A 224,388-nucleotide genomic window follows, 5' to 3' on the forward strand; every position below is an offset into this window, starting at 1 on the left:
ATCTCATCTCGGACAACTTTAGCATTTTAGCAACTTTGCAACTACTTAGTACTCTTTAGCTACTTTGCATCTACTTAGCATGTACGCTAACCCTTCCCCTAACCTAACCCTACCCTTAACCCTAAGCCTAGCTAACATTAGCCACCTAGCTAACATTCACGTTAGCCACAACAAATTGGAATTTGTAACATATCATACGTATTGCAAATTCATAACATATTGTAAAAATTGCAATTCGTAACATATCATACGAATTGTAATTTGGAACACATCATCCGAAATGGATGATGGACATCCGCAAATTAATACATAGCATACCAAACGTAACATATCATACTCATTTGAATGTCCTAGATTTTCGTTAACCATATTACATCTACCCCTGAGTCCATGTTGGTGTGTGTGGGTGTGATGTGAATGGACAGTATATGGCTGTATGTTGACTCTTGACTTGGAGTGCAATAGTAAACACCATCCTTTCACAAGGCCTCCACTTGACCCTTTGAACACAAAGCTAAAGACAGTGTCCTTTTACTAATGGTAACATGAAGGATTTTCCACAGCCTGGCCTTAGAGCCATACGAAATAGACTATACGTATTGCTGAGCACCTCCAAGACCTATGATATGTAATGTACTAATGGTCTAATGGTGTAGAAGAGGTATTCCAAACTGGGGTACACCAAATAAAAATGTCATTCACATTTAAAAAAAAATATATACTAATAATTCATTTAAAAAATAAATAAAAATTCTTCACATTTTCAAACAGTACATTTATATTTTCCAGCGGGGCTATAAATTTGGGTGAGGTTTTTTTTATCACCTGAGTAGCCTCTTTTCTCTGCCAAAAATAAAATTAAACCATCTAGTGTTCAGCGAAATAACAACACAATGTCAGATACAGGTAGCCTAGTCAAATAATTAACATCCAATCACATTAACCGTTACTCTCTAGCGGGAAACCTTCTCTCTTGCGCAGACATTTACAAATAAAACGTGAAAATTTGAAAAATAAGCCCCGGGAGTTTTTTGAGCGAGAATAAAGATGACTTTCGAGCAGTAAGGTCTATTAAAGCAACAGATACCATTAATAAGAAGGGGCTAGCAGCGTATTATATGGTGAGCTACCGAGTGGCTAGGACAGGCAAGCCCCATACCATTGTGGAGGACTTCATTATTGTCAAGGTTGTGCGCTACTGGTGGAGGGTCAGGTGCAGGAGAGCAGAGAGTTGTGAACAGGCTCACACTTTATTTAGGCAGAGGCAATAAAACAGGCAGACGCCACTTCGTCAAAACCTCCAGCCAAAGGTAAAAAGTGCAAGGCGCGAAACAGTCACAAAAATAAGCAAATGTTTAACAATTAAACATCCTTCGTGAAATACCACGGAAATACAGAGGAAAACCCAGCCTGGCGCATAACACCAAACACGTAACAAAAACAATTCCACACAAAGACATGGGGGGGAACAGAGGAATAAATACATGCAGTGTGATTAGGGAATGTAAACCAGGTGTGCAGGAAACAAGACAAAACAAATGGAACAAATGAAAAAACGGAGAGGCGATGGCTAGAATGCCGGTGACGTCGACCACCAAACACCGCCCGAAAAAGGAGAGGAGCCGACTTCGGCGGAAGTCGTGACAATTATTCCTGCTGCTGTGGATATGGCTGGGACAATGCTGTGGGAAAAGGCCCCCAAAACTATACAGACAATTCCTCCATCAAACAACACTGTTTCAAGACGCTTCAGTGACATGGCAGGAGATGTTTTGAAACAATTATTCCTTCGCATACAAGCCAGTGAATTATATGCATTACATGCATTGATGAGTCAACAGACGTGATGGGCCTGGCACAGCTCCTGGTATATGTAATTTACGTTTATTAAGGAAGACATCCTCTTCTGCAAACCACTGGAAACCAGGACAACATGAGAGGATATTTTTTAAAGTACTGGACAGCTTTGTGACATCAAATGGATTTGGTGGTCAAGATGTGTTGGTATCTGTACTGATAGCGCAAAAGCCATGACAGGGAAACATAGTGGATTGGTAACGCGCGTGCATGCAGTTGCTCCCGACACCACTTGGGTTCACTGCAGCATCCACCGAAAGACTCTTGCTGCCAAGGGAATGCCCGACAGCTTGAAAGATGTTTTGGACACTACAGTGAAAATGGTTAACTTTGTTAAAGCAAGGCCCCTGAACTCTCATGTATTTTCTGCATTATGCAATGATATGGGCAGCAAACATGTAACACTTTTACAACATACAGAAGTGCGCTGGTTATCAAGGGGTATTGACATTTTTTTTAAATTGAGAGACAAGCACAAAGTTTTCTTTACTGACAATAATTTTCACTTGTCTGACCGCTTGCATGATGACGAGTTTCTCATACGACTGGCCTATCTAGGTGATGTTTTTTCTCACCTGAATTATCTGAATCTAGATTTACAGGGACTCTCCGCAACTATATTCAATGTGCGGTACAAAATTGAGGCTATGATTAAGATGTTGGAGCTCTTTTCTGTCTGCATTAACAAGGACAACACACAGGTCTTTCCATCATTGTATGATTTTTTTGTGTGCAAATGAACTCAAGCTTTTCGGACAATGTCAAATGTGATATAGCGAAGCACCTGAGTTAGCTGGGTGCTGAATTACGCAGGTACTTTCCCGAAACGGACGACACAAACAACTGGATTCCTCATCCCTTTTAGGCCCTGCCTCCAGTCCACTTACCGATATCTGAACAAGAGAGCCTGATCGAAATTGCAACAAGCAGTTCTGTGAAAATGTAATTTAATCAGAAGCCACTGCCAGTTTTTGGATAGGGCTGTGCTCAGAGTTTCTTGCCTTGGCAAATCGTGTTGTTAAGACACTGATACCCTTTGCAACCATGTACCTATGTAAGAGTGGATTCTCGTCCCTCACTAGCATGAAAACTAAATACAGGCACAGACTGTGTGTGGAAAATGATTTAAGACTGAGACTCTCTCCAATACAACCCAACATTGCCGGAGGTTCCGGGCTGCGGACCGCCGCCGGTGGCTCCGGGCTGCGGACCGCCGCCGGTGGCTCCGGGCTGCGGAGCGTCGCCGGAGGCTCCGGACTGGGGAGGGTCGCCGGAGGCTCCGGACTGAGGAGCGTCGCCGGAGGTTCCGGACTGAGGAGCGTCGCCGGAGGCTCGGGACTGAGGAGCGTTGTTGTAGGTTCCGGACTAGGGACCGTTGCTGCCGGCTCCATCCCATGGATCATCCCTACAGGTTCCGCGCCATGGATCATCACTGGAGGCTTCGTGCCATGGATCATCTCTACAGGCTCCGGGCCATGGATCATCCCTACAGGCTTCTTGCCATGGATTATCCCTACAGGCTCCGGACCATGGATAATCCCTACAGGCTTCTTGCCATGGATTATCCCTACAGGCTCCGGGCCATGGATTACCTCTGGAGGCTTCGTGCCATGGAACATTCCTACAGGCTCCGGGCCACGGATCATCACTGGAGGCTTCATGCCATGGATCATCTCTACAGGCTTCGGACCATAGATTATCACTGGAGGCTTTTCTCATGGAGCTGGAACAGGTCTCACCGGACTGGAAAGACGCACTGAGGACTGGGTGCTCAGAGCAGGCACCGGCCGTACTGGGCTATGGAGGCGCACTGGAGGGAGAGTGCGAGGAGCAGGCACAGGACGTACTGGGCTATGGAGGCGCACTGGAGGGAGAGTGAGAGGAGCAGGCAAAGGACGTACTGGGCTATGGAGGCGCACTGGAGGGAGAGTGCGAGAAGCAGGCACATGCTCACCACAATAAGCACGGGGAGTTGGCTCCGGTCTCACCCCTGGCCCAGCCAAACTACCCGTGTGCCCCCCCAAAAAGAATTGTTTTGGGGGGCTGCCTTTTGTTCTTCCCCGGTAGGCTACGATACCTGTCTATTACCTGGCCCCAAGTCCAGTTTCTCCTTTCGGTCCACTCCATCGACCAGGTATCCATCTCTGGCTGGGCACGCCGCTTGATCCAATCGTGGTGGGTAGTTCTGTAATGGGCATCATATAGAGGAGACCAAGGCGCAGCGTGTTGAGTGCTCATCGTTATATTTTAATGAAAACGAACACTAGACAAAATAAACAAAATGACAGCCAACAGTTCCGTCAGGTTATACAAACTAAACAGAAAGCAACTACCCACGAAAACCAAGGGAAAAAAGGCTGCCTAAGTATGGCTTCCAATCAGAGACAAGGATAGACAGCTGCCTCTGATTGGAAACCATACCCGGCCAAAACATAGAAATACAAACATAGAATGCCCAACCCCTATCACACCCTGACCTACCTAAACAGAGAAAAAACAGCTCTCTTAGGTCAGAGCGTGACACTAATAATAGTCTTGCTGAAAATCATTCTCTGAATTTTTTTACCAGAGATTTGCAATGCCTTAGAATCACTTGTGAGTTCTGTCAGTATGCTTCAATTCCACTGACCTCTATCTGACCTTTCTTTTTTCATTTTTTTTTTTAACCTTTTTTTCTCCCAAATTTCGTGGTATCCAATTGGTAGTTACAGTCTTGTCTCATCGCTGCAACTCCCTTACGGACTCGGGAGAGGCGAACGCCGAGAGCCGTGCGTCCCACGAAACACAACCCAGCCAAGTCGCTCTGCTTCTTGACACAATGCCCACTTAACCAGGAAACCATCCGCAGCAATGTGTCGGAGGAAACACCATACACCTGGCGAACATGTCAGCGTGCACTGCGCCCGGCCCGCCACAGGAGTCGCTAGTGCGAGATGGGACAAGGACATCCCTGCCGGCCAAACCCTCCCCTAACCCGGATGACGCTGGGCCAATTGTGCGCCACATCATGGGTCTCCTGGTCACGGCCAGCTGTGACAGAGCCTGGACCCAGAATCTCTAGTGGCACAGCTAGCACTGCGATGTAGTGCCTTAGACCAATGCGCTACTCGGGAGGCCATATCTGACCTTTCTACATCTAATTGAACAATGTGGTTGAAATATCTCACAGAATAACAGAAATTAAGAAGATTTGACCAATACTTTCACTCTGTGAAACAATTCAGATAATCCATGAAAGCATGGTTGATTCTACCCACATGAAAAAATACTATAGTTTATTACTATAGTTAAACTGTAGTGTTTTTGCACACTCTAGTGTTTTTACGGACTGTAGTATACTGTAGTATTTACTATAGTATTCTAAAGTATACTACAAAATTCTATAGTATGTACTACACATATCGAGGGATACTGTGTAGTTTACTGTAGAATACTATTAGTAAGTACTGTAGTATTCTCTAGTAAACTGTAGTATTTGTTCATGTGGGAATCCATTTTAGAGAGGACCACTAGTGGCTAAAAGACAATAAACTTGTTGCACATTCTGTCTGTTCTCTTTCTTTCTACACAAAGTCCAGAGAGAAGCGAACGAGGAGCTGTGAGCTAATGTGAACAGAATGGCCAGGCAGTTTTGTTGCTCAGCCTTTCACCACCACAGCAGCTTTAGAACACCCATAGTCCCAAGACATTAAAAATCAACACGGAACTAATTGTCGCTAAAGTTAATGTTTCTATGTATTTTCCAGAGATATATGTTTAGCCAGAGCGATGGTAGTGGAGTTGGTATGACCCTGGTTCTGCATGAACTGGCCTGTAATCGACAGGGGAAAGGAGAGTTTAATCTACAGCAGTGAAAATCTCTAGGGGTTGATGTCAGCCAAGACCATAATAATGACCATCACCTTTGTGTACCCTATGGTTTAGATACTTGCTGTGAATGAAGGAGAGAAAGAATTTGACTGGAGTAGTAAAGGCTTTGAGATGTACTGACCCATACTGTAAATTGACTTTTGTGAGCCACTCCCCACCCACCCTCCAGCCCTTTGTAAATAGGGCCCAGCAGTATGTGCTGTTAAATGCTGCTTTTGTTGTTTTCTGAGATCAGGCAGCTGGCCGGTGCTCCAGGGCAGTTAGGATGTGTCCTGAGGCATCTTGCCTGGGAGATAGCACAGCAACATCCCAGATAAAGATTAACTGGTAAGATGGGTGAGATGGGGGATCAGGGGAACTGGTGAAGGAAGGTTATGTAGGTCAGTTTAGTGGAGAAATATGTAGATATAATGGGTACTTTCCAGAGAAATAAAATTACAGGTTATTCTATTTCTATGGTGCTTTCCCCCCAAAGTCAAGTCAGTCAACGATCATCATAGATACGATACAGATGCTCTCATAATATTGAAGATCAAGATTCTTGACATAGAGAGCAGTCATTATTGACAGTGTCTCAGCACTAAAAGAAGTAGTTACGAAGGAGTTACGAAACATGCCATGTGATTTAGATAAAGGAACACCATTCATGTTAATTGATGTCTTTAGATACTTGTTCCAATTGCATTAACCTCTAAATACCTTTACAGAAAAACATTTATTTCATCCATTTTAGAATAAGTCTGTAACGTAACAAAATGTGAAAAAAGGGAAGGGGTCTGAATACTTTCCGAATGCTCTGTAAGATCACTTATGATCACATGAAATCATGTGTTTTTGGAACACTTCACATGTTCACGTAAAATTCATGTGGTTTTTCAGTAAGGGTGTTTCTATAATGGAAAAAGATTTTCATTACACAAAACTAACTTAAGCTGACAACCATGTATTGCCTCGTTTTATAATACTGCTTTTTGACATTGTTACGATTAAACTTAAAAAGTGAACATAAATCTCCATGCATTGAGAACATCCGTGTCTTTTTAAAGGCGTGAGTCAATGGTGTATTACCAAAACAGAGCGAAGAGGAAGAAAGAGAGCAAGACAAAAAGAGAGGGAGCGAGGACGAAAGAGTCACAGAGAGCTAAGTGCTTTGGGAAAAGTTAACAGCGAGCCATGTAATCACAGTGGATCTGAACAGAGGGCCTACAGAGAAGTCTGCACCCTGAGGAGTCAATAAATCCAGTGGGAAAATGGCTAACTAATTGACATTACTGAGCAGGGTTGAGGACACACACACAGAAACACACACATGCAGGCACGCACGCACGCACGCACGCACGCACGCACGCACACACACACACACACACACACACACACACACACACACACACACACACACACACACACACAGTTATATAGCCCCTGTGAGTTTGTTGTGTGTCTTTTGACTCACCGTATTGTTATCCTGAAGGGCCACCGTAGTTTGGCTAAGCATTGTTGTTATGCTATCTCAGTAACGTGAGCATGTTAGAGTGATAGCTAATAAACCCGAGCCGTTTATTAAGAACAAGATCACATTCTTCCAACACAACACTGGCATTTCAGCACCATGTGTGATGTATTTATCCTGATGGTATTGTAATGTGATATGCAGATAGAAGGGCCCTTTAATGTTAAGACTGGCACAAGTCTACTGCTCTCAGGAATATGACACATATCATTCTTGGGCTGAAACACAGACGTTCAATTTTTCCCTTACTCGTTTCGACGTTCATACCTTGCTATGTTCATCAGGCTAATACCTTCATATTGCATGATAGGGATTTTACTGTCTGGAGTAGCTAATTGGATAGGTAAGGTACCATACTCTAACTGCCACTGCCTTGGTAGGAAACCTGAACAATAAGGGTGCTTTCCAGTTCTAACAACGTTTTGGAAGACTATATATGAAGCAAGCTATTGAACCCTTTAGTGCCAGGTGACGTACTGCCAGGACTTAAAGTGGGTTACCCTCATGAGCTCACTATATGACCCAGTCAGTCGCAGTCCTCTTCGATCAGGTTATATCTGGCCACTTTCTCTGGTTCCCATATGAATGGCTGAGGTATAGAATTATGACGTCCTCCCTCCTAACTGCAAATCAAGCGCATCATGGTAATTTAATCAACCGGCCCTCCAAATCTTTCAACTTGTGCTCTGTTTTCATAATCTTTTGTAGAGTAATAAAAAGTAAAGGATTTGAAGTGATTAGGGGGAAATTAAATATACACACACACACACACACACACACACACACACACACACACACACACACACACACACACACACACACACACACACACACACACACACACACACACACACACACACACACACACATTTATTTAAATATACCTTCCCATCCAATGTATGGGTAAGTTTGAGTAGCGAGATTCCTCGCAACTTTAATTGCTTCCATATTTATTTCAGTGGATGAGGTAATGCCATCTATTTAGTGAAGATTGAGTAGGAATGGCAGTCTGTGAAGCCATTATGTGTGGTTATGTGTGTTTGCAGTAGTGATTTCTACTGAGGATCTTGTGAATTGTCTGATTAGAGACATGCACTGGGAATAGGTGGCAATTCCTATATTTTTCCATGCTAAAAATACAAATCTCTCAACATAGATTTTTATGATTTGGTAACCAAATATGAACATCAATCATCTGATAATCCACTATAGAATATTGTAGTACACTGAACAAAAATATAAACGCAACATGCAAAGTGTTGGTCCCATGTTTCATGAGCTGAAATAAAAGGTCCCAGAAATGTTCCATGCGCACAAAAAGCTTATTTCTATCAAATTTTGTGGACAAATTTGTTTACATGTCTGTTATTGAGCATTTATCCTTTGCCAAGATAATCCATCCACCTGACAGGTGTGGCATATCAAAAATCTGATTAAACAGCATGATCATTACACAGGTGCACCTTGTGCTGGGGGACAATAAAAGGTCACTAAAATGTGCATTTTTGTCACACAACACAATGCCACAAATGTCTCAAGTTTTGAGGGATCATGCAATTGGCATGCTGACTGCAGGAATGTCCACCAGAGTTGTTGCTAGAGAAATTAATGTTAATTTCTCTACCATAAGCCGCCTCCAACGTCGTTCTAGAGAATTTGGCTGTACGTCCAACCGGCCTCACAACCGCAGACCACATGTAACCACGTCAGCCCAGGACCTCCACATCCGGCTTCTTCACCTGCAGGATTGTCTGATGGGGGAGGGGGTACTGAGGAGTATTTCTATCTGTAATAAAGCCCTTTTGTGGGGAAAAACTAATTCTGATTGGCTGGGCCTCACTCCCCAGTGGGTGGGCCTATGCCCTCCCAGACCCACCCCTGGCTGCACCCTTGCTCTGTCATGTGAAATCCATAGACTAGGGCCCAATGAATGATTTCCTTATATGAACTGTAACTCAGTAAAATCTTTGAAATTGTTGCATGTTGCATTTATATTTTTATTTAGTACATGTCTAGTGAAGGTGCTGAAATCATCCATTTTCTATGACTCTAAAGTTTGTGGTAGAATGAAGTGGCCCTTAGGCACAGATCTCGGATCCGTTTACTCAGCCTACATCCTAGTGGAAATCACAGGCCACAGGTCCACTATAACCTACCTGTGTCTGATGTGACTCTGATTTACTGGGCCATATTGAAAGTGTTTGGAAATTAAACCCAAATAAAGTGGTGAAGCTAGATGCACACCAAGCAGCTAGCAGACACACTCTCATTACTTTGTTCGCTGCCCTCAAAATGGCCCAAGATTAAAATCTTGTTAGGGTCCAACCAAACACTGGCTCCTTGTCTACTGAAGGCAGATCCTTTAAGCTGCCCTAAAAGAGAGGTGCCTATGATCGCACAGCAACCCCCTCTGTCTCTTTCTTTCTGAGTCTGATCGGCCAATCTAACAAAAACGCACAGATATTAATGCAATTTTTCCTCTGGTGAGAATGCCCTTACAGAAAAACAACGAGTTCACATTTGGAAATCACATCAACTTCACATAAGATCACGTGTTCACATGAAAACATTTGTTTTTGGAAGACTTCACACGTGTTCACATGTGCAATGCATGTGTTTTTTCCCGTAAGGTTGGGTATGTATAATGTGCAACATGATATGTAATGCAGGAGTATTTGTATTTATTTCGGAGGATAACAGGCCTAGATGACGAATGTGGTGCTCCATCTTAATTTGGCCCTGTATGTTATTCTAGAGAGGGTCTGTGTTTGCTGAGGCGGTGGGGGGGGGGGGGTCACTGTGGGATGGTTAGGGTGGAACAGAGGATACTGAAGAGAGACGGGGGAGGGGATGGTACAGGCCAGGGGGCTTAAGCGGAGATGGTGAAATGAAATCAAGGGCTTCCTTCTGAGTGTGTCTCTTTGTTTCCATCCCCAGTCCTTGGCTGATTAGACTTTACCAACCCTCTCTGTTCTATGCTCCTATAATACCCAGCTACTCAGTGCCCCCAGGGAGGCATGGAAGCCATTTTGGGCTCAACCTCTCATTACAACAAGCAAATATTTCCCTCATTTTGGATCGACCTCTCATTACGACAAGCAAATATTTCTCCCCAAACGGTCATGCCCATAACCCCCCATCAGTGTCTAATCATCCTGAGGCGCAAGAGGTCTGGATTCTGCTTGCCTTCCTTGACCCCTCATCCAGCCTCTTGTCTCCCCCCCTGCCCTGAACATTATCTGCCCTTCTCATGCCCCGATCATGGCCTGAATGTTTCCTGACCCTTCTAAATAGTACATCCTAATATTTACTTCCCTTTTCAAGGCCAGGCAGAGTAGTAGCTGGCCTGGTGAATTCAGTCTGTTGGGGGGAGCAATTGATGTTGTCATTAATTCTGCTGATGGAAACAAACATCTGTCTTTTCAAAGCTTGTGTGACTTTGATGAGGGGAAGGGAGGGAGGGGAGGAGGAGAAGGGAGACGGGGGAAGCTGTGGATTAACAGCGAGCGGCAGGCTTGTTGGCCAGGTTCTTGTTTATGTTATGAAGCACGGTGCGTGATTGAGTACCCTCAGCTCTGTGCTTACAAAGAGAGAGCTGTAACGCCAATGGTGGGAGACCAACCTCAATATTATATATATATATATATATATATATATATATATATATATATATATATATATTTAATTTAGCCTTTATTTAACTAGGCATGTCAGTTAAGAACAAATTCTTATTTACAATGACGGTCTACCAAAAGGCAAAAGGGCTCCTGCGGGGACAGGGGCCTGGGATTTAAAATAAAAAATAAATCCAATATAAATCCAGGACAAAACACACATCACAACAAGAAACACAACACTACATAAAGAGAGACCTAAGACAACAACATAGCAAGGCAGCAACACATGACAACACAGCATGGTAGCAACACAACATGCCAACAACATGGTAGCAACACAACATGGCAGCAGCACAACATGGCAGCAGCACAACATGGTAGCAGCACAAAACATTGTACAAACATTATTGGGCACAGACAACAGCACAAAGGGCAAGAAGGTAGAGACAACAATACATCATACAAAGCAGCCACAACTGTCAGTAAGAGTGTCCATGATTGAGTCTTTGAATGAAGAGATTGAGATAAAACTGTCCAGTTTGAGTGTTTGTTGCAGCTCGTTCCAGTCGCTAGCTGCAGCGAACTGAAAAGAGGAGCAACCCAGGGATGTGTGTGCTTTGGGGACCTTTAAAAAAATGTGACTGGCAAAACGGGAGTTGTATGTGTAGGATGACGGCTGCAGTAGAGGGTTTTATAAATAAGCATCAACCAGTGGGTCTTGCGACGGGTGTACAGAGATGACCAGTTTACAGAGGAGTATAGAGTGCAGTGATGTTTTTCCAACACTTTTGATAAACAGGGCAAAACAGAAATAGGCCTATAACAGTTAGGATCAGCTTGATCTCCCCTTTAAATAAAGAACAAACTGTGGCTGCCTTTCAAGCAATGGGAACCTCCCCAGAACGGAGAGACAGGTTAAAAGGTTGGAGATAGGCTTGGCGATGATTGGGGCAGCAACCTTAAAGAAGAAAGGGTCTAAACCATCTGACTCAGATAGTTTTTTGGGGTCAAGTTTAAGGAGCTCCTTTAGCACCTCGGACTCAGTGACTGCCTGCAGGGAGAAACGTTGTAGCGGGGCAGGGGAAAAAGAGGGAGAAGCATCAGGGATAGTTGCATTAGAAGGGGTGGGAGATGGGAGGCATGGCTGAGTCAAATAGGAATCCTGACTTAATGAAGTGGTGATTAAAGAGCTGAGCCATGTGCTTCTTGTCAGTAACAACCACATCATCAACATTAAGGGACATGGGCAGCTGTGAGGAGGAGGGTTTATTCTCCAGGTCTTTAACCGTTTTCCAGAACTTCTTGGGGTTAGACCCAAAGAGAGAGAACTGCTCCTTAAAGTAACTAATTTTGGCCTTCCAGATAGACTGAGTGCACTTATTTCTCATTTGCCTGAATGATAGCCAGTCAGCCTGAGTATGCGCGTGCCGAGCCTTTCGCCAAATGCAATTCTTGAGGTGGAGTAACTCTGCAAGATCACGATCGAACCAGGGGCTGAACCTGTTTATAATTCTAATTTTCTTTATGGGGGCGTGTTTGTTAACAATACCATTGAAAATATAAAAAAATAAGGTCCAAGCATCTTCAACAGAGGGGATCAAGCTGATTCTATACCATGTTACAGAGGCCAGTTCATGAAGGAAGCCTTGCTCATGAAAGTTTTTTAGCTAGGGTCTATGACAAATCAGGACAGGTCGTTTCACTGAGCAGCCATTACGAACACAGGCTATAAAACAGTGATCACTAAGGTCATTACAGAAAACACCAGACTGATACCTATCACGATTATTTGTGAGGGTAACATCGAGGAGAGTAGCCTTTTCTGGGTGTTTGGAGTCATACCTTGTGGGATTGGTGATAATCTGAGAAAGATTTAAGGAGTCCCATTGCTATAGGACCTGGTTAGGTGGTTTAAGCATGTCCCAGTAGGACAAATTCAGACTTAGTGTAAGGGGCCAGGAGAGAGCTTAAGGCAGGTAGGGTACAGGCCGGTGCTGATGGAGGACGATAGTACCCAGCAACAGTCAACAAAAAGCTATTTGAATGTTCAATGCTTATTAAAACCAGAAAATCTAATTGTTTGGGGACAGACTTGGTAGAGACAACCAAGCACTGAAGGTGATCCTTGGTAAAGATTGCCACTCCCCCACCTTTGGAAGATCTGTCTTGCTGAAAAGGTTTATAACCAGGAAGGTTAACATCAGTATTCAAAACACTCTTCCTTAACTACATCTCAGTAATGACCAACACATCTGGATTGGAGCTGTGAACCCACACTTTCAATTGATCCATTTTTGGTAATAAGCTTCTAGTGTTAACGTGCAGAAAACCCCGGCTTTTACGAGAGCAGAAATCAGTGAAGCAGATATCAGAGCACAAGTCAGAATTGGGGCTAGCAACAGTAGGTGGGCCAGGGTGTACATGCACATTTCCAGATATCATCAACAGTAATACAATCAAGGCATAGGACAAGGAGAGCTCTGCAGTGCTGATTTATGACATCTGAATGTGCATCAGATGGCAACAAGATCATATTGTACAGCAATTTCATCAGGTAACATGAATACAAAGCTGGCGAGAGGTGGTTAGAATAGGATGGGAGGCCAAAAGTACCAATAGAGAGTCAGAGTCCTGAGTGTGGGAACAAACATAGTCTGTCCCATGGTTGGGTAAAGAAAGTTTGTAGTCAACAAAGTATACAGGAGTCATGAGGCAAATAGAAAACGCACAACAAAAAAATTAAATATATAACGACTTGGGGCTAGCCATTTAAAGTTCCGAGTCACTCGCCCCAACAGAGCAAAAGCTTGGGAGAGAGGGGTGAGTGTGGTGGAGGTACCTGTACCAGACAGGGGGAGACAGGCCAGGGCAGACGATGAACAGATCGCCAGGTGGAATCCAAGCAGCAATGCAACAGGCAACGGGAGTAGGTGTCACACCCACTTGGGAGAAGCTTTTATTTCTGGAGGCAGATTTCTTGTAGAAAATGCCAGTGAATGGTCTTTGAACAGCAGGAGGGGGCTTCAGAGGACGCTTCAAAGACTCCTGACCCAAACGCCTTTTACTTGGGCCCAAAGGCCTTTTATTTCACACCTTAGTGCTAATTGAATTTGTATCTGGTCTGTCCTTGTAAGCCTGGGAGCCTTAACTCAGCATTCAGACCCCATAAAGTAAAATATATAATTGTAATGTACTTTTTTGTTTTTTTTTTCTTATTTTTTTTTCTTCTTGGCTTTCAAAATAGCATCAGACCAAACACTACTCACTCAGTTCCAGGTTGGAACGGTGTCCTCAGGTCTCTGCTGTTTGTTGGCTAGAGCATCCTCCGTATAGCTTGGCATGAATGCATAGAATACTTCTTAGCAGTACATGTTCAGATATGTGTATGTTTGTGAACACTGATCACATACTTTACATGTATGTGTGAGTACTGTTGTTGATGGTATTGATATGTCTGTATGGAAGCCCTCTAAATAATTTGGATCTGATCCTAACACCAACAACCATTGGCCCAGTTTGTGTGTGTGGCATTTGGTCACACACAAGCTTTGTTTAAAGACAGTCGATGATTAAAGAAAGCTCTAGTCTCCAAAATGCTGGGCTGTCAGCTGCAGCCAAGGCTGTTTGACTGTATCCAATAGCTATTAAATAAACACAGGCAATACAAAAGACATCTGCTGTGTTCCAAAGGTCAGAGTAGTCTAATCGATGGTAAAGCAGCAGAAGGCCACTCTCTACAGAGGCTGTTAGATTGGATTGGACTTCATATTGGGTAAAAAATAATTCATACATCAAGAAGATATTTGATCTAAGATGATAACACATTAAACACTTCTTTCCAAAGCGGTCCTCAGTGGTAAAGCTGCATGGAGGATCCAGGTACGGTCCAGACGAGGCAGGGTGAGGGAGTTGTGTTGTGTGTATTACCACGCTCTGAGACGCTGCTCTTTCTCCCTTGACTGCAGTTAAGTTAGACAGATGAAGATTTAGACAGATGATTAATCACTTTAGACCAAGGACTGCTTTTCGTTCCCTCTATTTTTCTTCGCATCCCTCCATCTTTTCTTTCCCACTTTCTCTTCCTTATCTTTCCTCTTCTGTGGTGGAACCAGATTTTTGCGAGCTGTTGTCTCTCATTGACACTGAGTTTTGATCCTGGTGCACAGCACATTCCAACATGAACGCCTTTCCCCTCTGGAATTTACATTGATACTCACAGAATCATTAGTGTCATGTTCGATATAAGATTAATGGCTTTGCTGCATGCAGAGAGACACAAGAAATGAACTGCATTCCCACAGGCCAGAGAAGCGTCTTGACTTGTGTACGAAGATCTGAAACACCAGCTTTATGATATGATTAATGCTTACTAGAATATTATTTTTGGCATTGTTACTGATAAAGAAATAACTCAGTTTTAGTGTTTTTACTTCATCACTGCCAACCTCTAAAATGATATTCAAGCAAGGACTGGTATCAAGTGCATGGTTCTCCTCTTTGGAGGACAGCTTCCATTAAAACGAACACTTAGAAAAAAAATGGTGTCAGTTATCTGAGGAAGGGGTCAGCAACATCAAAGGGGCGATGGTTGAGTAACGCTAAACTAGCTCGACCATAAAGCGCTCGTTAAATATCCTTGAGACTGGAACCAAGGATCCATGGCCCTTTGACATGAGTTTGACAGAGCTGACCCATACCACTTCAGCCTGTGATGGAAGGCCTCAGAACGTAGTCACTCACATCTCTTCAGCCTGCCAATTGGGGATTACCACTACAGCTTCGCATTCTGCCCCAACCCCCCCAATCACCCTCCAACCTCCCAACCACTGATACCACGCAAACACTCCCTCCCCCATCCTCCCTCCAAACCGAGCATGCTACCTCAGCCTACAACAATCCGCGCTGCATCCCATGCCTCCCAGTCCCTCTGATGGTGCTGTTCTGGGCAGAGGGATTCGGGGGCCCCGTGGCTGGTGTCAACATTCCAGCCTGTCGGACGTTTTGTTGGAGGGATTTCCTGAAGGCTTTCATGCCAGCGTGGCACTTGTGATCCACAATCACTGCTGCTCTGCCTCTGCAATCACTACCCATGACAGGTGGAAAAGACCAGGGGAATTCCAGTAATGGACCCCGCAAACAATAGCTGTTCTAACCTGGCTTTCAGATACCACTCCACTCGTCCGCTATCATCAACGATCGGTCACTGTGAGGTGCTGCCTGTTTCTGCATCTAGGTTTGGACGTCTTCTTGGCAAACCTTTGGTTAAATGATTTATGTTGGATACATTTTGGCCCTATCAAGTAGTAAGGGATAGCAGATAAAGATCTCAGTGATTTAGCTACAATGTTATTGAATATGTTTTTATTTTTGAATGGTATTATTACACTGTTGGAGCTAGAAACACAACCATTTCTCAGCACCTGCAAATCTGTGTACGCAACCAATAACTTTGATTTGAACAGTCTGAGGGACAAGAACAGACTTCATTGACTAGACTACAGGATGCTTAGGATCAGGACTCCCGTTGGCCCTGGCTCCACAGCCAGTTCACTCTAGTCTATATAACAAATTGAGATCACGGCTATCAAGCAATTACATTAAGCAACACTTGGAGATGTCTTTGTCCACCCTATTAGGTACGTCGGGAACAAAGCTTTGAGATAAGTATGATCGTCTGAAACAAGGGCCTCGTTAGGAAATTAGTTCATGTTCAGAACAGTCTACATCAACTCCACAACGAAGTGTAGCTGCGTGTCCAGGCCTTTAACCTGGCTGGGAATCAGACTGGGTTATCTGAGGACAGGGAGACAGCTCTGGTAATGACCGGCTGCTGCTCAGGTCAGGCTGATCTATGAGGGAAATGTAGTGCTGCTTCTAGAAGGGACCTGTTAAAGGGAAGGCAACATAGACTGACAGAGAGAATATCTAGGGTAGGATTCTATCCAAATATTGAGGACAGATTCCTAAGAAAGACTTCAATGTCCTATCTATTTTTTTAGCAAAGTAATGTGTGATCAGAAATAATGAAACTACAGCAGAAATAGTTTTCAGATATGTTATTATCAGCCAGACAAAGATAAGAGCTCTCTGCCAGACATCTCAAATGGTTTGCTTGTGTTATTGACCTCTATGGCATTTTGGAGGAGGAGGGTGGAATGTGCTATGTACACTCACACACTTCTCTCCATCCCCTCTCTCTCTCTCTCTATTCTGTCACCTGGTTTGCATTGGGTGGGTGTCAGAGAACAGATGCCAGTTAAATGGCCTTAAGAAAGCCTGATTAGCAGCGAACAAAAAAGTGGTCTGGAGATGATTTGGACCCTGTTGATAGAACGAGGGGGAGAATCCTGGGCTGCATTCATGCATACATTTCCAAGCCTTTTCAATGGTACCGTCTTCCATATGAGATAGCTAATGGATTTGTAGTTGCTCTGTTGTTCTTGGAATATATCCACACTCGACTCTCAGCTCATGCTGTGTCAATGTGCATTTTGTTTTACATTTTAAGAATCAGAGATTATTCAGATTTGGTAAATGTGTGACTACGGTTCATTTTGTTTAGCAATGCCAGAGAAATCAAGACCTTCAGCCTGGAGGCAAATAAAATCAAGCCAAACTAACAGGTAAAAAAAAATATCCTCCCTGTTAATAGTACTGTTAGCGCCAAGGGTTCAATTGCTCACAGAATGTTTTCTCTCCCCAACCTCCCAGAGGAGTCCAGGCAGATTATTGACTGCACTGAGAGAGACTGATGGCACATGGCTACATCAATGGGGCCGCAGTGGAGAGGGTAAAAAGCTTCAAGTTCCTAGGCGCACACATCACTGAGGACATGAAATCTTCTCACCACACCACACCAACACCGCGGTGAAGAAGGCGCACAAACTTCTACAGATGCACCATTGAGAACATTCTGTCAGGCTGCATCCCTGCCTGGTATGGCAGGGTCCATCGACCGTTTGGTTCCCCAGAGGGTGGTGCGGTCAGCCCAACGCATCACCGGGGGCACGCTGCCTGCCCTTCAGGACATTTGCAGCATCCGGTGTCGAAGGTAGGCCAAGAAGATCATTAAGGGCCTAAGTCACCCAAGCCACGGTCTATTCACTCTGCTACCATCTAGCAGACAGAGGTGCATCAGAGCCGGGACCGAGAGAGTGAGAGGCCATCAGACTGTTGAACAGCCATCACTAGCCGGCTACCTGCTCGGTATGTATATAAAGACATTGAACACTGGTCACTTCATATACTGTTAATATACTGTTGTTTAGTCAATGTGTATGTACAGTGGGGTCGGAAATGATTGACACCCTTGATAAAGATGAGCAAAAATTACTATATAAAATAAATAATTTAAATACTGAGCTATTTGTATGATCAAATAAATTCTGAAATTATATTATTTTATACTAATACAATTGCTCAGTGAAATAGATTTTTAACAAGTTATATATTTGTTTCTCAAAAAAGAAGGGGTCAAAATTATTGAATCCCCTGTTTCAATACCTAACCTTGCAAGGATAGCGGCACTGAGCATTTTCCTAAAATGAATTATGAGTTGGAGAACACGTTGGGAGGGATGGAGGACCATTCCTCCATACAGAATGCTTCCAGATCCTTAATATCCTTCATCTGCGCATATGGACTGCCCTCTCAAATTCAAACCATATATTTTCAATGGGTTTCAAGTCTGGAAACTGAGATGGCCATTGCAAAATGTAGATTTTTGCAGCCAATTAACAATTCATTTAGATTTTTTCTTGGGGTTATTGTCTTGCTGGAAGATCCACTTGTGGCCAAGTATCAGCCTCCTGGCAGAGGCAACCCGGTTTCTGGCTAAAATGTCCTAGGTACTGGGTAAAGTTCATTAAGCTGTTGACCTTAACAAGGGCCCCAGGACCAATGGAAGCAAAATAGCCACATAACATCAACGATCCACCACTATATTTTACAGTAGGTATGGGATTCTATTCTGCTTATGCATTCTAATTTTGACGCCAACCCCACCACTGGTGTGTGTGGCCAAATATATCTATTTTCATGTAATCTGACCAAAGCACTGCTTCTAATCCAAGTGCCAATGCCGTTTAGCAAACGGTAGGCGTTTACATTCGTTTGATGACATGAAAATAGAGCTCTTTGGCCACGCACACCAGTGGAAAGAAAGGGAAGAGCATTGGGCATTTGATCCTCTGCCATCAGAGGGAGAGAGAGAGGGAGGGAGAGAGAGAGGAGAAAGAGTGAGTGTGAGAGAGAGATAGAAGAGAGAGAGAAAGCTGCAGAGGGCACATGATGGTCCTTGTCTCACATGAAAGGATCTAGTTGTTCTATCGTCGTCAGCTCTTTCTGAATACCCCTTTTGAAGCCCTTTTGATTTGGATATGCCGTGTTTATTTGTTTGTTTTTTGGCTCAAGTTTGCTTGTGGCTGTTATTTCTCATCTCTCCTCCGACATGCATGACGTGCTTGAATGGAGTGTTTAGATTGGAATGTATGAAGAAGAAAATACAGGAATACATCTGGAGTAAGTCTCGTACGTTCTCTATTATTGAAGTGGCACTGATCCTTTTCATAACATTATCAGGTATGTATTACTGATGGTCAGCAAGCACTGGCAGACTCCATTTGTTTTGGTTCAAATCTTGGTCTAATTGTGAGGCAAATCTCTTCTGCCAGAACCAATTACCAGACTTATGATTGTTGTTGCTAATAAAAAGAGCAATGACTCGGGAAAACAACTTTTTAAAACTCTGACTTCACAGGACGGGCCTCATCGCCAAACTGCCGCATTTCCTCCAACACATGCCTGAGCAATGTCTTTCCTCCGCCAGCACATATTGCTAAGGACCATCCATGCGCAGCTCCCCTCCACCCACCAAATGCCCCCACCTCTCCCCCACCCCCGCCTGCCAAACACAGCCAAGAGGAAATGTCTGACAGACATCAAATCCACAGGCATTCCTAGTCTCTCAATGAAAATACCCTAGAGGGAAGACAACTGAGCCTGGGCATTCAAAAGATACTGTAGAAAACAAGGAAACAATCCATGTCTTTCTTTTAATATTATTATATATACTGCTCAAAAAAATAAAGGGAACACTTAAACAACACATCCTAGATCTGAATGAAAGAAATAATCTTATTAAATACTTTTTTCTTTACATAGTTGAATGTGCTGACAACAAAATCACACAAAAATAATCAATGGAAATCCAATTTATCAACCCATGGAGGTCTGGATTTGGAGTCACACTCAAAATTAAAGTGGAAAACCACACTACAGGCTGATCCAACTTTGATGTAATGTCCTTAAAACAAGTCAAATTGAGGCTCAGTAGTGTGTGTGGCCTCCACGTGCCTGTATGACCTCCCTACAACGCCTGGGCATGCTCCTGATGAGGTGGCGGATGTACTCCTGAGGGATCTCCTCCCAGACCTGGACTAAAGCATCCGCCAACTCCTGGACAGTCTGTGGTGCAACGTGGCGTTGGTGGATGGAGCGAGACATGATGTCCCAGATGTGCTCAGTTGGATTCAGGTCTGGGGAACAGGCGGGCCAGTCCATAGCATCAATGCCTTCCTCTTGCAGGAACTGCTGACACACTCCAGCCACATGAGGTCTAGCATTGTCTTGCATTAGGAGGAACCCAGGGCCAACCGCACCAGCATATGGTCTCACAAGGGGTCTGAGGATCTCATCTCGGTACCTAATGGCAGTCAGGCTACCTCTGGCGAGCACATGGAGGGCTGTGCGGCCCCCCAAAGAAATGCCACCCCACACCATGACTGACCCACCGCCAAACCGGTCATGCTGGAGGATGTTGCAGGCAGCAGAACGTTCTCCACGGCGTCTCCAGACTCTGTCACGTCTGTCACATGTGCTCAGTGTGAACCTGCTTCATCTGTGAAGAGCACAGGGCGCCAGTGGCGAATTTGCCAATCTTGGTGTTCTCTGGCAAATGCCAAACGTCCTGCACGGTGTTGGGCTGTAAGCACAACCCCCACCTGTGGACGTCGGGCCCTCATACCACCCTCATGGAGTCTGTTTCTGACCGTTTGAGCAGACACATGCACATTTGTGGCCTGCTGGAGGTCATTTTGCAGGGCTCTGGCAGTGCTTCTCCTGCTCCTCCTTGCACAAAGGCGGAGGTAGCGGTCCTGCTGCTGGGTTGTTGTCCTCCTACGGCCTCCTCCACGTCTCCTGATGTACTGGCCTGTCTCCTGGTAGCGCCTCCATGCTCTGGACACTACGCTGACAGACACAGCAAACCTTCTTGCCACAGCTCGCATTGATGTGCCATCCTGGATGAGCTGCACTACCTGAGCCACTTGTGTGGGTTGTAGACTCCGTCTCATGCTACCACTAGAGTGAAAGCACCGCCAGCATTCAAAAGTGACCAAAACATCCGCCAGGAAGCATAGGAACTGAGAAATGGTCTGTGGTCCCCACCTGCAGAACCACTCCTTTATTGGGGGTGTCTTGCGAATTGCCTATAATTTCCACCTGTTGTCTATTCCATTTGCACAACAGCATGTGAAATGTATTGTCAATCAGTGTTGCTTCCTAAGTGGACAGTTTGATTTCACAGAAGTGTGATTGACTTGGAGTTACATTGTGTTGTTTAAGTGTTCCCTTTATTTTTTGGAGCAGTGTATATATATTTTTTAACCTAGAGCAGTTGTTTCCCTTCCTCTCCATGTGATGGCCTCTGCTAGTTCTTTCTCTATTGTTCCTTTGTGCTCTACTCACTAATGCTCTACTGACCTTTCACCTTCCTTTTTTCCCCCAGTGCTGGGTTGGTATTGGAGCTGGACTCGCTGCACTGCCTCCTGCCTTTATGCACATAGATCATTTCCTGTGGACCTCTCGGCCCTTTCTCTGTCTGACAGTGACTCTAATCCCCTTGGCTGTATACTGCAGCTCACTGCAGCTCCAGTGCCGGCCCTATCACTCTGCCCCAGCCCCAACCCCCTTTTCCAGGTATCCACATTGCTCTCCAGCTGGAAATAACCACTGCCTACACCCGGACCCAACCCCCGTCAACCCAACTGTTATGCGGAGGGGAACAGGGAAACCCAAGAGCAGACTCAGACGAGGAGACTGGGATGAAGTAACCAAGGTATTTATTGCAACACAGGGGAAGATGGTGTGCAGGCCAGGGGAAGCTCGGGCGGGTTGCAGGAAACCGGGTGCAGAGGCTGAGGCTGGAGCGAGAGGGGTTGGGACAGGGTAAGCAGGCCCGGAGGGGAATCCAAGGGAGTAGTAGAGTGGGGAATCCAGGGCAGAGTAGCAGGATGAGGAGACATGGGACTGGAGACAGGAACCAGAGCGGGCAGAACTGTAGCGGAGAGGAAAACCGTATCAGGCAAGGAAAACAGGCACAACAGGATCTAAATAGTAACAAACGGCTAGAACCGTAGACTGACTGAGCAGAGATTACGATCTGGCAGTGTGGAAGTGGCAGGACTGAGTATTTGCAGAGGTCTTGATTATGGAACAGGTTGCAGCTGGTGGGGGATCTGCTCTAACTCAGCACACCTGTCTCCACCCACACAATCACACACACACACAGAGAGGGAGAGAGCACTGGGGGAGTTGCGGCAGGTCAAGGAGACACAGGATGAGCAGTAGAGGGCGTGGCAGGAGCAGCTGTAACACCAACACTGGGTGAGCAAGAAAAATGTACCCATTAGGATGTGGTTCTGACATCTGTGTATGTGTGTGTGGGTGAAAAGAGAGAAAGAGAGAGAGAGTTAGAGTAAAGAGAAACAGGGTCTGCACATTCCACTGTACTCTCGTCTCTGTACAGCCATCTTTGCCTCTTCGGTCATGACATCACTTAGGTTCAACTGAAAAAGTGGATGGATCTGCTAAAGAACATGGAATCCCCCTGTTTACTAGGTGAGCAAGACATGACATCTCCCAGAGAGATATAACTCCTCTCTCAGCCCATGAACACCAACCCCTAAAAAAAGTTATCTGATTCACAGTTAACTAGTATATGCAAACAATATAACCCGGTACAGAAACACATGAACTCTGTATAGGCTAATCTACAGTGACATGTTAATGCTACAGCAGCTCCCTTCCCTCTCAGTGAGAGAGGGTTTCCCCAGCATGGGGCGGCAGGGTGTGGTACAATGCCTGATTTACTGCCACCCTAATGTGGAGCAGAGCTCAAAGAGAGACTCAAGGGGGGCCTGGGATGCACCCTAACCCCGTTCCCCTTCCCTCTTCTTCTCCTCACTCTCTCTCTTCATCTGAGAGAACACTGACACTGGTCAGCAGTGGCAGAGTTCCCCTACTGTAATGCATTAGGCTGGTGTCAGGTGCCTAGAGCCAACACATGGCTATTCTAGGTCAGCTTGTTCGTTTACTTTGGGTAGTTGATCAATGAAATAAGGACGTTGGGCCTCTGAACGCTGACAGACGGCAAGGTCAAAGAGATGTGTTTGTTTGTGTGTGAAATACATCAATGAATTATCGAAGTACACACACAGGATCTTAATTTGAGCCAGTTTGCTACAGCAGGAAAATAATCCTGCAGCAACAGGAAATGTTCATTATTATGTGGATTATAATTAATCAATTTATTTTGTAGGAGTTGATACATTTTACATTAGGGCAAATCAAGTCTGATATTTTAAAGTGGAAATTGCTAACTTTAGAGGCCTTTTTAAACCTTGAATAAACTACAAGTTTGCATTTCCTGCTGTGCTCAGCAACAAAAGAGTGATCAAATTAAGATCCTACATCTGTATCCATGTTTTAATGTAAACCTTGTCCTTTTTTCTAATAGCATCCACGTAATGTACACAGAGAGATTCGATAGAGGCTTTGATATAGCCTATGCTGTAAACATTTAAACCGCCAATTAAAACCATACTTCATTTCACACACGATTTGTTTATGGTGGGTAATGCTGGAGTCACACACCAATCCATGCAATCTTCCTCGTCTCTTCATCCATCTGCTGTGACAGCTAAACTCAGCACCGCACAAAGATGGACCAAATATTTACTCTCCTTATTGTTCCTTGTGGTGGCCTCCTCCTCCTCTCCTCTGACTCTCTCTCAGCAGGAGGGAATCATAGGTTTATTTCAGGAATCATGAACAAACGCTATTTGGCAAGAGTGCTTGCTTGACTCCTTTCCTTGTGTTTTTATTCTCTTTATGTCATAACACCTCTTATAACTGTACTTCCAGTTCAATGGTGTTATGTTAAAACTGTGTATTGCTGTGGTTATCCAGTTCAAAATATTCATACATCCATACGTAGATAACACTATGTTTGAGATAGTTGGCATAATAGAAGAAAGCAGCTTAACCGAGAGGAGAAATGTTATAGCATAATTCATCTTCACAAAACTAATTATTCTCCAGTTTCCAAGTATCAAATCTGTTTCCAAGTATTGCAGAAATGCTAATTGGAAGAGTTTTGACTTGTTTTCCCAAAAGAGACATAGAATTGATAGAAAAACCCAGACTGTTGGTAGGGACGTATAAAACATGTAATCTCCATGGCAACTGAAACACTTCAAGATGGCCATTCAGTAAGGAGAATTCATAATTACATGACCTGCCATGACCACCTCTCCTCAAAGACCCTCATCCTGAAGAGACTGCTCTGAAAGCTGGGCACATCAGAGGACATTACTGCCACCAAATATTGCAGCGAACACAGGAAATACACAGACTATTCTGGCATTTTCAGATGTGTCAATTGCTCGAGAAACATTTACATGAACCGTATTCTAAAATGCCTGCAATCAATTCTGGACTCAACTCAGTTCAAATCTAGAATAATTTGGTTTCTATTTTTTCTTTGCGATTGCACAAATGATTGTAAAGAGTGCGATGGGATCATTAAATGCCAGGAAGAATTATACTGGTGGGACCATTCTGAACAAAACAAACAGAGATCTCATCTACTTCTGAGCAAAACATAACACTTCAACTCCATAACACTTTTTCTTCTAAATAGTTTCCTTTCAAGTGTTTGTGCACTTCACTGGAATAAAGGATAAGGCCTCATTTCATAGGGAGTTCACAAAATCATTTTAATTGACTAAATATTTCCCAATAATATACTCTCCTCCGCAAAGACCTCAATAAATCAGATTTTTTTTGTCTCGCCCATTTCCTCTTTTCTTTCCTAACAGCAATTGGAGGACAGCCAGCCACAGGGGGGATTGTTTCCCTATGACCCAGAGTCATAGCATTTAATGTTGGCCTGAGATGTAGCCTTAGCCTAGTGGTCAACTCCCCTCACAACAAAGAGGCTTTATTGGAGTCATCTCCCTGCAGGGAGTTTCTCCTTTTATATTGGGAGAGCTGAGATTAGCTGGTCTGGCCACTGTCCTTTTGTCCTGTTGTAGTTACAAGGTGAGGGCTAACCTAACCCTAACCCAACAGGCTCTGAGGGGTCAGTCCAACCCAGCAGGGTGGCACAGTGGCAAGCCAACACATTCCTCCTAGTTGGGTTCTATAGGCTGGGGTTGTGGCTGAGAGTAACCATCTCTGGTTACTGATCAAAGTCAGGTCTGGTCCCCAGTCAGGCCTGTCCATGGCACACAGCATGAGAGAGGCAGCAGAGTCACACTGAGACGCTCAGAAAAACCCAGGTGTGCCTGAGTTTGTCAGCTGACTACAGATTTACTTGAAACAAACACAGCATATGTGTGTGTGTATGTGTGTATATGTCAGGGTTTGAGTGTTTGCGTCAGGGTTTGTGTGTGTATATGTATGTGTGTGTGTGTCTGTGAGAGAGAGAGCGAGAGAGAAAGAGACTCTGCCAGACAGTGGAACAAGCAACAGATCAGAAACTCCTCGACATTTTGGTCAATGGCATTAAGAAAAGCCTTCATTTAAGCCCCATTCATACCTGGTTCTAACTTGCGTCCTTTGTCCTGATCTTGTACACATTCTGATTGTGCCCACATTTTTAGACAGGTGTAAACAATCAAAAGATACATTGTGATCTGATTGTAATCAGATTATCCTGCCCACCTCTGTAGGTAGTCAGACACGCATTGTGTTTGGATATCTTACAAGTGTAAATCATAATTATTCCATTCTCTAAACTCATTGACAGGTGGCACCATTGACTGATTACATCAATATGTGTATTACAATAAATAAATATTATTTTGAAAGAATTGCTGTGATATAACATACATAAGGGAGGTAACAATGCAGACATAGTGGATGGTTAACAGACACATTTTAATACCATGTGTAGACACATTTCTGAAAATGTGGGCACATTCAGAATGTGCCCACAAGATCAGGACAAAGGACTCATGTTAGCACCAAGTATAAATGGGGCTAGAATTTCAGTCTCTCTGGCAGCGCTTGACTGCACTGTTACATCATGCACGGTGAATTAGTGACTTATTATTACTTGCAAAGGGAGGTGACCCGGTGTCAGAGTCAGACAGACAGCCACATTCAGCCCTGAGATTTAGCTGTAGCCTCTGTGGTTAACTCTGATCACAGAGGGTCACATCAAGGCCATCCCACATACACAATACAATGAAACACTGAAGTACCCACATGTGGTATTCAGTAGTAAGAACAGGTGTTTTAACTATATCTCTTCTAGACTGAACAGCGGTCATGTGCTTGTGAAGGTGGTTACAAACACAAACATCTCAAGGATTTTTTTGTGGGTCTTTGAACAGAGCCCCAGCCCAAGGCCAGAGACAGCCAGTCAGGATGGTTGCTGAAGGCCCGTCCCCTCTGCAGCTCTGTTCTGTGGGGAGGATGCCCAAACCACACCAGAGCTCTGTGTTCTATCAGTCACTTTGAATTACCTCTCTCAACATCACCAGGCCAGGGGATGGGGGCTGTAGGCTGGGGGCTGTGTGTCCATCCACAGGGCCTGGGAAAACTCAGCAGACCCTTGGTGTCTGGGCACAGAGGCTAGGTTGACCTAATGATCAGATTGAGAGCCAGTGGGGCTGAATAGTTGCACTTCAATAGCTCTAGCCTCCTGTGGTAGCACACAGATACTGGCAAACCTATAATCAACATGAACAGCCAAAACACTATCAGATCATTTGTTATACTCAAATTTCCCATTGGCTGTGCTAGCTAGGTTGGTTAAAACTGCACCAGGGGGTAAATTCCCTGTAAACTCCCCTAGGTTGACCCTTCCCACCGCCCGCAACCACATGGATATCCAAAGGGTGGTGCGATTAGCCCAACGCCCCGTTGGGGGCATACTGCCTGCCTTCCAGGACATCTACAGATACCGGTGTCACAAGAAGGCCAAGAATATCATCAAGGACCTCAGCCACTTGAACTACGGCCTGTTCATCCTCCTACCAGTCGGAGACAGTACAGGTGCGTCAAAGCTGGGACTGAGAGACTGATAAACAGCGTCTATCTCCAGACCATCACACTGTTAAACAGTCATCACTATCCGGCCTCCGCTCAGTACTCTACCCTGCACCTTAGAGACTGCTGTCCAATGTACAGAGAGTCATTAAACACTGGTCACTTTAATAATGGTTACCCACTTAATATGTTTAAACTGTATTCTAGTCATGGCTCATCCTATATACAGTGCCAAGTATTCATGAACTAAGACTTATTCCATATTTTGTTGTGTACAGCCTGAATTCAAAATGGACTAAATATCTATATTTTTTCTCACAAACAGTACCCCATAATGACAAGGTGAAAACATGTTTTTAGAAATGTTTGCTAATTGATTGAAAATTAAATGCAGAAAGTAGGTAACTATTCACACCCCTGAGTCAATACTTTGTAGAAGCACCTTTGGCTGTGATTACAGCTTTGAGTCATCTTGGGTATGTCTGTATAAACTCTACACACCTGGATTTGGGGATTACTCAAGCTCTGTTAAGTTACATGGGGAGTGGCAGGGAACAGCAATCTTCAAGTCTTTCCACAGATTTTCAATGAGATTCAAGTCTGGGTTTTGGCTGGGCCACACAGGGACATTTTAGTTCTGAAGACATTCCAGCGTTGCTTTGGCTGTAAGCTTCAAGATTGTTTTGATCATGCAGACTGGGATATGTTCAGAGAAGCTTCAGAAAACAATATCTACACATATACCAATACGGCGAATGAGTTTATCAGGAAGTGCATAGGAGTTGTTGTACCCACTGTGACTATTAAAACCTACCCCAACCAGATAGATGGATAGATGGGAGCTTTCGAGCAAAACTGAAAGTGTGAACCACCGCATTTAACCAGGGCAAAAAGACTGGGAATATGGAAGAATACAAACAGTGTAGTTATTCCCTCCGCAAAGCAATCAAGCGGGCTAAACGTCGATATAGGGATAAAGTTGAGTCCCAGTTCAACGGCTCAGACACGAGACTGTACAGTGAGGGAAAAAAGTATTTGATCCCCTGCTGATTTTTTACGTTTGCCCACTGACAAAGAAATGATCAGTCTATAATTTTAATGGTAGGTTTATTTGAACAGTGAGAGACAGAATAACAACAAAAAAATCCAGAAAAACACATGTCAAAAATGTTATAAAATTATTTGCAATCACGGATTAGAAAAGGAAAACCAGCCACATCGCAGACACTGATGTCTTGCTTCCGGACAAGCTGAACACCTTCTTCACTCGCTTTGAGGATAATACAGTGCCACCGACGTACTTTAAGACAGTCAATTCGGAAAATGTCAAGAATTTTGAAAGTTGCTTCAAGTGCAGTCGCAAAAACCATCAAGCCCAAATAAATGCTTCACAGAGTTCAAGTAACAGACACATCTCAACATCAACTGTTCAGAGGAGACTGCGTGAATCAGGCCTTCATGGTCAAATTGCTGCAAAGACACCACTACTAAAGGATACCAATAAGAGAAAGAGACTTGCTTGGACCATGAAACAAGAGCAATGGACATTAGACCGGTGGAAATCTGTGCTTTGGTCTGATGAGTCCAAATTTGAGACACAGAGTAGGTGAACGGATGATCTCTGCATGTGTGGTTCCCACCGTGAAGCATGGAGGAGGAGGAGTGATGGTGTGGGGGTGCTTTGCCCTGTCAGTGATTTATTTACAATTCAAAGCACACTTAAACAGCATGGCTACCACAGCATTCTGCAGCAATACGCAATCCCATCCGGTTTGCGCTTAGTGGGACTATCATTTGTTTTTCAACACAACAATGACGCAACACACCTGCAAGCTGTGTAAGGACTATTTGACCAAAAAGGAGAGTGATGGAGTGCTGCATCAGATGACCTGGCCTCCACAATCAACCGACCTTAACCCAATTGGGATGAGTTGGACCGCAGAGGGAAGGAAAAGCAGCCAACAAATACTCAGCGTATGTGGGAACTCCTTCAAGACTGTTGGAAAAGCATTCCAGGTGAAGCTGTTTGAGAGAATGTCAAGAGTGTGCAAAGCTGTCATTAAGGCAAAGGGTGGCTACTTTGAAGAATCTCAAATATAAAATATATTTTGATTTGTTTAACACTTTTTTGGTTACTACATGATTCCATATGTGTTATTTCATAGTGCTGATGTCTTAACTATTATTCTACAATGTAGAAAATAGTAAAAATAAAGAGAAACACTTGAATGAGTAGGTGTGTCCAAACCTTTGACTGGTGCTGTACTTTATGCCTCATCACAATTATATCTCGGAGATCTATGGACAGTTCTTTGGACTTCATGGTACAGTTTCTGCTCTGACATGCACTTTCAACTGTGGGACTTTATAAAAACAGGTGTGTTTATTTCCAAATCATGTCCAAACAATTGAATTGGCCACAGGTGGACTCCAATCAAGATGTAGTGACAAGGAAATTAGATGCACCTGAGCTCAATATGGAGTGTCATAGCAAACAGGTGTGAATACTTATGTAAATTAGATATTTATGTATTTTTTCTTCACATACTGTCTACACACACCATTCACATATATACACTGAGTGTACAAAACATTAGCAACACCTTCCTAATATTGCCCTCAGAATAGTCTCAATTCGTTGGGGCATGCACTCTACAAGGTGTCGAAAGCGTTCCACAGGGATGCTGGCCCATGTTGACATCAATGCTTTGCACAGTTGTGTCAAGCCGTCTGGATGTCCTTTGGGTGGTGGACCATTCTTGATACACACAGGAAACTGTTGAGTGTGAAAAACCCAGCCGCATTGCTGTTCTTGACACACTCAAACCAGGGCGCCTGGCACCTACTACCATACTCCATTCAAAGGCACTTCAATCTTTTGTCTTGCCCATTCACCCTCTGAATGGCACACATACACAGTCGATGTCTCAATTGTCTCAAGGCTTAAAAATGATTCTTTATCCTGTCTCTTCCCATTCATCTACACTGATTGAAGTGGCGACAGGTGACATCAATAAGGGATCATAGCTTTTACCTGGATTCACCTGGTCAGTCTATGTTATGGAAAGGGCATATGTTTCTAATGTTTGTACACTCAGTGTATATATTCATATTCCAGACTCTGGTCCGGAAGCTAATTTCCTGCAATTCTATCCATTTTGCCATGGGGTTTTGTACTGTGTATTAAAATACTGCATTCTTGATTTAGCTCAATCTATTATTTCTACTACTGTACATTGCATTATAGTTACACTGTTTATATACACCACATATTTATTTATTTACAGGATTCTTGACATAGCTCATTCTAAAATATCTACTGCTGTACATGCCATTCTTAGTATAGCTTGTGTAAATTAATCCGAAGTATATACATTTAGACTACCTTTGGATTATTGTTACATTTGGGCTCCCGAGTGGCGCAGCGGTCTAAGGCACTGCATCTCAGTGCAAGAGGTATCACTACAGTCCCTGGTTTGAATCCAGGCTGTATAACATCCGGCCGTGATTGGGAGTCCCATTGGGCAGCACACAATTGGCCCAGTGTCGTCCGGGTTTGGCCAGGGTAGGCCGTCATTGTAAATAAGAATTGGTTCTTAACTGACTTGCCTACTTAAATAAAAACATTGCTATTTCAATTGTTAATTGGATTCGTTCTGACATTCCTTGATAATTTTGTATTATTTGTGTACTTGTTTGACATTATACTGCATTGTTACGAGCTAGTAACATAAGCATTTCGCTGCATCCGCTATAACTGAACAGCGGCCTGCGTTCACGGAATTGTGCTCTGCTGCCTGGGGCCTGTTGTGTTGCTAAAGACACAGCTAATTGGTGTCATCAAACCAAATGTATGGGTTCTAATGGTCTGGTAGAAATTATGCCTTGTAAATCAGGCAGGGCGGGAGGAGAAGAATGTTATCCCTGCATGACATGGCAGGCGTTCAGAATATTCAGAAAGTTTTCGAGAGGAACGTTGGAAACCGCAACCTGAATGACATCATTCTGCTGTAAAACTGGATCGACATTTGTTTGAGTTGAGTGTGCATGTACGATTCACAAGAAGCCCTTTTTGGGGATATGTGTTTCTTTTCTGAACGCTGTAATGGAAAGAGTTTACTTCCTTGTGGCTAGACTCAGTGTGATTGTGTTGCTGTGTGGTTATAGCCAGATGGCTAGAGTCAGTGTGTCTGTTTGAGTCTATTGGTGGGTAAAAGGCATGTGTTAAGTACATTACAGTAGATACAGTGCCTTCAGAAAGTATTCACACTCCTTGACATTTTCCACATTTTGTTTTACAGCCTGAATTTAAAATGGATTAAATTGAGATTGTGTCACTGATCTACACACAATACCCCATAATGTCAAAGTCGAAAGTATTCAATCCTTTAGTTATGGCAAGCCTAAATCAGTTCAGGAGTACAAATTTGCTTAACGAGTCACATAATAAGTTGCATGGGCTCACTCTCTGTGCAATAATAGTGTTTTACAGGATTTGACTAACCCATCTCTGTACCCCACACATACAATTATCTGTAAGGTCCGTAAGTCGAATAGTGAATATCAAGCACAGATTCAACCACAAAGACCAGGGATGTTTTCCTATGGTATGCAAAGAAGGGCACCTATTGGCAGATGAGTAAAAAAAAGCAGACATTAAATATCCCTTTGAGCATGGTGCAATTAGTAATTTTACACTTTGGATGGTGTATCGATACACCCCGTCACAACAAAGATCCTAGAACACTTCCTAAATCAGTTGCCGGTTGGATGGATCAACAACATGAAGTTACTCCACAATACTAACATAAATGACAGAGTGAAAAGAAGGAAGCCTGTACAGAATAAAAATATTCATCCCATAAAACACGCATCCTGTTTACAATAAGGCAGTAAAGTACTACTGCAAAAAATGTAGTGTTATGTTTGGGACAAATCCAACACAACACATCCAACACAAAATATGAAGAGTATCACTCTTCATATTTTCAAGAATGGTGGTGGCTGCATCATGTTATGGGTATTTTTGTAATCGGCAAGGATTAAGGTGTTTTTTAGGATACAAATAAATGGAATAGAGCTAAGCACAGGCAAAATCCTAGAGGAAAACCTGTTTCAGTCTGCTTTCCAACAGACACTGGGGGAAATAATGTACCTTTCAGGAGGACAATAACCTTAAACACAAGGCCAAATATATACTGGAGTTGCTTACCAAGTTGACATTGACTCAGGGAGTTGATTACTTACAGTACATTCGGAAAGTATTCAGACCCCTTCCCTTTTTCCACATTTTGTTACGTTACAGTCTTATTATAAAATTGATTAAATAAAAACATTTAAATGGGAAAGTTTATTTCTGGAGCTCACCATAAGTTGTGTTTTGGGAGCTGCTTACCGTCTGCACTCGGGCTCTGTATGTGGGTGTGTCTGTATATGTGGATCGTTCGTCCGTTGGATCAGCATGGGTTGATGGACACCTCCAGCAGAATTTTATTCTGACATATGCCATGGGCTAGGGCATCTCGAAGATATTCCCTACAGTCCTACACTGGACTGATGGCAGATTTTAGGAAAGGGATATGGACACCAGAGTTTTCAAGGTGGTAATTCAGCCATTCTGCGGCTCTGGGGGAGTTTTCTATACGGCCTGCCGATTGCGGGCTAAACTGAAATGAGGTGCGTCGGCCATGGAGCTGGCAGATATGTTCACATTTGGTTAGATTTACCAGTTTTATTTAGATGGAAGATGGAAGCTAAATGCGGTAGATCTATAGCTAGCTAACGTTAGCATAGAGGTAGTAAGCTAGCTCTTTCAGTTACCCAGTTCACTTCCATGCCAGTGATAATGCTAGTACTGCTGGCTGTTTGAGATGCTTTAGAAGCCACGTTAATGGTAGGGACAGCATACACTTTGAGAAACAACTTCTTGCTGAAGCCCTACTTCCATTGTTGATAGCCGTGGAAGTTCTCAGGGTTGAAATGTACCCCGCAGATTGACAAGTAGACACCCAATTTGCCCGCCTCCATCTCACAAATGTATCCCGCTTTTTACGTTTTTCATTCACTGTGTGACGCTGACCCCAGGGCGTTGTTAGAGCTGATTTGGAGAAAACCGATAGTTTGAAGGCATGTATGACAGAAAGAGTATCTGGTTAACATGGAGACGGCCTGATTCACTGACTAAACGTCTCGTCAAAGAGATCACATTTATTTTGTGAGAGAGCAATCAATACAGGGTAACCAAATTGCTTCAGAAGATAATCAACCATGTTTCTTGTTACTATTACTTTCTAGCATGTCAGTCTAGCTTACAGAGTAGCTAGCTAGCTAACTAGCCCACTAGCTTTGTAGCTGTGGATTGCGCACCTTCCTGTTTAGCTAGCTAAGTAACTGGTGGATGTTTTCATTTTGAAACCAACTTTCACCTTCACAAATGCTGTTTACATTGATATCCATACTGAATGAAGCAGTTAAGTGACCTCATAGGCACCCTTAACTCTTTCAGTTAATTTAAGGAGGAAATTCATCTTTAAATGTTTTGTGTGACTGACTTACAGTTAAGGAAACTTTTTAAAGGAAAAGATAAGGGGGCAATTAACTTAAAGGGTTTTATGCAACCGGCCCAGACACTCAAGTATGCAGCTGGTACCACTCAACCTAGGATCCGAGTCAGGGTTGTGTGTTGACATAAGGCTCAGTAAAATAAGCCTACTTTATTTATAATGCTGCTCGGACAGGACGATGAGGATGATGTTCATAATGAGTGTACCATTTCTCAAGAAATGTGTGTCCTACACGTCAGGGGTCAGTTGCAACAGTTGGGCATTAAAAAATTGGTCTTAAATGCTAGGTTGGGTGCAGCTACTGTACGTCTGACATGGATAAGAATTTACACCTGTTGCACCAACCAAAAATAAGTTGAAGTCCGGCGTAAGCAATGAGCGTTCATGAGATTTGATGCTTCATAATGATGGTTGCTAGGCAGCACCCATTACTAGGCTGTTACCATCCTCGTGGCAGTTCTAAACTTTGCGAGGCATGTCCCGTCACTTCGCAAAGCCTACCACTATGCATGCACGTTTTTTTACCACAACTGGACAATCAATAATTACTGATGGATGGTATATCACTGAATTACCAAAATATTGGAATAAAGTAGGCTAATGCCATTGAAGGAATATATCATATTGTTGCTTACTGAAACTGCCAAAGTCATTCAACCGTTTTAATAACTTTAAAGCAATAGCCGTGTATGGTCAAGTATAATTTCATGATGATAATCTTTAGTCTAGTTTGCTCGTCTAACAGTGTTATCAGAACATATATAACAGGCGGATTATTTAGCTCTTCACTCGTGTAGTAGCCTAGGCTATATACCGACTAAAACCCTTTGACTTGTCCGATAATCAATCAATGTGATTTCTTTTCACTGAATCTCCATCCTTATATTTGGTTATTTGACTCGTCTGGGCAAATGAGTGGAGATGGCAGCTCATCTATTCTTTACTAATTCATGTCTGATCAGACACATTTAGTATGCTATAATGTAGCATAAATTAAGTGTATTATTTTTGCTATTCTCGAAAAGCCTGCGGAGGTTGTGAAATATGAAAAGGAGACATCATTTTAAAAATACAGATTACTATTATTTTCTCTGCATGAAAGAAGATAGTCCCAATTTAACACCCTGTGCTTGCTCCCTACTAGGCATTGCCCAGGCGTAGCTCATAGAAGGGCTTACACCCAGGTGGTGCAACACGTATCATTTTTAGGTCGGGGCATAGAGAAATTTAATGTTGAGCTAAATGTAAAAAAATAAATACAAATCATTTCAGAGTTTTTAAAAGGAACAGAAAGGAACGATATGAACCAGTACTTTTTGGCGTTCGAAACAGTTCAGATCTTTATTTTGCTGGTCGGAACAATGGAACGGAACAAAAAAATTCTGTTCATAACTAAACAATTGGAAAATAATTTTGGTTCCAACCCCTGGACTCTATGCCATTAAAGGTCTTTGGTTTCAGGCCAGGCCCTGAATCGTCAACATGCTGCAGGGGGCTGAGTGGCTCCCCGATCTCCTTCAGAGCCCAGAGGTCAATCAGATCAATGCTGCCATGTGACCTCCCCTCCTTGACCCTTGAAGCACCTCACTTCACTAGCCCATATCTCTGGCATCAAGGCCCAGCCACACCACACAAGGAGCTCCGCCTGGTACAGTACTTGGACCCCAGAGATACTAACATGCAGTTTGGAACACTGAACTGTTCGGAACTGACATCTACTTAAAAAATCCATCAAACCTTCAAAACATATATGCAAAATATTGAAAACACACAAGCAATACTGCTCATTCAGTCCGTAATTATGGGGTTTGTATGTTTACAGATGTACTGTACTTCTATCTGCAGACAGACTGCCAGGGGAGACAGGCTCCATGCTCTCAGTCAGCCTCTCAGTGGCTGTGACCCTCAGCTAGCAGGGGCCTCCTTTGAAGCCCCTGGGCCACAGCCGCGGGAAGTAGTTTTGGGGTGGGGGGTGCTGCAGAAAAAAATATATATTGGTCTGCTAATACAGGACTAGGAAAGGCCCAGAGCACTACTTTTGTGTTTTTTTTAAAAACTAAATGTATTTGAGTGTTTACCAGCATTTGTAACTTGAGTCTGATAATTATCTGTACAAAACAGTTAATCTGATAATACTTGTGGAATATATAAATACTTGCTTGAACTGTGTTTCTTGAAATACTTTGCAAATACAACTTCTTTCTATGTGAAAACCAAAATGGTCTATTCATTCCTTTTTAGTAGACACTTATCTAGAATAACTTTTTGCATACATTTTCAGACTTTTTCGTACTGGTCCCCCATGGGAATCAAACCCACCACCCTAGCATTGCAAGCACCATGCTCTACCAACTGAGCCACATCATCACAAATCACTTGATGTCTCAATGTACTCAATTACTGTATTGGTCATTGTTTTTCTTCATGGTGATGTTAAGTCTACAGGTACAAACCTAGATAACCAGCCTATGTACAATACAGTAATGTACATTTACATTAAGTGGTTTGTCAGAATGGTAAATTAATACTGCACAAAAAGTGGTTGTTTTCAATGTTATTTGATCAAGAAATATATTTAATTTGAAGTGGATGTTTTGTGTCTTTGCCCATAACTTTGCACCTTTTGATGTAAATATTTGAGGACAGGGTTAAGTTCTTTCTGGATTCCATTAGAATGACAATTTCAGAGAAAGGGACAGGGCAACAACTCTTACAATTCCAACTATTGAATCCTGCAAAATACAGTTTTAAATTATACAACTACCTTTTTTACCTGCGCTACAGACGTCTATATAGGTCCGCCAATACTAGTACAGGCCCAGTGCGCTACTTTTGTGCAAAGAGTAGCACCCTCAGCACCCTTACTTCCAGTGGGTATGCCCAGGGCATCAAGATCTAAGTTGTCTTTCATTGCAGGAAAATTGATAGGTCAGGTGTCTGACTGCGGTGGCCTGTTGTTAGCCCTGTGACAGACAATCTTATCTGCCTTGCTTTAATCTGGACCATGACATCTCCAGCCAACCAATCCTGTCCTGTCTGCCTCTTGTCTTCACCCTGCAGCCCTGATGCCTTGCCTTTTCTCAGTCCCCTGCTGGCTGAGGAGATCTTCGAAATATAATTACAACAACTGCAATTCCCATTCAAGTCAGATATCTGACAATGAATGAATGATAGAGAACCATGGAGCATATTTACATTGGTTTCTATTAAACTAAGTGAATTGTCTGATCACATTAAAAGCTTGTCTGAAACTCCTCATAAAAAGCCCTCAACTTTATCCCCTGTTCCCTAACACAATGTGAAACTGATCGACTGAAGCAATTGAGCCTTACATTTGCATAAGTGAGAACTGGCCTCTTAACTGTTTTTCACAAAAGGCTCACAGAAAACCTGTTTTGAAAAACTTTGAAATGTTCGGTCTCACACTAAGCCTGGAAAATGATACTACTGTGACTGGAAGTCCTTGAGAAATGTCTTTTGGATTTATCTTTTCAGACCAAAACTCATAGCGTGGCTCCAAGCTGTCTAATCTCTTTCTCTATGACTGTCAAAGTAAAGACTGTTTTATGAAACCCACTCATGTCACTTTTAAACTGTTGGTCATAGATCACAATCAATCACCAATAATGGAGAGTATATAGTTGCGTAAAAATGCAATAAAATGTCCTGTTGAACCATTTCTGCCCTTAATGTCTGAGCATATCATGTTTGTGGCTTGTCATTACTGTCCCCTAACAAGTAGGCATTCATCCAACCACTTGACCTCAAGGAGAAACTGCTTTGTTCTCACTCAACATCAACCCAGATCCTACCCTGCCATTGGGCCCCATGGGTTCCGCCAGCCAGATCCTGCCCTGCCATTGGGCCCCATGGGCTCCGCCAGCCAGATCCTGCCCTGCCATTGTGCCCCCCCCCCATGTTAAAGAATCTGTTAATAATTTACAGGACGCACAAAAGTAAATCACCAAAGCAAGAATCCAAAGCCATGAAACCGTGGCACTCCAGTTCTTTGGTGGAGCAGATATGGGCATTCGATTTCTATTGAGCTTTATAAGGCTCATTACATTTATTAATACAAAAAATGGGTATTTGATGTCGAAGTGTGGATCATGTAATCTCACACAACACAGGACAGCTCTGATCGATAAAAGGGTAAAATTCAAACGTTTATAGTCCACCGTTCACTTGTGTTGGCCAACCATTTCACACGCACACAATAACCAGGCCTCAATACTGGGCTCTTCTTACATGACCTGTTGGACATACTGCAGCCCATTGAGCCAAGTGGGGAAGAAGTAACTATGATGAAATATATATATATATATATATATATATATATATATATATATATATATATATATATATATATATATATATACATACACACACACACACACACACATATATATATATTCCATTAGAATGACAATTTCAGAGAAAGGGACAGGGCAGCAACTCTTACAATTCCAACTATTGAATCCTGCAAAATACAGCTTTAAATTATACAACTACCTTTTATATATATATACAGTGTGGGAAAAAAGTATTTGATCCCCTGCTGATTTTGTATGTTTGCCCACTGACAAAGAAATGATCAGTCTATAATTTTAATGTTAGGTTTATATGAACAGAATAACAACAAAAATATCGAGAAAAAGGCATGTCAAAAATGTTATAAATTGATTTGCATTTTAATGAGGGAAATAAGTATTTGACCCCCTCTCAATCAGAAAGATTTCTGGCTCCCAGTTGTCTTTTATACAGGAAACGAGCTGAGATTAGGAGCAAAGGGAGTGCTCCTAACCGCAGCTTGTGACCTGTATAAAAGACACCTGTCCACAGAAGCAATCAATCAATCAGATTCCAAACTCTCCACCATGGCAAAGACCAAAGAGCTCTCCAAGGATGTCAGGGACAAGATTGTAGACCTACACAAGGCTGGAATGGGCTACAAGACCATCACCAAGCAGCTTGGTGAGAAGGTGACAACATTTGGTGCGATTATTCGCAAATGGAAGAAACACAAAAGAACTGTCAGTCTCCCTCGGCCTGGGGCTCCATGCAAGATCTCACCACGTGGAGTTGCAATGATCATGAGAATGGTGAGGAATCAGCCCAGAACTACACGGGAGGATCTTGTCAATGATCTCAAGGCAGCTGGGACCATAGTCACCAAGAAAACAATTGGTAACACACTACGCCGTGAAGGACTGAAATCCTGCAGCACCCGCAAGGTCCCCGTGCTCAAGAAAGCACATATACATGCCCGTCTGAAGTTTGCCAATGAACATCTGAATGATTCAGAGGACAACTGGTGAAAGTGTTGTGGTCAGATGAGACCAAAATGGAGCTCTTTGGCATCAACTCAACTCGCCGTGTTTGGAGGAGGAGGAGTGCTGCCTATGACCCCAAAAACACCATCTCCACCGTCAAACATGGAGGTGGAAACATTATGCTTTGGGGGTGTTTTTCTGCTAAGGGGACAGGACAACTTCACCGCATCATTTGACGGGGCCATGTACTGTCAAATCTTGGGTGAGAACCTCCTTCCCTCAACCAGGGCATTGAAAATGGGTCGTCAATGGGTATTCCAGCATGACAATGACCCAAAACACACGGCCAAGGCAACATAGGAGTGGCTCAAGAAGAAGCACATTAAGGTCCTGGAGTGGCCTAGCCAGTCTCCAGACCTTAATCCCATAGAAAATCTGTGGAGGGAGCTGAAGGTTTGAGTTGCCAAACGTCAGCCTCGAAACCTTAATGACTTGGAGAAGATCTGCAAAGAGGAGTGGGACAAAATCCCTCCTGAGATGTGTGCAAACCTGGTGGCCAACTACAAGAAACATCTGACCTCTGTGATTGCCAACAAGGGTTTTGCCACCAAGTACTAAGTCATGTTTTGCAGAAAAATGCAAATGAATTTATAACATTTTTGACATGCGTTTTTCTGGATTATTTTGTTGTTATTCTGCCTCGCACTGTTCAAATAAACCTACCATTCAAATTATAGACTGATCATTTCTTTGTAAGTGGGCAAACGTACAAAATCAGCAGGGGATCAAATACTTTCCCCCCCCACTGTACATATTTACATACAGGATTGACCACAAGTTCTCAATGGGATAAAGGTCTGGGGAGTTTCCTGGCTATGGACCCAAAATATCGATGTTTTGTTCCCCGAGCCACTTAGTTATCAATTTTGCCTTATGGCAAGGTGCTCCATCATGCTGGAAAAGGCATTGTTCTTCACCAAACTGTTCCTGGATGGTTGGGAGAAGTTTCTCTCTGAGGATGTTTTGGTACCATTCTTTATTCATGGTTGTGTTCTTAGGCAGAATTGTGAGTGAGCCCACTCCCTTGGCTGAGAAGCAACCCCACACATGAATGGTCTCAGGATGCTTTACTGTTGGCATGACACAGGACTGATGGTAGCGCTCACCTTGTCTTCTCCGGACAAGCTTTTTCCCGGATGCCCCAAACAATCGGAAAGGAATTCATCAGAGAAAATGACTTTACCCCAGTCCTCAGCAGTCCATCCCTGTACCTTTTGCAGAATATCAGTCAGTCCCTGATGTTTTTCATGGAGAGAAGTGGCTTCTTTGCTGCCCTTCTTGACACCAGGCCATCCTCCAAAAGTCTTCACCTCACTGTGTGTGCAGATGCACTCACACCTGCCTGCTGCCATTCCTGAGCAAGCTCTGTACTGGTGGTGCCCCGATCCCGCAGCTGAATCAACTTTAGGAGACGGTCCTGGCGCTTGCTGGACTTTCTTGGGCGCCCTGAAGCCTTCTTCACAACAATTGAACCGCTCTCCTTGAAGTTCTTGATGATCCGATAAATGGTTGATTTAGGTGCAATCTTACTGGCAGCAATATCCTTGTCTGTGAAGCCCTTTTTGTGCAAAGCAATGATGACGGCACGTGTTTCCTTGCAGGTAACCATGTTTGACAGAGGAAGAACAATGATTCCAAGCACCACCCTCCTTTTGAAGCTTCCAGTGTGTTATTCGAACTCAATCAGTATGACAGAGTGATCTCCAGCCTTGTCCTCATCAACACTCACACCTGTGTTAACGAAAGAATTACTGACATGATGTCAGCTGGTCCTTTTGTGGCAGGGCTGAAATGCAGTGGAAATGTTTTTTGGGGATTCAGTTAATTCATCTGATCACTCTTCATAACATTCTGGAGTATATGCAAATTGCCATCATACAAACTGAGGCAGCAGACATTGTGAAAATTAATATTTGTGTCATTCTCAAAACTTTTGGCTACAACTGTATATATGTATACATATACACACTGTATATATACTGAATATACAAAACATTCTCTCAAGGCTTAAAATTAATTCTTTAACCTGTCTCCTCCCCTTCATCTACACTGATTGAATTAGATTTAACAAGTGACATCAATAAGGGATCATAGCTTCCACCTGGATTCACCTGGTCAGTCTATGTCATTGAAAGAGCAGGTCTTCCTAATGCTTTGTACACTCGGTGTATATATTGAAAGAAATACATGTACAGTAAGAGTACGTCCTTTTTAGAAAGTCGAGCGATTCTTTCTGTGTAAAATCCTTCTTGAAAATCTGTATAATCTTTTCTGGTCTCCTCCATATGGTGCAACGGGTCTGAGCAGCAATGTGGCTAATAGCAAGATCCTTATCATTTAGTCAACAGAACTGTCTCTCCATTACCTGTCTCAGAGACCAACAGCAGCCCACACTCAGCTAATGGCCAGAAGAACCAGCTACTGTATTACCTGTCTACACAACATGCCATCCACTCCTGAGAGCCATTTATCTGACCAGCTTTACCACTGATGCATAACACAATATGGCCAGTAGAAGCATGGCTCGGTGGCACATTCAAACATATTGCTCATAGGAACTGTGGTGAATAACAAAGCAATACATTATATTATATTCCTTGTTTTTAATCATAAAACACAAAAATGTTGTGTGCTGTGTTTCATATTTACAGTGTGGTCCAACTCTTTTTATCATGTAGTATTTTCCTTGTGTGGAGTGCATTACCATTATTTGACAAAGACATTTTCCCAGGGCAACATTTATTTGATATTGTGCAATACATTTTTTAACCGTGAACAAAATTTACAGTGAAGCCATTTTGTATTTGTTCATTGCACATTAGCCTTCCATCAACTAATCTAAGGGACTCATAAAGTAATTCCCATATTGCCATTTGAACTCCGATGAATGGTTATTTAAAAGTCTTGTCACGAAATGTCAAAAGTAAGTGTAAACATTCACATACATTTAACACCACATTAAGATCCTATCACATCTCGCTGGCACCTACTTATGAAACACAGTCTTCACTTATGTAATCTGTTCCACACAGGGTTACTGTAGCTTCGTCATTATTTTCCTTGTCTGTGAAAACCCAGGGAATGAGGTGCTTGTTCCTGTACTGATTGTTTTACAATGATAAGATGATAAACTTGAGGACTCTTGAGGGATTTTTCACCAGGCCCGGTTGTGCCAGCAAGGTGACACACAAGGAGGGGACTGAACAGCTACCACCCTCTGCCTCCCACCTCTACACATCAGCATCACCCATCCACACACACTCCTGTCCTTTTAGTTGTGTATGAGTCAACCACATAGTCAGTCCAAATGGACGTCAGCTAAATGATTGTTCTATACGGCCTCTGCTTTGGACTAGGATGTGGAGGGGTTGTAGCAACAGGGTTGGCAGGCTGTGGACTAAAATAAAGCTATACTGTCTCCACTGAACTCTGGCAAAAACCAGCCCATTTTATTCTGAGCGCAGTATAAATATTTTGACTAGGCAATTCACAGGCATTCTCCTCTTACGGTTATTAAAACTCTAATCGCCTTCAACAAATAATTTGGGTTTAAGTATGAATGAGGACTTGCTCAGGGTGAAACAGAAAGGATGGAGCACGTTTTTTTTCTTCTGTTGCCGATGCAGAATGTGGTGGGGTGAGCTCGAGCGGGATTGAAACGGAGGCTGATTTAAAAAAATAAACTGACCTCATATTTTACATGAGCTGGCCAAGTACAGGGCTTGAAATGATGGCCTCAATAGAATCAACAAATACGTACAGTGGTTAATTTGCACCTACTGTACAGTCTATGAATTCGCAGTTTTCAGAGAAGATACCAATATACGGGTGTTAATGAGCATGCAGAACACCAAGTCTAGGTCCAAAAGGCTCCTTAACAGCTTCTACCCCCAAGATATAAGACTGCTGAACAATTAATCAAATGGCCACCCGGACTATTTACATTGACCCCTACCCTACCTACATACCCCTACCTACATGTACAAATTACCTCGACTAACCTGTACCCCCGCACATTGACTCGGTACCGGTACCCCCTGTATATAGCCTCGTTATTGTTATGTAATTTTATTGTTACTTTTAATTAAAAAAATTTTACTTTAGTTTATTTTGTAAATATTTTCTTAACTCTATTTCTTGAACTGCATTGTTGGTTAAGGGCCTGTCAGTAAGTATTTCACAGTAAGGTCTATCGTTGCATTCGGCGCATGTGACAAATCAAATTTGATTTGGTAATGATAATGCTGATGTTGATTATGATTATGATGAGGAGGACGGGGAGCGCTGAGAAAGTTGAATGAAAGTCAGTGGATCATTTTGACAAATATAACACAAAAATAATGTAAACCTGTTCATAGTGATGTTCTTTGGGCCTTTGGTGCCTGAGGGTCTCTTGGCCTTTTGATGCACCACACACCTTCTCTGTGAGCCTGGTGGGTTGGTGGGAGAAACAAGAACAGGGAGGGGGGGAAGAAAATAAATCAGTACAACAGCCCTCATACACAAGACAATCCTTCACGATTTATATCAAATATGTGGTTTGATATGCTTGTTTTAATTTATTCCCAGCACTGGACTCAGAAATATGAAATTATAGGCCTAGCACTTTCTCGGTCAGCCCTTGATGAACAAAATTACATTTTGTGAACATCTTATTACTGTGCTGTTTGAGTAAGTTTTAAAATATCTTCATAGCGGTCACATAGATTTGCAGAGGTAGCTGACGCAAGCTTGACAGTTGTGGAGGTCTGGAAATTGTTGTTGTTTATTTATATAAGCTATAAGCAGGTTCATGGTCATTACAACTGTAAAAAAGAAATGACATTTACATTCAGAGTCTGAAGCGTCATTTTCCGCTACCAAGCCTCTAAACTCACAGTCACAGCGTATTCCCGTCAGGGGTCTAGCGGGTCTATCTGTCCCTTTTTTCATGGTTATTTATGGGGCTGCTGAACTGCATGTAGGGTAATTAATAATGGTTTAATTCATCCCAGGCCAAGTGTACACAGACTTCACTAAATGAGAGGACAGCTCGACTCAGCCCAGAAAATCCCACATGATTTAAACCTAAACCTGCTTAATCCCCCTGGACACACACAGCTGAGGCCTTCTACGGAACAGAGACATTCACTGAATCAGTAATAAAACAAAAACACCTGGCTATAATTCTGACACATGAAACATTGTATCTATATTGTCCTTTTCACATGGAAACAGGACGCCAAGACACCCATTCTATCTTAGTAGAACAGTGGATGGGACATACGGTGTCTATAAAATAAGCGTCATCTCTTCCAATCGTTTCCAGGGCCTGTGAGGAGTCTTGGGGAGAAAAGCCTGATCGCTTCAATAGAGCATGAGCAGTGGGCATAAACGTTGGCTAAAAGGTGATCTGGAGGAAAACAATGGCTTGGGGAGGAAAGCCCTCTGTTCTTTTCTTTCTTGCTCTCTCTCTCTCTCTCTCTCTCTCTCTCTCTCTCTCTCTCTCTCTCTCTGTCTCTCTCTCCTGTTATCTCTCTCTCTCTCTCTCTCTCTGGCAGGCAGCTCTGCTCTATATCAACTCCTCCAGAAGGTCAGCTCCAGACAGGAGTGTGACCACTTCTCTTTCTCGTTGTTGCATGGCCTGCCTGCGAATGAACGGCATGTCAGGTGTTAGCTGATACCTCTTTCTGCTGAAGAGCAAAGGGAGATGGTCAAAAAAGAATACGGAAAACGGTCCCATATTAAAAGCAGGGATGCATTAGGCTGGAAAACGTCTTGTTCTGAGTGGGGCTAAAGGTGAACGTTTTACAGACTGCAAAAAGTGTTGCTCTTTTTTCTCTCTCTAAAGTGTGCTGCTCGAGTGGCTCAGGTAACTAATAACACCACAGTTTGTATATAACTCGGAGGGGTGGGGGCTGCTCTGAGCTGGGGGACAGGACCCATGGGGGACATATAGCTCTCCTCACAGTCACTCCCTATAGGCCACCTGGGAGACACATCACGGAGACAGCACTTCCTCTCCTGGAGAGCCAAACAGCCCCGTGACCAGACAAGCATGCCTTTCATTTCATCTGACCTACTTTGGTCTGTCTGGCAGAGGCATGGCAGGAATGGTTGCTTATTTTTTAGGATTCTGTGAATGGAATTATACATGAAATACTATTGTGATTAACTACTGATTAAGAAATTAGTTCTATGAAAACTTTTGTCTGTTTCTTTTCTCCAATATATCAGAAGAAAATAGTCTGCCTCAGATGAGAGGAATCCTAAGAGAATGTTATTTTACTCAGTTCTTCTGCTGACGAAGATGGAACTTTGCGTTATTCTGCTTGGGTGGCTCTTTGGCTGAGGCTCAGCCTCGCTCAGCAGATATGATGATTTGTTAGCTGTGTGTGATGATTTTTACCACTTTTTGTCTCCCATTTCCATCAAATTCGAAAATTATATTTTCTGATTCAAAACACCATGTTCAGCTGCCCACCACTTCCAGATCTTTACAACATGACTTGGTGGTAGAATGGAATGATAGAAGAGACTTTTCCAATCTGACCAATCAATTCAAACAATCCTCTTGAATACGACAGTTAATTCTATAGATGAAGATATTGAGGAATCATTTTGCTGAAACATTGAATTAAAGAAAAGAAGAAACATCACATTCCTGATATTTATCCAGAGTTTAAAAGAACTGTATAAAGGTTAGGGATGATTTTCCACAAATAATAAAACATAGATAAGCAAACTACAAGCCAATGTGAAGGTATTCTCGGTGGCGTTATTTTGTGTTTTGGTGGATGAAATCTAGTTGCATGTTTGATATTCTACATAATGCACACTAGATACTGTATGTTGTCTTTAATAAAGCAGTTAGCTAAGAAATAAAGCATTGATTGAGAAACAACTTCTCAGCACGTACAGTACCTCCCTTCATTTCAATGACAAATGATTGCTTTATCACTGACCATCGTTCCCTTCACCACAGCCATACTATGAACTGTGCCAGTTGTCACTATGATAAGCTCACAGAACTGTTGAGAGCCATGCAGTTGAGCTCCGGGCTTTAATCTCCTCATGTAAACATGATCTGTGCGTGTATGTGCCTAGGGTTGACTCTATACCTAACTTAGTAAATACCATTGGGCACGTAGTAGGGTTTATATGCAGGGCACACCCTGGCTCGTACCTGTGTGCGTGTGTGTGGACCTGTCCAACAGAACACCCTCAGCACATAAAGCCTCCAGGTCAGAGAGGCTGGTTTATTTGTATTTACTACAGGGCTGGCAGGTGGGAGAAAGTTGTGGCAACATTTCTCACCAACAGACAGAATAACCAAGGGTGTGCTGCTTTGATTAAAGGTTATTAGTTACTCTGCCTTCCCACAGACTAGCCACACACACACACACACACACACACACACACACACACACACACACACACACACACACACACACACACACACACACACACACGGGGCTTTACAAGTGTCATCCAGAGCTCTGATGAAATAAAGACACAAAGCCTTTTCCACTTCGCCCATAACACCAGAGGCCCGTCTCGTCTTTCCAGCAGCCCCACTAGCTAAGCCCCTCGACGGGTCTCGTAAAGCTGCCCTGCCCTGCGCTGTGGAGAGGGCATCCAAATAAAATAGAATCAAATCAAATCACATGCACCGAATTCAACAGGTGTAGACCTTATCGTGAAATGCTTACTTATAAGCCCTTAACCAACAATGCAGTTGAAGAAATAGAGTTAAGAAAATATTTACAAAATAAACTAAAATAAAAACGTAATAAAAAGTAACACAATAAAATAACAATAACGAGGCTATATACATAGAGTACCGGTACTGAGTCAATGTGCAGGGGTACAGGTTAGTGGAGGTAATATGTACATCTAGGTAGGGGTAAAGTGACTATGCATGGATAATAAACAGTGAGTAGCAGCAGTATAAAAGCTAAGGGAGGAGTGGGGGGATGTCAATGTATATAGTCTGTGTGGCCATTTGATTAATTGTTCAGCAGTCTTATGAGTTGGGGGTAGAAGCTGTTAAGGAACCTTTTGGACTTGCTGTGCGGTAGCAGAGAGAACAGTCAATGACTAGGGTGACAGGAGTCTTTGACAACTTTTTGGGCCTTCCTCTGACACCGCCTAGTATATAGGTCCTGGATGGCAGGAAGTGATACAGCCCAGTGATGCACTACCCTCTGTAGCGCCTTACGGTCGGATGCCGAGCAGTTGCCATACCAGGCAGTGATGCAATCGGTCAGGATGCTCTTGATGGTACAGCTGTACAACTTTTTGAGGACCTGGGGACCCATGCCAAATCTTTTCAGTCTCCTGAGGGGGAAAAAGCGTTGTCGTGCCTTCTGCACGACTGTCTTGGTGTGTTTGGACCATGATAGTTTGTTGGTGATGTGGACACCAAGGAACTTGAAACTCTCGACCCGCTCCTCTATAGCCCTGTCGATGTGAATGGGGGCGTGTTCGGCCCTCGTTTTCCTGTAGTCTATGATCATCTCCTTTGTCTTGCTCACATTGAGGGAGAAGTTGTTGTCCTGGCACCCCACTGCCAGGTCTCTGACCTCCCCATAGACTGTCTCATCGTTGTTGGTGATCAGGGCTACCACTGTTGTGTCATCAGCAAACTTAATGATGGTGTTGGAGTCGTGCTAGGCCACGCAGTTGTGGGTGAACAGGGAGTACAGGAGGGGACTAAGCACGCAGGTGCATCCTGTTTCCATTGATCATCCTTGAGATGTTTTTACAACTTGACTGGAGTCCACCTGTGGTAAATGAAATTGATTGGACATGATTTGGAAAGGCACACACACGTCTATGTAAGGTCCCATAGCTGACAGTGCATGTCAGAGAAAAAAAACAAGCCATGAGGTCAAAGGAATCATCCGTAGAGCTCAGAGACAGGATTGTGTCGAGGTACAGATCTGGGGAAGGGTACCAAAATAGCTCTGCAGCATTGAAGGTCCCCGAGGACACAGTGGCCTCCATCATTCTTCAAAGGAAGAAGTTTGGAACCACCAAAACTCTTCCGAGACCTGACCGCCCGGCCAAACTGAGCAATCGAGGGAGAAGGGCCTTTGTCACCTCTTTGACCAAGAACCCGATGGTCACTCTGACAGAGCTCCAGAGTTCCTCTGTGAAGATGGGAGAACCTTCCAAAAGGACAACCATCTATGCAGCACTTCACCAATCAGGCCTTTATGGTAGAGTGGCCATAAAAGCCTCATGACAGCCTGATTGGAGTTTGCCGAAAGGCACCTAAAGGTTTCTCAGACCATGACAAACAAGATTCCCTGGTCTGATGAAACCAAGATTGAACTCTTTGGCCTGAATGCCAAGCGTCACATCTGGAGGAAACCTGGCACCATCCCTACAGTGAAGCATGGTGGTGGCAGCATCATGCTGTTTTTAAGAGGCAGGGACTCGGAGACTAGTCAGGATCGAGGGAAAAATGAACAGAGCAAGGTACAGAGAGATCCTTGATGAAAACCTGCTCTAGAGTGCTCAGGACCTCAGACTGGGCTGAAGGTTCACCTTCCAACAGGACAACAACCCTAATCACACAGCCAAGACAATGCAGGAGTGGCTTCGGAACAAGTTTCTGAATGTCCTTGAGTGGGCCAGCCAGAGCCCGGAATTGAACCCGATCTGACATCTCTGGAGAGACCTGAAAATAGCTGTGCAGCGACACTACACCTCCAACTATACAGAGCTTGAGAGGATCTGCAGAGAAGAATGGGAGAAACTCTCCAAATACAGGTGTGCCAAGCTTGTAGTATCATACCCAAGAAGACTCAAGGCTGTAATTGCTGCCAAAGGTGCTTCAACAAAGTACTGAATAAAGGGTCTGAATACTTATGTAAATATGATATTAAAGTTTTTTCTAAAAACCTGTTTTTGCTTTATCATTATGTGGTATTGTGTGTAGATTGATGAGGAAAAAAACAAATGTAATCAATTTTAGAATAAGGCTGTAACGTAACAAAATGTGGAAAAATTAAGGGGTCTGAATACTTTCCAAATGCACTGTAGATGAAAACTCTCTTGGTAGATAGTGTGGTCTACAGCTTATCATGAATTACTCTACCTCAGGCGAGCAATACCTTGAGACTTCCTTAACCTCACTAGGGTAGGGGGCACTATTTTCACCTCCGGATGAAAAGTGTGCCCAAAGAAAACTGCCATCCAGGAAGTGGGATTTTTTGTTGTTGTAGTTTTCCATCGACTGCCTATAAGGATTCCATTGACCTAGGACTCAAATTGCACTTCCTATGGCTTCCACTAGATGTCAACAATCTTTAGAAATGGTTTCAGGCTTGTATTCTGAAAAATGAGGGAGTAAGACCACTCTGAATGAGTGGACACTGCAGTGTCCCAGAGGTTTTTCATGCGCACGACCGAGAGTGCGCCTTTCTTGTTTTCCTTTTATATTGACGAAGCTTTTGTCCGGTTGAAATATTATTGATTATTATGACTAAAAACAACCTGAGGATTGATTATAAACATCGTTTGACATGTTTCTACGAACTTTACTGATACTTTTCAGATTTTTCATCTGCCTGTTGAGCCTGTGGATTACTGCACAAAATGCGTTTTTTGGATATAAAGAGGAACTTTATCGAACAAAACAAACATTTATTGAGTAAATGGGAGTCTTGTGAGTGCAACCATATAAAGATCATCAAAGGTAAGTGATTCATTTTATCGCTATTGTAGACTTGTGTAACTCCTCTACTTGGCTGGTAACTGTTTGTAATGATTTGTCTACTGGGCGCTGTTCTCAGATAATCGCATGGTATGCTTTCGCCGTAAAGCCTTTTTGAAATCTGACACCGTGGTTGGATTAAAAAGAAGTTAGTCTTTAAACTGATGTATAACACTTGTATGTCTTATGAATTTTTATAATGAGTATTTCTGTTTTTGAATTTGGCGCTCGCAATTTCACTGGATGTTGGCCAGGTGGGACACTACCGTCCCACACCCCCTAGAGAGGTTAATATTAGACATTGCGCACCAGCTGTTATAGACACACACCACCACCCCTCGTCTTACCGGACGTAGCTGTTCTACATTTACATTTACGTCATTTAGCAGACACTCTTATCCAGAGCGACTTACAAATTGGTGCATTCACCTTATGATATCCAGTGGAACAACCACTTTACAATAGTACATCTATATCTTTTTTGGGGAGGGGGGATAGGGGGGGGTGGGTTAGAAGGATTACTTTATCCTGTCCCAGGTATTCCTTAAAGAGGTGGGGTTTCAGGTGTCTCCGGAAGGTGGTGATTGACTCCGCTGTCCTGGCGTTGTGAGGGAGCTTGTTCCACCATTGGGGTGCCAGAGCAGCGAACAGTTTTGACTGGGCTGAGCAGGAACTGTGCTTCCTCAGAGGTAGGGGGCCAGCAGGCCAGAGGTGGATGAACGCAGTGCCCTTGTTTGGGTGTAGGGACTGATCAGAGCCTGAAGGTACGGAGGTGCCGTTCCCCTCACAGCTCCGTAGGCAAGCACCATGGTCTTGTAGCAGATGCGAGCTTCAACTGGAAGCCAGTGGAGTGTGCGGAGAAGCGGGGTGACGTGAGAGAACTTGGGAAGGTTGAACACCAGACGGGCTGCGGCGTTCTGGATGAGTTGTAGGGGTTTAATGGCACAGGCAGGGAGCCCAGCCAACAGCGAGTTGCAGTAATCCAGACGGGAGATGACAAGTGCCTGGATTAGGACCTGCGCCGCTTCCTGTGTAAGGAAGGGTCGTACTCTGCGAATGTTGTAGAGCATGAACCTACAGGATCGGGTCACCGCCTTGATGTTAGCGGAGAACGACAGGGTGTTGTCCAGGGTCACGCCAAGGCTCTTAGCACTCTGGGAGGAGGACACAATGGAGTTGTCAACCGTGATGGCGAGATCATGGAACGGGCAGTCCTTCCCCAGGAGGAAGAGCAGCTCCGTCTTGCCGAGGTTCAGCTTGAGGTGGTGATCCGTCATCCACACTGATATGTCTGCCAGACATGCAGAGATGCGATTCGCCACCTGGTTATCAGAAGGGGGAAAGGAGAAGATTACACCAGTGGTAAGAGCACATGGTGCGGAGACAGATTCTCGCCACGCCACCTGGTAGGAGCGACCTGTCAGGTAGGACGCAATCCAAGAGTGAGCCACGCCGGAGATGCCCAACTCGGAGAGGGTGGAGAGAAGGATCTGATGGTTCACAGTATCAAAGGCAGCAGATAGGTCTAGAAGGATGAGAGCAGAGGAGAGAGAGTTAGCTTTAGCAGTGCGGAGAGCCTCCGTGACACAGAGAAGAGCAGTCTCAGTTGAATGACCAGTCTTGAAACCTGACTGATTTGGATCAAGAAGGTCATTCTGAGAGAGATAGCAAGAGAGCTGGCCAAGGACGGCACGCTCAAGAGTTTGAGAGAAAAGAAAGAAGGGATACTGGTCTGTAGTTGTTGACATCGGAGGGATCGAGTGTAGGTTTTTTGAGAAGGGGTGCAACTCTCGCTCTCTTGAAGACGGAAGGGACGTAGCCAGCGGTCAAGGATGAGTTGATGAGTGAGGTGGGGTAAGGGAGAAGGTCTCCAGAAATGGTCTGGAGAAGAGAGGAGGGGATAGGGTCAAGTGGGCAGGTTGTTGGGCGGGAGGCCATCACAAGTCGCAAGATTTCATCTGGAGAGAGAGGGGAGAAAGGTCAAAGCATAGGGTAGGGCAATGTGAGCAGAACCAGCGGTGTCATTTGACTTAACAAACGAGGATCGGATGTAGTCAACCTTCTTTTCAAAATGTTCTGTCCTGCCGATGCATGGAAAACCTGGTCAACTGTATATTATCCGTGTCGTCGTTCAGCCACGACTCGGTGAAACATAATATATTACATTTTTTAATGTCCCGTTTGTAGGATAGTCTCAAACAGAGCTCATCCAGTTTATTCTCCAGTGATTGCACGTTGGCCAATAGAACGGATGGTAGAGGCGGGTTACCAACTCATCAACTTATTCTAACAAGGCACCCCGATCGCCACCCCCTGTACCTCTGTCTTTTCTTCATGAGAATTACAGGGATTGGGCCTGGTCTCGGTGAAACAGTATATCCTTCGCATCGGACTCATCAAAGAAAAACCTACGTCCAGTTAGAGGTGTGCAATCGCTGTTCTGATGTCCAGAAGCTCTTTTCGGTCATAAGAGATGGTAGCAGCAACATTATGTACAAAGTAAGTTACAAACAATGTGAAAAAACACAAAATAGCACAGTTGGTTAGGAGCCCGTAAAACGGCAGCCATCCCCTCCGGCATCATTCTCAAGCATTCTCATTACACGCTATTAGCTTCTAAAGCCCACCAAGTGTTGCACCCACAGTGGAAAAAGTCTGCTCTGTTTTCTCTTAGGAACAGACTGAAAACGTTAATCCCCCTATGAGCTATGACTTGGGGCCTGCCAGAGGATCAGGGGCTACATTGCTCAGCTCACTGAAGGCAGATATAGCGGCGGTGGCCCCAACTCACAGCTCATAGGGGGGCCTGAGAAATGGTTGTCTTCATGTTCACACAGAAGTGAAAAGAAAAGTGAGATATTCTAAGGACAAATATAACCTCCTGGGACTAAAGAACCATCCAGCAGCATAGCAGAGACGGGAGGTACTAACTCAAAAGTGTCAGGGGTTCATTAATACGTTTTTGTTTTTGTCTTGGTGTCAACACTGATATTTTATGAGCAAACAAAGTGTCTCACTTAACAGCTGTGACCCACCTGGGACATGGACATCGTGGGGGAAAGTATGTAAGGGGTAAATGCAGTAATAAGCCCATGGTCACCTTCCCAGGGCCAGTAGAGCTGCATTGCAATGACAGTGGGCTGGGGTGTGAAGCAGAGACAGGCAGGACACACACTCCTCATATAAACTTGGCTCATCTTGGGCCCCCCGACTAGGTCATCTCTAGATGGAATTCACATCTATACACACACGTGTGCGGCCTCTGACACACTATACAGGCACATGTGCTCATCAGACACACATACACATACGGTGACACACGCGCTGAACGTGGAGAAGTTCCAGTATGCTCAGAGAGAAGAGCTCAGAGTGATGTACTGTACCATGTGGGAGGGCTGTGGACTGCAGACACCCGATCCGCATCTTGTGTCTGATACAGTTTATGTCGGCTATTTATATTACATAAATTATTTCAGACTGGGATCAGTAAGCAAACAATTAATCTCATTCAGCACATGGAAAGCGGAACGGTAAGAAGTAGGGAGTTTAAAGCTATGCGTCTCTAAGAATAATAATAATAATACAAACTTTGTAGCTACCACAGTGTTGAAACCTCAGCTCGCCGCCATCACAGGAGGCAAAAATGAATTCCTGTCTCGGGATGCCAAAGGCTGTTAGAGTTAACGCCAGCGCTCCGGAGGTCTTCAATGAGAAGGGAACGGGGAGCCAAAATGACAGTTATTTTATGGAAGGAGCAGCTTGCACACAAATAGTGCACAAAAGAAAGGGAGAGTAGAGGAGAAGAATGTCTGAATGTTTTCATTTAAGACTGAGGAGGTGATTAAATCAGGGGAGATAAACATGTCCCTTGGAGACGGGCCTTAGCAACGCAACAATGCATCTCTACTGCGACATAAAGAGGCATTCAGTAGGAGGAAGACAGGGGGAGAAGAGGAAAGGAGAGTTGCCTTTTCTCATTCCCATGACTGGCCTGTCTGACTAAGAGTCAGGAGCACAGGCTAACACCATTCACATCTGCCCTGGTACTTTTGATAAACAGTCAAGCAGGCCGCAGAGTTTTAGTTACGTCTGTCTACCCTGCGACAGGTTTTAAATGCTGCTTCTCTTCCACTGAAGGGTTGTTGAGAACTGTGCTTGATGGGGATACAGTTAAAGTTACAGCAGCAGATGTAAAAACGTCACCAAAGTAGCACTTACCTAGCTCACGACCCCTAATGTAGCACAGTTTTTTTGTTCGACAGCTATACAGTAACATGTAAAAAGAAAACAAAGCCCACACTATTTTAGCCATGAACACATTCTGGGACATGGAGCATCTCTCTCTCAGTGGTGCCCGGCCTGTGGGTAAGACCTTAGCACTGTGCTAATCACACAGCCCTACCCACCCTACCCTACACCATCCTACCCTACCCTACCCTACCCTACACTATTCTACCCTATCCTACCCTACCCCACCCTACCTTATCCTACCCTACCCTACCCCACCCTACCCTACCCTACCCTACACTATCCTACCCTACCCTATCCTACCCCACCCTACCCTACCCTACCCTACACTATCCTACCCTACCCTACACTATCCTACCCTACCCTACCCTGCCCTACCCTACCCTACTCCACTCCTTGTGGTCCATATTGTCACCTCGTAGCCCTGATGTCACTGTTGACATCCATACGAATACCCACATACTTTTCCCTTCAAAATGGATGATCACATTACCATCCTGAGACAGAAAACAGACTGAAGAGAAACAACAATCTGGTCCTGTGTGTTAAGTCTGTATAGGCTCCTGCTCCTGCTCCAGGCCAGGTTGTTTTTATGCCTGCTAGCCTGAGGGAGATCCCCAGTGAGCACAAGGCATTCTGGGGTTAATGGGAAATCCTCCTCATTTCGCTCATACAGGGTGATTTATTCTGCCGACTTAAGTTGTAGCACATGTGTCTCGCATGGACATAACAGCATATCGGATATGACTGCTGCCACTATGCCATATGATTCATTTGTTAGGGAATGAAGCGGAATTGGGGGGCCCATCCAGTGGTCTGCCAACCCTTGTACTGTACACAGATGGGTACAGCACTGAAGCTTAACATTATCTCCTACATGTCACACTGATGCCGAGTACCAGTAAAAAAAATATTTCTAGCCAATAACTGTCTGACCAGTGTATGTAAAAACAGCATCTGCCTTTGTAAAATCTCACTAGGATTCTTCAGAACTTGAAGGTAGAAGGACAAATCTGTGGGATGTATTAGGATCTATAGAAAGGGCAACAATCAGGATTTTACAACCTTACAGACTCCAAAATAGTGATTGTTCTTATTGAAATGTATTTCTGCCCTCCTTTTCTATTGTTCATCCCCATATCCAGTTTCCACTTTGTGTCTATTAGTTCTATTGTCCGTGGGATTATGGTGACATGTTTTCTTTTATCGCTGCTACAGCACCTTGAGGGTACGTCACCTCCAGGCAACTGGAGGTCACCCAGTGCAACACGATCTACTGTATCCACTACTATCTAACACCGCAACACTATCTATCTCCTCAGCTTTATGCTGGATGTGTACAGTACTTACTGGCACAGTGTTCTGCTGTGACAATAAATGGTCATCCTGAAGTTGTCGGTCTCATTAGAGAAAGAAAACATCTTTTAATCGAGCCATTGTGGATGTTCAACCTTTCTTTCTTGTGTTGTCAATATTTTCAAGAGTTGATTTATTTGTCCTTGAACGTATCAGCACATATATTACCGTAGCAGGTCTTATCTGAAAAGTGTGAACCTTAAGCGACTTCCGGATAAGATGAAGGCTAGTTAGATAATAGAGAAAGTATTTCCACTAATGAAAAACATCTTGATCCACTATTCCAGTGGTCTCCAGTGTCACTGATTGGAGGATAAAGAGAAAGAGGTAAAGACAGTATATACAAAGTGGCATGGGGTTGTTGTGGCTACAGTGGAACAGCTAAGTAATCAGTGTATTTGAAGTCAATCTGAACAGAAGTCATGTCACGTGTGTCTTCATGCTCATCAGGTTAAGCTAGACCTGGTAGGAACTCAACTGAAACAGCTGTTGTGTTTCCTATAAGGAAGGAGGGACCGATTTTGACAGCTCACACACACATATGCATCGAATCAAACCCAGAGGTAGAGGGGTCAAATTTGAGGCTGCTAAAACCAACAAAACATCTGAGGGTGGAGATATGAATCTGACAAAGGCAATATTAGTCAGAGAAGGATAAATGAGACCTTTCAAAGAGGAGAATGTGAAGGTATATCTCCACAGGCCGGTGCAGTACCCCTCTGGGGGTTGAGCTCAGCTCTGGACCCCCGTCCCACCCCCAGGACTGGATCACTCCTTTAGCTGATCTAGCTCTCATGTAGACCAATTGTGTTAGGTCCGTGCTCTGTGGTGCTGCTCTCTGATCCTCACCCAGCAGCTTCTACTGTAATCCACATAACAGAGCTCCTTCCCTTCCTCCCTACCTCCCTCCCATCCATCCATCCATCCATCCATCCATCCATCCATCCATTCCACCACCACAACAAATAACTCACCTCAGCTGACAGGTAACTCCGAGTGAAACATGAGGTGCTATGTCTCATCTTTCTCAAGGCGGTGTGAATGAGAATCAAATTCATTTTGATTAGCGACAAATAAATAATTTTATGAAACTTTCTGTGAATGTCAAACGAGATTAAACATATTGATATTTACTATCATTTTTATAATATTTCTTTGTAATAAGATAACGCTTAGGATTTAGTGTATTAGTTACACTGGTACGCAGTGTTGGGGAGTAACGGATTTCATGTAAATACAAAAAACGGTAACGATAATCCATTACGTAACCAGCAAAAATATTGAAATCAGATTACAGATACTTTTGAAAAACTAGACGATTACTTCAAAGATTACGTTTAAATTCAGAAATTCAGAATGACATTCAAATCACCATTGAAAAAAGGCACAAATGTAAATTTGTTCCACCTGAGCGAGTCTGACCACCGATCAGAGACCACTATGATGACACACCAAATGTGTTTGATGGATCGCGGGAAAAGAGCAGGAGTAGGCTTTTGTAGGCTACAGTCCAAGCTGTCTTCCAATGGTGCGGCTGCTGTCGGCATCCAAAGATTATCCAACTTGAATAAACGCTTGGAGGTAAGGATGACAGCAGTGGTGTAGTCTACAGTGATACGGATATCACTGATTATTGATATCTACATAGCGCATTGATGTGATTGTGAATAACACTGTTGCTCTCTCATTTAGCTATTTGTGCCTTACGGATTGTGGATGGCTGTTCATAAATCTAAATGTGTATTGGAACTCAATATTGTTTAATTCAAGAAGTTTAAGCTGCCTATCAATCATTTTGGTTTTTGAAACCAGTGGACAGCCAGTGAAAAATGTGCTTTTGCAACAGCTGCATAGCGTGGATCCCAGCCTATGGAATAAAAGTGGGGCTTTTATTGCTGCTAAAAAATCAACTGTCGTACTCCATGAGAACCCAAAATATAAGCGTGTTTTTCGCCAATGTTTGTAAACATTGTAAATGTAAACAAACACTGTATAGCCTCATAACATGGTTAAAACATTCATTTTGATATCATGGAGGGTCAGTCCTTGCATCCATAGCTCTGTCTATTAATCTGAGAGTGGTTACATTTCTGTTGGCCCATCCCTCAGCTTTTTACCAAAACAGAAGCCGGTTGACCGTTTTGTTATCGTGTCATCTGTGGATTTGCCCTTTAAACAGCTGCATATTATCAAGATATCAAAGTTCCACCAACAAAAAGGTAAACAATAGGCCTATAGCAAATGCATCATATGGCATTCATTAAAATAGCACTTTTCAGTAGCGCTGAAAGGATTCCATTCATTGAGAGCAGCATTTATTTTTCAACTGGAATCAATGAGCCCAATCAGTCCTCCATGACAACAAAATCATAAACAACAGAGTAGGGCTGGCTAATAAGTCCTTAGTTTTGGGGTCATGCTCAGGTAAAACAATTTGGCTAATCTATACTTCCATACATCCAAGTCCTATCCTTGAAGATCAAGGAGTATACCATTTATTGGAATGACTGGAATTCTGATAGACTTTGGTTTTTAATGTAAAGATATCATTTAATCGTATTGTTATATGTAGTAGAAAGCGATGTGTTAGAAGAAGCCTACATAACCAACCCATTAAGTAAAATTTAACATCCATATATGGCCAGCTATGTAAACTTTAACATTGATTTATCCTGCTATAGATGTCGTTCAATTGATATCATACATTTTGTCTTCTAATGCCTTTTAAGAGGAAAATAATCTAAAAGTAACTGATTGTAATCAGATTACATTACTGAGTTTGGGTAATCCAAAAGTTACGTTACTGATTACAATTTTGGACAGGTAACTAGTAACTGTAACGGATTACATTTAGAAAGTAACCTACCCAACCCTGCTGGTATGTAAATTGTAGCTTGGTCTTGGCAGTCCTCAAAGAAGTATTATGTGCCACGTAACAGTACTGCAGAAATAAACCAGCAGCACATCCAGAAGAAGAAGGCAGTCGTTGGCCGCCCTTACAAAACCAGGGGCAATTTATGATCTCTACGTGACCCGCTGCAGTTAGTACAGGCCGATATTAAATCACACCACTCGTAATTGATTCATTTCAGACGGCTCCCTAATCGTGCCATAGACTGGGTCCTGGCAGACAGACCTTATACTAGGCCGTAACCCCAAGAGGCCTCTCACATACCCCTCAGTGATAAAGGTCCCCAGTGGGAGCAGAGCTGGGATTAAGGAAGCTTTATGCTTCATGTTTGTCAGACGTACAGCTCAGGCAGCTAATGACCGCTTCTTCATAAATCTCCCCCTGCCCTGCCTGGGACCTGGCTGGCTCAGAGTTCTGGATGGGAATTCCTCCTGTTTTGATCAGACACATCCTCTCTTCTCTTAGCTCCAAACCAACCTGCCTCCTGTCCTATTTATAATAACAACAAATCCATTCTCAGACAGGTAGTGTCTGTGCTCTGATGTGGATGGCAAAGCATTCTAAGGCACACATAGGCCAAGGGATCATTTGATTGGATGCATCAATCACTATTAGGAGGCCATCTGCACATTGACACATACAGCCAATGAAATGGGTACGCCCCCCTGGTACGATTTAAGACAACGTTGATCCCACTTATCATTGAACGAGACACTCCTGACATTGCGCAATAAAATACATTAAATCCAATAACGTCTGACTATGTCTGTAGCAAGCTGTTTCAATTAAGCCCCCTGTTCCATATCGGTAGGAATTCCACAGTAGGGGAAGACTGGAAACACATGTGGTTACAGGAGCTTCAAGAGATGCTGCTGCCTGCTGAGCAGATGGATGCTCTGATGCTCTCTTCTTAACGTGGGCCAGACCAGGGACCAACAGAGGCCTTGCTTTTATCACCCCTACCTGTCTGGCTTATCTTTAGGGCTTCTGGAGGACATGATGGAGAGGCGGGAGCAGAGGGGAGCCAAAATCAGAGGTAGTAGGGAAGACAAGGAAAGAAAAGAGACTGCTGTAGAGTCTCCGAGGGAGACTAGCTGTCAATCACAGGTGGGAAAAGCTTTGACTTTTACACTCACACCTCACCTGGATGTCAGGCTTTGATGCCGACCCCTCCGTGTGAGACCACCAATGTGGTCTGATTTGACATTTCACGCTGTCACTCAAGATTATATTACATGCTGTCAGTCTGTGGATGTACAGTAACAAGAATGAAAGATGCCCAGAGCAGGTACAGGAGAAATCCCCTCACACTGTTAAGACACTTCACTGAGGCCTCAGTTGATAAACCTATATCCCACTAGCACTGATGGAGAGGCTTTGCAGGGGCAGTGTTGGGTAAAGAAGTGGGGGCAGGTGTAAAGGTGTGCAGAACCATGGGTGAGAACAGAGGCTGTGGTGTCTGTTGTCTGGAGTTGCTGTAGTCCAGGGGTGGAGCCCTCTGCTCTGTAACTCAGTATCTGTGAAAGTGTGGGTTCTTAATCCTAGGGACGCATCTCCCTTTCAGCAGGGCTTTGCAGAATAGCAGCAGAGGTGAGCTGGAGCTGGGACTGATGCCCAGGGCTTGGGCTGATATCTAGTACAGTAAACCACCGAATATAATACACATTATGTAGTGTCTGCTTGTCTCCAAGAGTTAACCTGAGCTCTGAAGTCACCTCCGACTACTTAAACAACTCCCAGAGTCAAATCTTTAAAGGTGTAGTCCACAACGTTTCCCATTCGCTCCCTCCAGGGGATCATTAAAGGAGCAGACCATTAGGTTCCCTCACGCTCCTCTACATGTTCCTGTTTTGGAGGCACTGTCTGTATACCATAAACTGTTTCCTGACTGACTCTCTGTTGCCATATTTACGTGTGCCGTTGTGATTTGTCAGTCAACAACAGGTGTGTTTGTCTGCCCTCTGTTGACAGAATGTGTTGTTGGAAAACATGACTAACATAAACAAGAGCTTTCCCTGTTAGTTAACACTGTCAACGTTACCCTTTACTGTGGCAATTGTGATCGAAAACACAATATTAGCCACTTTAAATGCAATATACCGAAACAAAATAAACTATGCTCAATGCATCAGAGTAGGATTCTATGGCATTGACATGCAAGACTCAGCCCTTACTCTACACAGACCTGTGCGGAATAACCAATCCGAGCTGCAGTAGGCCTATATGCAAATAGACCATATGGATCTGTGACATTTAAACTGGACTGTTCATGGCATGCGCTTGTTTTGAGATCAAAGTGAGAGCTGTATGTAGCCACGTGTTTTTTGAGGGAACATAGGTCAACATATATAGTAATTTGTGTCAAAATAATGAATTTGCCTCATCATGAAATAGCAGGTCAAAGCCTTGTCTTCCTATGTAATTGCTTCCCCAAGATAGAAAGAGCACTCCTCTAACCAACACCAAAAGTGCGAGCAAAGTGTTTCCAGAGGATCTAGACTACAAACACACATTCCATAGTCCATATTCCTATCAAAGGCGGCAGTGAGGACATTCTACGGAATACAGTAACACTATCAGACATCTTTATGGAAAACAACAATGATATAATAGCATTCTATCCTACCGAGAAACAGCTTTCCTCAGATAATCCAATAAACAATATAGTATGGAATGTCAATCCTCACTTTCTGCATGAGGCATTCATACTGTGTCCAATTGCAGTGTAAAACCAGTAATGACAGTGAAGTTAATAGAGTAATAGTTCTATTATATTATTAAAGGAAGGGCGAATAATATCAATTTCGAGGGTTTCTATTGGACCACTAGTGTGACAAAGACAGCATTAAACCCTGGAATGTTCTAGGATTCATTTACAACCTTGACATTATACATTATACTTCTGCTAAACAATCTTGTTGTATTCTTTATGGTGGAGCAAAATCAAATCATTAGAAAGGGAGCAAGGGGATACTCAGCTATACAGTAAGAGCAGGTAAGACTCTATACATTAGAAGGGAGGAAGCAGGAGGATGTGGGAATCTTGTCTGTGACTAACTGTTGCGGCCCATCTTTCACCAGTAAGAGATAGGCTTATCTTTTAATAAGGAGCCACACAGTGACAGACAATAGCAAGTATTTCTCAGTACTCTTCAAAAGCCCTTTCTCCCTTATTCTGTTTTATCTGGGGTATCTTTCAATCTCTCTCTCTCTCTCACTCTCTTTTTATACCACAGAGGCTCTTAATGCTGGCTCGTCCCCCTTATGCAATGCTGCTGGATTTCATAAGTTCTTGAATAACAACAATTCTTCGGCGTTCGTCTCTCTGAAAAGTTGGTCAGAGAAGTGAGTGTGAACACGGCGTGTGGAATGAGTGGTGTCTGCCGAATGAGTGGCTGCAGAGCAGAGCAGAGCTGGAGCCAAGGAGCAAATCGCTGGAAGGGTCCAAAGTTACAAAGCCATGGCATGTTCCTCCCCCTGATGGAAACTAGGCAATATGGAACTCCAGATTGATATGGAATGCCTGGACCACAGAGCCTCAACCTCCATAGCACCCAACTGAGGGTGTGTAGAGTGTGTGTGTGTGTGTGTGTGTGTGTGTGTGTGTGTGTGTGTGTGTGTGTGTGTGTGTGTGTGTGTATGTGTGTGTGTGTGTAGGAGTTTGCCAAATAATGAATATGTGTGAGGGAAAATTAAACAAGGCTTCGATACAGACTGCCATGAAAGTTGCAACTGAAGGGTAACACAATGTGTATTACACAACTTTCCTCTGCTTGCTCAAATGCCTTGTAAAATACTCTGTACATTAAACAAATCACAGGTTTCTCTTTGCTGGATGCTTAGTGAGTCTAAAATGTACTGTTCTGCACCATTACTCAAAGCTGAATCAATAAAATACTAAAAAAACGTTTTATTCAGCCTATGATTTGATCCAAGATGTTGATGTATTCTGCAGAGAGTGCCAAAATGTCACAGGAAGCAAGTGAATAGAAACAATCCACAGACAATATGACAACTAAGGAGGAATAGAGGGAAATGGGGAATAGGCTAAAGGACAAATGGCAGGCAAAGAACTGCTAATCCGGGCCTAGCTGAGACTGAAATTACTATGGTGGAAGAGGAGGACCAATGAATGAGCGGTGATGTGACTTGACCATGAGGAACCTCACAGAATTAAATAGAACACTATTTTATATCAGTGTATGTAAAATATTATGTTCTAGTAATACATTATACTGCATCTTTATGGTGAACCTTCTACAGAGCACGTTTCCCCCCATCAGACCACAAGCCTGATCTGATTGGGTTCCTGACTAGTATCAATGGAGCCCTATCAGATCCAACTGCACTCTGAGGCCCAGAGGATACTGGGCTGGCTGAACCCCATGTGGCAGTTGGATACTTGGGGATGGAATTGTGTGTGCATTAAGAATGCTGATGAAGATGTTAGCAATGACAATGTTTCCTCAGTTACTTACTTAAATCTCTTCTTTTGGATTAAGAAGCAGCATCTCTAATAATATAGTAAACTCTCAGATTTGGAGGTTGAATACAGAGAGCATGTCCCAGGATGACTTGGCCACTGAATTTTACTTTCATAGACGTTTGACAAGTCTGCAAGAAGACCAGAGAGGTTTGTAATAAATTAAACTGACACTGATGAATGGTTTGCTGAAAATAATAATCCCAGATACATATCTAAAACCAACTGTTGGGTTTGGCCATCTAGGGCGGTCTGCCGCTGCATATAGATATGCATAGAAACCGGGAGGGTGGAGAAAAAAAAACATTCACAGCATATTTATCAGCCAAGGGAAATATTGTATTGTTTCTGAAAGAGATATCTACATATACAGTGGCTTGCGAAAGTATTCACCCCCTGGGCATTTTTCCTATTTTGTTGCCTTAGAACCTGGAATTAAAATTGATTGTTGGGGGTTTGTAACATTTGATTTATACAACATGCCTACCACTTTGAAAATGCTAATTATTTTTTTATTGCGAAGTCAATACTTTGTAGAGCCACCTTTTGCAGCAATTACAGCTGCAAGTCTCTTGGGGTATGTCTCTATAAGCTTGGCACTTCTAGCCACTGGGGTTTTTGCCCATTCTTCAAGGCACTGGTGTACAGCAATATTTTACTCATACTACAGATTCTCAATTGGATTGAGTTCTGGGCTTTGACTAGGCCATTCCAAGACATTTAAATGTTTCCCCTTAAACCACTCGAGTGTTGCTTTAGCAGTATGCTTAGGGTCATTGTCCTGCTGGAAGGTGAGCCTCCATCCCAGTCTCAAATCTCTGGAAGACTGAAACAGGTTTCCCTCAAGAATGTCCCTATATTTAGCACCATCCATCATTCTTTCAATTCTGACCAGTTCCCAGTCCCTGCCGATGAAAAACATCCCCACAGCATGATGCTGCCACCACGATACTTCACTGTGGGGATGGTGTTCTCGGGGTGATGTGAGGTGTTGGGTTTGCGCGAGACATAGCGTTTTCCTTCATGACCAAAAAGCTACATTTTAGTCTCATCTGACCAGAGAACCTTCCATATTTTTGGGGAGTCTCCCACATGCCTTTTGGCAAACACCAAACGTGTTTGCTTATATTTTTCTTTAAGCAATGGCTTTTTTCTGGCCACTCTTCCGTAAAGCCCAGCTCTGTGGAGTATACGGCTTACAGTGGTCCTATGGACAGATACTCCAATCTCCGCTGTGGCGCTTTACAGCTCCTTCAGGGTTATCTTTGGTCTCTTTGTTGCCTCTCTGATTAATGTTTATTCCATGTGTAACTCTGTGTTGTTGTTTGTGTCGCACTGCTTTGCTTTATCTTGGCCAGGTCGCAGTTGTAAATGAGAACTTGTTCTCAACTAGCTAACCTTGTTAAATAAAGGTGAAATACATTTTTTTTTATTATATAAAAATGCCCTCTCTTGACAGGTTTGTTGTTGTGCCATATACTTTCCATTTAAAAAAAATTGATTTAATGGTGCTCCGTGGGATGTTCAAAGTTTCAGATATTGTTTTATAACCCAACCCTGATCTGTACTTCTCCACAACTTTGTCCCTGACCTGTTTGGAGAGCTCCTTGGTCTTCATGGTGCCACTTGCTTGGTGGTGCCCCTTGCTTAGTGGTGTTGCAGACTCTGGGGCCTTTCAGAACAGGTGTATATATACTGAGATCATGTGACAGATCATATGATACATAGATTGCACACAGGTGGACTTTATTTAACTAATTAAGTGACTTCTGAAGGTAATTGGTTTCACCAGATCTTATTTAGGGGCTTCATAGCAAAGGGGGTGAATACATATGCACGCACCACTTTTCTGTTTTTAATTTTTTTGAATTTTTCTAAACAAGTTATTTTTTTAATTTCACTTCACCAATTTGGAATATTTTGTCTATGTCCATTACATGAAATCCAAATAAAAATCAATTTAAATTACAGGTTGTAATGCAACAAAATAGGAAAAACGCCAAGGGGGATGAATACTTTTGCAAGGCACTGTATTTTAGGATGTAGTGCATCCCTGGAAATAATCAGAATGAATGTAAACATAACAGTTTTGAAAATATAGCTTTCTCTTGGAACAACTTACTTTGAGTTGAAGCACCTTGGGGTAAGTGGGTAATGGTGTCCTGGGACTGTGGCGGGTGAAAGTCAAAGATTCATTCATGGCAAGGGGGTGTGGTTTACTGTAAATCTTACATTTATGCCTACATTCATATACAGTATAGATCCCTCTGTTCAATATCACTTACTCTTCCATTTCTTGACCAGTTGTCTGAGACAGGGATGTTGTTTTGATGTGCCAATTCGTAGGCAAGTTCTCTGCATTTGAGGCTACTAAGCCCATAAAACTGGTCCACAAGATTCTTGATATGTTAACAAGCTCAGACTCCATGTCATCAGATAAGACCTTATTGTGCCTCTTTTACTCTGTCACAGCCTATCCTTCACACAGGTTCATGTTTGTTTTCTTTTTTTGAAGGTTCCTCTTCAATGTCATTCAGTAAATGTTTTCATCCTTTGCTGCTGCTTGAATGGACTTCTTCCCTTCTCTGACTTCCTTGGCTGCTCTCTCAAGAACCTCAAGGGGGGTTAGACCGCTGCTTGTTTCACCTTTGTATACACGGGGATGATGATGTCTGCTCTGTAACAATAAAAATGCACTATTTTGAGTTCATATGCATGACACTGCAAAAATACTTTGCATATTATGCATAAAACTAACTAAACGTAATTATTATTTGTATGGGGTATGGTGGCCATTAGCTCAACATACCCCATGGCCATTGGCTCATGTACAAAACAATCTTAACCCTTAGATGCATACGATCACATATTTGTGATCCTTGTTGAGTGGTCCCTGCAGTGTACGATCACAAACATGTGATTGGAACAGGAGCAACAGAACGTATCATACAACAAACGCGTCTAAACAGCATTGTTGTCTGAAAAGCATCTAAACAATGTTTTGTACTGATGGGAAATAAAGTGAAGTTTTATTTTAAAAGATAAATGTGAACTTCATCATCCAAACATAACACAGTACACATCCACAGCTAAACTCATTCCATAAACCAGTCTAAATAACAGGTTGCGCTGACAAAAAAAACTATAAGTTATTGACCTAACAGCTAGACTTGTTTACATTGTACCGCATCTCTGGTGAGCACAAGGGAGAAATGTAATATTGTTTAGAAAAGAGATGCGTGTCAGCTAAGCTAACAGAAGCTAAATTCTTTATGAGGGCAGCAATGTTTATTTATGTTTGACCTGGCGAAAACTCCCTAATTCCAGAATGCCATTCACTATAAGATACAAATAAACAAAGTCAAAGATGGCTGCGCTCATTTCCTGAAAAATATTAACTTAGTTTAGTCATGACTTGACAAGTTGTTTACCGTTTTTGACAAATAACAAAGCAAATAAAATGTTTTCACCTTACAGATCATTACACCAAATACAAGCCTACTGCCAAGCCTAACCGTAGCGTGAAAGCTACTGTAAACAGGGATGAAACCATTTTAGGGGGGTTTGTGGGTGGGTTCATTTCATTTGTGGGGGGTTTTCAAGTCCATGGGGTGTAGAAATGGGTGACGGTATCGTGGGTGGATTTGATGCAGGAAATATTACTATGATGGGGGATTTATCAATAAATGGGGGGCAAACACAAGAGAAGTTTATACGATAAATAAAAATAAAACCCCTGGAAAGAGAGGTCTGAGCTGGCATCCCTGAAGTACTAAAGTTACAATCTGATGCCGCGTTCAAAACAACTGGGAACTTGGAATCTTCAACTTCCGACTTCAGTGCGTTCAAGACAACTGGGAACTGGAAAAAAACGAGCTCCGACTAGGAAAAATCATTTTGAACGGTCATCCAACTCAGAATTCTTCTTTCTAGAGGTCTGACTTCCTGACCTGAAGATCATTGACGTCATGATTTTACCTATTTTTCAGAGTTCACAGTTGTCTTGAAAGCACCATAAGTCAGTCAAGTGAACTATCCCTTGTTATAACATCTTTGGTCTGACAGACACTTACGTGACAACCAGAATGTATTGTATGATGTCAACAAACATGGCGCCACACATAGCCGGCAAATAGCTTAGCATTAGCTTATCATAATCAGTACAACATTCAAAAAAGTATTTTACACACATCATATGTGTCCATTACAATCTATGCAAGAATCGGAATGCATGATTTGTTACCAGTACTTGAAAGCATGTGAATAAATCCATACATACATACGGTGTGCTACTGCAGAAACGACAACAGAAAATAAGCCACAGACTTCGATAGGAACGCACACATGTCCAAAGTCCAATTTGTAAGGAAAACAACCAATGCGGGCGCCAGCCAGAAAATGTGCTGGGGGAAAACCTTTGTGAAAGGCCTGTTCTGACTAGAGATACGCAATGTCTTCATACTTGATCTGGGGAAAAACGAGGGAAGTGCTTGGGCTCTCGTTGAAGAGAGAAGTTTGTCCGGCTCAGTAGAGACTCAAACATAAATTGTACGCAACAGTGAAATGGGCTACTTCTATGTGAATTAATGAGGAGGCGGAACACACCTCAATTCAAACTGTGGTTAGAAAATAATTTTGAAACAAAGCCTATAGATAATTAGCAGGCAGCGTTCCTTGGTTTGAGGACAGAGCGGGTAACTGTCCTGTTGCGTAACAATCACATTTTGGAACAGTGAGAGTATTCTGACATCACGCAAATGAAAAAACTCACGCAGGTGCGACGGTTAGAGATATTTGGAACTCACACGTGAAAAGGTTAAAACTATCTACTTTGGTTTAGATACACGCATCACGAAACCTATAACATACGGAAAAATGTAGGTCTTTTGGACCTAAGTTGCTTACCACTTTTTACATGTAGTTTCTTCGTTCACAGACTCCATGACCTCTTCCTAAATATTTAGTCACATAGAAACAACAGGTGGCTCAACTAACTCTTTGCCTCCACTTACCCCACTCTCTCCTACTGTACTTCAGAGGGCTCTACTTTCAGTCAGTGTTTCCATTGAGCTATTGCCTCTGATATCAAAGCATCACCACAGGCTGGAAGACATTCTTCCCTTCAGTGAACATATTTTATACTCTGACTGACATACAGCCCACAGAACAGAGTAAATCTTCTAGCAGCTTCATACCTGCTGATAGGGTTTATATAACGAGATGCCAGGCCATGTTAGGCCAGGGCAGAACCTTTTCCTCCCTATAGCCCTCGAACTTCACCTCTACTTTTAGTTCCTCATGTAGCAACTCCTTCTCTCCTTTCTTTCTCTCTCTGTCTCTGTCTCTCCTCTCTCCTCACAGCTGCCTGGTTGCAGAGAGAAGAACAGCATCAGATGTATGAGTCCTGTGGTCAGGAAGGACTTCTGCTCAAAGGCTTCAATACACCTTGGCATCATAACCAGATAATTAATAGTGAGAACTCCTTCTGGGTCTTCTCATATAAAAGGTATAATGGTCTTCTCTGGTAAAATAAATGATTGCCATGTCATATAAAATATATGATTGGCTTCTTATATACATCCTTGCTGACAGTATACATGTGTGTCTCATGAAAAGATGAGCTCTGATTAAGTCAGAGCACAGACGGCCAAACGTCTTCAGACCTTTTGAGAGACGGTTTGGTCCAGGGGAGAAGCTGTCCAGAGAACGGTTCGAACTGCTCTGTCTAGGCAGTTGAGGAAGTCTGCAGTAAAGCAGAAAAGAGGGGCTTTAGAATGTTGGTAGACACTTACAAATGACGTGTGGGTGGGTTACACACTGAGTGTACAAAACATTAGGAACACCTCTTTCCATGACAGACTGACCATGTGAATCCAGGTGAAATATTATTGATGTCACTTGTTAAATCCACTTAAATCAGTGTAGATGGGGAGGAGAAAGGTTAAAGAAGGAATAAGACATGGATTGGGTATGTGTGCCATTCAGAGGGTGAATGGGCAAGACAAAATATTTAAGTGCCTTTGAACAGGGTATGGTAGTAGGTGCCAGACGCACTGGTTTGAGTGAGTCAAGAACTGCAACGCTGCTGGGTTTTTCACGCTCAGCAGTTTGTATCAATAATTGTCCACCATCCAAAGGACATCCAGGCAACTTGACACAACTCTGAGAAGCATTGTGGTCAACATGGGCCAGCATCCCTGTGGAACGCTTTCAACACCTTGTAGAGTCCATGCCCAGACGAATTGAGGCTGTTCCAACTCAAAATTAGGAAGGTGTTCCTAATGTTCTGTACACTCCGTGTACATGGCTGAAAGTGTCAACATAACTGCACTCTCCTCTTCCCATGCATATTTTAACAGAATTGGTGCATTAGGTCTATTAATCCTCTCAATTAGGTCTGCTGCCTGCAAAATGTGTCTGGGTATACATGGTTGAAAGGGTCACTGTCAACCACAGGAGGTTGGTGGCATTTTAATTGGGGAGAACAGACTTGAGTTAATGACTGGAGCAGAATAAGTGGAATGGTATCAAATACATCAAACACATGGTTTCTAGGTGTTTGATGCCATTCCATTTGTGCAGTTCCGACCATTATTATGAGCCGTTCTCCCCTCAGCAGCCTCCTGTGCTGTCAACATTATAGCAACCCTCTCCTCACCTCATGTATAGTCATTCAGAACTGATGCAATCCTAATCCCCTAAGAAAGGTCTGCAGGCTGCCATTGTTGTGAAGAGTATGGTGAGAGGATGGTCATCCATCCTATCAGTCACAAGATACACATAATCTATTAATGCATGGCTGTCCCTCAAAGGGAAAAGAAAGAATGAATAAATGAGAGAAATGAGGACAGAAAGAAAAAGAGAGCGATGCAGTGTCCAAGAGAGCACATCTTACATCTTACAGAAAAACATGTAGCCATCTATAGCTGTACAAAAAACTGATCATCCGGTAAAGAAATCTGATAATTCCTTTGGTGTAGTGAGAGGGCTTTCGGTGATATTGTTACCCATTATTAGCCGAAAGGGACTGTTGCAAAAAAATGTATTGTGTATTCCTCTCCCCCCCATATGTCAGTGTCAATTACGTCACTCATAGCTTGTAAAGGTAATTATAGAATGCCACAAAATGTTAATTTAACACACAGTGTTCATATGAGCTTGTTAGCTAGCAAGCACTGCGCTGACGTCAGCCTAAGCGATTGTGTCCTACGGTTTTAATCTCACAAAAGGTCCACAAAAGAACCGTCACGGCCACTGCAATGTTATTTTTTTGCCCAGTATATTCCACTGACATCTCTCCAATCCCAATATTGATATCTCTCCAATGAAATCAGTTCCACACAAATTCATTTCATGAAGCTCAACATGTGCCTGTGGAGAGAAGCGATTCAGCCCCATAAAAGTCAGGTTTGCGGAGAGGGAGGGAAAGATTTGGGTTTTTAAAGGAAAACACTGGAGGGGTGATTCTTAGGAATAAAGCGTTACTGGTGGAGAGATTACGGATGCCTGGCCGGGCAGGAAGATTCCAGGCAGACGGACCAGACTGAACCGGAGGGCTGAGATGGGTGAAACAGCTGACTGGGCTGCAATGCGGCGTTGCATGGCCTGGACATGCTCACACAGTCCACAGTCAAAGGGCCAGACCCCAGGAGAGGAGAAGAGAGGAGAGGCTGGGATGCCTTATTTTAGTATATTTTTGCAAACAATATTATCAAATGTTCCTTCATTGATCTTTTATTTTCTAGTACTCTTTTATTTACTTCATTACTTTTTTTATTGTTGTTGCATTGTCGAGAGGTGAACCTGGAAGTCAGCATTTTGTTGCACTGTGTACTCCACATACATCACGTGTATATGACAAATAATCAAACTTGGGGACCGGAGCAGAGCGTTTTCCCTCCATGCTTGTAACCTATTCCCCTTATCCTTGTATTATGACTATAATCCAGCTATAAATAATTATGGGCCCAGTATGAGGTATCTGCTCACTAATGACTTAAAAACTCCACTCCACATTCCTCTCTCTCCGTCAACTTAAATCTATACTGTTGAACACCTGCCAGATGTGATTTTTGACTCAAGCTCTCATCTCATTCTCATCACCTCTGATTAGCCTTAAATGGACTGTTGATGGGGCGAGGCAAGTAGCATTACTCATACAATCACTACACACAATGTTACAGTAGGCTACACTCTGCCTGCATTTCATTGAACTCTATGACATTGAAGTAATGTTGATGGAATGGAGCAATCGGAATTTACTTTTCTATAGATGCTCCCACAAACTGTCGTTGTTTTAAATAAGGCAAGGCGCTGTATGTGTGTTGATAATGTATGTGTAGGAAACACCATGAGGGGAAGGGGTATTCTCATAATAATCCATGTATAGACACACACACAGCTATAAAGCGAGCTGTGCACTGATTTGGACAGTGTGTATTTTGCGAGGTGGCGCTGATGGTGAACAGCCCAGCAGACCTGACACAATGGCCATTATGAACTCTCAAGCTGTGCTCCACGTTTCACACATACATAGACGGGTCAACAGATGGGAGGATAGAGTGAGGCCAGCTCACTCTCCCTGCTCTATTAAGCGTTCTAATCGCCCATACAGTACACATTACATAGAGCCTTTGCAATATGCATACCAACTTCCCCTTGCTATAACAGAGCATACACCTGTACATGACCATATTAAGTCACCCACAACTCCTTACCTGGGTTCCTAAGACGACATCATCCCCCACTCTAGTGTCACTGTGATTGGCTGAGTTGACATTCCCAGCTCTGTGTCTGAGGCACCTGTACAGGATTAGGTCGAAATAGACACATTGTAACAGTGAGACAGAGAGTTTATAGAATTGCGGAAATAGGAATCAGCCTTATGAAGACCTGGACACAGAAAACACTGAGGGACATATATAAGTGCTTGCATTAGTGCAATAAACAATAAACCATGAAAGGTACAACAAAAAGTTACAAATAAAAGTAAGAAAACTGAGTAAAAAAAAAAAAGAAGACAGATCCACATCATACTTTTTGGAGAAATGTCCTCTGGTCTGATGAAACAAAAATAGAATTGTTTGGCCATAATGACCATCGTTATGTTTGGAAGAAAAAGGGGGATACTTGCAAGTCAAAGAACACCATCCCAACCATGAAGCACAGGGGTGGCAGCATCATGTTGTGGGGGTGCTTTGAGGCAGGAGGGACTGGTGCACTTCACAAAATAGATGGCATCATGAGGCAGGAAAATGATGTGGATATATTGAAGCAACATCTCAAGACATCAGTTAGGAAGTTAAAGCTTGGTCGCAAATGGGTCTTCCAAATGGACAATGACCCCAAGCATACTTCCAAAGTTGTGGCAAAAAAGTTAAGGTATTGGAGTGGCCATCACAAAGCCCTGATCTCAATCCTATAGAAAATGTGGCTATGCTACCAAATACTAATTGAGTGTATGTAAACTTCTGACCCACTGGGAATGTGATTAAAGAAATAAAAGCTGAAATAAATCATTCTCTCTACTATTATTCTGACATTTCACATTCTTAAAATAAGTGGTGATCCTAACTGACCTAAGACAGGGAATTTTTACTCTGATTAAATGTCAGGAATTGTGAAAAACTGAGTTTAAATGTATTTGTCTAAGGTGTATGTACACTTCCGACTTCATCTGTATCCCTTTTCCCTTATACAGAACAAAATATAAATGCAACATGTAAAGTGTTGGTCCCATGTTCATAAGCTGAAATTAAGGTCCCCGACCATATGCACAAACAACTTACTTCTCTCAAATTTTGTGCACAAATATGTTTACATCCCTGTTAGTGAGCATTTCACCTTTGCCAAGATAATCCATCCACCTGACAGGTGTGGCATATCAAGAAGCTGATAAAACAGCATGATCATTACACAGGTGCACCTTGTTTTGGGGAAAATAAATGGCCACTCTAAAATGTGCAGTTTTGTCACACAACACAATGCCACAAAGTTTTGAGGGAGCATGCAATTGGCATGCTGACTGCAGGAATGTCCAACAGAGCTGTTGCCAGAGAATTGAATGTTCATTTCTTTACCATAAGTTAACTTCAACCTCGTTTTAGAGATTTGGCAATACATCTGACCGGCCTCACAACCGCAGACCACGTGTAACCACACCAAGAACCTCCACATACGGCTTCATCACCTGCAGGCCCACCCATGGCTGCGCCCCTGCCCAGTCATGTGAAATCCATAGATTAGGGCACAATTAATTCATTTCATTTGACTGATTTCCTTCTATGAACTGTAACTCAGTAAAATCTTTGAAATTGTTGCATGTTATATTTATATATTTTTGTAGTATAATTGTGCATAAACTTGTGCATACAGTGCATTCGGAAAGTATTCAGACCCCTTCCCTTTTTCCACATTTTGTTAAGTTACAGCCTTATTCTAAAAATGATTTTAAAAATATATATTTGTCATCAATCTACACACAATACCCCATAATGTCAAAGCGAAAACAGGTTTTTAGAATTTTTGCAAATGCATGATACCCAAAAAACAGAAATACCTTATTTACATAAGTATTCTGTTGCTATGAGACTCGAAATTGAGCTCAGGTGCATCCTGTTTCCACTGATCATCTTTGAGATGTTTCTACAACTTGATTGAAGTCCACCTGTGGTAAATTCAATTGACTGGATATGATTTGGAAGGGCACACACCTGTCTATATAAGGTCCCACAGTTGACAGTGCATGTCAGAGCAAAAACCAAGCCATGAGGTCAAAGGAATTGTCTGTTGAGCTCAGAGCCAGGATTGTTTCGAGGTACAGATCTGGGGAAGGGTACCAAAATATCTCTGCAGCATTGAAGGTCCCCAAGAACATAGTGGCCCCCATCATTCTTTCAAAAAAAACAATTTTTGTGATTACGATTTTGTCTTATCGCTGCAACTCCCCAACGGGCTCGGGAGAGACGAAGGTCGAGCCATGCGTCAACCAAAACATGACCCGCCAAACCGCACTTCTTAACACCTGCTCGCTTAACCCAGAAGCCAGATGCACCAATGTGTCGGAGGAAACACTGTTCAACTGACGACCCACTGGAATTGTGATACAGTGAATAATAAGTGAAATAATCTGTCTGTAAACAATTGTTGGAAAGATTACTTGTCATGCACAAAGTAGATGTCCTAACCGACTTGCCAAAACTATAGTTTAACAAGAAATTTGTGGAGTGGTTGAAAAACGAGTTTTAATGACTCCAACCTAAGTGTATGTAAATGTAATATTTCAGGTTTTTTATGAATTTGCCAACATTTCTAAACCTGTTTTTGCTTTGTCGTTATGGGGTATTATGTGTAGATTGATGTGGGAAAAAAACTATTTAATCCATTTTGGAATAAGGCTGTAACGTGGAAAAAGTCAAGGGGTCTGATTACTTTCCAAATGCACTGTACAGTTGTGGCCAGAAGTTTTGAGAATGACACAAATATAAATTTTCACAAAGTTTGCTGCTTCAGTGTCAATTAACTTCTGGGCCACATCCTGACTGATGGCAACCCATTCTTGCATAATCAATGCTTGGAGTTTGTCAGAATTTGTGGGTTTTTGTTTGTCTACCCGCCTCTTGGGGATTGACCAGAAGTTCTCAATAGGATTAAGGTCTGGGGAGTTTTCTGGCCATGGACCCAAAATATTGATGTTTTGTTCCCCGAGCCTCTTAGGTATCACTTTTGCCTTATGGCAAGGTACTCCATCATGCTGGAAAAGGCATTGTTCTTCACCAAACTGTTCCTGGATGGTTGGGAGAAGTTGCTCTCGGAGGATGTGTTGGTACCATTCTTTATTCATGGCTGTGTTCTTAGGCAAAATTGTGAGTGAGCCCATTCCCTTGGCTGAGAAGCAACCCCACACATGAATGGTCTCAGGATGCTTTACTGTTGGCATGACACAGGACTGATGGTAGCGCTCACCTTGTCTTCTCCGGACAAGCTTTTTTCCGGATGCCCCAAACAATCGGAAAGGGAAATCAGAGAAAATGACTTTACCCCAGTCCTCAGCAGTCCATCCCTGTACCTTTTGCAGAATATCAGTCTGTCCCTGATGTTTTTCCTGGAGAGAAGTGGCTTCTTTGCTGCCCTTCTTGACACCAGGCCATCCTCCAAAAGTCTTCATCTCACTGTGCGTGCAGATGCACTCACACCTGCCTGCTGCCATTCCTGAGCAAGCTCTGTACTGGTGGTGCCCCGATCCCGCAGATGAATCAACTTTAGGAGATGGTCCTGGCGCTTGCTGGACTTTCTTGGGCGCCTTAAAGCCTTCTTCACAACAATTGAACCGCTCTCCTTGAAGTTCTTGATGATCCGATAAATGGTTGATTTAGGTGCAATCTTACTGGCAGCAATATCCTTGCCTGTGAAGCCCTTTTTGTGCAAAGCAATGATGACGGCACGTGTTTCCTTGCAGGTAACCATGATTGACAGAGGCTTCCAGTCTGTTATTTGAACTCAATCAGCATGACTGAGTGATCTCCAGCCTTGTCCTGATGTCAGCTGGTCCTTTTGTGGCAGGGCTGAAATGCAGTGGAAATGTTTTTGGGGGATTCCATTCATTTGCATGGCAAAGACAGACTTTGAAATTAATTGCAATTCATCTGATCACTCTTCATAACATTCTGGAGTATATGCAAATTGCAGAATTCGTGAAAATGAATATTTGTGTCATTCTCAAAACCTTTGGCCACGACTGTACATTCCAAACAGTTTAACATGATCAACAGTTCACAGTGAGGACATCCGGATAGGATAGTGTATTTGTAGTAGCTGAATACTCACATATCTATATGGTTCCCAGGATGTATGGAACATGTGAATCCAGTGGTGTGTAACCCAATTTGAGCAAACCAATGCAGTTCTTTGGAGATGTGTTATTATGTTACCCAGGTTATTTGGGTTATTTCCTACAGTGGTAATGAAGGGCCTCAAACAGGCAGGATAGATTCATTGCAAAACGATGTCAGTCATGTAACTCTTTAAAAGATGACAAGAGGATATATTAGTTGCCAGAGCCATGCGGTCTGTCAGGGTAGAGTAGACTAAAAGTGCATGACACAACTGGCTGGATAACCTCAGAATCGGACAGGGACATGACTTGGGTAGTACAAAATGGAGGGAACTCTTTGTCGTCTCGTGTCTTAAAAGGAACAAAGAGGTTTAAGTAAGTTCCTAAAAGCTAAATATAGAATAAAGAGAAGGAAGGGGGGTAGAGGTACAATATACTGTTTCAGTATCAAGTCATGTCTTGAATTGTTAACCAAATCATAGAGATATAGTAGATAGATATGAGAAAACAGTAAATAGATATGTAAAACAACAAGCCATTTCCTTGTCATTTAACTCAATTACAGATGAAAGGCTTTCTAAGGACAAGACCGCTGAACCTGAAAGCCCCTCCCTCCACACAAACATCTAATGGGGTGCAGGAATGTCAGTTGAGTTCTTACGTGACCATTGTATTTTCCTTTCCTTCTTAAAAATACTTTGATGGCTCCATTATGAATGTATGTCAGCTATGGACAGGACATACACTGATTTCCTTTATGCCGTGGGATGTTTGGCTGGAATGGTTGGAATTTAAGGTGCTCATTGGTCATCTCTTCACCTCACAGCTGCAACTAGCCGGCAGATCCAACACCTGATGCTTGCTTATAGCTGCACTACAAGGTCGGACAGGTCATTTGCTTAAATTAAGACACCGTGGAGGCGGCGCGAGATATGGCTTGGAAAACATACATCAATCCAGAGATCAGAAATGGCGTTGTACTCTGAATTGTCCAATTATCCCAACTGTTACACCGAGAAGATTAATCGACTGCTCGTTTTTTTCAGAAAACTGTATGTGTCAGTGTATTTGAGTATGTGCCATCAAACTCATGTTGCTACAGAGTCCAGTTATGTTTTTGGAGCTCCAACAAAGAAATCAACTATTGAAAGACAACAACAATGTTCTAGTGTGTGGCTGTTTATTGCCTTAGTTACTGGACCCTTCACAACACTGACATGGATTACCAATGAATTACTGTACTTCAGACGAGCATCCATAGTTTTGGGAGAGTTTAACATATTCTAAGCCATTCCCCACACTGGAATTTTATTTGGATTATACTTTGTTGTTCAACGCACGTTCTAGTGCCATTCATAAATTGATGCTGTGGCTTCTGCTACCTAGCACGAGGACAAAAAGGGCAGTTTTTCATTCAATCTTCTCGGTTTAACAATTGGGATAATGGGACAATTCAGAGTCAACACCATTTCTCCTCTCTGGATTGAGGTATGTTTTCCGAGCCATACCTAGCACTGGCCCCGTGGTGTCTTCATTTAAACAAACTGCCTGTCCGGCCCTGTAGTGCAGCTGTAAGCAAGCATCAGGTGTCGGATCTGCTGGCTAAACTGCAACCAACCAACCGCTATCTGGTACAATAGCTACGATGATACAGTTACCTAATAAAGACAAATCTAATCTACATGCCTTACAAGCTTTTACAAAATGCAACTTCACTGACTTCTTTATATACCATTCTGAAGACATCTGGCTGCAGACATAACCATTGAACAACAGTTAATAAAGGTGTCCTATTTCTCTCCATGAAAGATAAAGAGGCTTGGATATCTGGCGATTTAAATAAACTGAAAAGCAGATTGAATAGTCTTTCGTTTAGAACAAGTGAGTGTTTGCAGCTTGAATTCTAACTAATGAGAGAACTACACCTCACTCATTCATTTACACTCAAACATACATACACACCATCCCTGACTCATGTGCATGCACACATGCATTGGTCTCTCATACAAAATAGATTTGATTTCAACAGCTGCATTTAGACATGCAGCCCAATTCTGTTTTTTTCTCACTAATTGGGCTTTTGACCAATCAGATCAGCTCTGAAAAATATCTGACGTGAAAAGATCTGATGTGATCGGTCAAAAGACCAATTAGTGGGAAAAAAGATCAGATTTGAGCTGCCTTTCTAAACACAGCCTAATCTCAGAAACCCAGAACTAAAATCTTGAGAACTGCATCAGATGCTCGATTAAGTTCTGGGGTCAGAGCGGTAGCTCCACCCCCCATCTCTTTGCAAGTTACAGGTAAGTCTATGGGCCAAATGTTCCTTCCCTTCCAATATTCAAAAGATGCAAACACCTGAGAAATTGTGATTTGTCCAAAGGATCAGTGACAAGAAATCAGCGCATCAGAACAAAGTTACTCTGTTGACAGACGCTACAATACCAGTTATGTTACGTGCATCTGTCCACAAGAGATTACGAACCTGGATAAATAAAGGTTAAATAAAAGGCATACGCACGCACACCTCTGAAACAAACACAGGTAGACGACAGTGTAAAGGGGGCTACATACATCCATGCTATTGGACTGTAAGTCTTTAATAACAAAAAAACTCTCCATACAAAAGTATATGTACAAGGTCACATGCTGTATAGCATTTAATGGAAATGACCTACAATGGTTTAATCTCTCATCTTAAATACAATACATTTCAACAGTCATCCACCACAGTACTTGATGATAATACTCCCCCCCCCGGGGATGTTTTTAGGGGGCTTGTTGCGAGTCCATCTATGTCGTATACGGTGGGCAGTATGCAAATCAGTTGTCCATGTCAGCTTCTGTCTACAGGGAACTCTGTGGTCCTTTCCAGAGCAATACACAGGGGACACAGTTAGATCCAGATTATATGTACGTATTTGAAAGATTTGAACCCAGGGCTGATGACCATTAACACTTGACAATATCAATGAATGACTGACTGCCCATGAGAGGAAAAAAGAAACCATGATTTCCTTTAAAACAAACAAACAAACAAACAAACAAACAAACGCAGTGAGAGACATAAATAACACACATAGTTGCCAATGGACACCAATGCAAGAAAACAAAAAGTAGTTCAACAGGGAAAAGAAAAAGAAAGCGGACAAAATAGATGAGCGGACTAAAATGTAAAAAGGTCATTATGTGTCATTAATATGTAGGGCCTGAGTGCACCATTTCAACAGCATACATCATTCATGTTTTGGTCTATTGAATAATATCTGGATTATTGGACTTCATATGAATACTTATATTAATGGCGCTTATTAAAATAGTAAAATAAGGAGAAAGCAGGTATGGAGGAGAAAGACAGAAACATTGCACTGTATCCCTGCCATGCGCCAAGCTCAAGCCTGCTTCGCTTCGCTCCTCTCTTTTCTTTTCTCGTACTCAACCAGAACAGAACAGTGATGGCCCCTGGAGATAGAGCCAGGGAAGCCCTGTCCAATGGCTGGTGGGGTTGTTGGACCTGGAGGTGCAGGGTGTAACAGTTATAGAGTATCTGATTGGGCCACCGGTCTAAGCTGCCCTGGCCTAGTGACTGGTCGGTTTCCTAATAGGTGAGGTCAGAGGTGGGATAGGTCTTTTCTGTAACTCATTTCCTCTGTCAGCCATGCTGAAGGCATTGGCTCTGTTCTAATTAACCTTTCCTTCCTCATTCCCTTTAAGTCATTACTGATTTGGCAGGACTGGACAGGTACAAGTAGGGACTCCACTATAGCTTTCATGAACCCACTCATGTTAGATCACTGCTTACTTCAAGGAAGGATGCATTTTATGTGTGTAGTTACCACACACACACACATTCTCCATCTCACAACACTGCCATGCACCCTGAAAGAAGAAGCCCCGGGAAGCGTTTCAACCACAAACATTCGCTTTATTTCATTTAAAGGATTATAGAAATATTTTTTGAGAAGAAGTGCAAATTGGTCATCATTCCAGATAATGTAGCGCCTATGTTTGTTTTTCTATTGCTGCTTGGGGAGAGGGACAAACACACCAACAGGACCCCCCCCCCCCTGCACTATGTTCATGTCCCTGACTCATGTGCCATGTGACTCCTGTCCTCACCCCTAAGGTCCTACCTGTCCTCACTTCTCAGAGTTCTTGCGTGGCCTGCGGAAGCTGGACATGTTCTCGTTTAGTGCATAGATGCGGCGGGAGAACTCCTCGAAGCCGGCGGCATCCAGCTCGCCCAGAACCTGCTCGTCACACTCCACGGCCACGGCGTGCTCCACGGGGATACAGGGGTAGTCCTCCAGCCTGGCCCCATCCACAAGGCCCATCCCTAAACCCAGGCCTGTGGCCTCTGTCCCCATAATCTCCTCTGCCTGCTCCACTGAGCAGCACATCTCTGGGTTTAATGCCATGGTCAACATTAGCCCTGTTGCGGGCCCCCCAAGCCCCTCGCCTGGCACTACAGAGCCGTTCATGGTATGGTCTGCATGCTGCTCGCTGGTGGGTGCCACCTCCTCCACTTGCTCACTGGTGGTGCTTCCAGCCAGAGTGGGGGAATCTGAGCCTCCTGTAGTAGTACTGGAGGACTGTTGCTCTTGCTCCTCCACAACCTCCTTTACCTCTCTTTCTACATCTCCTTCTCCCTCCCCCAGGGCTGGTCCCTGAACCTCCAGAGTCTTGGCCAGGTCAATGCTAGAGTCCAGGGAGGATGACAAGTGCTTGGGGGAGGGGTTGGGGTCAGGCGATGCACTCTGGGGCTGGTCCATGGCCATGGTCGTGTTGTAGCTGGGAGGAGGGGATGCCTTGTACTTCTGCTTGTCTGTCTCGGAACTGGCCCTTTTCCTCAGTGAGCCCGGATCTGGAGAGCTGGTGTGGGTGGGGAAGCCCACTTCGGACACAGCCGAGACACTGAGCTGAGACTTGGCTCCTGTCGGGACCGGGATGGAGCTGGAGACATGGTGCCGGTCACTGTGGGAGAGGAGAGAGAGGGAGGTAGGGAGAGAAAGAAAGAGTTGATGGATATGCTCATAAGTCTTTCACATTCAACGAGGGTCATGGAGAGAGGGAGGGAGGCCCCCCTCCCCTGCCCATCCCTCTCTGATCGGACATGGTTCTGCATTGATTGCATTGGGGCGGCAGGGTAGCCTAGTGGTTAGAGCGTTGGACTAGTAACCGAAAGGTTGCAAGTTCAAATCCCCGAGCTGGCAAGGTACAAATCTGTCGTTCTGCCCCTGAACAGGCAGTTAACCCACTGTTCCTAGGCCGTCATTGAAAATAAGAATTTGTTCTTAACTGACTTGCCTAGTTAAATAAAAATAAATAAATTGATCTCATCTCTCCCCCTCCTGATCCAGAGCCCAGACAGCTGGCCCACTGCAAATCACTCCCCATTATTACATAAAAAACATTTGCTCAGCTCATGTGACAGCAGGGCCCTGCAGAGTGGAAGCTCACAGCATGTCTCCTAGAAAGTATTCAATACATTTTTGCGGAATAACAGATAACGAACGTGGCAGAGCAGATCTCATCTGTAGACAGCAACCCCCATTCGTCCCATGCAAACCCCAACTGTAAATTAACTTAAACAAGGGGGCCATAGCCAGGCCAACGTCACCACCCTGTTTAGCCATACTTAACCTGTTCATTCAGGTATGAGAGGAGTCATTGGTGGCATATCTCACGGGGTCAAAGGTGAAATTGGGCCCCTGTGCTGTCAGAGGTCCACCTGTGGCTGGTTAGAGAACAGAGGAGCCTGGGTAAGTGATCCTGGCTAGTTAAATGGCTTAATGGGGTGGTGTCCCTGTATCAGATGCCTGGTTGTCTGTTAAGAGTCTAGTCTAGCATGTGACAGCAGGACACACACAGAGGACATAGAGGCCTTTGCCAGGGGATGTTTCAAACACGACCGACTGGTCATTGCCTAACTGTTTCATGGAGTGCTTCAGGACTCAACACATGGTAGCTTGTAAAGAGGGTCCTGACTGTGGCCCCTGCCCCCTGTGGAGACAGCAGAGCACAGGGCATTGATGCAGGGTTCACATGCAGGGTTCACACACAGGGTTTAAAAACCCACACGTGCATGGCTCACTCCTGATGAGGGAGTCATAGACACTTTTTAACATTTTATTTCACCTTTATTTAACCAGGTAGGCTAGTTGAGAACAAGCTCTCATTTGCAACTGCGACCTGGCCAAGAAAAAGCATAGCAATTTGACACATACAACAACAGAGTTACACATGGAATAAACAAAACATACCGTCAATAATACAGTAGAACAAAAGAAAACAAAAAGTCTATATACAGTGAGTGCAAATGAGGTAAGTTAAGGCAATAAATAGGCCATGGTGGCAAAGTAATTACAATATAGCAATTAAACACTGGAATGGTAGATGTGCAGAAGATGAATGTGCAAATAGAGACACTGGGGTGCAAAGGAGCAAGATAAATAAATAAATACATTATGGCGATGAGGTAGGTAGATAGATGGGCTGTTTACAGATGGGCTATGTACAGGTGCAGTGATCTGCTCTGACAGTTGGTGCTTAAAGCAAGTGAGGGAGATATGAGTCTCCAGCTTCAGAGATTTTTGCAGTTCGTTACAGTCATTGGCAGCAGAGAACTGGAAGGAAAGACGACCAAAGGAGGAATTAGACTTGGGGGTGACCAGTGAGATATACCTGCTGGAGCGCGTGCTACGATGGGTGCTGCTATGGTGACCAGTGAGCTGAGAAAAGGCGGGGCTTTACCTAGCAGAGACTTGTAGATGACCTGGAGCCAGTGGGTTTGGCGACGAGTATGAAGCGAGGGCCAACCAATGAGAGCGTACAGGTCACAATGGTGGGTAGTGTATGGGGCTTTGGTGACAAAACGGATGGCACTGTGGATAGACTGCATCCAGTTTGGTGAGTAGAATGTTGGAGGCTATTTTATAGATGACATCACCGAAGTCGAGGATCGGTAGGATGGTCAGTTTTACGAGGGTATGTTTGGCAGCATGAGTGAAGGTTGCTTTGTTGCGATATAGGAAGCCAATTCTAGATTTAATTTTGGATTGGAGATGCTTAATGTGAGTCTGGAAGGAGAGTTTACAGTCTAACCAGACACCCAGGTATTTGTAGTTGTCCACGTATTCTAAGTCAGAGCCGTCCAGACTAGTGATGCTGGACGGGCGAGCAGGTGCGGGCAGTGATCGATTGAATAGCATGCATTTAGTTTTACTTGCGTTTAAGAGCAGTTGGAGGCCACGGAAGGAGAGTTGTATGGCATTGAAGCTCGTCTGGAGGTTAGTTAACACAGTGTCCAAAGAGGGGCCAGAAGTATACAGAATAGTGTCATCTGCGTAGAGGTGGATCAGAGAATCACCCGCAGCAAGAGCAACATCATTGATGTATACAGAGAAGAGAGTCGGCCCGAGAATTGAACCCTGTGGCACACCCATAGAGACTGCCAGAGGTCCGGACAACAGGCCCTCCGATTTGACACACTGAACTCTATCAGAGAAGTAGTTGGTAAACCAGGCGAGGCAATCATTTGAGAAACCAAGGCAGTCGAGTCTGCCAATAAGAATGTGGTGATTGACAGAGTCGAAAGCCTTGGCCAGGTCTATGAATACGGCTGCACAGTAATGTCTCTTATCGATGGTGGTTATGATGTCGTTTAGGACCTTGAGCATGGCTGAGGTGCACCCATGACCAGCTCTGAAACCAGATTGCATAGCGGAGAAGGTACGGTGGGATTCAAAATGGTCGGTAATCTGTTTGTTAACTAGGCTTTCGAAGACCTTAGAAAGACAGGGTAGGATAGATATAGGTCTGTAACAGTTTGGGTCTAGAGTGTCACCCCCTTTGAAGAGGGGGATGACCGTGGCAGCTTTCCAATCTTTGGGAATCTCATACGATACGAAAGAGAGATTGAACAGGCTAGTAATAGGGGTTGCAACAATTTCGGCAGATCATTTTAGAAAGAGAGGGTCCAGACTGTCTAGCCCGGCTGATTTGTATGGGTCCAGATTTTGCAGCTCTTTCAGAACATCAGCTATCTGGATTTGGGTGAAGGAGAAATGGTGGGGGCTTTGGCCGGTTGCTGTGGAGGGTGCCGGGCAGTTGACCGGGATAGGGGTAGCCAGGTGGAAAGCATGGCCAGCCGTAGAGAAATGCTTATTGAAATTCTCAATTATAGCGGATTTATCGGTGGTAACAGTGTTTCCTAGCCTCAGAGCAGTGGGCAGCTGGGAGGAGGTGCTCTTATTCTCCATGGACTTTACAGTGTCCCAGAACTTTTTTGATTTAGTACTACAGGATGCAAATTTCAGTTTGAAAAAGCTAGCCTTAGCTTTTCTAACTGCCTGTGTATATTTGTTCCCAACTTCCCTGAAAAGTTGCATATCACGGGGGCTATTCGATGCTAATGCAGAACGCCACAGGATGTTTTTGTGCTGGTCAAGGGCAGACAGGTCTGGAGTGAACCAAGGACTATATCTATTCCTAGTTCAAACATTTTTGAGTGGGGCATGCTTATTTAAGATGGTGAGGAAGGCACTTTTAAAAGAATAGCCAGGCATCATCTACCGACGGGATAAGGCCAATGTCATTCCAGGATACCCCGGCCAGGTTGATTAGAAAGGCCTGTGTTTTAGGGAGCGTTTGACAGTGATGAGGGGCGGTCGTTTGGTCGCAGACCCATTACGGATGCAGGCAATGAGGCAGTGATCGCTGAGATCTTGATTGAAAACAGCAGAGGTGTATTTGAAATAGAAAAAAACATGCTGTTCAAAATTCTTGATCAGTTTTGTCCAAGACAAAGACAAATGGTTTGCCATTAGTGATTTGTATCTGTGAACTCTTAAACAAAAGCATTCTGGTGTGTTTTGAGCTGATTTGGAAGACAGGAATAATATCAGACCTCCCAGGCCTACCGAGTGGCGCAGCGGTCTAAGGCAAGGCTGTGCTGTGCTGAGGCACCACTACAGCCTCGGGTTCGATCCCAGGCTATGTCACAGCCGGCCGTGACCGGGAGACCCATGGGGCGGTGCACAATTGGTCCAGCATTGTCTAGGTTAGGGGAAGGTTTGGCCGGACGGGATTTCCTTGTCTCGTCGTGCTCTAGCGACTCCTTGTGGCGCGCCTGCAAGCTGACTGCGGTTGTCAGTTGGACGGTGTTTCCTCGACACATTGGTGAGGCTGGCTTCCGGGTTAAGCGAGCAGTGTGTCAAGAAGCAGTGCGGCTTTGCAGGGTTGTGTTTCGGAGGACGCATGGCTCTCGACCTTCACCTCTCCAGAGTCCGTAGGGGAGTTGCAGCGATGAGACAAGATTGTAACTACCAATCGGATATCATGAAACTGGGGAGAAAAAGGGGGCAAAGTACAACAACAAAATAATTATAATATACACTACCATTCAAAAGTTTTAAAACACCTACTCATTGAAGTGTTTTTCTTAATTTTTACTATTTTCTACATTGTAGAATAATAGTGAAGACATCAAAACTATGAAATAACACATGGATTCATGTAGTAACCAAAAAAGTGTTAAACAAATCAAAATATATTTTATATTTGAGATTCTTCAAATAGCCATTCTTTGCCTTGCTGACAGTTTTGCACACTCTTGGCATTCTCTCAACCAGCTTCATGAGGTAGTCACCTGAAAAGACCGCTGGAAATTTGTCCTTTGCTCTGGAGTCCAAATGGGAGATTTTTTGGTTCCAACCGTTGTGTATTTGTGAGACGCGTTGTGGGTGAACGGATAATCTATGCATGTGTATTTACCACCGTAAAGCATGGAGGAGGTGGTGTTATGGTGGGGGTTGCTTTTCTGGTGACACGGTCTGTGATTTATTTAGAATTCAAGGCACAATTAATCAGCATGGCTACCACAGCATTCTGCAGTGATACGCCATCCCATCTGATTTGGACTTAGTGGGACTCTCATGTTTTTTTTTTTAACAGGACAATGACCAAACACACCTCCAGGCTGTGTAAGGGCTATTTGACCAAGAAGGAGAGTGATGGAGTGCTGCATCAGATGACCTAGCCTCCATAATCCCCCAACCTCAACCAAATTGATGTGGTTTGGGATGAGTCTGACCACAGAGTGACCGGAAAGCAGCCAACAAGTGCTCAGCATATGTGAGAACTCCTTCAAGACTGTTGGAAAAACATTCCAGGTGAAGCTGGTTGAGAGAATGCCAAGATTGTGCAAAACTGTCATCAAGGCAAAGGGTGGCTATTTTGAAGAATCTCAAATATAAAATATATTTTGATTTGTTAAACACTTTTTTGGTTACTACATGATTGTGTGTTATTTCATAGTTTTGATGTCTTCACTATTATTCTACAATGTAAAAAATAGTAAAAATGAAGAAAAACCCTTGAATGAGTAGGTGTTCTAAAACCTTTGACCGTTAGTTTATATAATAATAATAATAATAATAATAATAAAGAACTTCCATGAGAACTGAATTATCATTCCAGCAAGCGAAACCAAACCATGGCCCAGGCTGGGCACCTACCAAACAGAGGACAGGTTGGACTGTTTATTAAGCAGGAGTTTCAGAAGTTCCATCTGTAATTTATAACAAGCTAATGACTGCATTCAGTCCGTTATTCGTTGAATGACGTCTTCGGGGCAAGAGCTCAGACTGATCCCATCTCTGATTTCAAAGCTGTTGCACAGCAACTGACTGCCTTCCTGAAGACAAACAATGTATACGAAACGCTTCAGTCTGGTTTTAGACCCCATCATAGCACTGAGACTGCACTTGTGAAGGTGGTAAATGACCTTTTAATGACGTCAGACCGAGGCTCTGCATCTGTCCTCGTGCTCCTAGATCTTAGTGCCGCTTTTGATACCATCGATCACCACATTCTTTTGGAGAGATTGGAAACCCAAATTGGTCTACATGGACAAGTTCTGGCCTGGTTTAGATCTTATCTGTCGGAAAGATATCAGTTTGTCTCTGTGAATGGTTTGTCCTCTGACAAATCAATTGTAAATTTCGGTGTTCCTCAAGGTTCCGTTTTAGGACCACTATTGTTTTCACTATATATTTTACCTCTTGGGGATGTCATTCGAAAACATAATGTTAAATTTCACTGCTATGCAGACGACACACAGCTGTACATTTCAATGAAACATGGTGAAGCCCCAAAATTGCCCTCGCTAGAAGCCTGTGTTTCAGACATAAAGAAGTGGATGGCTGCAAACTTTCTACTTTTAAACTCGGACAAAACAGAGATGCTTGTTCTAGGTCCCAAGAAACAAAGAGATCTTCTGTTGAATCTGACAATTAATCTGGATGGTTGTACAGTCGTCTCAAATAAAACTGTGAAGGACCTCGGCGTTACTCTGGACCCTGATCTCTCTTTTGAAGAACATATCAAGACTGTTTCAAGGACAGCTTTTTTCCATCTACGTAACATTGCAAAAATCAGAAATTTTCTGTCCAAAAATGACGCAGAAAAATTAATCCATGCTTTTGTTACTTCTAGGCTGGACTACTGCAATGCTCTACTTTCCGGCTACCCGGATAAAGCACTAAATAAACTTCAGTTAGTGCTAAATACGGCTGCTAGAATCCTGACTAGAACCAAAAAATTTGATCATATTACTCCAGTGTTAGCCTCCCTACACTGGCTTCCTGTTAAGGCAAGGACTGATTTCAAGGTTTTACTGCTAACCTACAAAGCATTACATGGGCTTGCTCCTACCTATCTTTCCGATTTGGTCCTGCCGTACATACCTACACGTACGCTACGGTCACAAGACGCAGGCCTCCTAATTGTCCCTAGAATTTCTAAGCAAACGGCTGGAGGTAGGGCTTTCTCCTATAGAGCTCCATTTTTATGGAATGGTCTGCCTACCAATGTGAGAGACGCAGACTCAGTCTCAACCTTTAAGTCTTTACTGAAGACTTATCTCTTCAGTAGGTCCTATGATTAAGTATAGTCTGGCCCAGGAGTGTGAAGGTGAACGGAAAGGCTGGAGCAACGAACCGCCCTTGCTGTCTCTGCCTTGCCGGTTCCCCTCTTTCCACTGGGATTCTCTGCCTCTAACCCTTTTACAGAGGCTGAGTCACTGGCCTACTGGTGTTCTTCCATGCCGTCCATGGGAGGGGTGCGTCACTTGAGTGGGTTGAGTCACTGACGTGGTCTTCCTGTCTGGGTTGGCGCCCCCCCCTTGGGTTGTGCCATGGCGGAGATCGTTGTGGGCTATACTCGGCCTTGTCTTAGGACGGTAAGTTGGTGGTTGGAGACATCCCTCTAGTGGTGTGGGGGGCTGTGCTTTGGCAAAGTGGGTGGGGTTATATCCTGCCTGTTTGGCCCTGTCCGGGGTATCATCGGATGGGGCCACAGTGTCTTCTGATCCCTCCTGTCTCAGCCTCCAGTATTTATGCTGCAGTAGTTTATGTGTCGGGGGGCTAGGGTCAGTCTGTTACATCTGGAGTATTTCTCTTGTCTTATCCGGTGTCCTGTGTGTATTTAAATATGCTCTCTCTAATTCTCTCTTTCTCTCTTTCTGTCTTTCTCTCGGAGGACCTGAGCCCTAGGACCATGCCTCAGGACTACCTGGTATGATGACTCCTTGCTGTCCCCAGTCCACCTGGCCGTGCTGCTGCTCCAGTTTCAACTGTTCTGCCTGCGGCTATGGAACCCTGACCTGTTCACCGGACGTGCTTGTTGCACCCTCGACAACTACTATGATTATTATTATTTGACCATGCTGGTCATTTATGAACATTTTAACATTTTAACATTTTGACCATGTTCTGTTTTAATATCCACCCTGCACAGCCAGAAGAGGACTGGCCACCCCTCATAGCCTGGTTCCTCTCTAGGTTTCTTCCTAGGTTTTTGGCCTTTCTAGGGAGTTTTTCCTAGGGAGTTTTTCCTAGCCACCGTGCTTCTTTCACATGCTTTGCTTGCTGTTTGGGGTTTTAGGCTGGGTTTCTGTACAGCACTTTGAGAATATCAGCTGATGTACGAAGGGCTATATAAAAATAAATTTGATTTGATTTGATTTGATTTGAATTAATATCAGGCCTTCTAGTTTCTCCCTGGCTCTCTCCCAGTGCCCCTACCACACAGAAATCCATGTCCGCTTTAGGAGAACCTAGGTTTGGACCCAGGAGATAGCTGGCCAACACAGATGCCTACATGTGTTTCAGCCTCGTTCCAGAAACACAGTAATATGATATACAACCAGACTGTGTAAAACATATGGCCACTTCTTCTTCTCTGGGAATGTTTAGATTTCACAATTTCCCTGGCCTGGATAAAAGAGAATTTCTTGTTTGGAGCACGTTTGTTTGTTACATTAAGTTCCCCTCCAAATTGGTTCCATTAAACATCTGTCAAATTATGCACCTTAATCAAGAGTGTAGTAGAGAGGATGAGGGGTGGCGAGGTGGGGAGATCGAGGCTAGCCCAGACAAATTTCCTGCAATGCACTGTTATAATATTTTTTTTTTATGCAGCACATTTGACATTCCTTTTTATTCGGGCCAATTAGGCTGTCCCCATCCTTGCACCAGTCCCCAATCCCCATAGTGTATTGGAAGTATTGCTCTGCTCAGAAGATGGCAGAGCAGCAGTACACTCCCTAAAGACTGTTGAAAAACCTGGTATCCATAGAGCGGGAGGACGGTGACGGATGGAGGCAATATTGGCAGACTTACAGGAGAACAACTCTCCTGTGGAAGGAAGCACTCTTTAGTCTTGTTTTCACACAATAGCCCACTGTCCCTATAAACAATTATATTATTATTAATATTATGTTTGAACCAAGTTTAAATGGAAAAACATCCAGTCTAGTGGTATTGTACAGTATGGTAGGTACAGCGGTGGAGAAAGTCCTCATAAATGAGTAAAAGTAAAGATACCTTAATAGAAAAGTGAAAGTCACCGAGTAAAATACTACTTGAGTAAAAGACTAAAAGTATCTAGTTTTAAATGTACTGTACAGTGGTGGAAAAGGTACTCAATTGTCATACTTGAGTAAAAGTTAAAAGTTAAAGTAAATGCTATAAATCAAATTCCTTATGTTAAACAGACAAGGGCACACTCCAACACTCAGACATAATTTACACATTTGTGTTTAGTGCATCTGCCAGATCAGAGGCACTAGGGATGACAACATGTTCTATTGGTAGGTACGTGAATTGGACTATTGCTATCCTGCCTGAGCATTCGAAATGTACTTTTGGGTTTCAGAGAAAATGTATGGGAGTAAAAAGTACATATTAGTCAAAGTAAAAGTAGTCAAAAATATAAATAGTCAAGTAAAGTACAGATACCCCAAACAACAACTTAAGTAGTACTTTAAAGTATTGTTACTTAAGTACACTACATACATGACCAAAAGTATGTGGATGCTCATTGAACATCTCATTCCAAATGTATAGGCATTCATGCTATAACAGCCTCCACTCTTCCGGGAAGGCTTTCCACTAGATGTGGAATTGCGCATGGTGGTCTTAGGCTTGTGTGCGGCTGCTCGGCCATGGAAACCCATTCATGAAGCTCCCAATGAACAGTTCTTGTGCCGATGTTACTTCCAGAGGCAGTTTGGAACTCGGTAGTGAGTGTTGCAACCGAGGACAGACGATTTCTATGCGCTACGCGTTTCAGTACTCGGTGGTCCCGTTCTGTGAGCTTGTGTGGCCTACCACTTCGCAGCTGAGCAGTTGTTGCTCCTTGATGTTTCCACTTCACAATAACAGAACGTATAGTTGACCGTTAGCCAGGCATACTGTACTGTAGGCATCCTGCTCTCTTTCAGGGTGGACTTTGGAAGACCTGTGATTAACAGGCAAAGGGACACAGTACATCCCTCTGGACATTTTTTTTATGTATTTTTTTTGACCCATTTTTCTCCCCAATTTCTTGGTATCCAATTGGTAGTTAGAGTCTTGTCTCATCGCTGCAACTCCCGTATGGACTTGGGAGAGGCGAAGGTCGAGAGCCGTTCGACTTCCGAAACACAACTCAACCAAGCCGCACTGCTTCTTGACACAATGCCCACTTAACCCGGAAGCCAGCCGCACCAATATGTGGGAGGAAACACCGTACACCTGGCGACCGTGTCAGCGTGCACTGTGCCCGGCCCGCCACAGGAGTCGCTAGTGAGCGATGGGACAGGGACATCCCTGCCGGCCAAACCCTCCCCTACCCCGGACGACGCTGGGCCAATTGTGCGCCGCCCCATGGGTCTCCATGGGCGATAGAGCCTGGACTCAAACCCAGAACCTCTAGTGGCACAGCTAGCACTGCGAGGCAGTGCCTTAGACCATTGCGCCTCTCGGGAGGCCCCACTCTGGACGTTTTAACTCATCATTAAGTTTTACTATTTCTCCAAGCACCGGTGGACTTCCTTGTCAATGATTTCACCACATAAAAGCTACCTGAGCCCTCCGCCTAAACCATTAGGCTCATACTTTGCGGGTTCAACAGCAGATATGCCCACTTCTCCCCCAACATGTTTGTTTTAAAGCGGGTCTCTCAAACTCTCTGCCGTGTCAGACTCAGCCCTGGATATTCCAGGTAGGACAGGAATGTACTAAACCAATTTACTAAACCAAAAATGTTCCGCTGTCTTATCCTCAGACAGGCCTCATTTCAACTTCAAGGCATAGCCCTTTTCATATCCAATTCCTGTTAAGGACCCGTGATCAGGGCCAAAACACACAATGTCAGATAAGATTCAGGCTTTGATGTCATTGCAACTGAAAATCCCAGAGGAACTACTAAACCAAATGCTATAACAGAAATATTGTAATACTCACTACGGGGGGTGGAGGGGAGTTTAAGTGAACATCTCCTGTCTCCAAGTCTGGCCCTTTGATGATGGAGAACTTAACATTCGTCTCCACATCACCATAGCACAGCATGTACAACATATTGTACAAGTTGATAGTATAAACACCAACACTGTTGTCAATTGTGACTACATTGTAGTTTACTTTATTCTCAGCAGTTTTGTATGGCACAGAGATAAAGACATAGCCTAGTTATAGCAACCCATTCCAAACAGAGGTGAGAACGACAGTATCCCACACTGTCTCACAGTAAAACAGATAGTGGGACTTCTTGTCTACATTCTGTTCATTACAAGGACATAGCTGTCGGGAGTCAATGCAATATCTCAACTATTAATGATATCGGCTGGCCTTGTTAGTACAGTACTCTGCGTCTCAGTGACACATAAAGGAGAGCAGGTCTGTTTTGTGCTGGACTGGGGTGTCTGATTCATAGAGAGGCCTGGTGGTGGGGAGCGTTCCTCCAGATGTGATCTCATCCATAGGAACCACTGTACAGCTAACACGCACACAGACAAACACATGCACACCCACACCCTGCAACTCACAGCCAAGTGTGTGTGTCTGTCAGTGTGTGTGTGTGCGTCAGTGTGTGTCAATCTGTGTAGGAATGCTCATACTCATCCAAGCACATTCGTTTTAGTTGATTCATTATACTGCATGAGTTCCTCCCCAACATTAGGCGTCTGCTATTACTATCTCAACAATTACCATCCCTATCACTTTCCTGGAACAATAATATCCACATAAAGAAACACCTACTGTGCTGTATGTATGACATTTAACAGCTTCACCACAATGCTGATATAAATCAGTACCAGTACTCCTGAACCTGCTTGGTTGTTACACACACAAGACCGAGCTAGGCTAAACGCGTGAGAGTGAGAGAGAGAGAGAGAGAGAGAAACAACCAAGCAGGTTCAGACAAAATCCCCAATAACATGGTCAGGAGTACTGGTACTGATTTATATCAGCAAATAACTGAAGGCAGATGGGAGGGGTCCAGCTTTACATCTGTTATCACTGTTCTCTCACCAGGGGTTTTGGGGGGGGTTCTTCAAAACCTCTGGGGGGCGGTTTCATCTACAAAGCAAGAAGAACTGCCGTTGGTAATGTCTAATGTTTAACACTGTCTTTTAAGTCCCTCTATTTTAGTTTAGCATTCACCCTAAAGTAACTGGCTCCCTTAACCACATGCTTGGTTCTGTTACATTAGAGGGCTAGGTTCACAAGCCCTTCCATTTCTATACACTGTGTGCACTTATAAGGCAAGTCAGTATTTTGACCATATCATCATTATTATGCATATTTCCCAACTCCAAGCTGCATAAACTGGAATGCTTATTGGATTTAAGCATATCAGGTGATGTGTATTTGTGTAATGAGGGAGGGTGTGGCCTAAGGAGATCAACACCCTATATCAAGGTGTGTATAATTATTAGGCAGCTTCTTTTCCTCAGGCAAAATGGGCCAAAAAAGAGATTTAACTGACTCTGATAGTCAAAAATTGTAAAAAGTATTTCAGAGGAATGCAGCACTCTTGAAATTGCTAAGATATTGGGGCTTGATCAAAGAACCATCAAACGTTTTGTTTCAAATAGTCAACAGGGTCGCAAGAACCGTGTTGAGAAAAAAAAGACGCAAATTAACTGCCAAAGATTTGAGAAGAATCAAACGTGAAGCTACCAGGAACCCATTATCCTCCAGTGCTATCATATTCCAGAACTGCAACCTACCTGGAGTGCCCAGAAGTACAAGGTGTTCAGTGCTCAGAGACATGGCCAAGGTAAGGAAGGCTGAAACCCGACCACCACTGAACAAGATACATAAGTTGAAACGTCAAAACTGGGCCAAGAAATATCTGAAGACAGATTTTTGAAAGGTTTTATGGACTGATGAGATGAGAGTGACTCTTGACGGACCAGATGGATGGGCCCGTGGCTGGATCAGTAACGGGCACGGAGCTCCACTTCGACTCTGACGCCAGCAAGGTGGAGGTGGGGTACTGGTATGGGGTGGTATTATTAAAGATGAGCTAGTTGGACCATTTCGGGTTGAAGATGGACTCAAACTCAACTCCCAAACCTACTGCCAGTTTTTAGAAGACACTTTCTTCAAGCAGTGGTACAGGAAAAAGTCTGCATCTTTCAATAAGACCATGATTTTTATGCAGGACAACGCTCCATCGCATCCAAGTACTCCACTGCGTGGCTAGCAGGTAAAGGCCTTAAAGATGAAAGAATAATGACATGGCCCCTTTCCTCACCTGACCTAAACCCTATTGAGAACTTGTGGTCCCTTCTTAAACGGACGATTTACGGTGAAGGAAAACAGTACACCTCTCTGACCAGTGTCTGGGAGGCTGTGTTTGCTGCTGCACAAACAGTTGATTGTCAACAGATCAAGAAACTGACAGACTCCATGGATGGAAGGCTTATGACTTATTGAAAAGAAGGGTGGCTATATTGGTCACAGATTTTTTTGTTGTTGAAATGTCAGACATTTTTATTTATACATTTTGAGTTGTTTGTTTATTATTCTCACTTTAACAGATGAAAATAAACAAGTGAGATGGGGAACTTTTCATTTTTCATTTAGTTGCATAATAATTCTGCACACTAATAGTTGCCCAATAATTGTGCACACGTAGATATTCTCCAAAAAAAGCCAAAACCTCACTTTTACTTTCTTAAATATTCAGGTTTGAGGTTTATTAACATTTTGGATTGACCGAGAGCGCTGTAGTTGTTCAATAATAAAATGAATCCTCAAACATACAACTTGCCTAATAATTGTGCACAGTGTCTACAGTGGCACTGAGATCGACAGAAGTCATGACTCTGTTTGCAACTGTTTTAGTAGGAAGGGATCAGTGTAGAAACATTAAAGAAGACACAGTCTCCTGTAAAGTACAAACCCTAAACACACCCATATATTTCCCAATGAAGTCCCCTGGATAAATCCCATGTACCCATGCATGAGAGGAGCCCTCCTAGTCAGCTTATTGTGCATGCTGAATTAGCAATATATGGAGGGGGAAACATCTCTACAGTTCATGGATGGAAACGGTTCCCTTGGACATGTCCTCGCCCCACCACCACCCCCGTATGGAGGGGAGGAGAGGGGAACGGATATCAAACGTCTCTCCCTCTCAGTCTACCGGTTAACTCCCTGCAGCTGCCGCACAGCATTTTTATGCGTCCATATTTCATACGCTTGGCTCCTCCGCTGGAAATAGTATCTAAATTGAGGCTTTTTCAGGCTGGGAGAACTGGAAGTGATACGGTTGTGAGGAGGGTCAATAAAATAAGTCCCATGCAAAAGGAGAGTAGAATTTAATGCATGTCCTCCCTGTTTCACTACTGCAGTGTGGAGTCCCAGAGTCAGGCCACCTTCCTGTCCCCCAGTACCTGCTGTCTGAGTCGGTTAGAGGGGAGAACTATGTGGGTCCTGTGACCAGGACCGAACTTATGGACTGCTAAGACTAAAGGTTCTCACACAGACAGTCTGAGCTTAGTGTGAGCAGCCAGCCACCGCCCCCTGACGAATGTTTTAGCACTGTGTGCGTGTGCGTGTGTGTGTGTGTGTGTGTGTGCGTGTGTGTGTGTGTGTGTGTGTGTGTGTGTGTGTGTGTGTGTGTGTGTGTGTGTGTGTGTGTGTGTGTGTGTGAGAGAGAGAGAGAGAGAGAGAATGGGTAAGGCAGGCTCTCAAGATGGAAACAAAACCATGTACACTATATAGAAAAGTAGATGGATAACCCTCAAATTAGTGGATGTGGCTTTGTCAGTCACACCTGTTGCTGACAGGTGTATAAAATCGAGTACACAGCCATGCATTCTCCATAGACAAACATTGGCAGTAGAATGGCCATACTGAAGAGCTCAGTGACTTTCAAGGTGGCACCGTCACAGGATGCCACCTTTCCAATAAGTCAGTTCGTCAAATTTCTGCCATGATAGAGCTGCCCTGGTCAACTGTAAGTGCTGTTATTGTGAAGTGGAAATGTCTAGGAGCAACAACGGCTCAGCCGGCTCAGCCGCAAGCTCACAGAATGGGACTGCCGAGCGCTGAAGAGCGTAAACACTTACCACCGAGTTCCAAACTGCCTCTGGAAGAAACATCAGCACAAGAACTTGTTTTCGGGAGCTTCATGAAATGGGTTTCCATGGTCGTGCAGACGCACACAAGCCTAAGCTCACCATGCGCAATGCCAAGCTTCGCCGCCATTGGACTCTGGAGGAGTGGAAACGCGTACTCTGGAGAGATGACGCACACTTCACCATTTGGCAGTCCGATGGACTAATTTGGGTTTGGCGGATGCCAGGCGAATGCTACCTGCCCCAATGCACAGTGGCAATTGTAAAGTTTGGTGGAGAATGAATAATGTTCTGGGGCTGTTTCTGTGCTTCTAACTTTGTGGCAACAGTTTGGGGAAGGCCCACGCATAAAGCGAGGTCCATACAGAAATGGTTTGTCAAGATCGGTGTGGAAGAACTTGACCAGCCTGCAGAGCCCTCACCTCAACCCCATCGAACACCTTTGGGATGAATTGGAACGCCGACTGCGAGCCAGGCCTAATCGCCCAATATCAGTACCCGACCTCACTAATGCTCGTGAGTAAATGGAAGCAAGTCCCCGCAGCAATGTTCCAACATCTAGTGGAAAGCCTTCCCAGAAGAGAGAGGCTGTTACAGCAGCAAAGGGGGGACCAACTCCATAGGTGTCCACATACTTTTGGTCATGTAGTGTATGTGTGCGCATGTTGCGTAAGCGCCTGTGTGTATGTGCGCCTGTGTGTGTGTGTGTACATGGCCAGCTCCGGAGAAAGAGAGAACTTATTCAGTTCTCAGAAAGGGACACCTGAGTCAACACAGTGGAAACCTAGTTCCCCTGAGTATATTTGTTACTTTTTGATTGACTACATTTTTTTTTTACTTTAGTAAATATTTTATTAACTCTACTTCTACAACTGCATTGTTGGTTAAGGGCTTGTAAGTAAACATTTCATTGTAAGGTAACACCTGTTGTATTCGGCGCATGTGACAAATAAAATTAGATTTGATTTGCGGGCTCATTGTCTGGCAGTGGAGTGGGGCCCCAGAACCCAGAGGAAAGGAGTGGTGGAATCCCCCGACCTCCACTCCCAAGCCTCCCTACACACCGCCGGGTCAGCCGGCCACCTTCCATCTATCTGCCTCTATCTTAACCCTTTCCACCGATAAACGCCTACATTTGTTAAGGGTGAACAGTAAAATGCTATGCATGATGTCAGAGGGTCTGGGCTTCTCAGCTCTGTATGGGTTTTGACTGACAGCCAGTCAGAGCTCAGGGTCTGGGCTTCACAGCTCTGTACGGGTTTTGACTGACAGCCGGTCAGAGCTCAGGGTCTGGGCTTCACAGCTCTGTATGGGTTTTGACTGACAGCTGTTCTTAACTTCAGCACCTCGAGTGGCAAGAAGATGACCTCATCCCTCCCTCTAAATGAGCAACTTTTGCAAATGTTTTGTTGTCTGAGTTTGTTGTCCGAGTGAGGGAAATGCTGTACATTAAGAGGACTCTATGTATTTTGAAAGATGAGACGTTGAGGATTATAATAAATACAACTTTGATGTCATACAAAATGTGCACTTCACATCCCAATACATAAAACTCATGTAATATACAGAGTCAATGTTTATGATCACTATGTTTGATGTACAGTTACAAGATGACATGACGTTATACCCTGGGTTGTTCTGAACAGAATGAGCCTATGTTTGTCTACTGTGAAGAAAATTAGCCACGGCACATGAATGCACATGAATGCAATCATGACTCCTTTCTATGAGCACCAAAATGATGATCTGTTTCCCTGAGTTGCATTGGGAAAGCCTAACACTGTACTGTTGTATTTTATAACTTAGCTAGTCATGTTGGCAATAAAACAAGCTTTTAAATGATACAAATCGTAATCTCGGTTAGGTGGGTAACGGACCGGTTTAATTGCGGAAACAACAACATCTCTTCAGTAGGTCCTATGATTGAGTGTAGTCTGGCCCAGGGGTGTGAAGGTGAATGGAAAGGCACTGGAGCGACAAACCGCCCTTGCTGTCTCTGCCTGGCCAGTTCCCCTCTCTCCACTGGGATTCTCTGCCTCTAACCCTATTACAGGGGCTGAGTCACTGGCTTACTAGTGCTCTTCCATGCCGTCCCTAGGAGGGGTGCGTCACTGACGTAAACTTCCTGTCCGGGTCGGCGCCCCCCTCGGGTTCGTGCCGTGGGGGAGATCTTTGTGGGCTATACTCAGCCTTGTCTCAGGGGAGTAAGTTGGTGGTTGAAGATATCCCTCTAGTGGTATTGGGACTGTGCTTTGGCAAAGTAGGTGGGGTTATATCCTGCCTGGTTGGCCCTGTCCGGGGGGGTATCGACGAATGGGGCCACAGTGGCTCTCGACCCCTCCTGTCTCAGCCTCCAGTAGTTATGATACAATAGTTTGTGTCGGGGGGCTAGGGTCTCTCTCCCTCTCTGACCACAGACCATGCCTCAGGACTACCTGGCATGATGACTCCTTGCTGTCCCCAGTCCACCTGGTCGTGCTGCTGCTCCAGTTTCAACTGTCCTGCCTGCGGCTATGGAACCCTTACCTGTTCACCGGACGTGCTGTTTCGACTCTCTCTCTACCGCACCTGCTGACTCTGAATGATCGGCTATGAAAAGCCAACTGACATTTACTCCTGAGGTGCTGACCTGTTGCACCCTCGACAACCACTGTGATTATTATTATTCGACCCTGCTGGTCCATCTATGAATGTTTGAACATCTTGGCCATGTTCTGTTATAATCTCCACCCGGCACAGCCATAAGAGGACTGGCCACCCCTCAGAGCCTTGTATCTCTCTAGGATTCTTCATAGGTTCATGCCTTTCAAAAGGAGTTTTTGCCTAGCCACCATGCTTCTACACCTGCATTGCTTGCTGTTTGGGGTTTTAGGCTGGGTTTCTATATAGCACTTTGTGACATCTGCTGATGTAAAAATGGGCTTTATAAATACATTTGATTGATTGAAAAGTAAGGGCTGTTATTAAAGCACGTTAGTTTGCAATTTCAGGTACATCAAAGCTGGGGCAGAGAGACTAAAAAACAACATCTCAAGGCCATCAGACTGTTAAATAGCCATCACTGGCCGGCTTCCACCCGGTTACGCAACCCTGCACCTTAGACATGGAATCACTGGCCACTTTAATAATGTTTACATACTGCTTTACTCATCTGTTATACTGTATTCTATCCTACTTTAGTCCATGCCACTCCGAAATTTCTCGATCTAATATTTATATATTTCTTAATTGCATTCCTTTACTTTTAGATTTGTGTGTATTGTTAGATACTACTGCACTGTTGGAGCTAGAAACACAAGCATTTCACTACACCCGCAATAACATCTGCTAAATAAGTGTACGTGACCAAAACAATTTGATTTGGAATTTCAGGTAGGCCTAGGCCAAATATCACTATGAATGCTATTGAAGCCATGAAATTTACTTAGAACAAATGTGGACTACAAATGGATTCAAGTTAACATATTTAGCAAAGATAGGCCTACATTCTGATTGGCCAGTGAGGGGCCAAGACTTGACACACCCACAACTTGTTTTTTCATCAAAATCCAGCCCTTCCGCACCAACGCCAGCAAGTGCACCAATAATTGTGATAGTGAAAATAGTTCAAATATTACTGACACATCCCTGAACCTATAGCGCTACCGCCTGCGCTTAGATTTACCATTGTGTTAGGTTGGTTAAAATAGAGCCCTTAGATTTACCATTGTGTTAGGTTGGTTAAAATAGAGCCCTTAGATTTACCATTGTGTTAGGTTGGTTAAAATAGAGCCCTTAGATTTACCATTGTGTTAGGTTGGTTAAAATAGAGCCCTTAGATTTACCATTGTGTTAGGTTGGTTAAAATAGAGCCCTTAGATTTACCATTGTGTTAGGTTGGTTAAAATAGAGCCCTTAGATTTACCATTGTGTTAGGTTGGTTAAAATAGAGCCCTTAGATTTACCATTGTGTTAGGTTGGTTAAAATAGAGCCCTTAGATTTACCATTGTGTTAGGTTTGTTAAAATAGAGCCCTTAGATTTACCATTATGTTAGGTTGGTTAAAATAGAGCCCTTAGATTTACCATTGTGTTAGGTTGGTTAAAATAGAGCCCTTAGATTTACCATTGTGTTAGGTTTGTTAAAATAGAGCCCTTAGATTTACCATTGTGTTAGGTTTGTTAAAATAGAGCCCTTTGATTTAACACTGTGTTAGGTTTGTTAAAATAGAGCCCCAACTGTGTGATGGTGAAGGTGCAGGGTTGTGTTCCAAACAAAACAACTACAATTGTGTTTGCTTTAGTTCCTCAACGGCACAACTAGGAGAGCATAAAAAAAACACCTTATAGTTGAAGACCCTTTGTAGAGGTGTGTGTCCACTTGGAGACACCAGTTAGTCCTCTCACTCAAACCCTTGTAAGAAATGTTTGTCTTATGTTTCACCTACCCTCATTTTTCCAGGAATATTCTTATCATGCTACTGAATGTATCCAGAGTATTTTCAGATTTCGTTATCAACAAATGTAGCACAAAGTTCAGTAAATGTAAAATGCACATTAAATCAACAGTGTAATGTTTGGATTCAGTCTTGTGTCAGGTGAACTGTTGTGTACTCACCTTTGGATTAATAACTTTCCCATAATCTCCAAACTGTTCCCTTTCAATTGCTACCATGGTTATGCATCTGCTTTTCATATTTATTCTATTACAAACAGTTCAATTTAGCCCTATCCATATAGGCCAATTCCCATGAGTGTAAAGGGTTATTAAGGGCTTCCACTTCCCATTAGGAGGATATGGAGGATTCAATTGCTTTGCTTTAAAATGGCCTCTTTCCTTTCAAAACAAAAGGTTATGCAATTAAGGTTGTAAAACACATTTTCCCCTTTTGCTGACCCTGGGAGAGCAGAGCAGATCAAAGAAGATCATTTCCCCTTTTATAGGGCTGTGTGCTGGATGGTTGGAGTCATAGAATTAGAATTACTAGAACAGGTATTCCCATTCAAGTCAATGTTCTGTGATGGGTGGACTGGCGGCTGTAGTCTGGGAAAGTCTCTACTATGGACCGATTCTCAGGTTCTATGGTGGGGTCATTCAATGCCTGCGGCCTGAGGCTCGGCAGATCTGAATGAATGTCTGACGTCCATCAGACCCCATGAAATAGCTGCACACAAACACAGTAAGTTCAAACGCATGTGGAGTTTAACTCTGAACTCCTTAGGCTGGTTTTGAAGAACCCCTAAGAAACATACACTGCTGTGTTCACCGATATTTCCAACTGAAACCATCTGAAGTGAAAATATGTAAAGTAAGAGATAGTGAGAGCAAGAGTGCTATGTGGGGTGACCTAATAAGACACTGGGTGAATGAGAGTGGACTTATACAAGTACTTACCATCGGACTAGAAGGCCGTGCTCCAGGAAGTTCTTGAGGTTGGGCAGGGTCTGACGGAGGTCTGGAGTGGACAGGCCATGCTGGTATCTCAGCTGGGAAGGAAAAACAAAGCGTACATTAGCAGCGAACAGAGCATTCTTTACCATATCATATTGAACCGTACCATAACCAAGCATATCGCTTTTATTCACCCATTCCCATGTTTCTCTAGTTTTTGATGTCTCTGGACAAGGCAGAGAATTACAACCCTACAGGGAGACTGAAGCATATCTGAAGCATTCGAACTTCTCCCTTTGGACAATTCTTTACATAATGGTTATCATCCTTCCATGCTAACAGACGCATGTGCTAATGTGTAAAGGTGTGAGGAGAGGCAGATGAAACGTGGGCGGTGAGAAGGCAAAATGCCGAACATCTGGAAGAGATGGAGTAAAACCACAGAGAGCAACATCTCCCTCTCTTCATTTCCCTTTCTCTGTCGCTCTACAGCTCTCTTCATGTAACCCAGATCCTCATTGGCTTGATGACGCTCCTTCTCTCCAGTCCTCTAACCTCCCTCTCGCCAGTCCTCTAACCTCCCTCTCGCCAGTCCTCTAACCTCCCTCTCGCCAGTCCTCTAACCTCCCTCTCGCCAGTCCTCTAACCTCCCTCTCGCCAGTCCTCCATTCATCCGTCATAAAATCAACGTCAACTTACGACTGACAGGGACGTGAGCCAAAGTCAGAGTGGACAGGTTGTTTCAATTTGCAGCTGTAATGACATCACTATATACAGTATATGACACAAGACAGCATCACACCAAGGCAGTCAGGGAGGGCGAGTAGTCCTAACCACCCCTGCTGTCCTCAGGTTAAATAAACAATCTCGTATCTCTCCCCAACAGCAGAGCAGCACCATGCACCATGTCAGTCATATAACTCACTAGGCCCTGTGTCACAGACACTCACCGGTCAGTCTACATCTGTTTTCTCTACATTATACTGCGACACCCATTCTTCTCTACACACCACCATAACCTGGATCCATCCCGCTCTCCCTCCTTGGCTATCCCGCGCCTTACACTACAGTGATTGATGAAGCCCATGTGATTCTAATTAGGCCAGACACAGTACCAGTGTACTGCTCCCACCAGTCCTACACTCACCCATTACATACCACTGCAGATAACAGAGGAATTACAGAGAAGTAAATGTTGGAGCCCCGGGGGCCAAAGGTCACGTTTCCCAGTTTGTATTTATAGTTAGAGGAAAATAATGATTTTCTGGGATCAGCAGTCATGTCAACACATTCATTGAAGTCTGTTTTTTTGTGTCCTGGGCTGTAATATTCTGTCAGGACTGTAATGCTGTATGGTGGTTCTAGTAAAGCTTGACTAATGGCATGAGGAGTGGCATAAGCATTAACACATGGGTCCCTGCTGCCACTGCCAGAGCACACAGTACAGCAGGGTGTGTGTGTGAGAGCGTATCTATGCGTGTGTGTGAGAGAGTGTGTGTGTATGCATGTGTGTGTCAGCACGTATACAGTACATATGCACGAATGCTCATGCCCATGTGTATCTTTGGCTCGGTATACCCCTCTCTCCCCTCTGGGGGACCCATGGAACCAGAGTTATCTATGGTATCTGCACAGACCTCCCGATCTCTGTGGTAGGTTTTGTGTTTGACCAAAAGCAGCACAGATTGAGCCAGGCAGGGAGAGGGGCGTACAGTATGTAGCTCCAAACCCCTGTTGGTGATACTAGAACAACACTGGGATCCATTCATGGTTTTAAGTAAAACTTTGGGTCTGACCAAATGACGGTGTAGCGCTGTCCACAAGGCAGACCAAAAGGAATCGGTTTTGAAATGGTCGGCCAATATCAATATTTCCTGTTTTAAAACCCAGAAAGAATATAGCTACGTTTGGCAGGGGGCCTTGAATGTTCTCTCTCTCCCCCCCTAAGAGGAAAATGAAATAAAACAACTCAACAGCTTCCACTGAAGATACTGATGAGATATAAGCATAGAGTAAATGTTATGTTTCGAGCGTAGGTAAACTTATTTTGATCAGCCATATTACTGAGTCAAGGACAACAAACTCATGGCCAAGCTACAAGGCTTAACAAAACACATTTTTAATCCTCACTCTTTGTTAGTGACTGAATGGGAATCGGCTCAGAGGTGCGTGTGATGTGAGCTTTCTGACATGCTATTGTGTATGTGAGCATGAATGCATGTACGTGTGACCGCTATCGTTTCCCCCCAGGCTGTGTTGAAACCCTGCCAAGTGTGCAGCACAGAAATGGGATAGGGGCAAAGACAGAGTGAGGGGTGACATCACTGGATTGTTCCACACACACTATTGTTGGGGATAAAGAGGAGAGGATCCTGAATGTGTGAATGCTCAGAGGACTGAGAGATGACTCTCCTGGAACCTGGACAAAAATATGTGTCTTACTGCTGAAGCCTCCAGGAAAGATACAAGATAGGGAGAAGCCATTCCAGCAGCACTTCTCTCTACAAGTTCCATCATGCTCACACAGGTCTGTGCCAACTCTCTGCCAATGGGCACTACACACAACACTTGACCAACAAGTGTTTTGTTGGACCAACAAGTGTCTGGTTGGCACCAGCCCTGATATGGCCCGCCTCCATGTCATGGTGTATACCTAAACCATATAAATGTAATCTGTGCCACGTCCTTAAGACCATGTGTGGTAGGCTAGTTGCAATGTGCTTTGCTGTCTCCGGAGTCTGGACTGAGGTGTGTAGGACTCAGGCTGTCTGTTGAGGAGGCGCGTGCTTGCCATGGACTGCTTTCCCAGCTGTTAATTTACATTAAGTTATTCCTCAGAGCACCGAAACATATGTGTGTGCCTGTGTGCGTGTGTGTGCATGGACGGCTTTTGGCTCTGGACTTGGAGGGGGAAGGATCACATCCTGGCCCTTCACTGCTGTCTAAGCAAACAACTGCCCTTTCCCCCTCCTCCTTCTTTTCACCCTCTTCTGAGGGACAAATAGAAAAACATTCAATGTTCTGGCCACAAAGAGAGTTGGGAAAACATAACAGGGAGGCTGTGAGTGTGAAAGAGAGAAATGTGAGGCAGCTTTGCCTGACATGAAGCTGGATGTCGCTTTCAATTAAAAGCAGCAACAACACAGGCTTGAACACAGAGAGAAACAAACCGCTCAGAGAGAGGGAGGGAGGGTCTGGCTTGTTAAATAGACCAGTTGTTTGGGAAACTGACAAGGCGAGAAATAAACTCTGATTTTGTTCGCCTATGATACTGAAATCACATGGCGTGTTTAATTTTGGATTAAATGAGAGGGTTCACTGAATAGAAATGTAAATAAATATTATCGTAAACATGAACATTTCCAGCTCAACAACTAATTACCACATTTCTAAGTCATACAAATAGCTCATTTGAGTACAACATACAGTACCAGTCAAAAGTTTGGACACAGCTACTCATTCAAGAGTTTTTCTTTATTTTACTATTTTCTACATTGTAGAATAATAGCGAAGACATCAAAAAATATGAAACAACACATATGGAATCATGTAGTAACCACTGTTAAACAAATCAAAATATATTTTAGATTGAGATTCATCAAAAGTAGTCACCCTTTGCCTTGATGACAGCTTTGCACACTCTTGGCATTCTCTCAACCAGCTTCAGGAGGAATGCTTTTCCAACTGTTTTGAAAGAGTTTCCAAATATGCTTTTCCGTCACTCTGCTGTTAAACTCATCCCAAACCATCTCAATTGGGTTGAGGTTGGGTGATTGTGGAGGCAAGGTAATCTGATGCAGCACTCCATCACTCTCCTTATTGGTCAAATAGCCCTTAAACAGCCTGGAAGTGCGTTGGTTCATTGTCCTGTTAAAAAACAAATGATAGCGCAAACCAGATGGGATGGCGTATCGCTGCAGAATGCTGTGGTAGCCATGCTGGTTAAGTGTGCCTTGAATTCTAAATAAATCATTGACAGTGCCACCAGTAAAGCACCCCCACACCATCACACTTCCTCCTCCATGCTTCACGGTGGGAACCACACATGCGGAGATCATCTGTTCACCTACTCTGCGTCTCACAAAGGCACGGCGGTTGGAACCAAAAATCTCAAATTTGGACTCATCACGCCAAAGGACAGATTTCCACCGGTCGAATGTCCATTGCTCTTGGTTCTTGTCCCAAGCAAGTCGCTTCTTCTTATTGGTGTCCTTTCGTAGTGGTTTCTTTGCAGCAATTCAACCACGAAGGCCTGATTCACACAGTCTCCTCTGAACAGTTATTTGAACTCTGTGAAGCATTTATTTGGGCTGCAATTTCTGAGACTGGTAACTCGACTGAACTTATCCTCTGCAGCAGAGGAAACTCTGGGTCTTCCTTTCCTGTGGCGGTCCTCATGAGAACCAGTTTCATCATGGTTCTCTGTCTGTCCCCTCCCTGTCATCATAGCGCTGACTGACATTCATGTCTTAAAGTAATGATGGACTGTTGGTTCTCTTTGCTTATTTGAGCTGCTCTACCTTGTCACAACACAACTGATTGGCTCAAACGCATTAAGAATGAAAGAAATTCCACAAATTAACAAGGCACACCTGTTAATTGAAATGCATTCCAGGTGACTACCTCATGAAGCTTGTTGAGAGAATGCCAAGAGTGTGCAAATCTGTCATCAAGGCAAAGGGTGGCTACCCTAGAATGAGTAGGTGTGTCTAAAATTCTGACTGTAGATCAGCCTGTTATTTCACATTTTCGGCTGGCCGCACCCATTATTTCACATGACGTGATGCTAGCTGGGCGCCTGACAAACAGATCCAGCACAGCTCCTCTCACAGACCTTTGAGTCTGTCCCCTCCCTGTCATTCAGACACCTGTATTTAGCCACTTCACAGACTCCTGTATAGAGCACTGGTAGAACACAGGAAGCTGTCTTAGTGTTTTGATACCGCCTGAGGGCTGGGCATGATGTGTTGCAGCGTGTTGCAGGATGTGTGAATGGAGCTCTAACCACGACTAGAGGAGTCAAAGACACCTCCTAGTCCCATCCACCACAGTAGGGCATAAGAGCAAGAGGAATGTAGTGTCTGTATACAGCTCAGCTACTTCAATCCAACCGTGGCCCAACAAAATGCACTTCAGCTGAATAAAGCATCCCAACCCGCTGGTTTACATGCCACCCATCACTTTGTGAGGCGCTGTTTGTTTTCAACTCAGGCTCTGCCGCAGCTATGTAAACATCCCGGCTTATGCCATGTCTTATTGTTTACCTTGTTTTTGTCACATCCAATCATCTTCAAATCTGAGAATGCCTTGGCGGGGGCCTCTTGCCAGTTCTGAGGTTAATTGCTGGCGACCTTCCTTACCAGAGCCGTCGGGCCGGGCCGGGCTTCATAATGGAGTGCTCCTATTCACTATGAGATCATTTGACACGCCGTTTGTCTGCACAGAAGTCACAATAGTTCAAGCGGTTATTAGCATCTCCTGACAAGTGGTGTGCCTAGACGTCTACCAGGGATGGGGAGCAGACTCACTACAGGAAACCTGTAATGTGGTTCATCAGGAGGGTTATTTTCACGTCACAAGGTTATAGAGACTCAGGCCTCCTTGCTCCTTGTAGGCCTCCTTGCTCGCACACGCTTTTTCAGTTCTGTCCACACATTTTCGATGGGATTGAGGTCAGGGCTTTGTGATGGCCACTCCAACTTTTTGTCCTTAACTTCTATGGGCTACGTGGGACGCTAGCGTTCCACCTGCGGGACACAGCCAGTGAAATATCAGGGCGGCAAATTCAAAAACAACAAAATGTCATAATTCAACTATTTTACACCATTTTAAAGATACACTTCTCCTTGATGTAACCACATTGTCCGATTTCAAAAAGGCTTTACAGCGAAAGCAAAACATTAGATTATGTTAGGAGAGTACATGGACAAACATAATCACACAGCCATTTTCCAATCAAGGACGTGTCAATAAAACCCAAAACACAGCTAAATGAAGCACTAACCTTTGACGATCTTCATCAGATGACACTCCTAGGACATTATGTTACACAATACATGTATGTTTTGTTTGATAAAGTTCATATTTATATCCAAAAACAGCATTTTACATTGCCGCGTGATGTTCAGAAAATGTATTCCCACCAAAACCTCCGGTGAATGTGCACATCAATTTACAAAAATACTCATCATAAAAGTTGACAAAATATATAACAATTATTTAAAGAATTATAGATAGACTACATTTTACATTTTATTTAGCAGACGCTCTTATCCAGAGCGACTTACAGTAGTGAATGCATACATTTCATAATTTTTTTTATATATATATATTTTTTAAATGTTTTGTACTGGCCCCCGGTGGGAATCGAACCCACAACCCTGGCGTTGCACACACCATGCTGGCGTTGCAAACACCATGCTCTACCAACTGAGCCACAGGGAAGACTACTCCTGGATGCAACCGCTTTGTCAGATTTTAAAATAGCTTTACGAAGGAAGCACATTTTTCATTATTCTGAGTACATAGCTCAGCCATCACAGCGAGCTATACAGACACCCGTCACGCGCTCGGGTGACCGCGCATATCCAATCCCTTTGTCCACAGGCAGTCCACTCAGTAACTGAGCTCCAATTATCTGCCCAGTAACAGGAGAAGGCTGAAACAACTTTCTGAAGGCTTTTGACAGCCAATGGAAGCCTTAGGAAGTGCAACGTAACCCCACAGATACTGTAGTTTCGAATGGGACGAGAAAGAAGAACTACAATTCTCAGATCCTCCACTTCCTGGTTGACTTTTTCTCAGGTTTTTGCCTGCCATATGAGTTCTGTTATACTCACAGACACCATTCAAACAGTTTTAGAAACTTCAGAGTGTTTTCTATCCAAATCTACTAATAATATGCATATTCTACTTTCTGGGCCAGAGTAGTAACCTGTTTAAATTGGGTATGTTTTCATCCGGCCGTAAAAATACTGCCCCCAGCACAGACAGGTTAAGCCATTTTGCCGCAACTTTGGAAGTATGCTTGGGGTCATTGTCCATTTGGAAGACCCATTTGCGACCAAGCTTTAACTTCCTGACTGATGTTGCTTCAATATATCCACATAATTGTCCATCCTCATGATGCCATCTATTTTGTGATGCCACCAGCATCTATGATGCCACCAGTCCCTCCTGCAGCAAAGCACCCCCACAACATGATGCTGCCACCCCCGTGCTTCACGGTTGGGATGGAGTTCTTCGGCTTGCAAGCCTCCCCCTTTTTCCTCCAAACATAATGATGGTCATTATGGCCAAACAGTTCTATTTTTGTTTCATCAGACCAGTGGACATTTCTCCAAAAAGTATGATCTTTATCCCCATGTGCAGTTGCAAACCGTAGTCTGGCTTTTTTATGGTGGTTCTGGAGCAGTGGCTTCTTCCTTGCTGAGCAGCCTTTCAGGTCATGTCGATATAGGACTCGTTTTACTGTGGATAGATACTTTTGTACCCGTTTCCTCCAGCATCTTCACAAGGTCCTTTGCTGTTGTTCTGGGATTGATTTGCACTTTTCGCACCAAAGTACGTTCATCTCTAGGAGACAGAACGTGTCTCCTTTCTGAGCGGTGACATCATTTTCTGGAATTTTCCAAGCTGTTTAGTGTAGTGTAACTTCTGACCCACTAGAACTGTGATACAGTGAATTATAAGTGAAATAATCTGTCTGTAAACAATTGTTGGAAAAATTACTTGTGTCATGCACAAAGTAGATATCCTAATCGACTTGCCAAAACTATAGTTTAACAAGAAATTTGTGGAGTGGTTGAAAACGAGTTTTAATGACTCCAACCTAAGTGTATGTAAACTTCCGACTTCAACTGTACATGCTTGGCTCTAGATTAAATTGATCTAAAAATACTTTACATTGTTTGCAAAATCAGACATATCAATAGAATCCGAGCGTTCATTTTTGGAATTTGCTTTCATTTCGGCACATCTAATTTGTAAACATTTGAACTGTATTAAATGATTTACTATTTTCAATTCCACAAAACATTTACACCCATCAAAATAGTTATCTTTCTTCTCTTTCTTGTGATGTAAGTGTTGAGATGGTGTGTTAAATCTCAGTGAGATTTAAGTGACAAGTGGATTTTGCACCCCTCAAAAACGGGAAATAGATGGCTGAAAAAGACAGATCCTCAGGTGGGAGGGGCATGCGTGCTGTTACTCTCATTACCCTCTGGATGTCAGTTGACTCCAACATCGACAATTAGGCCTACTCATGAATTCCAATCAGAATAGTACTAAATACTAATCCTGATGGTAAAATCTGGGGTTCTGTCCCCTATGGTAAACATTAAAATAGTATTAGTGTTTCTCATAATACATGAGGGAGACTAGGCTTAGTTCTTTTCGACTCCCTAAGGACAGCAATCAGGGGCCCTCTGTTGGCTCGACTTTAACCCACTTTAGAGGGGCCCTAGCAGGTGTGGCCTCCCAGGCCAGTCCCAGGTCAATAACAGGGCCTCCAGTAGAGGTCAGGATAATATGTAGTGGTGGTCCATATATCTCCATACGGTCTCTAATGAGAGTCCCTGGCTGTTACGGGAACAGCACTATAGCTATGGGAGAAGGCTGTCATCAACAATACTTCAAGTGCTTTTTCTTTATAAAACTATGGCATGTGTGTTAACCATTACTGGGTTTGGTTGGGTCACTCATAAATCTGTATCATATAACAGTAGCTAGATAATGTTGTGAAAATTCAAAAACAACTTTCCTTGATCTGAGACCATAGTAACAAAAAAAAGAGCAACATCTTCCATCTGCCACACAAATTATGACAAGAAACAAGCCTTGAATGAGTAAGCAAATCATCCTTTTGGACCAGTGCCTACCTCTCTCTTTATGCTTCATAACGTCTCCTTTTCCACAACATCAGGTCCACATGTTGGGTTGATAAGCGGGCCTGTGTCCACTGCTATCACTAGCCTGTTTCCTCTAGATTCTAGCTGACGTAGCCAAAGCATATCTTAATGACCCGTGGGCGCAGACCAGACTGCTTGGAACACAGCTACGAGAATGGACCTGCTTATGTAAAACTGAATAACCAGAAACGGTTAGCAGGTTAGAGCTTTTTGTCATGAATCTTGTTCTGGAGGCACCTTTGCAGAGTCGTCACTAGCTGGCACAGCCACAAAGTAACGAAATCAGATTTTAAACCTAATGGCTAATACTAACCTTAAATGAAGAACAAAAAGCACATTTTTGTTTTTATGAACTTTTACAATATAGTACATTTTTACTTTACAGCTGGCCTATCTAAGGGGAAATCGCTCAGTTCTGCCTTCAGGACAAGACTCATGACAATAAATGTCAACCTGCAAAGAACTATGGGTTATTACAGCAGAAACTATACATACCTTAGGCATCCAACTCATACATAGAGCCGTCCAGCATATGGGGGGGTGCAACTCAATATTAGGAAGGTGTTCCTAATATGTTGTACACTCAGTGTAAAAGCTCTGTTAAATCTGACAAGAGGCCCTATTGAAACTGCCATTACCATTATCATGGTACGTCCTGCACCAAAATGAGGACTGAAGTTTTACAGTACATAAACAACACAAGTGTTTCTGTTTATGAGATATCTCCCCACATTTACCAGAATTCCTGCAGTCTTCAGTAGCTGTTAGGGATGAGTCAGATTCCAGATTCCATCCTTCCATGTTTCCCAGGGTTTATACTCCACTAGGCCCATCTTCTGTATGGACACTTCTACACCTCTATTAGATTAGCTTGGTATATATGCTAAAGATGATCTAGTCCCTCATGGCAGACTGTTGCATAGGGCAAGATTTGGTTCTGGGAGCCTAGATGAAAGATTATGAGCATTCAAATGTAATTATTGATGTCGGCAGTGACTTTATCACAGTAAGAAGTTCATGAAACTAGCCAAACGGAAAGAAAACACTGGCCATAGGCAGCTCCTGGACCAAGCAAAATCGGATATTTATACTGTAGATTTTTTGAATTTCCCTTCTAAGCATGAATACGCAATAACACATTCAATTGACAGATTTCTCAGCGTGTAAAGAGCTTGTTTGTACTGTAGACAACCAAATGACTCCTTGGGCCACTGTCTGCTCAGTCTGTCGGCTCACGCTAACCAAACCACAGCCCCTTCTAGTGAACACATGCCATCGGTCAATAGCACTATGATGGAGATGGTAAGTTAATTATGTCTGAAAAGCCAACGGAGCTATAGCCAAGGCGATGCCCACCAGTCATTCTCCACGGCCAGGGCAGAGTGCCAGTTCTCCTCTTGACCGGCCCACCACCATGGGAGCAGCCGGGGACTACATATTCATCTCATTATGCTGTTTTGTTCGGTGTTCTTGATTCTCTCACACAGCAGCAGTCCTCTCCTAGTATAGTTAAACCAGACTGAAGAGTGTAGCATTCAGTCTGGTTTAACCAAGCTATGCTAGCTTTCTGCCGCATCCAGTCGGCCATTTTTCTGAGGCCTTGTAAAGAGCACTGCAGGCAAACCAAACCACACACCTGTATGAAGCCAGGAGGACTGACAGGTCTTAACCCAGAATGTTTTTATGAGGCGCTCAAGCATAAACAGCCTCATCAATCACTGTGAGGCACCATGGGATATGAAGTCCAGGTTCATTCATCAGTGGAGTCTCGTAATATGTGCTTCACAACTACAGACTACAGAGCATGACTGCCTGCAATGCTCTCTCCTGACTGATAACATGCATCCCTGACCGTTACCACACCAGGGTTCAAAAGGTATTTGTTTCTTTCAAATACCATAGCTGCGCTCAATGAGCAATGGAACCAATGGAATAGTGTCAATAGTGCAAAGCCTACCTATCTGGCACTCTAGAAGGCTGAATCAAATGCTCAACGTACTGTTTTACCATCTTAACCCCTTAGATTTGTGGAAATTGGCCAATATGGATATGGGCACATTGAAAATGTTTCTAACAGAAGAACTATAAAAAGCAAATGCATAACCATGGAAGCAATGGAAAGAGAACACCTTGAGATTATGGTGAAATTATCAGACGAAAGGCGAGGACACAACAGTTCACCTGAGACAAGACTGAATCCAAACAACTGTGACCTGGCCAAGATAAAGCAAAGCAGTGCGACAGAAACACATGGAATATACAAGCGTACAGTCAATAACACAATAGAAAAAAAATAAAGTCTATATACAGTGTGTGCAAATGGCGTGAGGTGGTAAGGCAATAAATAGGTCATAGTAGTGAAGTACTTACAATTTAGGAAATTAACACTGGAGTGATAGATGTAGAAATACTGGTGTGCAAAAGAGCAGAAAAGTAAATAAAAATAATATGGGGATGAGGTAGGTAGATTGGGTGGGCTATTTACAGATGGGCCATGTACAGCTTCAACGATCAGTTAGCTGCTCAGATAGCTGATGTTTAAAGTTAGTGAGGGAAATATAAGTCTCCAGCTTCTGCGATTTTTGCAATTCGTTCCAGTCATTGGCAGCAGAGAACTGGAAAGCGGCCAAAGGAGGTGTTGGCTTTGGAGATGACCAGTGAGATATACCTGCTGGAGCACGTGCTACGGGTGGGTGTTATGGTGACCAGTGAGCTGAGATAAGACGGAGCTTTACCTAGCAAAGACTACTAGATGACCTGGAGCCAGTGAGTCTGGCGACGAATATGTAGCGATGGCCAGCCGATGAGAGCATACAGCTCGCAGTGGTGGGTGGTATAAGGGGCTTTAGTGACAAAATGGATTGCACTGTGATAGACTGCATCCAGTTTGCTGAGTAGAGTATTGGAAGCTATTTTGCAAATTACATCGCCGAAGTCGAGGATCGGTAGGATAGTCAGTTTTACGAGGGTATGTTTGGCGGCGTGAGTGAAGGAGGCTTTGTTTGCGAAATAGGAAGCCGATTTTAGATTTAATTTTGGATTGGAGATGTTTGATATGAGTCTGGAAGGAGAGTTTACAGTTTAGCCAGACACCTAGGTATTTGTAGTTGTCCACATATTCTAAGTCAGAACCGTCCAGAGTAGTGATGCTAGTCGGGCGGGGCGGGTGCGGGCAGCAATCAGTTGAAAAGCATGCATTTGGTTTTACTAGCATTTAAGAGCAGTTGGATGCCACGGAAGGAGTGTTGTATGGCATTGAAGCTCGTTTGGAGGTTAGTTAACACAGTGTCCAAAGAAGGGTCAGATGTATACAGAATGGTGTCGTCTGCGTAGATGTGGATCAGGGAATCACCCGCAGCAAGAGTGACATCGTTGATATATACAGAGAAAAGACTCGGCCCGAGAATTGAACCCTGTGGACCCCCATAGAGACTGCCAGAGGTCCTGACAACAGGCCCTCCGATTTGACACACTGAGCTCTGTCTGAGCAGTAGTTGGTGAACCAGGCGAGGCAGTCATTTGAGAAACCAAGGCTGTTGAGTCTGCCGATAAGAATACGGTGATTGACAGATTCGAAAGCCTTGGCCAGGTTGATGAAGATGGCTGCACAGTACTGTCTTTTATTGATGCGGTTATGATATCGTTTAGTACCTTGAGCGTAGCTAGCTGAGGTGCACTTGTGACCAGCTCGAAAAACGGATTGCACAGCGGAGAAGGCATGGTGGGATTCGAAATGGTCAGTGATCTGTTTATTAACTTGGCTTTCGAAGACTTCAGAAAGGCAGGGCAGGATGGATATAGGTCTATAAAAGTTTGGGTCTAGAGTGTCACCCCCTTTGAAGAGGGGGATGACCGCGGCAGCTTTCCAATCTTTAGGGATCTTGGACGATACGAAAGATGTTGAATAGACTGGTAATCGGGGTTGCAACAATGGAGGCGGATCATTTTAGAAAGAGAGGGTCCAGATTGTCTAGTCCAGCTGATTTGTACGTGTCCAGGTTTTGCAGCTCTTTCAGAACATCTGCTTTCTGGATTTGGGTGAAGGAGAAGCTGGGGAGGCTTGGGCAAGTAGCTGCGGGGGGTGCGGAGCTGTTGGCCGGGGTTGGGGTAGCCAGGAGGAAAGAATGGCCAGCCGTGGAGAAATGCTTATTAAAATTCTCGATTATCATGGATTTATCGGTGGTGACAGTGTTACCTAGCCTCAATGCAGTGGACAGCTGGGACTAAACACTGCTGATTTTATGTGCATTTTACATTTACTGTACTTTTCACAGCATTTGTCAATAATGAAATCTGAAAATACTCTGGATACATTCAGTAAGATAATAGGAATATTGAATTACATTTTAGAGTAGAGCAGGTGCAAGACAAGAACAAATGAGGGTTGGAAAGGTGGCCAAACACCTCTCCAAACTGTACACAGTTCTTAAGTAATTTCAATGCACTTTTATATGACTCAAGGAAAGATCCTTCAACTATAAGGTGCTTTTAGTTTTTTAGCTCTCCTAGCTTTGCCAATGAGGAACTGAAACAAGCACACAGCCCTGCGTCCTCACCATCACATAATTACTGTTGTTTACGCAATCCAAAACCGTTCCATTATAAAGCGCAATCTGGGTCAGGTTGGTATAATTTGAAAGCTTATTCTATAGCTAAGTAAAAAAAAAAAGATCTTACAGTGTTTGGCTTGAAAAGCCAATTAAGACAAACAGATCGTAATTTTGTTGTGCATAGAACAGAGTCATGAGTGCATTCAAGTGCGTGTTCCGCGGCAAATTTCCTTCACAATACGACAAACATAGGCTAATTCTGTTCAGGACAACCAGGGTATAATGCAAAAAATCTAATTTTATGTGTCACATGCTTCTTAAACAACAAATGTAGACTAACAGTGAAATGCTTACTTACGGGCCCTTTTCCAACAATGCAGAGTTAAAGATCAATATTAAAATAGTGACAAGGAATAAATACACAGTGAATAAAAATAACGAGTAAAAAAAGAACATGGCTATATACAGGGAGTACAAGTACCGAGTTGATGTGCAGGGGTAGGGGGTAATTGAGGTAGCTATGTACATACAGTTGAAGTCGGTAGTTTACATAGACATTTCACATTCTTAAAATAAAGTGGTTATCCTAACTGACCTAAGACAGGACATTTTTACTAGGATTAAATGTCAGGTATTGTGAAAAACTGAGTTTAAATGTATTTGGCTAAGGTGTATGTAAACTTCCGACTTCAACTGTATAGGTAGAGGTAAAGTGACTAGGCAACAGGATAGATAATAGAGCGTATGTGGTGAGTGTGAAAGTGTGAGTTTGTGCGTGTGAAGTCAGTATGCAAGTGTGCACATGTTATGTATGTATGTATGTATGTATGTATGTATGTATGTATGTATGTATGTATGTGCACATTGTATGTATGTATGTATGTATGTATATATATATATATATATATATATATATATATATATATATATATATATATGTGTGTGTGTGTGCAAGAGACTTTGTTCACAAAAGGGTCAATGCAGGTAGTTTGAGTAGCCATTTGATTAGCTTTTAGCAGTCTTATGGCTTGGGGGTAAAAGCGGTTCAGGGTCGTGTTTGTTCCAGACTTGGTGCACTGGTACCGTCTGCCCTGCGGGAGCAGAGAGAACTGTCTATGGCTTGGGTGGCCTGGAGTCATTTTTTGTGGGCCTTCCTCTGACACTGCCTGGTATAGAGGTCCTGGATGGCAGGGAGCTCAGCCCCAGAGATGTACTGGGCCGTACTCACCACCCTCTGTAGTGCTTTGTAGTCGCGTGCCTTGCAATTGCTGAATCAAACGGAGATGCAGCCAGTCAAAATGCTCTCAATGGTTTGATTCGATTTTTTATTTAGATCTCTTTTAGTCCTCATTTGGACTAATCTTCCAAGAGTCCTTAAACATTAAAATACAATTTATAATACGAACACATTTTCACATATAAATACACTGTTACAGACATAATACACTAACATATTGACCCGATAAATACTCAGTCTAAAAAGATATTGATTCTTCATCTACTATAGTCCAACACAACATTTCTATGTATTATATTTAAATGGTTTTAAAGTATTGTTATAGGGGCTAGGGGGCAGTATTTTCACGGCCGGATGAAAAACATACCCAATTTAAACAGGTTACTACTCTGGCCCAGAAAATAGAATATGCATATTATTAATATATTTGAATAGAAAACAATCTGAAGTTTCTAAAACTGTTTGAATGGTGTCTGTGAGTATAACAGAACTCATATGGCAGGCAAAAAACCTGAGAAAAATTGAATCAGGAAGTGGGAGAAATTAGAAATGTAGTTTTTGTTTTGAATCCCTTGAAAAGCTACAGTGACATAGGATTTACGTTACACCTCCTAACTCTTCCATTGGCTGTCAACAATCTTTAGGAACTGGTTTCAACCGTCAGCTGTTACCGGGCAGATCATTTTGGCTCAGTCAATCATTGGCCAGTCTGAGGAGAGGTGTCTTATGATGCGCGTGCACGTGACGTCATCGTTTTTATATTTTTCTTCTGGGATGAATAGCTATTGCCCGGTTGTAAAATTATCGCAATTTTACTATAAAAAAATACCCTAAAGGATTGATTGTAAACATCGTTTGACGTGTTTCTACAAACGGTAATGGAACTTTGAACATTTCGTCTATGGATTTGCGTCCACGCCACATGGCATTGTAAAGTGTTCTGGATGGGTTAACAAAACGGACGTATTTGGACATAAATGGACTTTTCAGAACAAATGGACATTTCTTGTGGAAGTGGGTGCCCATCCGAGTGCATTCCGCCGAAGATCAGCAAAGGTAAGTAAATATTTCGAACATATTGTTAGAGATTTGTCGACGCCGTGGTTGTAGGCTAACTGTATAGCTTAGCATTGAAGGCTAAGTTCTGTACTCAGAATATTGAACAATGTGCTTTTTCCGTAACGTTATTTTGAAATCTGACAGTTGTTGCATAAAGGAGTAGATTATCTCTAATTCTTTAAATAATTGTTATACATTTTTTCAACGTTTATGAGTTCTTCTGTAAATTAAATGTGCCTATTCACCGGAGGTTATGGGGAGAAAACATTTTCTGAACGTCATGCGCCAATGTAAAAATTGGGTTTTTGGATATAAATATAAACTTGATCGAACAAAAAATGCATGTATTGTCTAACATGATGTCCTAGGAGTGTCATTTGATGAAGATTGTCAAAGGTTAGTGCTTAATTTTAGCTGTATATCTGGTTTTGTGATGGCTATCGTGCTTGGAAAATTGCTCTTTTTTTCCCTGAGGTGCTATGCTAAAATAATCTAATGTTTTGCTTTCACCGTAAAGCCTTTTTGAAATCGGACAATGTGATTGGATTAACGAGTAGAGTATCTTTAAAATGCCGTATAATACTTGAATTTAAATTTTGAGATTATTTTGTTTTGAATATCGCACCGTGCTCTCTCACTGGTTGTTGTCCAACCAATCCCGTTATCGGGATTGTATCCTCAAGAGATTAAATTTATATATTGAGAGGTTTCTGGTTTGCTCAGTTAAATTATTACATTTCTTTATTGCTCTAAATTGAAATGTTCTTTTGCCTATTTCTCTTTTCTGTCTGGATAACACATAGATAAATGGTGGAAGACTATTCCTAGTATTTACTGAATGTCTGTCTCTTACCAACTGAATACCGTTGTGAATAGAGTTTGGCCGTTTTAAATGGTGTATATTATTAAATAAAATAAGCATGTTTTTTTCAATTATCTTGTTGATTGATGACCAATCAAGAGCATTGCGCATGACTACAACAGAAGAACCATATCTCCACCTTAAAACAATCCTTGCTGCTTCGTTCTGTGCAATCTTTCGTTCTGTGCAAACCTTTCTACATGCCAAATCTTTTTAGCCTCTTGATGGGAAAGAGGCGCTGTCGTACACTCTTCACAACTGTATGGTTGAATGTGTGGACCATGTTAATTAGTGATGTGGACACCGAGGAACTTGAAGCTCTCGACCCGCTCCACTACAACCTCATCGTTGTGGATGGGGGCGTGTTCGCCCCTCCATTTCCTGTAGTCCATGATCAGCTCCTTTGTCATCCTGACGTTGAGGGAGAGGTTGTTGTCCTGACACCACACTGACATGTCTTTGACCTCATCCCTGTAGGCTGTCTCATCGTCGTCGTCAATCAGGCCTACCACTGTCGTGTTGTAAGCAAACATGATGGTGTTGGAGTCGTGCACGGCCACGTAGTCGTGGGTGAACAAGGGAGTAAAGGAGGAGACTAAGCACACACCCCTGAGGGGCCCCCGTGCTGATGGGTAGTGTGGCGGATATGTTGTTGCCTACCCTCATTGCCTGGGGGTGGACCTTCAGCAAGTCCAGTTGCAGATGTAGGTGTTCAGTCCCAGGGTCCTGAGCTTGGTGATGAGCTTGGAGGGGATTATGGTGTTAAATGCTGAGCTGTAGTCAATGAACAGCATTCTTATATAAGTAATCCTTTTATCCATCCTGGATCAAAAATATAAATCATGTAAGGGTTGATACTGTAAATTATATGAATTTTCAAATGTGGAGATGTGAAGTGCACATTTGGACTCATGGGTGTGTGGTTTGCTTGTATGACTTCAGAGCGGTATTTATTATAATCATCAATGTCTCATCTTTTAGAACAGATCGACTCCTCGATTTAGAGCATTTCCCTCACTCAGACAACAAATGTGTAGCCCAAGTAGCCCAATTAGCGGGAGGGCTGGGGGCATCTTCTTGGTGCACGCGGTGCTCAACTTTATAATGGCCGTCAGTCAAAATCCATACAGCGCTGTGAAGCGGAGAAACTTAGCTCTGACATAATTTATAGCATGTTACTGTACAGCCACTGCGTTCCAATTTAAGCGCTTAGCAATGACAGAATCTGCCATTTTCAACCCATATATGGGACGACAGGGGCTGTGTGTGGAAAGGGTTAAAACCAGGACTGGCTGTTATATAAAAGCTCCATTAAATTCGACAAAAGGCCCTATTGAAACTGCCATTACCATTATCATGGAACGTCCTGCACCAAAATGAGGACTGAAGTTTTACAGTACATAAACAACACAAGTGTTTCTGTTTATGAGATATCTCCCCACATTTACCAGAATTCCTGCAGTCTTCAGTAGCTGTTAGGGATGAGTCAGATTCCAGATTCCATCCTTCCATGTTTCCCAGGGTTTATACTCCACTAGGCCCATCTTCTGTATGGACACTTCTACACCTCTATTAGATCAGCTTGGTATATATGCTAAAGATGATCTAGTCCCTCGTGGCAGACTGTTGCATAGGGCAAGATTTGGTTCTGGGAGCCTAGATGAAAGATTATGAGCATTCAAATGTAATTATTGGTGTTGGCAGTGACTTTATCACAGTAAGAAATTCATGAAATTAGCCAAACCTAAAAGAAACATTGGCCATAGGCAGCTTTTATGCATATCTTCAAACAGCTCCCGGACCAAGCAAAATATGATATTTCCTGTACCTATTTTTCTTACAAAACACAGTGCACTTAATATTCCATAGGGTATATCTCACTACTTTCTTTCCCATCCTAAATGTACACCATCTGTCCTCCTCCTTCTCTCAGTCTCCTTTTCCTCCACTCTTCCTTCTCTCCCTGTGGTAATTCATCCCAGGTGTGATGTGTACACTGCAGTGCCATCTCTCTAATCCAAACCAGGTGTGATGTGTTCACTGCAGTGCCATCTCTCTAATCCAAACCAGGTGTGATGTGTTCACTGCGGTGCCATCTCTCTAATCCAAACCAGGTGTGATGTGTTCACTGCAGTGCCATCTCTTTAATCCAAACCAGGTGTGATGTGTTCACTGCAGTGCCATCTCTTTAATCCAAACCAGGTGTGATGTGTTCACTGCAGTGCCATCTCTCTAATACAAACCAGGTGTGATGTGTACACTGCAGTGCCATCTCTCTAATCCAAACCAGGTGTGATGTGTTCACTGCAGTGCCATCTCTCTAATCCAAACCAGGTGTGATGTGTTCACTGCAGTGCCATCTCTTTAATCCAAACCAGGTGTGATGTGTTCACTGCAGTGCCATCTCTCTAATCCAAACCAGGTGTGATGTGTTCACTGCAGTACCATCTCTTTAATTCAAACCAGCACGGTTCGCCCCTTATTGTGAATTGTAGTGCCGCCAAATCCAGTCAACAGAGTCACATAATTATGGAAAAGGCTGTGTGAGATGAATGGGAAAGGCTGTGTGAGATGAATGGGAAAGGCTGTGTGAGATGAATGGGAAAGGCTGTGTGAGATGAATGGGAAAGGCTGTGTGAGATGAATGGGAAAGGCTGTGTGAGATGAATGGGAAAGGCTGTGTGAGATGAATGGGTAATTCAGTTAGGAGACCACCGGTGACAAGAGCCAAGTTATTCCCCATTGACCCCAACCACTGAAGGGTAGGATGGGGGCTAGACCTCATCTCTATCCATACACAGCCTCACAAACAAACTATAGGGGTTGTTTGTGTGTTTGAGATGACAAATAAGCAGACCAGTGGCAATAACATATGGTTATTATACAGTAACAACATGTTGTGCTATAGTGACACCTATTGGAAGAGCCACCGTCTGTCTGTCCATGGGGTTGGGGTCTGTCTGGTCTGGTCCTAAGGAGGAGTGGTGAACTCTCATCCACTGTAACACTAGATCCAGGTTACAGTAGAGCAGAGACACCCAACACCCACACGGCCTCTTTTACTGTACACACAGGGGTCAAAACGTCCTGTTAGTAATGCAGGAAAACTAGCAGGACCATAATTTATCCTCTGTGTTAAGTCTATGGCAGTTAGTTCTCATGGTGACTCTGTCCGGATCTCCTTAAACAGTTTGACGAGGCTGACCTCACAGTCACAGTACATTCCCCTTTCAATGGATTCTGGTTCCATCCTTGAGGGCAGCTTCAAACCTTTGAAGGCTAAATGGTAGATGGAACCTAGCAGGGGTAGGGTTTGGAACACACTCACTACGGCTGGTGAATGGAGTGAAAGGGTGGGTAATTTTGGCTTGTGCCGGCACGAGTCTAAAGTCTCCTGCTTAGCATGGAAAGATGTATTAATGGAGGAAATTGTTCCTCAAAAAACAAAACAAACTTTGCCCCAGTTGTGGTGTACGCCTTTCATAAGGCACTGCCAAATATAACCATTAAAACATTAATTACATTTTAGCCAAAGTCTGGTCGGCCACATAAATTGTTTTATTTGGGAGAAAGTGTTGCGGTATTTTAATAGGAACCTGTTTTTCATCTTTGTTTTTTAAGCATGCATGTTTCCACAAGGCCTCTGTAAAAACAGTGCACTGCGTAGCTGGGGGAATATACAAATCAGTCTGTGGTCAGGTGCCCATCCTGGCCCTGCTGGCCAATCACAGCTCCTCTAACTCTTCCACTGCATCCCTCTCTCTGAAAGGGTACATTTTCTCTTTTTATGGGAGGGCTTTACGACCAGGTTATTTTGTATTAGTCCTTACTACAGGTCACAGTGAAAGCCTGACTCGTTACACTGACCACATTTCTTCAAAGTCTCCCATGGTAACGATGAACCTGGGATTTTCTGCCGCTCTATGTTTTGGTGGGTGAGAGCTAAGAGCTATTTTCAAAAAGCCTAATTTATAGTGGATGGATGGGGTATTATTGTTACATGTCGGGATATTATTGACGATATATTGATTTGACAACATCGCAATATATTTTTGCGCTAGCTGGCTGTACCTGCACCAAAATGGCAGTATAGCTTGTTCTCTTAGATAGGGAGACAATTTGTTTTCAGCACTTTTATTTCCATGATTGTTTAAAACTTGTTTTCTCATGGCTCTCTTTTGTCCCTCTGCAGCAGACATATGGGGAAGGGAAAGGGTATACCTAGTCAGTTGCATGCAACCCAACCGAGGTGTGGGGGTCGGCCTTAACCGAGGTCCATGTCATCAGCGCTCAGGGAGCAGTTGTTGGGGGTTAACTGGCTTGCTCAAGGGCAGAATGGCAGATTTCTCCACTTTGCCGACTCTGGGATTTGGACACACCTACTCATTCAAGGGTTTTTCTTTATTCTTACTATTTTCTACATTGTAGAATAATAGTGAAGACATCAACACTATGAAATAACACGCATGGAATCATGTCATAACCAAAGAAGTGTTAAACAAATCAAAATATATTTTAGATTCTTCAAAGTAGCCACCCTTTGCCTTGATGACAGCTTTGCACACTCTTGGCATTCTCTCAACAAGCTTCATGAGGTAGTCACCTGGAATGCATTTCAATTAACAGGTGTGCCTTATTCATTTGTGGAATATCTTTCCTTCTCAATGCGATTGAACCATTCAGTTGGTGTGATAAGGTAGGGGTGGTATACAGAAGATAGACCTATTTGGTAAAAGACCAAGTCCATATTATGGATAGAACAGCTCAAATAGGCACAGAGAAACGATAGTCCATCATTACTTTAATTTCAATAACTTTGAAAGTTTCTTCAAGTGCAGTCGAAAAACCATCAAGCGCCATGATGAAACTGGCTCTCATGAAGACCACCACAGGAAAGGAAGACCCAGAGTTACCTCTGCTGCAGAGGATAAGTTCATTAGAGTTAACTGCACCTCAGATTGCAGCCCAAATAAATGCTTCAGAGTTAAAGTAACAGACACATCTCAACATCAACTGTTCAGAGCAGACTGTGTGAATCAGGCCTTCGTGGTCAAATTGCTGCATAGAAACCACTACTAAAGAACACCGGTAATAAGAAGAGACTTGCTTGGGTCAAGAAACACGACCAATGGACATTGGACTGGTGGTAATCTGTCCTTTGGTCTGATGAGTCCAAATTTGAGATTTTTGGTTCCAACCACCTTGTCTTTGTGAGACGCAGAGTAGGTGAATGGATTATCTCCACATGTGTGGTTCCCACCATGAAGCATGGAGGAAGAGGGGTGATGGTGCTTTGATGGTGAATTCAAGTCACACTTAACCAGCATGGCTACCACAGCATTCTGCAGCGATACGCAATCCCATCTGGTTTGCGCTTAGTGGGATTATCATTTGTTTTTCAACAGTACCCAAAACACACCTCCAGGCTATGTAAGGGCTGTTTTACCAAGAAGGAGAGTGATGGAGTGCTGCATCAGATGACCTGGCCTCCACAAACACCCGACCTCAACCCAATTGAGATGGTTTGGGATGAGTTGGACTGCAGAGTGAAGGAAAAGCAGCCAACAAGCGCTCAGCATATGTGGGAACTCCTTCAAGACTGTTTGAAAAGCATTCCTCCTGAAGTTGGTTGAGAGAATGCCAAGAGTGTGCAAAGTTGTCAGAGGAAAAGGTTGGCTACTTAAAATAATCTCTAATATATTTTGATTTGTTTAACACTTTTTTGGTTACTACATAATTCCATATGTGTCATTTGATAGTTGTGATGTCTTCACTATTATTGTACAATGTAGAAAGTAGTAAAAATAAAGAAAAACCCTGGAATGAGTAGGTGTGTCCACATTTTTTACTGGTACTGTATACTAACATAATAAAATAGGATTAAAGCAAATAGGATCAAAACACTAACTACAGAGGAGGGCTGCCATCAAATGTCTAAAACCATTATTTCACACTTTTACCCTAAATCCCTTTACCTACTCTTGCAGTCTAAAATATGCAATATCAAACCCCTCCGTGGAGGAATTTGGATCATTGAGGGGAAAAAGGTAATCACTTCAGAAACAAGTGGTCTTTCTCTCACATATCTGACTACAATTGTGTGTACGTCTAACTGCTATATAAGTGAGTGAGAAAGTGTGTGTGTTTGTATGTTTGCACACTCATGTGTCTATGTGTGTGCAAGAAAGGGAAGGAACCAAAAGGATATGGCTGTGAACAGAAAGTATTAGCAGATCTTCTAGCTATAACCCGTCTCTAAGATGAGACACCCCTGAGCTCCAGTATCATAAAGCCTCAGATTGTGGTCAGCTTCTCAAGGGCCAGCCAGCCAGGCAGTGAAACAGACAATGTCCACATTATGCCTCAGAATCAATAACACCAGAGGTTTTTATATCAGAAATTCAAAAAAGAGGAGCAAGGTACAGTATAAATAGGGAAAGGGAATATCATACCAATGTTTTCCTGGGCAAAATGGACCAACTCAGCAGTTATGCCTAATGCAATAGTAAAAATCTGAGAACTTATTATGGTGGCCAAGCACAGTAAATACCTCCATTGATACTAAACACATGGGACACACCCATGCAGTGGTAGATAGAGAAACAAGCAGGCAGGCATGCCAGCTCACTGCCCCAGTGGCAGGCCTTGGAGAAGCAGATCATCACAGAGAATGTTGAGTACTCGGGACAAGCTGGGAGTTAAGTGAAATGACGGGCTCCATCTCCAACGCTTCCAAGAGAAAACCAGATTCACCCACACCTTAACTTATAAATGAACAAATGCCGCTTGACACAGAGACAATAGGAAGGATGGAGAGAGACAGTGGGGCGAAAGAGAGATTGAAAAAGAGAGTAGTGGATTACTGGATTGAGGGTAATAGAGAGTAATGAATAAACTTAATCTCCAATAGCCATAAGACTGGTTGAGAAATAACAGTTTGAAGGGAAACAAATCCAAACCCCAATTAGAATCAAGAAGAAAATGATTTAGCTTTCTTTTCCATTGGCTTTTGTCGAAAATCAAAATGAGACACTGCGGTGTTAGGGAAAGGGGTATGGCCCATGTCCGGTTTACTTTGGAGTGTCCTAAATATTCCCCCCATCACCTGGGTTGGTTCAACAGTGACCCAGCCTAGTGCTAAACATGGAATCCGCATTAGGGGAAAAAGCTGAACTGTCCACCCCATCACCTTTGTTATTGTTTTTGTTTTGTGGACTAAACAGAGGTGAGGTGCGTCGGGCAGTGTGACAAAAAAAGATAGCAGTAGGCATTCTGCTGTTCTATCACTGTGCAATGATGCCCGAGGGAAAGAAATTGTTTTCTGCAGTAACTTCTTTGTTGTTGTAATATCCCAAACGGATGTGGCAGTATCACCATTGAGGAATCCAGCTTTAAGGACATGGAGCTCTCTCTCAACACTGTGACATGGCTAGGGGAAAGAGACAGGAAAACCAAAGCCCAGGCAGACGTATGTGTGAACAAAGAATGATTTCTCACAATGGATTATTGATAAGAATCGGAGGGCTAAACTAATCTCAATAGCATTCCATCAAACAAATCCAAACTGATTTGTTCCGCTGCAACAAACTCACAAAATATAACATTTTATTCCAAGAATCCTGCAGCCAATTATTGTTGCCAAACTCACATATTTTGTTCCCCCCCTTATTTGTTTTGTATCAGATAAAGGCGGAGTAATCTTCGACTAGACGAGCAAATCAAAATAAGCTGGTTATGATCGCTCTATATCAAAGCCCGTCTAGAATTCACCCTGTTCTGAACCTTTAGACTCCACTTGTAATAACTCATAACTAAATTTGCCTAGCTATCTTACAACAATTGCATTCATTCTCTCCAATTTCTCTCCAGTCACTCACTGCCAACCCTCATTTGAAACAGCCAAAACCAGGCACAAAAAAAACATTTGAATATCAGACGGATACTGGTATAATGTCTCCCCTCAAGATCACACCACTGATCTTGGGTATTAAATGCCTGCACAGGGAGATGAAAGACAACTTTGATATTCCTTTATGCAACACTGCTGTGTGTGTGTGTGTGGGGGGGGGGGGGCACATTATGAGAGAAGTCAGGGGGAAAATATTATAATACAAACTCCATCTCTTGCTCCTCTTGGAAAATGAGTGAAGAGGACAAAATGTTGAATGTCTGGAGTCTGGGCCCTCCACGTAAGGTAACTGGCTGCCTCTCAAACGGTGCTAACCAATATCAGAGCTACCACAACTTCAAGAGGGAGAGAAAAAAAGAAAAAAGGAAAGAAAAAAATAACATAGGTATTGTTGGGTCCAAAAATTAAAGGATAACCTAAACTTTTAATCAGCATGTTTTTTGGAGGCCAACCTCTCCAGTTTGTTCTGAGAGATAGGAACACACCACCTCTTTCTCTAACGAGGAAATAGAGAATGGGGTTATGTACCTAATGAGCTGGTACAGGAACTGGGTTGAGACAGTCTCTCATGCTCCTAACTGTATGTGACTTTTTATTTCAAACTCTTTTAAGTAAGTGTGTATGCAGCCAATTATTCCATATAGAGTAAGTCATTAAGTACATGTAAATAAGTAATTGGGATAAACTTAAGTTCAAACAATATGGGATGGGACGCTATATTTTGTCCAGAGCACTGAGGTGGAGAGGAGACCAAACTCCCCTGTATGTCTGCAGGGATGGATAGATGAAGAGTCCGGGCGGGGATGTTGACAGGTGGCCCTTTCCTCTCCTCCTGCCGCCCCTAGAGATGCAGCTCTTTCCACTCTCTACCCCTGAAAGGAAGGGCGGGCTCCAAACTACTTCACTGTGACTGTTGTATGTATGTGTGTCAGACTAGGTAGCCAAATAACCTAAAAGGCACAAATACTGGTAACATAACAGGTACGATGTACAGTGCATTTGGAAAGTATTCAGACTCCTTCCCCCTTTTCACATTTTGTTATGTTACAGCATTATTCTAAAAATTATTAAAATACCAATCATCAATCTACACATAACACCCCATAATGACAATGCAAAAACAGGTTTAGAAATGTTTGCATGTTACTGTGTCTTTAAACAGCTTGGAAAATTCCAGAAAATGATGTCATGACTTTAGAAGCTTCTGATAGGCAAATTGACATAATGAGTCAATTCGAGGTGTACCTGTGGATGTATTTCAAGGCCTACCTTCAAACTCGGTGCCTCTTTGCTTGACATCATGGGAAAATCAAAAGAAATCAGCCAAGACCTCAGAAAAAAAGGAGACCTCCAAAAGTCTGGTTCATCCATGGGAGCAATTTCCAAACACCTGAAGGTACCACGTTCATCTGTACAAACAACAGTACGCAAGTATAAACACCACGGGACCACACAGCCGTCATACCGCTTAGGAAGGATACGCGTTCTGTCTCTTAGAGATGAACGTACTTTGGCGCGAAAAGTGCAAATCAATCCCAGAACAACAGCAAAGGACCTTGTGAAGATGCTGGAGGAAACAGGTACAAAAGTATCTATATCCACTGTAAAACGAGTCCTATATCAACATAACCTGAAAGGCCGCTCAGCAAAGAAGAAGCCACTGCTCCAAAACCGCCATAAAGAAAGCCAGACTACGGTTTGCAACCGCACATGGGGACAAAGATTGTACTTTTTGGAGAAATGTCCTCTGGTCTGATGAAACAAAAATAGAACTGTTTGGCCATAATGACCATTGTTATGTTTGGAGGAAAAAGGGGGATGCTTGCAAGCCGAAGAACACCAACCAAACCATGAATCACGGGGGTCGCAGCATCATGTTGTGGGGGTGCTTTGCTGCAGGAGGGACTGGTGCACTTCACAAAATAGATGGCATCATGAGGATGGACAATTATGTGGATATATTGAAGCAACATCAGTCAGAATGTTAAAGCTTGGTCGCAAATGGGTCTTCCAAATGGACAATGAACCCAGGCATATTTCCAAAGTTGTGAAAAAAATTGCTTAAGGACAACAAAGTCAAGGTATTGGAGTGGCCATCACAAAGCCCTGACCTCAATCATATAGAACATGTGTGTGCAGAACTGAAAAAGCGTGTGCGAGCAAGGAGGCCTACAAACCTGACTCAGTTACACCAGCTCTGTCAGGAGGAATGGGCCAAAATTCACCCAACTTATTGTTGGAAGCTTGTGGAAGGCTACCCGAAACATTTGACCCAAGTTAAACAATTTAAAGGCAATCCTACCAAATAATAATTGAGTGTATGTAAACTTCTGACCCACTGGGAATGTGATGAAAAAAATAAAAGCTGAAATAAAATCACTCTACTATTTACATTTTAGTAATTTAGCAGACGCTCTTATCCAGAGCGACTTACAGTAGTGAATGCATACATTTCATTTCATGCCTTTTTTTTGTACTATTATTCTGATATCACATTCTTTAATTTAAGTGGTGATACTGACCTAAAACAGTGAATTTTTACTAGGATTAAATATCAGGAATTGTGAAAAACTGAGTTTAAATGTATTTAGCTAAGGTGTATGTAAACTTCTGACTTCAACTGTAAGTATTCAGACACTTTACTCAGTACTTTGTTCAATCACCTTTGGCAGTGATTACAGCCTTCTTGGGTATGACGCTACAAGCTTGGCACACCTGTATTTGGGGAGTTTCTCCCATTCTTGTCTGCAGATCCTCTCAAGCGCTGTCAGGTTGGATCACCCCAGAGATGTTTGATCGGGTTCAAGTCCAGGGCCAATCAAGGACATTCAGAGACTTGTCCAGAAGCCAATCCTGCATTGTCTTGGTTTTGTGCTTAGGGTCATTGTCCTGTTAGAAGGTGAACCTTTATCCCAGTCTGAGGTCCTGAGGGCTCTGGAGAAGGTTTTCATCAAGGGTCTCTGTACTTTGCTCCGTTTATCTTTCCCTCGATCCTGACTAGTCATCCCCATAGCATGATGCTGCCACCACCATGCTTCACCGTAGGGATGGTGCCAGGTTTCCTCCAGACATGACGTCAAAGAGTTCAACCCTGGTTTCATCAGACCAGAGAATCACATTTCTCATGGTCAGAGTCCTTTAGGTGCCTTTTGTCAAACTCCAAGTGGGCTGTCTTGTGCCTTTTACTGAGGGGCTTCCGTCTGACCACACTACCATCAAGGCCTGATTGGTGGAGTGCCTCAGAGATGGTTGTTCTTCTGGAAGGTTCTCCGATATCCACAGAGGAACTCTGGAGCTTTGTCAGAGTGACGATTGAGTTCTTGGCCACCTCCCTGACCAAGGCCCTTTTCCCCCGATTTCTCAGTTTAGTCCGGCCGACCAGCTCAAGGAAGAGTCTTGGTGGTTCCAAATTTGTTCCATTTAAGAATGATGGAGGCCACTGTGTTCTTGGGGACCATTTCTTTGGTATCCTTCCCCGGGTCTGGGCCTAGACACAATTCTGTCACGGAGCTCTAAGGACAATTACTTCAACCTCATGGCTTGGTTTTTTCACTGACATGCACTGTCAACTGTGGGACCTTATATAGACAAGTGTGTGCCTTTCCAAATCATGTCCAATCACAGGTGGACTCCAATCAAGTTGTAGAAACATCTCAAGGATGATCAATGGAAACAGGATGCACCTGAGCTCAATTTCAAGTCTCATAGCAAAGGGTCTGAATACTAATTTTAATACATTAGCAAAACAATTCTAAAAACCTGTTTTCGCTTTGTCATTATGGGGTATTGTGTGTAGATTGATGAGGGAAAAAATGATTTCATCCATTTTAGAATAAGGCTAATGTAACAAAATGTGGAAAAAGTCAAGGGGTCTGAATACTATCCAAATGCACTGTACATGCGTGTGCATGACTTAAGTATGTATATGTCTGTCGTCAAACACTACCTTACGTACTTCGCCACATGTCTGTTTAAGTATTTGCACTGGGTGGTACCTTCGGGCACCGTGCGGGCAGCTCGTGGGACAAGAGGGACAATTATTCTCCACCCAGACAAGCTGTAGCCAGCCCAACAACCGAACGAACGGGTGTCAGACGTGTTTAACCCAAAGAGAGGTGTTTCCATGGTGACCTGAAGCCCCACGCCCTGAGTGGCAGCCTACACCAATTAGTGTAATTTTGTGGGAAGGAGGGTGATGAAGATTGGGGTTTGAGAGAAATTGCCTCAATCAAAAGCACAAAAAGGACCCCTCCATCCCGACACCCCCTTTAAAGCAAGGCAGTGTTTATTTAACTAGCTCTTTCATTAGCCACTTAACTCCTCTTTCTCAAACAACTGTGAAACGATTATGTGGGCCCTGGAACAGTCAGAGGCCCTCCAGCCCAGCTACAGCTCAGCTCATCACAGACACTTCATTAATACGATTTGGGAATGGCTTTGGCTCAATGGGGAGGGATTACATGACAGTAAGGGCTGACACCATCCATAACCCTCACTCTCCCAGTCAGAGTAATGCAGCCTGACATCAGGGGTGCTAGGAAGGGAGGGAGCCTCCCTAATGGGGTGAGATTTTATTTGATGGGAAGGGAAGGAGGGGAGTGTGGAGAGATTCTGACATCCTCACAATATCTGTGTTTGTGGGATACATGTTTAAGGGAGAGGGGGAGAGAGACAGATTGATTCTGCTGGGATTTCTTCACAATGAGTAGAGTTTAAGGAGCAGATCTGTTAAGTCAGATGAAAAAGACTGCCACTGAGGAGAGGAGTAAAAAAAAGACCTGAATGAAATCCAAAGGAGAGGAGGGGAAAAGGAAAGGAGGAGTGACTAGTAATGAAGAGAGAGCGAGAGAGAGAGAGGCTTGACACGGCCCAGACAGAATGGTTGATATTTTTTAAACATCGTCCAGCATTGTTTTATTCCAAAAGCTGTTTAATTTCATTGAGGTGGAATAGGCCTTGCAGATGATGAAAAGCCATTCAGCCAGAATGCACATGAAAAAGGCACACAGAGCATTATGATGAATTTACTACAAAAACAAGTTTTCTGAACTTGCTGGCATAAAATATACTTGGTCTCTGCCACTCGCCGATTCACACGACTTGAGGGAGAAAAGCGAGCTTCGTGCTTGGCCGGCCCAAAACACCCACACATACAGAATTTCTATTTTTTGGTTTAAGACCTCACTCTCCTGTGAGGAAAAATTATGTTGGGCTGAAAAAAACGACTGGTCAGTTTTACACGTTATGACACGGCTCTGATAAGAGGACCAATCTAATCCCAGCAGACGCAGGGAAACAGGAAGTTTATAAAAACAAACATGCCACTGACTATGTGAAGTCTTTACATCTTCTACTACTTATCATACAGTTGTATTATTATTTTCCCTCTGCCCCTCCCCCCCACCACACCGTCATTCCTCAGATATTATGAACATCTATTTTGAAGTGGGACTGACTGGGAGTGAGATTTTTTTGTTGAAATTATTGGTTTTGAAATGTCTAGAGACAGACCCAAACTGTAACCTAGCGGCTGGGTTACAGAGGACAACAGACCACACCTGGGTTCAAATAGTATTTAAAATAGCTCAAATACTTGTGCTGTGCTTGATTGAGCTTGCCTGGTGAAAGGGAACCAACTAGAGTAGTCCCAAAAGTGCAAACCTTGTGCATCTGGCACTCCAGGCAGGTAACATCAAACGCTCAAAACATTTGAAAGAATTTAAACACTATTTGAACCCAGGTCTGTCTGGAGTAAGACTCCAGCAAACAAACAGCCTCGGCTACAAATCTCAAGCAGCTGGAAACTTCAGCCGCACTATTAAGTTAAATGACGGAGCATTGGAGCCAACACTTTCCTAACACCCATAACCCTTAGCTAGCGCCATTGTTGTTGTGTTCTCTCCCCCTGCAAACTGTGGAGGAAACTTTAAAAGCACACAGATAAAAACTTTGATAATGATATGATTTTACTACAGCTTTTCACTGGGGATGCAACATGACACAGGTCATAACGGTTTCATCAGATATCACGTTTTCTAATGTGTTCAAGATTTAGGGTCCAATATTGGAAGACCAAATGTGAAGAGACTGCAATCCATCAATGCCTCTTGATGTAGGAATTACACTTGGCAAGAAAAGAAGAGCATGACTAGAAACCAACTCTTTCCACTGATCTCTTTGTCCTCATCAATCTCTTTAACTTCTAGTTTGCAACAATTGTGCCGTCGTCTCCCTTGCAAAGATGGCAAAAAACCCACACACGAGAAAGAGTGTGAGTATGGGGAAACAGTACGCATGATTAGGCCTTTTTCCACACATATATTAAGTGTAGCGGGCTGCTCTGGCACCTCTTTGCGGTGATAGGCAAACCCTGAGCTACTGACCTCAAACCATGGAAATTCAATTAGAGGAAGTTAAGTGTTTCAAAGCCGTAGGTGGCTGTCCAGAGGAATGCCTGTAAAAACCTGGCAACCCATGCAGCCCAGGGGTAATCGCCGCTCCCCGCTCCATTCACAGGCCCTAAATTGGAAACCACAGGATGGTGACATATGTATGTACACTGAACAACAATATAAATGAAAAATGGCCAAATTTCTATGATTTTACTGAGTTTCAGCTCAAATAAGGAACTCAGTCAAATTAAATAAATTCATTAGGCCTTAATCTATGGATTTCACATGACTGGGAATAAAGATATGCATCTGTTGGTCACAGATACCTTAAAAGAAAGTAGGGATGTGGATCAGAAAACCAGTCAGTATCTGGTGTGACCATCATTTGCGTCATGAAGCATGACATCTCCTTTGCCTAGAGTTGATCTGGCTGTTGATTGTGGCCTGTGGGATGTTGTCCCACTCCTCTACAACGGCTGTGCGAAGTTTCTGGATATTGGCAGGAACTGGAACATGCTGTTGTACACATCAATCCAGAGCATCCCAAACTTGCTCAATAGGTAACATGTCTGGTGAGTATGCAGGCCATGGAAGAGCTAGGACATTTTTTACTCCCAGGAATTGTGTACAGATCCTTGCAACATAGGGATTTGCATTATCATGCTGAAACATGAGGTGATGGCGATGGATGAATGGCACGACAATGGGCCTCAGGAACTTGTCACAGTATCTCTGTGCATTCAAGTTGCCATCGATAAAATACAATTGTATATGTTGTCAGTAGCTTATGCCTGCCCATACCATAACCCCACTGCAACCATGGGGCATTCTGTTCACAGCATTGACATCAGCAAACTGCTCACCCACACGATGCTATACACACACTGTCTGTCATCTGCCCAGTACAGTTGAAACCGGGATTCATCCGTGAAGAACACACTTCTCCAGCGTGCCAGTGGCCATCAAAGGTGAGCATTTGTCCACTGAAGTCGGTTACGACGCTGAACTGCAGTCATGTCAAGACCCTGGTGAGGACAACGAGCACACCCGGTGAGCTTCCCTGAGATGGTTTCTGACAGTTTGTGTAGAAATTCTTTGTTTGTGCAAACCCACAGTTTCATCAGCTGTCCGGGTGGCTGGTCTCAGAACATCCCGGAGATGAAGAAACCGGATGTGGAGGTCCTGGGCTAGCGTGGTTACACGTGGTCTGGGGTTGTGAGGCTGGTTGGACGTACTCTAGAATTACATTGGAGGTGGCTTATAGTAAAGAAATGAACATTCAATTATCTGGCAACAGCTCTGGTGGACATTCCTCAACATTGCCGCATTCCTCAACATTGCTAGATTGGACTTTTACTGTCCCCAGCACAAGGTGCACCTTTGGATGGATTATCTTGGCAAAGGAGAAATGCTCACTAACATGGATGTAAATAAATTTGTGCACAACATTTGAGAGAAATAAGCTTTTTGTGCGTATGGATCATTTCTGAGATCTTTTATTTCAGCTCATGAAACATGGGACCAAGACTTTACATTTTTGTTCAGTATATATAACTACAGTGCCAGAGCTTTCTATAAATCAGATGCCTGGTCTGGACCTGGCTGTCACTCTAACAGAAGGGATTGACAGTGTTACTCTGCTTCAGCTGGACGGACATACTAAAAAGAACAAAGTAAAAGGTGGTATCGCCAACCTACGTTAGCTTTGGGTGCAAATGTTGGGCCGAGCTCCAAGATCCAGTGGTGCCACTATTCCCTCAAGTGTTAACGGCCTTCCCTGATATGGGTAGGCAGTTATCACTTAAGAGACAGTAACATTGGGCACACTACCACTTCTGCAGTTAAGGGAAACGGGTGATCTTGGTTCCGGTCGTAAAAGGTTCCACCATAGACCGACCCAATCTACCCACTAAGTGGCTCTGGATTAGAGGTTGACTGATTAATCGGAATGGCCGATTAATTAGGGCCGATTTCAAGTTTTCATAAATCGGTAATTGGTATTTTTTTTGGGGGGACGGGGGGACTTTTTTTTTTATTTATTTTTTTACACCTTTATTTAACTAGGCAAGTCAGATTAAGAACACATTCTTATTTTCAATGACGGCCTAGGAACAGGGGTTAACTGCCTTGTTCAGGGGGGATTCGTTTTTGCAACCTTCCGGTTACTAATCCAATCCAACGCACGAGGAGGCTGCATGGCAGGCTGACTACCTGTTACGTGAGGGCAGCAAGAAGCCAAGGTAAGTTGCTAGCTAGCATTAAACGTATTAATCTTATAAAAAACTATCAATCTTAACATAATCACTAGTTAAACTAGTAATATCATCAACCATGTGTAGTTATCTAACGTGTCCTGCGTTGCATATAATTGATGCGGTGCCTGTTAATTTATCATTGAATCATAGCCTATTTCGCCAAACGGGTGTTGATTTAACAAGCGCATTTGCGAAAAAAGCACTGTCGTTGCACCAATGTACCTAACCATAAACATCAATGCCTTTCTTTAAAATCAATAAACAAGTATATATTTTTAAACCTGCATATTTAGTTAATATTGCCTGCTAACATGAAATTGTGTCACATCTCTAGCGTTCATTGCACGCAGAGTCAGGGTATATGCAACAGTTTGGGCCGCCTGGCTCGTTGCGAACTAATTTGCCAGAATTTTACGTAATTATGACATAACATTGACATAACATTGACATAACATAACTCGTAAGCATTCATTCAGACAGCACTTTCGTGAGTTTTGCCAGCAGCTCGTCGCTGTGTTTCAAGCTGTTTATGACTTCAAACTGGGTGGGTATAATTTGTGGAACGTTCCAACAGGAATCTATTCCAAAAACTTCGTAAATAACAAGGTTGCCAAAAAACAACGCATACAAAGTTGTATAGCGGCAGAATAAGATACCGGGTAATGAGTGGTCTATTTCATTGCGTTTTTCACTCATCATGTTTATTCCGAAAAATGTCTGTCCTCACTCTGGTTGCCTATAGACAAACATTAAGAATAAGCTATGTGGTGAGTTGATGCCTATTCGGCAGCTAGTTAGCTAGGTTTGTATGCGTTGTTGGTTGGCAACCTTTTACTTTATGTTTTTTGGAACAGATTCCTGTTGGAACGTTCCACAAATTATACCCACCCCTTCAAGCCTGTCAACTCCCAAGATTAGGCTGGTGTAACCGATGTGAAATGGCTAGTGTGCAATGTCAGGGTTGTGGGTTCGATTCCCACGGGGGGCCAGTACAAATTATTTAAAAAAAATTTAAATGCATGAAATGAAATGTATGCATTCACTACTGTAAGTTGCTCTGGATAAGAGCGTCTGCTAAATGACTAAAATGTAAAACGAAGCTATTCCCTTTCTGTACAAATGTATTTAGCGGGGTGCGCGCTAATAGCGTTTCAAACATCACTCACTGAGACTTGGAGTAGTTGTTTCCCCTCCTCTGCATGGGTAACGCTGCTTAGAGGGTGGCTGTTGTCAATGTGTTCCTGGTTCAAGCCCAGTTAGGAGCGAGGAGAGGGACGGAAGCTATACTGTTACACTGGCAATACTAAAGTGCCTATAAGAACATCCAATAGTCAAAGGTATATGAAATACAAATCGTATAGAGAGAAATAGTCCTATAATTCCTATAATAACTACAACCTAAAACTTACCTGGGAATATTGAAGACTCATGTTAAAAGGAACCACCAGCTTTCATATGTTCCCATGTTCTGAGTAAGGAACTTAAACCTTAGCTTTTTTACATGGCACATATTGCACTTTTACTTTCTTCTCCAACACTTTGTTTTGCATTATTTAAACCAAATTGAACATGTTTCATTATTTATTTGAGGCTAAATTGATTTTATTGATGTATTATATTAAGTTAAAATAAGTGTTCATTCAGTATTGTTGTAATTATCATTATTATAAATAAATAAATAAATAAAGAAAGAAAAATCGTCCGATTAATCGGCACCAACTTTTGTTGGGCCCCCAATAATCGGTAACCGTATCGGCATTGAAAAATCATAATCGGTCGTCCTCTACTCTGGATAGGTACTGACCGTAGCTTACAGCAACATCTGTGATGGGAAATGGAACAAGAACACACAATGACAGGAGCAGCAGTAGCCACACTTCCTCCCTCCAGCAGCAGTTGGCAGCCAGCAGTTCAGGTCTCCCCTCTCCTCCAGACTACCCACACATCTCCTGCTTCTCAGACTTGGCCAGAGAACAGTAAACTAAACTCTGGGAGGGAGGGGGAGACCTTTGCTGTTCCTATTCGTCTCCCCCATAACCCTCCATGCCTGGATACATTCATCACTACACTCACTGAGGGAAGAACATTTTATTAATTTATTTAAACAAAAAAATACTGAAGCTGTGTGATACGGAGAACCTGCTGCAAGTGCCTGATTTCTTCCAGCTCCAAGGGTGGCCGGTTCATATAGAAAACACAACTATGTGATATACAGTGTGTTGCTGCTACTGTATAACGGAAGTTACGAATGTAACTATGGTTCTACGAATACCTGGAAGACCATCAGTATGGTTGAAAGTATGGATTATATCACTCGCGCTCATCGCAGGTTGAGTAATAATAACAACAATAACAAAATCTCTCTTCGAGATTCTTCTCGCCCAAAAGAATTAGAGCGACAGGACAGTACTGATGGTCTTCCAGGTATTCGTAGAACCATAGTTACATTCGTACGTTAGTCAGTACATTTGAAAGTTGGATGACTCACACAAACAAGGTCACAAGGAATAGCACTACTAACCTCTGATTAATGAACCAATGTCACTGAAAGAATGAGAGAGCCCACGGTGTGGCAGGATGCAACATTGACCTTGTAAAATCTTGAGAACAGGGCGTTGACCAAGTAGCAGCTGCACATTCAGGGGGATGCCTCTCAGGGCAGCCCAGGATGTGGCGACACTTCTGGTTAAGTGACATATCACACTTTCCGGACAGGGAGCCCTACACCCTTGTAAGCCTGAGTGATGACATCCACAACCCAGTGTGAAAGCATCTGCTTGGACAATGCAAGGCCTTTTCACTTCCCACCGAAGCACAACAACAAATTGGTCTGACTTCCTGTAGTGCTCCGTGGCTTGCATATAGCATTTGAGGGAACGGACTGGACACAGGAGATTTGCTCGCTCCTCCTCCGCATTCTGGAAAGGAGGGGGGCAGTAGGCCGCCAGCTCGATGACTTGATTGATGTGAAGGGGTGATAAAACCTTAGGCAAAAAGTCTGGATTGGGCCATAAGGTCACGCCTAGGTCATCTGCCTTCCATCGTAGGCAGACCGGGCACACAGAAAGCGTGTGGAGCTCACTCACAAGTTTCGCAAGTAGCTAAGAGGAAAGCTGTTCTCGGAGATAACCATTTTATGTCCGTCTTCTCCGTGTGCTCTAAAGAAGGTTTCGTCAAAACCTCCAATACTATTGGCAGGTCCCAGGATGCAGCCGGCGGACACCTTATAAGAACTGGCAGATGAGGTAGTGGGCCCCTGCCAATTTTCCATTGATGCGTAAATGGTTAGCCAATAAGGCTGAGGCATACACCTTCAAGGTATAGAGGCAGAGTGACCGGAGTCAAATAGTTTCTGAAGAAAGCTCAGTATAACAGGTACAGAGCAGGACACTGGTTCCTCCGCCCTGGTAGACCACCATTCGGTAAACAGTTTACAGCGACCAGCATACATCATCCTGGTCGATGGGGCTCTGGCATTCTGTAACATCTCGATAATATCAGGATCGCAGCTGATCTCCCTCCAGAAGACTGAGGAGGGTTGGAAATCAGGGTCTCGCTGGCCACAGAAGCCTGTGCTGAGCCTGAGAGACCCTGTGCAGCGTTGCTAAGATCAGGGGGGAGGGGCGGTTCGGCGGGAAAGCATACAGTAGGCCCTCTGGCCATGTGTGAGCAAAGGCGTCCATGCCCAGGGGGCTCGAACTCTGCCAGAGAGAACCAGAGGGAGCAGTGGGATGTTTGGTCTGGGGCGAACAAGTCCACATGTGCTGTTCCAAACCACTGACATATCATCTCCACTACTTGTGGGTGAAGTCCCCATTCCCCCTGGGGCGGTTTCTGTCACAACAAGAAATCTGCCACCTCGTTCACCTTGCCTGGGAGATAAATGGCTTGGAGGCCAGATGTGGTAGAGCCCATATCAGGGGTTGTTGGGCCACCTGTAGGGATCGTACAGACCTTGTTCCCCCTTGATGGTTGATGTGGAACACTATCGATGTATTGTCTGATATGAGGACATGATTGTGTTTGAGAACCGGCAGAAAGTGATTTAGGATTAGGTAAACTGTCTGAAGTTCTATCACGTTGACGTGCTCTTTCCTCCAGCGGGGGCACCACTCTCCCTGTACAGACCTGTGTTGCTACACTACTCCCCAGCCTCTTAGTGAAGTGTTGGTCGTCACTACTTCCCACCTTGCCGGAATTGATCCGAGAGGGACACCTGTAGTCAGGTAGGCTCTCTTGCTCCACAGACGCAAAGTAGAGTAGCACACCCTTGTCACCTGTATTTTGGTGTTTCTGTCCCGCTTGGGGTCCAAGCGGAGGTCGTTGAACCACACTTGCAGTGGCCTTAAAGAAAGCAGGCCTAACGGTGTCACTGCGGAGGCCGCCGCGAGCATGTCCATCAGTTGTTGGAATGTTTGTACTTTCACCAATGCATTCAACTGGAATTGTTGCAGAATAACAAGAATGCTGTCCACGCGCTGAAGTATTATACATGTCCTCATAGTGCATGGGAGTTCAGAGCCATGCCAATCAAGGTGAACTTTTGGCTTGGTGTGAAGTTGCTCTTTTTGTCGTTCAATGAAGGACCCAGTGCGGTAACGTGGGTCAGTGTTAGCGCTGTGCCCTCTGCCGCACACTCGCGAGAGGGGTTACAGATGAGCCAGTCGTCGAGGTAAGGAAGGATCTTGAACCCCTGTAGGTGGGAGGAGCTCAGGGCTGCACTTACGCATCTTGTGAAGACGCCAGGAGCCAGGGAGAGACTGAAGGGTAATACCGCAAACTGGTATGCCTGGCCCTGGAAGCCGAACCGCAGAAAACGCCTGTGTTCCAGTAGCATAGGAACGTGAAAGTAAACATATTTTAAGTCCAGCGAGGTGAACCCTTCCCACATGTGAAAGGGGAGAACTTTGAACCATTTTAAATCCAGAACTGGACAGAAGGCTCCATCTTTCTTCGGAACCAGGAAATAGGTTGAATACAAGCCATCTTGCCGTTCTGACGCTTTTACTCGTGATCGCTCCCTTCTCCAAGAGAGATGGAATCTCCTGGTTGAGGGTGCAAGCTTTCAGGGGTTATTTAACTGAAGTCATTCTGATCCCTGAGAATGGTGGGGGCCGGTGTCGGAACTGCAGCCTGTACTCTGCCCCAATGTCCGATGACTCCAGACGGGTGCTGAGAAAGCTCCCTGCTCTTCAGCCCCGCGACTGACCGGGCCTTCGAACAAAGAAAACAGCAGAGTAAGGCTACACCGCTGTGGAACCCACAGCCCAGAAACCAGGCATCACAGAGTCGTGGCAAAGGGAGGCCAGACACGCGTGAACCTTGCCACTCACTCGGCCCTACACACGCACCTGGTCCTACCACCAGCCTAACACAGGTGCTCGCCAGCCCCAGGCGGTGATGCAGCCTCCCCCCAAACCCCCAAGAGGTCGTGGTCAGCGCCCCCCCAACCCCACAAACAGGCGTGGGGGCATAAACTAAATGGCGGGAGTTGGGCCGTCTTGGGCAAGCAAGACCTGGCGACGAGTCACTACAAGGGTGGACATCAGTCTGCCCAGCTCTCTGGTCATGAACACAAACGCTTGAAGAGATGCGTCATTCAGGTTGCAGACATCCAGGTCTGCGTGCTATGGCTGGAGCATCCTATTCTGTGCTAGCATGTGCACTGAGAGGGCATTCCCAATGCAGGCCACGTGGGCTGCTGTGTCTTAGGCCCGTGACAGTAGCTCATCTTTGGCCCTGCACGGAGGTCTGGGGCAGTGGGCATCATCCTTTAGTGCTTCATCTGGGGAGAGCATTAGCTCTGCTATGCATTCATCCACCTTAAGCATATGGACCAGCCCATGTTGTTTTGCGTCACGCATGGCAGATAGCATCCTACTGTCCTTGCCGTGGTGGGCAAGAGCCCTGCGGGTCAGCCCAGCATCTCTGAAGCTCCGTAAGAAATGCTGGTGAAGATGACACGCTGAACGGTATAGCTGCCGGGGCCTTCTTAAAGAATGGGTTAGCTGCTGTGGCAAGCTCTAGCCTAGTTAAGGTTGCACGCAGGACCGCGCATAGTGAGGCAGAGCTTTCTTCTGACTTCATGTGATCAGAGCCTCGGAATGACTCCTCTGACCCATCTTTAGCGTTGAGACTGATTGGGTCCACAACACTGGTTGGCACCTCCTTCATCGTGTTGGGCGTGTCATCATCCTGGTCACTAAAGTGCCGGTTGGTTGGCCGAGTGGACAGCAGGTCACCGTCCCGGCTATCTGAGTCCTCTGTTGCGGCCCCCATTCTGGAGGGTATGCTAGATAGAGGACTGACTCAGAGGGCTTGAAGGAATGCAGAAGCGTTTCGTGGGCTTTCCCTCTTTTGGTGGCCCTGGGTGGGTCCGGGTGAACAATGCCGGATGCTGGTAAAATTATCAGTGAAAACCAGGACCTCAACTCTGGCTAGCCGCACTTCCCTCACCTTCACAGGCAGGATGGCGCAGTTAAGTCCAGGGGCCAGAAAGGGCCTCACGCAGGTGGGCAGGGCACAGGTCATGATCATATTCTACTTGTAATTCAGCTCAACAAAAGGAGCAGCCATGCATGCCCAGCATCACGGTGATGCGGTGTTCTCTCAGCTCAGAATGTGAAGAAAATAAATAATAAAATATCAATAGCAAATCTTTCTTATGCAATACACTGACTCATCAACTAACTAACATAATAGTAACAGGAAACTATATAGGACACCTACCACAATACACAGTAGAGAGCTACAATAATCTGGCGGGAGCTGTACAGCAACTGCAAAATAATTTGGGGCGAGGCTAGCTATGACCACAGGGCTGGAGCAGGGGGCTTATTTATGTGAAACACGCACGAATGGTTGTTGTTTAGTAAGCCAAGCTGACTACACAGTGGCAGCTAGGTTGAGTTTGTAAACTAGCTCGCTAGCTAGCTTGTAGCATGCTAGTAATACAAGGGGAGAAGGAACACCAGGAGGAGGCAATCCGAATCTCACGTTTTATAGCTGGCTAGGCTAACAGCCTTCCAAGAGGTGGTTATCTAGGTAAGTAACCCGTTTGAGTTTTAAATAGTTGAAGGACGACTAGTGCCCCGTGGCCTTGATAACTTCTCTCAGCACATATCAAAGCTGCAGGCTAAAGTTAAATCTAGACTTGGTTTCCTCGATCGCAATCGCTCCTCTTTCACCCCAGCTGCCAAACTAACGTTGATTTAGATGACCATCCTACACATGCTAGATTACAGAGATGTAATTTATAGATCGGCAGGTAAGGTTGCTCTCAAGCGGCTGGATGTTCTTCGGCCATCAGATTTGCCACCAATGCTCCTTATAGAACACATCACTGCACTCTATACTCCTCTGTAAACTGGTCATCTCTGTATACCCGTTGAAAGACCCACTGCTTGATGCTTATTTATAAAACCCTCTTAGGCCTCACTCCCCCCTCTCTGAGATATCTACTGCAGCCCTCCTCCTCCACATACAACACCAGTTCTGCCAGTCACATTCTGTTAAAGGTTCCCAAAGCGCACACGTCCCTGGTTCGCTCCTCTTTTCAGTTCGCTGTAGGTAGCGACTGGAGCGAGCTGCAACAAACATTCAAACTGGGCAGTTTTATCTCAATCTCCTCATTTAAAGACTCAATCATGGACACTTACTGACAGTTGTGGCTGCTTTGCATGATGTATTGTTGTCTCTACATTCTTGCCCTTTGTGCTGTTGTCTGTGCTTCTGTTGTGCTTCTGCCATGTTGTGTTGCTACCATGCTGTGTTGTCATGTTGTGTTACTACGATGCTGTGTTGTCATGTGTTGCTGCCATGCTATGTTGTTGTCTTAGGCCTCTCTTTATGTAGTGTTGTCTCTCTTGTCGTGATGTGTGTTTCGTCCTAGATTTTTATTTAATTTAGTTTTAATCCCAGCCCCCGTCCCTGCAGGTGGTCTCTTGCCTTTTGGTAGGCCGTCATTGTAAATAAGAATCTGTTCTTAACTGACTTGCCTAGTTAAATAAAGATTAAATAAAAACAACAAAAATACGAGCACAGCAGTGGAGGATATCTTGACAAGGTTAGCACCGGAGTACGGAGGCCAACACACACTCTAGCTGGTGGGCTCAGTCAGCACAAGACAAGGAAGCCCGATGTCCTCAGATATTAGGGGATAGGTATGGGAGAGCTGTCATACCCACAGGCTGTTGGTGACAGACTGACAGTACACACAGTTCACACAGAGTTTAGCTTACCCTACCGGGACCTGAGAAGATGCAATCCGAAAAACGGGAGTCGCAGAGCAAACAACTTGCGTGAATATGCTAAGGCAACTTTGCAAGAAGAAATAAAAGATCTGGAAACCCTTCCTATCAAGGGACCCTCAAACGCAGAAAGTGTTTGAAAGAAAACAAATCCTATTTGAACCCAGGTGTGGGGAGTTCATAAATAATGTGAGAGAGGGTTGGACAGCTGTCAGAGTTCTCCCTCTCTGGTGCTGTTATTGCTAGACTGTTAACAATCTCTCAATCCAGCGGGCATCAATCCTCTCTCTCCCTTACCCGTTTACTTAACCCACTTACACTCTGCCAAAAACAATTTCTTGCTTGAAATGTGACAAATAAAGTTGACTAATGAAGTGCTTTTTACTGTCTGAGAAGTTAGAGAGATCCCCTTTAAAGTGGCAGCTTAATGCCATTACAATGTAAACCACATTGTCAGAGGCAGGGGTGTGGAGCGGGCTTCGAATTAGATGTAAAGGGCCTATTACCCAGCCAGTTATTCCTCCGCATGCGGCCATATGGGACTTTGCTTTGAGGATCGCAGCAATTCTTCACCACCAGGCTAAAACAAAAACAGACACATGTTTATGACCCTTCCTGCGGTCTCAAAGAGAACTTGACTTGCTCCCTCCCTCCTCAGAGGGAGTTGGAGGGGGGGGATGTAAAGTGCAGTACATTGAGAAGCTGCATCTCTGGGCGTGTCTGTCCCATCCATTACGCCACAGGTTTACCACATCAATCCCGGTGAAATTGAAAACCGATGTTGCCTTTGTGGAGGAAGAGTAGATCGGCGAGCGAGTGAGTGGCAGCAGGCAGTTTGGTTTGGGAAGCTGATCAACTCCAGGTCCTGCTGTCCCTCTTGATGAGGTGTATGTATGTAATGGGGGTGGGGATGGGATCAGGGTCAGGTAAACAAACAGGGTACAGTGTGTTGCTGCCTTTGGGGTTTGGGAGGACCGGTTTGTGACGTTTTGCGGAGGCAGATGAGCAGAACAAAAGAAAGAGGCTGGTTGTTTAAGAGGGGATTGTGCAGAGTGCAGACTGACTCGATATGTTGGATTCTTCTGAACCCTGGACAGACCAGGCTGTGGGGTTGAGTCACGGACCACAAGTCTCTGCACTCCCCAGAAGAAGCAGTTCTCTCCATAGGAATGAATAGAATTCAACAGTATTTCAATTAAATGTTTCAAGGACAAAGTTACATGTATTTAAGCGTTTTTGTTGTTGTTGTAGTGTGGATAGTAACATTAAACTTCCTAAAAAGTCTAATTTTAGGAAAAGGTTTTAATATATTTATATTTTTTAAATTGTTTATGTTTAGCTCACATAATATAATTTAAAAGTATGCATTAAGGGGTCTGCACTAGAATAAATGTGGCAAAAAACAAATGTAGAAATGAATAAATGCATTTCTATTCTTCCAAAATATTTGTTTAAATGGGTGGGGAGTGCCTTCAAAACAGCACCCCCTGTGTATATAAATAATTGTATACAGACAGTACATGACATACTGTTGTGTACAGGGAGTTATTCTGGAGCCTTGTAGGTTGAACGATGACTGACCAAAGGTAAACACACAACGGTTTAGGGAAATGCCAACATGCGTCCATGGAAAACCTAAAGTAACGTGTAATGTCCAGTTCTATCCTCTTAATTTCAGTAATAAATCATTGCCAGCTTATTCAGGTCACAAAGCCCCATTGTAGGCCTGGCTGAAATCCATCCATAAAAAAGAAAATAACCAACCAAGGAAATAAGGTAATAGCTGGAGATAATTTTGACGGGGGCGTTGTGAACATTCAGTCAGAGTTACACATGCTATGCAGCTCTGACTGGGTTCCAAAGAGAGGGAAAGCAGCCAATACGGAGGAGGGGTCTGGGTAGTGTTCTAACTCTGTAGCACGATGCCCTGAGTTGTGCTAATACGGTTTCTATCCACTGTGAACATCATCAAGTGAGACAGACACAGGAGGCTATCCTGCCAAGAAGTTCTCACACCACTCCTGTTGGGGTTCAAAATGAGCTTTGTCAGAAAGGTGAGGAGCGGAAGTTATGTAAAGGAGAGAAAGACTCAAATAGTAAGCATGGAGGATAGAAAAGATGGAAAAGAGAGAGTAGGTGATGGTGGAGAGAGAGGAAGGGAAAGAGACAGAGTTGTAACACTGATGCATACTATACACGGACGGCTAGGATACGTAAACAAATAAACTACCAAAAATAGCTGACGGCATCTCCACCACTCCACATCATTATTATCATAATCATTGGTTAAGATCACTCTCCAATCGGACATCCTGTCAGCCAAGCTAGAACACCTTCTGCCTTCTTTTCCAACCGCTGGGCTCCACCAATAACAATTATCTTTATTATTGTCATTCATTGGTTAAGATCACTCTCCAATCAGGCTAGAACACCTGCCTTTTCCAACCGCTTGGCTCCAGCAATAAAAGCTAGCTACGTCCCAGCTCATGCTCCTGTTCCCAACGCAGCATGCTGGCAGCCCAGCCAGGCACCTCCACTAACCACTAAACACAGTGGCTCCCTCATGAGTCATAGCCTTGTTTTATGGAGCCACCACTCTCGCTCAATGGCTGGTGCATTACTTTGACATGCTCCAGACCACCAGCATGGCCAGAGGCACCGCCAAGGGTGCATTGTGGGTAATGCGGTTGTGCTCAGCCAGAGACCTGGAGGCTGGAGTTTGGAGGTTGACAGAGCCATGCAAGTGGAAGGTTTTCCCCATGGACCTCATTGCTGGGCATGGTGGTGTGCCCATGCCTTCTGCTTCCCCCTCCTTCCGTCAGCTAGCTCCAGGTTGGTCTCATTTTAATTCCCATGCAACACAGAGCATCCTGCTCCCAGACCAAGCAAATACGATACCCCTGGCTTAGTGACTCAGAGCTAATTGTTGTGCCCCCCAACCCCCTCACCAACCTACCCCTACACTCATTCCCCCACCCTTCAATCTTCATATAGCGTCTTTTGGAGTCTAATCAGGCCCACATGCCTGTTTCACAAAAGAGCGCATGGATAACAGGGAGGAGAGAGCGAGATAGAGCGAGAACACAGCAGCATGGCAGAGATCCAGCTTTCCCAGTCTCACAAACTTGGCTAATTTGTCCGTGTGAAACCCAGGATCTGAGGGTTTAGTGATTCTGCCCCCTGCAAAGACACTTTCAACACCTGTGGCCTCCTGCTCTGGAGGGAAGGAGCAGCCATACACCACTCACTTCATTACGTAGTTCACTCATTCAAAGGGGCTAGAATAGGACAGGCCCCTCTGTGAGAAGCACAAGGCATTAGCAATGCTTAAATCATGTTACTGGGGTGCAAATAGGGAGCAGAGAAACTTGCAAATGTCTCCACTTCAAATCCTAGTATCCATTTGGGAGTCGTTTGTGTTGCAATGCCATTTGCAGACCGCACAAGGAAGGAAAAAGGAGGGCAAACAGGGTTCTGTCCAAGTAACAAGATGGAGCAGACAGACAGGGTCGCCCTGTTTCAAGCTTCTAGTCAACTTCGCAATATTTCATTTTTTGTGTTATTATTTATATTTTCTTCTCAGAACGTTTCTTGTATTATTACCTACAGCCAGAAATAACTTTTGGATATTAGATCAGCAGTCACACCAGAAATTTTTGCAGAAATACGACTTCCCTGACCTGGATCCTTTGTTTGAACTTCCGGATGCAGCTCTATTCAACCCGGGGGCTGCCCCAAAATGCCAATGACATAAAAGATGTAGAAGGACTGGGGCCCTAGTCAGACTCAGGGGGAGTCCATACCATCCACCACTGTCGAGTATAGTACTCACTAGCGCTCAGTCCTTGGACAAAGTAGAGGAGCTCAAGGCAAGGATCTCCTTCCAGAGAGACATCAGGGACTGTAAAATACTCTGTTTTAGGGAATCATAGCTCTCTTCGGATATATTGTCCCCGTCCATCCAGCTAGCTGGGTTCAAATCAAATACATACACATGGTTAGCAGACGTTAATGCGAGTGTAGCGAAATGCTTGTGCTTCTAGTTCCGACAGATTACTTGTTAGATATTACTGCGCTAGCAATTCGCCAACAACTACCTAATACACTCAAATCTAAAGGAGGGAATAAGAATATGAACATATAAATATATGGATGAGCGATGGCCGAGCGGCATAGGCAAGGTGCAATAGATGGTACAAGGTACAGTATATACATATGAGATGAGTAGTGTGAGATATAACATTATTAAAGTGGCACTGTTTAAAGTGACTAGTGATCCATTTATTAAAGTGGCCAGTGATTTGAGTCTATGTAGGCAGCAGCCTTTCTGAGTTAGTGATTGCTGTTTAGCAGTCTGATGGCCTTGAGATAGAAGCTGTTTTTCAGTCTCTCGGTCCCAGCTTTGATGTACCTGTACTGACCTTACCTTCTGGATGATAGCGGGGTGAACAGGCAGTGGCTCAGGTGGTAGTTGTCCTTGATGATCTTTTTGGCCATCCTGTGACATCGGGTGCTGTAGGTGTCTTTGAGGGCAGGTAGTTTGCCCCCGGTGATGCGTTGTGCAGAGCGCACCACCCTCTAGGGAGCCTTGTGGTTGAGGGCTGTGCAGTTGCTGTACCAGTTTTTCAGGGTTTTCGATGACAAACCAAATCTCTTCAGCCTCCAGAGGTTGAAGAGGCGCTGTTGTGCCTTCTTCACCACACTGTCTGTGTGGGTGGACCATTTCAATTTGTCCGTGATGTGTACGCCGAGGAACTTAAAACTTTCCACCTTCTCCACTACTGTCCCGTCGATATGGATAGGGGGGTGAGACCCAGGGCCTCCAGCTTGAAGATAAGCTTGGAGGGTACTATGGTGTTGAATGCTGAGCTGTAGTCAATGAACAGCATTCTTACATAGGTTTTCCTTGTGTCCAGATGGGATGGGGCAGTGTGCAGTGTGATGGCGATTGCATCGACTGTGGACCTGTTGGGGTGTTATGCAAACTGAAGTGGGTCTAGGGTGGCAGGTAAGGTGGAGGTGATATGATCCTTGACTAGTCCTCAAAGCATTTCATGATGACAAAAGTGAGTGCTACGGGACGGTAGTCATTTAGTTCAGTTATCTTTGCCTTCTTGGGTACAGAAACAAGGTTGGCCATCTTGAAGCATGTGGGGACAGCAGACTGGGATTGTGAGCGATTGAATATGTCCATAAACACACCAGCCAGCTGGTCTGCACATGCTCTGAAGACGCGTCAATGGATGCCGTCTGAGCCAGCAGCCTTGCGGGGGTTAACACGTTTAAATGTCTTACTCACGTCGGTCACGGAGAAGGAGAGGGGGCCGCAGTCCTTGTTAGTGGGCAAAGATGGTGTTTAGTTTGGAAGTGTGACGTCGGTGTCCGTGACATGGCTGGTTTCTTTTTGTAGTCCGTGGTTGCCTGTAGACTCTGCCACAAGTATTGTGTCTGAGCTGTTGAATTGCGACTCCACTTTGTCCCTATACCGACATTTCGCTTGTTTGATTGCCTTGCGGAGGGAATAACTACACTTTTTATATTCAGCCATATTCCCAGACCTCTTTCCATGGTTAAATGCTGTGGTTCGCACTTTCAGTTTTGTGCGAATGTCGCCATCCATCTACGGTTTCTGGTTAGGGTAGGTTTTAATAGTAACAGTGGGTACAACATCTCCAATGCACTTCCTTATAAACTCACTCACAGAGTCAGCGTATAGATAGATGTTGTTCTCTGAGGCTACACGGAACATTTCCCAGTCCGTGTGATCAAAACAATCTTGAAACGTGAATGATTCTAGACACGGGTATAGCCTGTTTGAGTTTCTGCCTTTAAGACGGTAGGAACAAGATGGAGTCGTGGTTGGATTTGCAGAAGGGAGGGCCTTGTATGCATTGCATAAGTTAGATAAGCAGTGATTGAGGGTATTACCCACACAAGTACTGCAATCAATATGCTGATAGAATTTAGGTAGCCTTGCTCTCAAATGTGCTTTGTTAAAATCCCCAGCTACAACAAATGTAGCCTCAGGATACAGTGGAGGAAAAATATATTTGATACCCTGCTGATTTTGTACGTTTGCCCACTTACAAAGAAATGATCAGTCTATAATTTTAATGGTAGGTTTATTTGAACAGTGAGAGACAGAATAACAACAAACAAATCCAGAAAAACGCATGTCAAAAATGTTATAAAATGATTTGCATTTTAATGAGGGAAATAAGTATTTGACCCCTCTGCAAAACATGACTTAGTACTTGGTGGCAAAACCCTTGTTGGCAATCACAGAGGTCAGACGTTTCTTGTAGTTGGCCACCAGGTTTGCACACATCTCAGGAGGGATTTTGTCCCACTCCTCTTTGCAGATCTTCTCCAAGTCATTAAGGTTTCGAGGCTGACGTTTGGCAACTCGAACCTTCAGCTCCCTCCACAGATTTTCTATGGGATTAAGGTCTGGAGACTGGCTAGGCCACTCCAGGACCTTAATGTGCTTCTTCTTGAGCCACTCCTTTGTCGCCTTGGCCGTGTGTTTTGGGTCATTGTCATGCTGGAATACCCATCCACGACCCATTTTCAATGCCCTGGCTGAGAGAAGCAGGTTCTCACCCAAGATTTGGCGGTACATGGCCCGGTCCATCATCCCTTTGATGCGGTGAAGTTGTCCTGTCCCCTTAGCAGAAAAACACCCCCAAAGCATATGTTTCCACCTCCATGTTTGACGGTGGAGATGGTGTTCTTGGGGTCATAGGCAGCATTCCTCCTCCTCCAAACACGGCGAGTTGAGTTGATGCCAAAGAGCTCCATTTTGGTCTCATCTGACCACAACACTTTCACCAGTTGTCCTCTGAATCATTCAGATGTTCCATTGGCAAACTTCAGACGGGCATGCATATGTATTCTTGAGCAGGAGGACCTTGCGGGCGCTGCAGGATTTCAGTCCTTCACGGCGTAATGTGTTACCAATTGTTTTCTTGGTGACTATGGTCCCAGCTGCCTTGAGATCATTGACAAGATCCTCCCATGTAGTTCTGGGCTGATTCCTCACCGTTCTCATGATCATTGCAACCCCACGAGGTGAGATCTTGCATGGAGCCACAGGCCGAGGGATATTGACAGTTCTTTTGTGTTTCTTCCATTTGCGAATAATCGCACCAAATGTTGTCACCTTCTCACCAAGCTGCTTGGCGATGGTCTTGTAGTCCATTCCAGCCTTGTGTAGGTCTACAATCTTGTCCCTGACATCCTTGGAGAGCTCTTTGGTCTTGGCCATGGTGGAGAGTTTGGTATCTGATTGATTGATTGCTTCTGTGGACAGGTGTCTTTTTTTACAGGTAACAAGCTGCGGTTAGGAGCACTCCCTTCAACAGTGTGCTCCTAATCTCAGCTCGTTACCTGTATAAAAGACACCTGGGAGCCAGAAATCTTTCTGATTGAGAGGGGGTCAAATACTTATTTCCCTCATTAAAATGCAAATCAATTTATAACATTTTTGACATGCATTTTTCTGGATAATTTTGTTGTTATTCTGTCTCTCACTGTTCAAATAAACCTACCATTAAAATTATAGACTGATCCTTTCTTTATCAGTGGGCAAACGTACAAAATCAGCAGGGGATCAAATACTTTTTTCCCCCACTGTGTATGGTTTCCAGTTTACCTAGAGTCCAGTGGAGTTCCTTGAGGGACGTTGTGGTGTCTGCTTGAGGGAGTATATACGCAGCTCTGACGATAACTGACAAGAACTCTCTTGGGAGATATGGCCTCCATTTGATTTGTATGGAATTCTAGGTTGGGTGAGCAGAAGAACTTAAGTTCATGTATGTTGTTATGATTACACCATGAGTAGTTAATCATGAAGCATACACCCCCACCCTTCTCCCCAAAGAGGTGTTTCTCTGTCGGCCTCGATGCATGAAGAAGCCCGCTGGCTGAACCAACTCCGACAACAGATCCCGAGAGAGCCATGTTTCTGTGAAACAGAGAATGTTACAATCTCTGTCTCCCTGGAAGGCAGCACTTGCTCGAATTTCATCTACCTTGTTGTCAAGAGACTGGACATTGGCGAGTAGTATACTCGGAAGTGGTGGGCGATGTGCACGCCTACGGAGCCTGACCAGGTTGTTGTTTTGGGTCGGCTTCTAGGATTAGATCCATTGTCCTGGGTGGTGGTCCGAACAAAGGATACGCTTTGGGAAAGTCGTAATGTTGGGAAGTTGACGTTGCTCTTATATCCAATCGTTCTTCCCGGCTGTATGTTATAAGAATAAAGATTTTCTGGGGTAACAATGTAAGAAATAATACATTAAAAAACTAAAAATTGCATAGTTTCCTGAGGATTCAAAGCGAGGCGACCATCTCTGACGGCGCCATATTGTACACTCTCCCCCTCGCGCGGATAGAGAGAAAGAACTCTCCGGTAAACAGAAGGGGGAGGGGTTTGTTTCATGATGAACAACTCATGGTGTGATTGTGTTAACGTACAGGAATTCAAGTCCTTTTTTATTCTGATCTGGAATACCTCATCATCAAAGGCATAGAGAATGTTCTTCGGTCATTGTCACTGCCGTGTATATTCACCCCAAGCCAACTCCACGACGGCTCTCAAAGACAAACTAGAAACCGCATATCCTGAGGCCGCATTTATTGTAGCTGGGGACTTTAATAAAAGGAAATCAGAGAAAAACACTGCCAAAATTTTATCAACACATCTCCTGCGCTACATGCAACACAGACCCTGGATCATTGCTACTCTAACTTCCAGGATGGCTTCATGGTCCTCTTCCGCCCTCCTTTCGGCAAACCTTATCACGCATCCAATCTGCTCCTTCCCCACCTATAGGCAGAGACTTAAACAGGAAGTTCCTGGGGTTAAGACTGTTCAACATTGGTCTAACCAATCGGATTGTTTTGATTACGTGGACTGCGAAATGTTCTGGATCGCCTCTGAGAATAGTATCGACGTATACACACTGACTAGGTGACTGGGTTAATCAGGAAGTGCATAGAGGATGTTGTTCCCACTGTGACGATTAGAATTTATACAAACAGAAACTTAGATGGCAGCATTTGCACAAAACTAAAAGCGCGAACCACCACATTAAATGTGACAGTGAACATGGACATGTGCAGTCTAGCTATGACCTCCATAAGGCAATCAAACAGGCAAAATTACAGCACATGGACAAAATGGAGTCGCAATTCAACGGCTGAGACACGAGACATGTGGCAGGTATTCCAGACAATCACAGATTACAAAGGGAAAGGCTGCCATGTCGCGGACACCGACGCCTCGCTCCCGGATTTGCTAAACATCTTTGCCCGCTTCGAGGAAAACACTGAGCAGCCAAAGAGGGCCCCCGAAGCTCACAGGGACTGTGTGCTCTTGATCTCCGTCAGTCATTTAAGTGTGTTAACCCCGACAAGGCTGCCGGCCCAGACGGCATCTCAAGTCACGTCCTTAGAGCATGTGCAGACCAGCTGGCTGGAGTGTTTATGTACATATTTAATCTTTCCAAACTCTCTGTTGTTCCCACTTGCTTCAAGATGTCCACAACCGACAACCTGAAATGGTCCCTTCACACAGACAGCGTGGTGAAGGTGCCCCAACAGTGGCTCTTCAACCCCAGGAGGCTGAATAAATTCACCTTGGATCCTAAGACCCTCACAAACTTCTAAAGATGCACCATTGAGAGCATTCTGTAGGGCCCTATTTACATAGCGCATCATTGAACACTTGTCACTTTAATCAAGTTCACCCACTTTATATGTATATACTGTATTCTAGTTAAGGCTCATCCTATATAACTACTGCTGTACACACCTTTTCTATTCATATACTCTCTATACACACCATGTATATATATTGATATTCCAGTCTCTGACATTGCTTGTTCTGATATTTCTTAATAAAAAAAAATGTATTATGTGTGAATTGTTTTTTATTGCCAGGTATTACTGTACTGTTAGAAACACAAGCATTTCGCTGCACTTGCTAATCTGTGTACGCAACCGTCTTGTCAGACAAAGGAAGCTGAAAGGGAGCCCTTATTGCCACCTGACACCCAATGCACCCCACTACACACACCTACACCATCCCCTACACCACCCCACTACACACACACCTACACCACCCCACTACACACACACACCTACACCACCCCACTACACACACACACCTACACCACCCCACTACACACACACACACACACACCTACACCACCCCACTACACACACACACACACACACACCTACACCACCCCACACACACACACCTACACCACCCCACTACACACACACACCTACACCACCCCACACACCTACACCACTACACACACCTACACCACTACACACACCTACACCACCCCACTACACACACCTACACCATCCCCTACACCACCCCACCCCTACACCATCCCCTACACACACCTACACCATCCCCTACACACACCATCCCCTACACACACCTACACCACCCCACTACACACACCATCCCATACACACACCTACACCACCCCACTACATACACCTACACCACCCCACTACACACACCTACACCACCCCACTACACACACCTACACCACCCCACTACAAACACCATCCCGTACACCACCCCTACACCACCCCACTACACACACCTACACCACCCCACTACACCATCCCCTACACACACATACACCATCCCCTTCACACACCATCCCCTACACACACCTACACCACCCCCTACACACACCTACACCACCCCACTACACACACCATCCCCTACACACACCTACACCACCCCACTACACACACCTACACACACCATCCCCTAAACACACCTACACCACCCCACTACACACACCTACACACACCATCCCCTAAACACACCTACACCATCCCACTTCACACACCTACACCACCCCACTACACACACCTACACCACCCCCCTACACACACCTACACCACCCCACTACACACACCTACACCACCCCACTACACACACACACCTACACCACCCACTACACACACCTACACCACCCACTACACACACACACACACCTACACCACCCCCTACACCACCCCACACACCTACACCACTACACACCTACACCACCCCACTACACACACCATCCTCTACACCATCCCCTACACACACCATCCCCTACACACACCATCCCCTACACACACCATCCCCTACACACACCATCCCCTACACACACCTACACCACTACACACACCATCCCCTACACACACATACACCACCCCACTACATACACCTACACCACCCCCTACACACACCTACACCACCCCACTACACACACCTACACCACCCCACTACACACACCATCCCCTACACCACCCCTACACCACCCCACTACACACACCTACACCACCCCACTACACACACACATACACCATCCCCTTCACACACCATCCCCTACACCACCCCTACACCACAACACACCTACACCACCCCACTACACACACACACATACACCACCCCCTTCACACACCATCCCCTACACACACCTACACCACCCCCTACACACACCTACACCACCCCACTACACACACCTACACCACCCCACTTCACACACACCATCCCCTACACCACCCCACTACACACACCTACACCACCCCTACACCACCCCACTACACACACCTACACCACCCCACTACACCATCCCCTACACACACATACACTATCCCCTACACACACCTACACCACCCCACTACACACACCATCCCCTACACACACCTACACCACCCCACTACACACACCTACACCACCCCACCTACACCACCCCACACACACCTACACCACCCCACTTCACACACCTACACCACCCCACTACACCACCCCACACACACCTACACCACCCCACTTCACACGCCTACACCACCCCACTACACACACCTACACCATCCCCTACACACACACACACACACACACACACACACTGACCTCCTGACATAAGGCCGAAATAAAAACAACCTATTCCCAGGCTGCCACTTCAAAGCTGGCCCTCCAGCTTTGCCATATCACTTTCCACGCCAGCCAACTTAATAAAAGATGGAAGTATAATGTCTCACATCCACCACTGGCCCAGTGTGTGTGTGTCGCTGTGTAACCAGAGTTGTGCATTGTGACAGCAGCCAGACGCTACACACCGTGGCAGCCCAACCCCGGCCGGGCGCAACTTAAGGAGCACATCCCTAGAGAGAAAAACATTTTAAAAAAACAAACACAATAATAACAACCAGCCTGCGAAGCAACGCAAAGCGCTGTCTCTATTGGTAAATGATATTAGTGAGTGGAAAAGCTAGTCTCAGTGTTTCTAATACGGTTGGGGGGTCATGAAAGCAGCCATTTCCTAATAAAGCCTTCAGAGTATTAAGAACCATACCGTGGTCTCTACTCTAACGTCACTGGGACGCAAACCAGTTCTCCCAGATAAAGTGGTCTGAAACGGTCAGGGTTGGGGGAAACCCATATCCACTTTAAAAAGGAAGAAATGACATGTAGCGTGACAGTGTTGCGTCTGTCGCTTCATGCATTCCCCCAAACTACTAGAACACGTGTGATGGCAGCGGAACAGAGTGATGAGACACAGGAGTCATGCGATGTACAGCGATTCCCTATAGATGGTTGGAAAACTGTCTTTGTGGTGGGTTCCGCTAGATCTACTATGATATGTTTACAACTTTCACTGCTCTGGAACAATGTTTCACTTCCATTGTCAGCTGCAGGGAGCTGATCCATGCGGTGCACTTATGTTGATTTTGAGACGGCCCAGTAACTCATCCTAAACATCGCTCCAGTCACATATGGAGTTCATAAGATGCAGGTGGTGAGGGTAGGCAACAACACATACACCACACTGACCCTTAACACGGGGGCCCCTCAGGGTTGCGTGCTTAGTCCCCTCCTGTACTCCTTGTTCACCCACGACTCCAACACCATCATTAAGTTTGCTGACGACACGACGGTGGTTGGCCTGATCACCAACGACGAGACAGCCTATAGGGAGGAGGTCAGTGACCTGGCAACAACCTCTCCCTCAACGTCAGCAAGACAAAGGAGCTGATCGTGGACTACAGGAAACGGAGGGCCGAGCATGCCCCCCATTCACATCGACGGGCTGTAGTGGAGAGGGCTTCAAGTTTCTCGTTTTCCACATCCCTGACTACACCGCTCGCATCGCGTCTGCAAGCGTTGCAAAATAAATTTAGGCATCTATGGTATTCAATTATTGCACCCACACTGCTCGCGCGAGCCAATGAGCGTCTGCGTTGCCAAGGGCTAAAATAGAAGTAATTCCTATTTCTGATGCAGATCGCACTGCAAGTCCTGCCTCTCCCATCTCCTCATTGGTTTATAGAAGCAGGTACCCACGTGCCATCTCCTCATTGGTTATACCCACATGGGTGATTGAAAGACGAACTGTTTTGCCGGTTGTCGTGGTAATACTATGAAAGTGTAGATGCCAATCACCATATAAATTCAAAGATGAAAAAGCCTAGGAGGAGAGATGACTAGAAACGATTCGGTTGACCGTTTTATGTGTGGATTAATTGGCGGAGTAGAGGACCTTGTGCATTTCAGGTAACATAACATCTCAATGTTTATATCCCAGGACAATTAGCTAGCAACAGCAAGCTAGCTAAATAGGACAAATTGGCTAGCAAGTGCAAGCTAACTAGCCAAATTGCCATTCATGTTAAATGCTTTTCGACCTCTCCCCAAATTAATGTCATTGGTTCAGAGTTTGTTTTGATATTTTAACCTGCGTGTCGTGATCGCGTTTGGTGTAGGGGGACAAAATACATTTATGCACGATGGCGCAGCCGGTTTCGGTTCCATGTAAGGAATAATGGAATTATGTAATCATGGTCTACACAAGAAGGCACAACAACGCCTCTTCCCCCTCAGGAGGCTGAAACTATTTGTCATGGGCCCTGAGATACTCAAAACGTTATACAGCTGCACCATTGAGAGCATATTGACTGGCTGCATCACCACTTGGTATGGCAACAGCTTGGCATCCAACCGCAAGGCACTACAGAGGGTAGTGCATATGGCCCAGTATATCACTGGGGCTGAGCTCCCTGCCATCCAGGACCTCTATACCAGGTGGTGTCAGAGGAACACCCTAAAAATTGTCTGACATAGACTGTTCTCTCTGCTACCGCACAGCAAGTGGTAACGATGCAGCAAGTCTGGAACCAACAGGACCCTGAACAGCTTCTACCCACAAGCTATAAGACTAATAAATATTTAAATAGTTAACCAAATACAGTAGCTACCAGGACTAGCTGCATTGACCCTTTCTGCATTAATTCATACACTGCTGCTACTGTTCATCTATCCTGTTGCATAGTCACTTCATCCCTACCTATATGTTCATATCTACCTCAATTACCTCGTACCCCTGCACATCGACTTGTTAGTGGTACACCGTGTATATAGCCAAGTTACCATTACTCATTGCACATTTATTTCTAGTGTTATAATTGAAAAATGATCTATTTTTTCCCTCTCTGCATTGTTGGGAAGGGCCTGTAGTAAGTAAGCATTTCACTGTTAGTCTACACCTGTTGTTTACAAAGCATGTTACAAATTAGATTTTGAGATACTGGACTGAGAAGAACGCATGACCTCACCATTATCTGGCTCGCCAACCACATATACATGCATGCACGCACATACGTACTCACAAACATACAGCAGTGATATCCCTCTTTAAACATGACAGTTACAGTACATTAATATCAATCAAATGATACAATCCTCAACCCTTTTTTTAAAGGCTAGTATTTTAACTCTAAACTTGGCAGAGAAGCAGAAGAGACAGAATATTTAGAGCAACTCACCACAGAAAAAAGGTCACCAGGCTATAACTCTAAAAACCCCTGGAAATATATGAACCTCTCATGTAGAATTTAAATCATAAAAATACATCAAACACACCGTGAAAAAATGGTTTCTCGATTTCAGTTTGGTTGCATAAAGCACATAATCTAGAATTTTTAAACATAAAACACTATTTACCCGGGATCCACACATACTGTCCAAAATAAATGGTACTGCTGATGAAGGTCATAACGTGCACCCTTGATCTCTCTCCTTGGGGATTTTCAGTCTAGGGTTATTTTCATTTGCTGTCTAAAGTGTTCCCCCCATCTCTTTCTCTTTTGTTGTTGGACAAAGGCGGACGGCAGCAGTTTGGATAGCAGCTAGCTAGCAGGTTGGTCAATGTCCAAACCTCCCAAAGTGCAGTCATTTGAACCCAGCCACCTGTTGGAGTTAATTGCCCTGCCTAATAAATACATTGGAGAGATTCGAATTCCTTCATTCCACATTCTCACCGCTGGCTTGAGAAAGAGACAGCGACAGGGAATGGATTGCAAATGTATGTATTTGGTGCTAAATGATTGAGGGAGGGGGGACTCACACAGGTCAACACATTAGATCCACTTTCATCAGCCCAGACAGGGCAAGAGTTTGGCCCCTTTTCCAGAGAAGAGAAGAGAAGAGTGAGTGAGTGAGTGAGTCTGCATGCATCCCAGTTTTTCCATATTTTTATTGAGGGTTTCCAGGCCACTCAAAGGGATAGGAACACAGGAACAAGGCTCCAGTACAGATGGACATGATTGAGCCATCCAAAACATGTGTAACAACCTGCAGACCACTAAGGCTGTTTCCCACACAATAACCTTTCAGTGCCATCAGACCACCTGACCTTCTCAGATCAGCCTGACACATTTGTCACATCTTACCTGGGAAATAGTTGGTGTGCGTATGTGTCTGACAGATGTGTGTGAGTGGTCCATGGTCTTACTTGGGCGATGTTCTTGTTGATCAGGTAGACTCCATATTCAAACTGAAAGCGTTCTCCTCGAGGGTACAGGGGGAATCTGTGAGAGCAGGGGAAGAGAGGAAGAGGTGATAAGACTACAGTACTGGAGCAGGTGGTTCACATAGGTTAGATTGTATTCTTTGTTGGTTTAACTTTGTGAGATTCACCAACTAGACTTCTGAGCGCTGTGAAGTGAATTCCTTCCCTGTTGACACTGCCATGTATTCCTACAGTCCGTACCTGGCAGGCTACAGTTTGGATAGAACACTTCAGCAGAAGCCGAGTAAATCTAGATAAGCCTGTTCCGAGTCTAAGATCACATTCACATACGGACCGCTCTCCCACCGCACTCACACCCCCCCCACCCCACCCCACCCCGCTCTCCTCCCACATCTTGTTAAACTAAAATATCAAACAAGCTCCGAACCGTCCAGGCTGCATACTGTAGGCCCATCAAACAGCCTGCCCACCTGCTTCTACACTACAGGGAACAAAGACAGACCGACAGATGGAGGCTCAGTGGGATTCCATTGAGCATTCAGGTGCCAGTCAGATGTCTAGGTAGCAGGGCAGGCAGTGCTGAAAACCCCTGGATTGTTTATGTGGAGATATTGGAGGGATAGCCCCAGGCCGAGCCTGCTGACACCCTTAGTGACAACAACGCTCTCCTCTCATCCCGTTATGGCTAAAGTCAGCTCATCCCCCACGAAGAACGGTTCCTGTCATTATGTGCTTATGTCTGCTACCCAACTGAGAGGATGTACTGAGAGATACGCCCAGGGCACAGTCTTACTCTGCTTGCTCACACGCACACACCTGCTTGCGTTAACCCTGTACAACAACTGACTACTCCTCTGCTGTCAGGCTCAGCAGTCAGTCTGGACAGGAGGTGTGAGCGAACATCCAGCCCTCTTCCCTCCCCTCCTCATCCATATCTCATTCCTGTCAGGGGCCATGGCTGTGCCCCGTGGGGCATGTTATACTGTTAATCCTTTGTTAGAGGAGACATGCCTTCTCCCCTCTAACTCTGACCCTCAGATGCCGGAGAATCAGGGCCGAGGAGCGCAGGGCCGAGGAGCGCAGGGCGAGAGTCGGGAAGCCCTCCTTATCACGCCACTGGTACATCACTGTTACAGGGCAAGGTGCATGAGGCACTGACTGTAGCCATGCAAGTGAGGGAGCTGGCTACTGATCTAACAGAGCTGCCGTAGCTAGGCTATCTCTAACGCTTTAACGCTTTAGTACACACTGAAGTGTAGTCCTTAACGTCTGCCCAACCATACACACAATAAATTAAGTTTCTTGTGAGGTGCATTACATACAAACTGTTCACCACATATTAGACACTGTTGGTTTGACAGATGGAGGGAAACACTGCAGTAGCCACACAGCCGGAGACACTTGTTCTACTCCTACATACTCTGACTAGTCAACCCCCAGAGGAAGCTACGTGCCAGTGGTAATATCTCATGACCAGGAAATAACTAACAGAGGGAGAAATAACACCGAACACACACACACACACACACACACACACACACACACACACACACACACACTCTCATAGCAGGCATTCCAACAATCACTTTCTCCTGACAACATATCATTAGTTTGCTGATGAGAAGGACATCAGAGAGGCTGACATGCGCACACACACAGAAAAGCAAAGGCACACATGAACACACACACACAGTTTGCCATCACGGGAGGTGATTAATGAGTGCTGTCCAGTGGGTCTGAAATCACGCTGAAGGGACTCCGGTTCACCAAACAAGAGGAATTCCTCCAATAAGTCCAGTAAAGTCAAATATATTATAATACACCAGCAGGGGGGAGGGGAAGAGGAAGTCAGAAGTGCCAAAGAGTGGGGGGATATAGGGAAGTAGAGATAGCAGTTAGTGAAGAGCAAGAGCTGTTAGAGAAGAGAGAGAGCTGTTAGAGAAGAGAGAGAGAGCGAGCAGTTAGTGAAGAGAGAGCGAGCAGTTAGTGAAGAGAGAGAGCTGTTAGAGAAGTTAGAGAAGAGAGAGAGCAGTTAGAGAAGTTAGAGAAGAGAGAGAACAGTTAGAGAAGAGACAGCAGTTAGAGAAGTTAGAGAAGAGACAGCAGTTAGAGAAGTTAGAGAAGAGACAGATTTGGAGAATAGAGAGAGAAAGAAGAGCCAAGGGATGGAGAAAGAAGGTGAGGGAAGGGAAGAAAGAGAGAGAAAAGAGGGGAGTTGGAGTGGAAAGCAGTGATTTTTAATCACTGGGCCGGTCTTGTCTTGGCGTCTGTGATAAAACGATCTGTTACACAAGTGGGATGAAGTGGATCACCATCAGCCTTGGAGCAGCTCTCCAGCCCACAGCAGCCCTTCATCCATCCACAGGCCAGAACACACACACACACACACACACACACACACACACACACACACACACACACACACACACACACACACACACACACACACACACACACACACACACACACACCTCCCCTTTCTTGGTTCAATTATAATTCCTCTCTCGTCAGACAAACACACACAGATAGACATGCACACACATGCATGAATACACAAATGTATGCGCACGCATGCACCCACCCACCACAGGTTTCCTATCCTTCATTAAAACAGATCTATTACTACCATGTCCCGACCCTCTCCCACATCCCCTCTGGCAGCTCTGTTGAACGCCATCTCTATGCACACGGCAAACTAAATATGACACTGACAGGCACCATGACCAACACTGTCTTTGACATCTACCTAAAAAAAATACAAAAATATATATATGTTTTGCTTAATGAGATAAACCTGGACTGTCAAGGAGCCTAAAACATAAACAGCCAGTGGAGAACAGTAAAGGTAAAACCCCTCTCCTTCCTGCTCTATCTCACACGCCCGTAGAGCCTGAGATGTCGGCGTGCAGATGGACGGGTAGAGAAGATCTGTAATTAATAAGGAGAGAGGCGTGGGGAATTCTGTACGTCGTAAAAGCAGCTTCTAACAGAAAGCTCCTTCTCTTTATGGGGTTAGAGTATTTACACAGCCCTCCGGCTAATCAACCCAGCCAGCCAGCCAGCCAGCCAGCCAGCCAGGCAGGCCTCTACTGCAGGCAGGTCCAGGCCCCCTCACAGACAATCATAAAATGTGATAGCAGGAGAGCCTGTGCCTCTTCCGTTCTTTTATGTGTGTGTGTGTGTGTACAGTATCTCTTCCTCCCTCTTTCACTTCCCTTCAGTCTCTCGGTGTCACTTCCTCCCTCGCTCCCTCCTGTTGATGTACAGTAGGTTGTTTATTAGAAGAGTCTATGTAATTGTTCTCTCTACACAGGAAGGACCAGCTGAAGGACCACCAGTGTCTACGGAGCATGGTCAATTGCACCACAGCGCACGGTCTTTTATGAGTGACAGTTAAGTGGCAACGCTCACATTTTACTGTAGGCTGGCTTTTTGTGAGGGGGATCCAGGAAAATGGAGGAAAAGCAGTCCAAAGACCAGGTTTTGTGTTGGACTTGGTAAGCTACACTGGCTGGCTGGAGATTTTGTTAGTATGGCTATGTGGTGATGAAGTCGATGATTGGACCAAGATGAGAGTTTAGAGTCATTTTAAACCTTGACCCCTGACCTAACATGGTCATCTTCAGAATAGACTGACCTTTTAAGAGAAAAAATGAGACTTTTACAGAACAGCAGGTCAATGAGTGCACCTTGCACATACAGTGTGCGTAATAGGGCACTTGTTTCTTTCCCCCTAGGGACATTACATTGTACAAGCCTAAGTGCTGTAGGGTTGTAAAGGGTGATATTATAGCTGTGCTGCAGGTGGGTGGTCGGATAATTCAGACTTAATCTGGCCCTGAACAACGTTGAACTATCCCCAGTGACTCAGTGGCCTGCTGTAATGTACACACAGCCTGTGATCCTTCCGCCACAGCACATCTGTCCCACCGAGAGCCTGTTTACATATAACTAATTAATATGCCAAATGTACAAAACAACAGCTCTGGTTCACATAGTGGAGTTGGGAGTTAGCCACCCGTAACCATTACTTACACTTAGCTATCCGTGGCTTGCAAAAAATCCCCAGAAGTTCCCTAGAATGTCTTTAATGTGCGATTTCAAACACACCAGAACCATAAATCATGTGAGGCCTGCTTTTTAAAAAACACCTGCCACCTTGCAACTTTCACGGATAATGGCACCGGTTACTATATAAATCACAGGGAGTTGTACTTTCCAATATTGGAGAAATGATTACATTGAGCATCTGTCAGTGAATGCTATTTTAATGACTGCCGCACTGCTCCGCTTACAACTGGGGTAACGGCATCTTGGAGCGAAAGCACTGCTGTAAAAGTGTCTCCTGAGTGATGTGCCATCCGGTTGCCCGCTCGGTCGTTTCGGCTGTTTTCATCATCAGACAGAGCCTTTTTTAGACGATGCAGCAGCCTGTCGGTGGGGTTTTTTCTTCTTCCACTCTCCCTCTGCTTTCATCCCCTCTCATTGTTTTAATTAGATCCAGAGAGCTGGACCCAGAGGACAGGATCTGGCCAGCTCTCTATGGGGCTAGCTAGCTGCTCCCTCTCCCTCCCAAGGAGCGCCTCTTTATTTATCATGGGGAATCTAAACTTCCTCCCATGTGCAGCCTTTTAAAACGGTCCATTAAGTACACGCTGACCTGAAGTGAAACGGACAGAGAACAGGTATTTAGAATTTGTGTTCCCAATCTTGTGGCAGGCCATATGGCTGACTGCTACCACAAGGTCTTAATGCGAGAGAGGAGAGAGAGATGGAGAGAGAGACCATGCCGCCATTGGCAGTAAGACAACACTCGTCAGGCCAACGGTTACCCAACCATGAAAAAGCTGTATAAAATATCATATGCAGATGAACTGAGCCAGCTGAACCATTCCATTCAGTGAACAATCATAGCTATAACTTCAAAATCCTTTTAAGGCAGATAGTGCTGAGCGATTAACCAACATTTCGGTTATTTTCCGCTTTTTAAAAAACGAATTGATGTCGGTTACATTATTTGACTTCCATTTTGTTCTGTTTTTTTTTCTGTGAGCTCAATGCACACATTGCACAGTTCCTCTAGAGATAAATCCGATCCAGCCTAAACAGTGTAGTTTAGTGTAGCGATGCAGTAGGGAGTTGTAGTTTCCAACAGGCCAATATTCTTCATAGTTTAGCATATAAAATGTGTTAATTAACTACAATGACCATAATCCATTGCACATCTACTTGTCCGGTCTGTGTTTTACACCTGCTACAGAAGAGACAGAAGAATACGCGGTCTTGAGGTGATATAGAGAGCAGCTGTTGCTTCCCGAGCCATCTCTACCTGAAAATACATGATCTAAGTGATTGATAGTTGTTTCAGCAGTCATAAAATGATGCATTATTTACTACTAAAATAGTGATTTTGTCAGACAGCAGCTCCATAGAGACAAGATGATAACTTGGAATTAAATAATTGTCATAAAATAAAACAAACGTAATATACACAACTACTGAAATATTTTATGTGAATAAATGATGGTTAATAAGTGATGAGCAGTAATGGACAGTCACTACCATCATGGGACTTTTATGAATTGTTTTATTCTGTGTTACATAATTCAACCCACAAAATGCATAGAGCATTTCATGTTTTTTTATTTTTTATTAATCGAAATCCGTGATTATTATTTTTAATCAAACTGAAACCGAACCGACCACAAAAAGCACTAATCATTCAGCACTAAAGGCAGATGCTTATTATTTAACGTCTTATTTAATTTTTAATTTATTATTAACGTCAGACCGACAGGCTCCGAGAGACTGCTTAAATAGTCAATTAATGGTACCCAAACTATCTGCACTAACTCTGTCGTGCACTGACCCTACTCACACTCACTATACTGTCACTCCCACACAAAACCCTCACACATACAAATACACTAAATATACATACCCACACACATACAAATACACTAAATATACATACCCACACACATACAAATACACTAAATATACATACCCACACACATACAAATACACTAAACATACATACCCTCACACATACAAATACACTAAATATACATACATATACACACACACACAGACACACACACACACACTTCTGCTGCTACACTGTTCTTCATTTTACTCTTATTATCATCTATCCGGATGCCTAGTCACTTTACCCTGCCTTCACATACAGTATCTACCTGAAATACCTCGTACCTCTACACATTGATCTTTACTGGTACTCCCTGTATATACAGTTGAAGTCGGAGGTTTACATACACCTTAGCCAAATACATTTACACTCAGTTTTTCACAAATCCTGACATTTAATCCTTGTAAAAATTCCCTGTCTTAGGTCAGTTAGGATAACCACTTTATTTTAAGAAGGTGAAATGTCAGAATAATAGCAGTGAGAATGATTTATTTCAGCTTTTATTTCTTTCATCGCTTTCCCAGTGGGTCAGAAGTTAACATACACTCAATTAGCATTTCGTAGCACTGCCTTTAAATTGTTTAATGTAGGTCAAACGATTCAGGTAGCCTTCCACAAGCTTCCCACAATAAGTTGGGTGAATTTTGGCCCATTCCTCCTGACAGAGCTGGTGTAACTGAGTCAGGTTTGTCAGCCTCCTTGCTCGTACACACTTTATCAGTTCTGCCCACAGATTTTCTATAGGATTGAGGTCAGGGCTTTGTGATGGCCACTCCAAAACCTTGACTTTGTTCTTTAAGCCATTTTGCCAGTCTTGAGATGTTGCTTCAATATATCCACATAATTTTCCTGCCCCATGATGCCATCTATTTTGTGAAGTGCACCAGTCCCTCTTGCAGCAAAGCACCCCCACAACATGATGCTGCCACCCCCGTGCTTCACGGTTGGGATGGTATTCTTCAGCTTGCAAGCCTCCCCCTTTTTCCTCCAAACATAACGATGGTCATTATGGCCAAACGGTTCTATTTTTTTAATCATCAGACCAGAGGACATTTCTCCAAAAAGTACGATCTTTGTCCCCATGTGCAGTTGCAAACCGTAGTCTGGCTTTTTTATGGCGGTTTTGGAGCAGTGGCTTCTTCCTTGCTGAGCGGCCTTTCAGGTTATGTCGATATAGGACCCGATTACTGTGGATATAGATACTTTTGTACCTGTTTCCTCCAGCATCTTCACAAGGTCTTTTGCTGTTGTTCTGGGATTGATTTGTACTTTTTGCACCAAAGTAGGTAAATCTCTAGGAGACAGAACGTGTCTCCTTCCTGAGCGGTATGACGGCTGCGTGGTCCCATGGTGTTTATACTTGCATACTATTGTTTGTACAGATGAACTTGGTACCTTCAGGCCTTTGGAAATTGCTCCCAAGGATGAACCAGACTCATGGAGGTCTACCATTTTTTTCTGTGGTCTTGGCTGAATTCTTTTGATTTTCCCATGATGTCAAGCAAAGAGGCACTAAGTTTGAAGGTAGGCCTTGAAATACATCCACAGGTACACCTCCAATTGACTCAATTGATGTCAATTAGCCTATCAGAAGCTTCTAAAGCCATGATGACGTTTTCTGGAATTTCCCAAGCTGTTTAAAGGCACAGTCAACTTAGTGTATGTAAACTCCTGACCCACTGGAATTGTGATACTATGAATTATAAGTGAAATAATTTGTCTGTAAACAATTGTTGGAAAAATTACTTGTGTCATGCACAAAGTAGATGTCCTAACCGACTTGCCAAAACTATAGTTTATTAACAAGAAATTTGGAGAGTGGTTTAAAAATGTGTTTTAATGACTCCAACATAAGTGTATGTAAACTTCCCACTTCAACTGTAGCTCCACTCTTGTGTATTCTATTCCTCGTGTTAGTAACTATTTAAGGTATTATTTTTTTTTTTTTACTTCGCATCGTTGGGAAAGGTTCATAAGCATGTATTTCACAGTTAAGTCAACACCAGTTGTATTCGGCGCATGTGATAAATGCAATTTCTCAAATCAGCAGGGAATGGATGGATCCTAAGTAATAGAGTTGAGAAATTGACAGAGTGATGGCAGAGTAGAGGAGAGATCTGGTGGATGCCTGAGGCATCAGGGCATTGGACCACTGACGATGGGGAAGCAGCCTGGAGCTGCCTGGGGAGCAGCCTGGTCTCACTGGCCCACTCTCAACCCATCTTCTCTGGATTACAGAGAGGTTTTACAGGGTAGCAGGGCCAGTCAACCACTTATACAACTGACCCATCTGGCACACCAGAGAATCCTTCCCTTTCCCCCGGGACATCCAACTGATTTGACCATTACAGTATTTCCCATTGTCCTCAAATGTTACTGTACGATAAAAAGAGAAGTGAAAGTATGTGCCTGACTCTAGTCTGTGTCCTGTCATTAAGCAACTAACTATTCTACCCCCTCCCTCGTGGCTGCTATGTGACCCTGAAAGGGGTGCGGGGGGGATTGACGGGCCTTCCCCTGGTCCCACATGGTCCATGTTAAGGGATGTGAAACAGAACGCCGCATAACAATAACCTCCTTCCTTTGAGTTTGCAGGTCCAGCCAAACCAAGGCCCTCTCTTAGCCTCCTTCCCTCCATTCACTGGCAGTCACATAGAGCACTTCCTCCCCCAGCCACACTACACTAGAGCCACGCATTGATGTGTCAATCCCTACTTAGGCGGTTATTTTCTTCAGCCTTCAATTTCATGAAGAAAATTAGGCAACAAAATGGGTTTCCCCTTAATATTCCTAGTAACAAATATGTATGAAGCAGAGCTTGGGTTTTTAACAGCCAGGCTCTGGTCTCAATCATACCGGTGACATCTGGATTGCATCTCACCTATTCAATCAGACACACTGAAGCTATGGAGCTGGGTTCTCTCTGCTGCTGGTCTGTAAAAGGTGGGAGCAACGTATCATTAGAGCTCATTGCATTCTGAGAATATTTTAGATGGGTGAAAGCTTCCGAGATTCCAAATAATGGTGCGTTGAAGTTAGGATTACTGCCAACAAACAAGCCAAGTGGAGTCGTCGCCATTTACCACCTTTTCCCTAAATACACCCTCCAGTCCCCACGCGGCCCCATTCATTCACTCTACACTGAATGAGACTTCTCTACCCAGGTGTAGAGGGAACACTAGTTCAGCTGTACATCGGTCTGCCTGCTCTTACTGTGGCTAAATGGCAACCTACATAAAAGCCAAGGCGGTCATTATCTGAGACGGCAGGTCTGGAGTGGAATATAACAGTAATGCCCTCGCTCTACAGGTCAAACATTTCTATATGGCTGGCACAGTCAAGAGAACCTAAATGGTTGTTAGGCTCCAATTAACAAGCACAAAAAAAGCCAAAAACCTATCACGCGAGGGATAGGAAAGTTTTGTCTTACTCAACTATATGATGGACTGTAGGTGGTGTTAAAAAAAAAAGTAAGTTGGCTCCTTGGGAATATGAACATGAGGAATTTTCACATTTTTAACTAGACTGGCAGGGTACGATGCAAGAGATGTTTGGCCTCCACAGAATCAGTCACAGTCAAACAACAGCTCCACAGTGGGGACACAGCTCCATCTAGCAGCGACCAAGCTTTGCCAAGACGTCACTGGCATCTGGAACACACTACTCAGAGAAAGTAGTACACAGACAGAAGAACGCCCCACACCACCCCATATTACAAGTGCCAACTGGTGACCAGAGAAGCATAGTGAGTGGTGGATGAATTGAGCACCTTTGGGATGAATTGGAACGCTGACTGCGAGCCAGGCCTAATCGCCCAACATCAGTGCCCGACTTGTGGCTGAATGGAAGCAAGTCCCCACAGCAATGTTCCAACATCTAGTGGAAAGCCTTCCCAGAAGAGAGGAGGCTGTTATAGCAGCAACAGGCGAACCAACTCCATATTAATGCCCATGATTTTGGAATGAGATGTTCCACGAGCAGGTGTCCACATACTTTTGGTCATGTAATATAATGGTGTATACAGTATGGACAGTAGTTGACTAGAAAAGGTTTGTACAGCAGAAGTTTTATAAGATGAACCATTACTAGAATACAGTATATACATATAAAGTGGGTAAACCAGTGTAAACATTATTAAAGTGACTAGTGTTAAATGACTTTGTACAAAGTACAGTCTCTAAAGTGCAGGGTAGAGTACCGGGTGGTAGCCGGCTACTAACAGTGACTAAGGTCCAGGGCAGGGTAGTGGGCGGAGGCCAGCTAGTGGTGACTGTTTAACAGTCTGATGGCCTGGGGATAGAAGCTGTTTCTCAGTCTCTTGGTCCCAGCTTTGATGCACCTGTACGGTCTCCGCCTGGTAACGGGGCGAACAGGACGTGGCTCGGTGGCTGAGGTCTTTGATGATCTTCTTGGCCTTCCTGTGACACCGGGTGCTGTAGATGTCCTGGAGAACAGGCTGTGTGACCCCGATAATGCGTTGGACTGAAGGCACCACCCTCTGGAGAGCCCTGCGGTTGCGGACGGTGCAATTGCCGTACCAGGCGGTGAAACAGCCCGACAGGATGCTCTCAATGGTGCATCTGTAGAAGTTCAAAAGGGTCTTAGGGGCCAAGAGTAGTTTATTCAGCTTCCTGAAGCCTTCATACATCACATCTGTATGAAGGGAACATTTCAGGTCATCAGTGATGTGCACGCCGAGGAACTTGAAGCTTTTGACCCTGTCGATGTGGACGTGCTCTCTCTATGGTCTCCTGTAGTCCACGATCAGCTCCTTCGTTTTGTTGACGTTGAGGGAAAGGTTAGTTTCCTCGCACCACTCCGCCAGGCCTCTCATCTCCTCCCTATAAGCTGTCTCATCATTGTTGGTAATCAGGGCTACCACTGTTGTGTCATCAGCAAACTTGAATGACTGAGCTGGAGAGGTGCATGGCCACGCAGTCATGGATGAACAGGAAACACAGGAGGGGGCTGAGCACGCACCCTTGTGGGGCCCCCTTGTTGAGAATCAGAGCGGGGGATGGGTTGTTGCCTAACTTCACCACTTGGGGTCAGCCCGTCAGGAAGTCCAGGACCCAGTTGCAGAGCGAGAGGTTCAGATTCAGGGCCTGAGCTTAATGATTTTTTATTTATTTAACCTTTATTTAACCAGGTAGGCCAGATGAGAACAAGTTCTCATTTACAAATGCGACCTGGCCAAGATAAAGCAAAGCAGTGCGACAAAAAACAACACATAGTTACAAATAGGATTTCTTTAAAGTACAGTCAATAACACACTAGAAAAATCTATACACAGTGTGTGCAAATGGAGAAAGGAGGTAGGGCAATAAATATGCCATAGTAGCGAAGTAATTACAATTTAACAAATTAACACTGAAGAAATAGATGTGCAGATGATGATGTGCAAGTAGAAATACTGGTGTGCAAAAGAGCAAAAAAGTAAATAAAAACAATATGGGGTTGAGGTAGGTAGTGGGCTATTTACACATGGGCTATGTACAGCAGTAGCGATCGGTAAGCTGCTCAGATAGCTGATGCTTAAAGTTAGTGAGGGAGATAAGTCCCCAACTTCTGCGATTTTTGCAATTTGTTCCAGTCATTGGCAGCAGAAAACTGGAAGGAAAGGCGGCCAAAGGGGGTGTTCGCTTTGGGGATGACCAGTGAGATATACCTGCTGGAGCACGTGCTACGGGTGGTTGTTATGGTGACCAGTGAGCTGAGATAAGACGGAGCTTTACCTAGCAAAGACTACTAGATGACCTGGAGCCAGTGAGTCTGGCGACGAATATGTAGCGAGGGCCAGCCGATGAGCGCATACAGCTCGCAGTGGTGGGTGGTATATGAGGCTTTGGTTACAAAACGGATGGCACTTTGATAGACTGCATCCAGTTTGCTGAGTAGAGTGTTGGAGGCTATTTTTTAAATGACATCACCAAAGTTGAGGATCAGTAGGATAGTCAGTTTTACAAGGGTATGTTTGGCAGCGTGAGCGAAGGAGGCTTTGTTGCGAAATAGGAAGCCGATTCTAGATTTAATTATGGATTGGAAATGCTTAATATGGGTCTGGAAGGAGAGTTTGCAGTCTAGCCAGACACCTAGGTATTTGTAGTTGTCCACATATTCTAAGTCAGAACCGTCCAGAGTAGTGATGCTAGTCGGGTGCGGGCAGCAATCGGTTGAAGAGCATGCATTTAGTTTTACTAGAGTTTAAGAGCAGTTGGATGCCACGGAAGGAGTGTTGCATGGCATTGAAGCTCGTTTGGAGGTTTGTTAACACAGTGTCCAAAGAAGGGCAAAATGTATACAGAATGGTGTCGTCTGCGTAGAGGTGGATCAGGGAATCACACGCAGCAAGAGCGACATCGTTGATATATACAGAGAAAAGACTCGGCCCGAGAATTGAACCCTGTGGCACCCCCATAGAGACTGCCACAGGTCCGGACAACAGGCCCTCCGATTTGACACACTGAACTCTGTCTGAGAAGTAGTTGGTGAACCAGGCGAGGTAGTCATTTGAGAAACCAAGGCTGTCGAGTCTGCCGATAAGAATACTCCCCTTTGAAGAGGGGGATGACCGCGGCAGCTTTGCAATCTTTAGGAATCTTGGACGATACAAAAGAGAGGTTGAACATTTACATTTTAGTAATTTAGCAGACGCTCTTATCCAGAGCGACTTACAGTAGTGAATACATACATTACATTTCATGCATTTATTTATATATTTATTATTATATCTTTTTTTGTACTGGCCCCCCGTGGGAATCAAACCCACAACCTTGGCGTTGCACACACCATGCTGGCGTTGCAAACACCATGCTCTACCAACTGAGCCACAGGGAAGACCCTGAACAAACTAGTAATAGGGGTTGCAACAATGGCGGCGGATAATTTTAGAAAGACAGGGTCCAGATTGTCTAGCCCAGCTGATTTGTACAGGTCCAGGTTTTGCAGCTCTTTCAGAACATCTGCTATCTGGATTTGGGTGAAGGAGAAGCTGGGGAGGCTTGGGCAAGTAGCTGTGGGGGTGTGCGGAGCTGTTGGCCAGGGTTGGGGTAGCCAGGAGGAAAGCATGGCCAGCCGTAGAGAAATGCTTATTAAAAATCTCGATTATCGTGGATTTATCGGTGGTGACAGTGTTTCCTAGCCTCAGTGCAGTGGGCAGCTGGGAGGTGGTGCTCTTATTCTCCATGGACTTTACAGTGTCCCAGAACTTTTTGGAGTTAGAGCTACAGGATGCACATTTCTGTTTGAAAAAGCTAACTTTTGCTTTCCTAACTGACTGTGTGTATTGGTACCTGACTTCCCTGAAAAGTTGCATATCCCGGGGACTATTCGATGCTAGTGCAGTACGCCACAGAATGTTTTTGTGCTGGTCAAGGGCAGTCAGGTCTGGAGTGAACCAAGGGCTATATCTGTTCTTAGTTCTATATTTTTTGAAAGGGGCATGCTTATTTAAGATGGTGAGGAAATTACTTTTAAAGAACAACCAGGCATCCTCAACTGACGTGATGAGGTCAATATCCTTCCAGGATACCCGGGCCAGGTCGATTAGAAACGCCTGCTTGCAGAAGTGTTTTAGGGAGCGTCTGACAGTGATGAGGGGTGGTCATTTGACCGCGGACCCATAACGGATGCACGCAATGAGGCAGTGATCGCTGAGATCCTGATTGAAAACAGCAGAGGTGTATTTGGAGGGGAAGTTGGTGAGGATAATATCTATGAGGGTGCCCATGTTTACGGATTTAGGGTTGTACCTGGTGTGTTCCTTGATGATTTGTGTGAGATTGAGGGCATCTAGCTTAGATTGTAGGACGGCCGGGGTGTTAAGCATATCCCAGTTCAGGTCACCGAACAGAACAAACTCTGAAGATAGATGGGGGGCAATCAATTCACATATGGTGTCCAGGGCACAGCTGGGAGCTGAGGGTGGTATATAACAGGCGGCAACAGTGAGATAATTATTTCTGGAGAGATTCATTTTTAAAATTAGAGCTCGAACTGTTTGGGCATAGACCTGGAAAGTATGACAGAACTCTGCAGGCTAACTCCTCCCCCTTTGGCAGTTCCATCTTTATGGAAAATGTTGTAGTTGAGGATGGAAATATCAGAATTTTTGGTGGCCTTCCTAAGCCAGGATTCGGACATGGCAAGGACATCAGGGTTGGCGGAGTGTGCTAAAGCAGTGAGTAAAACAAACTTAGGGAGGAGGCTTCTGATGTTAACATGCATGAAACCAAGGCTTCACGGTTACAGAAGCCAACAAATGAGAGTGCCTGGGGACACACAGGGCCTGGGTTAACCTCTACATCACCCGAGGAACAGAGGAGTAGGATGAGGTTATGGCTAAAGACTATCAAAACTGGTTGTCTAGCGCGTTGGGGACAGAGAATAAAGGAGCAGATCTCTGGGCGTGGTAGAATAGATTCAGGGCATAATGTACAGACAAGGGTACGGTGGGGTGCGGGTACAGTGGAGGTAAACCTAGGCATTGAGTGACGATAAGAGGTTGCATCTCTGGAGGTACTAGTTATGCTAGGTGAGGCCACCCCATGTGTGGGAAGTGGGACAAAGGAGGTATCTGAGGCATGTTGAGTGGGGCTAGGGGCTCCTCAGTAAAATATAACAATAACTACCCTAAACAACAGTATACAAGGCATATTGACAGAGCGAGACATAAAGCGATCACAGGTGTTGATTGGGAGAGCTAAATAAGGCAACGGGTAAGACAGCAACAGCTAATCAGCTAAGATAACAACAACGGGTGAAATGGCAATGAATGGGCAGAGAGGGTCAGTTAACTACACACAGGGCCTGAGTTCGATGCTGGGGCCGACAGATAAACAAAACAAACCAAATGGAGTACCGTGATTAATGAACAGTACAGCAGGCATCAGCTTTGTAGCCAGGTGATCATAGGGTACAGTGAACAGCAATAGATGAAACAGGGAAGTCGTTACACGCTAGCAAGCGGGAGACACGGCGTTCATAGAGTTAGCAGGCCGGGGCAAGCAGAAGCGTCTTCATCTACGTCCAACAAAGGCCGGTTGAGGGCACATCGGATGGAATTACGTTGGCAGACCAGTCGTGACGGATCTGCGGGGCTCCGTGTCGACAAAGGGTCCAGGCCAAATTGGCAAAAGCGGTAATGTAGCTGGAGTAATATCGCTTGCTAGCCGGGAGATGTGCCTGGCTCAAGGCTAACTGGTGCTAGCTTCGGGACAAGGGCATTAGCCACTATGGCCACTCAGTAGCAGCTAGCTAGTTGCGATGATCCGATGCAAAGGTCCAGAGCTTACGGTAGGAATCCGGCGATGTAGTGGCTTCTAGTGGTGTTAGTGAAGAGCCCGGGAGGCATCAACTGTGTAGCCAAGTGATCGTAGGGTCCGCTGAGTAGGCCGAGAGATGGGCCTGGTTCAAAGGCTAGCGTCGGGGCTGGGTCACTCGGAAGAAGCTAGCTAGCTGCGAGGATCTGGAATAATGGTCCAGTAATGGAGTAATCTGGAGTAAGGGGGGAGAAAAGCAGTCCTGATATGCTCAGGGTTGATATCGCGCTGTGCAGACTGGCGTTGTGCAGGCTGGTGCGTATTATCCGGGGAAAAAGCGGCTGGTGTACGAGCTAGAGGTAAAAGCCGCTCGCAGTGGCTAAATAGCTACAAGTTAATTAGCTGGTTAGCATCTGATGGAGGTTCTAACTAGGTCTAAAAATAGCAGATCCGTATCACATTGGGTGAGACGGATTGCCGGAAGGTATATTTAATTTAAAAATGGAAAAAGAGATTGAAATATATACAAAAAAAGACTAGATTTACATGGGACAACGACAAACATGTCTGCACTGCTATGCCATCTTGGATTGATGTATAATGACGTATAATGATGAGCTTGGAGGGGAACTATGGTGTTGAAGACTGAGCTGTAGTCGAAGAACAGCATTCTCATATAGGTATTCATCTTGTCCAGGTGGGATAGGGCAGTGTGCAGTGCAATGGCGTGGCGTCGTCCGTGGATCTGTTGGGGCAATATGTGAATTGTAGTGGTTATAAGGTGGTTGTTGGGTAAGGTGGAGGTGATATGGTCCTTAACTAGCCTCTCAAAGCACTTTATGAGGACAGAAGTGAGTGCTACGGGGCGATAGTAATTTAGTCCCTTCACTTTCTTCGGTACAGGAACAATGTTGGACATCTTGAAGCAAGTGGAGACAACAGACTGGGATATGGAGAGATTGAATATGTCTGCAAACACACCAGCCAGCTGGTCTGCACATACTCTGAGGATGCGGCTTGGGATGCAGTCTGGGCCGGCAGCCTTGCAAGGGTTAACACGCTTAAATGTTTTACTCACATCGGCCCCGGAGAATGAGAGCACAGCAAACTTGGTGAGCAACGGGGGTCCACGTCGGCGGCTCGGTTGTTTTCTTCAAAGCGGGCAAAGAAGGTGTTTAGCATGTCCGGGAGGGAGGGAGGAGTCGGTTTCCATGAGGTGGCTGGCGCTGGAAGTGTAGCTGGTTGGAGTGACGGGTGGTGGAGAACCCCTGGCTGTAGTTGTCTCTGATAACGTCTCACACTCTCACCATGTGCATGTTTTCGTTTAAGGGTTTGAATATATGACATATGGATGTGTGTGTGAAGGAATGCATGTATTTATTTACATGCCTTCCCCTATGTCTGACTAAAACAATGATGAGCAGCATCCATACGTGTATGTGAGAGAGTATGAGAGAAAAACAGAGATAAACACACTGGGAACATCTCATCCTTACATGGTTATTCAGTTCAAGCCCAGAACAGTCAAAATAGTTAGATGAGGCATTGGTTAGGGGTCACTGGGGGACTTATTGAGGTCCAAGGGGCTTGCTGAATGTCTACGGACCTGTTAGTTACTATGAGTTAATTAATTGGGCAAAATGAGGCTGTACACATTAGCTTTTCAAAGAACAGTCTGCCTGCTACCCCCTCAACCACCTAAACAGCGCAGAGCAGAAAACACATTGCCACTCTCTTCCTGTCCCACTGACATGGGACTCACAGCTGCTCCTCTTACAGTAGGCCTGTGTTGGTGTAGACAAGAGGGGGGTAAAATAAGCCCATATACCTAAACAGCCTCGTAAGGGGAACACGACACACCATATAATATTGTATTTCTACCGAATACTGGTGATCTCCATCTGCTACAAGCAAAGAATAACAGTTTAATTTGAGCAAGCTGTGCAGAACCGAAGATGACAGGCTATGACTGTATGTAGCGTGGCAAGATGCAATACAGACTGTGTTGCGTTTTCATTTCTTGGCGGTTGGCACTTTACTTACATTATAATTAATCAATCTAGCACCAAAGGGATCAAATGTGCCCACATGTATACTACGCCCAACAGTACAGTGTCTGATAATACCTATTTTCAAAGCATCTTGTTATTTTCTTTTTTTTTTTTTTTCATCCGATGTATTATTAATTCTGATGCCCATAATTTTTTTTCCCTGGTCGAGGGGGGTCTTGCCTGGCTGTGCACAGAATGTACAGGAATGTACAGGAATGTACAGTTGCATACCTGACAGCATATGTGCGCATTCCCAAACATGTAATTATCACAACAGGAGTTTTGTTGGAAGCTTGATGCATAGTTACCGGATCCAAACAGATGCAAATAATAATTTCAATACAGTGTCCTTACTGTAATTGTGGTGCCCGGTACAATTTAAACAGGATTTAAACAAGGAGGCTGGTACAGCCCAGAGGCAAGGCCCCAAGAATGTTATTCTTTCCTTGTGTCCATGGCAACAATATTATCCAACATATCCGTACATCTTAAATACCTCTCTCCATTCAGGTAAATCTGTCTAAATACAGTGTGGGTAGAACAGCGCCTAGCGTAGCCCCCTAGGGTACAAAGATAAAGGTACAGGCCATGGTGAGCAAAACAGGAATCTTCAACAATGTGCTTCATCATTATGAAAAATAGTAATGTCTACTGTCTGGGTTTTTATATGAAATGACAAAGGAACGTTCGAAACAGTGAGTGAACCTGACACCGTTTGACATGCTGCATAACATAAGGCTTAGCTGTCCAAAGTAGTCAAAAGTTTACTACTTGCACGGAATGATTACATCAAGCTTGTGACTCTACAAACTTGTTGGATGCATTTGTAGTTTGTTTTGGTTGTGTTATGTTTTGCCCAATAGTAACTGAATGGTGAATGATGACTGGAGTCATTTTATTTCTAAGTGAGTAGATAAGATGTTTATGAACACTTCAAAATGAATCATGATAATGCCATGATTAAGAACAATCACAAATGAATCATGAATAATATTGAATGAGAAGGTTAGAGATTTCAACAACAGGCTAACCTCTCACCATTACCAATAACAGGGGAGGTTAGCATGTAGTAAATTAGGTACTAAACTTTTGACTACTTTAATACAGTATAAGTGAATTTGTCCAAATGGGGGGACTAGATACATAAAGTGCTATCATTTCTAAATGGTAAAACAGATATGTATGAAAATACCCTAAAATAAGAGCTGGCATTCTGTACTGTTGCCTAATATGAAACATTCTATCTCAAATATAAATATTTACGTTCACTCTCCAAATACATATGGAGAGGAGAGTACATGCTGTCCTCATTTAGCTCCTACAGTACTTGTTATGACCAGGATCACAATGAGCTCTCCAGTCGTTTAGAGTTGATCTCTACTCAACCGCAAAATTGTTGGGTACTAGGAATCCATGAACTGGCTACAGTAGGATTAGCTACTGTCCACATTTAGCCCCTTTCTGCCGTTGGCACTTTCTTATGACCAGGATCAGTTCCCTCCATACTCCTAGTTTGTCATTTGTCAACTATATAATGAAAGAAATGTGTAACAGCATATGTGTGGAACTGTTAATGAATGGAAAATGCACTTTGAATACTCAATAATTCAAATGTTCAACATAAATAACAAAATATTGAAGGCTGTTGTAGGTTGCTTACTCTCTCTCCTTCTCGCTGAGCTTGTCTGTGATGGTGTCCTTGATGGAGGAGCGGGAACCCTTGTGGATGACAGGATACCTAAGAGGGATCTGCAAGAAGCAGCTGATCATCAGCACCAGGTGGGCCGTGAAACCCAGGGCAACCGCCACGCTCCCATCATCCTTCACTGTAGGAAAAAAACAAACCCGAGGTCATTCAATTTCTGTTTGAAAGGTTTACTGTGAAATGGTAGCAGAGGGTTTGAATGAAAAACTGTTTAATTGGATCTGATTTGAACCACCATGCCTGTTAATCACTTCAATGGCTGTGTTTTAATGGTTTATTACTCCAACACACTATAATGCTAAGACTAGAAACTGAAGCTGGTCAAAATGGCAACAATCATCAGTCTCAGTGTTTCATCTTTTCTTCAAAGCTTCACTTCAAAGCTTCACTTCAAAGCAAGAGGTCAGGAACGCTGTGACTGCATACTAACGCATTTGATATACGTTTCATATAAATTAAATCATATTGAAATGAAAGATCAAATCATGAAGGGCTAAAATAATTTCAGTTTCTATCCTCAGAATGCAAACAAAAAATAAAGGCATCACAAACTGGAAAACACTTTGGTAAGTAATCACACGGATAAAAAGCAGTCATTTATGTGGGCAAAGTGTTTTGAAAATGACAAAGTGTGTTTTTGGTGACGCAACACACATGAAAACTTCAACTGCTGTAGAATACTGTACCTAATTTACTTCAAAATACCTCATATACTTCAGAAATGTACATGAAAAGCAAAAACGTCACATAAAACTAGCCCCTCGATGGTCAATTATATTTTAGGGGAAAATTTGATGTTTCATCAACATTTGTGACTAGAAACAGGGCCGCCACCTGCAGCTGCTTTCTTTGACACCACATTAAGTTGTTTCAAGTTCACAACAGCAGAGCAGCAGGACATCACTCCAGGCGAAAAGCTGATGCTTTCCAAATTCCCAAATCATAGTGCTTTTGTCTTAAATGTTTGGAATAACAGACTGCTGCCTTCGTGAATCTCAGACTAGTGGAGCTTAAATATGGTGTGTTGGTGCATATCTACAAGACCCTTATTATATCATTATTGAGTCTGCAGCACCTCTGACACCAGCGCCGAGGCCATGGAGCTGACTATCTTTTAGACTGCCAATATTTTCACATATTTCCCCATAAAACTAGTTCTATCCAACATGAATGTCAGATAAAGGAAACATAAGTTTGACTGACATATACTGGGGTAAATGAAGAACCACAGCTAGGTCGCCTCAGATGACAGGTCAGACTTAGTCACCTCCTCTCCCCTCTCATATCTCCTCCAGCCTCTCCCCTGTCTCCTCTAACCAACACCCTCTATTCTCTACCTTCACCTTATCCAGCCTATCCCATCTCCACTCTCCCATTTCCTGTCCCCTGTCTCTTTCAGCATCACCCTTCTACCCTCAGTCTCCACAGGCAGGGATGTTTGGATTAGGCTGTGCAGCCCTGACCCCGGTGGGTCACTAATCTACCACAGCCGTCCCCTGTATGTCCCCCAACAACCACACAGTTCTGGACATGGTCGGCTTAACACTGGGCAGGACCTCCTCCCAGGGAGGGCCACACAGAAATCAGAGTGTCAAAGGTCAGGCCTCCATGATGAGGTAGGGTCAGGGAAGTGGGGTGCTGTATAGCTGTTATGGTTAAGGTGGTTAGACAGGATGTGTGGCCAGGCAGTCCCTCTTTCTCACCTCCTATAGGCCTCTGTCCATCACTCTCTGTTCTACAACACAGCCACACCACATGCTCCACATCCACATGAGAGGGAAGGGAGGACAAGACAGGTTGGAGGGGGGTTGGGAGTGTGTTAGGACGCCTCTTGTAGCCCTCTCAGTCTCCTAGTACACTCTCACACCACATGCTACGTGGTTTACTCACTAGATTTCCACCACCCCCGAAGCATGAAGCAGCCGCACACCTCCACAGGGGATGGGAAGCCACTCAACGCTGCAGACACAAACGACGAGCCGTCACGTCAGGACGGGGATGGAGGGGGTGCATGCTCACACCGGGTTTTGCGGTTGGAGTGGGGGTAGATCGCCTCGTATGAACCATCCTGATCTCGCGAGCTTACATTCTCTTTCACTACAGAATGTAAGCTCGCGAGATCACGATGGTTCGGACGAGGCTAGGGGGGAGGGGGGAGGCTGCTGCATCCAAGGATGAGCAGGGAGAGCAAATCTGATTTTCCACAACACACATAGGTGCGACATGGAGGAAATGTAAGCCACTCTTGAATCATCATCATCATCATCATCATCATCCAGACCTCTGCCGTGTAAAGACGTGCACACACACAATCCTCATCTGCTGTCCACAGTAAATGAGGCAGACTTCCGACATATTTTGCAGATAACACTATGCTGTATAAATAAGAAATTGAGATATGAACTAACAGTCCAGCAGAGGGGTGTGTAAAGAGAGAAACTGTGACTGAAACAGGAAGAAGTCCATTTCTGAGTCTCATCCCTACACACTACCTCCCAGTTACACATGGGTCTCACCACTCACTCCTTCGCCTTTTATCAAATAGATTTGCTACTGCGTCCTCTCTCCTTCATCCTCTCACCTCCTTTTGAAAAAGATAAAAGTTCATCGAGGAGAGTGAAAGAGGATTTAAATGTGCTTGTTTGAAATGAGACGGTCCTTCTCCACTCGCGTGTCATTAGGCAAATTACATTTACAGGGGTAGATCCCAAAATAAATGTGTAAAGTGACAAAAAAATATTGAGTAAGTTGTGCAAGACATTTTATAACTAAGACAATAAGTAGCATATTGTTTTTAAACGTGAGCATGTTTTTCTCCTCTGATACAAAGGAAGATTTCAAAACACTTCCACGGTAGGATAAACTTGTCCTTCTGCGCCAAAGGGAGGCGTTCGAGAAGGGGAGCTTCTTCCGTTTGCCTACTAACTAACTGACACCCTTCAAGAATTTATCGGTTTCTGGGTATCAGAGGAGAGAGGACAGACTTTTTCCCCAAATGAGAAAACCCCATTCACTTTCTGGTCCTTATAGAGTATCTTGGCAGCAGAAATCACAGACTCCAGAGGTCAAATAGACAGGAAGCAATTTCCACATTCTTGGATGATGGGGAGCACTTTGTTGGCCATGGACCAGCTTCCATTGACTAAAGGTTGATTCCAAGGAGTATGTTGAAACCTTTCCGGTGTTAGTACCTGGACTTTCTATCAGGGTATTTAATCTAGCCCAGTGGTCACCAACCGGTCGATCGCGATCTCCAAGCCATTCCTTGTCGATCGCCAAATATTTCTGTAAAAAACCCAACGATAAAGCCTTGCTTTCCTATTTATTTTTTATTTGTCTCGCGCTGTTGGCACAGGTACACCCGATTTAGCTGCCCTGCACGCCGGATAGGTGAATTGTTCCCCTTTTGAAATATTTCATATGTCTGAAGGTACAAACTCCGCTGCCAAGATACTCTCCCAGCAGGCCCGAGAGCAAATCAAGTAGGGCTGGGCGATAATGGCAAAATATCATATCACAGGATTTTACACATTTTGCAAGGTATTTGACTGTATATTATGTTATTGAATAATAAAAGTTGTAAATTTGCTTTATGAGTAGTGCATGACACTAGGGTGGCAACAAATATATTCTAAGTGATTTCAATGGGTCTTTCTACATTCTGATTGTTTTATACTGTTTAATTAAACTTCAACCAAAAACAATTTTGAGCATTTTCATCAATTTCTGCATTTCCTGTACTCATTTGAGATAATTTCCACTCTGCCACGTAGGGCTGCACGATACGGACAAAAAAAATCTAGACCTTATTTTTTAACAGATGTTCCAATTGTGATTTGACTTGCAATTTAGAGCAATACACTTGGGTGAACTGTTGGAATCATGGAAATAGAATGATTATTCTAATTCTAGAGTTAGAATATAATAGTGGGCACTTAAAATACAGTGTTGTTTGAAATGACAACAAATAAAATGCCAGGGAGGAGTTATTGTGACAGAGTAAGAGCAAGTGTTTCCTATGAGACACAATCTTTGGCTGCATTAAATGTTCTCTCTTAGCTACTTTATGTAGCTAACATATTCATACTTCACCTATTCCTCTCTGATTTAGAAGATACTGTTTCACAAACAACATGCTGATTTAGGTCTACACCAGCACTAGTATTATCAGGCTGTATAGCTTATGTTTGAGCTAACTCAGTACATTAGCTAGCTATCTAGCTAGCAATTAGCATTAGCATCTAACACAATTTAGGCCCAACTTCCTAAGAAAAGACAAACATGCGGTTTTCAGATGTAAGAAACACAAACTAATAGTGTAATTATAGAACACTAGTGGATTTATAGCAAAGTGAAAACAGCATCATTGCCATCAACATTGTTGCATGTGCTGCGTTGCCCATGCAGACTGAACGCAAGTGTCTCGTGGTCGAGGAAGAACAAATGCGCTCCTTGAGTGACAGGGGGCAGGGCTAGGTACGTGTGGAAAACGCCATGGAGAAAGAGAGGACTCAAGTAGTGGACTAAACTATAAATAGATATTACGCCGCGTGTATCACATTTAACAAACCAAACATTCAAATACCGTTATAGAAGGTCAATTAAAAACCAAAAACAGGTCCGTGCATCAATACCGGTATATAGTAAAATATGGTACAAAGCACAGCCATAAAATGAAGTGCAGCTATAGGCCTACCGATGGCCAATCAGATGGCTCAGATCATGTTCACCAAAAATCTGAGCATTAGATGGCTTGCATTTTGACTCAGAAAGTGATCTTGACCACTGATTTAGCCCATAGACACACAGCTGCCTCAGCCACTAAAGTCACACAGTTTCCTCCACCAGCTGCTACTTCTGAAACACTTGTCATTGAACCTTAGAGCAGATATTGTACTGTTGTAGTGCACTATAGGGAATAGAGTGCCATTTGGGTCACAAAACGTAGTGTCCCTACTACAGGGTCAGAAGTTTGAACCTTCAATAAAAGGAAACAAATGAGCCCAGTGTTATGCATGTCTCTGTGTCACTCCAAACCCCTCCATTTTCTGGTGAAATAGATAGGTTACCTTGGAAATCCTCTGAGTTGGGCAGCTTCACTCCACAGATGACATAATCGGACTGATTAGCCTGTAGGAAAATTAAACAAGAGTTTTATGAGGATGAGAATCCTTGAACCAAAAATACCATATTCAGAGCAAGAGCGAAAATGTAGCGTGAGGGGAAGGGAAAAGCTCAGAGAGCAAAGAGGGCACTCTCCTTAGAAATTGTAATGACCACTGACTATTTAAGCCATTCAGCTCTGTCACAGAACATTTTCAGACTGAAAATGTAACCGTGCGTGCGTTACTCAGGAGGAGGTTACTCACGGCCGTGGTGACCACGTCGATGGGGTAGATGTAGGACAGCTCAGAAAGGAGCTGACGGCAGCGGAAGGTGAGCTGAGCATTGGACTTGAGGAACAGCTCCCTGGGGAGACAGACACAGAGACAGTCACACACACAACCACTTCATGACTCACTGCCCCGACCGACACAAAAAGGACAATAACAGAGGAGGAAGAGAACAGAGGGAGGACTGGGGATGGAGAGGACAAGAGACTGGGTCAAATAGACAGAGACAAAGAGAGGCAGGAGGATAGAAAGGAGGAAAGGAAAATGGGTGGAATAGATAGATGAGGTGAGGAAGAGGAGAAAGGCAGAGGGAAGGTACGGTACATTAATATATACATATAATAGGTGAGGGAAAAGAACCAAAGTGGGGATGGGGAGAGATGTGAGGCGAGACCTGACATCTCAGCTGTAGAGAAAGGGAATAAGGGGTGTATGTAGGGGGATAGGGAGGTGGGGTGAGGGATGGATGGAGGGTAGCTATGGTGATCGTTAGTAATGAGGGGTGGCGGTGCGTTGATGGGAGCCTGAGGTTGAAGAGGAGAATAGCAGGGTTGTGTTTGTCTTGGCCCAGGCCTGGATGAGAGAGACCTAATGGCTCCGCTCTGAATCATTTCCACAGTAATTGTAAGAGCAACTCAAATTATCATAACTGCCAAACTACCCCCTTCCCCACCTCCACATTACCAGATTTGGCAGGGAGGGTAACTCACAAACCTGACTTGCCTAGGTGAGAAAGATGAAACATCTGGAATCATGTTTGTTTTCTCATGTCCACCACTTGACAGCTACTGGAGTCTGACTTCAGAGCAGTCTGAGAAGTCAGAAGTGTGTGAGTGAGAGAGAGAATGTGCATGCACAGTACTGTCTAAGTGTGAGTCTGTACAGTACTGCATGTCCCAGCACTGGGTGAGTACAGTTTTGGGGTAATGGGCCATCATTTCAGACACATGAAAAGGTGTTGGGGAGAAAATGATCATTGGATGTGAAATGGCCTTTCCTCTGTGTTCCTCATCTTTCACATGTACTCCTCCCCCCATCCTGCTATGCCTGCCTGCCGTGCCTCCCTGCCTGCCGTGCCTGCCTGCCGTGCGTCCCTGCATGCCTGCTGTCCCTCCGTGCCTCCCTGCCTGCCTGCCTGCCTCCGTGCCTCCCTGCCTGCCTGCCGTGCGTCCCTGCCTGCCTGCCTGCCTGCCGTGCCTGCCTGCCTGCCGTGCCTCCGTGCCTGCCTGCCTCCCTGCCTGCCTGCCTGCCGTGCCTGCCTGCCTCCCTGCCTGCCTCCCTGCCTGCCGTGCCTCCCTGCCTCCCTGCCTGCCTGCCGTGCCTCCCTGCCTGCCTGCCTGCCGTGCCTCCCTGCCTGCCGTCCCTCCCTGCCTCCCTGCCTGCCTGCCGTGCCTCCCTGCCTGCCTGCCTGCCGTGCCTCCCTGCCTGCCTGCCTGCCGTGCCTCCCTGCCTGCCTGCCTGCCGTGCCTCCCTGCCTGCCTGCCTGCCGTGCCTCCCTGCCTGCCTGCCGTGCCTCCCTGCCTGTCTGCCGTGCCTCCCTGCCTGCCTGCCTGCCGTGCCTCCCTGCCGTGCCTCCCTGCCTGCCTGCCGTGCCTCCCTGCCTGCCTGCCGTGCCTCCCTGCCGTGCCTCCCAGCCTGCCTGCCGTGCCTCCGTGCGTCCCTGCCTGCCTGCCGTGCCTCCGTGCGTCCCTGCCTGCCTGCCGTGCCTCCGTGCCTCCGTGCGTCCCTGCCTGCCTGCCTGCCGTGCCTCCGTGCGTCCCTGCCTGCCTGCCTGCGTCCCTGCCTGCCTGCCTGCCTGCCTGCCGTGCCTCCGTGCGTCCCTGCCTGCCGTGCCTCCGTGCGTCCCTGCCTGCCTGCCGTGCGTCCCTGCCTGCCTGCCGTGCGTCCCTGCCTGCCAGGCCTGCCGTGCGTCCCTGCCTGCCTGCCGTGCCTCCGTGCGTCCCTGCCTGCCTGCCGTGCCTGCCGTGCCTCCGTGCGTCCCTGCCTGCCTGCCTGCCGTGCCTCCGTGCGTCCCTGCCTGCCTGCCTGCCGTGCCTCCGTGCGTCCCTGCCTGCCTGCCTGCCTGCCGTGCCTCCGTGCGTCCCTGCCTGCCTGCCTGCCTGCCGTGCCTCCGTGCGTCCCTGCCTGCCTGCCTGCCTGCCGTGCCTCCGTGCGTCCCTGCCTGCCTGCCTGCCGTGCCTCCGTGCGTCCCTGCCTGCCTGCCGTGCCTCCGTGCGTCCCTGCCTGCCTGCCGTGCCTCCGTGCGTCCCTGCCTGCCTGCTGTGCCTCCGTGCGTCCCTGCCTGCCTGCCGACTCAGAAGATCCAGATCCTTCCTAGAAACCTCCCATCTCAGTACTGCAGAATTAACTGTTCTGGTCCATATGCAAGACCCTCCAATCCCCCATTTAAACCCAAATCACCAGACAGACACACTTCCAGGAACATGCTTATTACATGAACTCAGCAACTCTCTCTAACAAACACTTTTTTCCACCTACTGAACTTTACATACACATTTTTCCAGGTGTAGATGTTAGGCAGATGCATGAATCAAAGTCAATTTCCTTGTTTACATGATGCATTGGTGGGTATCTTTTCATCCTGCCCAGCCAGCTAGTGTTTATACTGTAGCATTGTGCTTTTACTCCTGTTCTGGTCCCATCACCGCCAGGTAGCCAGACAACCAAACTGTGTATATACAGGGTCGACACACTGTGTGCAACCCTGCAGGCAAAGGCAAACACATCAGACTGGTCTTTGACGCAATCTGCTTACTCTCGCTCAGGCTAATAACACAAATAGGCAGTGCCGAGCCAACATCCCGTCTTTGTAAGCAGTTTGTAATCTCCCAGCATTTAGAACCATTGACAGCATATTAGAACACGCCATTCTGTGGGGCTTGGGTAATTTCTAGCAGATGCCTGCTAAGGGTAAAGATGGCACGGTGAACGAACTGGAGCGTGTGCGTGTAAAAATATATACTTTAATTACAGATTGACACTTACCTTTTGGCAGTGCATTCTTTCTGCTGCTCTGTTAACGACTCCCTCTCCATCTCCAGACTCCGGTGTTTGGTGGAGAATGCTTCCTCTAGGGAGTGACAAGGGAGGATGAGAGAGAGGGAGAGAGAAAGATAAGAGAGAGACAGAGAGAGAGAGCAATAAGAGAAAAGAGACAAAAGAGGGAAAGGAAGGGAGCGATGAATATGAGAGAGATAGAAAGAGTGATAGCGAAAGAAATGAAAGCAACAGGGAGATAGAGAGAGAAAATGAGGTGGTAAATTACCAGGTGTGTTCTGTTCTAGTAAATTTGCACTAGTGTCTGGGTGTGATTATTCAAATCCAAACTTTGTCACATCCGCCAAATACAACAGAATACCAAATACCTTACCGTGAAATGCTTACTTGCCAGCCCTTAACCAACAATGCAGTTAAGAAAAATAAGAGTTAAGAAAATGTTTACCAAATAAACGAAAGTCAAAAAAATAAGAGCAACAATAAAATAACAATAACGAGGCTGTATACAGGGGGTACCGGTACCGAGTCAATGTCCGAGGGTACAGGTTAGTCCAGGTAATTGAGGTAATATGTACATGTAGGTCGGGGTAAAGTGACTAAGCATAGATAAGAGAGAGTAGCAGCAGCATAACAAAACAAAAATGGGGGGGAGGGTCAACGCAAATAGTCTGGGTAGCCATTTGATTAGCTGTTGACCAGTCTTATGGCTTGGGGTGGACGCTCATAAGAAGCCTTTTGGACCAAGACTTGCCGTGCGGTAGCAGAGAAAACAGTCTATGACCAGGGTGGCTGGAGTCTTGGCAATTTTTAGGGCCTTCCTCTGACACCGCCTAATATAGAGGTCATGGATGGCAGGAAGCTTGACCCTAGTGAGGTACTGGGCCATATGCACTACCCTCTGTAGAGCCTTGCGGTCGGAGGCCGAGCAGTTGCCATAACAGGCGGTGATGCAACCGGTCAGGATGCTCTTGATGGTGGAGCTGTAGAACTTTTTAAGGATCTGAGGACCCATGCCAAATCTTTTCAGTCTCCTGAGGGGGAATAGGCTTTGTCATGCCCTCTTCACAACTATCTTGGCGTGATAGTTTGTTGGTGATGTGGACACCATGGAACTTGAAGCTCACAACCTGCTCCACTACAACCCCGTCTATGAGAATGGGGGTGTCCTCCTTTTCCTGTAGTCCACGATCATCTCCTTGATATGTTGTTGCCTACCCTTACTACCGGGGGGAGGTGGCCCGTCAGGAAGTATAGGATCCAGTTGCAGAGGGAGGTGTTTAGTCAGTCATCCAGAATAGCTGGTGCTCTCATGCATGCTTCAGTGTTGCTTGCCTCGAAGCGCACGTAGAAATCATTTAGCTCATCTGGTCGGCTCGTTTCACTGGACAGTTCGCGGCTGGGCTTCCCTTTGTATTCCGTAATAGTTTGCAAGCCCTACCACATCTGGCGAGTGTCAGAGCGGGATTTCTTATAAGCGTCCGGATTAGTGTCCCGCTCCTTGAAAGCGGCAGCTCTAGCCTTAAGCTCAATGCAGATGTTGCCTGTAATCCATGGCTTCTGGTTGGGATATCTATGTACGGTCACAGTGGGGACGACGTTGTCGATGTACTTATTGATGAAGCCGATGACTGAGGTGGTATAGTCCTCAATGCCATTTGATGAATCCCGGAACATATTCCAGTCTGTGCTAGCAAAACAGTCCTGTAGCGTAGCATCCTCGTCATCTGACCACTTCCATATTGAGCGAGTCACTTGTACTTCCTGCTTTAGTTTTTGCTTGTAAGCAGGAATCAAGAGGCTGGAATTATGGTCAGATTTGCCAAATGGAGGACGGGGGAGAACTTTTTTTCTCTGGTTGCACGTGACATGCTGGTAGAAATGAGGTAAAACGGATTTAAGTTTAACTGCATTAAAGTCCCCGGCCACTAGGAGCGCCACTTCTGGATGAGCATTTTCTTGTTTGCTTATGGCCTTATAGAGTTACTTGTTGGTAAATAGACGGCTATGAATAATACAGATGAGAACTCTCTTGGTAGATAGTGTGGTCTACATAAGGTACTCTACCTCAGGCAAGCAATACCTCGAGACTTCTTTAATATTAGACATTTTACATTTAAGTCATTTAGCAGACGCTCTTATCCAGAGCGACTTACAAATTGGTGCATTCACCATATGATATCCAGTGGAACAACCACTTTACAATAGTGCATCTAAATCTTTTGGGGGGGGGGGGGGGTTAGAAGGATTACTTTATCCTATCCTAGGTATTCCTTAAAGAGGTGGGGTTTCAGGTGTCTCCGGAAGGTGGTGATTGACTCCGCTGTCCTGGCGTCGTGAGGGAGCTTGTTCCACCATTGGGGTGCCAGAGCAGCGAACCGTTTTGACTGGGCTGAGCGGGAGCTGTGCTTCCTCAAGAGGTAGGGAGGCGAGCAGGCCAGAGGTGGATGAACACAGTGCCCTTGTTTGGGTGTAGGGCCTGATCAGAGCCTGAAGGTACGGAGGTGCCGTTCCCCTCACAGCTCCGTAGGCAAGCACCATGGTCTTGTAGCGGATGCGAGCTTCAACTGGAAGCCAGTGGAGAGAGCGGAGGAGCGGGGTGACATCACGCACCAGCTGTTATTGACAAATAGACACACACACCCACCCCTCGGCTTACCAGACGTAGCTTCTCTGTTCTGCCGGTGCATGGAAAATCCTACCAGCTCTATATTATCCATGCCTTCATTCAGTCACGACTCGGTGAAACATAAGAGATTACAGTTTTGAATGACCCGTTTGTAGGATAATCTTGATAGTAGGTCACTGATTTAATTTTCCAATGATTGCACATTGGCCAACAGAATGGATTGTAGTTAAGGTTTATTCGCTCGCCTACGAATTTTCAGAAGGCAGCCCGACCTCCGCCCCCTTTTTCTCAGTCTTTTCTTCACGCAAATGACGGAGATTTGGGCCTGTTCCCGGGAAAGCAGTATATCCTTCTCATCGGACTCGTTAAAGGAAAAAGCTTCTTCCAGTTCGCGGTGAGTAATCGCAGTTCTGATGTCCAGAAGTTATTTTCGGTCATAAAGAGACGGTAGCAGCAACATTATGTACAAAATAATAAAAAAAATAAGTTACAAACAATGTAAAAAAAAAATAATAATAATAATAAAAAATAAAAAAACAGTTGTTAATAACAACATGGTTAAGAGCATGTAAAAAGTCAGCCATCCTCTCTGGCGCCAGCCATCCTCCACTGTGGGACCTTATATAGACAGGTGTGTTCCTTTTCAAATCATGTCCAATCAATTGAATTTACCACAGGTCGACTCAAATCAAGTTCTAGAAACATCTAGAGCTCAATTTCGAGTCTCATCGCAAAGGGTCAGAATACCTTATTTACATACGTATCCGTTTTTATTATTAATAAATTTGCAAAAATGTATTAAAACCTCTTTTCGCTTGGTCATTATAGGGTATAGTGTGTAGATTGCTGAGGATGTATTTTTATTTCATCCATTTTAGAATAAAGCTGAATACTTTCCGAAGGCACTGTATGTACGGTCACTGTGGGGACGACGTCATCAATGCACTTATTGATGAAGCCGGTGACTGAGGTGGTATACTCCTTAATGCCATTGGATGAATCCCTGAACATATTTCAGTCTGTGCTTGCAAAACAGTCCTGTAGCTTAACATCTGCGTCATGTGACCACTTCCGGATTGAGCAAGTCACTGGTACTTCCTGCTTTAGTTTTTGCTTGTTAGCACGAATCAGGAGGATAGAATTATTGTCAGATTTGCCAAATGGAGGGTGAGGGAGAGCTTTGTATGCATGTCTGTGTGTGGAGTAAAGGTGGTCTAGAGTTTTTTCCTTTGGTTGCACATGAAACACATACTGGTAAAAATTGTTGGTCTGATGCCTTTTCCAATAAACACTGGTAACTTCACATTGCTACTTTGATCAGGAAAAAAACCATTTCCTCCCCACACACAGCACATAAAACAGCTACACATGAATAATGATGGCAGGATTTGTTTTACTTTTGTAAATAAACATTTAGTCAAATAAAGAGAAGCATGAATACAAACCCCAACTCCCTCCCAACCATCCCATCTCATGTACACCACTGTTGACAGGCTGAACGCAGCACAGATAGAGTGGCTCCAATACACACGACTTCAAACCCAGCTGGTTCAAATGACCTGCTCTTCCACTGCATGTTACATGTCAAAGCTGTTATGCCCAGACAGAAAATCCAAAGCGGGGTGGCAGGGAGGATATAGTGGGGGGGTACATGGAGGGCGAAGTGAAGGTTCGGGGGCCAGGGCCAAATCGTCATCAAATTAAGAATGATGAGAAGAATTACTGTCTGGAATGGAACAGATTAGCCAGCCCTTTTGGTTTAAGAGAAGACTTGAAAACAGCTTTCTAAAGTCCCCCTTCACCTGCATAGGCCCTTAGCTCGCCCTCGCGTTTATGTAACCGCCACTACTACCCCTCCACCCCTCCATTCCAGTCTCCTAAGCATCAAGCCTCTGCTGCCAAACTAAAAGAAATGGAGACTGTAAAAACGTGTGTGTGTGGAGGGCTACCCTGTGGTGCTGTTTGGCTACGTCACACAGCTTTAGAGATGTTGATCTTTCACCACTCGCCAATGTTGTTGTGTTCGCCCTTCAGAGACAAAATAATATCTGCCTTCATTACCTCTATGTCACGGGTGGAAAAACACCCACACACCCTACTATAAAGGGCTACCTCTTTCCATCTCAGTAAAGAGTAGAGAGAGAGAGGGGGGGAGAGAGTAAGAGAGAGTTGGAGGGAGAGAGAGCAAAGGAAATATGGAGGAAGAAAGGGATAAAATCCATGAAGCAAGGACAGGGTGTGTTACTGTGTAAGATGGAGGACGTGACTGTTGTGGCCCGTGTTGGTACAAGACAGGATGTCTGCCCTTCAATAAGCCCTCCTTTCCTTTTTTACAGCCCTGCTACACTCTCTCCATCCTGCTCTCCTCTCCTTTGTCCTGATGAAAGGCCTGGAGAACATCTTGAGGTTGCTCACGCTCTCCGTGCAGGAGAATAAAGAGAGAGAGAGTGAGAAGATTAGAAGGCTGGAACGCAGCTCGTTTTCAACACAAAGCGATCCAACAGACTGGCCTTGTCGTCATCAAACCCCTTCAAGTCTCTCACACACACAATGTTAAGTGTAGCGAGAGAGAAAAAGGCTGAAAGAGATTGAAAGAGAGGGCGAGAGAAATAACAAGAGAAAGAGATGTCTCTCAAGTTGCTCCTACTGGCTCTTATAGGCCCCCTCCAGTCCAGTAATACCACTCATTAGTAAGAATGTCAGTCACAGTTGCCCTCTCTCGCCCTCAATAACTCAACATGGCCGCTGTGCAGCTGAGGGAGCTGGTGACTGTGGGTATAAAGTTGATAGGTTTAGTGTGGGGACCAGAGAGCTGAGCTAAGTCCAGTGTGTGATAGATACCCCCACATCTCTCACCACTTTATAAATCCTTACTCTCAACTCTGGGTAACTAACTCCACCACTGACGTTTATTGGCCTACAGTCGCCTCTGTGCCGCGGCAGAGAGTGAAAATAACTACTGTTAATAACCGCGATAAATACTTTTTACCGCCCTAATTTATAACAGCTGCTCAAGGTGGTAGAGGGGAAAATTAGGTGAGAGGAAATTGTGACCCCTCTGAGCCTGTTCATTCTAAAGGAAAGATGTTGAAAAGCAGAGGACAAGTAGGAGTTAAAAAACTAAATTGGGACATGCATGATTAAATAGAGGACTGTGGGGGTTAAGGTTAAAATAATGCTCCGTTTTCTCTGTGCTTTGTCTCTGCAAAGAATTACAGCTCTGCTCAGGCCTCTTACACACGCTTTGACACACACACAGGGATGCATGCAGTCCACCATCATAGCAAATCAGCAGCCATTGGACAGCCTGTTAGCCTGTCATCAAGATGATAACTTACCCTGGTGCTCCCCTGTATGCTGCATCTTCACACAGTCATAGTGGCCAAGCGCGGCGCGCGCACACGCACACGCGCACGCACACACGCACGCACACACATACACACGCACACGCACGCACACGCACACGCACACACACAGTGTCTACCAGCTTCGTAGCGTTCATCACATACCTGTGGCAATATAAGACAAGACTCATGAAACCCCCAACCCATCACTACCCACACACACGCCACCCCAGTACTGTATATTTGTGTTTTACCCCCATTTGTTGACAGTAAAGGGGATCGTCAGAAAAACAGTCATTTCACAGAAAGGACTGAGGATTGGAAACAGACAGTGCCGATGTGATTCCGACACGGTTTCAGAAAAGCTCAATATGATGTAGCCTAGTGGGTAGCATGGGGGGGACAGAGACTGGAGCTAATGACAAGGCTCTCTGGTCCTAGTAGTTTACTGAGGTGAGTCAAATGACAGTGTTACCATGGAAACTATACATACCTAACCTGCTCTTATCTACTACCAGGTACTTTTCCTTGTTAGTTTAAATAAGCGCCTGTCCTCTCTTCACAAAGGACATTCTCAATTTGTGGCCAGGATTTCCCTCCAGCAATGGTACGAGTGGTGACAGAGGATTAAGGGCCATTCATCAGGACAGGGACACAAAGAGAACCTTTCCCTGACCCCTCCTTGTAGTGTCTGTGTGTGTGCGTTCGTGCATGCATGTTGGTTGGCTTACTGTGTGTGAGCCTGGATGTTAAGAACACAGTGTGTGCAGGGATGGTGTGCTGCAGTGCAGATGGCCAGCCAATCATTAACAGAAGTCATCTTAGGGAGAATTAAGCTAGCCCCTTGGCCAAACACAGAGCTTGGATCCCTCAGAGCCTTAGTCCCCCCACGTCCTCTCAGAACCCACCCTACCCTGATGTTAAACAAATACAAAAACAGACTGTTCAGAGAAAACAAAACAGAAGAGGTAGAAGGAGGGACCTGGAGAGAGGGGGTCAGAGAGGGAGTCAGAGAGTGAGACGGAGAGAGTGATACATTTGCACGTGTACAGTATATGTATGTATGAATGTATGTGTGTGTGATTGTGTGAGTGCATGAACCTGTCTGTGCGTGTCCATCATGGTATGGTGATGTGGATATGAACTCTGCTAGGCTTTTTATTTCCCTGTGGACATACCAGATATGCAGCAGTAAACTGGCCTATAAAACAAACCCACCCATCCCAGACATGATACAACCTGCAGTTATTCAACCCATTTAATTGGCTGAATGACACCATAAAAGGCAAACGATTTACTTTACCGGCCCTGGTAGGACAACTTGGCTGGCCGGCAAAGACATTTCTCTGTCTGAAAGTGTCACACGGCCAGGGAAAACAGTCACCGTGAAGGAGTGACTCAGAGCCTCCAGACGTTCAACATGAAAGAGGTTTCCTGTGTTTGAGGTGCTGTAGTGTACTCTACTGTAAATGTTTGGAGTGGAATATGCAGTAAAATACAGTAGAGCACACCAAGAACAGCAGTTGGCTGACCCAAAGTGTACCTGTCTGTGGGTTGCGTTCCAAATGGCCACATATTTCCTTTGTATTGAACTACTTTTGGCCAAAAGTAGTGTGAGATATATAGGGAATAGAGTGCTGTTTAGGACGCACCCTGTGTAAGGCATGTATTAGGAATACAATCCCATGTGAACCCCCAGTCCCACACTGTACGCAATTTGAAATTGTGGCCTTGTGGAAATTCCTGTCTATTGTGTCTTAAGGTGTAACTCCAAATTCCATTTACCCTTCTTCTGAAGCAGTGCTCTCTCCTTCTGCCGCAGGTCTGTCTCCCGGCCCAGCGCTTTCCTCTGTCTCTCCAGCTCACTGCGTAGTGTCCCCAGACGCAGCTGCATACACTCCCGCTCCTTCTTCTGCAAACAGAGGGGGGGAGAGAGAAAAATTTGAAAAGAAAGAGATAGAAAAGAGACGAAAGATCAAAGGAGAGAAAAAGGAAGGATAAACAGAGACAGAATACATGTTGTGATTCACCACAGCAAATGCTTTTAATTGCCCCAGCCCACCACCATACCCCCATTAGGTCCTTTAGAACAAACCATGTAATCTAGGGACAATCATGTAACGAACTCATTCAATACGCCTCTACTAACCCAAAAGACACTGTTAATCCTGGATGAGCGAAGACAAGTGGGGCCCACAGAGAATGACAGAGAACTCTAGTGGCCAAAAGGCCATATTTGCATGGGCAGCGCCAGAGGGCTTCCACTATTTTCATTTAGTCAACTGAGTGGGACTTACAACTTCATTAGCTGATCCCTTCTGGTGACAGGATGGATCAGTCAATTGTGAAGAAGAAAAATGGACTACTTCAAAATGGAGATTGCTTCAATGGTGCTGCCTATGCCGTCACAGACGCCATAATGGCACAGATACAAAGATGAGTCCTCTATCTATCTATGGTGGGGCCTCAAACAAGTTATTTCAAAACAACCCCTAAAACAGCCTCCACGAGAGAAATCGGAGATCCTCATGAGCAATTCCACGATAACGGAATTACGCTTGCACTACGATTTTTCATTTCAAAATGTATGCCAAACAAAAACCATTGATTTCAAACTAATAAACCATACAACTCTATGCACAATGACTACTTTGAACTATTTACACAGTAAACACATTTTGTTAACATTTATTGGAAAAACTGTGCAAATACAGTTTGGTAATAGAATTATGGTAAAATCTCCCTCATGCAGAGGGCAAAAGTGAGATACGGTCACTTCCAAGCAAGAGAAACAACACCGCACTAACTGGTGTGAAGGACCAGGATGTTATGCAGCAAAATGGTATCTGATAGAAGTTGTGGACAAGAGCAGGATGCACTTGCGTTTGTGGAGGTAGGAATCCGTGCCGATGGGTTAGACTGGGTGGGCTTTGTGAAGGGTTCATTCTGGGATGGACATTGTGGCTGAACCCTCACTAAGGCCTGGAGCAAAGCTGACTGCAGTCAGGAGAGGAGAGGCTGGGCCCTTGGCTGCTACATCCTGACTAGAACTTCCTCACTTCTGCCCTTTTCTCTTACATTGAAGGCTGTATGTAAAGAGAGGCTTGGGCTTTATCAGAGCTGAGTCAAAGTCTAAGAGGAGAGGAGGATAAGCGCGCACCAACATCCCCTATTCACTCATGTCAGCTGCAGACTAGCCAACAGACTTGTCCTGATGGGAGCTTCAATTCTGGTAAGGTTATCACAATACCAGTATCGCGATACTACAATACCAGATTTTCCATGGCAAAAAAAAGAAAACAAATTAGACTAAACTCTATGGTCCTATAAAAACCTATTTCATGTAAAATGATGGGTGCTATAGCTTGCCAAATAAACAAATGTGACTCTAGGTGACAACATAATACTGTTTGTTTCTAAAATAAGAACTAAATCCGCTTCAGATTTTGTTTCCTTGCCACGATACATCCAAGTATAGAGATACTGGTAGAGATACTTGAGATACTACAAAGACAGGCTTTGTCTTTAGCAGCGCTTTAGCAAGACTGGAGTCAGAAAGTCTGAAGAGGAAGGGGGAGCATCCTCTTAGCACTCCTTTCATTGGACAGCTTCAGACTATCCAACATCCTTGTCTTCCTAACTTCACCTTCATGGTGGGGAGGGGAGCATTGAGTTAGTTAGGCATCGTATGACAGTCCTAACCATCCAAGGCCATTCCAGGTAGAAGATGAGTCCATGATGAGTGCTGAACAGAACTAACCCCTTCTCTTCCCTGGTCGGTCGACAGCTGGCTGTAGATTGATAATGTCTGAGGGAGGAACTGCAGGGCACAGGGGTGACGGAGGGGGCAGGGCCAGTGAAACACAAGACTCTGATTACATCTGAGTGGACAGACAGACTGAATCCCGCTGTGAATGAATGGGCAGCCCTATAGCCCCATGATGGTAATAAACACAGCCTGAAGTCCCAGTCTATCACCATATCAAACACTGCAGACTGTCAGAGCAGTAAGAGTGAAGCTGAGCTGTGTGTTTCCAGATGGCTTCCAAATGGTCTCGATTGGAGGGGAGGAAGGGGCATATGAGAAATGATCATGAGAGACAAACTATTGTGGAGGTGACGTGATAAATGTGGTACCATCTCAGAAATTGTGCAGTACACCATAAGTATCTTAGCAGGCTTTTGGTGTGGGGAGGTGGTGATTCAGGGTCACACACACACACAGCGCTGGCATCAACACCAGATGACTCTCCCTCCCCAGCTAACACAGTGTCGGGTGACATCTAGCTCACCACATGCTCCATGGCCTGGGTAGACCTGGATAGAGCTCTCAGTACGCAGGTCATTAGTCAACATGTCCAGCCACCACAGGGTGTCTCCCTATCAGCCCCTAACATCTCACTCTATCTGGGGTTCATTTAAGACCCGGTTGGGATGACCCCTCCAGCCCTGGATGTACTACCCCAAATGAAGAACAGCGCTTGCTCTTTCGATGGGCACATAGGTGGGGAAGATAAGAGGAGAGAGAGAGAGGGATGGATGGATAGATAGAGGGATTTATTTATTTATTTTTATTTAACTAGGCAAGTCAGTTAAAAACAAATTCATATTTACGATGACGGCCTACCAAAAGGCCTCCTGCGGGGACGGGGGCTGGGATAAAAAATACATTTAAAAAAGGACAACAACACAACATAAAGAGAGACCAAAGACAACCACATAGCATGGCAGCAACACATGACAACAACATGGTAGCAGCACAAAACATGGTACAAACATTATTGGGTACAGACAACAGCACAAAGGGCAAGAAGGTAGAGACAACAATATATCATACAAAACAGCCACAACTGTCAGTAAGTGTCCATGATTGAGTCTTTGAATGAAGAGATTGAGATAACTGTCCAGTTTGAGTGTTTGTTGCAGCTCGTTCCAGTCGCTAGCTGCAGCGAACTGAAAAGACGTGTGATCCAGGGATGTGTGCGCTTTGGGAACCTTTAACAGAATGTGACTGGGAGAGTGGGTGTTGTATGTGGAGGAGGAGGGCTGCAGTAGGTATATCAGATAGGGGGGAGTGAGGCCTAAGAGGGTTTTATAAATAAACACCAAGCAGTGGGTCTTGCGACGGGTATACAGAGAATAGAGCTCATCCTCCTCCATCTCAAATCCCCTTTGATTCCTCTGATCGGTATCATAATCCACCACCAAGGAGGAGGTTAATGAAGGCCAGAGAGAGAGAGTTAGCTGCCTGAGCAGCTCTCTCCTTTCCCAGTCTGGCTGCTTGATATGATGGTCCCAATCAGTCCTGCATTCTTCCATCCTCCGACCCACCAAGAATTTCAAGCTTATTTAGAGAGCCCCTTATTTTGCCAGTTGTCTAGAGCAGCATGTGGTATCAACACAGACACAGAGATGGCGATCGCAGCCAGGATCAGAGTAAACGCTGATAGGCCTCCTATCGAGGTCTTGAGGCTTTTGTAGGAAAAGAGAGGGTAGGGTGTCAGTCACTCAGACAGGCCAGATAAAACAGCCAATATTTAGTGCAAGAATGCTGCAGCTGGCTTGTTAACCAACACCACCTTCGGCACGGACCACTGCCCTCCTGTGGTCCAGAGTTGACAGGTAGGGTGTGGCCAATGTGTGTGTGCTCTATGTAGTCTGTTTGTGCATGCGAATATGTGCCAGTGTGTGTGTGTGTGTGTGTGTGTATGCGAATACGTGCCTGTGTGTGTGTGCGTGCATGGTGTGTGTGTGTGTGTGTGTGTGTGTGTGCGTGTGTGTGTGTGCGTGCTTTCATTCGTGTATGCATGTCCTACAGCTTGTTTGAAGGGCCCCCGGACATCAAAGACTCTGTTGGTCAGCTGAGTCAAAAGCGACAGAGGAATAACCTGGCCGTAACCCTGGAGATCAATGGTAGAGTGTGGGTGAGAGGGCCACGGTGGGCCGTGGTGGTGGCCTCACCTCTGCACTCTTTGATCCCACACAGACAAGAGGTGGCGTGGGCAAACTGAGGGAGAGAGGGATACTAACAGAGAGAGAATTCACACACAGAGAGGGAGACCCAGAGTAAGACACACAATGAAACCACTAACTCAATGAAATGATATTAAAAGGAGCGGTCTAAGCTACAGTACACAGAGAGAGCAGCGGGGGCTGAGCTGATCTGAAGGTGGTATAACATGATTTATTAGCTGAGGTGAACTCTGAAAAGCCTTCGAATGTTTCATTGAGGTGAAGTATCAGCCACAAGCCCATTTCAATAGGAGAATTGTGCTCTGTGTGTGTGTGGGCCTTCATCATCCGACTGCCTGAGGGTGCTGGTAAGTTGTCAGACTAATTCAGCGGTAAAGAACACAACATTTAGATATCAAAAGGCTGAGAGACAGATAGAGGGTGACAGCTGTCTGAGATGTTGAGGTGAACAACAAGAAGAGACTGTTGGAGCAGTCTCCTCGGACTGCCGCCACACTCATGTCCTACAGATATGGTGTCCTTGTTTTGGCAGTCGCTGACTGTCACTCAATGAGCCCTGTTAGATAAGAATTTTTAGATCGGTAAGTTAGTCCAGCCAGTTACCTAAACTGGAAGTAATACTGACAGGGCACGCAGGGCACGTGCCCAGGGGCCCTGACCTCCAGGTGCCCCCCATTGATTTTGTTAGTCACTCTCACTCAGATATCATATTAACATGGCATAAGTCATGGACAAATATGTGGAATTACAGGAAATAAGCTTTAAAACGGCACATTTTTTATCTGTGCCCATGGCAAAATGAGTAGAATTGCATGTAAAGTGCTGTAAAATTGCAACATGTTCTCTTCACCCAATAGCAAAATTGCAGGAAATGTACTTTCAAACGTAACATTTTCTCTCCGTTGCCAAGACTGGGGCCCAATAAAAAGTTTTGCTACGACGTGGAGTGGCCTAGCCTGACGACTCACACTCAATTCTTCCACTGCTCTGTCGTTCGCAACATACTTCAGTCTGAATGGATTGTCTCTAACCAAAACCACGTGTGTACTGGGTCTGGTCTAACCCATCAGTTCCTGGAACAATCAGACGGCCCTGAATGTGTTCGCAGTCGGTGAAGGGTCGGGGAGGTACTCAGATCCAGACTCATAGTGGAGAGGAAACTAACCTCTGTGGGCGTGACGTAACATTTGGCGGTAGCAAGGAGTCTGGGTAGCCAGGCAAGGGGAGGCCCAATAACCAAATCTCTTTTAGGGCCCCCAAAAGGCTGGGGCCGGCCCTGGCTACTGGTTGAACGCATGTAGTTAAGAGAGTTATGTAGTTTAACTGCACAAATAGATTGATTGCAAAAATCAGTTGACTGCATGTATGTGTATGGATGTGGGTATGGATGTGGGTACGTAGACACATGAGCCACTATGGCCCCCCATGAAGATTTCAGATTTCTTGTGGCCCCCACCCAACTCAAAGTTGCCCATCCCTGCTTTAAAAGAAAGCTGTGGAGGAGGAGGGCAGGGGGGTTAAATCCTATCCGCACAAATCTGCTTTTAATGTAATAGTGTAGCATATACCTTGAGCAACAAAACATGGAGGTGTCAAGAGCCCCAGGGCTTTTATAACAGGAGCTTGTGAAGTGTGCACTTACAATAAACACAACATTCAAAACCTAGGATTACCGCTCCATTTTCACAGCACTGGGTCTCAAGTGGCTTAATTCATCCAAACACAGGATATGATAACTGCCTGAGAGCACAATTACATATTTATGAGGATCTGTGTGATACAATATATAAAATCTGCTGAGCATTTAGCCTAGCACTAGAGCACAGATTATTATTGCTGGATGTTCCCAGGTGGTCGTTTTGGCTGAATACAGGAGTAGCAGCTGCTGCTCATCTGGTCCAGCACAATTATCTTAAATAAAATGTAAATAAGTATATTTCAGTTCTCATAGCCAGAGGTCTCATCTGACCAACTGACTATTGTAGTTAGCACATAAACACATGATACTGGCACGACGTAGATAATGCGTTTGCAAGAGAATGAGTTGCAGATGAGAAGAGATCAGTGGAGGATCTGTATTATGCTGGCTGACTCACACGCTTGGTGCAGGCCGTTGTCGTCCTCAGTTTCTCCTCAATCTCCTTGCCGATCTTCTGCACGGTCACCTGGGTCTGCTTGATGGCTCTCTGGGCCGTGTGGAGCCTGGAAAGTACAGGGAGGAACAACATCAGGAACTCAATAGACATGCTTGTATGTGATACTGACAGATAGGAGCTTAGGCTCTTCACCTCAGGAACTCAATAGACATGTACTGTATAATAGAGGATGCTTGTACGTGATACTGACAGATTTATATCTGCAGTAGGCTAAATAAATAAACACACAAGAACAGAGGGCGGACACTACGGACAGTGTAACGTCAGCCATCTTGTTAGCGTGTTTATTTGCTTTGCTATTTGTTAATGTTAGTTAGGTTTGTTTGGAGGGCAGAGGGAGGAGGTATGAGTTATGATGGACCACATGGGGTTCTTAACTCTGTGGCGACAGTTTGTTTCCCTCATTGTTTCACTTCCTGATTTACCGGGGTTTAAATCTACATTGTTGTGCCGTGTTGTCTCCAAATGTCTCAAAGTTAATGAAGGTTCCAAAGGAACAAAAGGACAAAGCGGTTATTGAGAACATTGAAAGAACAAAGTTCATTAAAATGACTCTTCAGATGTATTCCTATAAACTCAGGGGACGTATCAAGTTCTTAAAATACCCATTAACCACAAATAACCCACCAGTATTTTAGTCACTATTATTTTCTAATATATCTAACCACGATTTAAGGATCAAATGTTGCCCTATGGACCTGAAAGTATTAAAGTCAGACCACTGAGAGAAACCTCAACGGAGCATTTAATAAAACACTCACCACAAACATGGAAGACTTTCCCAAAACCTTTGGGTACTAATGCCATTCATTCATTCATTCATTCATTCATTGTCCTCTCTGGAGAGATAGGGAGGGAACAATAACAACAATACCAAAAGACAAGCCAGAACTTTATTGCAACTATCAATCACAGACGTGATCAACTCTCCAAGTATGGTTTCAACAGCTCCAGGCCTCATGGGGAGTGAGGGAGACCAAGCTGCTCCCCACAACACAGCAGCCCCAGCAACATGGTCTAAGAAGAACAGACAACCATCACACCAGGCTGAGATGTGAGGGTCCTTCTCACACACACACACACACACACACACACACACACACACACACACACAAGAGGAAGGCAGCCATTAGCAATAATATTGTCAGAGAGACTCGAGATCATCCTCGTTTTGTCTAATTTACAGACACGCTCAATGGGAGATAAGCGTTAGATGTGGCAGTGTGGCCGGCAGTTCCCGATTCAGTCCCTCTCATCTACAGCATGAATGGCTCTACCGTCTGGTCTGGGGTATGGTCTCCTGATGGAGATGTGGTTTTCATTTGTCGTTAGTAAAATTCTCCTTCACCATGTTCCCTCAATGGGACCACTTCAGCCCACTGCCCCCATTCCCTCCGTGCCCCAACCCACCATCTTTCCAGCCACATCATTCCACCTCTGTCAGGAGTGAGTTGTTCCATACTCCTCATCTCTCCATCCCCCCAACCGCTGCTAGTCAATCCCTAGGAGTAACCTTAGTACACGCTGCCTGACCTGGCCTGTGTTTGCAGCACTTCTTAACCCAGATAATGATAAGGCAGATTCCTGCCCCAAGCCACTACGTGTAGTCTTCTGTCAATCAAGGCGCCAAAACCCCTGCCAAAACATACAGTGCATTTTCACAGCTTGAAGCCTCAGATTGCAGAGTTCTCCTGGCTTTTGGCTGAATCAGTGGACTTGGTGGAAGCCACAAAGAGTCTTAAGAGGCCAGGACTGTGAATTATCCCATAGTGGTTCCAAAATGCTCCGTGATCTTTCATACTCCACTTCTGGGGTCTTTTAAATTGTCATTAGGGGACAGGTAAACGGAGGGTTGGTGGTATCCCCTATGTATAACTTAAATGGGAATATTTCATCTAAAATGTATCTATAGCCTACTATGTTTCTTCATTAGAATTCCTCAATCATCCTCTCATTCATTAACACCTCACTTCAGCGCATGAATCTGAGGAGAAGACTTGGTCTTCGCGGTTTACCACAATTTCAAAATTGTGACTACAGACTTCTTTCTTCAGTACGTGACTGTAACCACATGGGTCCAAACATGGCTCTCGCTCAGTAAAGGTTACATTAAGTAGGGTGGCGTGGAGCTACAGCCCTTTCAGATACACAGCCCTCTTTTTACTCATGTTTCCCATATCTGTTGCTTTCTTAAGTCAATTTTCTCAAATTAGGCAATTGGCTAAATCAGTGAGGCTAACAACTCCATTCCTCCATCTATACTGAACAAGGTAGCTAGTTGTCTGCCAATAAGTCACCTAGGCTACATACATCATTGGACTTTTGGGGGTGGAGGGGCGGTTACACAGGTGCAGCTCATACCCACTGCTTGTGCTTGAATGTGGTCCATGTGAGAGCAGCAGCTCTGGGTATTAATCCATGGACTACATATGGATGAGTGAAAACGCAACTTCGGCTCTCCTCTTATGATGCAACAACCACTTGTGGTTGGAGTTCGTAGTGGTTGAAGTGGGGAAAGTGGCTATGGTTGCAGAGTGAGAATGGGGCCTGTGGTCATGGAAGTGGGAGATTTGAGTAACTTTATGGGACAGTCTATAAAAAGCTTAGGTATGCAGTCCCTCAGAGCCTTCCTGGAACTCTCCTTTAGTGGGTTTAGTGCCTGACGCTCCATAGGCTCAGTTTAAAACTAATGCAGCTCGCAGAGATATTTCCACAAATCTATGGTGCCTCCAGCTACTTCCATGTTTTTATTATTAAAACGCTATTCCTCAGACACCTCAGGATATTACTGTGTGTGGTAGGAGGATGGAGCCCAGACCAACATTCATCACTCCTGTATCTTCAGTAAGTGGGGTCAGACATAACTCCTAATGATGTCACACTTTAAGAAAGGAGGAAAGGGAAGGGGAAACTCTACTACAGCCATTCACTTTCCTTTCATTTAAAAAAATAAATAATCCATTTCAACCTGCTTGGGAAGATAGCGATAGCCGTTGGTGATCGTCCTTGGGAGCGTCAGGGCAAAGCCATTTTGACAGCTTTATCGGTCTGAGGTGATTGTGATGGAAGAATCTTATATAGGCACTTCCCCTAGGTGAGTGCTGTTATCTTCCCAGCCCTTAACGCACGTCTGCACCCTTATCAGCTCAACCAGTCTGGGGATAGGAGGGCCTGCCCATCACATCAGGCCCTATATGGGCCCCTGGAACACAAGGTGTGAGGGGGTGGACCAGTCCCAGGCCCCTATGCTCTCACTGGGGCAGTGCAACCACCAGTCAGGCACCCATCCACCCCTCCAGAAAGAACACTGAACCATAACAACTTTACCTTTTCTACAACATGAGGACGACGAGTGAAAATGACAACTAGAGATTACTGGGAGTTACGATTCAAATAAGTACGCACTTTAGATCCTTAAGGACATTGAGTCCTTGATTTAAGATAGAAAGGCATCTGAAAAGAATAACATCAAACCCTAAATCCGTTTGATGAATGAATGCCTGTAAAAGCATGTGATTCCAACGAGACTATTCTTGAACATTCATATGGAACATTTTCCCTAAACAGAAAGCTGCTTGGAAGCCATCTTTAGAGAATTCTTGCTTGCAATGCTGCCTCTCGCAGATGAAGGGAGGGGAAAAGGAAGCTTTGATGGATTTGAGACAAAATCAATGAGCATTGTAATAAACACAAATGGCATTGACTTTCTGACCTTAAAACACATCCACTATGTAGTAACTCCTTCCAGAGCGGCCTCCACAAAGCACTGGCTCTGATGGCCCGTACTGTTCATGGATTCATTTACCCAACTGATGATCTCAAAATAAATATTTACCATGGTTTATACGTAGCGCAACAGGCCAGCAATCGCAATCAGTGCCGAGCAACAGCAGAGGCAGATGTATCATCTGGCTTACAGAGATAAAAAACGGGTGTTTCAAAAAGAGAGAAAGAAAGAGCGAGGAAGAGAGCGAGCGAGTGGAAGAGAGCGAGCGTGAGAGCGAGAGCATCCCCGTCCCCCTGGAGAGTAGGGGCACATCGAAACAAAACACATTTCATTGCCTTATATAGCGTTGGCGGTTGGGGGTGCTTGTCTCATTCACAAAGCGGTTGGTGAGATAGCTTAAAGCCCGGGTCCATTCCATTCTGCCACAATGGTATGTAGCGGTTTTCGGTTTTTGTTCGTTTAAATGCATTTTTCATCGCCCCCTCATATCGTTCCAGCCGCGTACATTTTGTTTTGAGAGACCACTTGATGTTGCAGGCATGGAAACTTTTTGTGAATGTTTTGTGTTGGAGAGAGAAAGCGAGGAAGTGAGGTGCAGTCTGGTGCAGTTGGCATCTAACAAAACATACGAGGGAGGTAGGGGAGGAGGTTGACAAAACACTTATTTTACTGTGTGATAAGATGGGTTTCATTTATGAAATGCTCTTATATCAGGTGACAAGAGATTGGGGCCCTTGTTAATGTTTTTGGCCCCTCTCCCCCTCCGCTTCCTCTGTCTACAGATACTGTATAGGTCAGACACACAGACCGACACAAACACCTCACAGCCAGGCCTGGGACATAGAGTTGGAAGGAAGAGAGACAACTTGATCAGACGTATATTTTACTGAATGATTTGATAGTTCTAAGTAACAGTTTAAAACTACTCTACTGATGTCACAGACGAAACCAATAGAATACATTCACACCATGAGTAATCTATACCATTGAAATATATATATATAAAAGAAATAGATTGTATGTTTTACAGATAACGCAATGATGTCACAGGTACCCGACAAGAACCACACAACAGCAAAGAGGAAGGGAAAAGAGGCTAAGGTGAGGAAAACCAAATAAACATCTTCTGTTCGCAGCATACCTGAACCTCACCGGCGGGGCGGACAACGTCAACACACTTTATCCTGTCGCTATTCATATTTACCCTGTCGCTATTCACATTTACCCTGTCGCTATTCATATTTACCCTGTCGCTATTCATATTTACCCTGTCGCTATTCATATTTACCCTGTCGCTATTCATATTTACCCTGTCGCTATTCACATTTAAATATTGTGACCTCTGTACATAGAGAGGAGTTAAGATTGTGGGGGGGTGACAGAAAATATTTTGGTGCACCTTGATGTGCATTTTCTCTCTGCGGATGGTTAGATGTTACCTGTAATAAATATGGCCCGCTTTCAAACAGTCCCTTATTTACCACAGGTAAAAACTTTTAAATACATCCCAGCGTGTAGGCGGCACCGGTGAGGAGTGGGACTGTGCTGATCTGGCCCCATTTGTATTCGTAATCCTATCCGTAATTGACAGATGCTAGTTGGATGGGATGATACTCATAAATCAGCAAAATTGAAGTGCTTTAAAATGCTTAGGTCTACACTGGTCTCAAGGCAGGTTTTATTGTACCGCATCTTCTACCCCCCTAACCCTTCAGATAAACAAAAGACTGTATAAAGAAGACGTTATGGTAAAGCACATGGGGTTTTGTCTTGGTATGAAAGGGATATAAGAAAGGACATTTTAGTCTTCTAGGGTCTGAGGGGCCAGGCCCTCTGCAGAAGATTACTGACGAGAGGTTCCCATCTCCTCCCCTCAAACTGTCCCTCTAGGTCACTAAAGCTGCAAGAGGTAATGAACCAAACAATGAACAACTAAAATCCTAACCACACGAAGACTCACCTTTTACCACCACGGTCTGTTACATGAGTTAGGATTAAAGTTACCGCCCTACTTTCTCTCCGTAATGGGGAAAACACAACACGAGTGGCCAATCTGGTGATGCGACTTTAATGCACAACATGCCACGAGTAATCGAGGGAAGAATGCAGCCCTAGATCAACGGTTTGAGATTAGGGCTGACAGCGAGCGATGTTAGGGAACTGCTGGGCTGGGACGGAACGAAAGAGACGGAGCAGGAAAAGGCTCTGTGTCAGGACTCAACATGGGCACCAAACAGAAGCAAACAGGCCGAACCAGGGAGGGACTTACCTGAAAAAGACAAATAAGAAACCCTTGTTTTCATTTACTGTTGCAAAATGTTTTGCTATGGTGTGCATTAAATGAATACAACCCCCCAGGAGTCCATGGGCCTAGTGGCTAGAAAGAAACAGAGTGCAGGCTACTGGCTTGGCACGTGAGAAACGTACATTAGTTTAAAGATCTGTTAAAGGTTTTGTTTAATCTCAGCCAGTAGTTTTGAAAGTAGCACTCACGAGCCAAAATGGGTCCCCGAAAATTGTGCACAATTGTTCTCGAGCCTCTGGAGCGAATGCCCAAAGAGAGAAAAAATATAATAATAATAATAATAATAATAATAATAAAATCTTTGGGGCGTTCATGTGGTGTGCATGTTGGGCTCACCCCACAAACTCATTGGGCTGTGCTGACCTGATCCCTCCTCAACCTTGCAACCTCATTAAACATCATTCCACCTGCCAATCAAGATTTTCCATCAAGTTCGGTTGTTGCAGGATAGTTCCCGTTATAGCGCGTGGTCTCATCAGAATAGTATTTCAAATGAGCAAGCGAATGTGATGTCATTTTATACAACGGAAAATGTATACTTATATATGTTTCCATCAAATGTCCTACTCCTTGAAAGTGTGTTGATTATATCATATGCCAACGTGATAAATGATGATCGCTGGCAATCAACAGCTGCAGTGTTCCCAGCATTGGATTACCTAATTTCATGGAATACGTGTCAAAGTCTATAAAAGACAAAAAGTGGATGCATGGAATTATTTGATTTGGATGGATGGTTGATACAAAGGTAGGTGTATATTTTCTTCTTTAAAAAGTGGATGAAAGTGTGCAGTATACATTTCTCAAACACATAAAAGTTGTGTCGTTTCACGATTCGCAAATGGGATAGATGGATGCGTGCCTTGTGAAAAACCTTAAAGCCTATTGCACAGTAAATTCCAAAACTCAAACAAACAAAATACACCAGTGGTACCATTTAGGAGATACAGGTTGTGACCATTGTGTTTCTGCTCAGGTTGACAATGATCTAATATATTTGTGTGGGTACAATGCCATCTTTTGAGCACAACATTTTGTGGTTTACAGAGAAACACATGAATGAAAAGAAACTACTACCGAGGTCTAAAATATCTAACTTCTAATGTTTTCTAACTTCTGATGCATGAATTTGAATGATGTATTCTATGTATTTTCACTGTTATCATGAAAATAATTATAATATTTAATGCAGTCACTTGAAAAAAATTCTTCAGAGCGCACATTCACTACATGACAGGAATAAGTGCGTAGATTGCATGTACTAAATGATGGCAGGTTAGGATGTAAGGATTCTGTGGCTTTTTCCACTGAGAGAGGACTGTAGATTGTTTATTATGCATGTATGAGCCACACAAATGGCACGTTGAGCCCAAAACAGGAGGTTAAAAAAAAACAAAAAAAAACAGGGAGGTTAAAAAATAATAATAATAAAAATAAAAAACAAAGAGGTAGTTTTCTATCTTCCGGAACATCTCTTTGAAGGGATATTTTGGGATTTTGGCAATGAGGCCCTTTATCAGAGTCAGATGAACTGGTAGATAACATTGGTATGTTTCTGTGTCCAATATGAAGGAAGTTAAAAGTACTTTTGCGAGCCACGGCTAACTAGCATTAGTGCAACGACATGCTAGCAGATACCCATAGACTTCCAGTCATTGCGCTAACAGTAGTTAGCAATTGGAGCTAGTTAGCAACTTCCTTAAAACTGCACGCAGACATACAAATGGTATCCACAAGTTCAACTGACTCTGGGGAAGTAGATAAAGGGTCTCGTTGCCAAAATATCCCTTTAAGTACACTCCTGAGGTGTGAAAGAAAAACAGCATAGCCACGTCCATATTCTGCAAAGAGATTTCGGGCTTAGTAGCCAGTGTGTTTTCTGTAGTCTGACTGATGGTGTTGGGACCATGGGGGTCAGCTCTCTGGGCTTGGAGACAGAGCGGGCCATCTGTTTAAACGGGTCCCTTTAATCCGGCCCAGAACAATATCCTGTGGCTGAGAGCTGAAGGTTGGAGAGGGGCACCCAACCGGCAAGCGACCCACAGGACTGCTCTAAGGCCAGACGTTAACTAGAGGAAAGGCTTATCGCCTCCGCTAGACACTGCGTCAGGGCAGACCCCCTTTAGACTTCACAATAGAACACTGCCTCGGTTTTCACACACTGAAAACACACATACAGTGCCTTCAGATAATATTCATTCCCCTTGACTTCAAGCCTGAATTCAAAATGGATTAAATATATTTTCCCCCCTCACCTATCAACACACAATACCCCATAATGACAAAGTGAAAACATGTTTGGAGAATTGTTTTGCAAAGTTATTGAAAATCAAATCTCTCATTTACATAAGTATTCACACCCCTAAGTCAATACTTTGTAGAATCACCTTTGGAAGTGATTACAAAAGGTGTCTTTCTGGGTAAGTCTCCGCACCTGGATTGTGCAACATTTGCCCATTATTCATAAAACAAGATTATTCAAGCTGTCTGATTGGTTGTTGATCATTGCTAGACAACTATGTTCAGTCATGCCATAGATTTTCAAGTAGATTTAAGTCAAAACTAAAAAAACTCAGCCACTAAGGAACATTCACCGTCTTCTTGGTAAACAACTCCAGTGTAGATTTGGCCTTGTGTTTAAGGTTATTGTCCTGCTGAAAGGTGAATTCATCTCCCAGTGTCTGGTGGAAAGCAGACTGAACCAGGGTTTCCTCTAGGATTTTGCCTGTGCTTAGCTCCATTCCATTTATTTTTTTTATCCTGGGAAAAACTTCCCAGTCCTTAACGATTACAAGCATACCCATAACATGATGCAGCCACCACTATGATTGAAAATATGGAGTGTGTTATTCAGCAATGTGTCGTATTAGATTTGCCCCAAACATAACACTTTGGATTCAGGACAAAACGTGAATTTCTTTGCAGTATTACTTTAGTGCCTTGTTGCAACAAGATGCATGTTTTGAAATATTTGTATTCTGTACAGGCTTCCCTCTTTTCACTCAATTAGGTTAGTATTATGGAGTACTGTAACTAAAATGGTGATCCATCCTCTGTTTTCTCCGATCACAGCCATTAAACTGTTTTAAAGTCACCATTGGCCACACAATGAAATCCCTGTGCGGTTTCCTTCCTTTACGGCAACTGAGTTAGGAAGGACGCCTGACCTTTTCTAGTGACTGTGTGTGTTTATACACCATCCAAAGTGTAATTAATAACTTGCTAAAAGGGATATTCAATGTCTGTTTTTTTTTATTTTTATCCATCTACCAATAAGTGGTCTTTGTGGTTGAATGCATGTTTGAAATTCACTGCTCGACGAGGGACCTTCCAGATAATTGTATTTGTGGGGTACAGAGATGAAGTAGTCATTCAAAATTAATGTTCAACAATATTATTGCACACAGAGGTAGTGCATGCATCTTATTATACAACTTCGTAAGCACATTTTTACTCCTGAACTTACCTAGGCTTGCCTTAACAAAGAGGTTGAATACTTATTGACTCAAGACATTTCATACTACTTTGACATTATGAAGTATTGTGTGTAGGCATTTAATAAATTGAATACATTTAAAATTCAGGCTGCAACACAACAAAATGTGGAAAAAGTCAACGGGTGTGAATACTTTCTGAAGGCACTGTATAGGGAGGCCAGTAAGATAAATAATCTGAAAATACAGGGAAAGAACAACATGTGGCATTGATAGAGTGGAAAAATATTCCTCTGACATAAATCTGTGTTAAGAGCGTTGAATTCTGTGGCTCATCTGTTCAATGAAAGATATGTAGGGCCTACATTTCCACCCAGGGCACTTGTGCCTAATGTTGAAAAACACATTACCAGGACAAAAAGGAAAAATAGGCGTCAAACAATGATAAACTGAAGGCAACCTGATAGTCTGTTGACAGACAGCGCTCCAAACAGACTGCTGGATACATATAGCCCCTCTCATCTCCCCGTTTCGCTTCCACAGTCTGTCAACATCCCAACGCTACTCAGGCATCTGAACACCATCCAAACCTACTTCTGATCCAATCAGATCACCCTATACTCCAAGGCCCGTGTACTCTACACCAAGAGGGAGAGTAAGTAGAAGATACCCCTAATATAACCACAGAGTAAGAGCGAGGGGAGAGTGAAGGAGGGAAGGAAGCTGGCAGAGTGAAGATGTAAGAGCCAAATGGCTCATGGGAAAGTTTTAGAGACATTGATTGTTAAGTTAACTAAATAGTACTACAGACGGCAGGGGAAGTGATATATATATATATATATATACATATATATATATATATATATATTTTGCCATGCAGGTGAGAGAAAATGTTGCCGTTTTAAAGCACATTTCCTGCGATTCTACATACTCTGCCATGGAGCTGAGAGAACATGTTGCAGTTTTATAGATAATTACCTGCAATTCTATGCATTTTGCCATGGCTAATGTGTTATTTTACACAAACATAATAGTAAAATCTATACTGCTAAATGTATTATTTGGGGAATTTTCAATTCTCACTGACTGTCTTAGCTAGCTTTTATTTGGGTGATTGTTAGTTCTCAAAGATACATTTTCTAATAATATATTATTATCTTTTCTACATACTTTATCCGTTTTTTTGTTACTTAAGTTTACACTGAAAATGTTTTTCCATTCTGAATAAATAAATATATATAACTTTTTTTTTTAAAACACTGTTTGGAGATAGGTGTCCCGAAGAAACGCTTAGGCAGCCCGCCCAAGGATTTCAATGGCAGAACAATCCCTGCCCTGTATCAGTGGTTCCAGGAGCATCTTGGCCGTTCTACCTGGTTCTTCCCTCCTTATGCCCCACAGGTCCTTGTGAATATTTTGGCTGTTCTTCCTGGCTCCCCCCTCCTCAGTCTGCCTGCCCATCCAAACTTGTCGTGTTCCCACACGAAAACACGACGTGGAACAGGAGGCTTAGGGGTGTCGTCAAACCAGGGTCTCGTCGACAGTGAATCGCTCGCTGGCAAATTTACATCATCAATCAAGTGTTCTTGGAGAGGAGAATCACAGCAATTCCTGTGATAGCCAGGCAGTGAGCAGCACTCACACTGAGGCAAAATGGAGGAGGCTGTTTAAGCTACAAAATATTATGACCCCATCAAAGAAAGAAGTGTGGACAAGATCAGGCACTAAATCCGACCGGGGGAAAAAGAACAATGTTCTTTTTTACACAAAAGATCATACAAATTATTGCCTGATGATCTTCTGAACTTCCCAATACCGTTCTGATGCATTTCAGCCACTTCAAACCATACCTCCCTTGGCTTGAAATACTGTCAAAAGTACTGTCAGGCCCCAATTAAAAAAGGAAACAATGACCATGGATTACATCATATTTCTTACATGGTGGGGTCACGAAAACATTTTTGATCTCAAAATGGGGTCGCAGGACAAAAAATGTTTAGGAACCCCTGACCTTGGTCATGTTGGAGTCAATGAGCCCCATCACATCAGCCTCTATAAGCCCGGCCCCAGGCCTGCAGAGGATCCTCAGCCTCAGGCCCAGGAAGGAGAGGGAGGGAGTCAATGGAGCTGCTTTAAATTCCTCAGAACCCCACCGGGATAGAGAGATGGAGAGAACAGAAGGAGGGAGTTTTAGTTATGTAGGACTCGACAGCACTGAGCAGAGCCCATAGGAAATAGATCACTCACGCACCTTGGAGGACATTTTCTCTTCCAAAGTAAGGTGAAGACACAGAACAGTCATCGGCCAGAGGAAGCCCTTAGGGCTGGAGGAATCTTCACCCCAAAACTGTACAGCTCACCTCAAGCTGGGTTGAGGAGTGATGCATAAGACTAGGAATGTTTATATTATATTATTGAATCTTCTGATTCAAGTAAAGACTTGAGGAAGATGGGTCCTCTACTTATGATGAATGTTGTTTAACTATACAAAATAGTTATTAACAGTTCAAAACATTGTGCCCCCCTGTACACTGCAGTCCAAAAGAGTCATAAAATGTAGCTTGAGCCAACTTCTAATTAACTGTGGTGTTCCCCAAGGCAAGCTCTGCGCAAACCCTGTAGGTAGTGTTAACATTACGCCACATTCAAATATAGAACAGAGCTGTGGTTTGTCAACATGGAGCAAACCGCACTTGGAAACATGCCTCCCTGCTGAATTGCCAATGGTTTTAGAAAATGAACATTTGCTGCCCTCTTGTGGAATAAAGAGCTATGAAAGACCATTAATCACTAATATGTAAGGGTGTCCACGCAAAAACTTTCAGCATCTTTGGTCCATTGGGTAAAATAATATATAATTGTGTAGATAATCATCTAATAAAACCTATGGTCCAAACCGAATGTCTCTATTATAATCTGTTCAAAAGCTAATGGAGTTTCTACCCTGGTAAAATTGCCAAAATAAGGGTGAATAATTAAATAGAGGCCAGAGAAAAAACAGTGGTCAATAATCAGAAAAATAATATTGCGTCAGCTAGGCTGGCTGCTGTGCAAGAACTGTGGCTAACTGACAGGCTCACCGTTGAACTCATCATTGTTCTCGAACCTGGATGACATTGAACAATATAGGTGGTAGGATACATATCCATTTTGAGACGACATGTAGTATTTTCATATTTTAGTTTACGCTTTTCTTATTAATGCGAAATTCCTGTTAGTTTTCGATTTCTCACAAAAACGCGTATTTCTGAAATTTCAACGGAGCAATGAGCGTGACACAAGCATTTTATTTTCAAAGCCTTTTACATTTAATTCAGCTCATCTCCTGTTAATTTAGCTTTTTACGACCCGCAGAAATAACTTTGCAGACGACCACGTCAACATGTAAAATCCTCAAAAGTCGATGCCAGAAAACGAAGCCGCTCTGTCAACAGCGCTCGGTGCTTATTATCGGTTACAAATCCGAATTTTGTGATATAATGTTAATGATATGTTAGAGAAAGACCCCACTGTACGATTCAGAACATGAATAATCATTTGTCTTGGTAACATGTATTTTATAACATAAGGAAGTGAAATTTCATCACCAAAGCGCGTTTTCACCCATCCTGATAATTTGAATGGAATTCTCCATCTGTTACATTGTTAGAGCTTGCCAACATTGACATAGTGCCTTTATTTGACTAACTTGATTAAAGCCTTCCATATGCATTTCCTGTTATGTCCAAGAAAACACACTGCAGACTGGATTTTTGGCAGCTCTCAGTGACTTGGGAGAAAAAAAAACAGCCTCCATGATTACAAAGGCATTTGAGGCAGTTTCCTGGCGCCATCTTATGGACAACATGGGGAATGTATACAGTGACAGAAAGTATGTGACGTAGTAGTAGAGAATGTTCCCCACAAGTATATTTAGCATTTCCAATCTTCTCTGGCAGCTAAAGGAAGGTGTTCCTGGTCATGAGTAGGGCAGTCAAAGAAAGTACTAGCCAAGAGGCTAACTGGACATATTGTCATATGGGAGATACTAACTGTCCAGTGTCTTATGTGTGGGAATGTTTAGCGGGTGCAGTCCGTCTCACCTCAGCAGAGAGAAGACACTGTAGGAGTTCCTCACTGAACTCTGGTCCACCTGGAGTAGACTGTTCTTCTTCCTCTCAGAGTGGTCCTGAAATATGCACATTACAACAAACCAAACACAGAAAAGCGAATTATACAACAGAATGTCTATAGTCTATGTTAGGGACAGAATTCCTGGAACAAAGTCAGCAGTACCTTATGATCAAAGTCAGCTGCATAGTAGCCATCATTCAATCCAAATATGATCTCATTTGGATTCCTGGAGCGGATCTGTGAAGGAACAAAGCAGTGGTATTTAGTCTGTATTAAAACAAGAGAGGCTGTTATTGTCTATATGACTGCAGACTGTACTGAATTCTGATCAGAGGAAAGCATGCATGTATGCTAGTCAGCATACATCCCAAAGCAGACTACATTATATGAGCATATGTTGTTTCCACTGACCTGTTGCCCTGTGTATCTAAGCCCGTCCAGGTTGACCTTCCACTCTATGAGGAGTGTGAACTGTTCCTCTCGGCCGCCCCAGATCTTCACCACGAAGCAGGACACAGATGTGTCCAGGAGGTCCGGCAGCATGCCAAAATCCAAGCTCCGCCATGTTGGATTCTGTAAAAAACAGGACAAGAGAATTGATGAGACAGCTGAATGAATGATCCCACTGGGTTGCAAAGTTCAACTAATATTGTGTCTTAAAACAACCAAGTGTTTAATTTGTTCCCGATTTTGTGACAGGTTGAGAGGCACATTTGAAAGATTCAAATGACAAATCATGTGTGTCAGTAGGGTGTGTGAAAGTGACTCGAGCACACAAAATGGTGCTGAACCAGGATGTTAATTTAACTGTAATGTAACTGTTGTCCCACTTACAAAAGTCTGACCAAATATTTACAAATCCAACTTCAATATCCCGAGGAGATTTGTCATCACAAAGGATTGGCTTGTCCAACAAAACACTATAGGTGACTAGGTTTCAGACTGATTTCTGAGCTACTCAAACCCAGCGGGCAAAACTGGTTGCAATGTCATTATCATTATGACGTCACATGCCAAATTTGGCCTGCTGGGAAGACAAGGTCCCTGGACTCCCTGAGGTTTGTCGGTCTATCCTGTGTCATAAACTGCTGTACAAAGAAGACCATTCCCACCATTCAAAGAGCCTACCCATCTGCCTTCCTGCAGAACGATATATAACTGATCATCTTAAACTGTTTGTAAAATGGAGGAATGACAAAGCCAGAAGTGGAGAGGGGGAGGAAAACGAGAGAAATGGGGAAAAAGGCCTAGAGATGGGGAGGTAGTGTGCCGTGCGCAATGTTCCTCTACATAATAACAGGAAGAGCAGGCGGAAAGGAGCAGCCTCCTTTGACAGACGAGAGACCACAAAGGGGAAACAGACCAGAACACTAGAAAGCAAAGGTCACAAAGAGGAATGCTGATGTTTTTAAACACAAAAGCAGATTTCTGATCTCTGCCAGACATGATCATGAGTTTCATCTGCAGTGCATTATAGACTAGAGAGAGTAAAGGAAAGGTAGGCTTGGAAAATAGCTTAGGCCAGCTCATGACTGCATTTAGCCTGTTAGTAATGGTCTGCTATACTTGGCTGCATTCATCATAGACTGAATAGACTCCATGCAGAGATGGGAGCGAGAAGCAGCTGTTGTTGCACATAGGGTGTATGACCAAATCGAACAGTCGGTGAGGACAATCGTTTCCCCGCTATGAGGAAACCAAAAATATGGAAAGTACCAACTGAAGTTGCGTTAATAGCGCTATAGTTGAGAAAACTATCAGCGATATCTGATTTTGCTGAATGACGTCTTTCAGAACACAATGACAGCCCTGCTATGAACACGTTTACAGAGAGAAAGAGAGAGTACAACGGAAGCTTGTGGTCATATTTCATTCATGTTGATGTAAGCCTATTTGTTTCACCTTCTCTCATACAGTGTGTTGCTACAAGGCTGCTTCCCACCTTCCTGTTTGTTTATATGACTGGGGGACAACACAAAGAAAGAGATTAGTGCATGCTAGGAACAGTGACATTGACTGTTTTCTGTTGTCTTGGTCTTGTTGCACACACGCATCACACAGCTGTCAATGAGAGACCGAACAGTAAACCCCTGTGCTGTGCCCTCTGTGAAGCTGAGGAGACAGGAAGAGAGCTCCACAATCCTGTGGCGGATTTTTGCAACATCAATATATCCAACCAAACAAGTATTATGGACACCTGTCTATGGCTGCTCAAAGCGGGCCAATCAAAACCTCCCTTTCTGTCAGGTTACTTTAAGTAACATCAGCAGTTGATGTTTTGACGGAGAGAAAGTGAAAGGTGGGCTACTTGACTTGATTCTGTTAGAGGCAAACACCAAGGCAGCTGGCCTGAGTCCATGTGTTGACTGTCAGGCACTACTCCTCCACAATTTGGAAATGGAGGAAGTATGCCCTCTTTCCACACAGCAGCATTGGAGAAAGTGACCACTGTATACACTTTCGCATGCACCACACACACGTTGTGAGCGCGCGTAAGCTAGGACAGGGGGTAGGCCCAGCGCTTAAAATTGAGCCGGACACCGTCGGAACAGAACCCGGGCACAACTCCGTTATGAACTATTTCATTAGAGGAACCTACTTGGCCGGATCCGGTACCTCCACATAAAACATGTATTAAAAAAACAGTCATAGGAACAACAAATAAAACATCATAAATCACCCAGAAAAACAGTTACATTCTTCCACAAAAAAAGTCCACAATCAACACTCTAAACTGCACGAACAGCACCAGAACATTAAAGTGAAATGGATTTTGAATTTTGTTCTAGCAATACGGTGGTTTAAAACTAAATTCCTGCATAGCTATAAAATCTGACTGTAGTTTTGACACAGCCAGATCAACAGTCGGGGCAATAGCATCATCCGCATATAGATGAAGTTTACCATTTTTAACAATTGACCAATGATGTTAATATAAATAGTGAAGAGAACAGGTCCCAAAATCGACCCGTGGTACACCTTTTTGTACTTCAAGAAATTGAACCTAACCCCATTAATCATGATGGCCTGAGTTCTGTCACTAAGATACCATGAACAGGTGTCAAAGCTCAGGCCTTTCGAGGACAACATTCAATAAAATAGCATGATCAACCGTGTCAAAAGCTTTTGACAGGTCTACGAACAAAACAGAACATTTCATTTTAGTGTGTAAAGCATTGACAAGAACATTGTTAACTAAAGTGGTTGCTGTAATATTGCTATGCCCAGGCCTAAACCCTGACTGGTTTACATTCAAAATACATTTCCCAGATAAAAAAACTGCTACATTTTACATTGACCAAATATTGAAGAACCTTAGCAAGACAAGGAAGCTTTGAAATGGGCTCGATAATTATTACTCTATCTGTAGGCCATCAAGATATTTTATCAACGTCTAAATAGGCCTATTGAGTGAACATTGTTTTACAAAGTAAAACGAGAGAGAGACAGGCTTTGGCACAAGAGAATCGGCCATCGCTGGCTAGTGAGCTGCGCATCATTGGGTGAGTCAGTGAAAGTGGAAAGCTTTTCAATGACTATAATTTACTGATCGTTTTTATTGATCTCAGATTCTCAGTTTGGCAATGTCAAAGTAGCCTGTCATTTCAATCATTTGTGTGTTATAGAAAAAGATTATGCTGAAGCCTCCAGTCATATAAAATGACATAGAATTGCATGAAATGTGTTTATAAAAAGGCCAAATTCTTTCCAGACCCAAGTACAAAAAAAATGCGACTTCTGTAAGCGCCTCTACTCTAATACTCTATGCCACTACATAAATTCGATGATAGGCATGCCCTGCTTAATTATAAAGGTCACTTCTATTTTTTGTCCATTCCGGTACCTCAGAGCACCCCAGGTCACCCCCCTCTCGCAGACACTTTTTGTTATGGCACCTCCCAATTTACAAGCACTGGGTAGGCCTAGGACTTGTTTCAATTCATGGGTCTTCGGAATATAACTAGGCCTATAACCTGTAGTGTGCCTCCACAGATGTGAGCAGACAAAGCATACGACATAATTGATTATGACATTCCATAGCTGGTGCTAAGGTCATTTTTTGTGAGGCCAGGAGGCTCTGGCCAATACGTGTGTTCTTTTTTCAAACAACGACACTCACCAATGAATCTCGGATGACCTCACTCTTGTAAAAGTCTGCAAGGGAAGGAGAAAAGCCAGGTTAGATTTATTTTAAAGCTTTCTCAAGCAGAGAATGGAATAAACACACAAAAGCTCAAACAATACTTGTGAGGATGCAACTCCTTTCAGGACTACAATGGTGGAAGGAGTCCTATTAAAGGGTTTGCACAGCAAACGTGACAACAGTAAGCCGTGAGGTTTAGCCTTGATCTGGGTCATTGTTGGTCATTGACTTATAATGAAATGATTTGTCCTTAAAACAAAGTGAAAGACCACATTTACTGGAGCATCAGCGTCCCCTAACAAACCAAACCCTTGTGCATTTAATTACACAGCGTAATGGGACTCTGACCTTTCTCCTACTTATGAGAGTAATGCAGTCCACCTTAATGCTGAACATTTACACCTAAAGGGCGCTCTGGCACCAAGGGCCGAAGTCTAACGTGAGATGTCCGTATAGTAACATGCCTTTTGATTAAATCATGCAATCATATCAATGGAAGAGTTGCTCAAAAACTTTATTTAAGTGCACAGAACTAGTTTGGATTCAGGCCCAAAGACATGTTAAGTCTATTTGTACTGTGGACTGGGCTCAGTAGTGTGAAAGGAGTATTAGTGCAGTAGCCTAGTACACTGTCTTACAGAGACAGTGGAGAGAGTAGTACTGTAGTAGTACTGACCTCTGGATATCCGGTCCTCTAAGCAGAGATGAAGGGTAAAATATGTGTCCAGTAGTGGAGAGCCATTCTTGTTGACGATGTTGCGGGCTGCAATGCTTCTGAGATGACGTAACCGCCTCTGTCAGGGAGAGAGAGGCAGACGGTGAGATAGTCAGGAAAAAGAGATGAGAAATAGAAGAGGCATAGAGGCAGAGCTGGAGAGTCAGGGATAGCGAGCAGGAGAGAGAACATTTTAAATGGTCTGCCCAAAACAAGGGGGACTGTCAGGCAGTTTGAAAGCCTAATGGGTCAGTTTCAATGCCTTTACAATTGTATTAACACCTCCATGAGTCTCATCTTGTTACACAATCCAAATTGATGCATATCAATTTACAAAACTGTTACCAATGAACTAGCCTAATTCACACAATGTCATATAGCAAAGTCATTACTGTTCATCAGGGGTCCCCAGTTACATTCAGCTGTGGGCCTATTTTTCATGGAGCGGATGGTCGGTAGTTATAAATCATTTGTAGTTGACAAATTGACCAAAAGAATCCCAAAGAGATATAGTATTTGACCAAAACAGAATCATTTCAAACCTTGATTACATTGGGAACAGACTTCCTAATTTAGAATAATTTCCTCATGATTTTACAGTCTTATGCCTCATGAAGCTGGTTGAGAGAATGCCAAGAGTGTGCAAAGCTGTCATCAAGGCAAAGGGTGACTACTTTGAAGAATCTCAAATACATTTCGATTTTTTTAACACTTTTTTGGTTACTACATGATTCCATGAGTTATTTCATAGTTTTGATGTCTTCACTATTATTCTACAAAGCAGAAAATAGTAAAAATAACAAAAACCCCTGGAATGAGTAGGTGTGTCCAAACTTTTGACTGGTACTGTATGTATGTATGTATGTATGTATGTATGTATGTATGTATGTATGTATGTATGTATGTATATTACACTACCGTTCAAACGTCTGGGGTCACTTAGAAATGTCCTTGTTTTTGAAAGAAAAGCACATTTTTTGTCCATTAAAATATGAGCAAATTGATCAGAAATACAATATCTACATAGGTGTACAGAGGCCCATTATCAGCAACCATGACTCCTGTGTTGCAATGGAACGTCATATTAGCTAATCCAAGTTTATCATTTTAAAAGGCTAATTGATCATTAGAAAACCATTTTGCAAATGTGTTAGCACAGCTGAAACCTGTTGTTCTGATTAAAGAAGCAATACAACTGTCCTTCTTTAGACTAGCTGAGTATCTGGAGCATCAGTATTTGTGATTTTGATTACAGGCTCAAAATGGCCAGAAACAAAGAACTTTCTTCTGAAACTCGTCAGTCTATTCTTGTTCTGAGAAATTAAGACTATTCCATGCGAGAAATTGCCAAGAAACTGAAGGTCTCGTACAACGCTGTGTACTACTACCTTCACAGAACAGCGCAAACTGGCTCTAACCAGAATAGAAAGAGGAGTGGGAGGCCCCGGTGCACAACTGAGCAAGAGGACAAATACATTAGTGTCTAGTTTGAGAAAGACGCCTCACAAGTCCTCAACTGGCAGCTTCATTAAATAGTACCCACAAAACAGCAGTCTCAATGTCAACAGTGAAGAGGCAACTCCAGGATGCTGGCCTAGGCAGAGTTGCAAAGAAAAAGCCATATCTCCGACTGGCCAATAAAAAGAAAAGATTAAGATGGGCAACAGAACACAGGCACTGGGCAGAGAAACTCTTTGAAAAACAAGGACATTTTTAAGTGACCCCAAACTTTTTTTTTGCTATGAAAACTTGGGGGGGGGGTACTACCCTGCTGTACATCCTCAAGTTAAAAAATAAACTGTAATTTTAGAATATGGTAGGTCAGTTTGAGAACACTTGAAGTATCTGGTTCAACAGTCACACGTAGGCTATCAACATTTGCCCCCCAAAAAATACATTTTATGGAATGATTCACGTCCGGGAATAACTGACCACAGATGCAGACAAGAGATCCATTTGAAACCAGAGTTCATGTTTTGACTTCACTGTGTGTTTCCATTACAAAAGCCTTGCATACACAAGAGAGTCACAGTTTCATCAACTAAAGCTCAAGCCAGCGTACCAATGATGCACAAAAACTCTTTGTACAGAACATCACCATGGTTGGATATCAGTAAAAAATCCATCCTTCAAAAACTGAGCATAAAATAAAAAGGAACCCGCTTGAAGAGAAAGGCTCAGTTATGTCCAATCAAAAAAAGATAGGCTAACTGAAGAACACTTTTTTTTCCACAGATGACTGAATCTATAAAAAATAATGTCTCCAAAGAAAAAAACTCATAATTGAGTGGTAAGTCAAGAGAACGACCATGGGACATGACACGATACTCATGAAAAGAGGGGCCCCTCCGGGCAGCAGCATCAGAGAAGCGGCCGGCCTTCACCTGACCGGCATTCTTCAATCTCCAGCAACCCACACTGAGCTTCCACCACCACAGGCATTAGGGATAAATCTAAGTCATGGGATTCCCTAAAAGATTAAGGCCCTCGAAACAAAAACACAGCTTGTTCAGCAAAGGCTTTTTTCCCCCACAAAAATGTCAGAAGACGTTTCTCCGAATGAGCTAATTTGTAGCTATGAAAGCAAAGAGGGTCTCCAGCAGAACATATAATCTACCTACTAGGCCAACTGGTGATCTTTAGTACTGGGACAATGCCAGAACCAGAATATTTTTCCCATGGCAAAAATGAAAACACCAAGCAGACCAAACTCGTTTGTCCTTAAAAAACCTGTTGTACGTTTGGGACATAAATAAATGTGACTCGGATGACAACATAAGTTTGTTTCCACCATTTGGGCTGTTTTCTTAAAGAAGTTAGATATTCTTTGTGTTTTGTTTCCTTGCCACAATACTAAACGAGTATTGCAATAGTGCTATTGTCCCCGCCATAGTCATCGTGCTGTGAAGGTAAATGGTTGAGTCCATCCAGGTGTATATTTTTTGTTGTTGTAGCTTTACTTAACTAGGCAAGTCTGTTTAGAACAAATTCTTATTTACAATGACGCCTACACCAGCCAAACCCGGACGACACTGGGCCAATTGTGCACCGCCCTATGGGACTCCCAATCACGGCCGGTTGTGATACAGCCTGGATTCGAACCAAGATGTCTGTAGTGACGCCGTTAGCACTGAGATGCAGTTCCTTAGACCGCTGTGCCACTCGGGAGCCAAAATGTAATAGTATTACTTCTGTCCCTCTCCTTGCCCCAACCTGGGATCGAACCAGGGACCCTCTGAACACATTGACAACAGTCACCCACGAAGCATCGTTACAATACGGGCTGTTTGACAGAGAACTGTAAATGTTCACATATTTTGGTGTTACAGTCTCAGTGGCCTTTACTTTCAATGGTCCCATTTCATAGCAGTCAAAACAGACAATCTTTTTTCTACGGGGATCATAAGTTCTTACTCTAAGGGACAGAACTTAACACGGTGGTCACGATCTAGCTCTGAACCCTTTGCACAATGACCACTTAATAAAGTAGTAGGCCTAGGTGTATCCTACTGTACTCCAAATGAAATAAAAACATGTTAGAATAGGGGCAGTTCCATGGTAACAGAGTGACACAGACTCAGATGTTTCACTTTAAAATGCATGTCAAACAAAAACCAATGATTGCAAAGTTAAACAAACCATATACGCACATGGACAACTTAATTTACACCGAAGATTCTACAAAAACATAATTAGTTGATGAACAGTGCAGATGCAAAGTTTGGTAACAGAATGACGGTTCGTGCTGTTTGCGCAGTTATTCTGTTACCAAACTTTGCATCTGCAATGTTTTTACATTCCTCAAATTGTCCAGTGTTGGTGACCGAGTCGGCACTTCTTCTCGTACTGCGCCGTTATTTGCGGCCCGCCTGTTAGCTTGCACGATTCTTGACATTCTCCTTCGACCTCTCATGAACGAGCCATTTTCGCCCACAAAACTACCGCTGACTGGATGTTTGTTGTTTGTCACACCATTCTTGGTAAACCCTAGACAGTGTCGTGCGTGAAAAGCCCAGGAGCCCGGCCGTTTCTGAGATACTGGAACCGGCGCGCCTGGTACCAATGATCATACCACGTTCAAAGTCGCTTATGTCACTCGTTTTGCCCATCCTAACGTTCAATAGAACAGTAACTGAATGCCTCGATGCCTGCTTTATGCCACATGACTCACAGTCTGTAGGAGCTAACCATTTTCATGAACGGGGTAGTGTACCTAATAAACTGGCCACTAAAGACCACTTTTTGGTCATATCAAGCGTAAGGGCTTGCAGGTAAAGGTGCATTTTGAAAGCTGTAGACGTATGTCTGATGTGGTTCAGTCCTATTAGGGTCAAGCTGGTTGCTGAGGACTTATTCATAATAACTTGTGCAAAGACCTTGGACATCAGACTGAAGGGTCTGTCCTGTAACTAGTTCATAAGTCAGGTGACCAAATGACTGTATTGGTGCCTCGGTATCAGGCCAGGTCTTACTAAACTGGCAAATTATCATCGTCTCTGTAGCTTGCAAACTAGATAGCTAACAATTATATCTTACGTTTGCACATGTATACTGTTATTAAATACAACTTTGTATGTAACGGACTAAGGCTTAGAAGCTCGAGTTGTCTGAATACTCAAGAGAGCTGTAAAAGTCAGCTGAGCTAACGTTAGCTTGCTAGTTAGCTTAGCTCACTCTGCAGGCCTGTTGTATTAATCTTGCAGCTGACACACAGCAACGTAACAATACAGGACAATACGCATATCATCTATATAACACCGAGTTACGGGTGTTTGTCCTTACCTGCTGAGATGTGAGCTCAACGTGCAAGGCTCGAGAAGATGAGGCTCCAGAGTTGACAGGGTGATCCCGACCGGTGATGGAGTTCATTCTCCTATCTGCACCAGGGCGTTCGCTCCTTCATTCAACAAAACATCTCATCCCTGCCACCGATCAACCCCAGATCCTGTGCATCTAGATTTACCTTCTACGGCAGAAATGTATGCATCGGTGTAGCTAATGTTCGTAAGAAAACAGCACTCTTGAAGCTGTCAGTTAGCAAGCTATGTAGCTAGCTAGCTATGTGACAAAAACAAAGTAGGACTTGCTCAGGTAGATTTCGGTCTGTTAGAGGGCAGCACCAGTAGATCACTGATTGGTCCACGGCTGTGTCTGTCAAATGAAGGAGTTACTCTCCGTTCGATTTATCCATTGCTATTTGTCAAATATAATGTCTATCACAAAGAAAGGGGCGGAGAGACAAACCTCTAGAGCTGCAATATGAGGAAGTGGGTGTTTATGTATGGTGACCAATGATGTATACTTCGCTGATGGTGACAACAAATATTTGTATAACTAAACCAAAATAGACCACAGTCTGCAATGTGAATAGTCTGGGTAGCCATTTAACTAGATATTCAGGAGTCGTATGGCTTGTGGGTAAAAGCTGTTAAGAAGCCTCTACAATGGTAGTAGTTGGTAGTGTTCAAGAGCATAAAATCCATGATGCATTGTGGGTAAATGTTGACTGACTGACTGATCTACAAATAATAATGAGTAGTTATTTATGGTGCAAAATGATGTGTAGATCAGTCAGTCGGCAGTCGCCTGCAATGTCAAACAAGCTGGTTGTCACAAAGGTGGAAAGGCAAGCAGGGACAGGCGAGATCAGGTGGGAACATTCTAGCCAATGAGAGGGCAGATAAGCATGTAAACAACAGAAGCAACTGATATGAAATTGTTTTTCTCAAAGTTGCCTAGATGCCACGTGTCCACTTATATCACACATTCGTAACAAACTAAACATTACTTAACTTATATTCAATCAAATAAGCCTCACTTAGCAATCACATTTTTTGCTGACTAAATCCAACACTCTCACACCATACAAAAAAGTGGAGTGGAGCCTCTATTTATGCTCAGATTCGAAGATGCTTATTAACATCAAAGTAGATACAAGACTACAAATCTCTGCAACCTCCTGCACATCATCTCTAGCTGGCACCTTTGCTAACAGGTATATTTAAAGTAATGTTGCCAATTTATTAATTAATTACATAGTTAATCAGGAGATTATTTTCTTTGCCTCGATTTGGCAGTCTTGTCCAGATCATCATGGCATTTGTAGTTCTTTATGATAGCCACATTAGCAGTTAATTAGCATTTAAGTTGTTGGGGGTAAATACTGGTGAATACATTGATAAAAGTCACCTTGTGCGAGAGAGATTTACACAGTTATCAATAGTCACGCAAGGGTAAGCCTACACAAAACACAGCCTTTATTTTAAGTGTTTCTAAAATCTCCTATGGGAAAAATGTATGGTAAAAAAAACAATTGGAACCATTTCTGACTTCTAGGTTTTATG

At 44.1% G+C, this 224,388-nt stretch overlaps 1 protein-coding gene and 1 long non-coding RNA gene across 3 annotated transcripts; both read right to left on the reverse strand.

The window, feature by feature from the left end:
- Positions 1–41,724: 41,724 nt before the first annotated feature.
- LOC106603614 (uncharacterized) lies at positions 41,725–65,464 on the reverse strand. The gene is made up of 3 exons (XR_006769645.1): positions 65,077–65,464; positions 64,914–64,959; positions 41,725–43,518 (listed from the first exon to the last, which is right to left on the reverse strand). It is a non-coding gene; the product is annotated as an uncharacterized lncRNA (long non-coding RNA).
- Positions 65,465–78,180: 12,716 nt separating this feature from the next.
- Positions 78,181–223,310, reverse strand: LOC106603537 (UV radiation resistance-associated gene protein). Of its 2 annotated transcripts, XM_045717107.1 has the most exons (16): positions 222,827–223,310; positions 218,006–218,123; positions 217,306–217,340; positions 213,597–213,758; positions 213,348–213,422; positions 213,155–213,240; positions 199,547–199,652; positions 193,263–193,389; positions 185,496–185,580; positions 182,487–182,586; positions 182,187–182,247; positions 177,073–177,238; positions 158,155–158,230; positions 100,915–101,006; positions 81,267–81,360; positions 80,366–80,597 (listed from the first exon to the last, which is right to left on the reverse strand). In XM_045717107.1, exons 1-15 carry the CDS (start codon positions 222,911–222,913, stop codon positions 81,315–81,317), a joined length of 1,422 nt encoding a protein of 473 aa, XP_045573063.1. In that variant the 5' UTR covers positions 222,914–223,310; the 3' UTR covers positions 80,366–80,597; positions 81,267–81,314. The 2 variants fall into 2 exon arrangements, with proteins under 2 accessions (XP_014052840.2, XP_045573063.1); XM_014197365.2 differs by lacking the exon at positions 81,267–81,360 and having other exon boundaries at positions 78,181–80,597; positions 222,827–223,297.
- Positions 223,311–224,388: the final 1,078 nt, after the last annotated feature.

This window comes from Salmo salar, chromosome ssa04 (genome assembly GCF_905237065.1).
Source record: "Salmo salar chromosome ssa04, Ssal_v3.1, whole genome shotgun sequence".
NCBI classification, from domain to species: Eukaryota; Metazoa; Chordata; class Actinopteri; order Salmoniformes; family Salmonidae; genus Salmo; species Salmo salar.

Coding starts and splice junctions, on each gene's coding strand:
- LOC106603537 (XM_014197365.2), bottom strand. CDS start 222,913: ATGAACTCCATCACCGGTCGGGATCACCCTGTCAACTCTGGAGCCTCA. Junction 217,341..218,005: donor AGAGGACCGGATATCCAGAG/GTCAGTACTACT, acceptor CTTCCCTTGCAG/ACTTTTACAAGAGTGAGGTC. Junction 177,239..182,186: donor CAACTCAGAGGATTTCCAAG/GTAACCTATCTA, acceptor TTTTTCCTACAG/TGAAGGATGATGGGAGCGTG.